The following is a 256,757-nucleotide window of genomic DNA, read 5'->3' on the forward strand; positions in this document are numbered from 1 at the left end:
TACAAGATATTTGATAACATTGACTAACGTACAAGCGTGCATGTGTATGTGAAAGGAGGTGAGCTCATTCCTACGCCAGCTATTTGTTGAAAGGAGAGCTGCAAGGATGTGTGAAGCTCCTAAGTATGTTAGCAATGGGCAGAATTTTATTTCTGTATCAAAGTATTTCTGTTGTGATTACACTAAACTTCAAAACAGAAGCAAGATGAAAACTCGACACAATCACTGGAGCTGGACAGAACGTCTGGAGAGCATCTAGTCCAACCTCCCTGCTAGCAACCTTCCCCCTAGAGCAGGGGCAGCTACAGCAGCTCACAGCTCAGTGTAGTTGGCTTTTAGTACCTCCAAGGACAGAGATCTCAGAGGAAAATGGTTTTCTTAGTTTTGAGCAGACTTTCCAGCTTTTCAGTTTGTGCCCATTACCCCGTTAACAATCACAGGGACTGTGGCATTCATGGACAATGAGGTGAGCAGTTCTGACTGCCTCTTGCTTAGGCTCAGCACTGTACCACACACACTGCATTGCAGCAAATGCTACAAAGAAAAACTCCACTGAAAACAGTTTAATTATAAACAGATCCAAATCAGAGAAGTGAGTAATTAAAAATGTGCGTTTTATCTTCAGAATCTCTTCCTTCCTCAATCTCCCAGCTCATGTGGCTTTCACTCTCAGTTGTATTTATTGTGACAAATCTAGGAGATTGCGATAAACTAAAAGAAATCACAAATGACACCATACTCCATTCGATTTTAAAGAAATTTTATTTCCAGCAAGTGGTTATCTTTTTCTTCTCGAATGCAGCATTGCCTCACAATGTTTCACTAGCAAAGAAAAACAATTTACCTTCCTTTACCCAAAGGGATTTAAAAAGGAGAAGTCAGGTTCGTTATTGGTAGCAGGCAGCCTCCTAGCTCTCCTTGCCAGCAGGGAGTCTACTCAGCTAATTCCCACACCTCTTCACAAGCTGTTGCTGCCAGACCTGCAGCTATGTTAAGAATAAAGCGGTTCCTTTCCAAACACGTTTTTGAGGACTTGTACATTTTTTACAGTATCAGACTTTACATTATGACATCCTTTCCACTGATTATTGATAGATTCATTTGAACTCTATTCATGCTTATCTGGGAAGATAATCTTGCACGCAACAGCACAATGCAGCAATAGTCAGAGCTCAGAGTCGGCCCCTAGACGCGTCTAGGGAAGTATTTTATATGGATTTAAACAATACATATTTTAAAAAGGCAAGAGTTAACCACTGCAATGCGGAGTAAGGACTGATGTACAAGCTAGTTACCACAAACCAGCAGCTCTGCAGACAATATCTATGCACACACTCTTAACTGCCCCCTTCCTTCTTCCTGTAAACACAAGATATGCTTCTTTTCATTGTGTCATGCTTACTATTGGGTACCACAGGGAAGAGCCTACACACACACAGGCACAGTAAAACCACCGATGAATGAGATGTGATGCATCCCATGTGAATTCAGCCTTTTACAAACTACGTGTTGCCCTTGTACCTCAACAATGTGAGTTCTTACACAAGCTCGGTGCATCCACAGAGCTAACAGGCCTATGTTAATACGTGCATGTCTGTGTTTTATCAAAGCATCTGCCAGTCTTCTGCAACTGTCACTGCATTATTCACTGAGCAGTGGTTCAGATGCTTGGTAACTGGAAGCGCTACCACACTTCCAATGTGCTGGATTTGTTTGACAATTTTTTCTCCTCCTCCAATTTTGTTTTCTTTCACTGGCAAATTTAGAAATATATCTGCAAACAATCTTTAACCAGCAGCTGCATCAGACCTGGCACCATCAGGTTTGCAAACACTGAAGTTAAGCTGTGCAGCCACAAGGAGCCTTTTGTTGATATTTTCAAGTAGGTAGGTTTAATGAAAGAACAACGACGACCACACATTTTGCTCGAATTATTAATGACAACATCCTGTGTTTGGGAAGAGCTGATTTTGCTAAGGAGATTTGTCTCTGAATTCATCCACATTAGCTACTTCAGCTATGCAAACCACACGAGGGAAGTTGCGCTGCCTTTTGAAGACCTTCACTCAGTACTTTGCAGGAGGTCTAACTATTCAAAAATACTATTTCTTCATCTCTGGTGACTTCACCTGTAAGCAAGTAGTACGCACTGTAACAAGGAACAGAATTGTTAAACAGAAACCCGGGGACACTTTGGAAGCACTTTTCAGGCTTCTTTGAAGGGCTCAGCAATGCCATGGATGCGGATGGTTGGGTTAGTAAGAATATGTGTGTTTCCAGTAAGCTTTCAACCGTGTTCCTCAACAAGGCTTTTAAAGAAACCAAGCTGCTATGGTTTCAGAGGGAAGGTCCTTGCAGGGGTAAAAGATCAGAAACAGAAGACAAGGTGGTCAGTGCTCAGAATAGACAAAGTTCATCAGTGTAGAACCTCAGAGATTTGTGACGGACCTCAGCGTACCTGGAAAAGGGGGGTGGACAAAAACACGACAGAGTTTACTGATGATACAGGTTATTCAGGGTGGTGTGAATGACAGGTGACAGACTGAACAAGTGTTATTCGACAAGAAAATAGCAAATAGGTACAATACAAATAAGTGTAAAATGATGTACAGGCAAAAAAGCAACTCTAACTTCACATACACATGTTCATGTATGTACTCAGCTGACCACCAGCACTCAGAAGTAATACACTGAAGTTGTGATAGGAAGTTTCCAAAAAGTATCAGGTTCAGTGCTCAACAGAGATTCAAAAATCCAAACAACCACTAAGATTTTCTTTTTTTAATCACAACTGTGGTACAATTTTCATATTGAGAATGATTAAATAAGACAGGACTCTTCAGGCTGAAAAAGAGAAAACTGAAAGGATGTTATAGAGGTCTGTAAAATCCAGAGCATCTTGGATGGCAACTGTTCGCTTTCCTTCCAAAATAAGGATGAATTAATGCCCAAGAAGGTAGTATAAAGTTCAACACAAAGGAAAAAAGGTGGCTTATCACCTGGGAACAGGTGATTTCCTGAACTCCTCATTAAAGGATGTTGTGAACACTGAAGTGGAGTATTAGTTCAGTGGAAGACCCTACAATTTGGAAATTAAATCTGTTCAAGATTTGCTAAATACACAAAACCTTGAATCAGCTTGGGATGCAAAAAACAGTTGGAGGCTACGAGTAAAGAAAGAAGCTTTTATATTTGACCTGTTCTTAGGCTTTTATGGAGGCACTTACAGTGTCTGCTGGAGACAGGGCACTGAGGCAGATGGACCTTGGCCAAGCCTGGCATGGCCACTCTTGCTTTATATCCCAGTTATTGCTGTACAGAACAATTGTAATCCTCAGGAGGGGTACAGTGATAGAAACTGCAATTTAGCTGGAAATGTCACCACAGAACAGCAGCTAGCCCAGACGAAAACCACTGTGGGTCAATAAACCTGAAATAAGCAACACCTTTAATCCCTGAGGGGCCAGCAATTGGAAGGGCACGCTGCACACAACACACCCGATTGCTTTTGCATTAAAGGTGTCACTAAGTTTGGGACTTTGCATCAGGCCAGAAAAATAATGTATCTGTGTCCTTAGAACAACTCCAAGCTTCCACTGCTAGCAGTGGATACATAGAAAAGACAGTACATGTATTTTTTTTAAGAGAGCATACCACTAAGAGGCCATGTTTTCGGAGGCGTGGTAGCTATTTAGCTAGCTCTGTAAGATAATTTACCTCTTTTACTCTGGAATTTGCACCTCATTTGCAGAAATTAAGTCCTTTCAGGCATTTGCAGTGGGCAACTTGAAAAACTATTTTTAAGGGAGTTAATCAATCTAACCCTCAAGTGTGGTTTCTAGAGAGCAGCAGCACGTTCTGTACAGAGCAAAGAAGTGAATAATTAAAAACGCGTAATCACATAGTATGGAGCAGGCTGGAAGAAATCTAAACTTGCATCATATTCTGAGCAGCCAGGGAAGTTTGAAACCCAACTTAAAATTACATCCAGCAGAGGAACTTTAGACCTAGCAAACGCTGCTACCTTTAAATGAATGTAGAGAGTTATTTTTGTCTTTGGGAATATATAAATCAGTTTTGTGGCTGCATTTTGAATATGCACACTGCATGGCTGGGGTTAACTCCGCAGACGTGTGCCGGGGGGCAGCCCCATCTCCAAGCAAGCTGAAGATGAGGATGAAGCTCCGCCGTCCCTACGTGTGTGCCTGGAGCCCTCGGTAGCTCCTGGCATCGCAACACACAAAAAGAAAGAGCACAAGGGGCGCCGGATACCTCAAATAGCCCAAGTCTTTCCCACACCGTCTCTAGTATGTCGTATTGCAGGGATGGGAGAGCACAAAAAGGCCCTGAGCAACACCTTCGGCTGCAGACGGTCTAGCCTGGCTTTTGCTACAGTATTGAGGGCATTTGAGAATATTTTTATGATCTAAAGACTTTCATTTTTTTTTTTCGGAAAAAAAAAAAAGAAATAAAAGCATGTATTTGTTTGTAAAAAAAATAGTAACACTGGCATAGGTGATATTTTAATGGTAGGAAAGAAATCTTTAGAAAAATAGTAAGACGAAAGCCAAAGACGTTAAACATTTTTGTCAACTTGAATCTGGCAGGCACCCAGCCTGTGGACTTTCGCAGATTGCTGGCTGGTTGTAACAGAAGCCACTTCCTCTGCAGCACCAGGCGTATCACCACCACCGTGTGCTGGCTGGGGCCGGGCTGCGGGGTAGTTCAGGCCTCCGGGTGGGAGTTTGAAGCTGCACAGCGCTGCTGATGTGGAGCTGAGCGACTGGAAAAACAAAGCCACAACCCCCCTGGCGGCGGCCCTGCGGGGAGTCCTCCCATGCGTATCTGGTTAGGAAATGAATCAGGGCATTTTTCTCCCTCCCCTGGCCCTGGGCACCGTGACAGCTCCATTCAGCAGAGGGGAGGAAGGCTCTGCCCAGGGTCCTCTCCAGCTGCAGTTGACTCATGCTGGAAGAGCCCCTTCCAGCCAGCTTCAACAGGACAAAGTCTTCCCGAAGTTTTTCCCAGCTCATTTTAATATAGATTTCTATCACTTCGAGCTCTCTAATTGCTACTTCCACAGCACAGCCCAGGCTGGGTGTTCTTAGGAGGCAGAAGAGCAGCAGACCCAAGCGGACCCTCCCCAGATGTGCCAGGGCCTGCCTGCTGCCTCCCGGCGGCACACTCCTCCCTCTCCCACAGCCATCTCCCCACGGAGAAGCCAAACCATTCCTGCGTGTCCTGAGGAGGCAGCGACGCTGGGAGAGCCTCCCGGAGGAACAAGCCCTGCACGCCCCATCAGGGCCTGAAGCTCTCCTGGTGCTCAGGGGAGAGGGACCTCCTCGGTGCTTCCCTCCTAGGATCGGCGGTGCCCAGCCAGAGGAGCAGGGGCACAGTTAAGGCTCCTGCTCCCGCTTTGCTTCAGGGGTAAGTGCCCTCCCTGTCTATTCCTGCCTCTCCACAGCACCACAGGCTCCAGTTGCTCACCGACACGAGGTGAAGACAGACGGTCCTGCAAGTCCCTCCTGCAGAAGATGACCCGAGATGCTCCTGCTGCTGCCTGTTCCTCCTGCTCTGCTCAACGCTCCCATACGGACGCTCACAAAGATGGGTCCCTCCATTTGGATTTTTAACAGGGCAAAATCGAAGTCTTCTTACAGGAGAGCAGTGAAGCCTTCCTAGCAGGTTCAGGCAGAGCACACAGCCATGCTCCCCCACCAGCGACATCGTTATGCTAAGACATAAGGCAGGAAGCGCAACCAAGCGTAAAACCCACCAAAACTGAACGTATCAGAAACACTGCGAAGAACGCTAACGACCACACTACATAGAAAATGAAAAGAGTTCGGTTCATCTAACTTCTTCCAGGTTTAGTAATCTCTGGTGTCACTCCTAACAGTCCTCAGATAGGTGGTGTTCAGGGCCTTTCGACTTTACAAGGAAAATTATTTTTTTTCCCCCAAGGCAATGTCTTACCTGTCTACAAACTGAGCTCACTACTTTAACACCAGTCTGATGATTTTTGTCAGCTGACTGGGATTTGCACACCGAGTTACACGAGTTTACTGCCAATGATCTTACCTAACCATGCTTGCATTTGGCTTTTTACTATGCAATTCCCTTCTCTGTTTTCCAGAAAAACCACAGTGAGATGTTCAGTCTCCTTCAGGATGGCTTGTTTGCCTAAATGCAGCTGTCCAAACCAAGTCTGGACTTCTTTACAGTCGCACAAAAGCCACCTATGCCATCTCTTATCAACGTGAACACAGAAACAGGGTCATCTGAACCACACTTTATCGGTAAGACTTCTCTTTATCCATCCTAGAACTTTCTATACAGATCTTAGAGCACAAAGTCACGTCTGTGTCCCCTACCTGACTTTGGTTCAGGCAGCAACCCCACCGTACAGCATAATATAAAACATTACAGCCTTACCAACATCTCATTCCTCTCCAAAGCTTGTTCCGAAAATGCCATTTTCTACAACATAAGCGACCCCACACAGAAATTACGAAATGAAATACAAGCAGGTGCTGCTGTTGTTATTCACGAGACATTTTCAGTTCCCCGCTGCTGTATCTATATATTCTACCTAATGTTTGGAAAATACAGTAATCATGTCATTACTTCCCCTCATAATTCAGCAGATCCTATAAACCTGGAGATATTAAATATAATTAATCTCCTTAAACTTCGGAAAATCTGATCTAACGATCCTCTCTATTTTTAACCCTCCTATTTGAAGTATGATGAATATATGGCTGTTTGATACAGAAAATACAGTGAGAGATTAATTCTGCTCTCAGCTTTTAAACAGAGTTCTGTACAAAATACACTCAGAAGCCTCAGGCCTTCCAAAAAACTTCCAGCCATAAACAGAAGTAAAGTCTTAGAATAGCCAGTAGTTACTTGGGACTGCCAAACCAAGGCAGCCTCTCTCATTTATGCCTCCCTATACACCAGGGCTGATAATGGGACCCTCCAGACACGAAAGCTGTGTACATCTGTGACAGTGACATTACACCTGAGTGCAGTCACTCCTGTCAGCTCTGCAGCCATCTGGGGTATGAGCTACAGGCCCTGAATTCACCTACCTTGGTTTTGTAAATGCACTTCCCATTGTAAGTATTTTGAAAATAAATTATGTTTCCCTTGCTGGAAGAATGGGGTAGGTTCCATTGATTTATAACCCACAGCAAGTAATTCTTTACATTATTACTACAGGGTGTAGGCAAGCGAACAACTTCACTGCTTCTGAGTGCTGCAGAAACTGGGTTGGCTTCTCTGTTCCCAGGGCTGTTCTCTCAACTTCTTTCTAACAGGTGCGGAAACAAGAAAGGAGGGTTTCTGGCCTAGGTTTCTGAAGAAAACGGAAAATCCTTACTGCTGAATTTGTTCAAAGCTTCACGTGAAGCCCAACGGCAAGAAGTTGAACAGTTTCTCTTCAGAGTCACCTCTAAAGAAAGAGGATGGAAAAAATGTGTAACGATGCTGCACCTCAGAGGCACGGGTCTGTGTTCTGCCCTGTGCAGACCCTGGTATCACACTCCTCCCTCCACTAACAGCAGGAGCACATCAGCAACAGGATGCCGGCCAGTCTGGAACACATACTCGTGAACCTATGAACTCCTATTGTTTTAAGGAAAGTATTTAAGATCGTAGCTTCCCCTGGAAAGCCTCTGTGCTGTGGTACAAAGTATCTCTAGAAGCTGATGCAGGGCCATCAACTTCTGAAGTCTCACAACCGCTGTAAGGGGATCACTACTATCACAACCATTACTGTAGTGACCAACATCCGCTGGACGGGAAGAGTAAACTGCACCTGAGATTAGTGCTTAAAAAAACACGAAGAGATACTGTGAAAGGAACTGAGCCCGAAGGTTTTGTGCCCCGATATGCTACACTGTGTAATCCTGCTGAGCAGCAACCGCAGGCTGAATTACCAAGGCCAGGACCGGATGCAGACCACGAGGGAGCAGGACAGGAAGCTTGTTGCTGAGGCTGATGTAATATTTTGACTCAACAAAGAACCCAAAAGCGTTCAAACTACAGACTGAACCCATCCAAAGTTGTGTACTTCCAACAGATAAGGCTGCCCAGGACTACCCAGCCATAGAAACACATTATTACCAACCCATATAACGGTGCTGTTCATAGAAGCACGGAGGTAAGAAGACAGCCAAGGTAAAAAGACAGCCACTTCTCCTTGAATTCCCTTCAGGAACATGCCGGGCCGCAGAAGCAGTGCTGTACAGTTACTGATGGATGGAGCTCACTGCGGATTCTTGGCAGCTACACCCGCATCACGGGACCAGTCGTTTATTACCGTGTGCAAACACTGAAGAGACGCAGAAAGGGTGAGCTCCCCTCTCTTGTAATGGATGTGCCCTTCCAAAAACACAGCGAGGGGGGACTCCAGTGGGCCAGCCGGCCCAGGAGGAGCCCATTCCCCAAAACACGGGGATGGGGACATGCTCTGCACCCTCCGCAAGCAAAGCCCACTCCCACCTGCCCCCAGCTGCGTGAGGTCTTGGGGCTGGGGTCACCCAGAGAAGCTGTCTGTCTGTCCCTCCGTCCCCAGCTGGAGCACGCAGCAGCTCCACACGAAAAAGCAAATCTCATCCTGAGGGAACTTGTGTTTACTTGAATGCCTTCCCTATAATCCCATTTTATGGGCCACATGTTTGGGGAATGCTGAGCAGTCAGGAGACTGGCAGCAACTGAAGCGAGGCAGCTCCTTTCAGAGGGCTCCTGAAAAGCACAGCACAGCCATGAATACTCTCACGGCAGCCCTGTGCTCAACTTAGCCGCATTATCTTAACTAATATTTTGGTCTTAAACAGTTACTGAATTCTACCAAGCAATATAAGGGCTTGTTTGGTTTTTAAAAAAAGAGAAAACTGTAATATGAGGGTTTTAGAGTTCACTTTGAAACGTTTTCCTGTCTGAAAATTTAACATTACAAATAGCACCTCATCTTAAAAAAAAAAAAATATTGTCCAAGATGATACCGTAGGTGAAAGAAGAAAAAAGGTGGAGTGAGAAAATTCCACTATTTTTGACTTGATAGGTCCCTTCCTTGGGGATAGGTCGAGTTAACTTGTAGGCAGAATGGCACACATCTCAGCAGCGAGAGCAGAGATACAAGAACACGAAGTACCCTCTCTTCAGTTGGGTATGAAATCCAGATGCCCCCATTCTCTTTTTACATGAACGACCAGGAGGGATGAAGCAACATCAAGCACAATTCACCAGGCTGGCAGCAAACCGCATTCCTTGCGACCTCCCCCTCCCCGAAGGCAGTAAATACCCACGGGGCTACAACTTTCAGGCTCCAAGTCCGTCAATTATCAATTAAATCACAGAACTAACTCCGCCATTCTCAGCTACTTTCACCAACACACCACCTTTGCTCTCTCAGCAGGGAGCCCAGCGTGTCAGCTCGCCCTCCCACCTCCCTCTCCCACTTGAGCAGGAGGGGAGCGCTCAGTACCTGGCAGGGCCAAGCACTTGTTAAGCTGCTGGGGCTCCTTTGCATTACTATTTTCCATACAGTACTTTGAAGAAGAGGGCAGGCAGAAAACACAGGCACTTATAATCCTGAAGAACAATGGGCATTTCTGTGAGCTGGTTTTCTACACAGGATGTAGGGTGGGCCTTCAAGCTTGTGTAATCAGTCTGGAAGTCCAAAAACCACACTGAGAACATGCTTTTCCTTTAACAAACAGTCACACAGTCTAACGTTAGTTTACATGGCTGTTATTCACCATTAAGAAAAGTTTTCAGTTGAAGAATACTTGGAAAAGAATCTGAATTTCTCCAGTGAGGTTTATGGACCTTACTTGGATCTAATTAATATATATATATAGCCCTTTTATCCCAGCAAGAGCTTTATTTAGGGATGCAAGCATCACTTCCACTTATTGAAATTGGAGAGAGGAGTTGCATCACTGGAACAGCTTTACGTGCTAGCTCGTGTCCTAGGATCACCTAGGACAGAAATAAAAACTCAAGGGACTAGCAACATTTTGATCCATCACCCTGGGAAGGACTTAGGATAACCCAAGTGGGTTTCACTCTATGAAGCAGGCTCTTCTGGAGGCTGACTGTAAGATACTGAGGTAAAAAGAGACAGCAGATCAGAAGGAACAAAAAAGGCATACAGGAGTAAATGCATTGTTTCACATTATTCCGTACTCAGAAAGCTGAAGAAGTATTCCCATTTATGTAATACACTGCCTGGAAAAAAAAAGGGAAGAACTTCCACTTGACCACATAAATACTTCCATCACAAATGCCTATGTTGTATAGCAGAGACAGCACAATAAAGGCATTAAGAGTCTTTAGACTGGGCCTTGAACTAAGCCTCAGAGGAATATGCTTCCCAGAAAGCAGCGGGCTGGTATTTCCTAAGCACTAGCGAGCAAGCCGTGGCATTACAGAAGCCCGAGATTTAATTGGAGTGATCACCATGAAAACAGAACAAGCAACAGCTACCTTTTTTTTTTTCCATTTCTAATGTCTATTCTAAATGTCACTTGTCTTAAAATACGACCACCCCCTTTCCTGCCTGTCCACCTCTTGAAGTTGTAAAACCTGGTTTATTAGGAACAACTACTTAAGAAGGTATAGTTTTATATAAATTCTCTTAAAGTCCACATTCATGGTAAAAGCACAGACCTTATATTTGACACTAAAATAGACTGCTATACCAAACTGTTAGACATGCTTCTATAGTAAGACTAAAGCAAGTATAAGAACAACTACGTATTCCATAACAGTAAATACATACAGACTATTTTAACATACACTTATATATTGTCAACTCCAAGCAAAACAAGATAGTAATTGGAGTCTTCATCATTGTTTCCAATGCTCACTGTTTTTGGAGTAATCTTTAAGAAGCTACAACTTTCTCTTCTGCAAGCAGCTTCTCTTTCTGTAGGAAATCAAGAGCAATGTGACTGAAGATTGAGCAACTGGAAGAAAACCAACAAAACTCCAGTATATCGAAACTTATTCTTGCATGCTAGCAGGTTCCAAATGGGTAGAAGACAGCAAGAAATCTGCTCCCAAGCTTCATGTTAACTAGGATTAGCATGTTGTGCTCTCTTTAGACAAATTATGAAGGGACAGAGATTCAGCAGTATTAGATGCAGCAGTTCCTACCACACCCCACAATATTTTGGCAGTTATCACACCATTTGAGTCAGAAACCATTACAGTCTATGCATAACTGTTTGGCTTCTGTCTTCATCTCCAGCAAGTTCTTGTCTGGGCACACGTACTACACAAAACCAGCCCCTGTAGCTACAGAGGGGAAAGCTGCAAGGAAATTCCAAGCCCTAACAGGAAACCCCATTTCTGTGATTCAACAGGTTACTTCTTTTCCTCCAAGTGCACACCAGCCAGTGCAAGCAGCACGGCATTAACTACATGAGAGTGCTTTTCCTGTCTACATTAAAGATCTTGAGCTCAGCCACTCAAAACTGAAACAGTCCCATCTCCCTCATCTAACTCCACTGTATATCCCTTTACTACTTTATGTACTTTTGGTTAGGGTAGTAGAAGACAGAAAGAGAGAAAAGAGAAAGACATGCTGCGAAACAACTGTATTTCGCCTCAGAATCAGCACTGCCAGACGAGCAGCAAACTTTTCCGGCTCTCTTCGTTGGTTTTTGATTCCTTTAGCTGAAAAAAAATTACCAGCATAATATGCTCACACTGTAGCCTATCACTCTGGAAGAAGTAAAGCAAAACATCTCAGTGAAGGCTTACAGTAGTTACCCTGACATGCTGGAAGAAGACTGCATATTATAGTGATTGGACCAGAGGAATTACAAGCCATTTTCTTGCCAAATAACAATGAAAATACCCAAAGAGTTTTGTTAACATCACAAGCCACAGAACAATTAGATTCCATTCTGCTCCCTACAGTTCCCATCTGGTTTTAATTTGCTGGAGAAGACTGAAGAATGTATTCAGAAAACGTCAGACAGTTGTAAACATCAGTCTCCCTGCCAGCATTACTAGTAACTCATGAGGTACTGGAGTTACCATGGAAAGGAGTGGGGGATGAAGCTTTGCTCTGTCATTAAACTCATTGTTTTAACTGCATTGTTTTAAGCCATGAAATGAAAGTGAGAAAAATGTTTGATGCTCAGAAGAAACACTTGCAGAAATCAACTTGTCTGTTGCGTTTTGTAACACCATGGTATCAAACCGGAGGAAGACGAAAAGCGTCAGAACAGGCTGCTTGGGCAACTGACCCCTCGTTTTTATAAAGCTGGTAATTACAGGCCACACTGTTGCCTAATTTATTCCTTGTCATGTTATAACCAAAATCCAAACCCTGCTTCGTTCACTGCAAAAACAGTTTTGTTAAATTGTGACAAGCTAATGAAACTACAGCTAAGAGAATCTCCTAGTTAAATATTAAACAATATGCCTCTGAGGATATTTTGTCCCCTCTCTCTGCCTTAGTTTTCCTACATTACAAAATTCCTAGAGCCACATTTTTCATTAATAATTAGTGATTAATTTCTAGTTACCTAAGGCCTTGACATGAGGCACCGATTCATTTTGTTGAAATAGATGTGGAAAGAGAAAAAAGTGTTTCTGCAGCAACACAAGCTTGGAAGGATGGATTGTGTTCCACATCACCCAGCAGCTCCCTTCCGTTTTGAAGGAAGGCAGCAGATCTACACTGCCTCTCCTCCCCCCAACCCCCCAAGGGAAAAAAAAAAAAAAAAAGGAAACCAAGGGGGTGGGAGACTGATCTACTTACTGAAGAAATAGTCCCTAGTTCACAGCCTATTCTCACAAGTGATCAGCATGAGTGAGGTGATGGAGCACCGTGCTTTGATGTCCGAACAATAACCCCAGGAGTGGTGAAGAGCAGCCAGAAGTAACACCTTGAGCCAGTTTTGCCTCCCACATCCACAGCAGGCCCTGACACCCCATTTCCTAGGGAGGGCTCATCAAGAGAGCTGGCAGTGTCCTAATACCGAGCCAAACTTTCTCAGTCACCAGCCTATTTTCCTTCTGCTATCACTCTTTGTTGTACTGCTAAGTAGTTCTTTCCTCCAAGGAGCAATGTCATCTCCACAACCCCTCCAGCCCCAAGGCCGGGCCAACAACCCCATCAACCATCTTAGGGCTGGTTTTGTCCATCCCACACTTCCAGGCCCAGCGAAGCTCCACACAGACTTGCTGATGACAGCTGCCATTAGTGGCAACAATTAATTTTGAGCAGGTGCCCACATAAGACCCCCTTTTTGTTCACTGCTGCTGAAGGGAGCTCTTCACCATCAGAGCTTCTCCTACTTTTGGTTTGCCTCAAGATACTGCTCTGTTCAGAACCTTCATCGCACCAACTCCTACCCTAAACGAAGTCCTTCTCCCGTATTTGTTATGACTATGCCAACCTACCACTTAGCTTCCTGTTTATTATCAATCTTTCATCAAAATATGCTTTGAATCAAGTGGCTTGTTTTCTGCCATATGTTAGTGTAATTAGAAGTGATCAACAGCAGCACGTGCTCATATACTCTGCTTACAGCAGACTTGAGTGACCATTATATGAAGAATTCACTTAAGTCTCTTCTAGATCCAGCTAATGCTACTCTCAGCCTGCCAGAGATGTGTGAAGAGGTTCATTACACACGGCTAAATCACAGATGTGACTGAGGTATGCATAATCTCACCAGCATCAGGAGTTGTGAAAGGCTCATTTTGAAACAAAAGCTTCTTAAACCCCACCCACTACTTAGATACACTTTTCCCACGAAAGGATCACAGCTTGGAGAAGATGATGTTTAGTTCTCATGAGCAAGAAGAGCCTTTTATTCTAAAGCACAACAAGAACAGGAGCACAATTCCCCCACTCCTGATTTTATGGCTTTCACAAACAAACCAGCGCCTAGAACTTTATCATTAGGATTTAGGGAAGCTAAGAAAACAGACCGAGAACAATAGGTGGTGCTACCAGCCCCGCGTACATTCAGACCTTTCAATACCCACAGTGGACTCGGGTAGGGTAGCAGACCCTACAGCTTAAAAGGAACATATGTTGACTTAAGCCCCTGCCTTTTATGTGGTTTATTGCTTTAGCTTGTGCACCACTTAACGTTTCCTTTTCATTTTTTGATAGGGGTAGTTACCGCCAGTGCCACACTTGTTAAGTGCTCACACAGTTGTTAGGTTATTACTACATTCATACTGAATTATCACAGAAATGAAAACTACATTCTGGCAGGAGCTGCAAAGCGGACTAAATGCACAAGCAGCCTGTAGAAATACTGTGTAACTAGCAGCAAAATCATTGACACTCATCTGCAATTTAAAAACGTATCTGAGGACAAGTGGAACTGCTCGGCTTTCTCCCTAGTCAAGCGACCACGGTGCCATGTCTCTTTAACATGGCATTAGCGTGATTCAGACGGAGGATTAAGGTTTTACTGTCTGCGCCTAAGTCATGATGCAAGAGGTTGTAAGTCTTTCTGTAACCGGACACTTTTTCTAGAGTCCCTTAGATTTTCTTAAACTGGATTCTTTTGTGCATAGCTAGTTTTCTAAAGCAGCTAATACCAGCATTAAATTTTTACTTCAGCAGGAAGAATCACAGTCACCAGCTGCGATCTGTTCAGTTTTTAAAAATCCTAAACTTAAATGAAACAAAAACTCAGACCAAACTCAAAACCAACACCCCCAAACAGAGCATGACCAGCACTGCGACGTAAGTGGAAAATACATAGTGGAAAATACACATACCACTAGAATCAAAGAGCATTTATACACACCAGGGACATTCTGTGTAGCTGCTAGAGGAACATGCTGGGACAAGCTTACTGCTTCTATCTTTGCTCCACACGAGGACACTTCTGCATGCCAAAGCTAGTATTTATCTGCCTCTTGCCCAAGTGATTGCAGGCCTGTTCTGCACACGCTCTGCAGTGCCAAGAAGCTCCATACTTTAAGTGGATTGCTGCCGGCTGATTTGACAGGAAGAAAGATTTATACTAAAGGTACATGCACGTTTCCTGCTAACGATACTCACACAACACCCCAAAAGCTTCATCCAAATTTTGACACCTGTGTACCACTGCCACATAACTCACACAACAAGAAAATTGTTATTTTTTTTAAACAGTACCTACAACTAGGGCCATATGAATTTTTTGCGTTCCTCTCGAGGAAAATCCAACAGACTACTACGGATCTCCTTATACTTCTATGGCTCAAGTTGGACATTCAGTTTTTTTGTTTTAAATGGAAGCAGTTTGACATAACTTGGCAACAGTGCCTGTCTAGTTTGAGCTATCTATGCTGTAAAGCACAGAAATAGGATATATACCTAAACTTCCAAGCAGGAGTAATTTGTAGCCACGGATAAGTAGCAGCAGCTGATGTGAAGACAGTGGCGATTACCTAAGCGTTATACTAAGTGGTGCTGCAGCATCCAGTTTCACTGATTTCTCATGTTAGCCATGCCTGTGCAATAGCATCACAGTTCCAGTGACAGCAGCCAGAGGAGTAGATCTAGTCGGGAGCTGCAACAGCCACATTTGGGGACTACCCGTATACAACCAACAAAAAAGCTGCACTCATTCTGAGAGGCTTGATGCCTGTTTCAGAAGGAAGAACACTGAGAAAGGGCTGCAGTCTAACTCAGTGCTGCCCTATCCCTTGCACAATGAAGGTCAGGGCTCACACTGCCAGTCTTTAGTTGGAACTGATAAACCAGCTCTGGGTTGCTACATCTCTCCCCCTTAATGTAGCCAAGGTTTTTGGGAAGGGGAATGCAGGAAACTAGCACTCTTCCTGCTCCCCAAAGCTAAAAATAAGTGAGACGCTATTGCTGCAATATTTAAGCCACACAAGCATTCAAAGCAGCATGAAATATTTATATTCTGGGCAAACAGTCACAGAACTCTTGCTTTTTGCCAAGTATCTTTTTATCATTACCCAAACAGATCAGGAGGTTGTCACAGGAGAGTTTACTTTAAGAGGGCAGAGATGAGCCTGTTGCTAGTTGTGTTTTTCTGTCCATATCTTAGAAGTCAGTTAAGCAGCAACGACAAGCTACAGGACTCAGACTTGAGAGCTTAAGAACCAACTTCCCCCCTTCAAGCACCTCTGGCACTGAAGCGAAAAATCAGGAGGTCTAGCAGAGTCTTTCACATTAAGAGATAAAGAAAATGAACACCTTTATATTTAAGCCGGGTACCGTGTTCTGGAGAAAACACTAATACAAACCGTATGAGTAGAAAGACAAAAATAACACACGCAGCCAGCTGCCACTGAGCAGATTTTCCATGACAACATGAAATGAGAAGTGCGTTAAGTCGTGTTCTTTCTACTTCTATCCATAAACATAAGCTCGATCCCTACAAACAGGGACTAGTAAAGAACAAGTGATTGATACAGAGCATGCGCAATATTTTGGAGGCATACTTGCAGGTGGGATGGAACCATGAAACCTGTGTTTAACAAGGCCACCGATCTGGTGGTTAGAACAGCTGACACTTCAGAAAGCTACAGAAAGTGGAGATGGGCACAAACGTCTAGTTTCAAAACATGACTAAAAGTAAAAGCCACATCTAATTAAAAATAAGCACCTCCCTCTTCTGCATTCACTCTTGGCCAAACCTCCTCTCTCCGTTCAGCTAGTTTCTACAGCTTATGTACTTCACAATCTTCATTTGTAGCATAGAAAACCTGCAAGCTGATTTTGGAGAAGTCTGGAAGGCAGGTGGGTATTCAGGCATAAAACTGCAATTCTTTGATGAACTTAGCCTCCAGCCCAATCACTTTCCTTTGACATTTAGAAATAGCTTAGGTTGTCATTCAGGTCACAGCAAAACCATCTTAAGTTTTGAAATTAACAGTTCTTAAATTTGAGAATAAAAAACCTTAAATTGATATTTTGTGCTATAGACTAGCCAACCATGGTATACCAAAGCACCCCTTGCTGTACCCACTCAGGAAGCTGGGCAAGGAGACAATCGAGGAATGATCTTCTCATCCCATGGGAAGATGGCTCCCAGTTACCCTCTACCCCCCCGGAGACTCCAAAGCTCTCTCCGATTTCACATGTGGGCAGGAAACCAAAGCATTCCACATGGCAGATTAAGTGCTTGAACTCCCTAACAGTTCAGATGGGTTCCCAAAAGGAAGGAAGTTATAGCTAAATACAAGTCCAATCTGTGTTTCCCTCCCCAAGATGAACGGGGAAAAAAATAAAGGCTTTCCTGTTACACAACAGCTAGCAGTCATGTGATGTACGATGCAGCACAAGTGTTTGAAATAGGAATGTTTTTCATATGCAGATCCCACTCTAAACTGGTCTTTCAGAATTCTGCAGTTGCATACAGTGCCTGTTTTGATCAATTCGACAACCTACTCTAATCATAGCCTGGAGCTACTTAAAAGCTGTGTGCTGCTCAAGAACTACAGGTTTGGCCTGCTCTTTTTCTAGCCAAGACAGCCAGATTTCACTCAGGTTTTGTTCTTACAACTCACCTTTTGCTGCAGGACCCCAAATACTGAGGGACTCAGTGTTTTGTCCCATCCACCCCTTCCCTTTTTTTGGGTGAACATCTTAAACCCACAAATGTTGACAAGAATACTCTTTCAGTAACTTCTCCACAGCTACCAGGAGGAATATACTCTTTTAGCCCATCCACCTTTTTATCTCTTCCACTAGAGAGCTGCATTTACTTCTAGAGGCCTTCATCATCCTCCCTTTGGTAGTCTGAAATGATTTGTAAGCACAGGTATTCACAGATATCAGTATGTAGGAGGCTGTGACTGTTTCACCTGCCATGTACTGCAGAACAGTTATTTTAACCAGACTAAATGGATCTCCAGCATTTGTAGAGCTTGCTTACAAGAAAGCTTGTTTCATCTTTTTTTTTCCTGCAGCAGTCAAGAAGGCCGGGAGTCCCCTTTGAGCGGGGAACACTTCCTACACTAAGGCACTTCAGAAGGGTATCTATCACAAGACCAACACACTCTTGCTGAATGGAAGTGTCAGAAAAAGTTATTAAAAAACCCAGCGCTCACGTGTTAGACTGATGTAAGGGAAGAACAACTGAGAGTTCAATGAGGCATCTCTTTATTTATCATATGACAAGTAGAACAAGATTTCAGCTTAAGAGCTACAGTAGAAGTGTTTCTGAGCAGTAACAAAGCCTCCTTCACTCCAGGACCAACTGGAAACATTCAAAATTCAGATTCAACCAGGAGTCTTCGTGCAAAAAGATCTACTAGACCTACATTTTGAACCTCTGGTCCACTTTTTTGCTCTTTGATAGTTATTAATAAGGTGAGGAAGGCCACTGAGAGGACTGACAATTCAGAAGGGTAAAGACTAAGAACTCCAAACCAAAATTCAATTTTGCATCATGCTCTAGCTACCTATTTTAAACCGTTACTTCAAACACCCCTTAAAAGCCTTGGATTTTAAATATGTGATGGCTTCTGAACAGCTGTGAAGCTGAAATATCTAAGTCTGCAAGATGCTATTTCTAGGAAGATGCAACAGATGTTTTACACTTGTTAATATGTACATCCTATTCTAAACAGGATGTAGAGTTTACTTGTAATGAGAGCAATCAGTATATAATTGTTGCTCAATGCTATTCAAGCAAAAAGGAGAGGCACCCGGAGCAAGAAACTTCCTGACAAATACACAGGCTACTGGAAAAATCCACACTTCATGCAACATCTACAGACAGGCATGGGCACCTTCCAACAAGTCACTTCCAGACAGAAGGAGCATTTGTAGACAGCTCAACCTCTGCTTACTAGTGCTGTGCTATTTACAAGATACATTAAAAGGAGGCAAGGATCAGTCACGTGAGAATTTTGAGACACAGGCCTTAGGTCTAACCAGACTAGGTAAGGCAGAGCCAGTAAAATGAACACAACCAGACCTGAATGGGGCATGAATATCCTCAGCAGGTTACTAAACCGAGTCCAGTTGTTCTTTTTTGAAAGGAAACTGTTCTAGAACAGTGTTGCAGTATCATTACATTATTGAAACTGAAGGATATCCTTAGGTAAGCTGACTTAAGTGGGAGATAAAGCACAGAAGTGCCCTCAGACAGACTACCTTGCTTTGCCAGCTGTAGATGATGTTACAACAGTGATGTTTTCTTCCAGATGAGCACTAGCGTTTGGCCTACAAGGCAAAATTTGGATAACCAATACCAAGGAGAACAGCTAGCTACTCCAATTTACTTGAATGGGAACAGTATTCAGGAGTTATACCACTGAAACAGACGACAAACCAAACCAATTTAGCTAACAGCTGCACTTCCAAGGCCAATAATATTTGTAGCACACAATCTGGGGGAAAACTGAAGGAGCAGCTTGGCTGTTCCAGAAAAAAAGAACAGAAGAGTAAGACCCTGTAACTGCCAACTCTCAGAAACAGCGCAGGCTTAACTTCAGCTTTCAGGAAACAGTCCTAATAATTTTACTTTGTGACAACCACTCCCTCTCAGCAATTACATCTGCACTAGCAACCATAGTCACTGGATGAAAGAGCTCTAAGACGTGTAAAATTCAGTACATTGAATTTGCTGTGTATAATCCATCTTCCAGCAGCACGATTTTTCTTTCTGTTCACAGTAGTTAGCCTCATTTGAAATACTCCTGCCTGCCAATTTTATAAGACAAAGAAAACCAAGTCTAAATGCTGCCTTAGCAGCCTCTATTTTTGCCCCAAACTAGATACTATACTTTCCCTGAAAAGGTCCTTCAATTTTAGGATTCCCTCATTCCTATAGCAAGAATACCAACACCCACATTCAGTGTTTGTATTTCATGCTTAGTCTTAATTAGATAATCAGGGACATACAGATGAAAAACCCTAAGATGCTAGCCTACTTGCATACAAAACCTAGTTGCATTTTTAGGCAATTTCCCAAAGTCAATGGAAATGTTAGAGGTGTTACATAGTGGTAATTGCACAATTAGAGTAAATTGAGCTGCTGCAAATCAGCAGTAGGTTAAGTACACCTGCCATATTTAAGATTCATCACAAGATGTACCATTAAAAACATTCCTGCCATTAACTCTTCTTGCACTCTTTAAGTAGAGCAAAGCAGGTGATTTGACAATCAGATTTCTTTCTCTTAATGTTTGGCTAGTCTGCAACGTACCATAGATCTGTCTCTTACTACAAGAAGTTATCAGCCCACTGCTACGATTTCCTAGTTATGGTCATTTCTCTTCCCCAGCAGAAGTCAGCGCAGTTTCAAATCTATTATCTCTTCTACGGAGAAGACACTCCAAGTTCAAAACTCGCTGTTAGCTGAGCCCAGACACCGTGGCTCCTACATGAAGTATATCCTTTCCTATGCTTGTGCAGAGATAGGAGACAAGTGTTTCTCAGAAGCGGTTTAAAAATAGGATCTCACAACTGCCCAGCATACCTTTATAAGCTTACAAGCTTGCTCCAGCATACGAATAATGGGATGATAGAGCAAAGCACTGGACGTGAAATCCAAGTGTAGTACTACCCTGATAAAAGCAATAGTTTAATTTCATTAAAAGTGCAGTCTTCTAAATCAGGACAGCTGTGAGAATGCTCTTTTAAATAACACGCTCTTGTAAAGCGTAATTAGAATGCCCGTAGTTTTTCTGGATGGACGACTTATCCCATCTCGAATCAGACTACATCAAGCAACAGTAGTACCGTCATTGTTGCCCAAAACGAAGCTGCAGCAGTTTAGCACTCAAAGGAGAATGATGCTGGTAAGAGACGAGATATGCTACAGCCCATCTCAACCTCATGGATCAGCCAGTTTCACTCACAGTCTCTTCAAGGGGTTGCTTAGGCTACCCTAAAAGCAGCACAGCTCTGCACCTCCAGTTCACTTCTCACTTCACTTCAATTTGGGGAACCACAAGGCAGTGACCTAAACGGTAAGGGCAGGCAGGAACATGGGAGGCAAGGAAGATGTGCTTACATTTAGTTCCTCTGCTGAACTACCTTTGTTCTCCAGACAGTGCTTCAGCTCAAGTTCTTCCTGCACCCCCCCCAGTTCTGACGCACCCCAGATCTGCCACACAAGGTAGCTTTGCACTTGTATTTGGTTGGTCTACAGCAACTGCACTACCACCACATCAAGCAGCTCTCAAACCCGTATGCGTGACAACCAGCTAGAGGGAAGTATACCTACTAGTTCCTGTACATCAGCTGTGACGCACTGGGAACTCCACCAGTACAAAGCCTCACGAGTTGCCAACCTACGGAGGTTTGCAAGCCCCCGATTACAACCAGTCAGAAAGCCACCCATCCCGAATATACCATTCCACCAAATTTCTGTTCTTCTGGAGCAGTTCAAGTCGCAGTAGGCCACACCGACCAGGACTAAAGCAGTCTTCTGAAGCTAGTCCTTTGAAGAGACGTGAAGCAATGCTGCACTCAAGCTGCATTTCCCTTCTGAAAAAGAAACGCTGCATGTCTGTGTATCATTAACGAGCTACCAAACAGCGCTCTCATACTTGACCGTAAGAGTGCAGGAGATTGACTTCCTATGGTTTTTCCCTACCCCTTTTAAGAACGCTCATTTCATACAAGTCACACTAAGAAGTTTCAGCAGAGATAAGGAACCCCTTTTGTCCAGCACTTAATAACCACAGAAACACAGAAGCCAAGTCTTGCTTGGCTTCTAAGCTTACAAGACAAACACTTGCTCTTGCTGTAAGAGGACCACCCTGAGTTGCAGTTCTGGAACACTAGAACCCACAGCTCAGTAATTTCCTCGCTCTAGCACAGCCCAACTCTCAGCAAGCAGCAGTGCTTACCTCATTTTCTTCCCAGAGACCTCGAAGAACCACTGTTTTGCTTACACTGCTTGCACCTTAACACTGAGGAACCATCTGTTTGTTAATTATCTCCAGCATCTTCAAAGAACCATTACTGACAGGCCTCCAAGGCTAGAGGTATGTTACAATCAAGTGAGAATACGACTCCTCTTCTTAGGAAGGTCCCAACAGTGCGATGGACTTGGTGCAAACTCCTACGAGACCTGAGATCAGCTGGGCATGTAACACCTGTCAGCCTGCTCCTCTCAGTGAGAGACTATTTTTCATTTTTAAAGATACAAACAGCCAATGACTGGTCTTCCTTCCCTAGAAAAATCTCCACTGATCTTTCTGAAAAGGTCTCGACTCTTTCAGGAAAGCTTATCCTAGCACAAACCCTTAAGTGGCATGCAAAGGATGTACCTGCCCTGCTGCTGTTCAGGTCTTGAGCACTCCTTCCACATCCAGGTGGAAAGATCTGTTGAAACCGATCGTTTCCAATCGGCTGAAGGTCACTGGACATGCTCTACTCCATGCAAGTAATACATATTCATTTGACTAGTGACCGTTGTGACCCACAGAGATCACAAGCTTTTTAAAGATTAGTTCACAACTCTTCCAGTAAGAGTAACTCTTCAAACAGCCCAGCTATTGGATTATCACTCACTTCTGGAACACGAAAGCCTATTCCAAGTTTTACCCTGCTCCAACAAGATAAGCTCATTAAGTCCAAAATCTGTGAACGCTTAACCAGAATCCTGCTCCTTTCCAACTCTGGCCTAGTTATTTTTATAGTCCGCCATTTCAGTGAATCTGAAGTGACCCCGCCACCCTTAACTGCAGGAGTCGGGTGCTGCCAGCCCTAAAGCAAGGGTTAGAGTGATTCTGGCTCCACTGGCCAAGTGCCTATAGGAGCTGCCCCTCAAATTCCTTAAAAAATGTATTTTTAGTAAAAACACACCTGATTTCATTAACAATTCAAATTTGCACACGTCCATTTTTTCTCCTTACAGCTGCTTCTTCCTACTCCCGTCCAAGCAGGCGCATTATGACGCCATGCAGTGCACACTCACATCAGAAAACCATCCATTACAATTAGGCTTACGCTAAATCTGTTCTCCTGTTCCACTTCTCACACAGACACTCACGCCATCAAAAGAAGGGGTGGTGCAGAAGCAAGAATGAACAGCTGGGAAAAGGTACAGGATCATCTTTCAGCATGAGCACCACTTCGACTGTTTCAGCTATGGTATTAATGCATACTCAGATCCATTACACCTCATATTCCCTTCTCCCCTACATACCCTTGAACTCTTGTCAGTCTCTTTGTAAGACAAAGGTAAACAGTGCTGTTTAAATAACAGGTCCTAGCAAAGGCGCAGACCACATACATGCACAGACAGGATACCATGGCAAGTTACAACCGCAAGCCTAACTGCTGGAGAACACCCAGCCAATTGAAATATCCTTCTTAAAAGAACTGTAGTTCAGTAGAAACTGTTTCTCTCTGGTAGGCTACCATAAACACAAACTATTTTAAAAATTATCTCCCCCTCTTACAGCTCCCTTCCTTCCCCTCATCTTCCTAGTTAAAGGCGTTACAGATTGGCTTTGGGGCAGATCCCCTTCCCTGAGGTTTCTGTCTTGAAGTAGCACATGCAGTTGCTGTTTATTCGTCTCCTGCAGCAGAAGGAACAATTCAGAATGCATCACAGACATCATTTTGAAGCTTCACTGCATCACCACTGAAGTTACCGCTTCCCAAAATGATAGTGCTTCCCTGAGGACAGCTAGTAAGACAGCACAGAAACAAACCAAAATACTATACTATTAGAATTTGCCTTCATTTCTGTAGTTTAAGAACGTGAAGACTCCTCAGTTCAAATGCTGCTACAACAAGCTACCAGCTACACAAAACTTTTAAAATAGTTCATTTCTCAGCTCCCAAGCACAACCTGGTTATTAATGTGAGCTACCTAAAAGGTTGCTTTACAGATTAAAGCTTTCTACCACAGAGAAGCTTTCGATTTGATATTCTAAAGTAGCTTATAGAATACTAAGTATTCAGACTGCTCCCTTACAGCGAGGTAGGGAATTGTTCCCTATTCCATAATCATGGGATACATGCCTAAACGCAAGTACTAATAACGTAGAAATGCGTTTTTCCACATCTTCAGCGCACACGAATGTTCCTCACTTAATACATACGCAAGAAAATATTCATTTCAGGTCCCAAATAAATCTGCTCTACATCAGAAGGCTCACTGCACACTGAAAGCTTCTCTGGAAGCTTCCATTACAAAGGGAGTATTTACCTTGTGCTACACTATGCCTATACAGAAAGGATCAATAATCCAGTCACTTAGATGTTTGGTTAACAAACCAACTGCCTCCTCTTAATACCATTTCCAGTAAGGTTTTTTATTTTTGTTTGTTTTTAAACAGCCTCACAACCTCTAGGACTCAAGAATCCTGCTCTTTGTAGCAGCCTACACAAAACGGGATGCTGCAAGGCTCAGCTGACAGCCACCCATCTGACACTCGAAACAGTTTCTTCTAGAAAACAGAGCATACAAGTTAAGCTCAGATGAGACTCCAAACTTTAAAAAGCTTCACACTGTCATCCTTAATTACTGTCTCCATTTCTTTCCTGGCATCCTTTATATAACCTCCAAAGGAAAAAATGTAGCACTATTAGATGCTTCCAGCCCCGGCCTCCCGCCCCTCCCTCAGCACACACATGCCCTGCAGGCTCTATCTGCAACTAATACCGACTACTTACAGTAGCTCCCAGTCCCCAGTCGCTTCTTATGCAACTAGGCTCCACCTCACCACGTTACTTATGTAACACATTAAGCAGCGTCTATTATACAGGATTCTTCTACATTAGTCATATACCCAACAACTTTCATTCCAGCAGTTCTCACACAACGCATTCACCAAGAATCCGAGCTTCATTCCCCACCAGGTCGCTGCTGCAGAGAGGAGAGAAATCGCACCTCTGCAAACATACTGAGAACAGGAAAAGTGCTATAAAGCATTTCTAAGTGGAACAAATGACCACATTTAAAGCATCAGCAATTTTAACTGTTAATTCGTTCGTTGGGTTAGCTGCAGAGGCTAAGTTTACATTGTACTATACAAGAACAATACGTGGGAACTGACAGTGAATTTCTCTGAAAGCACAAAAACCCCACCCAAACAGTAAAATGAGTTGCACTCCTTTAAAAAAAAGAGAAAAGAGCGTTATGATTGGAAAACATACGTTTTTCACCCCCACCCCAAATCCTGAAATAAAACACAGATCCAGAAAATGTATTTGCCAAACTCCTAATCCCACCCAGACTGGCGTGCCAAGTCCATGAACCTCAGGAGGCAGGACGAGGGCCACCCTCCCCGTATTTGCACACCATGGCTTTCCATTTCCACTCAGCGCATGCTTCAATCCCCGCGTTACAGACGCGGGCCACCCGCGGCCTAACTCCCGAACAGACGCCACGTCGCCTTATGAAAACACTGCTCGAAGAGGAACCACCAAGACACAAATGAAGTCATATTGACACGTCCAAGCGCCGTTCTAACAGAACCAGAGGCGTTAAGAGCTTTCTCCTCAGCCTCCCTGTGCACCTAGCAGAGCCACAGCGAGCTCCTAGCAGCACAACTCCACGCAGCTTGCACATTGGCTTTAGCAAGGCCGGTTAGACAGCACTGAGGCAGATCCCAGCGATGCCAACTGGCACCTAGGGAGGACGGGGGAGCAGAGAGGGGATTTACGCGAGCCCAGGCTGCGGCTGAGGGGGCCCACGGGGAACTTCCCCTTGGGGGCAGCGCGGAGGGGCCTCCCACCAAGGCCGCGGCGGGCAGGGAGGGAAGCGAGAAGCTTCCTCGGCTACACCCCGGCTCGCGAGGGCGGCGGGGGAAGGGGAGGGGAGGCGGGGAAGGGGGCCGGGAGGGGAGGGAGGGGAGGCGCGGGCTCCCCGGGCAGCCGCCACCGCCGCCGCCTGAGGCGGGCTGGGCCGCGGCCAAGCCCCACAGGAATGCGGCGCGGTCACGTGACCTCCGGCGGACGTGCGCCGCCCTGCCCTCGCCAGGGAGGCCCGGCGCCATCTTGGGCTGACGCAGTTACAAAAGCACCGCCGAGCCGCCCTCCCTCACTCCGCGCCCGCCGCTCCTCTCCTCGCGGCCCCGGAGCTGCTCGGGAAGGAGACACCGAGCCCGCTTTTCCCCGCTTTCCCCTCTTTCCACCCCCGTTTTCAGGGCTCCCCGCCCGCCCTCACGCCGCGATCATGGCGCCCGTTTTCTCCCCTCGCCCCAGCCTCCCCCGGCGGCTCCCGACCCTGCCCAGCTGCGGCTGCCCCCTTGCTGCAGGATGATGTCAGCGCCAGCCAATCAGCGCGCGCCGGGGCACCCGGCCCGGGCCGCCCATTGGCTGCCGCGCAGCTCCCGCCCCCCCTCCTGACTCCCGTCTCCGCCGCGGTTCGCTGCGGAGACGCGGCCAAGGCAGGAGTGGGGGGGGGGGAGGGGAGGGGAATAGGAGGGGAAGAAAAAAAAAAAAAACCTACACAAAAAAACCGACAACCAAACCCACCAAGACGCCGGCCGCCATTTCGCGCAACAACAGGCAGAACCCGAGCGAGCAGCCCCGGCCATAGCGCCCTAAGGAGAGAGAGAAAAAGAGAGAAAACAGAGACACACGCACAGGAGAGTTAGACAGGAAAAAATACCCATAGACTCCGCCATGATCACAAGACGTTTAATCGCCCCCCTCCTCCCTCAGGCTCAACGCCCCGTTACAGCCGCCTCCTCTGCGTCCAACCAGCTAGCAGATCCCTTCACCTCGGCTCCCTCCTGCCGCAGCAGCAGCTGTTTAGAGCCCCAAACTCTCTCTGCCCAAGGTGTGGGGGGACGCTAGGCTATGGCGCTGCTGCTAACTGCTTCTCCAGTCACCCGCTTGTGGCGGCTCCATCGAGGCAGGGTAAGGGCTGCCAGCCCAGCTTTTATCTGGTGCCCCGAGTTTGCGCACTGAAGGAGGCTCGCTCAGCCCCTGGTGGGCGTCGAATGAAACCCCAGCCGCCGCCTCCCCTCCCTCGCTCAGCCGCGGCGCCGGAGGGGCTGAAGCCGGGCAGGGACGTGGCGGAGGGAGCGGGGGGCCCGGCAGGAGCTCTCCTGGGCTCCCCGGTCCGGACCAAAGCAGACCGTACCTGCTCTCCGAGTGCCGTTCCCTACGGGGGAGAACCAGCCCCGGCCACTGCTCGTCCCGGTCCCCGGCGGAGAGAAACGCCTTCAGCTAGCGCGGCCCCGCTCGCTTCGAGCAAAGCAGCTCGCTCCCGCTCGCCTCACACGCCTCGGGGGAGATCTCAGCCTCGAGTGCCTCCAACGGGAGAGCCGCGGCCAAAAGCCTCCATGCCACCTCCAAACGGGCCCAGTCAAAACCTCCCGCTCCCTCCCCTTTCTCGTCGCCCCCCTCCTTCCCCGCCCCTCCGGTTAAGCTCCCCTGCATGTCCGAGACCCCCGGGGCTTTTTCATATACTATTTTTTTTTTTAATGGCGAAAACGCACCCCTCGGGTTGAGATCCGCCAAGGATAGGTACGGCCGAGCGGCATGCCGGACGTGAGGAGGAAGCCGAGGCGGAGGTGGAGGGGGGGGGGAAGAAGCAGCCGAGGACGGAGTTCTAGCGATCCTGCCCCAGAGGATGCAGCTGTGAGTCAGACATCCTCCCGCTGCCGTTCGCTGCCACCACAGCCGCTGCCCCTCCCCGCCCGCGCCTCACGGATCGCCCCCAAGAGCAGCCCGGGCTGCTCCCCTCCTCCACCACCGCCGCCCTACTTCCCCGAACACCTTCTCCCTTCACCCCCCCCCCCCCCCCATTATCGCCCACCCCCGACCCTCGCTCCGCTCCCTCGGCCGCGCCCAGCCGTGAGGCTGTTTGTAAAATGGACACTGAGGGCTCGGCGGGCGCCGAGCGCGCAGCAGCCCACAAGCAAAATGGCGGCTGTTTGGCTTCGCCTTGGTAACCCTGCCCCTGCCAGGCGGGGCGGGTGAGCCCCGTGCAGGGGGAGGGAGGGGAGAGCGGACGCCATTTTCCCCGAGAGGCAGTGACATAGAGGGGAGCGTAGGAGGCTGCGAGGAGGGAGACACGGGAGCAGCGGCGGCGGCAGCGGGGTTTGTACGCAGGTCCTGAGGCAAAAGGCGCTCCCCAGCTGGTCCCCGTAGGGTTCCGTGCGCCGAGCTGGTTCCTGGGGGGAGGGGGGGCCCTCCTCTTCCTTTCCTTCCCTTTTCTTTTCTTTCACCCGAGTCTGCTGAGGGGGTGAGTCCTGCCCAGGGTAGGGACATCCGCAGTGGGGCAGCGGCATTGTTTTGGTCGGGATAGGAAAGGGGCTCGGCTGAGGGGTCCTGCTGCCTGGCCTGTGTCACCATTACAGGTGAGTCTTGGGTTATTTCTAAGGGAGTCTGCCAGGGGTGCCTCGGGGGGGGGGGGGGGTGGTAAAAAAAAAAAAAGGGGGGGGGGGAGCGGAATGCGACGGGGACGCCTCGTTGCCCCCGGGGTGACTGACTGCCTTGCCCCCAAAACGTGCTGAAATTCTCCTGAAGTTGTCTTCAATTCGCTTTTCCTTTTGTGGGGTTTGGCTTGAAAATGGCAGGCTGTCGCTATATCTTGTGAATATGGCGGGTTACTGTAACTGGAGGAGCTGAGGAGAATTTTTTGGCAGTTCTGCCAGATTTATGCATTATGCTTGGAAAAAGAGCCAGGAGGGGTTATTATGTGACAACGTACGCTTCCTTAGACTGGTGGTTTTTAAGAACGGGTTTGTGTGTTATTGGCACTGCGTATTGAGTTTTATGAAGCTTAGGGAAACCTATTCTCTTCCTCCATCCTGTATATTTTGGCTTTGTGATACTAAAATGGCTCGTTATAGGCCTAATCTCTCTGACTTCCACACCCCCGCCTCCTTCTCTGCCTCCCTGCTAATATCTCAGCTTCGTGGTGTAACCTGGACGAACGGAAAGCTGTCCTAAAGAGTTTCTGTGCCAATTTAAAAGGGGATCATTCTCTCCACCCCCTTTCTTGAGGTTGTAAGTAGTTATACTGGTGCATCCCTTTCTTGCTTTGGTTTCTGTAGCCAGCATTCGTGTTCCTTGGCTGGCATATTTTAATCTTCAGGAAATAAAGAGTGGTGGAGTAGACCCTATCGCTGCAGACGTAGGGGAGGAGAAACAAACGGTTCACTGTGTAGTACTAAATAGGGTAGAGAAACATAATATAGTCTGATTATAAAGGTCCTGTATTCCCCCATACTCAGCCATTAGGGAACGTGCGGTGGCTAAAAGCCCTGAGGTCCCTAACATGGTATATACTACGTGTCGTTGAAAGCAGAAGCTTAGTGCTGCATCTAGATTTAGGAGTATTTTAGTCTGTTTATTTACAGTATCTTAAAGGAATAATAATGAAACGTTCCAGTTATTCAGGGCTCAGATCGGAGAAAACAACGATATATCCACGGCTGTACTTATAATGCAGAATTGATTGATTATAATCACGATACTTTTAAAGTTACTTTTCAAAAAATGTGGAGCAAATTTTTTAATTTCCCTCTTTTGTCCTTTAGAGATTCTAAAAATGGCGGCCTCAGGCTGATGTTGTGGTAATCTAATCAGCTCGGGTCCTCCACACCCCATGCAGTGCGTTTGTCTGCAGCATATTAGAGTCTTATTCCATGTAAATGAAAAGACCGTTCCCTTCAAATAATGTACAAAATGTCTCTTGGCTTTACTGCGATTTAAAAATGCTGTGTTCCAGCTGATTAATTTTATTGGTTATGTGTGTGAAAGGCAAGTGAACGAGACCACTCTTGTCGGGGAAAAGGGGGGTGGAAAGAGGCAGCAGACTCAGGCAGCTTCTTTGAGGGGTGTGTATAGATTTCTCTAAGGTAATACGCGCGTCGTCGAATAATTTGGAAAAGCTCCGGCGTTTGTGGTAGGGGCTGTGTATCCGTCCATCGCATTATCAACCTAAAAGTGGTAATATTTTTCAAACTAAAGAGGAGATTAAGATCACTGAAACAGTCAGCTAAATTCTTTGTGGAATCGCATTTGTGAACGTCATGGTCATCTTCCAGGAAATACCTCTGCTGGACGTTGGGGTCGTAATTCCATATATTTGTAGTTCGAGAATACGAAAAGAACTTAATACGGACTGAAATAATGCATGCAAGATTATAACCTGTTACTCTATTAAGATGCAGAATTTCTTCTGCCACTGTAATCTTAGTATTAGACCTTTTCTTTCATTTATATTGCATATTGCTGTATAAAACGGGAATGGTAATATACGTACAAATAATTAAGTGAAAGTGCGGTTCCAAACCTCTAATTTTTTTCTGAAATGAAATATGAACCTTTTAGTATCACCACTATAAATATGTTTGGGTGGGGGGAAGGGAAGTCACAAGGATTTGTTATTCCGTAGTTGGTGTAGTGTACTCTGATACAAACTATGCAGACTGTGAGCTATATGTTCAAACGAAAGCAACAAGAAAGAAATTCATATTTGTCGCTTTGGTTTTTGTATGCTTGTCTTTAATCTTGTCGTTGGTTTAATGAGGTGTGAGTTCATATTCTAGTATAGCTTTGGAACCTTCTGGATTTAAACAATCAAAAATAAAGTACTGAAATGGCAAAACTGTCTTCAGTCTCTGAAGAATTCTAATTTAGATACCGTTCATATATAGAGCAGCACTGATGTGTGGTTTAAGGTATACCTGAAGTTCCACAGCAAGATGGTAAGACTTTCAGCGGTGCTAATGCATGCTTTTCATGTGTTTTGAGGCCAAAGGCTGAGTGATTTCAACCACCAAGTGATGCATTAATGGTCCAACAATGCATGCTCCCATCATACCCTCCTCATATTATATGGACTTGATTTTTTTTAAATAAACCATGTCTTACTCTCTGCTTATTAAAAATGATACAGTTTTAAAGACTTTGTATGAGCATTTTTAGAAAACTCTTGCCTTTTTCTTTTCTCTTTCTAGGTTTAAAGCCTCTCTTATTTTTTATTGTTACAACTTAGAGGGCTACACTGCTCTACTTCATGGCCTCAGTCATGTTGTCGGGCAGATGTCCAATTCAAGATTAACATTAGAAGAAACAATTTTGTACAGTTTACAGAAAGTGTCGCTGCGGAAAAATTGAGATCCAAAAATTGGAATACCCCAACTCAATTTTTACAACTTATCTCACAGATCACAAATCTTATGCATTAAGGCCCTTTTGGGAATTTTGAGATCTTCCAGTTTTCCTGTGTGTTCTAGTGAGTCACTTTGTGACTCAGTTTCTCCATTTGTAAAACAGATCTGTGATCTGAAAACAGACTTGTTTAAGGAGACAACGTTACAAAGGAAATTCTAGCTTTATTTCTGAATTCCACTGATGTTGGTTTGTTAAAATATATTCATTAAAAATGTAATGTTCCCCCAGCCTACTAACAAAAGTTCTTGAAAGAGAGGTTTGAAATCTGAATTTTTGAAAAGATTTCTGATTTACAAACGTTTTGTTACAAATACAATTTTGCAAATGTTAAAGTAATATGGATGTTACGCACATGGTTTTAGCGCTATCTTCAAGCTTTTCATATCTGAAGGAAAAATCTGCTCAACTGTCATAACTATGCATTTTGGGTAAGCTTTTTTGCCATCTGGGAAGTTTCAGAGAGGAAAAAATACCGACTTTTTAAGCTGTATGTATCTAGGGAAAGTTTCATTTAGTACCAATATTCAGATTACTGTTAGGAGTTGCATTACCTCATATCTCTGGTTTGGTTTCAACACACAACTGGGTTAATCTGTTGGAATGAAATACAGAAAACAGCATCGCACTGAAGGCTGATCCCAGTTTGATTTAAGGACAGCCTTAATTTTGTGCTCATGCTGGTTTTAGTAAGACTCCTTGTGGGTTTTAGTTAAGGAGTGTTGTATGTAACTGAAGAATTATGCAGTCATTTTAAATAGATGAATCTGTAAATGAAGGTCTAGCAAAAGTATTTTTGCTGTTTTCATGTAAAATTCTAACAAAATTGAGTTGGGGGATGTAGATACAAAATGAAAGCCAAATCAGGCTTCTGGAGAGATCTTAAGGAAATCCAGCTATGTTACTGGTCTTGTGACTTCCATACAAACGATCATTTGTGAATCTCTCAAATTTTGTTGGACAGTGTTTCTGGAGTAGGTGCTATGTTCAAATGTTTCCACTGTGCAAATAGTAGTTTTGATTTATCGCTAAGAATGAAGCTTAGTATTTCTGTACAGAGATGCCTTACTTGTTTCAGCTCATGTAGAAAGTGGATTACTTTTTGTTCTTTCGAGTTCTGGATTATTTACAATGTTAATTGCGTTGGGCTTTTGAAGGGTGTGAGGTGAATGTGCCTAACTACCACTGTTCACAGAGTCTTCTACTTAGAAAAAAAAAAAGCTTACCCATAAAAGTTAACCTAATCACTTTCAGGATCCAAAATTCTGCTCATGACCTTCATACGACAAAAAACCCTGCTATAATCACGTTCAAAGACAAAACTGTTGTTACCTTTAAGGCATAACAAACAGCTTATTTAAAAGAAACCTTGTCAAGTTTTCGTATACTTGCTAGCAGATACTGAGATAATTTTTATTTCCTCTTACAAATCTTAATATATTAATGTGGTGTTAATGAAACTGGCAAGGTTTTAAGCTCTGCAGGTTGTTAGAAAATCTTAATAATTAAGGTTGTCTGCAAGCCTTTGAAGAGAGTTTTGTCATACAAAGTGTGTTTTTTAACATCTCTGGCTTAAATGGTTTTCATATGTTTTTTTTAGTAATTAATGAATTTGGTAAGGATTATGGTAAATCGGTGTCCACGCAAGTTGTGTGCTGCAAAAGTACAAATAAAAAGTAGATTTAAGTAGCATGCAGGCTGTGTCCTGTGTAGGTAAAATGTGTGCTAATTTTGCATATTTTATTGAAAGAGCACTATCATTCCTTTCATGTGATAGTTTATACGCTGCCTAGATTGAGATGTGGTGTTGTAAAACTTATATGACACTTGCATGGGCCCAGCAGTTTTGCAAATCAGGCCAAGTATGGGAATGCCAAAATAATATTGATTCTAGTTTAAAAATGTAGTTTTAGGTTAACATTTTTGAAAGATATACATATTGAAATGCCCCAATGGAAGTTGAGGTTTAGACAAGCTTTTTTTAAAAAAAAAAAATCGCATTTCTAGTTGTTTTATGTATTGCTTTATGCTATCATAGTCTAGGTAATCATTCACTTTTATATCCTTATCAAAAAAAAAAAAGCCGTCAAGTTCAAAGAAGATGCGTGAGTAGATTTTAATGACATTATTGTAGCTTAGGTTACAACTTACAAAGAAGGACCTATAGTCTGTTTACAGTTGATTTTTTTTTGTGCTTTTCATGAACAGGTTATATAGAAAATGATTACATGTGTATCCTATATTTACGAAGTGAGAATTGAAAATGTACACGGGATGGTAGTTTGGATCTTTAGCCTGAGGAGCTCTGGATATTTAAATTGGTTCAGTGTTCATTACTTTTAACTGTTCTAATTTCTCTAGGTCTAGAGATAACTTTTTTCTTTCACAGTGGGTGATGCTCTTATTTTGCCTTGAGTAGACAAAAGAGCTACCTCCTAATTAGCAATGGGTATAATGAGACTGTTTTTATATCACAAGACAGCTGATATTCCAAGTCTAGACAGTTAATCCTGTCTTAACTGTTGGTTTCAATAAACTTTTTGAGTGTTTTTAGTCACTACTACTTAAACTGAAGGTGAAGGCCTGAGAATTACAACAGCTTACTTGAAGCTTTTTGGGGAGGGAATGGAGAGATTACTGCTCTCGGTTGGTTTCTGAAGGTATAATTCTAGAACTGCGAGGGAAACGTTAATAACTTTATCCATAACTGATTTAAAAATACAGTCCTTACCTTACTGTCTGTAAGGATGAAGTTACTCCCTCAGATGCCTTATCAAGTAGTAATACTGTTGGTTCATACTCTTTTTGCGTAGTCGAAATATTTGATGGGATTTTTTTTAGTGTTCACTTATATATATATATATATATATATGTAAATAAAAAGTTGTTACTGTCATTGATTAAAAACAAACAAAAAAGCCGTGTGTAACATTCATATGTGCATTCTTTGTCTCTTGCTTTGCAGTCACTTAAATCTTCTGTCATAGATGCAATAAAAGAGAAACTTTGCATCTACTTTTTTCTCTGTTTGGCAGTAGTATTCAAAGATGAAAGCTGTATTTTGTGCTTCTGTGGCTGGGCAGAGTTTCTTTGCTGTGTTTATTCTGAGATGACGTATTTCTTATCTTTGTTACTACAATTAAGAATACACACTGAGATCATATTTGAAAACACAAGTGTATAAAGTTGCAGAAAATCTCTGAATTTCTTAACACAAATCAGTCAATATACAAGATAATTGCAATTGAAAACGAAATGTTTTCTGTTCCCTTTAAGTAGGAAACATCTTTTGATATCAGACTTCTGTGTTTTCTGTGGCTGCCTTTGAGCAGCCTGCTCAGTCTGTTCCATTGACCTCTCTCTCCCAAAACCTTAGTAAAGAGCTTTGCAATACTGCCATGTTGTTACCAAGAATATAGTCCAGGTTAACTTGTGCTTAGAATTGTGTAAAAGATCTAACTGCTAGAAGAATGAAGGTTTGTCTGAAGAAGTGCAAATTTCTGACCTGTCTTGTGTCTGGATTCCTAAGCACGAGAGTAACAATCAGGTGAACATTTACAAAATATTTACAGAATTAGAAATGGAAGCACTGTTGTGCTATTCATGCAAGTCAAATGCCATTGATAAGACAGGAGAACTGGTTTTGAAATCTGCCAAAATGAAAGGTTGGACTAGATGACCTTAGAGGTCTTTTCCAACCTGAATGATTCTATGGTTCTGTGAAAACATGTCAAAGTAGAAATTAGTTTAGCTGAAATGTCAAACATTGTGCAAGTCTAAACAATTTACTACTTGTATAGTAGACATCTAATATGTAGAAGTAGGCTTCCAAGTCTTATTAAGGTGCATAGAAACATAAATTAATAATTTTACTTGATGTCATAAAGTCAGCCAAATAGGTTGTTGAAACCATTAAGTATTGCAAATATGTATTTGCAACCACACGTTCCCCTTCCACCCCCAAAGCCATACTTCCTTCTTGGAAGGAATACCGGGCCTTAGAGTTTAGACCTTCCAGTGATTGACTCACTGTTCAGTGTATCGTTATATTTATTGAAAAATATCCTTGGCTCTTACACTTACAGATGTTACAGCGTATGCTTATGGAACATTGTGTGCATGCAGAAACACTATACTTTGAAATGTTTGTTAAGAATAATAGCTTACAGTAACAGGTGTAAATGGTGTTTCTTGGAGAATAATTGGTAAGTCACATATACAAATGCCTGCATGTTTAATCAACGGTTATTTACTGCTTCACAGTAGATAGAGAAAAATGTTTGCTAGGAAACAGCTGATGCAAATAATGGCTTAAAGATATCTTTACTGAGAAAATTATTTATTAGTTTTCTTAATCTTTGAGTTTTACATCTCATGATGGTATAGTGCAAGATGTTAGATAGCTGAGAGTCTAGTGTATCGTTCTCCAAGCAACGAGCAGTACTGCTGTCAAAAAGTGGTCTTTGTCTTTTATACTCATTCATAGGATGTACTTGTATTTCACAGCTCCTTGATTCTCCCCTTCAAGTATCTGTGAATGTTTGAATGGGTAGGTCTTTTTGTGCGGAGTCTACTTTAAGAAGCATGGTAGGGAGGTTAGATGATTGGCAGCTAATTTTCAGTTTGGGGGTTGGTTTCTGTAAATAGAAAAAGCATGGTATTTTCTGTATGCCTCTTCTGTTGCCACTTCTGTTCAATAAACCAGTTTCTACTCTTTAACTTACTCTATAAGTGTGTCTACCTTTATTTCCCCTCTACCACTCATTCTTTTTCTCTTCCTAGTCCCATATTTTGTTTAACTTCCACTGAGAGAAGAAAAGGAGGAGTGAAGAGAGAGAAGAGGTAAGGGGGAGTCTTCCATATGTTTTAATGGGCTGGCATAAGTACCACCATTTCAGGAACATGCAGGAGCACTGCTCTTGGATGAGGTAGCAAAGGGGAGATAGCCTAAAGCCAGTGGAAACCAGTTCTTCTGTATGGCAGAAATGTTGACTGGCAGATTCTGGGTTCACAGTTTTATTTCCACTGAGTAGTTAGTGCAGTGTAAGTAATGACTTGAAGAATCAATGCTTGAATGACAGAGACTGAAATTTTTAATATACGAATCTTGAACACCACGGAAGAAGCAGAATTTTTTGTTCCATACCCCAAACTCAAGACCACTTCATGAAGTTGGGTTTTCATTCTAAACGTGACTGGGGTCGTTGTTGATTGTAAAGTTTTGTGTTTATTGTATCAGGGTGCTCATAAGTATGCTAATAATCTTTTTGCTTCACCCGTTTCATTCTGACTGTATATTGGGGACTGGATTAAAAGCAGAGTAGGAGGAAAAGCAGCCTTGCTCTGTGGTAGTTCATCTGTAATGGCCTTGATCCTTAAATAAGTTGTACTGACAAAGACCCAGTGGTCATTAGACCAACAAATAGCTTTAAAACAAAATTTTAAACAGTTAGGAACTTAGTGCCTTTGAAATCCCCAGAGTTTAATGAAAATCCGAAAGGGGATGGATGCAGCTATGAGCATTGTCCTCGGAGAGTCAGGGAGAAGCAGCATAATGATGTTAGCCATTATTCGGTGTGTGTCCTGATAACTCTCGTGTGTAACTTCAAACCAGCCGTAGAGGTACTTTTGTTTTTTTTTGGCTGCATGACAGCATGCGAGAAGCAGCAGAGCTGGACCTGACTACTGACGGCACACAGGTCTGTGGCTGGCACAGGAGGGGATTGAGGGGCTTGTGGGTGAGGCCAGCACCAGTTAACGTTATTTATGAGAAGGACATTGCTATGAGAGAGATACAGAGAACATGAGGCTTGTGAGAATGTTAATGGACACAAACTACAAGTGCATAGGAAATAGATTACTTTCAGAACAAAATGTTTCTTCTGTGCGGTATACAGGACTTGGTCATTAATGGGTCCTACGGTGTATATGGTATCTGAGTTATGGCTACTGTCTTTTTTTTTTTTTACCTTCTTTCTTAATTGTCTTCTTGTCTCAGCCCAGATTTGAAATAGACTGCTAACTTCTCTGTTAGGTTACCATAGAGAGCAGCAAACAGTCAGCAAAGGTCTGAATTTGGAGTCATAGTTGTTTCTGAGCCTGCATGCTGCAACTTCAGTGATGGATCGCTTGGGAGCTGGATATCCCTCGTAATCTCTTAGTAAAATCTATACTATGGGGAAGCGTGTTGGGGGGAAACAGAAGGAACTTCCTTGTGGGCAAGATTAGTCATTTATTCATGTATTCTGCTTCTAGGTCTGATTAAAGATGTGTTATCTCCTTAGAAACATCCAGCAACAAATAAATATTCAGATTACTTTGCATAGCGTAAATACATATATCATACGTTTGCTACGTGTATTTGTTCCAGATTATTTTGCGTGTGTAGACACATTCATAAATATATATACACAGAGTAGTTAACTATTTGAATCCTACCTGGCATATTCCATTAAAATGTCAGTTTCTATCACTAGTTTTCCAGATAACATTATTGTATAGGGAAGGCTTCAGTGCCCAGAGCAGTGATAGAAAGTAGAAATTTAGTCAAACATAGAACTTTTTTAGTAAAATTTTCTTAATTATTTTCTCTCTTCTCTGTGTAACCTCCCCCCCTTCCCCTCCAATTAAAATGTATGAAATTTTTTAAAATAGTTTGCAGGCAGGGAAGCAGAGTAGGAAAGCTCTAGTTGAGTTGTTGGCTGTGACAGTTCAGGACAGAAGTCTTCACTCTGGCTTCGTGGACTGTGACACACTTTAATGATAGGTGCATTGTTACTTTGCAATTTCTCCTGTATAGGTTGTGCTAAAGCATACATGTATTGACTCTTCTTAGATTCATTCTTGTGCATTTTCTTTGTGGGAAGGGTGGTTCCCATGATTGCAGGTTAAAATTGTTGGTCTGTAAATCTGAAGGCAGGCATGACAAGAATTGCTTTTGTTAATGATTGCAAAACGTGTATATACATATGATGTAATTGAGGAGAGGGGGAAGGAAAACGTTTGCGTTGCATACTCAATAAAAGGCAAGTTACATGTAGAGAATTATTTTTACATGCTGTCCTCGATTCTGTTTATTTCCCTTTTTGCAGTACATGTAATAATATCAATTTTAAGATAACTGAGTTCCTGTGTGTTATATTGAGTACCAGCACTTCAAAAATGTTTTTAACCGCTTCCCCTTAGAGCATTTTTAAGGGGAAAGAAGGCACCAGTATACCATATAGATGAGTTTTTCTGGTGTGGTAAGAAAATCAAAGACCACTACTTTTTGTCTTCTGTCTCTGGTGCATGAGATGACTTCTGTAAAGAAAAGTCAGAGGTCTGAAAGCAGTACTGTCTTGCGGCTCTTTGTCTTGCTCCCAAGACCCTGTTGATGTGGAAACCCGGAGTTAGTTTCAGAGCGCTTCTCTGCTACTGTGTGGAGCCAAGCTGGACTGGTGGCATGATGAGTTTTTTCTCCTGGGAGCAGAAGTTGGAATTTTGGTTTGAGCTTAGTGCTGGATGAATACAGTTAGTTTTTTTACATTCAAATGGACTTGAAGTTATAACCAGATGAGCATTGTGTGCTGGTTGAGCTGAAAGGTCTTGCTTGACTGAAGACTGTCATGCAACTACTTTGTGTATTTTATGTTTGAATTAGTTTTATCTGTAAATCTGATAATTATTCTCCACCCTTACTCTTCTTCCTTGGTCCATACAAGGGTACAAAATCGACTGAGCAGATAAATAACTTTGTCTCAGCAATTTCATTTGTTTGCTCCAGTAAGCTTCAGTTTAATTCCCTCAGATCTGTACACACCCCTTGAAGAATCTTAATACGTGTACTGTCTGTATTCTGATACTTACATGCTGCTCCAGGAAACTGTTCTTAATGTTTTGCTTGTAGTTAAAGGGTGAGAGGCAAGGTGTTTACCTGAACTTTTAGTTCAGCAAATGAGAGCCTCTCCTGTAGTTCTGCTCAGAGGAGATAAGTGCTGCTAAAACATGGGGTGAACTAATGCAGGCTGTAACTTTTCAGATATTCAAGAGTGGCAATTCTCAGGTCTTTCAGTTACTCACTTTATTAAGTAGAGGTAAATTATGACTGACTTTTTTTTTCATATTTTGTAATATGTACTTAAAGTTGTATTGCTTCTAAGGAAAGATAATTGATGTATCTACAAAGGTTAGAAGGTTTTGATTTATTTTTTCCCCTCCCCAGTTACGTATATTTTGTATATGACCTTGTGAAAATGCAGAGCAGACACAGTATAGAGGTGGTAATTAGGTTAGCATATTAATCTTTGCAGTGACATTAGGTCAGGATTTTGGGGTAAAGTTGCATGCATCAGTGTTAGATCTAAATTATTTATCTTAAACCAGTGCTGTTTCCTCTCTTGAAATAGCCAAAATTATGATTAGATTTTTTCATCCTTAAACTTCAGCTCAGCATGTACAGAGGCCCTGATAATTCCCTGATAATTGTCTCCTGCAGACGCATTCTGTGAAATCTCTGAGTATTGAAACACCTAAACTGTGTAATTACTTTATTTTTTTTCCATCTTGTAATAGTCTGTTGGTAGATGCTGACTGATAGATGCTATTGCTAGAAAAATGTATTGAAGAACTTCAAGTGTATGAAGAAGTCATACAAACAGCCCAATGAAAACATGGAGAAAAATAATAATAATAAAAAAAGACTTAAAAGTTTTGTGCAATCTTCTTGTGTATGTTGAAAATTCTTCAATCTTGAGCTAAAAAATAATTGCTTGTTTAATTTATAATTTCACTGATGTCCCTTTATAAATTGGAAAATAAATGTTGTATTGCACCTTCCTTTGAATTTTATTACTAAAGTTTATAAATGTGTTTTTTACTTAAAAATGTTTGTCCTTGTTATTTATCACATGGTAACAGGATATGGAAACTGATTTATGGGGAAAGAAACACGAGAAAAAATGACATTGTATCTTAAAAAACAAAACAAAACAAAACATTCAAATACAGTAACTAGAATGGTAAAAGCAGATTTCTCTCCAGCCCCTCATTTGGCTATTGCAGTGTTAGGGCTGAATGTGGATTTAAAAAAAAAAACAACTTGCAATAAGTATATGAGATTGTCTTGATATTCTGGTGCTGCCACCAACTCTTACCTTTAACTTTTTGCATAAACGTTTTGCATCTGCGCACCCAAATGAGAGCTGTAGCGTACTTGTACACACAGCATAGGTTCTAGCAGGCTTTTTAGTACTACTGTTTCCTCTTCCTTCTCAAAAAAAGGTGAAATGTGCAGAGGTAGGCTACTAAAGTTAGCAGATACCAATGTGAGCTGTGCCTTTCCCAGTATAGCAAGTACTGTATGGTTTCCTCTCACTTAAAACATGCTGTGTTATTAATAAAAAATAAAATACACATAAGTCAGAGCTTTCTTAGATTTATATTGTTGCTTTCTTGTAGAATAGAAGTACTGGGAATTCAGCTTCTGAACCTATGAAAGTAAATGCAAGTAAAAGTGGGTAAAAATGAACAAATATGTTTTCCTACTCCTCCCCCCACACCCTCCTCTCCAAAAAACCAAACCAAAACAAAAAAACCTTACATGGAAAATGCCATGGAAGAAATTGTCTGGACTCGACACTTAAAGGATGATTGATAGCTGGGATTATGAAACCTTTTTGGAGTCATCTGTACAGTTTGGCTAGATTTCGGGTTCTTATTTTTCAAGTGTGCTTTCTGTTTAGGTGATCTGTCATCTGCTTGTTGCCTGAAGCCATTCTCTGGAGCTTTTGATGGTCCCCCAAGAAACAAGTGTGGGGGGAGGCTGATAAAGTAGGCCTGCAGTTGGTAGGCAGCCGACATCTGATCAGAACTGGATCTTGTAGAGTTAGGTCCAAAAATACCAACGTAACTTCAGGAGATTACCTGTTTAACTTCTGATTCAAGAGTTGGGCCCTCTATACTTCTGTTAGTTCTTTCTCTTCTCCTCCATGTACCAGTGAAAAAGTTACGTGTTTTCCTCTGCTGTCACATAATTGATCTTAGAAGGACAAGGCAGAAAGGAAACATGTGGTCTTTGTTAAACCACAGAATAATGTTGTGTAAGTGGAATACCTCAGGGATAATATGTAACTTATTTTCTGTTGTTAAGTGCATAAATGATGTTCTTTGTACAAAGCCACACAGATGAAATAATTTGGCCTGTATTGTGCTCTTATACTTCCGCTAGTAAAGGACAGGTCATTTAAAAAGACCAGTTCTGGGACCGTAAGCAAAGTAAATCATGAGAAGTAGGGATGAAGCTTCAAAGATTTTATACTCGATAAGGCAGTTAAGGCAGCAGAGTCATTAGAGCTCTGTAGTGAGAAAAAGAACTGCCAAAGGAGATGTAAACCCAGTGAGATAAAGTGAAAATAGTAAAGGGTGGTAAGTTTCTTGCAGGCCTTTGGTCTTGCACAAGTGACATTTTAACCAGATTAAACAAAAAATCTTAAGAAAATCATATTACTAGGACAATTTAGACTTATTAGCTGCAATTAAATAAGAGCAAGGTTTTCTCAAATAAGGAAGGTGTTTTCATGTAATGAAGTTGTGCTATTAGGGTGATAATGAAAGAAGTATCAGAAGTTACCAACATTCTTTCAATGGTTACAGAGCAATACCACTGGAAGAGTAAAGAGTGCCCCAACAAAATTGGAAATAGTCTACTGTTGAGTTTAATGAGTAGACGAACTAATTCACCCAGTGAAGAGCTAATAAATGAAGTTTTTGTATAGTACCTTTTTAAATATCTGGACCTGAAATTAACTTGACAAACCAATTTCGTCTTTCAGACTTCCAAATTAATGTGCTACTTGAAGAAAGACTTTGTTAAACACAAAGTTTGTGTATATTCTGTTTGGGCTGTAGGATGCTGTCTTCTCTAGCACCCTTCTTTCCACTCTCCCCTGCCAATTTTTTTAATGAAATGCACCTATGAAAACAGTGTTTTGGTTTGTTTTTGAAGGCCCCAGGTAACAGATTCTCAGAGTTCTGGAAGAGTGACCTCATAGAATCACAGAATGGGTTGGACTGGAAGGGACCTTAAAGACCACCCAGTTCCAACCCCCTGCCATGGCAGGGACACCTCCCACCAGACCAGGTTGCCCAAAGCCCCATCCAGCCTGGCCTTGAACACCTCCAGGGATGGGGCAGCCACAGCTTCTCTGGGCAGCCTGTGCCAGGGCCTCACCACCCTCAGAGTGAAGAATTTCTTCCGTATATCTAATCTAAATCTCCCCTCTTGTAGTTTAAAGCCATTCCCCCTTGTCCTATCCCTACACTCGCTGACCAAGAGTCCCTCCCCAGCTTTCCTGCAGGTCCCATTTAGGCCCTGGAAGGCCACTGTAAGGTCTGCCCAGAGGCTTCTCTTCTCCAGGCTGAATGCCCCAAACTCACTCAGCCTGTCCTCATGAGAGAGGGGTCCAGCCCTCTGATAATCATCGTGGCCTTCCTCTGGACTTGTTCCAATCTGTCCATGTCCGTCTTGTGCTGGGGGCCCCAGAGCTGAACACAGTAAGTAGATGTAAAATAGGTGCTGAAATTGGGAAGTACTGCATTATACCAGGTAGTATTTTATTAATTATCTAAAATACCAAGCTTCAAAGGATAAACAGTCACTTTTAGGATGGATAGGGAAGGTTCCCCAATGATTAAATTAATTTATGTTCTGAACTGTCCAAATATACTCTAGTAAAAATACTGGGAATATTTTAGTGTCATGACAATATTCTAGTTCTGACATGACAAAATAATTCTTTTCCTTCATCTGAAATCTGATATCAGTGTTGTTCCTCATTCAGTAGTCTATAGGATCACATTAATAGGTGTAACCTAATTTATCCTTTCGCTTTTTTTGCTCTTATGGGAATTTGTTGAGGATGAGCTATGTTTGTTTGAATTACCTTGGCTGTGTAGGTATCATGATCTGGTGACTTTAATTCTTCTGGTCTTAGCTACAGGCAGAAGAAAAGCTTTGGAGGGCTCTGCATGTGTGTGGTGAAGATCTGAAATCTTAAGGTAGTGAAAAATCATGAGGTAGCCTCACAGTCTTGTTCCGTTTCCTCTTAAATGAACCAAGTTCTGTTACAATGCTGTTCGGCAGAATGAATTTGAGTCGATCAGGTATTTAATTTTATTTGGTGTCAGTTAGTGTCTTAGGATTTTTGAATGAATTCTGACTAAGGCTTAAAGATGTCAAGAGCTTGCAACAGATGTATCTCAAATAGCTCTGCTTCCACCCTTTCCCCACCCCCTTTTTCTTCTCCTTACAAGAGCGATGTTGTACTTGGTCAGAGATCAAAACATTAATCGTAATTGGACCACATGTTAGCAGTGAGTTTTTTTCTCTGTACATAGCTTTAAAATCTGCCCTTTTTTTCTGTTACTTCTTTTAAAAGTTCATTTTAATCTCACATTTGGTAATCACATCTCTTTATGTTGTTGACGTGAAGGTAGTTTGAATATATGATGATGATTGGGTAACCTCAGCTTTATGCAAGTTTGTAGATGTCATAGCATACAAGGCAGCTGGTTTAGGTTGGTTCATCACTTCCACCAGTATCCCAGGCATTTTTGGCTCTGTTAATTTCCAGTTGTTATTCTTCCTGGTCAGAAGTGTTTAAAGAAAATCCAGTTTAAAAAAAACAAACAAACAAACAAACAAACAACACCACCACCAAAAGCTGTTTTGAGTATGAGAAACCTCAGGGTAGATGAGGATCTTCATCCTAGGCTGTGGTGTCCAGCATGTCTTTTAGACCTACTTTATGACACAGTAAAAATATTTTTTGGAATGTCCTAATGACAGGCGTAAAACAAAAAGCCCTATTATGGTAAGGATTTGTTAGCATGGGTGAAACTGCAGATGACGGGGCATCGACCTTGTTGTCTTAACATGTGCTTTACATGGATTAAACAAGTTCATAGCTTCGTTTCAGCTCACGAATAGGAATTAATATAACTTTTTCCCTTTTTCAGAAGGGAACTAAGTGGAAAACGAATTTCGTTATAAATTGTTCGTAAGGCTTTCTTTAAGCCTTCAGTTTAAGGTTCCTACCCTATGAGTAAACCGTGTGGCAACAGGATGAGCACTCACTTAAATGGTGAGAAGGATTTGGATTTTTTTTATATGCCTGCTACCACTCTATATCTGCTTTTGGTTTAGCAGGTTTTTCTTGCTGCTTAGTCTTGAAACCAGTATGTTTTAGTCTTGAATTTTATGCATAGCCTAGCGATACGGTTTGATGTTTGTGATACTTGGTGAGGAAATGCTCAGTGGTAACTTGAGGGAAGCAAGATACCCCAATGGCTGGTTGGCCCAATTGCTTTCTAGTTCATTGGGTGACTCATTTAATAGGACCAAAACACAACTGCTGCTGTCTTGAGGAATAATGAACTGTAGGTTTAGACACTGAGCATGCCAGGGTGTTTGATACTAACTGCCAGACTTCGGTAGTGAGTTAAAATTTAAGTTAGATAAAGACCTGATGGCAGTTCATCCCGTAGAGATGTTTGTCGTTCATCCCTTGGGGATGGTTAACATTGTAGATGCTACTTCAGCATTCTGGAGATACTGCCTTGATCAACAAAAGGAGCAAATTCAGGTTTAAGTCTGCAGCACTTTTCTGAAGAATCCTTGTTAGAAGCACACCATTTTCCAGTTGAGGTCAGTTAGCTTTTCTTGGCGATGTAGTGTGTTTGGCAAGGAGAAGTGTTAAAATATGTTGATCTCAAAGCTGTCGGGCTTTTATAGACTTCAGCTAGGATGGAACGCTTTGTCAGATGAAAGAAGTGTATTTGTTAAGTCATTGTATGCTTATTGCTGGGTGGTCTCTGTTCTGGCAATTCTGACACACATGAAGGACTTTGTAATACTTCATTATGCAGGTAGTGAAGGTGGGGGCATTATGCTTCAGTTACCTGGCTACATGTGGAAAACCTCGTCTGTGTTGGGGTATAAAAAATACATAGTTCTCTAATCTCTGAGTGGGGACAGATGAGGCGCTCAACTAGAGCGTTCTAGAACTAGAACTATAGAACTAGGTTCGTACCTCTTCTGTGCTGTCCGCTGTTCTGCCCTTCCCAAAAAGAGAAGTGGGAGACTGGCAATAACTGCCATCTAGGTGGGATTGTTTTCTTTACTTGCCTGAGTCAAAGTAGATTGCGTTATTGCTCTACAGCTAAAAACTACTCCTGATTCTTTTTCATTTGTTACTTTGGCCCCCTATGCGTATAGTATCTTTTGATGGTGATCTGTTAAAATGAGATTGAAACTGTCATTTCATATCATTATTTGTGAATCATTAGAATTATTTTGGTTTGAAAAGAATGGAAGTTCTGGGACTGTTCCTTATGTAATGTTTAGGTTGTGTTGTGAACACTGAAAGTTTTTGTGTTTTTTATATGTGAAGAATGCTCTCTGAGAAATACCTGAAAAATTATTTGATCAGATTTCTGTTGAAAGTTAGCAGCTGGGCTCTGATGAAATAGACCAGTAAACAAGTGTACCTGATGTTTATCGCAGAATCGTAGAATGCTTTGGGTTGGAAGGGACCTTAAAGATCACCCAGTTCCAACCCCTTGCCAAGGGCAGGGATGCCACCCACCGGATCCAGGTTGCCCAGGGCCTCATCCAGCCTGGTCTTGAACACCTGGTCTGAACATGTTTGGTATGCTACCTCTAAAGCGAGTCTTTGTCGCTTCACTGAATGTAATGAATGCATTTTTGTGATCATCAATTTAAACAATAGCATGTTAATTAGTTTGTAATACTTTAATAAGCCTTGAGATCATCAGAAAGTGTATTTGATATTAACGACTCTTAAAGAAAATAGAACGCTTTATCTTCCTTTTGCTTGTATAAAATAAAACTATTGAAATGACGGTTACTAATGGTAATTTTAAGTATGTGATGTAAATTGCTTGTTTTGAAATGATCCAACTCAGTCCTCTTATTTTATATTTTTTTTTAACAGGGTTTGTGGATGCACTTAGATGTTTGCAATGAGCACTGTGGCTGGCATGCCCCAGTGTTTTGGATACCAATGCATAGGACTCTGTAGTAATCGAATTTATCAGAAACGAACGTCATGAGCATAGTGATCCCATTGGGGGTTGACACAGCAGATACTTCTTATTTGGAAATGGCTGCAGGCTCAGAGTAAGTATGTTAACATAAAGAGTAAGTTTTCTGTTTTTAATTACCTATTTTCTCATACTGAGGCTTTTTAATGCAGTTGGAGAAGACTTATCAGTCTCTAGTTATACTGTGTTAGTAATAACTTAAAACAATAACTTCTAAGTCAATTTCTTTCTCTTTAAGGAGAGTAAAGGAGAAAAGGTAAACTGTTCTACAGATGCATGTTTTTCTTCCTTATCAGACTGAGAAATGCAGATGCTGCCTGATTCACCTTTCACATTTAAAATATTTTACTAGTTAAGTTTTCTTAACCTGTGTTTTAAAAATAAAAAAAAAAAAATCAACTTCACATGTTGGGGTGGGAAAATCTTCTGGTATGGTAAATTGCAGAAGAGCAGTAATAATTATAAGGGTGCCTTTATTTTTGAAAGTTAAAGGCCTGTCTTAATTGTCTAACGCTATGTTTTCACAAAGGTATTTTATATTGAAAATCAGTAGAAAATAATAGGGCAATTGCTCTTTCAATTAGCACAAAATTGGATAGCCACTTATGAAAGGTTGCAAAAAAAATCCTTAATACAAGAAGCTTTGCATGAAATAAGCATAGTGTTTTTTTAATTTTATGTTTTTCCTGCTGGCGCCTGAGTCTGCAGAGTATAGATGAATTAGATTTGAGGTGTCGTTGGGCTCTGAGTGGAGATTTTTCCTTTCGGGTGAACATCTTCCCACGTGTGTAGCATCCACCTGGCTCTTGAACGTTATGAGAGAAGAAATAATATTTTGATCAACATGAGAAGTAAAAGACCAAGATGTTGTTATTTCTACCTGTTTATATAGGACATCATCCCATTTAGCTCTGTGTACTTCAGAGCACTATCTGGATTTTTTTCCTGTTTCCTCTGTGGCTTTTGCGTTAGTAAAACGTGACAGATGACTTGTGAAAAAGTGGGTGTCAAGACAGTAAAGGTGATGTTAAAGATCAAGAGAGTTTGTGTAAGCCACACTACGTTTTGTACACTTCCTTGCATAAACAGAGGGGGGGAAAGAACAGTTCATTTCTTAGAGCAAAAACTGTTAAATACGTCATTTATATTAACTATTTGAGATGCTGTTACTCCTTACTTTCCTCTGAGTACAGACAGTCTTTAGTAATAATTTAAGCCACTTACTTTTTCTGGTTAACACATGAATGTCTGTTTGCTTTAGATATTGAAGCAATGGTTTAGACTTATTTGTTCTATGGAGAGATTTTAAATAAACTTCACAAAGTGGTCCTTCATTTAACAGGTGCATTGAATAACCACTATCAATAAAAGTAGTGTGCATAAAATCTTTGCTTGAGAGTGTGTGCTAAGCTAGCAACGTTATTCAGTGTAAGATATCTTTTCTTGCAAATACTGAAGGAAATTTGTTACACGCTTAAGAACTCAAACAGCTTTTTAAAGGGATGTTTCTTTCCTGTGTTTTTTTTTCAGTTGTATATGAGGTTATTTTACTAATCTAGGTTACTAGAACTCTTTATCTAAAGAAAACTAAAAATCCTTTATTTGAAACTTTGTTGCATTAAAGTCTTTAAAATTGCTTTGTTGATCTCTATTTCATAACCATGAACGCTGCTTTCCTTGGTACAGAAAATGATTTTAACTCTGTGTTAAATAATTCAGTGTGAATCATTCACAGCTCTTTCCATTATCTTTTCCTGTGGATTTTCATGTTTCGAGGAGGTCACAGTTCCCGAGGTTACTAACATTACTTGCAGACTCAGCAAGCCATGCTGAAATTAGGATAAATAAATATAGTTGTCAGTATAAACAAAGTAGTTCACTGTGTTATTTGCTTGATACTGTGGCATGGAGACCCAGTTAGGTGCTGCTTCTCTTCAGATGTTAGGTGACTGTTAGCAGTTAGATTCGTTAATATAATCTCCGAGAATATCATTGCTGAAAAATAGCTAGTTGCACAATTAATTTATCTAAAAGCCATGTCCGTATCTAAAGAAGTGTGACACAAAACTGTGTACTTAATAACTGCATAAGCAATTCAGGTAACCTTTTTTATCAGTGTTTATCTGCTTTAAGTGTACTTTTTATGTCTTCTTCCAAGGATATGTTGGGCATAGATAGTATTGATAGTGATTATAGATAGACCTTTGAGCAGGTTCTGGGGTTTTCCCAGGTGGGAGGAGTTGGACTTTCTTCACAGTGACTGACAGGTCTGATGTTGCTTCATCAGTTGCTGAAGCGTGAGCAAACACAAGAGTGAGGGGGAATGACAAACCTAATTACGTAGGAGAAGGAGCCCTGAAGGATAAAACACGCTTTAAACTAAGGGATTAGTGTGGTGGTTTCTTTAATGGTGGGTACTTTATCTGTTACATACTTCTAACAAGGAGGCCAGTAACTACTGGAGGGCCCCAGGGGTCAATACTGGGACCAGTCCAGTTTAAAATCTTCATTAATGATCTGTACACTGGGGTACGGTGCACCCTCAGTAAGCTTGCAGATAACACAGAACTGTGGGGAGGGGCTCATTCACCAGAGGGCTGTGCTGCCATCCAGAGGGACGTGGGGAGGAAGCACTTCTATGCTGTGTGGGTGACAGAGCACTGGCACGGGCTGCCCAGGGAGGCTGTGGGGTCTCCTCCTTGGAGACCTTCAGAAGCCGCCTGGACGTGGTCCTGGGCAGCCTGCTCTGGGTGTCCCTGCTTGGGCAGGGGTGGGAGCAGCCAGCCTCTAGCCTCACCGTTTGTGATTCTGTGTTACAGTATTTCACCACGTTGATTCAGTGCAGGTGTAAAATTTGTAAAAGACTGTCTAAAGATGAATACCAGTGACTTTTTAAGAGAATCCCTCTTATCATTAAAGACCTTTTAGTAGTATACAGAGCCAGCCGTTTTGGAAAGTTCAAAATGTGCTTCCTGATTTAAGAGATTGTTAGTGTAGCTCAGTGTATAAGGTACACCATCAATAGTACTATTCTACTTTTTTAATATCTGTATAAGCTTTCTAGAGAAAAGGCCCATATAATGTATGAATGTACTCTGAACTCAAAACCCACTATGTATGGATCATTGTATCAAGCTCAATATCCAGGAGAAAAGGTTATGAATGTTACGGTATTAAATAAAAATCAATACAAACTTAACCCATTAGCTGGTGTTGAAACAGGGATTATTTTTTTCTGAAGTGTTATAGGAGAATGGATAGGTTGCTGATAAATGGTATCAGACCAGCCTGTACCTGTAGGGCCTGGTATAGGATGTTTAGGTAGCAGTTGGTGGTAGAGAAGTAGTGCTCAGTTTTCTGTTCTCTGGGTAGGTAAGGCCATCTGATGTGTTTGGCTAGGTGAAGTGTGTTGAAATAGAAAATGTTATCTGCTTTTCATACAAAATAAATTATATTCCTTTATCTGAGTTGACCTTCAGCCAGATAATGCTCAGGTGTGCTGGTACAGAGGAAAAGCAAACCCAGACTCTCTGATTAGACCGATCAAACCTGGTGTATGGCAGGCTGCTGTTGCTGAAGCATACTTGGAAGCAAGAAGTTTAATTTGGAGTTTTAAAGGTGCTTTTGGGAAGTAGTGTTAGCTAATCTTCCTAAGGTAAGCTTTACAGTATGACAATTTTAGTTTTAATGAGATTATTTTTCATTTGAATACCAAGAGTCTTACAGAAGAGGTTGAGGGCCCCAGATTCCAAGGACTAATTTAATTTTGGTAGTCAAAAACTACCACCTTTTCTGTAATTATCGCTCAGGCAGAAACAAAATGGTATTTGAGAGCAATGGGATGGGGGCAGGGGGACTTTTTTAAAGAAAAAATTACCATTGGCTTAGAATGTTTTGTAGTTTATTCCCTTAATACAGGTGAGCTAGAAGCTTATAGGGACTGACTTTTTTTGTGAACTGACTTCATGTGTAGCCTATTTAATTTTTCACTAATGCCATCTGCTGGCAATGTGCAGAATATTTTTCAGTTTACATTGTACTGTTAAATATAACCTCTAGGAAATAACCCAGAACGTGAGAGTTTTCAACTGCAGCTGAAATTTGAGTGGTTCTTATAAGAAAACATAGTATCTTTGCTTTTTTAACTTGTTTTCAAGTTACAAGAATGTTTAAAGTCATTGCAAACTGGGAACGTGTGAGTATCTTTCCATTATAGGAACATAAGAGTATCTTTTTTTTTAATGGTCCTTTCTGTTGTGCTACTTCTGAGTATTTAGCATGGTTTTGAATTGCTGACCATAACACCTAAGAAATTGCACTTTAGCAAAATGTCATGGTCAGCATGTCATGGTAATACTTGTTTGTTTCAGAGCATATGTTTAGGATTTGGGTGTAACTCCAAGTATACCATGTTCTAAGAGGGTTTCGATGAAAACTGAAAATACCGTACCTTCTCCCCATAGTAAGGGTCCAGCTGTCTGAGGTAAGGCTGAAAAATGCGGCATGCTCAGAAGAGTGCCAAGCTTGGTATTTCAGTTTGGTACAGAGCTGGTTTAAGGTTAAAGAAACGAGCAAGGAAAATATCAGAGCCTTCTTTCAGATCTCAAGGCTTGCTTTCTTCCCGAAAACTTGCTTTTCGGGATGCCTGTAATAATGCCAGTGGAAAGATTGGGGGTGGTGGGTGTTTTTGGTGGGTTTTTTTTGTTTTTTTTTTTTTTGAAAGGAATGCAAGCATTTATTTAGGATATAACTGGAATTGAACTATCCAGGATGTATACTTGCAATCTTTAGCCTTGTATAGTAAGATTTTTTTCCTTCATCTGCTTTCCCTGTGTTGTCTTCTCCTGCATTTTTAATAGTCAGTGTAGAGAATAGGTTTCTCTGCAACCAAGCATGGTTGCGGTCTTCTAAATCAAGTACTTAGATGCTAGCTCCAAAGCTGTGTTCTGGGTTTTAGAAGTTGATCAGACATGTAAGTGGTAGAAAGATTGAGTCCTGAAGACTAGATTTTTGGGATAAGGAACAACAGTTTTAAAAAAATAATAATTGAAAATGGCATCTAATGCTTTATTTGGTTGTGCAATTAGGAATTTTACTAAGAGGTGTGCCCCCGAGTATTTGGATGGGGAAAAAAGCTTTACTGAAAGCTGATTCTGCTTATATGCTGCTTATTAAACTTTTTTTTTTTTTAATGTGAAGGCTTAGTTGTCTTTGCTTCTCACCCAGTTTTCTCCCAGCCCATTTTTGTTTTTTCTTGCTCAGATGAATGTTGTGCCTTTTTGGTTTTAACCCTCCACTCTTGTGTTCTACAAGTATTAAAATAATTAGGGAAAATGGATTGTATTTATTTCTGCATTTCCTTTTTAGAAGCTTCTGCTTCCCACAAGAGTTATGCCTCTAAGTTTCTAAATTTTAAAGTGCTTCTCTTAAGTGGTTTGTAAACATCTAGTGTAGGTAGAAATACATTTTAAGGAGTAGGGTCTTTTGTCTAGCTTCATATTTTGCAAGAGTGCCTTTTAATTTTGTAGTCAGTTGATGAAATATGTATGACCTCCCTTTTTAGGACATATGTTTCCATTCTTGTACCTTTCATTGAATGCTCACTTAGTGAAGTAGTGGGTATTGAGGGCATGTAAAGATTGATTGATTTGCTTATTGGATGGATAGTTGGCTCTTGATTAATCGGCATTTGGACTGGCAAGATCCAAGAAGGATTAACTAGGTGACGTTAATGGTGTTGATAACTGCCCAAATGCAGATAAAGGCAAATCTGTGGGAAAGACAAAGCTTTTCCAACTAGTGTCCTTTTGATTATCTTTTTTTAATTGGGCTTGATGAACCCGTTTGCTTCCAGGATGTAATTCCAACAAACTCTGATAAAAGTACTTCCCAGCTGAGAAGCAGTGTAAGAAAAGAAATGAGAATTTTTCTGGGCTTGAGATAAATAAGGGCAAGTGACTTCAGAGTTGTTGGTTTTCCCCTCATGCTACTGTAATTACAAGCTCTGTTTCTTATCTGCTAGTACTTTGTGTGATCCGTACATCCCCCCACCTGGCATGGTGACTGTTAGAAACATGAGTATTTTTTAAAAGATTTTCCCCCCCCCCCGAAATTCTGTGACTAATGTCTTCACCTGATGATAGCATTTTTAACTAGCGATTCTTTCTACACAGTAAGATCACAAAGGGAAAAGCTAATGAGAAGAAATTAGCTGCTAAAGATATTAGTGGGACGCTTCCAGTTCTGTATGTTCTTCGCAGGAAGAAGAATTATATTCTTACAGACATGTTAGCAGAAAGTTTGAGTTGCTGGTGTCTTCTAAAATCAAGCTAGCTTCACTTCATGGCATATTAAAAAAGCTTACGTTTATATCTTGATGTCTGAGAAAAACACGTGAATTTCTGTTTTAACTTAGGATTCAGAATGACCAATTTTAAAACATCAGCTCAAGGAATTACTGAATCTTTGTGGGGAAAAAGATTTGATGCACAACAAAACTAAAATTAGAAAACTACCCACTTGGGCTCAATATGTGATGCTAGTCAAAAGCCATTTCAGTTTAAAAGATGCTGATACTTTGCCCTGCCTCTCAGTGTTTAAAAAATAATAATAATTAAAAAATGCAGCTAGGTAACTGCATTAATTTGAAGTTTGTACTGGTTTGATTGGATTCTGTGGTGCAGTGCAAAATCGACAAGTTAGTGACACGCGAGCTGAGAAAAGGTGCAATTTCTTGGATTCAAAAAGCTCTTCCTGTTTTAATATTCCTTTACCTTTCTCAACTTTTGCGTTGTGATTTAGTACATGTAAACCATAGTTCCTCTATTAGAGGTGACACTGCCTTTCTCTACCAAGGTTTATCTAGAAAATGGTTCACTTCTTTTTCTTTCAAGGTAAAAAATAAATCGATAAGTGCCTTTTTTTAGATTTGCCCTACTTAAGGTTTCTGTTTGTAGAAACAGTTCTCTGCCGCCGTGGGTGCTGGTTCATGAAGACGTTGAGAGTCATGTGCTGATGCTACCACTAGATGTCTCTGCAGAATTTCATAGTGTCGGTGCTAGTACTGGGGCTGTGTCCACAACGGGTTGCAGTTGTGTGTATTGTTGCCTCTGTCTTTTGTCTTAATTAAGCCGAAGTCCTTTCTTTAGCTTTTATTGCAACTCGATAGACCTGTGCATACTGACTGATGAGTTCCTGACAAAGTGTGTGTTTTTTTATGTCCAGATTTGCAGGTTATGTGAAACGATTTAGCATGTACTCTTTTTTTTTTTTCTTTGAGTAAAGTTTTGTAGCTACAGAGGTGTAAGTTCTCTGCCGCTCTGGAAGCTTCCTTTTAGATGAAAGAAAAGTGATTTTTTTTTTCTTCTTTTAAATGGGCAGTTGTGGGGGCAAAAGTGGTTTTGGTGGTGATAGTTGTTGTATTCCTGAACCTTTTTGTATGCTCCTTTTTAACAGGAACAGCAGGTAATTACTTAGCAGTTGTGAAACAGTTATCGTAACTAACAAGTATATTGACATAACATTAATAAATTACATATATGCATTAGTATAACTATTTATTATTCTTCTGTTTTTGTTTTGCAGACCAGAATCTGTAGAAGCTAGCCCTGTGGTAGTTGAAAAATCGAACAGTTATCCGCACCAGTTGTATACCAGCAGCTCGCATTCACACAGTTACATTGGTTTGCCCTATGCAGTAAGTTTCATGCTAAGTGTGGTAAAATCTGATGTTCTTAAATAGGAAAAACTCCTGATTCATGCTTATAGTTTCATATTTTACTGGGAGCTGGGTAAAAAGCCTAAAAATGGTTGATTAGAAAGCTGAATACAGAACATAGTGAATTTTATGTAAAACATAGTCAAGAAGGTTAAAAAAAAAACAACACACCAAGAATGAGCAATGACAGAAACAAGTTTAAACTTACTTTAAAAATGCACAGAACTTCAGAAACTTATAAAGTTAATTCTTATACCTTGGCTTAAATAATCATCAGAATGTCTGACACTTAAGAGCTGTAACTTACCTTTCAAAAAAAATCTAGGACCATAACTATGGTGCTCGGCCTCCTCCAACGCCTCCAGCTTCTCCTCCTCCGTCAGTGCTTATAAGCAAGAATGAAGTAGGCATATTTACCACTCCCAACTTTGATGAAACCTCCAGTGCTACTACCATCAGTACGTCAGAGGATGGAAGCTATGGAACTGATATTACCAGATGCATTTGTGGTTTTACACATGATGATGGATATATGATCTGTTGTGACAAATGCAGGTAATGAATATTAAATGTATTGAAAAAGTAAAAATGACTTAAAGCTGCATTGACAAGTTGAGTGCAATTAAATGGTGTTTTAACAGTCTTGATTCATAAGATAGAGGAAACTTCCATAATCAAAACAATGTTTGAAGGTTGAAGGCTTTTTAAAAGGCAGAGTAGTTTAAGAGTAACGACTATTTCACGCTTTATTCTAATCTGTCTTAACTATTCATGTCAATTTGTTCATACCTTTACTTATGTATCGTTGCTCTAGTAAGGATATCTTTGCCTTTTCTTTCTAAAAAGGATATTTATTTTCTGCAAGTTATTTGTCATTATGGTGAAATAAAAATCTGAAGGTACCAAGTAATAAAAGTGTTTTGGGAAAGTATGTACATGTAAACCAAGTAACTTGCAGGAAGCAAAGTAATATGACATAAGCCTCTCAAATCACAGGCTTTTTTGTGTGTGCGATCTTTCTGATAAGAACTCTTCATCTTCAAAAGACTTGGTCTTTCGATAGTTATTGAAATTCTTAAAGCTAACAGATTCTTATTTGGGAAACCAGAGTTAAAATATTTAAACTTGTGTTCATGTTTTAGTATGATCAAGTAGCTACTTATATAAGCAGATGCTATTAAACAATTGCATTTTGGAAAATGGAGCTTTGAAATTTTTAGAGGTGGGACACTTAGCAGGAGAAGACAAATCTCATATTTCTGGAATTATTCAGTGTTAGCCTATACATTCTCATTCAATACATATAATGAGCTAATTGATGTTGCTGAATTTACTAGATTATATTTCTAAAATGATTGCTACAGCTAATTAAAATATTAATTCAGGTCTTACTCCTCTGGCTGCTTACATAACAAGCTTGTTCATTTTCAGTGGTCCTTGATTCTGGTAACCTTTTCTCTTAGTTTGAAATAGAGATGTTCCTTCAGCAGGGGAACTGTAGATTGTCACCAGTTAGGCAGTCTGCTAGCTTTGAAGAGGAGATTTTCTGTAAGGTGCTGGGTGAACTGTAAGAAATTCTCAAGTGATTTCTGTGTCCCATGTACTTCTAGCCTTCAGTCTAGCAAGCAGCCTTTCTTCCTTGACTGTGGGAAGCAGTTAAAGCTCTTCCTGGGTTGTACAACAGTCGTGCCAGTCTTGTGACTTCTGCTCCTACACAGGACTTTGCAGTCAAGCAAAGGAATATGTGGTGTGGGTGTCATGTTGGCATGCAGTGGCTTTGCAGAAATGCTTCAGGAATATATATATAGAGAGAGAGAGAGAGAAAACGAATTCCCTTTTCATATTAAAATAAAAATTCCTACCAAAAAAAAAATGGCTAAGGAAGCAGAGGCATTGGGAGGCAGCCTGAAGATTGGAATTGCAGAGTGATCAGCAGAATAGGAAGTCAGAAGGCTAGCAGAGGGCTGATGAAGATAGTAATTCAGTAAGTAGTTTTAGGTAGTGTTTAATCTGAGTCAAGATCATGACAGGAGGGGAAATATATATATATATATTTATATATATATAAAAAAAAAGTGTGTGTGTATTTACACACACAGAGTCTGTAAAGTCATACGTAAAATAACCAAAAGGTGGGGTGTTTTTTTTGTAGTGTCTGGCAGCACATTGACTGCATGGGAATTGACCGGCAGCATATTCCTGACATATATCTGTGTGAACGTTGTCAACCAAGGTGAGTAGTTCAGATAATTTTGAACTCTAAAACAACTAGAACGAGTAGAGAATATTTCAAAACAAAACAAAGTAGTCCTGGAACAACCAACAGTTAAAAATGCAGACCATGTGACATAATCTTGAGAATTTTAGATGAAGAAGCTATGTTTCTGATGCAGATGACCTTACCAGTCTGCATTCTCTTGTTCAGTTGTCATTGTTTTACCTCACTAGATGATAGGGTTAAGCAATTGAAACACTTACTGTCATAGCAATGAGTCGTGGATCCTTTCTCAGGCTGGACAATATACAGACAATTCATTCTCTTTTGTTTCACGGCTATCAAATGTGGAGAACCCGTAACAGCAGTGCTTCCAGATCAACTGCTCCACCAGTATTTCTCATCTTTCATTTTTATGGCCCCATTCCAGTATGCTACAGTGTTCACCTCCAAGGACTTCTTGCTCTGGAATGGGTATTTTTATGCTCCCTCTCAAACCTGAAGTCCTATGACATGACAAGGAGGGTATTTAGTTCCATGTAGTAGGTAGATTATACCTGCCTTTAATAATAATTGTTCTGGGATACAGAGCATAAAATGCTGTCGGTTAGTTATGTTGCACATTGTCAGTTAAACAATGAATAAAAGACGTGTGTTCAGAAAACATTTAATTACAAATAAATTATATTTTTCTTCTGGGAAATTGCTTGAACCATACTGTCTTAGGATCTTTGTTATTATATTGTGATGATTGTTTTATGGAATCTGCAGAAGAATGGTTTAATGCCTGTTCAGTTGTAATCCATGGGCCAACTGTCAGTCTTTCTTCTGAGCTACCTATATTTTTACTATGTTTTGAAGTGATTTGAATACCCACACGTGCCTTGTATTACAGTGAAGTTCTGTTTAAATACTTGGATATATTAACGTGTAAGTGTGAAACTTATTTTTTTTAATTTCAGGAATTTGGATAAAGAAAGGGCAGTGCTGTTACAGCAAAGGAAAAGGGAAAATATGTCAGGTGGGTAAAGCTTTTAAAAGATTTTTTCTTCAGTAAAGGTTATAAAATAAATTATCAACTGCATAGATGTAAGGACATATACACAGTTCTTTGTAATTTTGATAGCCTTCAGCATATAAAGTTCAGTAAATCAATACCTGCTGCGTGACTATTGTTAATAAGAGCTTTATATCAGAATAGTTGAAGTTCCAAGTCTTTTCTTAAAAGATGTCACCACCAGTTTAATTGTTGGGGAATAATTCATTCTGAACATTGTTAAAGTTTCTTAAGAATGAATGTAGCTTTTACAGTAACAAGAATACTTTGAGTAAGCTACTAAAGATAGATGGGAAAGTTTGAGACTACTTCTGGGATGAGAGGGTTGCTAAGTCCACTTTCTTTTGCGGAAAAAATGACTTCATGTTTCTGTCACTTCTTCCTTGACAGTGTAGATAGACTACTTCTATCCTAATACTATCATCTTAAAACTATTCCATTACTGGTGATACTGCTGTCTCTGATGAAGAACTACATAATTAAATGAGCTTTAAAACAATGTAACACAGTTTTGAGGGGTAGTCCTAACTCTAATTTGTTGGTTCTAGATTTGTGTATGTACATTGGTATTTTTGTCAACCACAAAAATTAATAACAACTCTTTGATAACCTAATGAAGCAAGAAGCTTTTTAGTCTTTATATTTTATGAGATGAGCTCTACTACCATTTACAGAATGTCAAAGCTCAACTGACATTAATTTGTCAGGAGTTCTGTCAAGCCATTGTCAAAATGTGTCACGGGTTTTGTTAACAGGTGATAACTTTAAAGCTCTGTTGCAAAAGTCATAACATAGAAGACCGCCTAGAACTTAACATGTTTTACTTTCAAATTCTGTCTCTGAAGTGCTGGGGGTTTGTGCAAGCTGCTTTAGTCAATTAGACATTAACGACTTATTTAGAACACCATAATAATTTCTGTTTTTGTCTGCTTTCATTTTAACAAAACCAAACCTACTTCATAAAGTTTTGGTTGACCTGCTAGATGAATTTAGAATTCAAAAATAATTTTTGCTGATTCCAATAAATATACTTGTTCTATTATGTTATAACTCATTAAGTGGAATGATATTTTGAGGCTAAATTTGAATTTACATACAGTACACAGAAAGTCAGTGTTCTGAGCTATTTAAGTCATCTCTTAGGGTTTGTAGTCATGCTATTTGATCATTTACTATAAACTTAAGGAAAGAAAAGTAGCCAAAATTTTACATAGAAGCTGAAGAGAGAGAACCTTCTTAGTGTTCAGCTTAATCCTTAATTTTGAATAGTCTTTTAAATCTGCTCTGTGTAGTCAATAGGAAAAGAAATGACAAATGGTAAACCTTAAGTATGAAAACAGTTTTAAAAAAACAAACAACTATCCAGTTTAAGCTGTGACTTAGTGCACTGTTGATTAAGTACTAAAAGTCACAGTAATTAGAAATTAACATGTTCTCATGTTAACATGCTCTCTGGTTAATTTTCATTCAGCTAATACACTTGCTTGGCTAAATGCACTTTTTGTGTGTTGGTTGATGTGACGTGGTTCAGTCAGGCTTACAGTAATTCTAGGTATGTTCATATGCCATGAGACACTAGTAAAAACAGGCAGTTTCAATAGATGGTGTCAAGCAGAAAGAGCAAAAAAAGGCTTTGATTCCAATGGACTTGTTAATTCAGTAACATTCTGGTGCTTTCAAATTTTTTTATTATTTTTTTTGGTGTTAAATTTCAGGTTTTTAGAGGCAAGATTGCCTGGTCTGTGTTCTCTGACTAAATCTGTATACAGAGGTTCAGAGGCTTATATATAATAGGGCTTTTCATTTAGATGTGAGAATACTTTACCGTGTAATGGTTTTCATTTTAAAAAGACTTGTGAAGTGTTGCTGCTATTAGCCGCATTGCATCCGGAGCTAAAAAGTGGGCAGCAAGTAATAGATCAGTTGTTTTACCTCAAGAAAAGAGCCTTTAGGGAAATGTGTCCCATGATGTGGAAGTGGGCGAGTGTCTTGTGTGCATAACCACATGGATTTTCTTCCTTGCAGCATTCCTAGTCTATTGTTCTGGGGCCCGCGGTTGTATAATGTTGCTCTCTGTGGATTAGGTTGCTTGCTATGGTTCAGTGCGCTACCTTCGTTAAGCACCTAAATTTTTCAAGGATGATTTTATTTAAAGATACAGTAGCCAGATGTGTTACTTGTTCAAGGATGTTGCTCCAAGTGGTCTGGTCTTGAAATAGGTGCTGATGCAACCACTTGCTGCTTACCGAGAAGAAAGTCTGGGCTTGTAATTTTTTGTGAAACTTTTGGAAACTTTGTACCTTGCCTTCCAAGATGCAAAACCTTCGCTTAGTGTGCTTTGCTAAGGCTCTTCAAAGTGAAAGCAGGTTATGTAGGTTAGGAAGGAGTGTTTCAAAACAACTTGGTGTAATTATATGTTTGATTGAGGTAATTACTCTTTTACAGTAAGCTAGAGCACAGTGTAGATAGACAACAATATTGAAATGGTGTTTCCCTGAGGAAGATGGTGTTCTGTGGGGGCTTTCAGGTTGGTTTTTTTTTTTTGGTTGGTTGGTTTTACCTGTGACATGATGTGTAATGATGCTGTAGGCAATAGTGTATGGGATATAACATTGATGATTTTAAGGGAGATGATTCTTTGGGTTTTCATTTCTCAATTGTTGATTGTTCGGCTGTTCGTTAAAATTAGTTTTTGATTAGACATTTCTTCGTGTTTTTTAGTGATAGTTCATAAAATAGTCCCAGTAGAGATGCAGACAAATTAAGATCACCTATATATATATAATACGTGCATAAATATCCCCACATCAACTTAAGATAGGTAAAGTATAGCTTTGTCTAACAAGCTTAGAAAGAAGAACCAAGATAGTAAAACTGGATTGTTTACTGTTCACAGAGGAATCCTGTTTAAGGAATGCTGTGAGCAAGAAAAATCCAGACTAACCAGTAGCTGGATCTCTTTATTTAGAGAAGTTTTCAAGAATAGATAGTACTGTTGAGTGCACTGATAAAGGCAACGTCCTTTTGAGCTCAGAAGGAATGTTTTCTCTGCTCTCATCGTAAGTATTCGTAAAGCCTTCCCCTGTGTGGTTTCAAAAAGTCACGCTTAGTGTGAAATGCTCTGAAGGCAGAATATTTGGAGAAGCTGCTAAAATGTGAGAAGCCTGTACTAAGCATACATGAAGAGCAGTCTCCTATCTATTTGTACCATCTCTCTTCAAATCCTCCCCACACTTGACAGCCTTTCATCTTGACAGAACTAGGGTAATCCTGTTTCAGGTCAGGAAATGTATTTGTCTGACATAAATGCTGATGTATGCTAAACTTCAGACTTTGGCTTTAGGTCTTCGTGTCACAACAGAAAACAAAAATAACAGTTTGTGTATGATCTTGTTTTAACAAGGGAAATAGACTTCCACTTTTCTCTTCCTTGGGAGTAGCAGAGTGTTATCTTTAGGGGATTTTTTTTTTGAGCAACATTGACATATTTGCCCTGAAAAAGGAACTCGACACTAAAAATTTCAGCTGAAGTAGTTGATTACAACTTGCACATGACTGATTAATAGGCTTTCAAAAGAAATGCTGGACAGTCATTAATTTTAATCCTCTCTAGAATATCGTCATCAGAGAATCCCAAAGCTGTATTACAAGTAAAGGCCTTATGTAGGTGATGAGTTGACTAGTAATTCTTTTTTTTTTTTTTTTTACCATTTTTGATTTTGATTCTACTTTTGCTTATAATGGAATGCTATAAAATAATTCCATTTAAAAAAATGAGTTAGTCTGGTATCTTTTTCTTACCTGGCATTGCAAACATCTGCTAATTACTAGCTTTTCACAGATCATTCATTTTCATGCTGTTAAAACTGTTGGTGAATTTTGTGTATGAGTTATTGAAACATTTGGCAGTATACATTTTGGGCTTTCAAAGGCAGGCGTAGAGTAGCTAGTGAATGTTCTTTCTATGTTATGTCATTGCTTACAAAATGTTCTTTCTTTTAAAGATGGGGATACCAGCGCAACAGAGAGTGGTGATGAGGTTCCTGTGGAACTATATACTGCTTTTCAACATACACCAACCACAATTACGTTAACTGCTACAAGAGTTACAAAGGTCAATGATAAGAAAAGGAAAAAAAGTGGGGAGAAAGAGCAGAACATAGCAAAATGTAAAAAAGTAAGTGAATGTAGTTTCTGTTTTTCTGTTACAAATTATAGCTGTGTGACGTCTCTTACCAAGAGACACTGGTTTTAAAATCCAGGTTATGGTTACTAGTATTTTACTACCTGGGTTTAGATTAAAATGTAATATTCTGTTGCAGTACATGGTACCATCTTCCTGCCTTTTTCCACTCTCATAAAATAAGATGTAGTAGCCGTGACAGATCAATTTTATAATTGAGATAAAATTTGTAAGGAGGAATTATATTTTGCCAAACTGCTTAATACAGGTAGAGGTGAGTCAAAGCAGGCTTCGGATAACCAAAGAAGAATTGTCTCTTCAGTTGTGGTTTAAGTTCAGAAGTGGTTATAGAATCACAGAATGGTTTGGATTTGAAGGACCCTAAAGATTGTCTAGTTCCAGCCCCATGCTGTGGGCAGAGAGACCTCCCACCAGACCAGCTTGCCCAAAGTCCCATCCAATCTGGCCTCAAGCACTCCCAGGGATAGGGCATCCACAGCTTCTCTGGGCAACCTGTGCCAGTTGGGTTGCTGCCCTATGTCCTGATATGATTTTACGTTTATTTATTTGAGTTGAAATTGTATGGAAGTGTGCTGTCAGAAAGTTAGCTACTAAAATAATTTGGTGAAGAGGGTGTTGTGATAATACTGTCTGGTTGTGAGCAACATACTTTCTATGTTAAGAAATGAAGTATGTGGGATTTCCTAAACTAATGAGTTGCTTTCTGTGATTAAGTTTCACTGGCTTGAATGAGAATTTTGTCCTTTAAATGTAGGAGTGAGAAATAATATTTCCAAAAGATACCAGTAACTAAGTAAATATTGCCTTTTGAATGAAAGGTTCTGAATATATATTTTACTACATTGTATTCTACTGGTTTTTGTCTTCTACCATAACATAAGATAACTTAAAGAATGAGATTTCAGAATGAAAGTGAATTTCACAGGTTCTCTGTCACCTGCTTCCCCCCTACCCTCTTTCGATAATTACTGCAGTAAAGGATATGGGCTATTCACAGACTTAACCTGCTAAGTAAAGGGTGTTCCCTAAGTAACTGTTGAGTTACTCCTTGTTGCATTCTGAAATTCTAGAGTCATGTTGTAATGTGGGAGAAAGGCAGGGGTACATGGACTACTAGCACTGAAATCCAATGTGCACTTAGTTTGAAATGCTGATTTTATTTTTTTAATATATTTTGTGGGATAACCCACTGCCTTGAGATTTGAGTAGCTTGTCTGTTTTCTTCTTGCGTGTTGAGAATGGTCCACTAAAGAGGAGGTAATTGTTAATAGGTTTTGAATTGCGTAAGAGATTCTGTATTTCCTCCTAAAAAATAAACATAATTTTGTTTCAGGCATTTCGAGAAGGATCCAGGAAATCTTCAAGAGTAAAGGTAGTGTGATTCAGTGCTTTGTTTTTGTTATACATCTTAATTGTATGTTACTGAATGCATAGTCCTAAATACACTGATGCTTCATATTAAAGTACTAAAATACTCTTAATAATGAATTATGTAGTTATCATAATAATTTTATAGGTATAAAAAGCATGTTTTTGTTCTGCAAAGTTAACCAAAATAGCATAATGTGAACTTTTTTTCTTAAGAATACTTGATACTCAAGAGCCAGTGGAGGAATTGGGGCACTTCTGTGCTATGCAAGGGAACAAAGTTCCCACATGCTTCATCTGAGCTTAGTAACTCCAACTTATCAATAACTGTAAGCAGCAAAAGAATGAAGCGACTGTGTTGCACTTGAGAGCTAAGCTAGCATTTCTGCTCTGTCATACACAGATGTATTCATCTGGTGGGACTCTGTTTGCTAGTGCTGGCATAGTCTCTGTAATGATCAAATGCTGGCATCGTGTAAGGAATGGTGTTGGGATGTCTGCATTCTAAGACTGAAATGTTATAGCAGTCTTCAAATTTTCTGTGGGAGAGATATATTCATGGTGTGAAAGCTAGATAGTTCCCATAGTTTATTCATGCTTGAAATAAATACAAGTAGGACACAACTTAGGCTTAAGATGTACCAGATATGACTGGGACTTGCAAGTATGAAGACAAAATAAGGAAATCAGAGAATAAAATCTCAATTTTGTCTTTATGAATTTGGTGTTTGTGTGGTTCTGTTTCTTTTTTTAAACTGCATCACTTTGTTACACTGTTTGTATGTATGGTTCCCTCAATGCACAAAATAAATGTTATTAGTAACAGGTAAATTAAAGTACTGAACTACTTGCTGTTTTATGAATGTTTAATAGTGTCTCTGCTCAGGTGGATAGAAAAGGGAGCGTTGGCTGCTGCTGTCCATAAGGAGCACTGGTTGGCTGCAGCCTGGCTGCTGTTTGTGAGGTCTGGAGGTACAATGGTACTTTCTTTGAAAGTGAAAGGACCCGAAGCACTGCAGAAGAAAATTGTTTAGTGAGGAACAGGCAAGGGGAGAAAAATGCTGTGTGCAAAGCCTGTAATGTTTGAGTTTGCAGCCTTTGCACCTTATTGTAGTGGAAGGATTCGTAAAGCTTTATAAGATGTGAAGCAGGAAGATGTAGCATAGCCCTTGAAGTTGAAAGTGGTATATCAAATCTGTGTGTAATTGAATGGAAGCTGGAGTTCTTTTTATTTGTATACGTTCATAAAGTTGAGTAGAAAGGGAGATTTGACCTCCAATTCCTGCACTGTTAGATTCCTGATGCAGGGCAGTTTTGGGAGGAGACAATGTCAGTCTCCATCCTCATCCCGCTAAAAGCCAGAATCCCTGTTGAAAAGGAGTGTATTCCTGAACATTGGTCAATGTTTATGAAATGATGCTGTTTATAAAAGGACAAATGTAATGCTATTGAATTCAGTGGAGTGCTCTTAAATAATACAGAAATTTAAACTGTACTTCCCATAGAGTGAACTTTCCCTTCCTGTAGCAGAGGGAAAAGTGCATGCAAAGTATTGTTATGACAGAACTCAATTATCATAGTTGTTATATATAAATTTAAATCAATGGCATACTCTTGCCTTTTATTTTGTAGCATGTTGTAGACATATTCTGAGTTTCTAGCTTACTAGTGGGAACCTTTCTTTCAATTAATAAATAAGTAAAATCTTAACCTTATAATAACAAGTTGCTTACTCTAATTTATAGGGCTCGGCTCCAGAGATTGATCCTGCTGACAGTTCGAACTTTGGATGGGAAACTAAAATCAAGGCATGGATGGATCGTTATGAAGAAGCAAATAACAACCAGTACAGTGAGGGTGTTCAGAGGGAGGCACAAAAAATAGCTCTGAGATTAGGCAATGGAAATGACAAAAAAGAAGTCAGCACCAGCAATCTGATTTTCAAACCTCCAGTAGAGGTAAGGAGCTGTGCCACATTGTGTCATTGTTTGTTGTGTGCTTATACCATGACAAAGATAACTATTTAGACGCTTTAAAAATAAACAAGTAAATAAGTTCACATTCATTTCCTCTATCTTGTCTCACCAGATCTAAGCATCAGAGTTACAACAGCTTTTTCAGAGTTTCTAATTGATATTCATACATGCTATATCACTCCTGATTATAATCAAACTTACGTACCAATTTTCATAAAATAATTAAAATGCTATACTAAGCCTGAAACCTGAATTGTCCTTTAAAATGTTTGTTGTGGAGGGAATAACACAGTAAACTTCCTTGTTACCGTTTGTCTGATGTGTAAGGAATATCAGGAATGGTTAGAGTAGAAAGAAGCATCAAAATTTGATATTTTTTCTACTATGTGTATCAACATGTTAATTGCATGTGTTTTTTTGAGATGTGGTAAGTCTGTTCTGGATTTTTAGATATTCAGATAGAATAGAATTTCATTTTCATCATGAAGGATGTTGCTGATGGTAGGTGGTATCCCAGTACTGATGTTTGACTCTGTACTCTTGTGATCCTGTAATTTCTAGTTTATGAAGAAATTGTGCAATGTCTTTCTGTCTTTGACATCAGTTAATGATGAGCTTAAAATCAGAGCCATATAACAGACCTTAGCATTTTGTAGCAGAAATCTCAAGGAGTAGTTACTGTAGCAGATTAATAGAAGCATCTTTGCTTCTTTTCCTCAAAGACCATCATGGCATATGGGACAGCCTCCTTAGAGGAATATCCCTGCTTACAGAGCCTTTTGCCTACATAGAGGCTACTTCCTTTTTGGTTGACGGTGACAGTTTTGAGAGTTCACTAATTGTCAGGGTATGTATTGGTTTTTAATTAAAAGACATCCTTCCATCTAAAGATACGGAAATGAGAAATTTGCAAACTTTCTCAGGTTTCTTTTTTATTATTTTGATATTTTCCTGTTCTGTTTTTTCCTTGAATGAATCATGGATGTCCTTGTATGTTTGCATGTTCTGTTTTGTTTGAAGGAATTGAAGCCTTTTGAAAGCATTATGCAAATGAATGCAGCAGTCAACGTGTGCTGACAGTTAAAAGTACTGTGGGATGTAATACTTGAATTGTGAGAACATCTGTATGCTGTGATTTAGCTGTACTAGAATACAGGGCTAAGGCATTTTTTGAATCTAAGTTCGTAACTAGTTGCATTGGCATGGGAACAGGACGGTTTGATCAAATTAGTCTGGAGGTTTAATTACAACAAAATTTTCAGTTCATATAGCGGTGTTCAGTGGTTGTGAAAGTATGATCTGCTGTTAATAACTTTCCACCCATTTTTGCCATTATTTCATAAATTAACTTCTGTCTTTATAGAGTTACGTGCAAAAAAACAAGAAAATTTTAAAAGCTGCCAAAGACTTGCCTCCTGATGCACTTATTATTGAATACAGAGGAAAGTTCATGCTCAGAGAACAATTTGAAGCTAATGGATATTTCTTTAAAAGGTTTGTTTATTTCAAATACGTTCTAATAAGGTAACTACTAAATGCTCTTTTGCCAAACTTGTGCCTAAGATACAAGTGGGTCTTGATTACCGGTGGTGCCTTTCATTTACTTGTTGTCTGATTAAAAATAATTGCAGCTGGTATCTGGTGTCCTCCACTCTCTCGTGGATATCATTATAGCTCTCTTCAGGAAATAGTTTCTTCTTTCTTTGTTCTTACCTGGCTAAAGGATTCCTGCGTTCTCAATTATGCAGATATGCACCTTAACCCAGGGATTGACGGGTCCTGCCATCCTAAAATAAACAGGAAAGTAGTGGTACAGACTTTTTTTGAGAGAGAGATTTTAATTCTATCAGGGTAAGAACAGAATTGAACGCAAGTCAACATGGGCTTTTTAACTGCCATGGTTCTCGAGTTGGTAGGTTACAGAGTAATGCATGGCTACTTCCTTCTACCTGCAGATCATTGTCAGTGCTGCCGTTAACTGCAGGGACACAGGCACTTGGGACATTGCAAGAGGCTTGCTGGTGGAAGCGAGCGTAGAGCTTTTGCTCAGTAAAGACAGGAGGGTTCCCAGCGCCTGTAGTAGCAGAACTTAAAGTATGTCTTGGCAGAGTGTTTAGATGCCCAATTCCTTCAAGAAGGCTGGGTGTTAGTGGTATCGCAAGATCTAGACAGGGTGAAGTGGTTGTTTTTATTTTTTGAGGTGATTCTGTGAGGCACCTACATTTCTACTGGAGTTTCATTTTAGAACCTGTTACAAGAAAAGCTTAAGAAAGATGTAGATTCTTTACCTTGTCTCTTCCATGTTTAGCGTTTGTTCCTCCCTTTCAATCCCATGCAGAAGAATTGCATTTAGGGCTGTGACTCAAACTTTCGGTAATCTGAAAATATATTTGGAAAACATGAAGCTTCAAATACAAATGGGTCATTCTCAGATTAGCCCGCAAATTCAGCATATCTTGCCAACACTATTTCACATTAGTTAATTTTGTATCAAACAGGCTGCATTTAGAATTTTTAAAAAAAGCTCTGGTTTTTCTTGTCTGTTTTTCAGGCCATACCCATTTGTTTTGTTTTATTCCAAATTCCATGGGCTAGAAATGTGTGTTGATGCAAGGACTTTTGGAAATGAAGCTCGATTCATCAGGCGTTCATGTACACCAAATGCAGAGGTGAGCATATACATGAAATTAAGCTTATTTACGTTTAATGTCCCCTTTCCCTTAATTTTTTCCAACTGATAATTTGAGCACTTTTTACAATTTCTATACAACAACAACAGTAAAACTTCATTGCAGTAAAATAATGTTCTCTTTTACATAGGTGAGGCATGTAATTGAAGATGGAACGATTCATCTTTATATTTACTCCATCCATAACATTCCAAAGGGAGCAGAGATTACAATAGCATTTGATTTTGATTATGGAAATTGGTAAGTATTTGAGCACACTGTTCATTCAATAACATTTAATGCCTGTTAAGTTGTGATGCATTCAGGGTGACCTTGATTTTTGTATCATTTACTACTTTGTGTGCATTAATAATGCCATGCTCCTTGAGTACTTATTTTTGCAGTGAATAGTGTATGTTTAGGCAGGGTTTCTTCTATATTTTTATTACGGAATATCTGTTGCTAATTCTAGCAATATTGTAGTTACCTATTAGTAATGCAGATAACAGGCAAACTTGGGTGAATATGAATAAACATGGACTATGAAAACTTCTCTGTATATAGGTGCCCCATAATGTGGGGAGAGCAGAAAAAATCTGGAACTACACAGTAATGCCCTGTTTCGGAGTGGCTCTGTAGTATAACGTTAGGAAGATGGTGTCTGGAATTTAGCTACAAATAGGGGATTAAGAACACTGAAAAATACTGAATGCTTAGTGCCTTAAATTCTGTAACATAATAAACGTTTTTCTGAATATAACTGCTGCTCCTTTTATGATCTGGGGAAAACTGTAGTAAACTGCCATTATTTTTAAGAATTCCTTTGAAATGATAAAGGAAACTATCACTTAAGTTCTGCTTACGTACAAAAGATCTGTTATTTAGTCACCTCTTTGAAATGTGATGGCAAAATAAGGCTTTTGAGACCCGTGTAGACCTTCTTATAAAGTAAGGTGTGTCATCTTGTAATGATTTCTCTTGGCTAGTAGGAAGTGTTCTAGAGCACTGGTACATTGTGCAGGAACATCTCAGCTGACACCAGCTTCGAAAACTGAAGCACTGAAGAGTATAATTCTATACGAGAAAATTATCAGCTTATGTGTTAGTTACAGTTTTAAAAAAATCTCTTTGCTGTACAGCCTAATCAAAATATGCTTTCTTGGATTTATTTACTTGTAGTAAATACAAAGTGGACTGTGCTTGCCTCAAAGAAAATCCTGAATGTCCAGTCCTCAGACGTTCTGAGCCTACCGAAAACATCAATACTGGATATGAAACCAGAAGGAAAAAGGGAAAGAAAGAGAAAGATGTTTCAAGAGAAAAGGAGACTCAAAATCAGAATATCACATTGGATTGTGAAGGAGGAGCCACCAAAATGAAAATCACCGATAATAAGCAGAGGAAACTTTCTCCCCTCAGGCTCTCCATTTCTAATAATCAGGTATTGACACAGAAATGATTAGGAAGCAAAGCTTTTAAACACAAATATTCTAAAACTCTTGTGTAGTCACTAAAATAATTTTAATAAGTCAGTGAAAAAGGGATATGTGGATTTATCAAGAAAAACAGAATGATGAATAAGCTGTTTAGGTCTTTTATATTATTCCCAGTTTTACTTAATGTTTGATTGGATTTAAATATTTTGGTTCCCTTACCAGTTTTAACTAGACATTTTTTTCCTCCAAATTTCTTTGTGGATCTCTGATGCAAAAGCCTCATGTCATGCTTTCAGGAGCTCCCAGGCCATCATGAAATGTAGATAACCAAAAAGCCACGTTACTCAGAAGTGTAATATATTAAAACATAACAATAAATAATACTGCTCCTCTAACAAATAAAACTTCAGCCCAGCATATTGAGCGTTGGCTGCAGCTGTCTTGTAACTTGATAAGGAATTTAAATAGAGTTTAGAGAGATGGGAGGAAGAGGATATGTTTTGAAGTTAGTGTGGTAAAGCTACTTGGTAATACCATGGTAGTCAATTGTTAGATCTGTCTTTTTTAATGTCAGTATGAAGGAACTAATGAGAGAGAGATCCATGAAATTAATTATTAACTTAGCTTTGCAGAGCAGCTGTTAAAGAAGTATTTCGCATGAGAGGATTGTTGCCTTGGTAACTATCTTTGTTGTTGTAGAGAAAATGCAATTTAAACTTTCTTTGAATGTGGTGGCTTGTGATGATGATTTAAGGGGAGAGGGAGAGAGTTTTTGTTCTGGGAGGAGAGATTTTCAAGTTTTTCATCTTTCAGTGTCACTAGGAGCAAAGGAAATACAGTGAAAATGAGCATGTTTGACACCCCCCCCCCCCCCCCCCCCCCCCCCCCCCCAGTTTTCATAAGACAATCACATTGTTCTGTGGTTTTAGTAGCTACGTTGCTTTAAAATGCTTGGAAGTCCAGAAGGCATGGCGTGTGACTGTTAAAAGTGATCTGCAGAGGCAATATTTAAACTTTCCAATTTTACGTGACTTTTTTGTTGCTTTTTAACTGGTATTTGGAACCTTCTCCTGGGCTTTTAGCACAGCATATAGTGCTTTGACAGAGCAGTCACAGGAGAACTCAATGTTTTTTCCAAACTGAACTTAACAATAAGAATTAAAGAATTAAAACAATAAGAATTGTGAGGATAATAAAGCTGTTAAACTGTGTATATAAATATAGAGGCCCAGTCAGTCAATTGATACCTTCTTTCCTGTGACGAAATACATAACATTAAGGTAAAAGAAAGGATATAGGCAAATGTGCTTTAAAGACAAATGCTAAGGAGTTCTGTCTAGTCACCTAATCAAAAGGTAAAATTGCATGTAGGGCTAACAAACTTAACCCTCAAAGCTACTCTTCTGTGTTCTTTTCTCAAACCAAATAACCATTATTAGTTAGCTAAATTTTGTTTCTCTGTGGCATGGCACTGTTATTAAACTATAGTGAGATTGTAAATGGAAAATGTCACTTCAATGAAATACACTCTGGAGCTCAGAAGAAATTCCATATAATAGTATGTTAACTTCTCCCTTTGACATGACAACATTCGTTGTACATCATTATAATGCCTTTTTTTTCCAACGGATGTATAATGTAAGCTCCTAATTCTTTAACTCTTTAAGAAGTGGCTGGATCAGTGGCCAGTGTTAGTGCCCAAAAGTTTCTGTTGGACTGCAGGTTTAATTCTAATAATCTGGGGGGTTGGGGGTGGGTGGGTGGCTGGGGATGGGACACCAAAATTTCAGTAAGATCAGTATGCTTAAGAAAAAGATACAGATGTGTCTAAGCTCAGATTGAAAAAGATCTAGTCAAGTGGTTATATTTACAGGTTTATGCAAAGGTACAAGTGGATGTCAGCTTTTTTACATTTTATCTTGATATATTGGCTTGGTTACTTTTGAAGTAGTGATCTGAGGATTCTTGGTTCTGTATAGCTTTTAGTATTCCCTAGTTTGCAGGAGTAGTGGAGCTTCTGTAAAGCAGTCATTTCCATCTTTCAGGAGCCAGATTTTATTGATGATATAGAAGAAAAAACTCCCATTAGCAATGAAGTAGAAATGGAATCAGAGGAGCAGATTGCAGAAAGGAAAAGGAAGATGGTAAGTTGGGAAGCAAGTAGCTGCCTAAAGTTGTCACTAAGGCTTAGTGACACCTGCTCTTCCCATGCTAATTGCTGCCTTTCTGTAGGCGTTTAGAATCTGAGTATATATGAAGTCAGATCCTTATATGATCTTCAACTTCAAATGCAAGGCTTGCTATTTGAGTGAGAGCATTTCATCTGGCTTGATCATTGCTTTCTGACAAAAATCTGCTTTTATCTTCAAATGTATATAACTTCCTATTGCTTTAAAAAAAAAGTCTGTAGAAATCAAGTAGAATTGATTTTCTTCACTTCTTATTATTGCACATTATTTTTAATGGCTGTTTTATAGATGGTACTAATTTTTTTTGAGTTCCCAACTTAAAAAGCCTCAGAAATCCTTAATTTTCAGAGGTTGGTATAGAACAGTGTTATGAACACTGGTATTATAAAATGTGCTTTTGTGTTGGGCATTCAAAATGTGAGATGCTTCAAATAGATTAAATCAAAATCTTGACCAAGATGCATAATGCAATACTAGTATTTGGAACATTCTAAATGCTATCATTTTGCCTATGCTCACTTTTTGTATACAGTTTTTATTTGGAAAACCTTTTTCTTCTAACACTTCACTGCTCATGACTTTAAAGTGTTCTACTTGTAACCACTCTTCTGAACAGACTTATTTTGCTTCTTTGTACAAGAGCATATCTAGATATGTGCAGCTTTTGCACATGCATTAACTTAGTAGGGAGAGAGATGAAGTCTTTCAGAAGTATGGTTCAAAACTTCTAACTTGCACCTGTTCGAGTGTCAAAACCAACTATTTTCTTGGCCATGAGTTTGTTGTAAAGACGATCTATCACTTTATGAATATTGCACACTGATTCAATTCTAAATGCTACTTCGCATGTCTCAGGTAGGTTATCTTATTTGCAAGTTCTCTTTCTGTATATTTCAACTTCCTTAACTTCCATTAATAGTTAACTGTTTATGTAGCAATTCAGATCTGAGTTGGTGTCTTATAGACTAGTGTTGGTAGGCTTGCCTTCTATGAAGCTGTCAACCCAAGTCAAAGACTACAAACAGCAATGATTGAGCACAAGTTTGGCAAGAATTTATTGCTAAATCCACCAAATGTAAAAAGACAATTCTGATACTTCCCTCCCCACCCTACCAAAACAAACAAACAGCCAACTCTGGGGCTGTGTTCTGATGGTAAAATATAAAGAAACGTGCCTTTGTATTCTCTTTAAGAACTGGGTGTTTGTAGTGGTAATACTGTTACCCTGTATTAAAAGGAAAGCATCATATTCTCGTGTTTTTGTGTAACTGTGTGTGCCTGTGCTTAGACGTGTTAATATGGAAAACCACTTGCAATCAAGTACATAGACGAGTTGCTGTTCTTTCTAGACCTTTCACAATTCTCGCTTGCTGTCCTGCTATTTTTGATACAGTTGTACCTGAATTGCACGGACTTGGGTGATGATTAGGCATGTCAGGAGAGCTAAAAATTTCAGAGAGGAAACATTGTCAACATTTTTTCTTGTTGTAATTTGTTATACGAATGTACGTTGAATAATCTCTTTTTTTTAATCTTTTCTGACTTGAAGCTAAACACCATATAGTAGCACAGAAGGATAAACAAGAAAGGGAACTGGTTTTAGGGAGGAGAGAGTAATTCAGAGGTGTAGTGAATGGATGTTGTACATGGTGAGTTGGAGGTTGGTGGGGGAGGAATGTGGAAACAAAGATGAACATTTAACATCTTTCTGCTGTTGAATCAACAGTCTAGGAAATGTTATATTAAAACAAAGGGAAGTTGGCCTTCAATATAAGGTTGGCCATGCTGCCTGCTGCCTTACTCCCCCACCTCCCCCATCTTCCCTAACAGGTTATTTATGCTACACACAGTGTGCGATAAGGATTATTATCCTTTTGCTTTCCTTGAAGTTAGTCTTGTTTTTGTTTTCATATACTTAAGAACTGAAAAGTAAGTCATTAGACCTTCTACCTCTTCTTTATCTTACTGACACTTTTTTTCACTTTTTCAACTTCTTCGTTCCAGTGTGTTCTCTGTTGGTGAATTTTAAATTGAATAGTATTCAGTTTGATCCAGAGACTATATGCCATTATGTAATTCCTTTATCTCTATTGTATTTATATCATGCTGTGTGTAGTACAACACTGTTTTGTCATTGAATTAGTGTTTGCTTTTTATTCTCTCCTGGATTTAGCGTATGATTACCTGCCAAGAGCTATTTTGTGCATAAAGATTTGAAATGACATTTAAAGTACTTCTTGTCTGCAGCTTAAGGCAATTGCTGCTGTGGCATCTTTCCTCTTGGTACAATCACAAGATCAGCATTTCAGTTGTCTGACATTATTCAATGTTGCTCATACCAGATGTCCTTTCAACACATTTAGGACAAGTGTTCATCTTAATGTCCTGTTAATTACTTGGTATATTCAAAAGGATGTTTCATCAAGTCTGTAGACATCCATCTTTGATTTTTGATATCTGAAAGTTATTAGGCTAATTATTTCTTTGGCATTGTTTTAAGATTCAAAATGACAGTGAGAGTTTTGTTCCATTTGCTGAACTGTCAACGTTATTTTAAAGCTTTTCTCTAAAGTTTTTATGACAGTTGACCATTGCACCTGCTTTTTCATCAGTGTAATTGGATGATGTGCCATCCAAGTGGTAGGTAGCTCATCTGCTTTATCTAATGGCACTGCAGGTAACTGCAGTCTTTTTCAAATCTAACCAGGTTCTGCTAGAGTGCAATTAGATGATTTTTTTGGTGAAGTGAGAAAGTAGATGGTGAGAAAATGAATTATTCGCACTAGAGAGGAATTACTGATAATTAGCATTAGCATGAGGCAGCTAGTTTTGGCCTTGAATTCTCGCTTTAGAAGGCTTTACGCTCCTGCTGTTCCGTGACCTGTTTACAGATTTTTGCCATTACGGGGTTTGTCTCTTGAATGCGTGTGAATTCTGCAACTTAGTTCTTTTTCTTCATGAAAGCATCCTCTGGATCTTCTGAATAATTCGTATCAGTGTTGCATAAAAGCTTCTGCTTTGTTTCCATGACATTTTACTTTGCCCTCTCAGCTGTTAGCTGTGAATGCGTGCAGTACTTACGCAGAAGGGGGTAATGGCAGGCACAGGCAGATGGGGAGACGAGTGGCTGGAGAGCAGCTCTGCAGGAAGGGGTTTGGGGGGGTGCTGGTGACAGCATGCCCCAGCAGCCAAGGGGTTGGGGTGCATTAAAAGCACAGGCAGCCAGTGATTCTCCTGCTACATTTATGGTTGGTGCAGCCTCACCTTGAATATTTGATGCGGTTCTGGGCTACACGATAGAAAAAGGACATTAAAATCCTTGAAAGCCTCTAGAGGAGGGCAGCAAAGCTTGTACAAGGGCAGGAAGGCACGTCCTGTGAGGAGGGGCTGAGGACACCCAGAACAGGAGGCTGAGGGGCGGCCTCACTGCTCTGTGCAGCCTCCTGAGGAGGAGACATGCAGGGGGAGGTGCCGGTCTCTGCTCCCAGTAACCGATGACAGGATGCAGGGGAATGGCACAGAGCTGCACCAGGGGAGCTTCACACTGGACGTCAGGAAAAATTTCTTCGTTGTGAGAGTGACCAAACACCGGAACAGGTTTTTTACAGAGGTGGCTGATGCCCCATGTCTGTCAGTGTTGAAGTGACATTGGGGTAACACGCTTAATATTTTCTTTAAGTAATAACTAGCTCTGCAGTGGTCGGGCAGTTGGACTTGATAAATTTTGAAGGTCCCTTCATGAAACTGTCAAAAACTGCAGTGGAATCTTTGGACTACAATATAGCACACGACAAATAGCACATAAGTGCCTGTGGAAAGCGAGCAGTAATCACTTGGTTTTTGTTGCCTTCTTAAGCAAACTTCAGGCTGCTTCAGCATATTTACCTTCTGTTAGTAGGGTGACTTTATTGAGAGCAGCCCTGAAGAGGAGGCCCTGGGAGTGCTGGTGGATGAGAAGCTCAACATGACCCAGCAATGTGCGCTTGCAGCCCAGAAAGCCAACTGTGTCCTGGGCTGCATCAACAGAAGCGTGGCCGGCAGGGCGAGGGAGGGGATTGTGCCCCTCTGCTCTGCTCTCATGAGGCTCCTCCTGAGGCCCTGTGTTCAGCTCTGGGGCCTTCAGCACAAGAAGGACATGGAGGTATTAGAATGAGTCCAGAGGAGGCCATGAGGATGACCAGAGGGCTGGAGCAGCTCTCCCATGAAGACAGGTTGAGGGAGTTGGGGTTGTTCAGCCTGGAGTAGAGAAGGCCGCAGGGAGACCTTTACAGCGGCCTTCCAGTGCCTAAAGGGGGCCTGCAGGAAAGCTGGGGAGGGACTCCTTGTCAGGGGTGCAGCGATAGGACAAGGGGGAATGGCTTTAAACTGAAAGAGGAATAGACATCAGAAAAATTCTTCACTCTGAGGGCGGTGAGGCCCTGGCACAGGCTGCCCAGAGAAGCTGTGGATGCCCCATCCCTGGAGGTGTTCAAGGCCAGGCTGGATGGGGCTTTGGGCAGCCTGGTCTGGTGGGAGGTGTCCCTGCCATGGCAGGGGGTTGGAACTGGGTGGCCTTTAAGGTCCCTTCCAACCCAAACCATTTTGTAATTCTATGACATCCCTAACTCAGAATCATTCACCACAATTTTATTAACCTGAAAGGAGGATGAGTACTATGTTAAAAATAAGCCTGATATTATTTTTAATTTTGGGGAATTGTAGCAAACCACTATTAACTAATAATTTACTAATTTATGAAAACTGCGTTCAGATGTTATCAGTTTTTTTTTCAGTAGTGAAACTTTTTTTTCCCTAAAATTGCAGATATGTTCTTTAAATTACTGTTTCATTTCTTCTTTATTTATATTTTCTGGGTGTGACAGCTCCACTGATGCTCTCCTTTCCTCAGATAATTATATACTGTTTGTTGTTTTTCCTTAAGGTGGGGTGATGATAATTTGGTCAATGCAATGTTTTAGAAAAAGGAATCTAACTTGAGAAGCCTGTCAAACAGTATACTTGCATTGTGACCTATGGAAACAAAATTGTATTTGATTAGGATAACAGATCAGATTAAACCGAACTTTATAAATTAATTTGAAGGTGGCGCACCAAAACTGCATCTGCCCAGGCCTTACAGAAGTTAAGGGGGAGGGATTTACTTTCCTTTTGGTCAGTATTTCTAGAAATGTCAGTAGCAAAATTAGTAAGACTTGTATTTTTAACTCTACTTGACATCAGAAAGTAAAATCTCTTCATGTTAATAATTTGCATTTTAATATGAAATCTGAAGAATGACAGCATGAGCTCTGGTTTTAACATACTGCAGTGTCTTGTGATGCTCAGTGGGCACTGTTGGATATGCTGCTCTTGGTCCAAATGACATACTGGCACTTTTCTGTTTGTTTTTGGGTGCTTTACTTTGGTTTGGTATTCTTACTGAAGTAAAACCATATGGAACTACGTTACAGCGTGGTTGCTGTAGTAGTTACAGATGTAATTATTATTCCGTCTCCATCACGAAGGTTGCAAATAATGGAAGTTTGCATGTGTTTTACCATTCAAACAAAGGCAGGCTCAGTGGCAAAAGCAAAACTGGGTTCCTCATTCACTCAAAAGAGCAATATACTTACAGGCATTCTCTTTGATGCAAACACGCTGTTGCTATCTATGTACTCTTGCTGAGCTGCAGGCATTGAAAATAAATAAAACTTGTAATAGAGCCCTCGATTCTGCAGCATCTGTGCTGTCTTAAGCAGAGCTCTGTGCAGATAGGGAGCTACCTCTTTAATAGGACTAGACTTTAATTACTGATTGACAGAAAATGTAACTTCTGTGGGTGACCCAAAGTTATCTTTCTTTGAATTAGTGATTCTTGGATGCTGGTTGCATATTTTGATATACTTCATGGCACTTTGGAAAATCGAGTCAGAGAGTAATGAAGCTTTTTGTTGTGGTACTACTGTGTGTATAGTAAAATTTCATGGTTTTGGTCATGAGCATTTCATTGCGTTTTAAATATTACACGTGGTTGTAAGTAACCCAGCGATGTGTGTTCTTATGTTTGTAGGCCAGTGGTATACTAGTAAATGTCTGTTTAGTAAGTTCTTTAATCTAAAGCAGGACCCTCTCTTGTTTGTCACGGTTGATGAGAATGCAAGCCTTTCTTCAAAAGTCTGCAATAATTGCAGTCATTCTAACATCTCCCTCTCCTCTGAGCTTTGCTGAAAGTGATCTGCATGTCAACATACACTGTACATGTTCTGAAGCACTTAAAAAATCACAGTATTTACAGATGCGAAAGATTGACTGAAATTTGATGATGATTGTTATTAAATCCATCAGACAAGAGAAGAACGGAAGATGGAAGCTATCCTGCAAGCTTTTGCCAGACTAGAAAAAAGAGAAAAAAGAAGAGAACAGGCTTTGGAAAGGATCAGCACAGCAAAAACTGAAGTTAAATCAGAATGCAAGGAAGCACAGATTCTCAATGACACTGAGTTTATTCAGGTATTTACCTGGAACTTTTATTTTAAAGCTGGCTTTTTAAAAGGCGATGTTGATCAGTTTGGATGTTGATCTGCACTTTAAGATGTATGAAACTTTTTATTACCTGAACTCAAATATATTTTACCAAAATCTGGATAGGACTTTGACATCATGTTTTCTGTTGACCCCACCCCACCCCTCAGGTAAATGTTAATAAAATTTAACAAGGAATTTCAGTTACATTAGTTTATGTGAGAGTGCGTACACACAGAGCTACTATATAATTCGGTCTGTCTTTGAAGTTCAAGGTGGGAGGTGTTTACTGATGCTCATTTTATGCACAGGAGTTGGTTTTCTTCAGGCACCCTCCATAACCAGTAGAGAAAGGCTTGTTCTTCCAGTGGGTTATTCAGAAGAGGTTGTAGTCTTTTCTTTCAAAGGAATTATTAAGGCTTAGTTTGTTCTGAATCCTTCTTGCAGGCCATCCTTAATACATAATAAACAATTTTTCAGTCTATTGTTGCTGGATACTAGTTCTCCTTTGCAAATAATCCCACAGATTCTCAGTTTGGGTTGTTTCCATGGATAGTATCTGTCAGCTTGCTGTTAAGTCCCTTATGGCAATTCTAAACACTCAGCAAACTGTAAGTTACAGAAAGGATATTGAACTGAAAGACATAATAGTGTAAGCAGATGATTTCTAGCCTATAGATGAATGAATGTGGTATAGGAGTTCCTGTACAAACCTGCAGTGATCTGACAGGTGACTGGTCTGTGTGAATACTCTCCCAGTGATGCTTGCGAGGAAAGTATGGGAAGCATGGTAGTCTGCCTTGAAGTAGAGTAGAAATAGTAACTTTAAAGTGTTTTAGCTCTAAAAACAGAAATGAGAGGCTTTTTTTGACGTATAAAGAAGGAGGAACTGATAACAGTTTATTTTAAGAAAGAGATGTAGGTTTACGTGTGTATGAGATCCATCTACTAATTTTCTGTTTTGCACCAGGAACCAGCAAAAGAAGAAACTGCCACCAAGCCCACCCCAGCCAAGGTTAATAGAGCTAAACAGAGAAAAAGCTTCTCTCGGAGTAGAACTCATATTGGACAACAGCGTAGACGACACAGAACTGTGAGCATGTGTTCAGATATCCAGCCATCTTCTCCTGATGTGGAAGTAACTTCACAGCATAATGAAACTGAGAGTGCCGCACTGGTAGCGGAGCCCGAAACAGAAACTGTTGTTACAGAAATGGTTACTGAAACAGAAGCTCCAGCACTTAATAAATGTCCTACTAAGTATCCTAAAACGAAGAAGGTAAGTCTCTGGAGGGTGGGGAGGAGAGGATGGACTTTGAACAGAGGTTTATAAAAAGCGTAGACAGCTGCATTTATATCTTAGCTATGTATGGATAAAAAAAAATGCCTTTCTTCTTTAAAAATTACCATTACCTGGACACTCACTGGTAATAAATCAAGCTTTTAAAGTTGAGTTACATCTATTAGGAGGTGTTACTTTAGATTTTTAAGACACTTCCAAAATACAGCTTACAGAACAATTTTGGAACAAATGTTTTCTGGGGAAAGTACTTTCTAGATAGACTGAAATTGTATATATATAACTGAAACGTAATTAAAACTGTTAATTGCAGGTGGGGTGGGTGGAATTAGCTTTCCTTCCTTTATTCATCGCAGTCTTTAGAACGTGTTTCAATGGCAGTGAACTAAATATCTGAAAATAATTAGTTTCCAGTACTTTTGAAACATCTGTTCTGAAGTGAGTGGATTTAAATACTCAAAAGTTTACGTAGATATCTGGGAAGGAAGCATTCATAACTCTTCAGTGCTTCCTTTCAAATTTCTTTTATTGCAGTGCATTGCATGCAGTTTGAAGAAATGTTGCAGTATTTAAAGGCCCTCCAAAAATTTGAAACCTGCAGGAGTGAATAAAGCAGTAAAACACTCTGCTTTAAAAATCTGCAGACGGCATTTAAAAATTTCTGTTTTTCTTCGGCATGCTTCACAAGTTATTCTGAATGTTTTACTGGGGAGAAAATGGGGGCAGGGGAAGCAGAGGACGAAGTAACAGACTGAAACTTCTTGTTGATGAACAGTAACAATTGCTAGGTGATTTAATTAAATCCACATATAAACGTAGCATGTATCTGTCTATATATCTTAAAGGGTACAAGAGTCATCCTATTAATTGCATCGCTACTACTTCTTGTCAGAGGGGAGCCTAGAATCTCCTCCTCCTCTTTATTTATGTTGCAAAAAAGCAGAATGAAGACACCTGAGAAGTCTGAATTTTACTATAGTTTTTTCCTGTTTGATATGTTTAAGGGTAAATATCTGGTTGTATTTTACCCAGTACATCCTAAAGTAAGGAGAAAGTCCTGGTTTGAAACTAAATAGGCTTGTTTAAAAAAAAAAAAAGATGCTATGATAATCTGTCAAAGCCATAACACTATATGAATATTTAATGTGCTATTTTCACATGTCCTTAGCTTTGCTTACTTCTATAAAATTTGGGAATTTAGTTCTGTGTAAAAGATTAAAAATATAAAGTGGATGAAATATTCAAGCAAAACAAGATGTTGCATTCTACACTGAATTTTTTTTCAAGCTGCTACAGTGCAGTGAATGCTGGTATTTTTATTTCTTGTGTAAATCTTTCATAAGAAGCATCTTCATCTTCTAGTAATGCTCAAAAAAAGCTGAGAACTAGCTTGCAACTAAAGGTAGCCTTATTCTATACTGTACATTGCAGTGGATGATTAAAGCTGCATATTTTGAAACAAAGAATTTGGGTCTGAATCTCTTAAGTATTTAATTCAAAGACCTTTATACTTACTAGAGTTCAATTGTTTTATTTCTGGTTCCCTGTTAACAGGAACTAAAATCCACTTGCATGTTTTTCAAAAACACTGAACCAGATGGGGAAAAAAAAATACCCTTTTTGGTAAATGTGCTATAATTTAGCTACAATAAGGAAGAATGTTCAAGGCAACTGCCTGACATGTTGACTGAAGCAGAGTCCTGACAGCATGGAAGTCTGATAAGGAATTTACTTAACTTTGTCTAATTAGCATGACAAAATTTTCCATGACTTTAGGTGCTCAGGCTCAATTTTATGTGTCTTGGAAGTATGTTCAGTGAAAGTTAAATGTAAAAGAACTAAATGTTCTTAGTTTACAGAAAAACAACCAAAGCTTCGTTATGTAGAGAAAATGTATACTGCTCCCTTTCATTCTCCCAGTTATTTCACCAAACTGTCTTCATATTCTTGCCCAGCTGTCTTCTGATTTGTGTAACAGATGACTAGATGAGTAATAAGACTAAAAACTTTCTGAAAGCCATTAATAGAAAACACTCATAAAACAGTTTTTTTCCTCTTTGTTTAGCACTTGGTCAATGAATGGTTAAGTGAGAAAAGCGACAAGACGGGGAAGCCTGCAGACAGTGTTTCAGAAAGGCCTCTGCGCATAACCACCGACCCTGAAGTTCTGGCTACTCAGCTGAATTCTCTACCAGGTCTCACATACAGCCCACATGTATATTCTACTCCAAAGCACTATATTCGTTTTACTTCACCATTCCTTTCAGAAAAGAGGAGGAAAAAAGAACCCGTGGAAAACATTACTGGCTCTTGTAAGAAGGTAATGCTTCCCTTCATTATGGTTTCCCATGCCATATTACTTAAAAATAAATCTTTATTTCGTAGCATGAATTCAGGCAGAAAAAAGATGCTTGGCAACTGATGTGTAATACATTTTCGAAGTATGTATCTTTAAGCTGCTATATCACTGATTTCAATTTGTTTTATTAAAGCGTTGGTTGAAGCAAGCTTTGGAAGAAGAAAACTCATCAGTGATTGATAGATTTAATTCGCCATCACAGGAGAGATCTAGAAGTCCAGCCATCAATGGTGAAAATAAAAGCCCTTTATTACTGAACGACAGCTGTTCCTTAACAGGTGATGCTTTTACTAATACAGTACATAAAAGTTGTTAAAGCGATGAGTTAATGAAAATCCCAGGGGCACTTACACTGTTTCCTGATAGTTTATCTTTGGTGGTTGTTGGAAAGAAAGGCTTAGTTGCATAGTAGTTGTTCTAATTTTCCCCTTTTCTTTAAAGTATGATTGATACAAAATAAGTAACAACCATTTCTCGTAGTGAATCTGTACAGACAGTCACAGTTAACAAAAGATTAATGTTTTTGAATATAAACATAAAGAGGTTAGATGTTGTTCTGTATATTCATACTGTTAAATTCAGTGGCCCTGTTGCACCCAGGTGAAAAGTTGTGTAATCTGTCAGGAATAATACAAAATGGGAACATGCTAGAAACCATGCTTCTGTGAGAATATGGAGCATATTAGATGATCCTTGTGTACAGAACTTGAACTTCCACTTCTTAGCTGAATAGTGTTAAAGATGCATAGAAGGAGACGTTTTTTGGAAATGTAGGCAGTTCTTTCCACCCTCCTTTGGGGTGGGGGAAGGGGAACAACACTTACTGATCTCTGTACGCTGTTAAGTTTATTTTTCAGGAAGTCTGCCCCTAAGGGAGATCTGTCAGCTTAGTAAGCTGACATGTGGAATGTGGATTTTTCATTCAAAATTTTTCATGTGGAATTCATAATTTTATTGCATCAAGCATTTAACTGTGATTACTATATCTAGATCTCCTCTACCTTTTTAAAATTTTAATGCAGATCTAACAACACCACTAAAAAAACGAAGACTGTATCAGCTGTTGGAGTCTGCATTCTCAGAAACGTCCACACCTACTCCTTCTCCATATGCCACACCAACTCATGCTGACATCACTGCCTCAGAGCCATCGCTGTTTGCTACTCCTCCTAGGGTAAAAACAGAAGATGAAACCTGTAGAAATGGTTACAAACCCATTTATTCGCCAGTTACTCCTGTAACTCCATGTATCCATGGGAATACCATGCACTTTGAGGTGAGATTTATAATGGATTTTGGTGTGCTTAGATTTTTATCATTCTTGGTAAATCAACATTTGTGCTCCTATTACAAGGGAGTGTGCTGTTTCTCTAGGCTAACAGTTAACGTGCAATTTCTTCTTCGTTTAGAATATTTCCTCACCTGACAGTTCCCCAGAAATAAAAAGGCGAGCTTACAGTCAAGAGGTAAGGATGTTTCCAAAAAACTGCAAAAGGTTTCTTGATTTTATCAAGAAACAAGACTTTCGGTAAATACTTTTCACCGCCATTGCAAGTTTTGTGGAATTTGTCTTCCTTACAGGTTTTATTTGTCTATTATTGTATGTTTCCACTTTTCCTCTATCTTAAACTGGTGCTTTTCTCCATTTTTTTTGTCACTTAAAAATCGTATTGGTTGTTGCGGATGAGCAATAACCACTGCAACTTACAGAAAAACAGCACTTGTGCTTTTCAGGCTGTATTTAGGTTTACATTAACATGTCTTCTTGTTACCAGCATCTCTTAAATGTTTTGGTTGAACCTAATTAAGGTTAGAGTGGGAGAGTACAGAAGAAATGTAACAAATGTGTTTCAAGTGGATTATTTGAGCTACAGCAGGTGCTGCTGGGATGGGCCCAGAGTATTCCCAGATAAGGATATATTCCAATGTAGAGGATCAAGCTGTGTGGTTGAACCACTAGAGGGCAACGTGATTCATAGATATGAGAACTTCCACAGGAATATCTGCATCCAAAAGGAGTGACCAAGTTCTACAACAATATGGAATTTGAATTGTGTGATACCTACAAAATAAGCATAAATATGTTGAACCATAAAATTTATAGTGCCTAAAAGGAATAGGTAGAAGTAATTAGCAATAACAAAATCAACTGTTGATTTCTGGAGAAATTCACTTTTGGTTGATCTTGCAAATGAATGGTCTAAGTATTCTTTCCTTTGGGCCAAGTGTGGATGTATATATAAAGCTTACTTATTTTTAGGTCAAAATGTTAAATGTTGAAATACACAGTTTTTCATGTGATCATAGCTGTTGATTGAATTTACTAATTACTTCTAAACTAGTGTCATTGAATATGAGTGTTTATCTGACTTAAAAAGAAGAGTTTTACTTAATAACTTTGCATTATATTGCAAATGATTTTAAAAGGATTCATGAACGCCTCAAAACAGGTTAATTTAGAAGAGATACTTCTAGCCATACTTCTGTGCTGGATTTTTCATGGTTAACAGAGTTTCAAGGAGTACAGAAGTCAGTTTCTGTAACTTCTCAATTTTTACCTCTACAGAATACTGATTTTTGATAATGGTGTTAAAATTGTAAAGTGTTCAGAAAAGCTTCCACCATTACCCCACCAACATTTTTTCTTGAAGTAAATGTGTTGACACTAAGGATCCCTTTTATGCTTAAGTTAAGCAAGGCCTTTGTAACTAGGGACTTGTTCCTGTTGAAGCTCCTCTTCTTCCTCTGCCAGTCATAAGTCAAACCTGGTATTAAAAGTTTATTTTGACTTTGGTTTGTACATATTTCATTAAAATGCTTTTAATGGCAGTAGTGGAAATAAGTGTCTGGCTACACAGCTGTTTCTTAAACTCATGGTACTGCAAGGTTTTAATGCCATTTAAAGGCATAGATGAACGTCAGAATAGTTGTAATCATGTTGCAGTATGGAAAAAGAGCTGACTTGTTCTTTCTTCGTGCAGGGATATGACAGAGCATCGATTCTAGCACTGAATTCTTTCAGAAATTCCAACCTGACAGAAATGGGTCTGCAAGAAATAAAGACTATTGGATATTCCAGTCCAAGGAATAGGACTGATGTCACTCGGCAGTGCACTGGCGAAATGGAATCTGTGTCAGACCTCCAGCTGGGACTCGAAGTTATTGAGCAAAGTGCACTGCATAAAAACCTGGAAGCCCCCACACATGATAGGACTGATTCAAACAGCCAATTAGAAACTGCTCATTGTGGACGGGGCACAATTTATTCTTCCTGGGTAAAAAGTCCCGACAGGACAGGTGTAAATTTCTCAATGAATTCTAATTTGAGGGACTTGACCCCTTCACATCAGTTGGAGGTAGGAGGTGGATTCAGAATAAGCGAGTCAAAGTGCCTGATTCAAGACGATGCTAGAGGCATGTTCATGGAAGCATCTGTTTTTTGTACTTCAGAAGATGGAATTGCATCTGGCTTTGGAAGGACTGTCAATAACGACAACTTGATGGATGGAAATTGCACACCCCAGAATCCTCCACAAAAGAAAAAGGTTATAATTTTAAGAATCGTTTGGTTTTTCTTACATAGTCTGGTAACGATATTTCTCTAACAGAAAGAAGCATACTAAAAATAACAACAACAACAACAAAAAACAATTGTCAGCTAAACTTTATTTACTACACTGTAGGCATTATTCAGGAGAACTCACGAAGAGCAAAGAGTAATGTTGCGTACATCCATTAGTAAATTTAATTTTTAAAAACTATATATACAAATTCACTTTTTTCTATTTTAATGTTATTTCTTATGAGTCTTAAATGAAATGCTCAATAAATAACTGCTTTTCAGGTTTGAAAATAGTTGCTTGTGCCACCAAGTATTAAAATATTCCATTCTGTTAGAATACTACCAATTTAATCGTATACTGGGAACATCTCTTATGAGTTACTACAGGAGGTTGCACTAGGGTTTATGATACTAACACTTGAAAATTCCAATTTTGAAGTACTTAAGGTACCTTGGTTTTGCTGTTATTGACTACACAAATCCATAGTTACAAGAAATCTTTTTTTTGGCTTGATTTCTTTTTTTGGAAGATAAGCACAGTATAAACTTGCTACTCTTCTCAAACAGCCCCTGTAGGTAAGTTCTTCGGTCATGGTCAGCTGGAACCAAAACTGGAGGTTAACCTGCATAAATGTCTTGACCGTGCTGCCAGGTTAAACTCCCTCTGCTCCTTGGCAATAGTTCCCAGTGCAGCAGCTTATGCAGTTCTGTCTCATAAACAGACAGTAGAAATTAATGTGATTTATTTTCTTCGTGAAAGTAATGGTCAGGGGACTAGAGGTGTATTATTTGTGTGTATACACGTGTACATAACGTGCATGCATGATGGGGTTTTGATTTTTTTGGTCCCATCCTGCCCCCTTGCACTTGCCCCTTCTGCTGTGCTCTGGGACATCCTGCGAGGGAATGCTCATGACCCTCAGAAGTTTGCCATCAGAACTGGATTTTGTGTTTATCTCTCTTTATACTGAGATATAACTGAAATAAGGCCGTAGCAGTGTTCTTACCTGGTCCTGAGTTGTGTGAGAGGTTCTCCCTCTGCCTCCCCCCTCCCTCCCCAATCCCCTTAGAATTCATGTGTAAAGGTCTCAGTTGAAGGCAATAGCCAGAAATAATTTGGTCTGTACCCCTGAAAGAATGATTTTAAGGTTTTCCAGGGACAGACACACAAATTTAATTACACTTTGCAGTCTAAAAAGAGGGAAAACAATTCTCATTTAAGGTGAGGGGAGAACTCAGGATTTCTGTAGGAGAATAATAATTAGAAGCCTTGTGCTAAGATCTGGTAAGACGTGCATGTTCTTACACAGTTGTTAGAAGAGGACACCCCATATCGCAGTGTTTCGATGGGCATTGCTTCCTTTAGTTTCTCTCAGCATTATACAAGTTCATCCTGTTTCAATATTGTACGTCCTGGCCATGTTTCGTAAAACTTGTCCATTCTTAACATTGAAGCTTTGCTTAAAGCAGTCTTCTTCAAGGGATCCCAGTGATGTGGAAATAACGTGAATTGTTTCAAAACAAGATAGTTCTTAGCCTAGACGTTCTCTTAATAGTGTTTTGACTCTTCATACCCTGGCATACAGATGAGTTTTTAATAGATAGAAAACCACCACCTAGGACTGCTAACAAACCAGGACTTCTTGGTTTCTGTCTCTGAGTAGAAATGGATGTCTGCTTTTACTGAGAATATAAACCATTTAATTTTTTGTTGTTATTGCACTTCAGTTTATTGTTTTGTGTTATAAAGAGGGTTCAGAGTAGATCGCTGATAAGTGGAAGGAAGGGAATAAAGTCATAAAACAATTTCCGCAAAACTAATTCTCTTACTAAACAAAGCAGGTCTGAAGGGGTCAGTATTTCGGCATTCAAATTGTAAATAGACATATGAAAGTATTTGATAATCTGTTTTTCTTAGTGAAAGTAATATTCTATAGTAGTGTCTATGCACTAATTTTTATATAAAATCGTGTGTATATGTATGCACACAAAAAAGAATAAAATATACACATATGTATATATAAAGTAGAACCACATGTCCCGTCCTGTGTCATTGGTTTTGCAAATAAACATTTTTACTTGAATTTTATCATTGAAATACACTCTGAATCAGTATCTCAGAGTGCGGTAAAGATACTGATTTAAAACAAGTTGCAAAACGAATGTCATTCTAAGTCACAGATCTTTTATATTAAGAAAAAAATATGAAAAGCTCAGTATCTTTTGATCTATGCAGTGAAGTGAAGCAAAATTTTGGTCTGTTTTTCACATGAGGTAGGCAGAGTGAGAGTGACTCAAGTCTCTTAAAATTAGCATTACGATATTGCTGTCCTCTTAGTAACACTGCGGTTCCAGGAGGGGCTGTGAAGTCCCTTGTCGCTTCAACCAGCAGAAGGGCTTCAGCAGTGAACCTTTTGCTGTTCCGTAAACTTCTGCCTCTTCAGAGGCAAAGTACATACCTCCTCTCGGCAGAAGCCTTTCTTTGCGTCTTCTTTGATAGCCATTACTAGATCTGTAAATTCACTGCAGGTGTGGTGAGATACCTTCAACTATGCCTGTCTTTTAGAGCCAAGTAAATGGTATGTCTTACTAAAGGAATATATTTAACTGAAAATGGCAAGAAGGAAACAAACTTTCTTCTAATCTTTTTTTCCGTAGGTATCCTTACTAGAATACCGTAAGAGACAACGAGAAGCTAGAAAAAGTGGCTCAAAGACAGAAAACTTTCCCCTTGTTACCGTATCTCCTCATGCAGCTGGTGGAGGAAATATAAGTAGTAACAACGGTGCTAATGATGGGTATAACAACAGTGGTGAAAATGGGGAGCAAACCGATAATGCTGCGAGCCTACCTGTACCACTGCCAACTACTGTTTATAATGCAGCTCCAGAAGACGCTGGTAACAACTGTGCAATTAAGGAGACGTCAAGTGAGAAGAGTGAGCCAGAGGTTCAGTGGTAAGTTACAAAACTGTAGGACAAAAGTTCTGGTGAATTATTTACTTAATTCTAAGTCTTCTATTTGAAATCTTCTGTTAATAAGCGTGCAGTTATGGATTACTTTTTTATGGATTATTTGAAAGAAGCCCTTCTTTCAAACTAGTAAACAGTTGTCGTACCTCTTACCTCAGAAATATAGTAGACACCTCCTGAAGATCACAGAATCGTCTAGGTTGGAAGAGCCCTCCAAGATCACCTAGTCCAACCTCTGACCTAACACTAACAAGTCCTCCACTAACCATATCACTAAGCTCTACATCTAAACGTCTTTTAAAGACCTCCAGGGATGGTGACTCAACCACTTCCCTGGGCAGCCCATTCCAATGCCTAACAACCGTTTCAGTAAAGAAGTTCTTCCTAATATCCAACCTAAACCTCCCCTGGCACAGCTTTAGCCCATTCCTCCTCGTCCTGTCACCAGGCACATGGGAGAACAGACCAACCCCCACCTCGCTACAGCCTCCTTTAAGGTACCTGTAGAGAGCGATAAGGTCGCCCCTGAGTCTCCTCTTCTCCAGGCTGAACAACCCCAGCTCCCTCAGCCGCTCCTCGTAAGACTTGTTCTCCAGACCCCTCACCAGCTTGGTCGCCCTTCTCTGGACTCTCTCGAGCACGTCCATGTCCTTCTTGTAGTGAGGGGCCCAAAACTGAACACAGTACTCGAGGTGTGGATGAGAAGATGAGAATATGGAGATGAGAATATGAAGATGAGAATATGGAAAATTATCCATAAAATACTGGTCAGCTTATTTTCATTCTGCTTTAGTACTTTATTTTTCAAGAGCAAAAATAGCTAGAACAAGAGAGATCAACTAGTTCTGTAGCCTGTAAAATTGTATAAGTGCAGTTGTGAATATTTAGAAAATGGCGTGGAGTACGCATGGCATGCTCCTTCCAGAGCTGCACGAGTCACGCTGTGTGTGCTTGCCAAGGTGTGTGGTGGAGGGAGCTACGTTCGGATGGAGGATGTTACAGTGGCTTTGGGAGATGCTGAAAATCAGACTCAGTATGGCCTTGGCTCTGCATTTAATGTCCTTGCATTGTCACTGCTTTGTCTATGGGCTGAAGATAATACTCTTCATCTTAAACCTCAAAACCTTTCCAAAACCACTGTAGGAAAGAGGGGTGGAATAACGGAATAATTAGTATTGATCAACAAAAGCTTCTAGAAGACTCTGAGGAGTCTGTTTTTCAGTGATCGAGTTGGAATGTGTGCTTTGTGTTTGCTGTCACTTAAATGCAACATGCAGAGATGCATGCAGTCTGCCTGACAGTTCCTTCTGCTCAGGTAGACAGCACGTGGAGATACTTGCATAGTTGCTTATGATGGCTGGCTGGCTCCCCTGCGTGCAAGCCATATGCTGGGTTGTACTCCCTGCCAGATACTCCGGCAGCCTTCAGATCCTGGGGAGAGGTTCGGTGTGAAGGGGGATGACACAGAATGACTTCGGTTCGTGTAAATGTTTTGCAACGTTTTCCACTGTGGTTTTTGGTAGCCTTAAGATAGATAGTCAACTGTGTTGACTCTGTCTCCAGAATGTTACTAGCACAAAATAAACACTGCAGAAGTTCTTTATGCTATAGAGGAGGACTGACAGTGTTGCAGATGAACATGGGCTGAGGAGTTGAATACCTCTCTGCTCAGATGCTCCAACTATTCCAGAATAGAAGGATTTTGTAGAGCCAACTGAAGGGAGAACATAAGTGCAGTCTTCAAAACTTCACTGAGAAGTGGCTGTAAGTTCATAATGCAGAATGTAGTGTACTGTATTGTAAGCAAAGAATGTGGGAAATAGGCCGAACTGGGAAGAATTTACTAGTAACTCTTTTGCAGTACTTCTGCAGACAACCTCCAAACTTTTAAAACAACAGCACTGTAGAGTATTGCAATATGCTCTTGCCTGAAATAAAACTGAGTTTTGTAGAGTGCTGCCATTACTGTTCTTTATGTTCAGATTGTGAGAATGTAATCGATTATAAGACAGAAGACATGACTGTCACTTCACCTGATATCTGGTGAATGAAATCTAAAAGCTTAACTCCCATACATCCGGAGTTGTGCAGTATTTACAACTATGGATCTGCTATTGAAGAGCAAGCTCTTTTTTAATAAATAAATGACTATTTCAATCTTTTCAAGAAGGCTTTCTACAAATTGAAACTGTGAAGCAGTACTCACAACCTGTAGTTCTTGATCTGTCAGATATTAAGAATAAAAAGACCTCCACAGATCTACAGATAATCTTTTTCATATTGAGAGGAATTGTCAGTTCTCATAATGTAAGAAGGTTGCAGGAGATTGGTATATTTAAAGTGTGAGAAAACAGATCTAAAATACCTAGCCAAACGGCATTCCTTAAGTAGGAACAGTTATTTGGCTCTTACAAGCAATCAACACTGTAAATTCTCTGGCCTAGTATTTGCATGTACAGTGTCCTAAATTTGGTCCCTGGGAGTATATCGCCTTGCTTTAACATACACTTCCCTCTTCCAGGACTGCATCAACCTCTGTGGAACAAGTGAGAGAACGAAGTTATCAGAGAGCGTTACTTCTCAGTGATCATAGGAAAGACAAGGACAATGGTGAGTTGATTTATCGTGGCAAAGGTAGATACATCTAACCAATTCCTTAGGTAGTCCTTAATCATTCTAATGTTATGTTTGGGTCTGCTTCATCTGTAGGGGGAGAATCACCCTGTAGCCCCTGCTCACCGTCTCATGTTCAGTCTCCACCTTCATCTCATTCAAATCTCATTTCCCAGTTGCAGCTTAAGGTCCATTCTTTCACTGAATGTATGGAAGGTCAGTAAGCAGATGACCTTGTATGACACTTATTGAATAGTCTCTTACAACAACGTTAAGTAGCTCTTTAAAGTCAAATACAAAGTGCTTAGTGATCTTGGCAAAAGACCTTTTCCCCCACTGTTATATTTACTTCTTATTTTTGTTTCTAGAACCTGATCCTGAAAATCCAGAGCCTACTTCTGAATGTCCGTCCCCAGATACTTCACAGAAGACTTGTAAGAGTCCTTCAAAAGCAAGCAAGGTGTGTGTGCAGGTGCATGTGTTTGCGTGTATCAAGCATATGTACAGGTCTCAATTTATTTTTAAAATGTTAGCATCTTGATTTTCTATTGAGATTTTTTAAATGTTACCATCATGATTTTCCACTGAGTTGAACGTGTGTAGTAATTCTGTTCAATAATTTAATGTAGGTAAATATCTGTAAGAATATTTGTAGTAGGTCCAACATGTAGAAGTTCCATCCAAGTGGGTTTGTGTTCTGTTCTTTCAGTAGCCGTATCTACTTACAAGCTCTTCAGTGTCCACAGAATGTGGTATCAGATGTATCAGTGGTCTCAGTATTGCCACAGTTCTGCAGGTTGAATGCCAAAGGACTGACAGTCAGAACTGACAGAAGTAAAATGATTTAAGTACTTCTTACCTTAACAGGAGTGGCTCTTGCCGTGTCAGGATTGGGTACTGTTTGGCAGTAGAGGCAGTGATATGCAGAAACTTGTTTAGGAACTTCCTGTATGATATTAAATGCAGTAATTCAGGTTATAATGTCCAGTCTGCTTGCGCTATGCCAGTTTTAAAATGTTAAATCACTCTCAAAAAAATACTTTGGTTTTGTAAGTAGTCATTTGGAATTACTCCTTTCAGACTCAGAAATCTGAAGCTTTAACATATAGGAGATTCTGACTTTGCCTTGATGGTCATATTCCTATTAGTATTCTCAGGTGCACTTGCTAGGCTTCGACTTTAAAGAACAATTCATGTGTACTTGCTAGAAACAGTGCCTGTGCTAAGTTTAAGCTTCCTATGGTCACTGTTTTTCATATACCAAATCTCTCCTGTGTCTTAATGCTTTTCATCCATCATTGGAGAAAGAGAGCACTGACCTGAGAAGATTTAGTTTTAATGCCTGCATCATTGAATGTTCAGAACGTCTCGCACTGACTGAATTTCTTTCTGTTCTAGCCCTCTTCACCAAGTCCTGTAGTTTCAACACAGTCACTTGGGAAAACGCCGGCAAAACCAGATTCGCACTGGGAAACTGCAGCAAATGCACCAGAGGCCGAGTGTGCGAATCACCCAAAACCTGAGCTGCAACAAAAACAGCTGACAAATAATGTCCAAGCACTTTCAAAAAATCATCCATCTCAGTCACATCTGCGCAGTTCTGCTGAGCAACTTCCACACTCACAGAAGTTGCCTTCTGCACCTTTGAAGCTTCATTGTCCCCCCTCACCTCACGTAGAAAATCCTCCCAAGTCATCTACGCCTCATGCGCCCGTGCAGCATGGTTACCTTTCACCAAAGCCTCACTCGCAGCAGCTGGGCTCTCCGTACAGACCTCATCACCCCCAGTCACCTCAAGTCGGAACGCCCCAGAGGGAAACGCACCGGAACTTTTATCCAGCAGCACCACCCCTTCAGCCTGGGAATCAGCAGCAGCCCAGCGGACCGCTGTTTACTCAGACAACTTCAGGACAATCTTCAGCTTCTTACAGCCAATTTAACCAACAAAATTTGAACAGCAATGCACCACCTCCCCCTCCCCCTCCGCCCCCCTCTTCTACTTACTATCAAAACCAGCAGCCCTCTGGAAACTTTCAGAGTTACAGTCAGCTGAAGGGCAGCATACCCCAACAGACTGTGTTTTCATCTGGACCAAACCAAGCACTTCCTGGCTCTGCGGGTCAGCAGACAGTGCCAGGACACCACGTCACCGCGGGGCATTTTTTGCCCTCTCAGAACCCCAGTATTCATCACCAGGCTTCGGCCTCTGCTGCCCCACCTCCTCCTCCGCCCCCACCTGCCCCGGGACCTCACCTTGTACAGCAGCAAAGTACTCATCAGCAGCATTCTGTAGCACACGTGGTTGGTCCGGTTCACGCTGTGGCAGTAGCTCCTGGATCACACCTTCACTCTCAGGCTGCTGGCCATCATTTGCCACCGCCCCCTCCGCCGCCAGGTCCTATCCCCCACCACCAACCTCCTCATCCTCCCACGGGACACCAAGGTTTGCAAGCACAACACCAGCATGTTGTCAACTCCGCACCTCCGCCCCCTCCGCCCCCACCGTCCAACGTTATGGGCTCGGGGCACCACCCAGCATCAGCACAAGGGTTGCACCACCCGTCGCACCAAGGACCCCCCCATTTCCCTTCAAACGCCCATACGGGCGTCTCCTCCTACTCCTCACAAGCCCCCCATCACACGACGTTAGGACCTGGACCTCAACATCAGCCTGCTGGAACAGGACCTCATTGTCCACTCCCCGGTCAGGGTCCTCACATCCAACCTCAAGGACCAAACAGTATTGCAACGCCCACTGCTTCAGGGTTCTGCCCCCACCCCGGCTCAGTAACCCTTCCCCACGGAGTGCAAGGACCGCAGCAGGCGTCACCGGTGCCTGGACAGATTCCCATTCACAGAGCACAGGTGCCGCCGACTTTTCAAAACAATTACCATGGTTCAGGGTGGCATTAAAATGGAGCCCTTTAATTCTAAACATTTTTAAAATGTTCTGTAATATAAACTGTGTATATTTCATATGTACCTATTCAAGGTACTTTTTAAAGCTTGTACATGATACTTTGTATAAAAGCAAACACCAGTGCTCTTTCATTGTATCTTTCCATTTTTTGCTTTTTAAAATTCCTGAAAAATGTGCTGTTAAGCCAGTATTAGGTATTTCTTTTTATTTTGTAAGTGAACATTCCAGCTGTTTTTCTGGCAGTAGGTTTGATGCTGCATAATCTTTAAAATTTTATTGTTGCAGTTAAATTCATTTAGTGAATGTTTTCTATATTACTTTTATACATATGTAATTAAATAAGTACACAGGCTAAGTGATGGCACTAACAATTTTTTTTTCATTTTCTTCTGTCAACAGTTCTTTGTGTGCATAGAGATAGAAGACAATGCAATACAAATTTTTATAGTTTTGGTGTGGACATGGCTTTTTGTTTCATCAGTTATTTGCAGAAAATGTAATTTAATGTATAGACCGTTTCTAATGTCTCTGACGAGTGCTGTAAATACTGTATTTCTTTTGCTTGTAAAATTGCTTAAAGCTTCTTTCATTTGATATAGTATTGTACATAATAAGTCTCTTTTGCAAAAAAAAAGTGTGATCTTTGTGAAAGTAGTACAGTATATGATCTTTAATTTTTTAATATACTGTCACATTGCAGCACTGGTTGGGCATTTTAATTCATGTTAATAAATCACAATTATGTCAGTTTTAACCACTTGTCCTCAAAGGGTGCTGTGTGTTAAAGGAAGGGGCCGTAGGCCTTCTGTCACTGTGGGGCTCTTTACCTCCATGCCGTTTCCAGGTGTGGGTTTATGGCACAGACTGCAGGAGGGGATTTATCTTCCCTGGCTGAGTCTACAACTGGGGAAAACTTACTTCAAGGAGAGCAGGGTATGGGCTCAGGTTATTTAATATTAATGTGCACTGTGTATGTACCATAGCAGTGCAGTTGTGCACTAAAGGCAGATGTTACTCTGTCTGTTCTTGGTTACAAACTACAGTAACACCTGCCCACTTCAGCACATCCCTGTTTTCTCCTGTTGGCTCTCCAAGACCTCCTGTTAGTGCAGTAATGTAGGAAGTGAGCCCCTTATACCATAGTTATGGTGTATGCCTGTCCTTAGAGCTCATTAGTGAACGCTCTTGAATTCTGCTCAGGTAACAGAACGAATGCTTGATGGCTCTCTTTCAGAACCCAGAGGAGAAAACCAGCGTGCAGCTTCCTCTGCTCTGGCCACTACAAAACCTGAAAGGGGACAGGAGTGGAAGCGGCAATTCCTGCTCACTGAAAAGTGGTAATTCCTTTTAGCACATAGAAAGTATTGGGGCTATGTAAAACTGTAATTTGCTCGTAAGTACCGGAAAAAATAGTACACAAAAAAAATGCTTTCCTGGACAACTGTTGGCTATACAAAACACGTGCAAGGTCTGAGCGCCTCTATTTGTACTTAGCGTGAAGTAGAACCCAGTTAGGCCATCAACAACAGCAGGGAGAAAAACCAAAAACAACCCAATGCACCTTATGCTACTGCTCACATTTGAGACATCTGCATCACCCTCCACAGCTCAAAGCTGTTGACCTGACCCTCTGCCATTTATCTGTGATGATTTGTTACCTCTTAGCAGCCATGTGAAGTGTTGCCAAAGGGGGTAGCAGACCACGACTGGCATTAGTCAAGTTTTGCTGTCTCAACACACATAAGGCTAGTCCTGTGCTTGCCTTGCAGTTAAACTGATGTTGCCAATGCTAGGATTGTCTATGTAGTCAGGAACACACCGCTAATTAGTTGCAGCAAGGCACAGGGTGAAACGAAGCATTTTTACCTCTTATCTCTGGATTTCACTGTAGCATTATTTTTTTTTTCTTCTTCTCAGCAGTGTCATCCTTGAGGCCTTTAAAAGCCGTTCCCATGTGAAGAGGGAAGTGGATGGTCAAAGGCCCTCAGGTCTGAGATCCAGCTGCTGGCAGGGCCTCAGCATGCACAGGAGTGTCTCCTGCCTAGCGCATTCGTGTGGCTCTCCTGTTTCTTTTTGGATGAGCGGCTACCCAGGCGCATCAGGGATGGGGGATAAATGGCTGCTTGTCTATAAAAAGTTAAACACCTCCTATGAAATGGCTCGGTTTTGTCTTGTTTCATCTAGCGCCCTCTCAGATACAGCACATCATTCCTCGTTAGCCCTCTGTATGCTTTGGTTTGTACAGGTGATGCTATTTTGTAACTAACCCCATCATACAGAACGCAGTAATTACAGCCAGGCTAACCCCCACCCACCCCCACCACCACATGTAATTCTAGCAAAGAGTTGGATTTACAGCTAGCAAAGATTCCAATGACCAGCACACTGTCTGAAAAAACAAAACACTTTAATTAGACAACTGCAAGCACCTCAAACAACTGGTTATTGTTACAGCATGGGGCTATCTTCTCACAATCTAGTTATTGCAAAGGCATGTGAATAGATTTCATATGGACAAAGTCAAGAAAAAGTGGCACCATAGTTACATGAAAATCAGAAGTAAGCTTACATTCATCCCACTGACTTCTAAAAGAGGCCAAAACACACCTCTGTATTTTACATTCTAAAATCTGTATTGCCTATAAGCTTCAGTCTATGTAGCTTTTTTTCCTAGGAAACACGTAATTCTTGCGTGCAACTTACAAAGAATAATCGTATGTCTGGTTATGGGAAAAAAATAAAGCTAGTGCAATTTGTTTTAGAAACATGTAAAGCTATGAATGGAATGAGCATGATCTTGCTTCTTGCATTTTACCCACTGCACTGTAAATTATTTGCAGCTATCCTTCCTTAACTGATTCCAAGCACACACTTTTATTATAAAAGATCAGCAATTCTACACAGAGAGTGGTTCTCATGCTCAACTTTTAATTTTTTTTTCTTAAGGTATAGTACAACTTACAGTGCTTATAAAAAGGCAACACCATATGGTACCATGTCTTCACTATCACATTGTAAGGGAAATTGCTATTTTCTTTTCTTAAAAGCACTTAAAATAGGCAAAAGTTCTAAAAGGGAGTGCTAAATGATAATGCATACTTTATTAGAAAGAAGTCTAGCCTTCCTTTAAAGTGCCATTTGGGGAATGAAATCCTGTAAACCAGAGCCACTTTGTTTAAAATCCAATGAACGGGAACTGCTACAGAATAGAAAGTTTACACAATTCCTTAAAGCAGTTTAAAGTCCACTACATGCAATTGGTTTGCTATAAAGCTCTCTAAAACTTAGTAGCTTTACTCTGAAATTGAGTCCCCAGTCCCATATTTAAATGGAAATAAACATTTACAGGGTGCATTTACATACACTATAATACAAGAATGACGTCCCTTTGCCGGAAGATAAAATTGTACAATTCCTTGCCGTAACTCAGTTCTGACTTGATAAATTTCTTACGCTTGTAAATTATATAATATGCATCAGCTAAAATATTTTTTTCATAAATAGTTACAAAACTTGCCAAAACACATGGGGGGAAGTTTCTTTTGTTCAAAAATCTGACATCTGAATGCCACACAACACAAGAAACAATGCTTAAAGACACGTTAAAGTGTTTTCTGAAGAAAGTGGGTGAGTAAACTACTAGCTGAAGACAAAAAGACTACCCTTCCCCAAGAACACAGTGCACAAAAAGCAAAATGTCAAACAGTACCTCAAGCAAAATAAAGGTCTGAGGATTGAAGCCAGCTCACGTGTGATCCTGCTAAAGAATTTGTGACAGTCACCATTTAGGTCCGATGCATTGGAAAGTGGTTGCTGGCTTACTTCTACAGCTGGGAGATTCTGCTAAGAATTCAGCCATGGATGCCTAAGGCATTCTCCAGCTGAAGCACGTTTCTCTGGGACCATTTCTAGCATGGGGATCAGGAAATCTGTAAACTGTGCAGCATCTTCGTGAGGCCAACCATACTTCTCCACAAGCACGTCAAAAAGACTCCAAGGTTTCAGCTTGGTAATGTGTCGGAGTTCTCCTGTAAACAGAAACATTGCCAGTATTAGAGAAATACCTCTTCAGCCCTGATAGTGACTAATCCCTGATTAGTTTTCCTCTAAAAAAGAAAAAAAAAAAACAACAACTCATCAGGCTGAGAATCATCACTTAGGAAGGTCTGCACATTGCAAGCTTGCTTGAGGTCCTCAAACAAAGAAAATGAGCATGGCCAATGTCAAATCATTCCTAAAGCAAACTGTGTTACGCCTGGACTCCACTGTAAACAAAGTTTCTCCTGTTGTCTTAGAATCACAGTCACAGAATATCCTGAGGTAGAAGGGACCCACAGGGATCACCAAGTCCAACCCCTGGCACCACACAGGACCACCCAAAAATCAGACCGTGTGTCTGAGAGCGTTGTCCAAACGCTTCTTGAACTCTGGCAGCTCAGTGCCATTCCTTCTGCCCTGGGGAGCCTGTCCCAGTGCCCGACCACCCTCTGGGTGCAGAACCTTTCCCTAACCCCCAGCCTGACCCTCCCCTGTCCCAGCTCCATGCCGTTCCCTCGGGTCCTGTCGCTGTCCCCAGAGAGCAGAGCTCAGCGCCTGCCCCTCCGCTCCCCTCGTGAGGGAGCTGCAGGCCGCCATGAGGCCTTCATCCTGTGCCCCTTACACGAAGGCACTCGCTCTCATGCTCACGCTGTCCACAAGAACACCGCAGGCCTTCACTCATTCATCTGCCAACAACCCTAAATCTTACGAAAACCGCTCCAACCTTAAGGCACAGCTCTCAGTAACAGGTCATTCTGCCTCACTACGCACCATTTGCTGACAATGCCACAACCGTTTGCAAACCAAGCCCAGCACAAAGGGTTTGCCCTCACGGGTTCTGCTCCATCTCCCAGGTGAGTGCAGCCAGGCTTGGGCTGACTTCTTCCTGGGGAGGAAGCGCCTGCTGCTGCTGCTGCTGCCCACTGCCAGCAGTGGCAGAACTGCAGGACTGGAGCCCCTCCGATACTGCACACGGCCAACTGCCAGTTGGCAGCAGCTCTGCAGCCACCACCGTAAGGACCCCAACAGAGTAACCCTGCAAACAGCCAGCCACTGGCAAGGGAAAGGAGAGACCCGCTGCTAACAGCGAGCCGAGCTGTGCTGCCCATGGCTCGCCCACTTCCCTCCTTCCCTTCCATCTCTCCGGGTAGGAGGGCACTGAGATAAAGGGGAGCGAGCGCAGAGGCTGCCTGTCTTCGGCCAGTCTGTGCTTGTACATTTCCAGCACAAGTGCAGCCCATGAGTACTGCTGAGTCAAGCAACAACAAAAAAAATAAGGCAAAAAGGCTCCAGTTTAGGTCTATACAGACCCACAGTACTAATGTACAAAGCAGAAGACATCTTGGAGAAGTTTGTTCACTTCCAGGCTTACTCTCAGCCCTTTAAAATCCCCATACAACCCTCCAATTGAAGGGCTGAAAAAATGTTTGACTATTTACAAAAACGGGTAGTATATTTTCTAAGTGTATAAACTCCAGTATTGTGCAACAAGCAATCTCTCTGCCAAAAAGCAACAGAAAGTAGTGTCTGGTTATTGACTGCAAGCAAAACAAAAGGCTAAGAAAAACAGGCTGGGTCTGTAACTTCTCTGCATTGCAGCAGCCATTGCCAGGGTTGCCATAATCACTTATCAACATGGGGTGGGGAGGGGAGTGTTGCATCAGCCTTCACCTTTGTATTTAAATTAGGTAGCCTGGGGCATTATATTCTCCATGAAAAACCCAAACATTTCGCAAGGCCTGGAAATCCAAAGTCATCATCCATTTTCTGAATAAAATGCATTTGTAGCAGAATCGATTGCACGTCTTTTCACCCAAACGCTTGCATTTTCTTCTTTCCACCCTCAGGTGGTATGAAGTGCACACAACTGCAAACTGAGGATCCTGGGGTTCGGTGGCCGTCACTGTGGAACCTGAGTTCACACTGTTTGCACACTTCTTACTTATTTTGTAAAGTGGAGCTCAAATTGGAAATATCCAAGCTAAGACCAGCATGCCCTGAGCAGCACAACATGCTGTAGTTTGTTCCTCAGCAGAAAAACGCTATTTTAGCACTAAAGGCTGGAGGTTCTCCACAAGAAATTCTGTGAAGACCGTAAAAATGTGAAAAAAGAAGATGGGATACAGTAAAAATTATCTGTGTGGTCCAAGAGTTATATTAATGCTTCAGTTCTGCACTGGGGATGCCAGAGGGTAAATTCCTGCCCCAACCCTCGACTGGTTTATACACTTAGGGACCTGTTGTCCTTGAGTCTGTTCATCTCAGCTAACATGAGCTTGGTTTTGAGCCTGCTGACACTGCAAGCTCCACAGGCTCCCACCTGCGTGAGGAAGTAGCTGTGTTGAACCCATCGCTGCAAGTTTCACTGGCTGTCCCCTCACTCTGCTATGGCGTGCTGGCGAACAGCAGCTCTGTTTTCAGCCCTTCACTGCCTTTGCTACTTTGCCAATCACACTCCCCCCGCACGCAGCCTTCTCTCCTCCAAACTGAAGTCCCAGGCTTTTCGGTCCCCCCCGCCCCCGTAAGGCAGCCACTCACGGCTCCTGCCCTCCTGCACCTTGTCCAGCCCGGTGACCTCCTCGGGAAGGACACGAGGCCAGGCGGAGGTCCCTACGCGCTCGCAGCGCAGCGCCAGAGCCTCGGCCCCGCCGCGCCCCCAGGTGCCCGCTGCGGCTGGTCGGCGCTGGCCCTGCCGACAAGCCGCCCGCCGGGCACGTGGAGTCGCGGGCGCGAGGGAAGCCGTGGCACTGCCCTGCGGGAAAGCCGCTCGCCAGCCGCAGTCCTCGGCCCCGGTACGGAGCGGGACGCTCCCGACGTGCCCCGTCACCCGAGGCTGCACGGTGCTGTCTCGTAAGCAGGGAGACGAGAGAGGCTTGAAGCATCCCCGGGGTGCCCCCCGTGTTAAATCCCGTCTTAAAGACCAGCCTGAGCGAAGACCAAGTACAAAAAGGTCAGAAAGGTCAGCGTCGAGATTCGTTCGCTTGTAGCAACTGGCCGTGCTACACGAGGGGCTGATTTTAGGGGGGTTCTGTTGCTGCGCGAGGCCACGCAGGGCTGGGTGTGACCCACGGCACCACAGCAGCCAGCAGCGTTTGGAGCGAGACAGCACGGCGCACGGGAGAGCGGCTTTCTCCAGCGCTCTGGCACAAAGCCATCCTTCCTCCTCAGGAAGGTTCAGAGCCCGAGGACTCCTGCGTGTCTGCTGCCCGGGCATTCCTTTTCCACCCTGTTTACTCCTTACCAGGTCTGCCAGACCACTGTGTACACGGACAGCTCATTTTCCACCAAGTTACAAGCTCCGCATTCCTTGATTGCTTACATTTACACGAACATTTGACAACAGATTCACACAGACATTTGTTAACGTTCACACTTTGCTGAGTACATCCCAAAACGAATTCTAAATGAAATACTGAAATGAATACTGCAAATTTTTGCTTTCCTCAGAAAGCCAAGTTTACACCGAAATTCTTCTTTAATAAGAGCTCTCCGTTTAAATGGATATATTTCTTCAGTACCCATAAACGAACATACTCTCCTTTTGGATAGTATTATGCTTTAAATTAGTGGTGCATAAATACCGTTACCTTTTTTGGTGAAAAACTCCTTGGAATATTTCCCCAACATAGCGTATTTTCGAGGGATTTTTCCCAGCAGTTCAATGATCAATGCTATGTGGTCTGCATTGGAGAACATTGCCAGCAAAACAGAAACATACAACAGTTTAATCAGTACATTGCATGCACACACTAACACTGGCCCGGTACAGACAGAAATAGATTGATCCTGGTGAAAAAGACACATGCACCGTGGCTAATTTGGAAAGATGCTTTCAGCAAAACTTCCTTCTCAAAACAACCTCTGGGTATCAGCCGCTACAAACAAGTTTGGCTACGTACTTTAAAACGTACCAAATAGTTATTTTTCAGGAAGTTTAGGTTAAAAAATAAATAAAATTAGTTTGTCACAGATTCCTGTGCACTTTGTTTTTCAAAAATAAATTTTTGTTGCGTGATTTCAGAAAATGCTCCTCAGCGGGACATGCTACAACCAGCAACAGCAATTCCACTTCTGTCTGCATCATGGCACCTTTCAAAAAGAAGAGGTACTACCTCTGCGATTGAAGAATTCCCGAGAATATTTTCCAGATAGAGCAAAGTGCCTTGGGATATTGCCTAGCAGCTCTATGATGTGTGCTATGTGGTCTATGAGGGAGAGAAAAAAAGGATACGGGAGTGGAAGGGGCAGGGAAAGGATGGGATAAAAAAGAAGAGGAAAGAAACTGGAATTAGTAAAAAATCTGAAATAGTTTCAAATCAACAATGTTTGCAGCAAGTCCATGCAGAGGTTTCCAGGATCAGCAGAGCTCTGGCATCATTAGTAGCACTTAGGAACAATGAATGATGCCCACATTACCACTGCAAAGGGCATTTACAAGCAAACAAGCATGAAAATGGACAGGTATACAGATGGAAGCAGGAGTTAATTCTCTTTAAAAAAAATAAATAAATTAGTAATTGCCTAATTCAAATAAAAATACACAACGTAAACATTATTCCAGTGTCAATCTTATGAAGAGAAAATACTACGAAATTCAAAATTGAGGTTTCTTTTCTAAACTAAAACGTTGTTATTCTCAATCAGGTTTCCACACATATGCAATCTTACAAGAAGGGCAGTTTAATTCCTTCAGGCAGTTGTTAAGTAGATGAGTATCTGCAGAAGGGAGTTTTTGCCCACCCACTGCTAGTGATGGAACTTAAAACTAAAAAGAAAAAAAGTGCATTTATGTTCTGAAAACAATGTGTATGAACAGTTCACTCAAAAAAACAAAAATTAAGCCCACTGTAAGCTCACTAGAAATTTGAGAAGAATGTGAAAATACACAGAAACTCATGGAATAACTCAAAGGTTCATACCTTCATCCCTGGAATAGTCTTCACCAGAATGTGGTTCAAACAAGTAATCTCCAGTTGCTAGCTCAAACGCCTATAACACAACAGACATACTGATGGGTATTTCAGAGAGAAGGCTTTTCATCTTAAAACGTCAGCAAAACATCACAATTATGTTGGAGCCACGAGGGAGCCAGCACTCCAAGCCAAAGGCCTCCGGTGGCACCTGAGGCTACTCACCTGGAAGCCAACAGGCCCGCACAACCTCGGGCCTGAACCCCGGGCGTTTCTGCCTCCACGGCCGGGGGGGTCTGAGGAGATGGGAAGGGGTGTGTGGGAGCACGGCCCTGAAAACCAGCAGTGCTGAAACCCCTCGCCAGCTGACCACCGGGTTCTTTGTGTCGCATCCAAAGCCACGGCACCGACCCCTGGGGCAGGAGGCACGGCTAACGGCGTGGCGCAGGGATGTAAGGGGGGCACCGGCGTGAGCTGAGGTTACACATTTAATAGACTAATGCCTTAAACCGCGTTAAATGTGTGTGTTGGTGAAGCTGAGAGATTTCTGAATATGTGGTAAAGAGCTACACTCGTACCTGAAGGCTAATTATCGGTCAGAGATCAAACACTGGGGACTGAAGTAAAGTCTGAATCAGAAATAAAATCCCTTTATAATTATAATTAATCACTTGAAATTACCAAACAGGGTAAACTTCCTTGATGACTAAATCTGGAAGTTTTTCAAAAGGTCTTTCTGTTGAACCCAAAGTCAAAGTAATACTGCAGTCATGGGGTAAAACACTGAGACTCCCATTGATGAAGGAAATCAGATCAGGCAGAAGGATGATGATTGATCCCTTCAGGTTATTGCAGCGCTTCCACGGGATGCTAACCCTACACTGGGTCAAGACAAAACCTATGGGCAGTTTCTCCTTACAGCTGTAATTTGTACTGAAAGCCTCAAGCACTGAAATAATTATGGGAGCCCATACCCAGGTAGGAGCACGGACTCATCCAGCCTGACTTGCTAACCAATTCTCTTCATGCTCTGGATCACCCATTACCCAAGCAGCCACAGGAACCTAATTTTTTTCCAGGTGGTATAAGCATCAAACTGCTTTCCATCTCCAAGAGCAGGGAAAAGCATCTGAGCCACAAAATCATTCCAAAAACCAGGCAGAGCTTGCTGGCACAGGGAAGGAATTTCACTGTCAGAACATTTACTATAAAATATTGCAAATATTACAATATTTATAGAATATAAACACACACTTTTCCATTCCAATTTGTACCGTGGAGCTGTTCAATCACCTGCAACTTTAACCTGTTTATGGGCACTTGACTTCTTCAAGCTGGGAACTGCAGAGTGGTCCAAGCGGGCTATCGCCAGACCAACTCGCTCCAGTCACACAGCAGCTGACACAGCCAGAATGCCCTTTGCGGGCATCTTTGTTGATCCTACAAGCGGGCATTTCTGAAGTCACCAAGCACTCATACGCAGTTGTTTACCTTTCTTCTTCTTCTGCTCTGAGTTTGAGACTTTTTACAGCTTAAAAAAATCTGCGGGACTTCATAAATTATTACCAGGTATTTAAACTGAAGAAAATGTTAGGGTAGCCAGAAGCTACCCATGGAGAACGCAACCCAGAGAGTGTTGTTGTTCTCTTGAGAGGAGACTGAGAAGCCACAAGAGTCCCCTCCTTATCTAATGGGAATATATTCATTGAAAAAGCTGGGTCAGCTGTCTTCGGAGAGCACTTGCCGAAGGGGCTGATTCCTGACATTAAGGAACTCATCTCTATTTAACAGATTCCTGAAGAACAAAGGAAATGGAGTTGAATTTAGCCACAAAGGTAAACTGCAGAAGAACAGAGCTTCTGCCCCTCCCAAAAATGAAGTATTAATAGCTCAAAACGTCTGTGTGGAGTTAAAAAGATTAAATTGGAAAAACTCTAACAGCAGCTCACAGAGAAGCACAGGAAGCAAGCACACCAGAGCGGGGCACAGGATTTTCGATCAGACTGTATTTAATAGGAGCTGCACTCCCCCACAGATTTAGGGTATTTACGCCACCCTTTTGCTGAAGAGAAACTAAAGCTTTTCAATATTATGATGCTGCTTCCCTTTTTCCCCTTTTGTATAGCCTAGACTCCTGGAACCGCAGCATCTCAGACATTTCAGCCCGTGACTCCCCCTAGGCCTCTGCACCAGCCCCACAAAACCTCCTGACTCAGATGCACACAGGACAGCCCAGAGACAGCCTTGCCCTTTGGGTGCTGCAATAAATATCCTGAATGCTCTCAGCAGTCGTCCTGGAAAACACCTCATGGATTCATCTGTAGAAACCTGGCAATGGGATCCCAGATACCTGCACGGTACTGGCTACCTACCGCGGGACAAATGGCTTTAACCAGCTTCTTTTAACAAACGATAAATCCCTGACCTACGCTTTTACTATAAAGTAACAAACAGGGAGGTGATGACTGCCCTCTCCTCAGCACTCACACCCGTATCTGGAGGCCTGTGACCGGTCTGGGGCCGCCAGTACAAGAGAGACCCTGGTAAACTGGGCAAAGACCATGGAGGAGCCCTAGGAGGGCATGGAGCAGAGCCCAGGAGGCAGGAGGAGAGGCTGGGGGCGATGGGGTTGTGCAGGCCAGAGGAGGAATGGAGAAGGGCGGATTTAGTTGCTGTACCCCACTGCCTAAAAGGCAGGAACAGAGAACACAGAGATTCACCGCTCTCAGGAGGGAACCATGAAAGGACAACAGGGAATGGACACAACATGGGAAATTCAAACCAGGTACGAGGAAAAAATCCTTCAGAGAGACAGGCTGAGCACCAGGACAGGCTTCTCAGAAAGGCCGTGTTAATGCCATCTTGAGAGGTATGTGTAACGCTCAGCTGGGTGAGGCTCTGAGCAGCCTGATCCAGCCTTGACGTCAACCCTGGTACAAGCAGGATGTAGACAAGACTACAGGACCTCTACAGATGCCTTCCAGCCAAAATATGTCTGTTATTTCTACAGCGCTGCACATACAGGTTAGTCATATTTATGCAATTTCTTTCCCTTTGAAAATATTCTCTTTTTTTTTAAACTACTTTTTTTTGAACGAAACTCTGAATTATCGTCTTATTTTTCTTAATGTTGACATTTACCTCCACAGGAATCAGCGTTCCAATTATTATATGGAGATAACAAACGAGATACAGCACGCTTAACATATGGCACAGAAGCCCAAGGCAATCATCCATCCTTACTGACTGTATTGGCAATCACTACTTATCACTTCTCTAAGGCTATCACAGAAAAACAGTCTAGACTGTTTTTCACCATCTACAGATGGAGAACATTGCAGATAAATGGTCACCCTGCTGCTTTTGCAGGCTCTGGAGAGGCTACAATTCCTTCCCTGCCATGTGGCTGTGCATGAACCTACCACAATACGGAACCGTTGGCACCGCTACCACATATTATGGATCCATGTCTAATCACACAATTGGAAATAGCTACATTTTCACTGTATGACAGATGTGTACTCAATCTGGTGATTGAAAATGGCTGCATGCCTAGGGAAAGATGTCTGGGAGAGGACGGGAAGAATAATTCACTTGGCCTTCATCAGGCTCCCTGAATTCCTCTTACAAAGCCCCAGCTGAAAAAGGACAACAAGCTAGAGGCCAGAATTATTATTTTGACAGACGAGATCCAGCTCTTGGCCAGAGTTTCTCCACCCCAGCTGAAATGAAGAGCTGTGAATGAGAAAATTGTAACTGCTTTAAAAATAGACTTGGTTTTAAGCACACTGTTCCACAGGTAAGTGGGAGCATGAAAAGAAGAGCAAAAAGCTTTCTGAGAGAAGCACACCAGATAACAGGTTGTTCTCCCATGAACATCTTACTCTAATGATCCAGGCAATGGAAGGAATATAAAAGGGATTTTGCACGGTTGCTGCTTGGAAAGAAAGGTCAGACATACATGGGATGCTTGAAAAGGAAACAGCTTTATATTATTTGCTACATTCCGAGCTCAGAATCATGCAAATGCTGAGCATTGCCTTGAAAAGTCAATTTCTTTGGAAAATCATTTACTTCTGAATGTTTCAGGTTGTCCACCCACCACCTTCAAAGCAAAAGGGTGCACAGTGATTAATAACAGCATTTTGTACTGTATCTGCCTACTGAAAAATATGTGCAACTTGAAGTTTTTCTTCTCTCCCAACCAGATTTTTGATTTTCCATTTTTCCTCAAAACGCTGCTTCTCTGCAGACCGAGGCTGGCCATCACGCCTTCGGTGGAGTGCCACTCGCACGCACCAGCACGATGATACTCATGATCCTATGGGGACACGGCTGTTTTCTCCCACTGACAACACAAAGAGTAGTTAAGGAGAGTCACCTCCCCGCTCCTCGTTAGAGGACATTATGCAAAGAATTAAATTGGGGGCTGAACAACAAGCACTTACGTTAAATGTGTGTAGAAGTTACTACACTCCGCTTATTCTTAATAAAAAAGAAAACAAACATCACTGTAAGCTTGCTTGCCTGGTCCCATAAGCTGTAATAGCATTCCCCCTTACTATGAAAGCTGTTTGCTTGCCTCCTTTTTCCTCTCACCCAATATCACCAATACAAAGGTGATATTTCCTTAATCATTCCTATTCTCTTCGGGTAGAAAAAGCACCAAGTACAACTTCTCCTTCTCGGACTTCCTGACGGTCTACAGCTATGATGTATTAGCGAGTTCTCATTACAAAAAGAAGATATTTCAGGAATCACAGCTCACCACAAAAGCCACCTCAGATACGTGCTAAAAAATATTGTCTTGTTAATGTCCTAGCTTGTGATAGAGTCATCTCCTCCCCGCAGCTAAAACAAGACTGTACCTAATGAACAACACGATCAGCTGATGAGACTCATCGTTTCAGGTGCTTTTCCTGTCTCCAATCCAAAGAGCATGAAGGAAAAGCGGTGGAATCATGGTGCTTGCAGACATTTCCAGGAGCAGCACAAAGGGATGCCCTTGACCAGTGCTAACTCCCTTATCTCGCCAGCACTTCCTGGCAGCAGCAGTGGGGCACTGTGTTCCGTGGGTTTGGAGATTTAGGAGATGTTAAATCATGCGGTGCCTGCTCAGTTTGTGCTCTGCAGAAAGAGACTCTCTCAGTACTGCAAATGAGGAAATTCAGCCTGATAAAGTCAAGTGATCAAGGGTGGTTTCAGTCCTGTCAAAGGCACTGCTGGATCCAGATCTGCTTCTTTTTTGGGTGAAAATGAAAAAAAAAACTAGAAATGTACCTCCCTGTTGGCATAATTAAAGTAGGCTTTAGTACAGCAAGGGAACATAGTATTTTCTAGACTACACTAACTGTGAAGAGAGATTTCCAGTGTCAGCTTTGCATGAGAGCAGTTGATAATCCCACTTAAACTGGCCACATTGTTGAAAGAAAAAAAAAGGCACTGTGCAAGTTCCTTAGCAAAATATGTAACTGTGCAGCAAATGATTGCAACAATTACTCATGCTAAGGTCCCTAAAAGTCTGGAAAAAAATGGTTACACTTTGTTGCTTTCTTTGCTCATCAGAGAACAAGCAAACTCCTCTGTCATAGTCTTGAAAACCCCACTTGCATTTAATTTCTTTCATCAGCTTCACAGCACATCATGCATGCATAAGCCTCCAAAGATGCTTCATCCTGTTTTCTCCTTGCTATCTTCCCCCGCCCCCTTTAAGACCCTAAAATTCAGATTACCTGAGCAGAGGACTGGTACTGGCCTGAGAATACCCCCTTTCATCCTTCAAATCTGATTCAAAGAGGTACTTATCCTGTTTGGGGCACAAGAACTGAGCCATGCTGAATCATCTAAAATTAGAAGATTCAGCCCACAGGCTCCTGGCTTACAATGCTACTTATTCACTGACATAACACCATAAGAAAAGGAGCTGTAAGGTTTTTAGCACCGAGTTACTTCTCCCTCTTTTACCCGGCTTCAGTTACATTATAAGCTATTTGGGTAGAGTCCTTACATGACTCTGTTTGTGTAGACTTCCAGCACAATTAATCCTGATCAGAATCTCTGACTCCATCGTACTGAGTATAATCTAAATACAATGTGACTGTTCTCTCCTAGGAAGCTGCATCAAACACACAGGGCTGGTGGCTAGATGCAGCCAACCCGCACTGGCACAGCCCACCTAATGCGAGCACTCTGCGCAGACACAACACAGCATGTCCTAAAAGCCAGGTTCATAAGGGGAGTGCTCTGCAAGTTGCTGTGCACACATGGACACAGACGCTTTGCCTGCACAATGCACCATCGTTTGCTTTGTAAAAAACATCACCACCATCTCCACTGTCAATACTAAAGGTCAATTAAAACTGCTGATGAATGGCGTTGTGAAAAAAGAGTTTGCTACTGTTGTGATACACCACAACCTCTATGCCTGACAGCAACGCTTAATGCCACAAACACAAACCAATGCAAGAGCCAGCAGCTCTGCTACTTGCCAATGCTATTCCCACTGAGCAAGATTATTTCATTAGCAAGCAACAGGCAATGAAAAAGGCCTTAGGCTCAAATGGAGAGTGATAAAGCACAAGACCAAGATGCCAGGTGAAGCCTGACCCTATGCACTCCAGTAGTCCTCCACAAAACCTACAAACCAAGAGACACAAAAAGATCGAGGTGCTGTATGAACATATACAGATGTCAGCTACTGACACAGAAACTCTAAGGACCCTAAATTAATTCAAAGAAAGGCCCGTTTTTATTTTTTTAAATGGATGTGCACCATCTTTCAGTAGATAAATTGAGACAAGAAAGCTTAGCCAAAGTCAAAATCATTATCAGAAGGAAAGACAGAACCTGTAATTATGTCACAGCTCCCAGAACAAAGCCAAACTCACCTTTCCAGAACAGGTGCTCAATACTAGTCACAAACATCTCTAACAGTGAAATGATCAGGTGAATTACTTACCCTGAACACAACCTCAGATTTACAGTCACTTATTAAGATATAGACAACCCATTTTATTTATTTATTTATTTTTCAGGCAGTGAATGAGAAATACCATATGCTGGTAGCACAGGGGTGAGCTGGTAGGACACCCTGTGTGCCCGGGGGTATCACACTGGGCAAGGTAAGGAGGCATGGAATATCGTGCAGAAAAAAGTAATGGCAATGCTGCTGGACCACTCATTTTGCACAGCAAAGCTTCCGAAATGTCCTTAATGACATTGGACCTGCCATATAAGCAAAGCAACATTTCAAAGAGATGGAGAATCACCTTCCTCTCCATTGAATTTGAAGTCTTAGACAGCATGGCTAACAGAATACCTCAGCCACATTTTCAGCCAGTCAGATCAAAATAAATACCACCTTCAGCTCCAGCAGACAGTCCCTTTGACAATACAGCTAAAAGTAAACACTCCAGAATTAAATAAGGCAACAAGAGCAAAGTAACCAAGGAGGACATTTTGTGAAGCACACTTAGGTACAACAGAGAATCCAGACTTGAGGAAGCAAGTGGGACTCTCATGGGATTAAAACGCTCCAGAACTTCACTGTTCTTAGATACTACAGCAACTGGAGATAATCAAATCATGATTTCCAAAAATGGCCTAAATAAGTTAATTGGGAGTTTGCAGTTCTGCATCAGTCATGTTTCTGCATGTTTTAATATTTCAGCACATTAAAAGTCCTGCAGAAAGACAGTTAAGGTGTTCGGTTAGTACCTACCTCCGAGCTGTATTCCCTCTGATTCAGGACGAGCACTTACACTGCTCTGACCCACTTCCTAACCACTCCGGAATGAAAGCAGATCCCAAGGAGTTTTGAAACTATGAATTTCTGGGGTGAGCTTAAGGCACTGATCTCTATCTTCTACATGACTGCACTTGTACAGTGAAGATAACTGAATTCAACTATCGTATGTCAGTGCTGTAAGACTGTAAAGTTTCTGCAGTATTTTTAAGAGCAAAAATACAAAATCTGTGGCAGAAGATGGAAGAGAATTCTAGTGTTCCTGCCTCAAATGCTTTACTATCTTTAAAGCTTACATATGAAAAAAGCAGAATTATATTTTTCTTATGAAAATAATGAAATTCCATACCTAACTGTGAATCTGAACTAAGATACCCCAAGTGGCAGAGATTCTTTAGGTTTTGTTTTTGTGAGTTTAAGAAAGGACTTGCACGAAGAAAGCAATACAGCCTATATAACATGAAAAAGAATTCGAGTGTAAGGGCCAGGATGACTGTCACAGAGTGAAACAGCCCAATATTTGCTTGTATGTTCATCTCCTCTTGTACAATACAGTTTTTCAAAACTCATCCAGTCACTACAACTATTTAAAAATCACATAAAAGTTCTTACAATATGTGATAAGAACTCATACATCATGTCAGTAGCTAGTGCCCTTCCAAAGATATCTTTTCTATTTAAAAGGAACAAGAAAGTCATTTACAACTCACACCAAGTATCAATTAGCAGGATGCAGGTTGAATCAGTACAACCTTAAAGGAAGAATACAGAGTATTCAACACCATAAAAAGGTATTGGGTTGAATTAAGGTTAACAGAGTATCAGGTAAAAGGAATGATAAGTCCCTATAGTAATATTATAGATAGCTACGAGAAGACAAAGAGAAGACTCATTAAAGAGTTCACAGAATTCAGGATCAAAACTGTGGAAAATTCTCTATGCTTCATTTTCAATGTAATAGAAAAATTCTACATTTTGCCTCAAAACTGAAGAGTAAATTTAGAAATGGATGTTCTTTTCTGTGTACTAAAGCAAAAGCTAGTATTAAACTCCAGAGAAAACATACTTGCAAATTTACTTATGGGTTAGTTACTTCCAACACATGGCTTGCTGAGCTTATAATATCTGTAGGATTTTATGTTCCTTTCAATCCTCCTCCTCTCCCTCTCAGTTCTGCAATTCTTCTCATCACCCACGCCTGCAAACTGTGTCTAGTATTTAAGTGTTCTCCTCCTCCTCACACACTTACTCTTTTCAGACATGTATTTGTAAAATATAAAGATTTGAATAAGTTTTCACTTTTAAAATAGACAAAGGTACTTCTAAATGTATTTCCAAAACTATCTTTAATGAGAAAATGCATGTATCTTGTCCTCAAAGCAAGATTGCAAACAGAATCAATGTTTCAAAAAGTTATTTTCATTTTTCCTACTCTATAAAAATATATCATTTCAGTTTTACTGTGTGTTAAAACTAATTCTACAGAACATTACCACATATTTTACTAATAAATTAAATTCCATCTCTTCAAGTTTAGAATCTAAAGCTGTGATTTGCAAACCAAATCTGATGAATGTTTTCACTGAAGGTGGCAAGAATTTAAAGTATTTCAGTATTTTGCTACTTTATGTAATAAAAAGGAATGGAAACACAGCGAAGAGTTGCACAGATTCTAAGACAGGAAGGAAACATGCAGTCGTACGATTTCAATTAGATTTTGACATTTAAAATATACCTATATTTTCCTTCAAACTTGCGTATTTTAGACTGCAGGTTTAAAATGCATCAAATGAAAATTAGAAACTTCCTCCAAAGTATTTCCTGTTGATTAAGGGTGCTTAAAATATTGAAATAAAAGAGAACAATCATCAGTAGCTATCTGAGAGTACGTAATTTATAGTATTATATTTGTGTCAAAATGTCAGAACCATCCTCATCAGGATCCCTCAGTAAATAAACGACAGTTTTTTTAGGAGGTTTTAGAATACGTATTGTATTGTTCTTACCATACATGCAGTACTCCAGATATCAGCAGGTGTACTGTAACCTGCTCCTATTAAAACTTCTATGGATCTATATTGTCTTGTCTGGATGTCCTCTGTGAAGTGTTTATGCTAAAACAGAAAGAACCACGTTAACAGGAAAAATGAGAAATAAAAAGGACTGTTCTAAGTAGGAAGGCTGCATAGCTGACCTGATACTTACCACCCAGCAGGCATTCCCCAGGTCAGCAATTTTAACTCTAATTTTATCTGCATTTCTTGGGTCCAGTGGATTCACCAGTAAGTCAGCAGCACGAGTTTTTGCTAACACAAGCAAAATGCAAAACAGTTAGTATTTAGAACATACTTTTCATTCTCCATAAGCAATTTTGCCTTGATCCAGTTTTGTAATACCTTGAAGACATCACAATCATTTGCGGAATGTTATGAGAAATTAAAGCAACGTAAACAGTATTTCTTACCTTGATTTCTAAATATCCTTACACATTTCAAGTGCAAATTGTTTGCGTTATTAACAAATTGCCATATGACCATTATTAAAATACCTGAAGGAGCTCCTAAGCAAAAATAGTGCATGTGTTTCCGTAACAGAAATGTTAAATCTCAAACTCCAAGAACTCCACAGGAAAGATACATTCTTAGAACAGTTTGGTTAAGAAAATAAATCCAGCACTTCCATTCTTGACTAAGGCATATACTGTCTGCCTACTTTTGTTTGTTTTATTTTGCCCCATTGGGAAAAAGAGTTACTAAAACCTGTATAATTTCAGAGCCTAGCGTACAGTTATCCATTTCACAGATCATTCAGCACTGAATCAAAGTTCTCTGAAGGATCTGTTTGCATTGAACATGATTCAAAGTGAAATGGCAGAACTGTAATCAATTAATCCTGCAATCTTTATAGGCTCCTGGGACACTGGAGACCCTAACACACGTTAGGGTCCTGACAGTGCAGGACTGCTGCTTTTTTGTTTTGACAGACCACCACCCACTAGCTCCTAAATTGCTTGGGAAAGAAAGCAGGTTGATTTGAATGGGGAAGAAAAAAACAGGCATCACAAATGAGACAGCAGCAGAGGAATCATCTCAGCTGCTTCATCAAAAGCTACAAAAACTAAACAAGAAACTGGTGGTAAGATATGAAGATAACTGAAAGGGTGGTAAGATACTAGATAAGAAAGGGATCTGGGGATCCAGTATAATGATCAGTTAAACTGGCATAGGAATTGGAAAAAGAAAATACACTGTAAGTGGGACAAGGAGAAAAAAGAGAGGAAGTCTAACAGGGTGAGTTAGGTGTGACTGAAATCAGATGAAGATCTTGAGCTACTGGGACAAAAAATCTGAATGGGCAATCAGGGATGATAATAATGTCTGGATGGAAAAGAAGATGGCAGGACTAAATGGTAGAAGGGGCTGTGATGTCAAGAAAACAGTCCTCTAAAATAGCTGGAATGGAGTCCAAGACTCCGGTGCAAAAAAAAGCACCAACATAGGGCATAAGAGTAATATACACTGAGAGAATATTAAGGCTGCATTCCAGCACTTAAAAGTCAGGAATTAGTAATCTTAACTTGAAGTCTTCCCTTAAGAGCATGCTGCATAGCAGTATGTTTTTTTTAAACACAATCACATGCATTATTCAACAACTAACAAGACCTTTCTCAGCTCAGTAGCCCTGGAGAAAAAGAAGATATTGCTGAGTAAATCCTTCCCATACATCTTACTGAAGGTGAAGTGTTGCAGTAAGTAAAGCAGGAGAATAAAGGGAAAAAAATGCCTCATTAGTAAGATATCTGAGTATGACATTAGGAAAGAGCATTCTTCAACCTCCCTTAACAGAGAAACTTGGAAAAGGTAACAGCCAAGTACCTACACCTTCATGTTTTTCTCCTGAACTCAGTGAGTTTGTGTCCCGTGTTTTGTGAGTGATGAATGAGACCTTGCATTCTGATTTTGACAAATGCTAATCATTCATAGCTGACTGAAGTCAAAAGGAGTGTACTTCTTAGCAAGTACTCTCAAAAAGCATCCTATGGAGCTCAACCTGAGTGCAAACTTCGTGAGCATTTCTAATTTTCACTTCTGTGTGTCCTAGTTCCGTAAGGCTGAGAAATATCACCTCCTCTTCTCACAGTCACACCACGACAATATACTTAGTAAACATTCAAGCACTGGAACAAGGAGGGAAGTCATGAGGAAACTGATAAATTTGTCCTAAGAGCATTTGGTCACACAGTGTAAACTTAAAAAAAAAGAAAAGATGAAAAAAGATAGAAACTTGAAAAAAATAGTTGCTCAGCCACGGAACGCAAATCTGTCTGCGCTGAATGAAGCAAGTATCCTGAAAAAATTAAGATGAGACCACGCTACTTAAGAATGTATAGCAATAACTACATGGAGAAGAGCAAATACTCTGTGTCCATACAAGAAAAGGGTACTAAAGACATAGTGAAAAAGCAGCACTTTTTAGAAAGCCTGAATGGCCTGCAAAGTGTCATACCTTTCTTCTTCCTTACCTACGTTAATCATTTTTATTACTGTTTAAAGCCATGACTGGTGCTGTTAAGATTAATGACACCAAGCTTTTCCTCCTTCTGAGGAAGAAGTGAGCTATGGCTGTATTTACTGATTTCTACTTCCCTTGCTCACCAGGCCCGTAAACCGCTCCTGATGAGATAAGATGACGGAGGAATGAAGTAGGTTTGGTTCTCCAGCTGGGGAGATAAGCTGCTCCTGTGATGACAACAGCAGCTTTACTTTGGGGAAGCAGGAGGATTTTACACGTCACCCCAGGAAAACTGCAGTAGAGGCTTCCTGCCCATCCACTGCCAGCAGCACAAATTGGCTACCGAGCATCTAGGAGCCTTTAGGGGGAGCGGGGCATAAGGAGACAGACTGGAGGATTTATTAGCCTGAGTCTTGACCTCCTGCAGAAATACAGCTCTACTCAATTGCATTTCATTTCACGTTTCTTACCTACCTACAGGTTACCCGATTTAGTCAGACTGTAAAATAAACTGCAGGAAATGCTCTTCTAAAGTCTTAAATGAGGAAATACACTCTACTGTACTTCTGAATACAGCTCTGTTTAAATTTAGTAACTTCATCTGGGACAATGTTCACGCAGGCTTGGCGATCTTCTCCCGAGCTATCTCATTTTCTTCTATCCGCTTACAGATTTAGCCTCTCGGTATTTTCTTTATTGAAGTTGAAACCCATATATTTATCATTTAGTCACTGACACTATGGATAAAGCCTATGGGTCATACTCCGGAGCCATTTAATTCAATGGCAAAAATCCAGCTCTTTGCACAGAAACCAAGATTTCACCTTCCACATCTTCTATAAACAAGATTTATAGACAAAAGTTTTGGATTTGAGCAGTTTTGGTGGCCAAAATGTAAATGTCCAAACCCAAGCTGAATACAGAAAAGCCATCATGAGTTGAGGGTTGGCAACATGGCTTACAGAGACAAAAAAAAATCATCTTGTTTAGATTTACCAAAAAGCTTGAGAGAAGAACTGTCCTAAACTGAAAAGAACTACTAACGAATGAAAATAGTGTGTCTTAAAGAACTTTTGAATATGACTGAGAAAAGATATAACAAGAAGCTAGAAGCCGCAACTAGACAAATCCAAACTAGTTACAGTTCTTCTAAAACTTCAAACATACTTCTTTGTTTTCCATCTTTTAATTTGTCCAAATCAATAGTAGTTGTTGTTGTTTAGTTTTTGCCAAACAAAGCTTTCTGAGCTTACTAGATAGGTGCGTTATTGCCTTGTTATTAAAAAAGGAGCCAGGTTAAATGATCTCACGATCACCTCTGGCCTTAAGCTGTGTGAATAATGCTTACTGGCAAATGTCATCTTCCTTCTCTCTTTCCTACTGCTCAATGCACATAATTCACCTACAGTAACTGATCTACTACCCTTAAGAACAAGTTCTACAGCAGAAAAAAAAAAATCAGTTTTGCTTTCCTCTTAAAATTTAAGATGACAGATTTATTTAAATTGATCAAGAATGCTTTTGTGCTGTGTTCCAGGCTGCATCTATCAAACTCCCAGATCAGAATGCACAAAACAGCATTCAATTTACGTAAAGTATGCTTAGCTGAGCCACTGCCTTTGAGGAGACTTACAGATTTTTTGTAACTTAATCACTGCCTTTCTATGCCACACATTTGCCTCCCCCCCACCCTTTAATCAAAGCCCATGGTACTAGGCAAAAGATGCATCAATTTCCAACCAAAGTTTTTTTTTATTATTATTATTTCTTAAAGTCATTCAAAATTAATATATTTTCTTTTCCTTGAATCTTGGTCTCAGGAGGTCAAAATTCACCAAAATGCTTTGGGACCAAAATAACTTAAAAGTCTCGTCTTCATTTCTAGACATCAGCACTGCCTTTTTTGCCAGATGTCTTCTAAGATGAAGCTCTAAATTTAAAATAATGATAATTTGGACTGGGCATTCACATGATGTAATATTCAATGACCAGAATGTTCAGAGTTAGACAAAGCCAAGAAGATTAAATTAGTTGGCAATGGAAAAAGGTTTCCCAGTAGTGTGCCGCAGCTATGATCCAGTCCTAACTATGGCTGATCTGACCCCATATCCCACTTTCTGCCCAGGTCTGGGCAGTGTCTAGGAAAGCGAGTATTTGGGAGCAGCCTGCACACACTTCTGACTGCAGAGGCTGGCAACATGGGCACCATCTTCTCAATGGGCACTCCTCAGAGTCAAGCAGGGAGCAGGCCAGGACATTAGTAGGTTTGGCACTAACCCAGAAACTAAAAACATTTAAAACACTTCAGCTACAGGTAAAGAAAAGACAACATCACAGAGAAGTTCCAGATCTACTGTTCAATTAAAGCAAGGGAAATGGTCTGACAGAGTCCTCCCCTTGTTACTGAAAGGTGCTTTCACACTACTGAAAGATGTGATGCTCTACCCATAAGATGTGGTGCTGAATTTTCACTTAAAAAAAAAAAAAAGGTAAAATTTTGCATACAAACTTCACTGAACAGAGATAAAACATTTATATAAGGGTTTTTTTTTTCCATTTCCATTACGCATTCTACAATCAGACATCACCTACAGCTCCAAAAGACTTCAGGTCATGTATATGCCACCAAGAGGAATGCTTACTTTTAGGCAGATCTCCAGTGCTTGAAGCTGAAACTGTTCTGCTCCTGTCATGAGATGGGCTGCTCTCCTCTCTTTCAGTTACAGTTGATCCTTCAGAAACAGCAGAACCACAAGCTACAGACTCTAGAGCCCCAGAGAACACTGAAGCTGAAAATTCAGAGAACTGTGACTCAGGAATTTTATGACGTCCATTTGGCAATTCACCATTAAACTGTTCATAGGAGCTGCTATAAGAGTAATCACTTTTTGCATTTGGCTCATCAAGATTATACTCCTCTGGATTTGGACATTCTTCCTCTTCCTCGTCTTCATCTTCAATTTGTTGTTCCAATAGGAAGGGGCCATTGACAATATGGCCATTTGTTTTGGGGGATTCTATCCACTTAGGGTCTGTAGGGTCATTGTTGACAAGTTCCTGCTCGACATCGTCATCTTTCTCAGTGTTTTCTTTCTCTGTGTCTTCTTTTTCATCCTGATCTTCTGCCTCCCCTGAAAATTTTTTAATGAGCAACATATTAGATCACATATCAACACATCATTTTGAAATTAGGCATTCCTAACTTTTAACTCTTCAGGAAGTACTTGACTTCCAACACAGCACACAAGGCAATTCTGAATATCACTGGAACACGCAAAGACTTTAAAATCTAAATTAAAGGCAAGAGAAGGATCTAATAGGGCTGTTGGAAAACAAACAAAAAAGAACAATGTGAAGTGGTTCAGGATAGTATAACTGAGGGAACATTTCAGAAGAGAAGAATGTTATGAATGGAAGATTAGTGATTTTAAAAGCAAGCACTACAAATCTACAACTCTGTCAACGTCAAACAGGGATTCATCACAGAGGCAAGAAAATTCACAGTATAAACAGAACCAAAAAAAAGACAGTATTACATCTCTGTCAGAACTGTAAAGAGTTGACGAAAAACATAGGAGCTAGAAAGGAATTAAACCTTAACAATTATGCTCCAAACCACAGACATTAAACAAGAATTTTTGTTTGGCAACTTTGTTCAATGTGTTAGATGCAATACCGTAATTACTTTCGCCTCTGAAACAGTAAATTCTAGGTCAATAAAAGCAGATGACACCAACCATCATCATTTCCAGGTTCTTCATCTACTACCTCTTCTAGATCAGCTGTTTTTAGTTTCACCTCTGGGTGGTACTCATCTTCTTGCTCATTTGATGGTACAGCTGAGGTTACATTTTCTTCTATTTTTTTCCTTTCAGCTTCTCGCTCTAGTTCTTCTATTTCCTGCAGGCGTTTTTCTAACAGCTCTGCTTGCCTCTTCTGTTTTTTCTTCAGTTTTTTCTTTTTGTTTTTGGATATTTTTCCAACCTGAAGTATTAATAAAACCAAAATAAAATTAAAAAAAAACAACACAAAGAAAATCAAAACTGAACAATTCCCCTCAAGACATCTTAGACCAAAAACATGCAGTACAACTACTTTTTATTTGAAAATACTGGATGTCAATTAATATCGTAAATATACTGTGTTGTGTATTTTTTTTCCATTTTATATATGGAAAAACCTTCGTATAACCAGGGTTATATGAAGTAAAAAAAAAAACAACTATCAAAATCTTACATAGCTATACATATATTTTTGCGTGGTTGTTTACCAGACACAAGAGCAAAATACATCTAAGATGACACTAAAATTCCTCTAATCTCAACTAGCACAATAATTTTAAACTTTAATCTAGATCAACAGATAATATGATTGTACGTGGAAGATATTCTGCTATCCCATCTGCTATATCTTATATGCTTATCTGATATAAGCTATATACATGATCTCTCTCTCTGTAAAATGCAGGTAAAATGCTCAGCGAAAGTATGCAGAGAAAAATTATACGAGAAACCCAAAGAGATTGAAAATGGTAAAGAATTTTAAATAAACACTGTGCTGTTCAGGTTTTCCCCTGTAAAAAGCAGCTTTATTATTCCTTTCTGGTCCAAAACATATGAATCACAAACAACAGATGGCCATCATGAAAAGTTTCACATTTTATATAACATAAGGACTAACAACCCCAGGTATAACAACAAAGAAAAAAAATATCAAGAGATCTGAGCTAAGACTGAAACAATTTATTATATTTTAATTGAATCCTGACTTCTAATTTTACTCCTTGATAAATTAGCTCTATCCAATTTCCATTCATCATTCAGATACCACTAAGAAATCCTCATACAAGTCAAAAATGAAGTACAGGGAACACAGAGAAATATCCTTTTCTTAAAGGTTTATTTATAAATTCTGTTATCTTCAAAACAAACTACATGACAGTCAAAATCAGACAGTTAATTTGATAATCCTACTAACTTTCATACATGTTGTATGCTTATTTAAATTATATACAGGTTTTGTACACACAGATGTAGAAAGCAGGTTTGACCTTAGGTATACTAAGCAGCTGTATTATTAGTGGTTCCTTGCTATAAGCAGATGGCAAAAAGATTTTTCAAACCTCACGAAAAAAACTCTTTTTTAAGATCTGGCTGATTAAGGCCTTGAAGTCCTTAAGCTATCTGCAGTGCCTGATATTTAGTGCATGCATGCATTGCTGTCAGGATTTGAACTGAATGGATTATTCCATGAGAGATGAAAATGGCAATGCTTAACTTCCTTTGACACGGTTACAGAATTGTAAGTCTATGAGAATTTCCATCAGAGACATGTGCTGAAAACTGGTAAGGCCAAAGACATTAAAAGAAAAATGTTTTCTGAAACATAAAAGCTTTATTCAAAGGAAGCTTTTAAAAAGGGTAGACACTACCAACAGTCTAATAGTTACTGCCACAAACACAGAAAATAATATAGTTAATTCAAATTATATACCAATACTTACAGGCTTTTGTTGTGGAGCTGTACTCACTAGAAAGAAAACAAAACAATTTTCAATATACATTTTTACAAGAACAACTCTGTAACAGCAGAAAGTTGTAGAAATTATGTGAAAACATTCAGAACGAAATTATAGAGCAATGATTAAAAATCTTATTTATATCCTTTTTTTTTCCTATGCTCTTTATAAGTGCCTCCTGCCTGAAATCATTTGATGTCGCCATTAGAGCATCTGGCATTGGAAGGAGCTAGCTTTAATTTCTGTTCACTCTTTTGTGGCTGGTTAATAGAAGTTAACAAAAGTCCAAAAGGGAAGTCTGAAACAGTAGTGGTCAGAAAGCTTTAGTTGACTGTATAGCAGTCACTGATGAAACGTTTGCAGTCAGTTGATTGATCAGGTGTAGATAGCTTTTAAATAGTCCAGGGAGACTCAACACAGATGACCACTGTGTCACACTGAACAGGAAAGTCAAATATCCACATTTCCTGCCTTTTGAAGCGGAGTACTCTGATAGGATTGTAAGTATGAATAAGTGCCTGTGGCAAAAAGCTCTACACCACAGAAAAAGCATCTCCAGTGTGTACCTCTTCCTAAGCATGTCTCAGGTGGATACCATTCATGACTAGGTCTGATGTGATTACAGTAACGACTGCAAAAATGCACAAAGAATACAAGCCACACACACAAAAAACAAATAATTGAAAAAAGAAAAATAACCTAATAGGGGAAACAGGAGCAAAGTAAAAGTGAGAAAGTGGAACTGAACGGGGGAGGAGAACCACTCACAAACTTCTTCAGACTCACAGGCATATGGCAATTAACAAATGCAAAGTGAAAAATTGAGACAGTTGAGAGTTCTCTAATAGATTCTGCTCCTGCTGCTAAGTTCAGGGGAAAAAAAACCAACGCTTGTACATCCCTGAAAGAGCAATGTTTTCAAAAAATTCTTACACTTGAGTATCATCACTTCTCTGAAAAGTGCAATTATGCAGAACCTATACTTGAAAAGCTGTAAAGAAAACACATCTTCAGCTCCTGTGTGGAAAGTCATACATTTAATTGCAATTTGCTAAGAACAAACTGTGATAAGAATTCCATCAATGTATTCCTTAACATAATGTTTATTTTAATGCCAGGAAGCAGTATCAGGGCTACATGAAGAAAACCAAGTTACTTCCCACACAAGTAACATACAGCCTTTAGCTATACGATCACACAGTATGTAAAATTCAATACAATATATTAATGATATATTTTTGCATGTCAACATATCTAACATATATAATACTGTGAAACAGCACAATCATTTTTAGCTTGACAAAAAAATCACATTCAATCAAAGACGGAGTCTAAAAAATGATGTTGAAAAGAAAGTGCTTTAGGAAATCTTAAAAGTCTGAAAATAACTGGCTACAGTGGAAAAAATTATGGGTTTGACCACAATAGTTCCTGATATAGAAGGTATTTTTACTATATCTCAATGATTTTAATCTATAATGTATTTTCCAACAAAAGGAAAAGGTCTTTACAAAGGTCTTTAAATATTATTTCTCCACTGCCTGCAGCTGATGTGCTGGATTACCAAATAAATGGCAAGCATGCTACTAAAGATCACTAGAAAAGCCACACTGCCTTTTTGCTTGTCTTTACCAATGGCTGTGAGGTCCTTTATTTTGGTTTCTCCTAGCTAAACGTAACATACTGTTCCCATCACCGTTCTTGGCAAGTTTAACAAAGTATTTCACATTCAGAGCTAGGAATAAGAACTTATCAGAAATTCAGTCAGGTGCAATAAATTCTGTTTTCAAGAATGGAAAACTATGGGCCATAATAGCTGTCATGGCATTCTGAGCATAAGTTATAACCAACGAGAAGGCAGAGAATTTCAAATGTACACTGATGAAATTCTAACAGAACTAGACACTTAAGTTAGATAAGATTATTAATTATTGTCAATATTAAAGATGCAAGGCTTCACTGCAGATAAACCTCATTAAAGCTTGCAGAGTGAGTCTTTGTTCCGATAAATCAGGGACTCCAAAAACTTGAATGTGCAAAACTGAGAAAAAGGCATTCCTTTTTAGCTTTCCAGAGCATTAATAAGAATGAACTAGATGTACATTTTCAGATGCAATTCTTTACAACGTTAATATTCATTAAATAAAACTGTTAGCATTAATTCATAGAGACCAATTTACTGAATTGCATTTAAACATACTATCATACCTGCTGAGCCAGAAGGAGGAGGAGCACCAGCTTTCTGCCACTCGGTAGCTTCAGCAGCCATTCTACGAACATAGGCATCATCCACGCACATCAGAATGTTTTCTGGCTTAATGTCTGTATGAATGATCTTGCACTTGCTGTGGAGATAATCTAAACCTTGAAGTACCTAATTGCAAAAGGAATTTTTTGAAACTTACTTTTATTAGCCAGAGCAAGCTACGTGTATTTAGTGTTAGTACAGAGATGTTCAAACTATTGCCAGCAGTCCATGTGTGGCCTGCCAGGATAATTTATTTAGTTCATAAACCCGGTTCCAGAGACGTCCGTAAGCTAGATATTGGCTGGCTGAATGGTCTTGATGACAACAAGCTGCTCTCAGACTTCTATTTCCCAAGAGCTCTTCTGGTGATCAGCACACATGTAAAAAAAAGCTCGATAGGTCTTCCTTTGGAAAAGAATTCAGGCTGCTCAGTCAGAAAGACTGATTCTCCCTGGTTCATTGTTTAAAAGATTATTATTCAAAAAACCCACCGGAAGTCCTACATACTATAACTTAAATCTGCTTTGTGAATAACCCGGACTTAATAAATAACAACTGATTATTGTAAAAAGCAAGAAGGGAAATGTTTGGATGAAATGTTAACTATAATTTTCCTTAGAATTGCAATAGTAATTCAGCTTTTAATGTGATCAATATGTCACATAAGGATTTGTCTACCTGCATTTGTTACATGAATTTTTCCACTAGTCTCTCCTATTCTCTGGAGGCAAATTCTGCTCAATCATATCAAACCTGCATATCCAAAGTCTTAAAAATGTCGTCTGGGACTAAAATAAAAAGAATTTTTACACAATGAAGAAGCTGTCTCTGATTCTGACTAGCACAGAAATACAACAGCTCATGTGGTTTTAGAAGTATTTTAGATGAGACCTAGGCATAATATAAAAGACTTGAAAAAAGTAATTGACTTTCACAATTACTTTCACAAGTCAATTACTGCAATTAATCAGTACAGGATAAGATAAGAGGGTAAACCAAGCTATTGCTAAAATAGTCTACATAAATATTGTAAATAAAAAAAAAAAAAGGAAAGAAAGAAAAACCCAGAAACCTAACTGACCCCACTTAAAAGAATTCTTTGAATTTTTAAAGAACGTTCTGCAGCAGGAAATAGACCTCCAGCCTCAGCTACAGGAACAGCCTGCCATTCCAGATACTGTATAAATAAATCAGCACATGCTAACCTCCCTGCTCTCAGGATCCCTTAAGACCAAACTCGCTAGGGTGACCTTTCAAAGCAAAGTGTGTTGGTTCAAAATAGCAGTAACAGAATACGAAGGCATGAGTCTACCACCCAGTCCTGAGCTAGTTCCAGACAGGTATGTCCAGACAGCACACCAGGTAGCTCGGGTAAGAGAAAAACAGTTGCATGCGTATGATGCTTACACCCAGAAACACCTCAAAGTGCTTGGCTCTGCTTTCTCCTGTTCCGGAGCTGGCTTGGAATAGCAACCTTTCTGAAAAGCTTTCCGTCATGCTCTTTATATATAAAAACTGCATGTTCACACGAGCAAGACTCAGCATCGCTGCCAAAGGTATACCTAGAAACTGCTGCTTTCTTAACAACCTGTTTTTTTTCCCCTGCAAATCCAAACTATGCCTGAGTGTTTGCCAAAGCAATCAAAAGAACATGCAGTACATCTCAAAGTGAGAAATGTTAAAGAAAGATCGGCTTATTCTAAGAAGGTAGTTAGTGGCTAAGTGACTGCAATCTTTAGAAAAGACAGCAGCAGCAACAGCAACATAAAGTTTGATTACAATAGTCTTTTCCCTCCATCGCTATGGTACAGAGCATCTCAGAAATTACCATCAAATATCTGAGGACAAAATTCTGCAGTACATGAAAAGCCATAAACATTCAGAAGAAAAAGTATCTGTTCCACTGCGATGTGCACAAACTGAATTTATGTGAAAATAGATTTGCTGTTACCCGCTTTATAAAGATAGCCTTTCCCCCTCTCGTGTGCTAGGGGTCCAGCTTTTTCTTTCATTTTGGCTGAAGATTCCTTTTTAGTAAAACAGAAAACATTATTTTTTAAAATCAATTCTTATACAATCAATTCTTTGACTTACCATAACGACCATACCGCTAGAATTTTATAATTAGAAAGAATGCTCTTAGCTATCTTAAAAAGTGGATGAGACTGCTTTATCACAAAAACTGGAAGTGTATTATACCACTAAACCAGTAAAGAAATGTATACTACAAGTGTGACTCTGAAAAGACAGGACAATTCCTGTTATTATAATTACAAACGTGAATTACAAAACTGTGTATTTTCCCTGGTAAATGTCACATGGTTAGTTTCACATCAAGAAACTCTTTGTCATCATCCACAGTGTCTATTTAAGATTCATTTTTCTTCTCTTTCTTTTTCATTCAGGGAGCCACATCATATTAACACATTAAACAGATTCTTTACTATATTGTAGATGCGAAGCAAAAGAGAAAAATTTCATTGATCAGTTACATGATGCTGGTCTTAGCTTCTGTTTCAGAACACGATCCTTTTAAAATAGACTGATGCTATATATTTTACATCCCAAAATAAGGATTCCAGAATTAAATCTGCACTGCCAACCATCTTCACTGCAAAAAAGGAAGTGTGGCAGCCAGCCCTTTTTCAATTCTATAGGGTCATCTCTTGGATGACATTTCATATAACTCTGCCCCAGGGGAAAAAAAAAAAAGCTGCTTAAAATTGAAATGAAATTTCTTACTAAGAAACTCAGCTCCCAGCTGCATTTTAAAATAAACCTTAATTTTGTCCCAACTGAGTACTCAAAAGTACTCAAAAAAGAACAAAAATATTTTCCGATTTGTAGCATACAAAATTTCTTTTTCATTATAGCATGGAACTATAATAGTTTTTGAAATGAAATGGCTTATTCCTGAACACCAGTGCAATAACTGATTTTTCATATTCAAGTTTCATAAACAAGTTTTTAAAACATGCATGGCACAAGTTTTACAATTTCAGTTGGAAGGAGATCATGTTGTTGAAACCCTCTCCATCTAAGTCATACCTGCTTCAAAGCTGAATCTAATTTCAAAATCAGATCCGACCCAGTTCACTTTTGACTATCTCCCAGAATGCAGGCTGCATACCATGACCTATTCCAGTGTCTGACCACCCTCACTGCAAAGAATTTCTTCCTCATACGTAACAAGAATTTCTCTTCTTGCAACTCACCTGCACTGCCTTTTGTCCTATCTCTGGGTACTGCCCAGAGGAGTCTGGCTCCATTTTCTCTCTCTTTGCCAAAGACAGCAGAAAGTTTTCACCTTTCTTAGCCTTTTCTTAAAACTAAACAAACCAGTTCTCCCAAGTCCTCCCATACATGATACGCTGCAGCTCCCTAATCCTCTTGGTGGCCTTCCACCGGACTCACTTCAGTGAGCCAACATCTTGCACTTGGAGCCCCAAACTGTACAGAATCCTGAGGGGCTAAAAACAGAGCCCCAGTTCTGCTGCCTACACCCGTACTAATGTGGGTGCATATGAGCTCAACCACTCATCCCTGCCCATCCTTTTGGAAGCATCTTTACCTGCCTGTTGCTGCACTCCAGGTGTCTGAGCTGTCCCACTATTCCTCTGTGCTCCCAATGGCTCTGCAACTGCACGTGGATTTCTAATTCCAGCTCATTTTTTTCCCGTGCTTTATGCGTTTGTAAAATGCCACTCGAGACAGGTCCCCAGTCTGACAATTTGAGGAAAAACTGAGAGCCTCCTCCATAAATCCATCCCTTGCTGATCTCCCTTCTCACTGGGTTCTGGTCACCGTCCCTGAAGACCCCACCTGAAAGTCCTCCTCTGCTAGGTTACAGAAGCCTGGTAACAAAGATGCTGTGAAGCTGGGTCAAAAAGGAATCAGCTTGGATCCATTCCTGTTTCTGCAAACAGGCATTGTAACAGAGGTAAAAGTAAACTGCAGGAGGGAGCTCCTAAATCCGGCTTTACTGCTAAAGCCAGTGCATAAAGAAAGTACATTGTAAATTCCCACGTTTTGGCCAAACTCCAGGACAATGGAGCAACCAAACTGAAAACATTCTGAACAAAAAAAAATTACAAAGTTTACCAGAAGCAGGGAATATTTATACGCACATATTAATGCAAATACACAGTCCTGTTCCTTAGCACGCAGCTCAGTTCAGCACTGCATGAGTACAGCTCCTTATTTCTAGCACCCGAGCCTCCTGGTTGTACAGAAATTAAGGGACCTACAATTTCAGCTCCATCCTAACAGCTTTGTCAGGCAGGGTATTTGGCTAATTCTGATTAAAGAGCTGAGAGGCTGATATTCACCAGATGACATATAATAAAAATTTCAAAGAAAATAACTACTTCCATAGACAGCTTATTAACAAAATAGAGGTAATGCTGGTGAAAGGCCATACAAATTACTTAAGTGACAAACTGAAAATATTTCTTTGATCATTGGTAGGTATTAACTACACATGGATTAACAGTATATATATAATCGCAGAGATGTATGATTTTTCCTTGTTGAGACACTATTTCTCCTTAAGATCACCTCTCAGCAATTTGGTTTTCACAGCTACAGCAAGGGAACATATTTTGAAAGAATATCTCCCAGTGAAATGTTCTGAACTGTTTCATCTGGTTAGGCCTTTGACTCTACAAGAATTTAAATATACGTAGTTAATTTTCAAAAAACAGTTTCTTTTAGAACTGATTTTTCAGAGATAAATCTTTTGTTCAGTTTTATAACAATATATTATTTCCCAATGTTCTGATGTTTTATTTTCCAGAACAGCTTATTAAGAAGCATGACATACTGATGATTTTGTTAACCAAAACTGCAATTGAATATGAATCCTCTTACATCTATGAAAAAGACTCATTGTTTCAGCTTTTTATTTTCTATAACATCTCAGGAAACTCCCTTATCAGTGGGATATCTTGGTAAAAATAATACAGAAAGGAGAAACGCAGGCTACCAAGGAAAAGGCTCTTACAAACCTTACCAATAAAATTATCTTATCTCAGATACCATTGGTAAGAATTCGTTTGAAATATCACCATTCTAACCTTCAAACTGTTAACAATGGTGGAAGAAGTTAATTAAAACATTAGCAAATCTTACCTGTCGAATTATACTTTTTACACAACGGATGGGAAGGCCTTGATAATTGGACTTGATTATCCACTTTAGGAGATGATGTCCAAGTACTTCGAAGACCATACAGACATCTGGGATTTGATTAAGGATAATCTCCAAATAAACTTGTTAATAAGATGAACCACAAACATTTGTTTGCATATTGACTAAAGCAATCATCATTCTGTAAGAAAAAAGTTCCCCCTTAACTGAGCAAAAAATGGTATATGCTTTGGTACTACATTGCAATTGTATATGAACAGTTACAAGAACAGTGCCCAAATTAAAACATTCTAATGATGCAATTCTTGTCTGTTATTTCTAAATGTAACAACAGCATTAGGGTGAACATTGAAATGGCTATGTGCAAAATAAAAAATCATTTTTGTTTTCTTTGAAACAATTCAAAGTACTAATTTGTCCTACTACATCTAGTTTCTAATAATTTTTAAGTGATATGAATAGAACGTTTTAACAACAGAAGACTGCAGCAACAGTGTTTTAAAAATGAACCACACTAAATATCTTTCTGATTAGGCTCAATTGAAAAACACTTGATAACGAAGACTTAAAGTAGGAAGAGAATGGATGTCTTACCACCTACAGTTTTAACTACAGAGGATAACGACAATCAAAGAATTTAGGAACAAAGACAACTTGTAATTCAGAAGCAGCAATATGGAAAAAAAAAAAAAAAGAATGCCAGAAAGTTTCACTGACCCACGACCTTATCTGCCAATAGCAGATAATCAGGGAAGAGTATTGGAACAGAGCAAGATGTATAAATTTCCAGTGATTTGTGGTTCAGGGATCTGTAAGTTAGAGCTTCTACACCTAATACACCTGGGTAAGTTATTTTTCTATTACGAAAATATTCTAATATTCAAGTTAATTGCAGGTTTTAGCATCCATAACATTCCAGCACGAAATTATACAATTTGACAATACTGACTTAACCCTCAGACACAAATTGGGAATAACCTTACCATCGCTGGAAAATGTAAAGAATGTTAAAATCTGAACTACATGACACTATAACCTTGCACAGAATAATGCAATACAAATAGCAGAAAATGAAATAACTGATGGATTCTGCAGGAAGATCTCAATGGACGGAAATTAGATTCTCTCCTTCTCAGAGACCATTCACAGGGAAGCATACTGTTAGGGGAGAAATCTTACCTAACTTATCAATGTTTTATTAACCAATGTCGTGGTGATGAGCTTAATGTCTTAACTTGAGTAAAAATGATACTTGCCTTGCCTATGGGTCTATCATTTACATCCTTTTCAAGCACCTAACCCATATGAATAAAGCTATGTGAAATTTTAAAATCTCCATCCCGAAGATGGAGTTAGACTGAAAGATAAAATCCCTCAAGACTGATCTTTGTACTTTGCGAAGAATTGTGATTCACTTTGATTGCTGCTACATATTCTTCTCACTTGATGTTCCTCAACTCCTGTATTAGAAGAGATCATGAATAGTCATTTCCCAATCATATTAATCAGCCTACTCAGCATATTATAAAACTCTGTTCCGTTCAGAAGAGGAAACAGTTTGGGTTATTTTACCATACAAGCATCCGACGACAAGAAGTCACTAGTAAAGCACACAGGAATCAGAGAGGATGAGCAGAGAACGTTAGCACTACAGGGCTTATTAACTGAGCCCACGCATGGAAGTTGCAATGCTACAGAAAGACAGCAACACACATTTCTGAAAGGCAAGACTCTGCAGTGTTAAATGAAATTTAGGACACCCGCCCACAGTCCTTCAGACCACTGCTGCTGCAGACTCTCCAGTGCACATTCCTGCCATTCCTTGTTTTTACTGGACTGCTGTGCCTTGCCAGTAACCAGAAGAGGAAGGGATGTGGGGAAGTGAATAGCTGAGAGGCAAGAAAGGGAAGGACACAGAGAAGGAAGATGCAAGGAGCAATGGCAGAGGTAGACAAAGAAAGGGAGAGCCACAAGAAAGAGGAGTGAGGTATACCTGGAAAAGATTGCAGCATTTCACCAGGAGGACTCTGACAAACCCAAGCTCAGTACTGGGGAGGCAAGTGGGCAGGGGAAAAGACAAGCAGGAGGCTCAGTATTTGGAGAAGATATGTCAAAATGTGACAGTTGTCTGATTCACTATTGTGACCTGAAGCACGTTAACTGCAAGCCAGCATGTCCACAAAGAAAAGCATGGGGAAAGCTGTGCATTAATTATCAGGAAGCCAGCCTTGCAAGCCCCAGGATCATCCCACAGCACCAAGTGCCTGACAGATGAGTGTGTCCAAAAAGTCCTTCAGAAAAAAAGAAACCTGAAGCCCATGCTGCATACATGTCTCTTATGAAATGCTCTTTGAAGGGAGTCTGGAGAATATCTGAAAGGGGGAAACTTAGCAGAGTAGTGAAAGTGAGAGATAACAAACATATATCAGCTGAAAGCCTTAAGTACTTAAAACTGTTCTTTCTTGACTAGAATTGTGCATGTAACTACCTATTTATCTACAAACAGTACAGGAATATTTAGAAATCTGATGAGGTTTAAAGACTAGCTAAACTAAATAACATAAAGCTCTGGTACCAACACAGAGCATATCTGGATGCATCTCAGTAGCTTCTGGGTTGGCAGCATTTAGGCCCTGTGGCATTCAATTAATGCTGTATATTCTTTGAAGATAAATTTAATACAATTATTGTAATACATGGTCATGTCAGGAATGTTTCCTTCTTTATTTTCTCACTTGTATCTCCAAGCACTTGTTTCATTATGTGATCATCTGAGTTTCTTATTAAAAAATGCTTCCCTCAATCATTTATTAAGGCTCTAATAGGTATTCAGTGCAGATAAACGTAACAATCTACACTTACTGAAAATACTACAGTGCCCAAGTTCAGGAATTCTGTTATTTCCTCAAAACAATCATAATTGCAGTCTTTTTAAAATGTAGAAGTAGCTAAAAAAACCTATCAGCCTAGTGTAGCATAGCACACATTGCTAAAATCTACATGTATATAAACACTTCTCACAGCTCCTAGGAGAAGGATGATTGTTTTCAGACACACAGCCACGGCAGTGGCTCTGTAAACTCACAGCCCGGTGCTACACGGTTCTTGACAAGCTCCCCTACTTGGAAGCTCCACAACATTTTGTGGTATTGGCCATCTAAAGGATCCATCTACCTCTCCTTTGTCTTACTTTAACTTTTAAAAGTATTTCATAATCAATAATCAAATCTCTATGAAGCATATGTTGTTTTAATTTACAGTCAAGGAACAGATATTTAGTGACTTGCCCAAAGAACGCCAGAAACAAATCAGCAGGAAAAATTCTCAAGTTACTCTCTCTCAAACTGTTCAACTCAGTAACACTACTGCAGCACTAAAATGGCTTTTTTTTTTTAATGGAAACCACTAGCAGCAGAATGTTAAAAAAAAGTTATTGATCCCTCTCTCCTGAAAGAGCATACACCAAAGATTTTTTTCCCTAGAAAAAAAAAAAGGACTTGATCAAATAACCAATACAACCAAATTCTGATCAAATGAGCAATGTGATTCAGGATGCACAAACTGTTTACAGGAAATCTCAAAGCTGAAGATATTTGCTATCATATTTTCACTGGTGACTAGGACTTCGACAGACCTAGTCAAGGATCTACTAAGGTAAAACTGAAACAGAATAAATCAGTGTCCGCTATCCAGTTTTAATCCACTAATACGAAGCTATCTGAGCCCATATGTTTCACTAATACATGACCTCTTTTGGCTTCGTCAACTTACATGCTGTATCTCCAAAAAAGTTTGGATATGCTTTTATATACTATCACTAACAAACTTTACTCTTCATACTCAGAAACAGCTTTTATCTTTAATACAGATGTTTACTTACCTGTGAATCTCATCAGTAACATAAAAATGTTAGTGAGAAACTGCTCTCTTAAACAGGTAAGGATTACTTCCTCACATAGGTATGAATACATTTTCTTACTCCCCATTTCATATTAGTGTTTTACAATGAAAACAGTAAGTCAAAATCTCTGATTTCTAAAAATAACTTTAATTATTCTTCAATAGCACAGTTGTCAACTGAAGAGCTGAAGTGCTTTGGTGACATTATTTTTTAATGAACACAGTTAGACGATAGAGATATTTATGCAGTATTTCTCAGCAAGCATTTCAGCTCATAGATGAAAACCTATTTTATGTAGCCCAGGAGCACTGAGAAATCCCAACCAGGGTTCCTTGCCTTGTTGTGTTAAACAACTTCTTTGATCACAGATCGTTTATAGTCAACTTGAAATGACTGTTAGCAACTGTATAGTTTCTTTTAATTCACATTAATGTGATGATAAGACAAAACCCACAAAAAAAAGCAGACTGTGCTGACTTCATCTACACTTAAGTAGTTTTCTACCAAGGTAGCTGACCGAAGAAGCAACAGGGAACAAAGTAAAATGGAAGGAAGGGGAAGCTGTTAAAATCCCATTCTGCACATGAGAATACTTGTCCCTATACTCACTTTTCTCACTTATTACAAATCCAAAGGCTAACTGATGTCAAGAAACAGATGGGTAGGATGAAAACCGTCTGCACACTTCTCCCTGGAAGGATTCTTTCCAATGGGCTTTCAAATTCACTGGAGGTCGCCTCCTAGATTCCTCTCCTAAAGGACTAGAGCTAGTGAAGAGCATCTTCACCTAATTTGCTAAAGACTGAAGGCACATCACCAAAATCAACTTAGTCGTAAGCTCTCTAGAGCAACAACTGTCTCTGTTCAGTAGTATGATACATTGAATAATGAAGTCTGTTATTAGGCCTCCGAGACACAAGCATGCAAATAAATACCAGTTGTAACAATAAATGAAAGGACAGTAATATAATAAGCTGCTAAAACATCTAATACAATTAGCAAAGACAACTCCCTTTAGTTCAACTAAAAAGTCAAACGTATTCATAGACCCCAGATTTTCCCTAAGAACAATATTCAAACACATATATTACTTTCTCTATTTATCTCCCTCTCTCAAAGCATAGGAAGAAAAGCCTTTAAAACCTCTGCCAAAAAATAGAGGTCACGTGGCCAAAAAAGGATCACGTAAACCAAAAAGTGATGCTCCATGCCCTCACAGTTCTCACAAGAAAATAGAGTCAGTGTCATGAAGAAGCTGGTTGCTTTCTCCTTACTACTCAAGGGCAAAACATATTTACTGTGAGCCTCACCTACTACAAATCTTTTCAGTAGATTTCTAAAACTTACATTCTCCAGTTCTGGCAGATCATGACAGGGTTGTCTTTTCTCTCTCTCTCTCTCTTTTTTTTTTTTTTTTAAATATTGCACTCTATTTAAAAAATGTAATCTATTTCACCCCAGTGAGTGCACTAAACGCTGGACTACTCTTTGTATCTACACATATGCTGATGTTTCTACACAACAATTTTAAACTAAGACTAATTAAAAATAGCCAGAACTAAGAGATTACTTATCTCATTAGACCATCTTTAATGAAGGTGCAACATTTTCAAAAGGATACGTATTCCGTTCATTCCAGAAATTTTGAAGTCATCAATTAGCTGTACAACCATATCTTTGTTGGGATCATTAGGGTCACTTTCACGAACCTAAACCAACAGTGCAAACACTGATATTTTAGGAAAGAATTCACATTAAAATACTAATTAGTTAGCTTTCAATATGAAACAATATTTTGGAGCTTCAGAAATCATGATAACATAATAAATTAGCTATTTAGAAAAAAGACGTAGAAAGTTTAAAAACAATATCCCACTACATTTTTTTTAATTTGTTATTACTATCATGATTAGTACTGAACACTACTGCATGAGTGGTACTTACACATTTGAGTAACTTTATTTCATCCAAGGCTGTCTCTGTGTAATGCTGGGCACTTTTTACGACTTTCATTGCAACAAACCTTTTTCCCCTTGATAAAAAAAAAAAACACTTTCAACATATGCTCCGAGCTAAAATAGACACATTTTGAAGATTTGGAAACGTTAAATAGAGTATTTCATAATTTCATGCATCCTGACAGAAAACTATAAAGCACTGAAAAGCAGCTTTTAACAACATTGTGTTAATGACCTCATTTATTGAATATTTTATCTCCTTCATGCTAATGTCTTTAGAAGAGTTATATTTTTTCATTAATGACACAATAGAAATAAAAACATTAGCTTACTCTCACACATTCAAGACAACATGTAAATTCAATAAGCAAAGCTAATTTGTCAAAGAAAACAGTTACACATATTTCTGAGAGGTTTTATAAACTATGGACTTAACCAAAGGCAAAAAAATAATGCAGACGTTTTTCTGCATTATGAGAAGGATAGCACAAATTTACATAGCTTTATCATGCATGCAAATAAAAGTTACTGTAAACAGAATAAAAAATGGATATAAATAGTTTACTTACTGCATATCCCAGCACAGCCAGACTGTGGAGAAGTGTCCCCATCCTAGCTTTCTAATAACATGATATCGGCCGTTGAAAAGATCACCAATTTTCACTGGATGATAGCCTCCTTTCATGAAAATAAAAAGTAGAAAAAAGAATATTCAGAAAACAAACAATATTTTTTCAGTTCTTCAATTAATTCTTGTAGTATAAATTTTCCCTTTCAAATTGTCCCGTACTATAAATAGGAAGTCTAAAAAAAATTTTACTCTAATGTTAAAAATACTGCCTTACTTGGCCTGGAGGGAAAATACTCATGCCCTGTACGTACTGTAGAGTTTATCTGCCCTTCTCTGTTACGGCTTTCATCTGTGGTAATACCATCTGTTCAGGGCACAGGAAAGATCTACGTTATTTCTTTATCATATTTGAATTTTCTCCAGTCAACATATTTTTGCATGAATGTAGAATCTCAACAGAGATCATTTTAATTCCCATTTGCTTTCTACTAATAAAGGCAGCGATAAAATACTTCCTGAGAAAAACGTTACGAACAACGTCAAATTTATCGATGCTGTTCTGCTTGGCTCCCGACCCACAGCAGCAGTGCGTTTTCCCAAGCCTGAGGGTTCTATAGTGAGGAAGCAGAGGGAGCAGGTAGCTACAGGCTTTGTCTAAGCTGCGTTTTAACCCAAGGCTGCAGGCTACCTACCCGTTCTCCCTGCTGCAGTCCTGACTTGTGCCCCCACACACCTTCTCCAAAGCCCCGCTGGCAGGCCGGCCAACCTGACAGCAGGCTGGAGCTCAGGTTTCAGCACAGCGGGAAGAGGTTGCAAGAGGCAGTGCTGACGTTTATTGCTCCGCCGTGAAGCTTTTTATTTCCTTTGTATTTTAAGAGGCATTCTTAAACGCCGGACAGAGAATGATCACAAAAGATTATTATTCAGATCTTAACACGCTAAATAAACATTCACAATTTTGCCTAAACTCCAAAGGAATAATACAGCTGCAGCTCTCCAGGATGTCACCCATCTGTCAGCTGTCAAGGGATTAGCTCCTCGGCTCTTGCTGGTCCTTCGTCATGTCACGCCCAACTGGCCTTTGGAAGAACCCTCACTTACTGATTATTCCACTTCAAATTTGGAAGAACTTAAGAATACTTCCTTTAAGTTGCTATATTTGTTTTGAAATACGCTGCAAATCTTGTTAGAACTGGTGCCCAGTTAAAACAACAATGCCAATTTATTACTTAATTCCTTGGATTTAGAACGGGGAGTTGGCTCTTATCTCTTGCGTATCTGTGGAACAGCGGCAACAAATCCGGATATATTTATATCCTTTCTATGCTAATAACATTTTTTTTTTGCCTTAACAGAAGTTCAGGAGTTTATTTATGAGCTTGTCACAAGGATTTCCAGAGCAGATGAATAAATTTATTAGAATTTTATGGCAGAACTGTAACGATTACATATTTAACACAACTATGATGCTTAAATAAAATATTGATTTAAATGTCACTATGTCCAAACAAACTCCAAAACACAGCTTTGGGATCTGTACGGTGAGGTGCATCTCCAGGCTGAACTGGCTCCTGGCAAAGCTTGCCCAGAGCACCAGCCAAGAGCTGACCCGCCTGGCCCCGACCCAGCCGCCGGGCTCTGGCACCTCCACGCCGCTGGCACCACCTCAAGCACGGCCGCAGCACCTGGGGAGCAGCCCAACCAGGCACTCGTTTGGGCCAGGGCTGGTCCGGATCGAGTGACAGCACAGTGACACGCAGGGAAGACCTCCCTGCTCTCCCTGGGAAGGAAATGTTTGCAAAAAGCTTCCAGAACAACTCACCTAGCAATGTAAAAAATACCTTTGTTTTCACCGCCGGATTGTGCCAGCTTAGTAAGAACGTGCAACGCGCCCGTGTGGGAATTGCTCTCTTTTCAAACAAAAAAGCAGATCCCTTTTGGAATGCCAGCCCAGATTTACGCCCCAGGAAACGGGATGTCCAGGCTTATTTAGAGTAAATGTTGACTACTGTGCTTTCCACTTCGTTTGGGAAAAGAAACAGTACTGGGTACAACTGAAACCTAAGCCTCTTGTGTTTACATTGTTACAGAAATTCACTGAATAAAGTCACACATACAAATTCATACTGATAGGAAATAACAGTAAAAAAAAAAACTAAAGCACTAATTTGTGTATTTAACCATCCCTGCAGTAACAGCTGAGGATGAAAATATTAAGAAAACTGGATGAATGTAATCATACTGAGACAGTTACTGTTTTAAAACAAACAATCAAAAAAACCCAACCTGTTCTTCGGTAAATTCTTTCTGTAAAACTCTACCCAGGATGATCAAGTGATAGATATGAGAGGAAGGTTAAGAGAACAAATGCAGCAATTCTACCTTTCTGGTACTGAAAAGGCTTGCATTTGTGAAACGCATCAAGCCTGCTGACCTGACAGCAAGGATTGCTTGAAACGCTTCACGTAAATTCAGTGTCACGGTATCATTTCTTATTATTTTTGTCCTGCATATATCACTGCAAGAAAACAGTGAGATGTATGAAGCTGTATAGTCATTATTCCTTTTGCAAGCAGATATAGTTAGAAAACCTGAAAAGTATGCAATGCCTAGTTTTAACACCTATCTATGTTTTGCAAAACAGATTTTAAATTAAACAATATAACATTTTCTGAAATATTTTACAATCTTCTTAAATGCCTAGTCCTAGGAAATCATTCCTGAGCACAGTTACATGGCTTCAGAAGCGTTTGAAATCACACACAACTTATGCAGCCTTTTGTGCTGCAAGAAGGGTGTAACTCTGGGCCTTCAAACACATAGAACAATGGTCAAGTCTTTTTTTTTCCCACTAAACAAAATATTTGCCTTTTTTTTTTCGACGTGGTAACAGCATTAACTCTCAACTACAAAGAATTCAAGCACAGGTAAATATGTGTTTCTAAGAACAATGTAGTTTAAAAACTGCCTTGCAAGTCTGCCTGTCTGAAGACTTCTTTTGGCATATTTGTGCTTCAAAGGGTCAAAAACAATCAAGAACTTGTGATACTTTCTTCCCAGCACAGACAGGAAAGAGAACCCCCTACAGAAGAAATCAAAGACACTGAAGTTAAGCCAATAAACACGTTGACGAGTTATTTAGGTAAAACCTATGTAGTGCAAGAACAATGACACTGTATATGTAAAAGCTGTGTTACTTTGGTCACTACAGCATTCATAACTAATTACAGCACTACAACTACACGTGTATCCACTGAGTAAATATACCCTTCATAAGGTATTTTCTACCCTCCTAGGTAACACCAGGAGCAGTTTTGGAAATAATCAGTTACTATTCCTATGTGTGTTATTCCCTATTCCCGCTGCTAGGTCAGCAATGTATTCATTTACAGGTTGTGGACAACACAGTTAAATGTATTTTAAAAATCGGTGTCATCCTATGATGAATGCAATCATTTAAGTTCTTCATGGTACAGAAGGTACTTCCAAATAGTAACAACAAGAAAGTATCTATGCAAAATTAAGAGTTTTGAGAAAAATTATGTAATTTTGGAAAAACAATATTGGTATTTGAAAATATACAATCTGTAAGTGGTAATGCTGACAACGTAACAAAAAGTCTGTTGTGCTATTCACTACAGCACACACACAGTCTCTCACACTGCTAGCTAGCTACAAGCACTCAAGAAAGAGGGTCAGAAAAAAATGAGATCATTATTCCTAAATGTCTCCTGAATGTATTGGTAATTGTAGCTGGCTAGTTCTATGTTTGTATAGGGAATTATTCCCTTTGTGAACTGGATGAATGGGAGACATCTCCAGGGGGCAAAGAAGATGATCAGAGAAGCAAAGAATTCCAATTACATCTATGACATGACAGACTCTTGAAAAAAAGTCTCCAAGTGTTTCGAGGCATTTCAGAAAAGAAGAAAAAATAGCTTCATTGTTTAAGTACCCCTTGAAAAATCATGTAGTTGGAGTTTTGATATTTCCATTTCTTAAACAAATAAACACTTGAAAAGCATTCAATCTAAATTCAGTGGCATCGACAGAAGTCATTTCACAATTTAACCAGGCTCTGGAAGAAGGCCCAGGGGAATAAAGGTTAGTCTGCTTTACACAAGTGGCTGTTAGTTCTCTCCTTCATATCAGGTGTCAATTCATACTAATCCAATTTCCTGATTAAAAATACTATTATGAGTGGCAACTATTTACTAACCACTATGTAATGTGGTGAAGATGTGAGCCCAGCTCATAGTAACATTCTTAAAAAGACTGTAACAAAATTCCCCATGCAATGGTAAATATAGTTAATGCGTAAAATGTTCAATTCATTAAATATATTTATATATTATATATTCCCTCATCAAAACTGCCCTCCTATGAAATTTCAGACAGGGGCTGAGAATGGATGAAGTACGCTCTAAGTCTCACTCAAAAATCCTGAGGGATTGCCACTTTGGAGGTCAAATTAGGAAAAAAAGAGACACTCCAGTAAAACACGGTAATTTCCAAAAATTTATCTTCTGCTCCACAGATATCCCAAAACAGGAAAACATATTAAAGCTAATAAAATCTCCCCAAAAAATCTGGAAATATTACATCTAGAAGCCATCCCTGCAATTCTTTACCAAATAACTTATTCATTCCCCAGACTGAATATAAAATAAAGTCTAAATGGCTCCAGATCTTCCCAGCCTTGCCATTTGATTCAGATGCATATACAACACTGACCTTCCTGTCATGTTCAACCACAGCAAGTGAAAAAAAAAAAAAAAAAAGGAAGCGTACTGATCACTCTGACAGGAAAATATGGTTAAAAAATAGACAAATTATCTAGTGGAGCAACAAAAGCACTGTTCTCACAGAAACAAATGATTATGACATCCAAACAAACCAAAGCTCGAACCAATTTTTAGTATACTTCCAACAGTTTACAGATTCAAGATTTCAAGAACACAGAACCACCTTTCAGTATACAGAAGCTGCCTTTAATTTTTCCAGAATCTTCAAGTATTGGTGTAACATGTAGTTCATTTTAAAAGCAAACAGATCTCACTCATGACCTATTACAGTCACAGACTCTACTTAAACAGGTGACTTACAAGCAAACTGCAAACTTAGATTTATATTTTTTATGATCTGGATACTCCAGATGGTGACATTTTGCAAAAGATACTGGAACATAGACAACAATGGATTGTTTGAAATTAAATGCAGCCCTTACTTCAGGGAAGAATTAAGTGGGGGCCTAGCAATGCTTAATCTCAAGTAGATACAGATGTTTACAAGTAAACAGATGTTTAAACAGCAAATCCATCCTTACTCACCGATGGAAGATGTTACAGATACCAAAAGAGTTATGTTAAGAAACTAGTGTGTAACAAAAGAAATTGAAAAAAAAAAAAAAAGAATAAAAAAAATACAAAGATGCTTTAGCTATGGGTTTTCCCTGCTGCAGACTGTAAAATTTAGTTTGAGTTTACCATTTGGTTTTCACCACTGGTATTTGTAAGCCATTCAACATTTGAAATATCACATATTAATAAAACTTCTTACAGTGAAATGAAAATGTCATTTCCACTTGTTAAATCTGCAAATACACAACAACTCATTCCAGGGCTGGGAAAAGGGATTCTTAAAAGGGCACACTGGCAGGCTTACACAGAAATTTCTGATTAAGACAGCTTCATATTTGACAATATATTTATTGATTTGAGGAACATGGAGTACCAGATATAGTAAATGTATGTACAGTGGAGTGGTCTGGGGCTGTACTAAAAATGGAAAATAAGAATTAAATCAATTCAAGACGATAAAACTTTGATGTTTCCTAAATTACATTCATACCCCTGAGCTGCTAGACATGTTATCTATGATTTTTCATGCAAGTACAGTGTACACTAATGGGAATAGACGTGGAACATTACGAGTATCTTTGAAACAAACTTTAGTATTGACACTGTTGCACTACACTTATAGATTTTTATACAAAAAAACAATCCTATCTGCAGCCACTTGCTCTTATGGAAAAAAAAACACTGTTTAAAATTATATAAGTAACTACAAAAACTAAGGAATTCAGAAACTAAAATAAAGATGTGGAGAACCTCAGACTGTGCTGAGGTCTGTGAAAGGCAACGTGCAAAAAAGAAGCATGTATCATAGGCTTGTGCAGGTATGAGAAGGAGAAAGAAAAGATACAGACCCAAACGTATTTAGTTGACATCAAATGAATGAAAGCAGTTGAGAATGCATAGAGGGGGAGTTTGTTTTGGTTAGGATGTTTGTTTCTCTTACAGCTACTATATATCAAGTAAAGTTTCTTCTTTTATTCTTATAACTGGGAAAAAAATAGACATACAATATTTGTACACTTTTAATTGAAAAATGCATACATAAGCTAAGACATAAGTGAGAGTTGAGCTGAAGATAGTAGCACATTTGGACCTGAAACAGACAGTCATTGATAACTTTTGTATAAACAAACCCCATAATGAACGGCTGATCCTTCAAAAACCTCACGAGAACCTGGCTGAAGACTTACAGGATACCATTCACCCGCAAGGGCACTGCTGAACTGCACGCACCTTTGCAGTAATCTGCGGGATCCTCTTGCTCCTCATCGTCGGACCCTAGGATCTCCTCCTCTGGCTCTGGCGGGGCGGGCTCCGGCAGGGGTGGCGGCGGGGGCGGCGGTGGTGGTGGAGGTGCAGAGGGGGCTTTCTGCTGAGGCTCTGGCCTGGAGATGAAAGAGAGAGGACACTTCATGAAGAGCTCGGTCAGCGGCAATCCGATTGTTGAGAGGGGAGGAAAGATGCTTTGGGAAATGCGAGTGAAGCACATCTCTTGTTATCTTTTCTATCGCCTTGCGATGCCCCAGGGAGGCACGGACAGAGATGCGCCTCACCGGGCCAAAAACAAGTTTCAAGCGAATTTGGACTCGTTCACTGGAACAGCTTGCAAAACATACAGAAAGTACATAATAGATATGGACCGGCTTGTTCAATCCCTGCTGAACAGTTGAGGTGTTAGACCCATGTTCTTGAGCATAACTGAGAAGAAATGTTTTCCAGAGAAAATCAAGGTAATCGAGTCATTCAAAAGCTCTCGCCCTCTAGCTGAATGAAGAAAGATCTCATTAACACCCGGCAAGAAGCAATCTTCTAGTGACGCCAGCACAAAGCAGACCACTTAAAACACTTCTCATCTGTAGCTGCTGCCAGGACTATGGAAAAATGTATCAGCACACAAGATACTGAAAACAGCTATTAGTAAGAAGGAGAGAGAAATTAATCTTCCTGGCTAGCCCATGTGCACACACAGCATTCTTGAATATGCAGTGACTGGGTGAAAAAGCCACCACCAAGCAAGAGATGGTATTCTGTCTTACTTCTTCAGCTCACAAAACAAAACAAAACAAAACAAAACAAAAAAACAAAACAAAAAAAACAACCAGGAAAAAGAAATATTTTGTTACTCAAAGTGTTCTATAGCTTTTTATGAGAAAAATTATACTTGGTATTTCTAAACACCTACAAATTACTGACATTTTGAAATTCTGAGTGTTTTCAGCACACATAAAAAATGAAATCCAGAGTGGAAGCCTATCTGTTTGTGTAACAACCAAGAAAACCTCCAAACAGGTTTATGCTGTTATTTTTTTGTATTCATACTTCATACAAATAAAAAATACGTATTTGTAAAATGATATACTTGCAAAATACACTTGCAAAATAACTTAAAGCATGCATGCCGCCAAAAGCTGCTATAATTTGCATGTATATCTACCTCAGATCTAAGCTGTCTCAAAAATGTCATATTTTATCATTCAAATAACCACAACTGAAAAAATATGGTAACTTGTTAGTTTTTCATCTCCCAAAACTCAGATTCAAATGCTTCCTTGATCATGAATAAAAACTATATTTATGTTTATCCTGCTCCTATATTCATCCTTCTCATAATCCCCACCACTTTTTTTTTTTTTTTTTTTTTTTACTTTTTACACACTGCAATTGTTCAAGAAAGACAGCATTTGGAGTAGACAAGTACACAGTTGGTCAGAAATAAATTCCATTGGCAAGATGCACCGCCTGCACAGCAGCTGCTATTATGCCTTTGCTTTAAAGGACATTACTGGAAGTTGCACGCATACCAAATTTATCTGCCTGATACTTCTTTCAGAAAATACCATTCTTCTACGATTTCAGTAAACGGTCAGATTTTAAAAGGATATTTGGAACTAGTTTATTATTGGAATACAATGGCTTAAGTTATGTCAAGCAAGCTACTATCATTCTACCTCATTCTGAGCACATTTCAACTTCATTATTTTGGTCACATAAAATGATACAAACATGGCAAAAATCTAGCAGATTAGAGCAATGTGGTACCGGTCATAATTTCAAAAATCCATTGGAGTTGTGCTGATTTTGTCTTTTAAGCAAACAACTACTAGATCTATTTCTTCACATGATAAAAGCACTTCTGGAATTGAGATTCACACACTTTGTCACTCATTTTGAAATAACTGTCAAGGAATACCAAGAATCTCCTTCCAAGAGAGCAGAAGAAGGAATTTATTTCTAGGGAAACTGATTAACAAAACAGAGCTTCTTCTGAGTCTTTCTCAAGCTACTATATTTGACTTCGGTTTGCAAAGGGTTATTTTTTCCTGTCTACAATCCTTGCTGCATTCGGTACCCTGGCATTCAGAAGCGTTTTCTTATTCTCCTTTGTGGACATCAGGAAGGAAGGGGGGAATTCATTTCCTTCTGGGGTGATTTATGATTTTATCTGCCAGTAACAAACACTGATTTAAATTGAGAAAGATCTTTGATTTGCTCTTTTAGCTTTGCTTGCACCTTTGGAAGCAATTGAATGTTACAATGTGGAGAAGGGTGAGGGAAAGAAATGCCGCTACGTTACACCAGCCTGCCTGCTAATTCTGTATTACTGCCTTCTTTTTCCATCTGCTTGCTTTAGTTTGGGATTCTCAGCAAGGGACATTGTTGTTTGGTTTTATTCACTGTTACATTTCCGAGCTGTACATACAGATCAAGTCTTCAGCACTTGACTTGGCCGCTTAAGTTCTGCCTACAAGTTCAGTAGCTCAGACTAGCATCACCGATGCTTGCTCTTCTGCCAATACACAACTTGACAATAGTGAGTTATGACATCAGTCTGTGAGAGAACTCCAGTTTTGCTGTTTCTTAGTAGCCCTGTTATTGAATTGGAAATGTAAGATACTATGAATGTTCCAACAACCACAGAATCACAGAATGGTTTGGGTTGGAAGGGACCTTAAAAACCACCCAGTTCCAACCCCCCTGCCATGGGCAGGGACACCTCCCACCACACCGGGTTGCCCAAAGCCCCATCCAGCCTGGCCTTGAACACCTCCAGGGATGGGGCAGCCACAGCTTCTCTGGGCAAAATGTGCCAGGGCCTCACCACACTCACGGGAAAGAGCTTCTTCTTTATGTCTAATCTAAATTTACTCCTTTTCAGTTTAGATTTAGATATCTTCCTTTATGATGTATGACAAATACACAATTCATTCAGCTTACACTGGGCATTTTTTTTAGTATAGAATTTTTTAGTGTAGAACTGCAAACTTGTTAAAACGTGAACTAATTTCTCATTGAAGTGGACTTCAAAACATCTTTGACATGAACAATTCAGACATTAAGAAAGCTGTAATAAACATGCTAACCTCCATTTCCTTTTAAGAAACATAGTTGTCCGAAACTATCATAACATAAGCTATGCAACAGTTGCCTTATTTCAAATGATTTCTCTTCTTAATATCCTAACATGTTTTATGCAATGACGTGCATTATGTAACACACCCATGCAGAGGCATACACTAAATCTATTTTTCTTCTTTCTGCAGTAATCACTTGGTACTCTGTGGTCTACCACTACTAGGTTATTCATCACCATCCAAGCACAAACACTTAATTAAAAGAAGATGACACACTATTTCTAGACTCACAGTATTCTGACAGTGGGCATGCAGAGAACTGACCGTCTCCACAGGCTACAATGACAAACCTTACTATCATATAAAAATAAGCAATACAAACAATTAACAAACACTACTCAGGATGTTTTTATCTTTTATTTACTCATTTCTAAACACGGCACAGGCTGATCAAAATACAATGAAATCCTATTTTTAACCTACTTTTAGAGGGAATGCTTAATAAAAGACAAAAGAAAAGCTGAAGCATTTCTCCTCTACAACGAACACAAAGGAATATATGCCGAAATGCTAACTGGGGTCTTTACAGCAAAGCAGTTGCCCTCTTCAAGAACCATAAAATTACTGACATCTGAATTTTACTTCTCCCTCATGGACACATTGCTTCATGGTCCAGCTGGGGAACAGCCAACAGTAAAAGCAATCAGCGTAACATTAAAACCTGGAGATGTTGAGAAAATTGTACCATGACAAGTTCGGGAAGAGGTGTCCAGCTTTGTTGTGGCGGGTTGCTTTGCTATTCCTCTGTTTCGGAAAAGGTAAAACAAGAGCAGCGAGGGTGATTAAAAACACGAAATGCCTTCCATATGGGAAGCATCTGAACATACCAGAGCTCTTCAGTCAGGAAAACAGACAGCAGAGATCTATAAAATCTTGAGAAGAACAGAGAAAGTGAATAGGAAATGACTGTTCACTGCCTCACCCCACACAAATTGAGCCAAGTTTGGAAAAAAACACTAAATTAAAAAAAAAAATTTACTTCCGTGACACGGCGTTAAAAGCTAAAGCCACTTTTTTTCCCCGGATAGCATGGGTGAGAGAAGCTTACCTATGCCCAAGTAGGGATCGGTAAAACTCCTGGAAGAAAGATCTCCTGATGGCTCGAAGAAAGCCACCTTTGACTTGGGAAGCATGAGATGGATGGATTTTGGAGAGTGTTCAGCACATCAGGGCCCTGCCCTGTGCTCCTCCTGAGGCGTCTGCTCCCGGCCAGAGGGCCGCAGCCGCACCTCGGGCCTGACCTGGAGCGGCCATTTCATCTCCAGACACTCCTGCCTGTTCCTCACCAAATGAGTCACTGTCATGGCTAAAGCACAGAACAGGCTTCAGGCCTCTTCATCCAAAACCCTCATCAGGAGAAAAATCATGTTTTTGTTGTTACTATCAAGCAGTGAATAAGAATGCATTGCAGGCAAGATTGCTACGCTGTAAGATTACTTGAAGAAACCAGCATGGTGCTCTCCACGGGGGACAGGCATAACCCAGGAGGAGACCTTCTCTGTGAACACTGTAGGCATGATGAACTACTCAATTTTTTCATTTAAAGACTACCTTTTGGGTAGCAGAACTTTAGCCTGAATGCAGCTAAAACCTGATTCTCCTGCCTTTAGAAGAGCATTGTCTCAGAAGGAAAACAGACCAAGTTAAATGAAGAACTACTGTGGGGAGACAGAAATAGATGAGATGATACGGCTAGGCTAAAGCTACCTCAGCCTAAGGGGAAGACGAAACTTTCCTTAAGATTTACAGATGAATATATCCAGAGAAATTTATTTACTAATAGAAAATGCAATTAAAAGGAAGGTAAATGACTCCTTCATATATTTAATAAAATAAAACTTGGAAACAACTGTGTTCTAACAATGTTATGAATCTCCTGCCATGTCCACTGAGGCTCTTTGGGGAATTTCAAATTGAAGAGAAAACAAGGAGGCAGGGGGAGGGTAACCATCAGAAGAAATGTGCTGTAAGCCTCCTAACGCTGAGATGTGAGCTTTCAGAGAGCTGTGAGTGGGTGTGGGTCCATCTGGAAGGAGCTCCAGCAATGCTTCCCTCCAGATCCAGAAGGCAAAATCATTCAGGGCAGGACTCTCAGGTGCTGCAGAGCTTACAGGCTGAAATCTCTGCACACAAGTCTCTTCCAGCTGCTATTAACTGCTTAAGGACTCATTTATTAAAAATCTTTCTCTAATGTCCAAATGGTGCCTGCTTTTCTAGTTGAACTCCTGCCTATTCTTTTTCCCAAATGCAGATTTAGTTTAATTAGACACACGCCTGCTAACAGTGAGCTCTGTGAACCTAAGACAGCCTTAAATGAAGGTTTTCTAAATAAAGGCACGCATGCATGAAGCAACAAAAACAAAAGAAAGAAATCAAAACAACCCCTAAGTTCTTCTTCAAGAAAGAAAATCGTTTAAGATGTAAGAATTTTAAATTTGTTGCTGTAATTATGCATAATTTAAAATTTTAACAGTTATACAGTGCTTGTAATTTTATATTATACTACTTTGTAATTATGCCAGAGATTATTTTACTGTTTTTAGAATCAAAGACTATAAATTTAGAAGGAAACAGGTTATAAAGAGACATGTTTTAACTAACTCCAAGAAATTGTTCAAGTGAACTTCCTGAGACCTAAAGCCTAGCTTTAAGTGAAAAGCTCTACTTGGGTTCTTATATCAGTGCAGACCCAAGAATAGACTTTCCAATTCTAGAATATCCATGCATAAAGGGAGACTGCTGGTGTGTCCCAAGCATGAAGCAGTTTCCACATCTGGTCATTATCCAACAAAATTATCATTCCTCCAGGGACTGTTAACATTCCTTTCAAAGACAGCATTATAACTTACAGCATCCACCACTGCTCGTGGAAACCCCTCCTGGAGCAGGGGAGGCTGAGACACAGTGGCTTCTGTAACCTCAAACAAACACCAAGACAGAGATTTAATTTTTCGTTCCCTTTTTGCGTGCTATCCTTTTGGAGGCAACCCTGGGCTTCAGCGTACACTGAAGGCAAAGTAAAATGCCAAGGAAGTCTGCCTTCTTCCTTTCAAAACAACAGGTACTATAAATAAACACCATTTCAAGCAGCCTTCTCATGCCTCCACCCCAGCCTAGCAGCAGAGTACTGCTGCTGTGAGACATTCTTTTCTTTTTCTGCTCCTGACCATGGAGTCTCTCCTTTTCCTTGCAGGAAATTACACAGACACGAGGGATGATGAACCCACGAGCTGAGCTTCTCGCTGTGTGCCCACGCCATCGGCAGATCCAAGGCAAGGCGAGCAGGAGGAGCCCACCGCCAAGGGCAGCGTTGAGGGGAACCAGTCACAGCCTACGATTATAACACACTGCATCTAACACAAAGCAGTAAGGTCTGCCTGCCTGGTGGACAAAAGAGAAACTGGCTCTTTTGGGCTTTCTCTGGGACAGCTACACCAAGGTCCCAGAACCAAATGGTGTCAAGCTCTGAAAGTCAGTCCTCCCCCCAGTTTTGTTCTCAAAAAGCTGCAATTCTGTTAAAATATTCTCAGGGCAGCAAATCATAAGTTAAACCTATCCAGGAAGCTTCAATCTTAGCTGTATTTATCATGTTTTCTTCTCACATACTGGTTTCTTGCAGAGTTCTGCCTTCCAGACCCTTTCTCCATTACAGACTTGCAGAGGGGAAAAAATAATATCAACATTCAAGAAAGAAAAAAAGACTCGCCTGGTGACACAAAGAGAAAATACCTAGCAGTATACTCAGCAGCTTACACACTGCCCATATTTCTAGCCTCTGGTGAAGTGTTGTAAAGGTTGAGAAAGTTATTTTAAAAAATTTGCACCAAATCCCTAAAAGACAAAGAGGAGAAATCCTGCTGTCCTAGCTACGTGGGAGACGTACCGATCAGCAGAGAATAAAGAGTTTCTTGTATGCACATTCTAACAGATGGCAAAATGAAACCTCCACCTGAAGTCAGACAAGGCAGCTCGCTCCAACAAAATGATAAAAGCCTAGTTAAAAAACAAACCAGTCTCATATCTCCATATGAAGCTTCGCCTTCTCCAAATTCTCCTTTGAGAAGGTGCTTCCATCTCTGACCATCTAGAAGACCTTACAGGAGACACCGGCGTGCAGCGAAGGACACAGCCACTATTTCTTCGGCTTCTTTTTCCATATTACTGTGGTTAAGCTCTGTGATGGGTTACTTTTAACAGAACGACTCACACATGTATAAATGGAAATTATTTTCTGACTCTCTTTTTGGCATGTTACATTGTAGTATTTAGCTTTTTACTTTGTGTCTCATTAAATTATAGTGTTTCTAGTCTTTCTATTAATAAGATATGATCAGAAAGCACGCTGCTTGTAGTTTCGGTATCTTACAGTTGCTACTAGCAACAAATTTGCAAGTTGTGAAGGGGAGGAAGGAGAAGCATCCTCCGCTCTCCAAAAGCGCTTTTTGACCCTGTGGAAACAAGTAGATTTAACAGAATTGGCATCAAAACCCCTCACATCAACAACCCAACAATACAAGCTGACAACTTCCATAGAGTTAATATAAACACAGGTGCACCATGAGTAAATATACATTCCATGTGTTATAAATTAAACAAATACAATTGTGATAATCAAACCGAGCAGAAATAAGTCAATAAACACAGCATTTTGCACCCCTTTTCACTTGTTTAATGCAATCCTGACCTCAGGTGATCATCCCAATGCAAAAAAAAAAACCAAACATTATTTTTCATCCCCTCGCTTACTTCATGTTTGGGAACCTAGTTCTATAGGGCAATGAATGACACATGGGTAAACAGACAAATGTTTTGGATGGGACAAACACTGGGGAATGTAACCGCCAGGGGGAAAATAACAACGGCCTGAAGGGGTAAGGTCACACTTAAGGTTACACAGCAGCCGGACGAACCTCTTCATCTGCAGCAAATATAAAGCATTGCAGCAGTGATAAATTCTGAACGCCAGTTTGAACTCCATTGATACCAAACTCCACCTTGTTCACCTTGCTCTCCAGAGGCCAGAACAACATGGATTCTTTATAAAAAGCTATCATAACTCCTTTTCTCCAACAGACCACTTTCTTTCAACATGAGGGATTGATCTCAACCTTTCTAAAAACACACAACGCACTCCTAAACTTCCAAGTGCTATTAACTACTCCTCCATGTAACTTTACAAGAATTTTAACCAAGTTCTTCTCAACTTCCGCTAACATTTAATTTTATGAAAGTACCTATGCTTGCATTGCAGTAACAGTAAATAATAAAAACAAGCTAAATAAGAGCAATTTAAACCTTTTTACCTTAAGTATTGGATGTACATTACAAATACGTCTATCATTGAAAAAATTGTCAGGTTAAAATTCTGTTAAGCTGTTAAAATTCTTCCATTTGGGGTATAATATATGTGGGCATAAATACAATATATGAAAACATCTGCTTTCAGTTTCTCTCTACATATTGCTCACCACATTAATTTAAGTATAGATTTCTGTTATGAAAGCGGATATCATAACATAAATCTATAAAAGAAGTAAATAGATTGCAAAGTTCAGAAGCAGTCAGAAGTAAGAAAAAGGTAAAAAGTTACAGATGAATGTGTTTTAAGAAAACTCATTCTCATCCAAATACAGACAAACAGCAAGCAGCTGGTTTTAAATACAGCCTCAAAACCTTAAGGGCTGCACCTGTGCTTGGAGGTGAAAAATTGTTAGCATCCATTCTTCAATAGCTGATATTATTATAAGCAATGAAATAATTTAGGAACCTGGATGCTGAATGACCATGCATAAGCTAGGACCAAGAAATGAGCAGCCAGGAGGCACAACCATGGCATCTGCGCAGGTCTGCACACTGTCTTCTCTGAGCTTTCCTGCACCTGAAAGAGTTTTTGCAGCAAAAATTTCAACAGTGGTGAAAACAGGCAGCTGGCAACCTCTTCTGGACACAGGAATGTGACCAATCTTTAGCTCTGAATTACAATCCAGAACGGTGACACCAGCGACCATGATTCTGGCTGTTAAATTTAGAGACTGACTTTTCATCTCCGGTATGTGGACTTTCACACCGCAGCAAGGCTGACTCGATGAGGCCTTCTTCATTTTCTTCTCGGGTGGCATACCATGCCATTTGTAACTCTTTACTTGGTGCTTCTGTCTTTTTGTCTTCGTAGAGGTGGTAGCAATTATTACTGTTCAGACACCTGGGAACAATTTTATTTGGATAATTGCTTGATAAATTGATCTAGAAGAAAAACAATAGCTTCAGTTTCTAGGAAAAATAAATCTTCTTTTAAAGTGCCTAGCTCTCAGAATGAATTTTTCACCTTATTTTTTATACTCTTTCATGCAAAGTTAGAACTGATCTCTTGCCCAACAACCATCTGCGCCTCTTACAGAATATGGCATCTTCTATTTATTTGACGTAAATGCAATGCCATATGCTTCCCAAAGCAGCTGCATCCAGCGTCCTCTCCTGTGACACATTCCCTCAGTGCACAGGTCGTTATTCTTCCTAGTGCTGCTCATTCAACATTCCCAGGGAAAAATACCTTTCAACCCCTTATTCCCATCAACCACCTCTCTCGTGGGCTGTAGGGCTCGTTTTGGAGCTCTCCATTTTGTTTGAAGTTTGCAGCTTAAGGTCTGTTCCCTTGGTTGGACCTCCTCCAAGTGGTGGTTGCCTCAGGAGAACCAGGGAAGTCACCTCAGTATTTTAAAGCCCTGTCCAGCCTGTTCAACTGGCTTGGATGTGGCAGTTTTGGTTACCGAAAACTGTGATGAGGTTTTCAGAACCTCTTCTGTGTCAGCAAGTCTGAGAGTAAGGGTTATCCAACCATCTGATTCATCCCAGCCTTGGCGTGCTTTACCTCACAGCATGGATGCTGGATGACTCACTTACACGAATATTCCTATTTCTAACAATAATTGCAATTCTGATCCACGGTGAAAAAAAAAATCAAGGAATCCCAGCTGTCGTGGAATCCCAGCCGGACATTTGCTCTCGTAGAGAAGACTTAAGTGTGAGGATGAGCCTGCCTCCTGGAATAAGATCCTTCCATATCCCATGCCTTGATACCAGAACGCATCCTGCACCATGTCAGCCACCTACAAGCCTCAGGAAAGGCAGCTCATCTTGCAAGGGTAGCTTCTGAACCCAGTTAACAATACGAAGAGGACAGCAATTATCACTGCTGGGAGTAATACTCCATTTCACCTCTTTCACACAAATAATCCCATCTCAGGGTTTCTCAGAAGGCCAATGGTGTCCTGAACATTAGCTAGAGCTGTTAGAAAAACTGAAGAATTTTCAGATTCCAGGTTTCAAAAGCCAGAGGTCAAGGATAATTGGCACAGCACAGTACAAGACAGAAACACGCTGACGCTGACTCCTAATGACAGTTAAAGGATGGTGACATAGCTTCAAAGATATAGCCTACACAAAGCAGAAACCAAGGTCAAAGGAACTTTGCAAAGTTTACTGCTGACAAAAATGGAAATACTGAGTTTTATGGTGGTGGCACAGCTTCTGATCTGACTGGTGCTAAAACTAAGATATGCTACATATGTTTGCGATGTATTGCCTTGACTTTCACTAAGCTGAGTCAGTGCCAAAGCTGGCTAAAGTCTACTCTGGCATCAGCTCAGTTATCTGACAAGCCTCAGTGAAGTCTTCAAGAAGCTATGTAGACTATCAGCAGTAATGGATGGAAAAGAGTTGAAGAAAACTCTGAGCTGAACACTATTTCAAGAGAGGAACTGAGCATTGTGGGCTCATCTCACCTTATGTACCTATAGTTACTACAGAGATAAATAAGTTTTTCTACTCCTGAACGAAGAGGTAGATGCAGTGAGTGCACACATGGGTTATCGCTTAAAAGCAGAATTTTAAATTGCTAAACCTCTAAAAAGGTGATAGCCAAAACACAAGCTGATAGCAAGATGGGATGGAGATGCTCTGTTATAAAGCAAGACATCTTTAAATCATTAGCATGACCAGGCAGCCAAGCCTTGGACAGCTGTAAAATGCTTTTGAGCTTAATCTTGATTTATAGTGAGGGTGCCAGACATACAGAAGAGGCTAATACTCCTCTGTGAGCATTTTATCTACTTGAATTTCTACAAGAGTTCCAGTTAGGATAAATCAGCTTCCTTTAGATATTTGACGAATTCCTGCTAGGCAACACCAGATACAGATTAGCCGTGTAGTGCTAGGGGTGGGGATGATTCACTGAGATGCACGGAGCCTTTCACGCTTCTGAGGAATTCTGCTTCCAGCCAGGTTCGTCTTCTCAGAGGGTTCTGACTTCCCAGAACAGCCCACTTCTCCAAGGTGGAGTAAGTACTTTATGGTGTAGGAGGCATAGAGAAATGCAAAGAGACAGATGAGCGATGTCTCACCCTAGTCCACTCAAACATGAAAGACAACGTGCAGGCTTCAGAACTCCCTTCCCTTTGTGACTCCTGGTACCCAAATGAAAATGCAGCATTTCTAGGAAGCTACCGGATACCTTTAAATCATGCCTTCCTCACTCCTAACTTTTCATCAATAACAACGGAAAAGAACTACCTGAAGATCTCATCAACATAGATTTAATTCTCCAGAAATATAACTTTTAGGGAAGCATAAGAAACAGCCAATTTTTTGTTTATTTTAAGCACAAACTTCACCTTCTTTACCTCTGAGTGATGTCCCAGTCGATCCCTATCCAAATTTTCACAAGTATATAGAAGACACTTCATAAAATGGATGTCTCTAATTCTTCCAGTTTCATCTGACTTCCCCTTAGGTTTCTGCGTATCAGCTACAACCGTTTCTTGAACAAACATTAACACTTAATAAACACATGGTAAGCAAAAAAAATAAAATAAAAATGGAGAAGCAATGGTGTTAAGCTACTGAACAGTCTTCAGCAAGTAAGGGGCATGAGAGCCTGGTTTCCTAATCATTCGCCGTGCCAAGGGGAAAAATAAAAGGAGTCAACGTAAGAGGTCTCCTCATCCTTACGATGCTAAAAATAGAAAAAGACATAGTAAGTCCCACTGAAAGGTAACAGGAGGTTGAAAGAACAAACAAGAGAGGATTATCTTTTGAAAACCCACAGAAAATGAAAAACAGAGAGATAGGATTGCCACAAAAAAAGAATGAGATTTATCTGGAAGTCCTCATAGACCTTTGTGAAAATAATTTTAAAAGAGCGGAGAGGTGAAAACTAGCCTGAAAAGGCTAGGACTAAGACAGACTGATTTTCGTTTTGTCCCTGTTTTGCATCAGTGCTAAGCTCCCCTTGCTTTCAGTACAGAAAAGTCCTTGCTATTTCCATGCAAATATATCAGCAATAATAGTGTATTTAATGGTGCTTTTCTGTAACGTTAGAGAAACGCAATGAAAATTAATTTCCTATTGCAAAGAGCAAACAAGAGGTTTCCATTTCCACTGTTACACGGATCTACCTCTTACAACAGATTCATAATCGTTGTTAAATGTGTTTTTTTTTTTTTTTTGTGGTTTGAAACATTTCCTAGCTAAAAATGTAGGTCTGCACCTCTTCCCTTGCACAAAAATACCAACCACAGGCCCGTGTCAGCCCTCCTCACAGTGCCTCGGGGTTGCCATGGAAACTGGCCCTGCTTTCTGCTGCCAGCACCGGCTCCGTGTGAGCAGGAAAAGAGCTTAAATAATATTTATGTAATATGCAGCAGAGACCGTATATACAAGTTTTATGATTTTATGGGAGGCCTGCAGACTGGTTAAAGTGGCTTCAAGAATCCGTGGATTGTTTCATTCAGGCATTCAAAGTTTATTTATATTGCTAGGCTCAAAAATCATACCACAGGGAATATATACGAAAGTGGAATTCACTATCTTCTTTTTTCCTCATTTTCGATCAAAGAGACAGGCGGGCTCCATACTTTGTAAGTAAATAAAATCATGTGTTCTTGAATGTATGTACTGTGAAAAAAATAGAATTTGATTTCTTCCTTAAAGTGAGACTACCCCTACATCTTATTCCCAAAAAGCCATAATAGATGACTAACAAAGAGTTTTTTTGGTAGCAGACTGATTTTGAAACAAAAGAAGGCCAACCTAACCTTCATTATTTCCCTTACTTTAATAAGTGACATGTGTTTCTTCTCTTCCCCCCCCGCCACCCCCTTCTTTCAAAGAAATTTTGTGTAACAGTACTGCAGGAATTCGGCGATTCTCTTTTTCCTGACTAGAAGCTGACACATTCTTCTGACTACTCCCTGACACGTCTGACTTACCCTGTCCTCTGTGCAGTAAATAATCAAGTGTACCTTGCCATCTCGAATCTTGTTAAGTCACTGTCTTATTTACAATCAAGCTTTGTTAGATCACTACGTTATATCAATAAATATATTGCCGCTTCTGTCTTCTGAGTGAAGTATATAATTTCATCCGTGACAGCTGTGTACATGCACACAGTCACCTTTCATAGCATGGCTGAGGCGGGCAGGGCCCTCTGGAGGCCGGCTGCTCCCACCCCTGCCCAAGCAGGGACACCCAGAGCAGGCTGCCCAGGACCACGTCCAGGTGGCTTCTGAAGATCCCCAAGGAGAAGAATCCACAGCATCCCTGGGCAGCCCGTGCCGGTGCTCAGAGCTCAGCTTTTAACACCAGGCATGAGATCAAGAGACACGTTCAAACTTCCAAAGACCAAACAACCCAATGAATGGTTAATGCCCCAGAAATGCTTTCAATACCAAAGCAACTTAATTAGACAGCTTACTGTAAACACCAGTTAGAATGGAAATTACCCTTTGGGTCTATTTAAAGGGGGTGGGAGGTGGAAAATGCTGTGGAGAGTCTTAAACATAGAAGAAAAAACCAGCAGTCTCATTTCCCTCACCTGTGTTAGACTTTCTCAGCACACTTTTTCATAGGTAGCATGTTTGGAAAAGTACATAAATTGAGTATTTCTTTTGTCTAGAAGAATTTCTGACTAGAAATATGAGAGTGGGAGACCAACTAGCATAGACACACTCCACTCAGCCTGGGAAAGTGTTTCAAAGCCAGGTTCAAATCCCTAATCTGAACGATCTGAGATATAAATTTTACTTCAAATATATGTTGTTCTAGCCTATATCATAAGTCAATACTCAAAGCCTATTGCTAGAGTTAAGTCTTACTGTCTCTCTCACCTATATAGCTTTTTTTTCCAGATAAAATATTTAAGTTGCAAACATTAGCTAGAACAAATTATCCTTCCTGAAACAGAAATCCTATGGAAAAGGAGTAGACCCAAGAACTTGAGTGCAATGGTATCAGACGGGCTCTGGTAGGACATATCAAAGATCTACATAACACCAGTATCCTTTATCTGAGAAACAGCCCTGTGCAGATGTCCATGGGAAAAGCTGAGCACAAAGTTCCTTCTTTCCCCAGGCAGTCTCCTGGTCTCCAACAAACAGCACCTCTGAGACCGCCAGATGGGACCGCTATATATTTAGTATCTCCCAACTCACATTTATTGCACAAGTCTATCCAGTTCCCCCTTGAGCACGTGGAAGTTTACAGCATCCGCATGACATGAAATTCCAGAGCATAATTACACCTTTTCCAAAGAATCACCTTGTTTTGTTTGCTCTGCAGCTGCCATCTCATAGCTTCAGTTGACATCCCTTGATTCTTGCACTGAAAGTGTCTGAACAGTCATTCTGCAGTCACCCTCTCCCTGGCTCACAATTTAATAGACATCTACTGTATCCCCCTCTGCCATCTGTTTTTCAGTCTTGAAAAGTCCTACTCAGTTCTGTCGTTCCTTACAGGAAAGCTGCTCCATAATTCAAGATCCTCCCCTCCACTCTTCCCAAACCTTGTCGTGCCATACCCTTTGTATGCCATACAGGCAATGCGTGATGGGCTTATGCTGGCATAATGATATTTTGTTCTTTGTCATCTCCTCCTTTGTTCCTTATCATGGTTTTGCTTCTTTAAATCGTTATTGAACATAAGGCTGATTCTTTCATGAAACACCTGCTTCAGTGTCAGTTCCCTAAATAAATATCACCTCAGAATCCATTATTTTATATGAAAAGTTAGGATTACTTTTCAGTATGTATCACTAACGCTGAATCTCATTTGACACTTTGCCATACTAAATGTTGGTGTGAACATACTGAACTATGCTTGAGGGAGCTTTTTGACCAAGAACCATCAGGCTGAAAAGGCAAAACACTGATACGAACGTAATGAACTAAGCTTGAAGGAGTTTTTTAAACCAAGAACCATCATACTGAAAAGGGAAATAAGAAATGCATACGCTTCCACCAGATAACAAAAAAAATAAGCTTTTTCGTATTTTCAGGAAAACAAGAAACTAGTTTTGATTGCAGGTTTTTGCTTGTTTTTGACATCCTAAGTCTATGACTAGCTCACAAGACTGGGGCTCTCCAGAACTGCCTAATTATTTTCTAATGAGAGTGTGATTATGGTATGAGTTATTACTTCTTTGAATAGAAGTAGATTAATCAGTAGTTCTAAAAGGAAATGACATTTCCTTTTAAAATATCGTTTTATATAAAAATAATTATGTATCTCAAAGTTTAAATAAATGAGATTTTACTGTAAAGAGATCTGAAATTAAAAATATTTACCAAAGTAATACATAGACTCTTGCTCTGCTTTAGTTAGCATCAGACAGCATCACAAAACACACACGTTGAAAAATAATGCAAATAAGACACGCTCTTCAAGATAATCTTATCTTTGCCTCAGAGATACTACCCAGGGTTCCATCTAGCTTGAAAAGAACATAGACAATTTATCAATACAACCAGTGACTTTAAGGTAGTTATCATATCCACAGAAATTCACGTATAAAGAAGAAGTAATTGTCATTGCCAAAACAGGAAGAAAACATTGGCATGAAAATCTTAGATACTAAAGATTAGACTGAAAGAGGGGAATAGTGCTCATCATTACACATTTGAAGCCATACGTCAGAAAGATAAAATGTCCCTTACCTAATACAGTAATGTAAGGAGACCACTAGAAATCTAGTTGTCCTAAACTCCCTCTACCATGACAGAGGAAAAGGGGCAATTAAACATTGGGTAAGTAGTAAGACAGGTATTTAATTTCAGATGAATGATGAATGTTATATTAAAATAATTATGCTTTTTATTAGTTGGGGACAAAATTAAATAGTCCCATCACACAACTGTAAATTTCAGTGATAACTAAAAGGTTATATTCCCAGAACATGACTAAAATGAACTGAACATTTTACAGAATTAAGCTTTGACCAGGAAAACAATCCTTCTCTGGTAAAAGTGGCACTAAAAGATAGTACAGTGATGAAATGTAAAGGTAGATGAGAATAATTTTAATAACAACTGCACAGGCTGCATTGTTATCTATTTGTAAAACTATAGAATCATCTCAGCCAGCACAGGACACACAGCTCAGAGCTTACAGCAGATTTTGACTAAGCAGTCTAGAGAAAACAGTAGCTGCTTCAAGCAATTTATAAATTAATAAAACTCATCCATATGTTTGTAGCAGGACAATATATTTAAATATTTATTGAATTTTACAGAGTAATGTTTCATTTCATTATTATGATTGCATAGGAGACCCGGCCTTTGTCATTGTATTTATTTGGTGTTACTCAACTGATAAGAATATATTCAAATAAAGACCCAACAAAATAGTAGAAGGCTGCAATTCAACAGAGTAACATTTAAAAAAAAAAACACTTTCCCTTCATCTGTTTCTGTACAAATTGTTATTCATAGAGGTGCCTGCTATTTTAACTGCATACCATTAAATAAAAAATAAGCAAAATATTTTTATGAATGCTTGAGATCTCTAAAATGAATATGTAACAGTTTTAGTTTGAAAGCAGCTGCTCATTTTAGCAAACAAGAACTCTAGTGTTATATTGATCTTTGTTCAGAAAGGTAGTAGAACGGGGCTCAGAATATCTTCCACAAAAAACGTATCTTCCTCCACATGTGGAGGATGCATATATTTTATGCATTGCATTCATGTCAACAGTATGAAGAAGTTTAAGATCAACTAGGTGAAAGTGTAAGACGACTGTAATATATACAAAAAATAACAAAATGAATGGGAATTAATCCTTAAAGTACAAACTTTTTTAATATAAAATGCCAGTTGGCACTTAAATTTCACAGGAAACCTCAGGCAGTTTGCTCTGACTTTGCCTTAAAGGTATTTTTCCTACTGTCAGGTCCCACTGGAAACAGCACCATACTACCTTATATGCTAGCATTTGCTGAACTACATGGAGTTGAAATGGATCCCAAAGCTACTGCCTAATAATCAGAGTTTCAATGACTAGAAGCAAAATTATTATAATAATGTGGGTTTAAAGTACTTTTTAAGTTCCTTTTCTTTTTTATCAATCCACAGAGTAAAACATAAGTAAAACGTAATTTCTTCTAAGCCAGAAGAAATTTAGCTTACAGGAAAACTTTCCTGTGCATCTTCAAGGTTCTGCTCGCTGCCAACTTTAGCCTCCCAGCACATAGCCTTCAGATGACCTATCCCAATGAGAACAGACAACAGTCATAAGACATAAACAGGAAGATACATTCATTTATTTCCTGTGTATTTTCTGACTCTGCTAAGAAAAAGTATTTATATCAATTAAAGGAAAACAGAGACATCAGAAATATGACAGCTCATGTTTTCTTGCCAGGTTTTGAGCTGAAGACAGGCTTTTGGTTAAAGCATGGAGATCAAAATAAATGGAGTTTAAAAAAGTAAAAACAATGGAGTTAACAAGTCCAAAGATTTTGCCTCAACTAAGACAAAAAAAGCTACATTGGTTTGCCCCTTCAGACTGTGTTCCTCTTTTTTTTTGCCATTTATTTCGAGCATTTTTCTATGGCAAGTGTTTAATACTTCGTTATGCAGTATATTATCCCTGTTGAAGATAATCACAATCTTCCTAAAAATGGAAGTGTCAAGGGTAGACAAAAGTTTCCCTTTTGCGAGGAACAGGCTGGTTAAGTCACAAGCATTCAGTTTGCTGAATGGTGTTATTTTGCATACAAAATCCTTGCTCTTGCAGAATTACACGCAACTATGAGTTTGACATTTCTGCAGCCATGATGCGGCTGCTCCAAGTCGCATGAAATGGCAGCAGTGAGGGTGCGACGTGATGATTGTGAGCAGAACCACAGAAGAGCAACCAAAATCTCTGTCAGCAGAGGTTCTCCTCTGACATCCTCCACAGTGCTAAGGATTCTCCACGTAGCTTTAGTGTGACCCTGCTATTTAATAGGTAGAGAATGGACTTTCTGGCTCTTAAGACAGCCAAGGCACCTTCACTTTGTTGTACTCTTATCTTCTACTTTTCTTTTGCTTAAGTTAATGCCTTATTACTTAAGTTAAACACCTTTGTAGAGACGGCCCTTGCATGAAAATGAAAAAAATAAAAACAGTAAATAGCACATTAAATTCAAAGTACTTTGTATGACAAATTAGGAGACTCTAAACAGGGATAAAATGTTTCAGGAAACACTTCCGAAATTTTTCCAACATCTATTACAGCCAATGAAACAACAGCCTATGGAAGAAAAACTGACAAAACAGTTTCTAAAAGCTTCATTGGTAGCATGTAAAGTAAGGACCAGAATACAGTATCATTCTGAGTACTGTAATGAAACAAAAATATGAGAACGCACACATACAGAAGCAATGGAGCACACACACACAAGATAGTAACAGACTATCTTAAACATGCATCTTTTTCCTTTTCAAAAAGCAGATTTGAGACACAGACACCTAAACATTTTTGGGCTTAAGAACTGTAGCACAGCTCCGTCCCTTAGATATGCTGAAAGTAAAAAATAATCCAATTCATTTTGTAGATGACATAAGCATCCTTAGATTTTATAACAGAATTTTATTCAGTTCAAGGGAGTTCTCAGGAACCAGAAAGCAAGTCTGCCCCATGAACTTTACAGAACTATGGCAGTAATTTGCATGGTGCAATGCAAAAAACATGAAGATAGTGCCTAACAAATTTTGTGGCCTCGTATGATGGGATTACAGTATTGCTGGATAACGGAAGAGCAACTGAAGTCATCTACCTGGACTTGTGCAAAGCATTTGGCACTGTCCCCTATGATATCCTTGTTTCTAAACTGGAGAGTCAGGGATTTGATGGATGGACCACTCGGTGGGTAAGGAATTGGCTGGATGGTGGTACTCAAAGAGTTGCAGTCAACAGCACAATATCCAGGTGGAGACCAGTGACAAATGAAGTTCCTCAGAGGGTACTGGGACTGAAGTTGTTTAACACCTTTGCCGGTGACACGGACAGTGGGATCGAGCGCACCCTCACCAAGTCTGCCGATGACACCAAGCTGTGTGGTGTGGCCCACACGCAGGAGGGAAGGGATGCCATCCAGAGGGACCTGGGCAGGCCTGAGAGGTGGGCCTGTGCTACCTCATGAGGTTCAACAAGGCCAAGGGCAAGGTCCTGCACTAGGAGGAGAATTAACTGAAAGCAGCCCTGAGGAGAAGGGCCTGGGGTTGTTGGTTGATGAGGTCAGTATGACCCAGCAATGCGCACTTGCAGCCCAGAAAGCCAACCGTGTCCTGGGCTGCATCAACAGAAGTGTGACCAGCAGGGTGAGGGAGGGGATTGTGCCCCTCTGCTCTGCTCTCATGAGACACCATCCTGAGACACATTCAGCTCTGGGGCCCAAACATAAAAAAAGACATGGACCTGTTGGAGCAAGTCCAGGGGAGGGCCACAAGGATGATCAAGGGGTTGGAGCACCTCTTCTGTGAGGACAGGCTGAGGGAGTTGGGGTTGTTCAGCCTGGAGAAGAGAAGGCCGCAGGGAGACCTTACAGCAGCCTTCCAGTGCCTAAAGGGGGCCTGCAGGAAAGCTGGGGAGGGACTCTTTGTCAGGGGGTGTAGTGATAGGGCAAGGGGGAATGGCTTTAAACTCAAAGAGGGTAGATTTAGATTAGATAAGGAAGAAATCCTTTACTGTGAGGGTGGTGAGGCAGTGGAACAGGTTGGATAGGACTTTGGGCAACCTGGTCTGGTGGGAGGTGTCAAGCCCACTCCAGGGGGGTTGGAATAAGATGATCTTTAAGGTCCCTAACAACCTAAACCATTCTAGGATTCTATAGACTTCATATTGAAATTAAAAAAAAAAAAAACTATTATTTGTTCTTTACAAAACAAATCTAGGATATTAGGGTCACACAATGCTGGGGAAAAGGCCCTCAGTCATAGGCCTTTCATATACGTATGAAAGGCTTACGTAGGGTGAGAAATTACTCTAGATGTCCTCTAAGAAACACAAAAATATCTTAAAGCAAGTCTGAGGGAAATGCAAAGCTTTCAATTTTCTTCAGCATACTTGTTATACAAATAACAAGCACATTCTGGCTTAGGAGGGATTTTCCTGCTAATTTAAAACTCGCAGCAGTTAGGCTTGTAAAGGAATGGCTCCTTTGGAAAACCTGGAAACAGTGGAAAAAATAACTTGCTTGTTGCACTCTGTTACTCCCCATGCTCAACTAACTGCAGTTTTGCATACGTCAATTTGTTAATTCTTTCAAGAAAATCAGAACCTAGATGTATGATGCTACATATCAAGAATGCAGGAGATCAAACTCGAAGCGTTCTCCTACCCATACCACAGCAGAGGTCCCACCTGAAAGGCAGGTGCAGGCTGCTCTGGCTGAATTTCCAGCGACGAAGGGAGCATGACAGAAAACAAGGCAATGGATAAGACCTGTAAAGCCGTATTTTTCTTTATGCAGAAGAATATTGCCGTAGCAACATACATGAAATGAGTTTCTGGATTTTTTGTATTATTTTCCCAGCTTGTGACAGTTCTGCAAGGCTAAATAACTGAGCATATGATTCGATGCCTAAAAAAGGTTTATGGATATAGACTTAGAAATCCCTACAATGCCTGCAATGCTCAGATGCTTTTTTTTTTTCCCCAGTTAAATTACTCTGCACTTTGAAAGAGACTAGAAGAAATGTACTCATGGGACGTAATTCTCTCATGGGAAGGATCAGTTCTAAAAATGAACAGGCTGCCTAACCTGTTAAAACTCTTGCAAAAATACCCCAGATTTGCCAAGCACACTACATAAAAATTTGCAGGTAGTAGAAACACATCTTCTATTTAATTATTCTGTAGTTTTATTTAGACTACAGCTGAAAATAAAATAACAGTCCTTCTGTTAATTTCTTTCTTCTATCTAGGATCAAATAATGATGAGGAACTATACACCAGGTAACCCACATAAATTAGCTAAATATAGAAATTCAAATTTTTAATATATTTTTTTAAACTGTACACTTGCATGATCTTAAGTCAGACTACTGCTTCCCGCTTGTGCAAGCTAAAAATCACCATAATGGAAATGAAAAGGACACCTAATAATTGTGTCATTAAATATACTGCTGCATAAATGACTGTTAAGACTGGACAAATGCCTCTGCACGAAGTTAAATGCTTAAGGTCAAAAAGAAAGAACACGCCAACAAACAAAGTGTTCTTCTGTATTTTCCTTCTAAATCAAGAGATTGAAATCTGGAATGTAGGTCTTTGGAAGAATATCAAAAAAATAAAAAACAAAATTGCAACCATTTTTTTTCCGTAAAAACATGCTCTGCAGATCCCATTTTTACACATCAATCACCAGTCCAAAACAAAGAAGGCCATGTTTTGCAAAACTACCCTCCTAAAATAAGCATGCAAAAAGGGCAGTAAATTTTAAAAATTACTTCTGCAAGAGGGTATGAATAGAACAGTAAGTGACAGTTTTGCAAGTCTGCTTCCAAACCAGCAGAACGTGCCCTCAATCCTTCCAGGACAGGGAGCATAGTTACATCAAAACACGTCTGAACACAGGATCTAATCCACACCAGAAGCTGATAGATGTAGGCATACTCCTCTCCCAACTCAACTTGAAAGGCCATAGTAGGCCATCCTTCAAAAAGGCTCAAGTCTAAAACATAATACAAACAGCTGTTAACCTTTTATCTGCATTACTGTTTCCAAATAATTTACAATACTTTGGAAACACAGCAAATAATCAGATAATTAGAACAGGCCAGGTTACTCTGGCAGGATGAAGAACCATTTTATGGAAACTTTAAATAGATGGTCAAACCTCAAAATGCAAAACATTCACCCAGCACTTATTACGGGACTTAAGTCTACAATGACCAGTGCACCATAGAGTTGTTAAAGTAATAAAGGCCCAAAGATACATGGAAATAAGTCTTACCAAGAACAGAATCAACCTTTTATTAAAATATTTCTTGCAACCATATTCTCAGCACTGTCCTCTTTTGTCCACTATTCTCCACTCAGCACAGCTGCACCAGCTCCTCCAGGGCCTGAGGTCTCCCCACTCCTGGCCAGCACAGGGCCCCAGGAATTTCTGAAGAGTGCGGTGTATGTGAGAGTGCCTGAGCTGATACATACTGATGGTACTGCCAGCTCTAGGCTCAGATATTCCTGGGTGTGATGATACAGCCTGCCTGGGCTACACACCAGAAACACCGTCAGGGGCGCTTTTGAAAGAACTCTTCTCATAACATCTCCACCTGCATGGTAAGGTCAAAGCACCACGGGTATTTGGAGCCTTCTCAGTACAACCAGGGAGCTTTAGCTGAAAAACAGAGATGCCGCCTTTGAATGTAAAAAGCTGATGGGTCCTTCTGAAGGACCTATTCCTTGTGCTATGGATCCTTTCTTAAATTATGAAATGAAGGGAGGGAAACTACTGTAGCAAGGCACAAAGAAAATTACTCATATATAATGTGAAAGCATCCAATTTAGACTTTCATTTTGTACTTGGACAAAAATTTTCTCATAAGAAAGAGGATCATTGCATTCTCTAGACACGGATAGAGTTACTGAATGTCTGTACAGTAATACCAAACAAAGCCTAGAGCTCAAGTCACTTGCCAATATATCGTACTCTCTCCAGAATCAAAAGGGTTCTTGTTAAAATAAAGCATCACTGGCAGGGCCTGACAGCTAGCAGAGAGGAGGTTCTGTATAACAATGCTGTAGAACACTCTGTGGAAAAACAGTTAAAAATAACTTTGAATTTTGTGAGAAAGTGTCTAATGAAACACAATGAATTAAAAGATATTTTTATGAAGATTTTTTTCTCCCTTCTGACAGAAGGGAAAAGCTGCAGTTCAGACTTAAATAACTTGCACAATACCCTAAACCCGAAGTCAAACCACCTGTCTCTGAAATTGCAGATTGGTCCAGCTGAGTGCAACCTTATTCTTCAGCACTGTTCATGAACTGCCATTCAGACTTAAAAATAATAAAAAAATAGACCAGTGGGTGTTATATTCAAGGCGCAGCAGTTGCTGCAGTTACACAGTGGTGAACAAGAACTCTCCTTAGCAGACCACAAGGAACTGTTCACCTAAAGAGCATCTAAAAAAAGCCAGACTCGAGAAAACCCAAAGTGACATGCAAGTCTAAGTTTGCCTTAATATTTATTTCTAGTTTCTAATTACAACAGATTTTCGCACTTTCACTATGCTTTTACTTCGCTTTCCAAGAGGGGAGTTAACAAAGAAAGCACATAATCTGTTTTTCTATTAAGCGTGGAGAAAAAGTAGAGGCATAGCTGGCATTCACAGAATTCCAGAAGTCACAGATATCCCACACAGAAAAACTGTGCATGGTGGTTCCTCCACAACCTTCTTTTACTTATATATACTACATCTAGTTTATACATCTTTTAAACCCAGCTTGCCAAACAAACCTAGGTTCAAGAAAGTATTAATGAAATTACAATTTTATAAGCTTTTGAGATTTTTTTTGGCCTTTACAGACCCCAAAATGGGTTGTCTACTTTAAAAACAAAACAAAACAAACAAACAAAAAAAAACCGAGAAGATGTATCAAAAGTATTAAAAACTTGTCCAGAAGTTTTTAAGGAATCTTTGATTTCCTTAAGTTTACAGCAATCACCTCTGCTTTGTAAAGAAAAAACTGACCAGTTCCAGACAAGATGAGTAAGTTGAATAAACCAGCATTTTCTGTGGAAAATATAATTTTTCACTAATCTGAATGGTGTCAAAATTTCACTACTAACCATATAAAAGTGCCTTCTAATTTTGCTACAAAAAAGGACTTATAACTTATTTTTAAACAAAGATGATTTTCAGCATTTTAAAACATTGCTAAAGCTCTAGACCTCTCTGTAGATAGAGTATCACTCAACATGGCTAGTAGCTTCCAGCATTTCCTTTTAAAAATCAATAGCACTTTTTTAATGATTTGTTGATATTCTGATTGAACCTAGGCTCATATATCACCTAAATCCTGTAATTTAATATAAGAACAAGATTGCTGTATTTCTGCACAATACATTACCTATAAAGTTCTTACAGCCAAAGGTACAGCAAACAAATAAGCACATGGGTGCAACTAAAGATCTCACGGCAGTACTAAGGCAAATAAAGACTGAAGCTAAGTTGCAAAATTCAAGCCAAATAGCTGTGAGAGGTGGAAACTAGGCTGGAAAATCATCAAGAAGATCCAAAACACACAAATGACAAGGCAGATGTGATGCCAGCTACCATATGTAAGCACCAGAGAATGGAATTTACATACCAGTTAAGTAAACAGGAAAGCAGCAGTTGAATCTATCTAAATAAAAAATGGAGCCTTGTTTTTCTGTAGAAATAAGTTATATGGTAGCTTAAAACTTCTCAACTAGTACAGAAGCAAAAGACTGAATAAAGAATAGAAAAGACCTCCTGGATCATTAAATTTTTATATATATATTTTTTTAAGAACAACTCACAATCAGGATTGCAACCTAAAGCCATTAATATAATGATGTTAATGTTAATTGGTCAAATTCGGAGGACAACAGAACTGAAAATTCCAAGACCTATCATTCTTTTAACAACACAAAGTTCTGGTTTTGGTTATCTTCGCATTAAAAAAGGACCCCAAAATAATATACTGACTTCGCTGATCCTGTGTGTCAGTTCCAGTTCTTCTATTTCTACGAAAATACATACAAAATGCATGCCATGCACACACAAATCAACCTGAAAAACAGGCAAGTACTGAAAAAGGTTTGTCCAGTTCTGCGTGAACCCCATGATCTTGCATCTACCTCACGTATACTGTGATTACCTTGTTACCGACACCAAAAATTATCCTGTACCTGCTTACCAGATTATTGCCTAATATCCTAAAAACATAAAAGTGTAGAATATACACCCTCCCTTTTATATGTTCTTTATAATGTTTGAAAACCTGTAAATTATCATTATGAAATTTAAGTGTTTTTCTTGCTTGTTCTTACTTTAGACATTAGACTACTGTCTACATTAGAAGATTCTGTAGGTGGTTAAAAGAATTATGTGATTATGACTTTAAAGACACTCTGGATGATTAACCTAAGAATCGAGATGAGATGTGAGGGTTTTTTTCTGTGTTGTCCCCTCCACCTCAGTCTGGCTTGTTAAGGATTCAGCAACTCTGCCACTTTAATTAAAACAGTGAGAACTACTAATGCACATCTGACTCATCCAGAAAAACCTCCAGCAAAACAGAGGAGATACCAGACTTGAAATTCTATTTAAAACATGAAAAAAGCTGGATGAGAGAATCAAAAACGTTTTGGAGAGTAGGAGGGGAAGAGTTCAGAACACCTTCATAACTTCTGTATACATTTCAAAAATAAGGTACAAGTTTATTTCTTCTCTGTTCTGTACATGGCATTTTCAAAATAATAATAAATAGGGAGAAAATAGTTATGGCTTTTTGCTTAACACACGAAATGGCTTCAACAACTTATCATTCACCATTTCAAAATGTTCTTAACAATAAAGGACTATTACAGAACTATTTGCTAGAACAAGAACATCAAGTTTGTTATTTTAATTTTACTATATAGTCTGATCACTTCCAAAACCAACACACACTCATTTTGTCTTGTCTCGAGACCTTAGGCTTTATTGAGTGATCTCCACCGCCTAAGCTCTTAAAAAAATTCCAATGAAATTGCAAGGCTCCGTAGTTAGATACATGATTTAGCCTTGCAATGCAACTCCAAAACAGCAGAACTGTTATCCTACCAGTAGAGGAAGAATAATCAATAGTTACACATTTTATCCTAAAAATACTTTTCTTGCCTGAAGAGTTCAAAAGTGATAAAGCGCCAAGTATGGTCCATTAGTTCTCCGCAAAAGAAAATCTAGATTTACTTGTGGCATTTTCATGTTACAACTCAAGCTTATCAAAAAAATCAAACGTATCCTGATAGTACACAAAGCTAGCAGAAGAACAGCTGCACTGGGTCAGAACAAAGCTGCATCTAAACCATTATCTTATTCCTGACGGTGGCTAAAATGTCCATCCTCCCAATGAGGGAAATGTGACAGTAGCCAACTACTTGCCCAATGCGCAGTAATTTGCCATAGGGATTTTTTGGACCACAGATGGTATTTAACAGTCTTCAGTGAGGTAGTTCTCTATAAATTGAAGACCTCGGACCGTCACCTCTTGCACTGATGAAAATTTAACACTAACATCCTGTTGCAAGGCCTTCCACACACTAAACTACCCACATTTGAAGAACTATTTCCTTTTGTTTATTCAGAAACTGCCTGCAAGTTTCCTGTATTGGAAGAAACAGTGAAAAATTATTTCTTATTTACTCTTTTTGTGTCACCCACAATTTTATAAAGGTTTATTTTACCTCCCCATTGATACTCCCATTCCAACGTGAAGATCCCTAGCCTGCCTTACCATTCCACGTGCAGAAGTTGTTTCACACCCTCCATCAACCACGTGACTTCTCTCAATCACTTATCTCGATTATATTCTGAGATGGAAAGAACAGAACAGAGTGAAATATTCAAGACTGGGGACGCTATATATTTACACACTGCTCACTATTCCTTCCCTGATAATCCCCAACCTTCTACTTGTGGTCCTATTACAGCACTGAGCTATGACCTCAGTAGATCTAGTACTCCTCCAATACTGATAATAATGCTGATATTTATTAGAATTCTCTCTTAAGAAACTGTCAGAATGAAGCTTCACAATTGTTTTTAACTGACCAGGTCGATGCTTCCAGCACAAGGGACTGCCCTGCCATCTGCTCACGTCTGACAGACTTCCAGGCATCCCTTCTGCCCGCAGCTGTGCTCTTGTCGCTCCCTCGCCCCGCTCCTCTGCGGCGATTTTCAGGCTGATCAAACCCTGAGCCAACTGAGCGCATCAAGCACACCGGTGCCAGCACTAGCGATGAGCAGGAAGAGTAAGTGCTGAGGATAAGGTGAGACTTGAAACGTGGACTGGGGCCAACTGTGAAACTACACTCTTTGGAAGCATCTCCTCCACTGACTTTTACACAGCATCTCAACAACTACGCAGTAACACACACAGCACTAATGAATTAAAGGGTAAATACACGTGGTTCGTTACTGACTTCTCATGAAGAACAAGACTCATATTACAACAAACGCAGGGTACTGGCCCTTACGTTTCTCCTGTCATGACACCAAAACAACCACACACACCCCAGCACCTTCTCATACTCCATTCAGTATGGATGGCCTTGTTGGAAAACCATCAGCCTTCTCCTTTGGCTTCAGTGTCAACTTAACCAAGCTACACTGACCTGATTAATTAGACATTCTGCACTGTAAATTATCATAAAGAGGCAACGAAGTGTTTTTGAACAGCTGTTGGCTTTAATAACTTAGAGAACCTGTGAGTGAAAAGTTTATAAAGATGGGTATTGGCTCCATTTTGAGCTGAAACGGCCTGCCAAAGGTAAAAAGCTCTTCCCTTGCCAGGTGTTGCTTTTCTTCTCAGAAGGGAATAGAATCGTGCAATATTTTTAGTCCCTGATATCTGAACCCTGATTTCTCAGGTCCCTCTTTCTTTTAAAGCACTCCAGGGAGATCAGATGCCAGCACCCTCACCAACTCACCTTGTCAAAGGCTTGCTGAATTGCAAATATGCTTTTCCTGCCTCCCAACAGGACTATCAACAAGGCAACCTTGTCTCCTGGGGTTACAAAGCCTACGATCAGATGTCTTTTCATACTAGCATGATCCAGTTATGTACTGTCCTAACTTTAAAGCTTAAGCATCTTTGTTGTAACAAAAACATAACAGATTTTGGGCACGGTGAACTTAAAACAGCTGTTTTGATCTATAATGGGTGCTTTCATTTTTCAAATGAGCCTTTGATGGCATTTAGATCTCTAGCTCCCAGCTGGTGTACCCAGATCACTGAAATGGACAAAGATACTCCAAAGATTATTTTCTAGGGCTTCTTTGTTGTTTTTTTCTTTCAATCCATATAGCTTTTTAAGGCTATTTTTAATGTTATTTTTGAACTATGTTAGTATTTAGAAGAATTTTCCACCCCAAGATTTGTCTAAAACAAACCTTTGGCATTGATTACAGATGAGAACCCCTTTTCTCACTCCACAAGTAACTGTTTGTTGCTGTGCATGATAAACCAAGGAGGACGTTACACTGGGAGCACATCACTACTTGATACGCATTCTAAACGGATGGCCAATGCCTTGCCTTAGCAATGTTTTCATTCTTAGAAATACACTGGCAATGCATCACAGAAGGTGTGCCGTATGTGCAAAGTTCACAGGTAAAAATACTACACTAGTTATAAACCTACAGCTAAACTACTAATGGAAACCTCACTTGACTTCCATAGCCAACATGGGCCCATCGATGTTGTTAGCACCAGCCTTCCTCTCTTCCCTTTTCAAGAAAGAAGCCCCTATTCTGGAGGATTATAATTATTGTTCCCCAGACACATGCTGAACTGATGGCCCCCTTGAGCCTTTCCAGTTTTTGTTTGTTTTTATTCTTGTTTTTAAATCAATGCCTCTACTCTCGAACCTTTGTCAAACAAAATGGAAATGCTTTAACAAAGCTTAACAGGGTCGCGGCTGCTAGTAAGAACTCCTGAGACAGTAAGTTAAATGCCTTAACTACACAGATTAATAGTTGCTGTTGATGTGTGAAATAGGAGATAAGACAGATACTGGATTAATTAATGCTGCAGAGAGACTGAAAAAGCAGAAACTGTTACAATGCTGGGTTAGCCAGCTATCCCAGCCATTTTTGGAAAGAGGTGATTGGAAAATCATTTCTTCTCCTGAAGAGCAGGACATTTTATGTCCAGGATCCAGCAAAAAGAAAATGCAAGTCTTAACTTTCATCCCCCCTAACTGGAAGGAGTTTACTGATAAGGTTCTACAAGGGCAAAAGATCCTGTGCTCTGCAGTTGAGCTCTTCTATGCTGGCACTCAAGTGGTGGCTGACTGGGTAATTTTTGAAGGGGAACCACATACCCAAGAATACCTGATGATTTTTTCTTACTGTTCTTATTTTAATATGCATTAAATCCCCAAAACCTAAGCAGTACACTAGTCTGAAAATCTCACTATCTAATCATTTATTAAGATGAAAGAAATGCCTGCCTATGGAGAAGGTAGACATTAGAAGAATTACTGACAGAGGAGAGTCACAGTCCTTACTAGGATTGGGTTTACTTTCAGTCCTTACTAGGACGGATCTCAGTATGTAGAGTTGTGCAAAAATCCTATTAAGACATTTGGTCACTAAATATATTGAAAAATATGCCACATTCTTTCCATACAAACAAACGAGTATCCATTCAGATTAACATGTTCTCTTTTTTTTTTGTCAGAATTTCTGCTGAATCACAGACGGTGATTTGCAACATTTCCTTTTAAGCTACGTGCTAAGGTTTGCAAACTGCAGTTATAATCATAGTGAGGACTACAAACAAAAACAATCCACAAAACAATGCTGAAGTGTTAAGACTGACTTAGAACAAGTGCAAGAGAATCCTATGCAAGTTTTTAAAACCTAAACGTTAATGTTATTGTTACTGCTACAAAAAAAGGAAAAAAAACACTTGGCAGGTCAAGGAATATGCAATTACTGCCCTCTCATGTGCTCTCTCCTCACTCCCATCATGCAGGCTCTAGCATTTACCTGATGCACCAGCAAACCGGTGGTGAGCTCGGGGGGCAGAGAGGACAGGACACTTAGCACAAGGTGAAAAAGCTGTGCCAGGGGCAGGATCATTCCTTTCAGTCACAAAACTGTTAGGTAGAGGTCAGCCCTTCTGTTGGAACCTCATACAAAACTTTATGTAGTTCGGTGGGATGTGGGAGTGATGTGGGTAAGCTTGTAACGTGACCAGTACCAAAATCCTGTCAGAGGATTTGCCAAGCGGAAATCCAGGAAACATCTACCTAGAAGACAGCTGGGACAGCGTAAGGTATCGCTAGCTCTCTAGATACTTGGTTCTGTGCCAGGGATAAACCTTCCTGCAGGAAAGCAAACAGAAGAGACATGCTCCACCAGCACTACCCCCAGCGTTCTCCACATTAACCCAGGTCCTACCAAAGACCGATTCCCCCAGCAGCCCCAAGCAGCTACAGGCAGCCGATTACTCCCTGCAGCACCGCTCTGTGCTAGGCAGGGGCACAGCGAGCACGTGCCAAAGGTTGACAGCAACTCCCGTTTCCCTTTGTAACATCAAAGAATTCCAGGAGAGCACAAGCGACATTCAAAGGTAAACCAGAGTATGTGAAAAAAGTAAAGAATGATCCCAACTAAACCTCCGCTCATCTCTGAGCCGTAACCTCACACACAACACGGAGAAATGAAACTGACACCAGTTTCAGGAATTAACAAAATGCCCTAGAAGTCAAAGATGTATGAATGCAAAAGAGGTTGGTGATGACCCCGGCCTTTCATTTTGCCTGCCACAGGCTTGGGTCTTTTCAGACGCAGCACAGTCAGATCCTGAGGGAAAGCGACAACTGCTGCTGCTCTGCTCAAAACCCAGAGGACAACTCCAACACAGCACTGATGAGTCCTAGAGGGAGATGCAGCAAGCTTTCCTTGGGCAAGGCTGGTATAACCATCAGCCTGGATAAAAATAAGATAGAGACAGGAGATGAAGATAGGTGTTACCAGTCCATGTAGGTACAAACTGATGCAGCTCATCAAAACCAGAGTTCTACTGCCTCAGTCAGCAGCTGTTTCTTCTAGCTAAAGCTTCGATGTTTGCAAACTGCACTTGTAACAGCAGTGAGGACTGCAATAAAAAACATCCACAAAAGAGCACTGAAGTGTTAAGACCAACCTCAAACAAGTGCAAGAGAACCCTAGGTGAATTTTAAAATTCAGCATCCCGTTAGTTAAAAAAAATAATAAATTAAAAAAAAAATAGCAATACTCAGCTAAGTTAAATGTTATATGTTACTACTGCTATATGCAACAAACTTCTAAAGACATACTACATTTATATGTGCCGTTATACCTATGCTTTGCTGGAAGCCATTAAATAGAATTCCTCAAAACTGAAGTCTCATTCTAAAAAACGTCTACTGTAGAAATATCATTCAGAGTACCCATACCATGTCTTTCGCTAGTCACTTTATTTGGAAGAAGCATACACTTGCATCTTTCACAACGAGAACCCCCATCTTTAAAAAAAACAAGTCACTTACAAGAAAACTTGCAAACAGACAAACCACAATCAGACAGACAACGAAAGAGAGGTTAGCATCTCTTGTGGATAATAGATTTCCCTTTTGTGTTTATATCGTTACTGAACCTAATTACATCATAACACCACCACCGTCTTAATTATGTTTACGGATTCCAGTTCAACATCAGCAAGCGCTGTTCTGAAGTACGCCAAGACAACGAGGTACAATTGACTCAAACTGTTAAAAAAACACCAAACAAGAAACCTTAAAGAATACATGATATGCCTTAAGCAAAACACAGTATATTTAACTGATTTTGCAAAAAATAAACTAGCCATGTCAGCAACACTGGAGCAATAAGTAGCAATAACTAGACATATCTGCCCAAATTAAGTTGCATGAAGCCCATAAAACTAGGAAAAAAGATACTGAGAAAGGATGTAGTTATTTCTACAGTATAAATGTTACTGCCCCTTCCTCATATTTCAAAACACTTTTTGCTCCTTAACTTTAACATAAATAGCACATTTTGTAATTTCTAGTAATTGCTTCTTCCCTTAAGACTTTCATTTTGAAGTCATATCAACAAACCAAACAATAATGAAAAAACTTACGGACTCTTCAGCTTCCATCTCACCACGCAGTTAGTGACTCACTCAGAACACATCATCTCCTCCGGTACTTGCTGACACAACTCCACACAACAGCAATTTAAAGCCTCCAGTCTGGCCCAAGAGAACCCTGTTCTGTATTTTGATGGAGATCCAGCAATTTCTAATGCATGCAGTGAAACAAAATTGTGATTGAGAGCAGACTTCTGCATTACTATGAAATTATAGGATTGAATGCTAACAGCACTAACAAACATGCCGAAAAGTAACCAGAAGAAACTTCAAGATTTTCAAACCTCACTTACATTTTATATTACAAAACTTTGATTTCTAACTCAAGACGACTTGATTAAAAAAGGACTAGATTACTGGAAGAAATAAAACAACACTATATACACCAATCCCTTCCTCCCTAAATCAATTTAAACAAATTAAGCCACTCATCATTGCCCATATACACACACAACTTTAAAAAAAAAAAATCTCAGAGCAAAGGGATTCTACAGAATCTAATTCTAAGTTCACCATCTCAAAACTCTTTAAACAACATAAATTTTATTACAGTGAAAATAGGAAACGGTTTGTGTGATCACCCAAAGCAGTCTGTGATTGAATTCTGTAGACCAGTAGACCGAGTATGAAACTCTTGTCATTTTCCCCTATGACCACCACATAACCCTGCTTCCAAAAATTCACTCTCATTGAGCAGGAATTATTTTCTTTCTCGATTGCCTACTTCTTCTTCAGTGTTTAGCAGGTTCACCAGCACTACTTGAAAAGCTACATCGCAACTTGATGTCCTATCCAAGCAGTGCAAGGAACAAAACAGAGGACACAAAACAGACGCAGGTGGGACTTAACACCAACTGGAATGTTGTCTCCTTCCTTTTATCTGCTGCAATGTAAATTGTTCAAGTTCACATTTGAGCAAAAATAGCAGTAGCCCACTTATTATCACAACAGGCCTATCCTAACACCAATGCAGTGCAATGGATTTTACAAGTAAATCCCTGTGCACCAGTACCCACGCTGGCATTTAGCTGCATTACACTCAGAATTAGCAGGTTTTAGCCTTATTTATTTGAAATACAATTGTTCTAATTTCAATTAAGGATAAAACACTAAATAAGTTATGTATTCCAAATCTTCTTTTTCTACCAAAAATGATCATTACCAAATTTCAATCCTAAGCATATGCAGTGAACAGTGTTCCTTTTTTTCTTTTTTCTTTTTTTTTTAATTTTTTTCTTTTTTTTATTTTTTAATTTTGAGTATCTGCAGTTTACTTTCTATTACTGAGATAGAAGTCATGGGCAAAAATAACTTTCTAGGTGTTTCATTATGAGGCAACTGTTGCAGTTTGCCCAGTTACTGCCTCACAACAGTTTCTACAGAAACTAAAATAATATTTAAACACCTTTGTCACTGGTGAATTAAGATGAAATTGCCCAAGAACAGGAAAGGTTCAGTATTGTTTGGCTTATGACAAGTAAATCGGTCAAATGTCTTGAAGGAGTTAAATTATCACATTGTTAATTAAGTTAATTAATTCAGTTAAAAGCTTTCTCCGTAACAATTATGGATATGAATTTATCATGAAGCAAAAAAAAAAAGAAAACCTTATTTTAGAATCTGCTGAACATTTACTAGGTGAAAAGCATAATTAGCTATGAATAACTCAGGCCAGCAGAAAATAAGAAGCAATAACAGTCTGGGTTTCTGAAATACATGATGCTGATGATCAACAGCAAGCAAATGCCTCCCTTACTGAGTATCCTCGTCTGCTCCAAGTCCACTGTAAAACTTCTGCCTGGAGGTCTGAGACCCCAATCCCTTCCTCAGATGGAAAAACTGCAAAAACACTGAGCACTAAAGTGAATCCTAAAAAACAGCCAGAGGAAAAAAAAGAAAGAAAGAAGCGTTGTAAGCCTAGCGAAGCCCTTGTTACTGCCGTAGACAAAACAAGAGTGCAAGAACTGGACCAGACGGACATCTTTGGGACTGGCTTTTCTTTTCAAGCTGGGTTTCACTATGGCCAACAAACAAGAATATGAAGAGCAATACAAAACAAAGCTGTGTGCTCTCTTGTGAATTACTTGGCTACTGCAGAGGTGCTTTCAACAGAAAAAGATAACCAGCTAAAAGTGCCCAATCTTATGATTACAGTTGAAGTACAGAAGCCTGAAAAACAAACTCCTAATATAAGAAGGCTTTATTTTCAATCAAAAATTAATAGCTTTTAAGAAATCTAGTATGCCTGTTTCCTATTGAAGTGTTAGCTGAATTTCAGAAAGCAACCTTTGTCCGAATACTGTTTTCGCAGAGCAGCAGGACAGCTGAGGTTGGAAGGGGCCTCTGGAGGTCACCAGGTCCAACCTGGTGGCTCGGAGGAGGCTCACCTGGAGCAGGCTGCTCAGCACCATGTCCAGCTGGGTGCTGAACATCTCCACGGATGGTGATTCCTCACCTCTCGGGGCAACCTGCGCCCTGTGTTCAACCACCTTCGATATAACAAACACCGTTTTCCTTACGTCTGTACGGAGTTGACCGCATTTCAGTTTGTGCCTTCTGCCTCTTGTCCCGTCGCTGGGCAGCACTGACAGGTCTGTCCGCCTTATTGCCTCCATCAGGATCAGTTCGTACACGCTGATCTCCCTGAGACGTCTCTTCTCACGGCTCAACAACCCCATCACTCCAGGCCTCTCCTCATATGACAGGAGAAGCTGTCTGCGAGTCCTTCATCATCTTTTGCGGCCTTTTACTGGACCTGCTCCAGTTCATCCCTCTCTTTCTCCCTCCCACATGTCTCACCAGGACGGCAGAGAGGGGAAGAATCACCTCCCTTGGCCTGCTGGCAGCGCTCGGCCTCATTGCTGGCTCCCGTTCAGCTTGCTGTCCGTCAGGTCCTTTTCTGCCAAGCTGCTTTCCAGCTGGTGGGCCCCCAGCCTTTACCGGTGCCTGGGGCTGTTCCCACCCAGGTGCAGGACTCGGCCTTTCCCTGGGTTGAACTGCACGAGGTACATTTCTCCAGGCAGCACAGCCAGCCGGGGCACCAGGCACTGCTCCCGGAGTTGTTTTGTCTGCAAACTCACTGCGGGTGCACTTTGTTCCATCACCCTGGTCACCAACAAAGATGTTAAACAGTCCTGGCCCCAGGAAAGGGCGACCGCTGGAGTACTGGGTGGTGACTGGCCTCCAGCTGGACACCGTGACACTGCTCACAGCCCTGTAAGCCCAACAGTTCAGCCAGATCTCACTCCTCCTCACCTGGCCCATACTTCATCAGTTTGTCTATCAGGATGTTATGGCAAACGGTATCACAAGTCTAGCAAATGCCAAGATAAACAAGAGACACCAGTAGTGTTTTATCATTGTTAAATACAATTTAAGCCCCTAACATTTCCGTCTTCCCAATTGGACCATTTTTTTTCCTATGTCTGAATAAATCCTATTATTCCACTTGTTAACTCTGTTATAAGCTAACATACCTAGATTATTATAAAACCTTTGTCAAAGAAAAAAAAACATATATACAGAAGTACATGAAGTACTACCGTATTTTCACGTCTGTAACTTTCACTTCACATAATCCCTATCTCCTTCGATGTATCGGTACTTAGAAATAAACTTTAAAAAAGCACAAAATCAAACACGGGATAACAAAGCAAACAGCCTGCAGAGGACTGGGAGCAGATGGTATCTGAATACAAGGAGTGGACAACAAGAACAAGGCCTGAGGCAGGGAGCGAAGGGAAAGCTCTGAGATAAAACTCCACTGCAAACGAATCTCAGATTTCTTCTTACAGGCAACGACATACGCATGAACTGCTGGTCATGGACAAAACAGCTATGTCTTAGAAGAGGCTGAGGGAGGCAGGAAGCTGTGCGAGTCACAGAAGCCTCCAGGAGCCAAGGAAGGAAATGCATGCCTGCGTGTCAGTCAGATCCAGGCGACTCACAAAAGCCTTGGTCCAACCGAGCAGGCTGCCCAAGCATCGTGTGGTAACCTACAGCCAGCCTGCCTGTACAAGAAAAAGCGGTGATTTAGAAGAAAAACAAACAAACGCACACAGAATGGGTTAGATCTAAAGAATCTTGCTCCGGAGAAGCCCAGGGAAGAGCTGGCAGAAGCCTGGGAAGTGGCAAACAGAGATCCTAAAGCAGCTCCCACCTGTCCACGGGAAAGGCCTGGGCAGAGCTATTTGCAGTAAAGGGCAGGAGTCTTGAGATGCCATGCAACGTGACCTGTGAGGAAACCGCAGAGTCCAGCGAGCAAATAATGGTATTACAGGCTGCATAGAGGCTTCTTTGGAAAGTTATATTTTAAGTCTGCCATTGTTATCCGAAAAAATTGATGGCTGTGATCACGCTACGCTCTAAATAATTCTGCACTTGGCTGCGATCAGGGCGGAAGGTTGGGCTGAATACCTTTCTTTTTGGTCCAAGTAGAAAAGCAACATCAGCTCTTTTATGTAACAGCTGTAAATAAACTGAAAAACACTGTCCAAAGCACTGACGCATCACATCCAGGCAGACTGTAAGGTGTGTGCATTAAAGAATTTTCTAAATATCAATTATGAAATTAAAGGAGTTGGGAAAAACTGCTCGCAGCTACAGATGCCTCTGTGTAGCAGGCAGAAAAAAACACAGTAAAAATACTTTGCCTGTGTGATCTCAGGAAGGAGAGTCGTGTGGTTTTTTCATTTAGTATTTCTTTTTTTCCCCCCCCTAAGTACAGCACTTGCTAGACAGGCAGACTTGAAAACATCAGCAAAATAGCTGCCTGTTGCACTTTGTTTCTACTCTGCTCAAGCAAACAGAGCTCTGTTTACATTCTTTGTAAATAAACAGGGCTGTGCACACACAAAAATCTCACAACCCTCAAATCACATAATCTATTTTTCTTCCTGAGAGAAGCAACTTGGCAAAGCCTCAAGTACTAGCTAGCTTTTGGGCTCTTATATTAGAAAAAATACATGCCAGGTTTTCTGAATACAGATGTCAGATAGCCAAATATTGGCTAATGTGTGGTGTGGGTCTGTTTTTGTTGGTTTTTTGGTTTTTTTTTGCCTGTTCAGCTACCCTGTAATGGAATTGGGCAATCTGCAGGTCTTGCAGGTCAAATTAACAATAGCCTTCCTGTCCACCTTAGAGACACCACTCCTCTTCTAAACAAGGATATGCGTTTGTTTGTTTTTCAGCTGGCACAAGAAATAATTTTTAATTGTTACTATCAGATAGCTCTTTTCTTTTCTGGACCAGGAGGAGCAGAGGCAGGATGGCCAGTCTGAGCTGGATTATGCCCCAGAATGCCTTACCTATTATTATATAACTCTGCACTACCTTACCTCAAGTGGGTTTTGCAACAAGCACAGAAGACAAGTTTGGCGGAGTAAGTAGCACTACTTGCTTGTGGTCATTGCTGAGCTTTGTCTTCATTAGATGTATGAGGCTAACGACTCCAGCAGGTGTAAATCTGAAGCACAGAGTATATATTTAACACACTGTAAGAAGACACCTCAGTTTTCCTTTCCAGAAATGCAAGTCTACAAACGAGTTAAGTAGCCAAAACTCTCCAACTTGAAATTTCAAGACTGAGTAGTAGCAGCGAAGGAATCGAGGATTTTGTATCCTCAGCTGATTGTAATCTTTTGGATGTCCGTGTCAGATTGCCAGAAATTCAAACAGCCCGAAAACCAGTTTTGACAGGTGCGACTGGGAGACTAGTGTTAGGTTATCTGATTAAAGGGTAATCACAATAAAAGCAGAGCCAGCAAGGATCAGTGGAAAAACAACAGGCAGAGAAATCCTAGCAAGCTAATCAGTGAAAATGGAGCACCTGAATCAGCTACTCCCAAGACCACCAATTAGACCATTGTCCCCCAGTGAGAAACCCACCAAAAAGAGTCAAGGAGGAAATTCTCTCCCCAGAAACACCGTAAAAGCTAAAGGTTATTGCCTTAAGGGGTACAAGATTTATGGGATGCAGGGAGAAAAAACACTTTGGGATTGTGTAAAACTTACTATGAGATCGTGGGAATACAGAAGACATTATGAAATAATTAGGCAAAGGCACTAGAGGTGGAGAAAGACAGGGACAAAGGTAGATAAGGGAGAAACAAGCATGGAAAAACAGCAGCAGAAGAGGATAAATGGGGCAGTGCAGATGGATGGCTGGTAAGTACGTTTGTCTGAGCTTTCCAGTTGATTATGACAGTCTCTCATGTTGCCATTAAATCCTATTTCTATCTTCCTTGTGGGTGCACTTTTCATCCTGAGTGTGTGAACTTCAGCAAATTTCCAGCCAGACTAGCCAGCAAGTAGGTATAAGAGACCTCTTACCTACCAGCAACTGGAGCATGAACAAACCTTGGGGACTCAAGAGTCTAGGGGCCAACAATGAGGGAAGACCACTGGGCCTTGGCGTCAGCTACTAGACCAGTTTGAAACAGCTACGAGGGGGACTTGCAACCCTGAGCTGTTGGAAGGAGGAGCAGGACTGGGCAACCTGCGCAGACCCTGTCAAGAGTGCTCTGTGTATGCTTACGTGGGTACCAATAAAAGCATTGTTTTGTCTCTCTGCTGGTCCACGTGGCCAGCTGCGTGTGCATTTTGTGTGTGCGTGCACGCACGCACACCTACTGGGAATAAGCGCTCAGCCTCATTAGGGGCTGGCCCTGGGGACTCAGGATCTGCGGCAGCCTTGCACTTATCTCTTTAGGCAGGATGGAAGATATGCCCATGGGACCCAGAGCCCTCCAGCTTTGGCTACCTCTAACACCTGGCATGGCTGAAAGGACACAAGTTTCTTAGCAAAGCTATCAGTAACACTTGGAAGGAGACGAGTATAAATCCACCCTTGATTTGAGTTCAGGAGAAAAGTCCTGTGCCTGTTTACGGTGTCCTGGCATTTGCTGGAACTCACTCAATTCTGTTCTGCTACGACATTTTGTAAACAATTCGGTATTTAAACGACCGCAGAAAAAAAACGTATTAGCATTCTCAGGCACCCTTCTACTGCAATTGGACGTCCTCTGGTTCTTTTAATAGCCCTTGAAATTCCACGTTTGAAAGGAATCTTTACTGGGTCTTTATGTGTTTTCTTTTGAAGTCAGGACTCAATTGTACACCATTATAATGGCAGAGTAACACAAATGAAGCAAAAACACAGATAAAACAAAGCAGATGTAAATTAAATTACACAAACATATTTAACAGGTTTGCCTGCCCCTCTAAATACTAGTGGTGTGCACAAAAAAACATGCATACTGCAGCCACAGTGCCAAAGGAATAGAGTCAACACTAATTTATGGCCTCAGAAATCTACCCACAGATAGCAAATGTAAGATAGGGAAGATATTTTTTTGTTCACTTTTGGTTTTGTTGCCTTGTAAGCTCTGTGTTTTCGCTTTTGCTGTGAAATACAAGCATACTGAGGAAGACCATCTTTTTCTTATTTGGCCATCCAGACCAATACTCTGACACATGAATTACCAGGGATGGAGCCAAGTGAGACTTCAAACCACGTATACAAAGACTTTGGACACTTACTTATATTAGAAATGTTTTAATTGATAAAATTTACTTCAGAATCACTGCAGTCAAACATCTTTTTCATATCTCTTAGGGAAGTCTTGATCCAAAGCAGTATTAGTTTTCCCAGACGCAGACACCTCTCACAGCTAAGATATCAGGCAGCAGAGGAAATTCCTGATTTTTGTCACATAAGCAGCAGGACCCATCAGAAGGGCTTTACACTGGCAAACTGGAGATGACAAAGCACCACTCTGAGAATACCTCCGCACAGTCTCCAATGGGTAAGGTAACCCTTTTATAGAAGGATTCATGAAAAACAGCTAATTCCAAACATCTCCAATTCTAGTTTATGGCACGGAATAAACAGAGGGTGATCTGTCCATTTCATATGGGGGCATGGCAGGAAGTGAATGCTTCTGGGCAGTGGCTAGAGCAGCTGAAGGAAAAAAGACAATGAGAATCTGTGGTCATGATGCTGGATAGAAAGTAACAAAATGGCTGCACACTGAAAATGTCATGAATTTCAGAGCACCTTTCCACTTCAACAAAAAAAAAATCTTTGTTGGATATTTTGATCCTCTACCTGTAGTAACGGTTAAAAATAAAATACTGCCTCTTTATAACAAGGACAAAAATGATTCTCTCAGCTTCTGCCAAAACTACTGCTAATATTTAAGCTTTGACACCACAGAAAAAAACACCATAGCTTAAGAATAGCTTCTACACCAGTATGGTGTTAGAATCACAGAATCATTAAGGTTGGAAAAGCCCTCCAAGATCACCTGGTCCAACCACCCCCCTACCACCAATGTCACCCACTAAACCATGTCCCTAAGCACCACGTCCAACCTCTCCTTGAACACCCCCAGGGACGGTGACTCCACCACCTCCCTGGGCAACCCGTCCCAGTGCCTGACTGCTCTTTCTGAGAAGAAATGTCTCCTCATTTCCAACCTGAACCTCCCCTGGTGCAACTTGAGGCCATTCCCTCTAGTCCTATCACTGGTTACCTGTGAGAAGAGGCCGACCCCCAGCTCCCCACGCCTTCCTTTCTTATTGCAGAGCGTAACAAGGTCTCCCCTGAGCCTCCTCTTCCCCAGACACAACAACCCCAGCTCCCTCAGCCGCTCCTCATAGGAGTTGTGCTCCAGGCCCTTCACCAGCTCCGCAGCCCTTCTCTGGACACGTTCCCTTGTCCCCCCAAAAGATATACACTATCCCCATGCACAGTAGCACTGAACAACAGAAGGAAGGATAGATTTGGGGCCCAAGAAGTTGCTTCACAAAAACGAAGCACCAAACTTTAAAAATATCTGACGTTACTCCAATGTCACTTTGCCAAACTAAGTAGCTCTAAAAACTTCTTCCTTCCATGTAATTACATTGCTCTGGGTTGTGGGAGAAAAAAAAGTCTGTAAAGATTAGCCAGCAGAACACTGATATACAAGTGTTTCACAAGCTTTCAAGGGCACAAATATGATCTTTTATTAAATGTGGGTATCACCAATCTACAGTAATTTATTGTTTTGGAAACCAGCAAGATAAAGCTAGAATTAGGACGCATTACTCAGTACAGAAAGGTTATTTAAAGTGCCCTCTGAACATCCTGTTAAACAGAGTGGCCAAAATTTCATACAAACAGAACATCTGCTGGGGATGTGCTTCTGGCCTTGAGCACTGTCCAGTCACAGAAGAGAAGCGATCAACCAGCCTGACGGACCTACAGCCATAAGCAGATGAGGAGAGTTGTGTAGATGAACCTGGTGAAGAACTGGCACTCCTTCAACTGTAACATATATAACACAGGCAGAACTTGGAGCTCCATATGTTTGTTCTGTAATCGGAGCTTTAAAGAATAAAAAGAGAGGAAGAGAGAGGCAAAAGAAAGGGAAATAATTCACCTTCCACCTAGTCACCACCGGCAGCATGAGTTTGGTAGGCATCCCAGGTGAGATGTCTTTCAAATATTTTTTTAAAGTAATACTGACTGGATTTTGGCAGAGAGCTTACCCAATCCTAAGGGTAAGTCTTGAAGAAAATAAGAAGCATCTGGGTTAGAAACTGGGTAAGGAGTGTAAAATTCCTAAGAACTTCTAGTAAGACACCTTCTGGTCACAAAACCTTTGGAGAGAAGAGGTATTCTTCAATCATGCAAAGACTGTATTGATATCCTCTAAGCTGTATGGCAAGACTCACAGCAACTCAGAGCTGAGATATTACAATTATCCTGATAATATGCTTATAATAGATAAAGTGTGTAAGAAAATAGAATGCTTAAATGGGCACAAATTTGCTTAACTTGTTGCTTAGCACCTCATGACAACTGCATCAATTGCGTATCAATGAAAATGCGCAAAAACATCATAGTAAATTTATGAAATTACACAAACATCTGAACATTTCATTATTCATTTGTAAGTACAGAATGAGAACATGCAGAAAACCTTGAATTAGTTTGTTCTGTAACAGCACACTGACAACAGAAAAGCATTAATCTGGTATAGGTACATAGCGTTTTGTGCAATCTGTCAGACAGTGTTCCCAGACCACTTGTCTAGGGCCTGCGGTGGGAATTTTACTGAAGTCACGATTAAGACAGTGATTAGGCAAAAAAGTCTCAAGTCATGAAACCGGACTAAATTCGGAACAGGAAAGGATTTGCTTAAAATTAAACATTACTTTTTCTCTGACCTTTTATGCCAAAGTAGAATTGGATACATACATTTAGCTTGGAAAGAGAAAGTACATTGTTCAAAGCGTATGTTTTCAATCTTTTTCATGCTTTTTTTAGCCATTAACTGTTATAATCATCACTGGCTTGCTTGAATTAGTTTCCAGCGAAGGACAGTTCTCACACAGGAGAATCTCATACAGCTCCCCAGCACCTTCAATCTCTCCCTTTCCCCAAGATCTCTCATCTTAGTTCCAACAGTAAGTGCCAACAATCGAGATTTGTGTTTTCAGAAGGTATGAGAAACCTCCCTGTAATAAATATCTCAGATGCCTGCATGATGAAAAGCTCCTAAAAATAAAAAAATAGAAATATTAAGTAGTGAATAGAAGATAATCTGAAAAATAGGGACACTAATGATACATTTTACTTGTGATTAAATATCAAAATATGTGATTTTCTTAACATATAGCAGAAATTCCAGACAGAAACAGGAATAAAAAAAAATCCTGTCATGGAAAAATAAAATACACTCCAAATTCTAAACCTTTTTAAACCTTATTGATGAGCTGATACAGGCACCATCAGCTCTAAAAAAAAAAAAAGTACAAAGTGCACCCTAAAAATATCACCTTGAATGAAAAAGCTGCTCTGCAAGTGGCTTCTTCATGTTATTTCTGTTTTTCTTTCCTAACGTGCACAGTGGCAAGCTGCAGCATCCCTAGTCTCTGCATCCTTTCATACTTCACTTAAGTCTGTCACAATAAAACAATTAGTATGTGAAACCTTTAATATGAAAAAAACACAAATGGCAGCATTTGTTTCAGTCCAATTTTAGTAATCTGAAATTAAGTATCTGGTCTAATATAGTTACACAGACACACTGTTATTGAACACATTTAGTTCTCCAGCAAAGAAAATGCCTCCCTGGATAAACAGCTTCCATCCCACATGAAGATAGGATAATTTCCTCCCTACTTCTAAGATAAAGTACAACAAATAGCAGGATTAGCTTGCAATTTTGAAAACAGGGAACTAATACACATTGTTCACTGTTATCAAGCATTATTTTAAGCAAAACCAAAAAATTAAAGTCAGACAACTACTGAAAATAACTTGAACCACCTGTAATGGAAGTTAAACAGTATTTCTTTTATATTATAAAAAATGTAAAGAGGGAAGATAAAAATACATTTAAAACTATCTTTATTCAATCAGTTACACTAACACTTAGTCACATTATTCTGATAATTATTTTTTGTTTCAATGTTAGTTTCACAAATAACAATACAATTATCATCTTACAACGCCCTGTTATCCAGTAATTATTCCAAAACATTCATCTGACACACAGCACTGCCGGGTCATACTGAATGTTGTGAGCTGATGGTTCTTCCACTTCTAAACGTGTTTTATTTCTATAATTCATTACAAATGACACTTCTGCCTTAGGAGAATCAGTGCATCCACAATTAAATTAAGGAAACAAAACAAACAAAAAAAATAACCACGTGTTCCTACACCCCAAGGAATCTTTCAACATCAGTGTTTCACAATGCCTCTTAAATCAACTAACATTAGATCTCTTCTTAAAAAAGAAAACAAAGTATACTCGGTCTCCATCTTTTTTCTTCCCCACCATTATTTTAGGTTTCCTCTTCCTTTACTTTATCCCTGACTGCATTCTTGAGATGACCTGATGAACAAACCATGTAAAAGCATTAAGACATGCATTTAACTTGCTCTGCAAAGATAAATGAGAAAGACGGAGGGGTATAGATAGCTCACGGCTAAATAAAACCAAACAAAAATAAAAACAAAGAACAGTTGTCCTTAAACCTTGCCTGCACCACCCCACCCCAAATACTTCTGCACACTGAACAAGAACTTCACTGTCCTACTGTCACATTTGAAAGTATTTTCCCTTTTCTGCTATTTATGGAACCCCTCAGAACGGTGAAAATCAAATTATATACACAATGGCTATCTACTTTAGGACTGCTCATGAGTGTTTGGCTGCCATCATTTGTTTTTGATGTTATTTCTACAATTTTCTGGAAGAACACTGAAGCATAAATTCATTTTAAAGCAACATGTATATGAAGCCTTTGCAGAAAGGCAGCAGAAGAACCAAATATGTCAGATGTATCGGCCTTGCTAACAGCCTTTACCAGTAACTTCTTGTGATAAAGGTCCATCACTAAGATGACATATGTAGAATCTGGAATCAGAGCTTAAAAAAATGACAACAAAAAAACACCAAGCTTTTTGCCCTGAAGTATGAAAAATATTACATGCATTATGTTTGTCAGAGAACAGTCTAAGCATTAGAAAATGATGCAGGTGGAAGAATGACTTTTCCCCAAATGGCACAGAAACTCACAAGAAGTTCTACAAAGCCCTTGGAAAGGCAAAAGGAATGTCTACAACTCAAGGAGGAGAAGGAAAGAGTGCATAACAGAGATAGTAGAAATAAAAGTGTTTTTGCTTTCTTTGAGGGTTCTTGCAAGACCAGCCTCCTCTGCCCATCTCCTGCTATTGGCTCCTGTATTTCCAAGAGCCCAGATATGCAAGCAAGCCCTGTTGGCGTAACAAGTTAGTGCAGGCCACCTGAGCCCCGAAACGTCCACAGGCAGCCTCTCCTCCAGCTGCCCACCAGCACAGGGGGAGGGCTGCCACAGGCTGCTAACACGGATGAGCATGGCACTAACACCCAGCATTTCAGGACATCAAGGTGCTATCTCGTTTTATCTGCCCAACCAAACACCCCCCAGAACAGCAACACACAGGTCTCGCATCCCCCCGTCTCATCCCCCTCCAAATGAAAGTTTTTCTAGGCAGGAGGTGAGGGGAAAGGAAGGAGGAATCTCATTAAGAAAAACAGCTCAGGCTTGCATTCATTTACTTTCCAAGGCTATAATATCTTTAACATCTCAGAGGATCCTCACCACAAAGGTTCATCTCACTTTCTTCCTAATGTCTCCTAAAAGCCTCTTAAAAACCTAACAACCAGGTATTCCGAGAGAACGCTGCAGGATTTCTAACACTTGGAGCTTCCACAGCAGCCAAACCAGCCATTATTTTCCAGCTTCCTTCTGACCATTTTGTTGTTGTTGTTTCTTCCCTCTAGGACAGGATAACATACTGAACTTGCCGAGCAAGCTGGAAAAGCTACAAACGCCAAACTCTCCTGTAAAAACACAAACCAAACAAACCAGAAGGCAAGTGATGGGCTTCTCTCTCTGTTCCTATTTCATCGGTCTCTGTGCACGCACAAAGCACCTCCTCTCCCTTCCCCTCCTGACATGCGAGCACTGTCTGGCAGCCTGCTTGTGTGGAAAACAAGAAACAAGCCATGGGCTCCTTTAGATCTCCCACCTGGCATTTCGGACAACTCAAGCTTCTCAAGAAGTCCAGCCACTATAAGCAAGAGCAAAAATTAATGAAAAAAATATTCAATTGTGAATTCACTTTGTCAAAAACATGCACGTTTTTATGCATGTGAGCTATAAACACACACTGCAGGCTCACTACACAGCAGTCTGAGGACAGTTTTGCAGTTCAGACATTCATCACTACTCTCTTTTTTTCTTCAAAACACAGTAATTTTGCAAAGGGCCTTGAAAGGAACTGGAAGCTAATAGGACAGACAGTACTGTTTCATAACAGCTCGCAAAAAGAATTCAGTCTATTTTTAGATGCATGAAAAGAATGTGGTTATGTTTAAAAAAATCTCAGATAATACATAAAGGTTTCTGGGTTTGTTTTTTTGTTGTTTTTAATTTATCACCGACCATGTAAATTGTGCAGCTGATGTGCCGAATCACTCTCCAGGTGAACGGTACCACATAATTAAATCCTCAAAAGAGCGAAGCCCGTGTGTGTACACAACATCCACATTTGAATCTTTATTGCAAAATTATGCATCGTGCTGTTACAAAATCTTACTTTTTAATGAATGGCATTTAAATTAATTTCAGATGTATCCATTTCTAATTATGTGTAATAATCCTTTACAGGAACCATTCCATCTAGGACTAGCCTTGGTTCAATTATGAGCATGTTTTGCTCAAAACCAGACTGTTCTGTTTTAGGGTGCTGCATAAAATTCATATTTCTAGATGTATACATACATTATATACCATAATCCTCCTCAGCAATGCCAAATCCATAGAAAAGCCTTTCCAAAAATCAAGTTAACACCTGTTTCCTCTACTGCTTTCACCCCATCATCCTCTCTGTTATCACCACCATTTTATTAGTCTTGTATTTAAAAATTTTAGACATCACAGTGGGACAGAGGCAAACAAATAAACATCATTTTCTTTCATGATGAGTAATTTTGAATAAATCAATAAAATGTATCTCAAAGCTGTTCTCGTATCTCTCCATTTTGGAAAGGTGACTTAACAACCCACTCCCCCCCACCATTTTCTGTATCTCTCATTGCTGGTATTTTGTTATATTACAGCTAGTGAAAGGCAATACAATTTGCTTCTACACATCTTACACAAATACACTTATAAATCAAACTAAGCTGCTCTTTTTGATTTTTTTTTTGTTTTGTTTTTTAAACCATGCATTCCACACAGCACTCACTGATTTTGGAAGATTTGTCTTTCACCCTGTTTCCTTAAGACAGCTTTCAGTACATTATCATTTCTTTCTATGCTGAACTGTTCAATAAAATGTACTTTAGATAATAATTTCAGCTAAACACATAGTTTGAGTGCATAAAATTCATAATCTTTTTTTTTTTTTTTGCCAATGCCCAATATTAAAATGGCAAAATATAACATCCGGTTGGTCTTTTGCACACAGCTGACATGATTATTGTAAGTAATGAGATAAAATTAATATTATACTGCTCCAGATTTAAGCAACTTTCAAAATAAAAATTTCTCTTAAAATTCAGTGGCAAGCAAAACAGAAGTGAACAGGCTGGATCACATAAAAACAACAAAATAATCACAAGGAGGTCATTTCATGTCAGAAAACTTAACGTGCATTTAATGCCTCAAAATATTTCTTTAAAATGAAACAGCTACTTAAAATTGTACTAATCTGATTGACAGATAAAATAATTGCTTTAAAAACACTTATGAGTCATTTTGTCCTTACCTGCAGGCATGAACCATTACTGCATGCAGTGACTGCTCCATTTCCTAGCACAGACTTGAACAAGGATCACATCTATCTTACAGAATGTGACTAATTTGGGGATTTGCGATTCCTGAGCTACTTTGCAAAGGACACTCCCTTTCCACATAACAGGACATTAAATGCTCCACCAAGTTATATTTTCTGTTAATCTTAATTCAAAAGAACCCCTTGTAAGTGTAGAACGGTTTCCTGTAACACAACAAAAACACTAAATCTTTAAAAATGAATTTAGAAATCGAGATGCTGTTTGCACAAAAGTAAAAAAAAAAAAAAAAACGAGGTCTGCAACAACAGTACACACAAGCCAGCAGCCTGCTTGATCTGCTTGATTATGATTTGCATGCTGCAGCCGAGTAGACTTCATTAAAAAGGAAATCAATAAATCTTTGCAAAAACGCACAAAGCTTAACCAAAAACAGGGGGTTCAATTAATACATTACAATAACCAGCATGCAATACAGAAACGATATTAGCAAACTCGACAAGGGGGGAAAGAAAAGAAAAAAAAAAGCCCTGCGCTGCTTCTTTGCAATGCTACACCATTAATTGTTCATGCAAAAGATGTAGCTGTACCTTTCTGAAGAGGACGACTTCTCAGAGTTAACTGACATCAGCAGCTCAATCTTCTGCTTGATTTCTGGAAAAATCAGAAAATATTCACAACCGAGATTGCCTGCCCTTGCTTTCCAAAGTCTTATAACCAAGCGAGTTTTTCCTAATCCCTTTTGTTTCAAAGGAGGCCACAAGATTCACAGTACTTCTGTGAAGACTGATTCAATCGGGCTGGGAAGGAAAAAGCTCCGGAGGCATCAGGCCCTGCTGAACTCTGCACATGACTGTTTATGAAAGCAGGAGGAACCATTTCTTTTAGGCAGAGGGGTGGTGCCTTTCTCCAGGCGAGGCTGACACATGCACCAGGCGATTCTTATCGTAACGCTTACAAATTGAGGCACGAATTGCAGTTTCTGGGGGAAAAGAGGGAAACCGATGATTTATGGCACGGAGCAGCTCTCTGTTTAATTACCTAAACGTTGTTTGACACCCTCGGAAACCCTCAGTTCAAAAGCCCTGAAAAATATGGCTCTTTGAATCATTTTTGTCACAAAGAATGAAGTATTAAATCTGTACTTTAATACATGGGTAGGAATCAGAAACGGGACACGCTACACGTACCGGGATTCATTTTTTCTAGCGCTCTGCATTTCATTTCCTTCAAATACACTTTGAAAAGTAGTATTTAAAAGTCCTTATTTTTTTAAATACAGATATTAATTACCAATCTAGCACTCACAACAGCTAGAGGGAAACACCCGCTAGCAAAACCCGGGCTGACATTATATTACTGTAAGAAAACTGCTGGCTGACAGGCCCCAGCACGGAACCACCAGGAACAGATCAGCTTTTCCTAACAGACCCCTCGTCATGGGGGGCAGACGTGCTCTTGTGCCATCTGTGGCTTGCTTCACAAGCTCATCTCCCAGCAAAATACAGGGACAGCTGAAAAACGAATTACCAGGAGCTATGTATGTGGCTAAGGTGTTTGTGATCAGAAAAACCCACAGAATAATGTCACAAACGTGAGCATCGTTTTAAGATCCTATCATAGCCGGAGATAGTGGTGCCACCTATAGAAATACAGGTAAATCCTGCGCAGCATTAAGACGAGGTGCAGTGGTTTATAAAACTGAAGTGAACTTCTGGAATTTGGGATTAACCATTCTGCGATGAGAGAGCTTCAACCTGGAATTTTTTTTCTTCTTTCTTTACATATATTGCAAACACAAAGTCTCAGAAATCTCTGAAACGGAAAAGAGAAACTGGTGTGTGTGTGTGTGTATATATATATATATATATATATATATATAAAAAACATCTAATACTTATTACTTAGCACTAAAGTTTAGCATCCTCATGCTCCGGTGGCAGGGTTGCAAGGTAGCAGCGATCATGGCCTCATCTAAGCACATGCCACTGGTTCTTCCCAAAACACAGGCCAGAGAAGCCTCCAAAAATGGTCTTAGTTCTCACATCCAAAGCAAATGCTTCTCACAGCTTTCAAGACACTTGGAAATTTCCGTATCCCCAGCTGGCTCGCCACTGAGAGACAACCCCCGTACACGGAGAAGGAGCCGGCTGGGCCAGCCTCTTGCACCTCAGCACCAAAGGCCAGAGCGGTTCTGATTTAGGCCGCCTGCATCCCTCGCTCCATGCCTCAGCTCTCCTGCTATCAGACGGGGATGACAGCATCCACTGGACTCCACAGGGTATGTTTTTTTAAAAAATAAAATAAAAATAACCTATGGTAAAACATCGGTGAGCACACACACAAAGAATTACTTAATTTGGTACTCGGTGCAGTTTGGAAAGTGGCTATGAAATAAGACTTAGAGCTGCAGAGTAAGATCTGGAAATACTGAGTACCCACCCATGCACTGAAAGAACCAGCCACGTTACAGTCAAATAACTGACGTGTCATTAAGAGCTAGGTTGTACTGCATACAGGCCCACAAACAGCTTTAACACCACCTAACTTCCAGCTATACAACCAGACGTGTTTTAAAACAGATCTTTAGTGCTACTTAGGACATTGGTGCTGATATAGAAATTATGCAATATGCAGGTTACATTGTTCCTTAATTTAAAGATCATTTTAAAGCAGCAGAGGAAGGCTGACCCTATAAGCTTAGGGCTATCCTAACACAGGATTTTCCAACACCTTCATGTTGGAATTGCACGAAGGCAGCGTAAAAGATCAAACAACTGGCTCAGGGTGCAGTCAAAAACATTTACTACAGGGCTCAAATTCACTGCAAAAGTATTTCTGTGCAAAAATATTTCTATTTTAAATACAAAACGTAGCATAAACAGACACCAAGTTACTCCACTGAATTTCAGCTTTAAAAATTGAACAGAACTGCCTTTGAAGCAAATTTAGATAACTGAGAGAAAAGTGGCTTTGACAAGTGTCTATATACAACAACTTGACATGACAGAGGTGTGCTGCTGTAAAAGGCACAACGGCAAAGCCACTCACGCTTGTTGCACAAAAGGCAGCTACACCTCTCTCCTCTGTGTCCCCTCTCCTCCGGGCATTCAATAGGCCAGAAATCCTTTCTCCTGGACATGGCCAAGCACAACCATGAAAGCCTGCCTGCATGCAGAGAGTGAATTTTGTTTCCTTTCTTCCAGTCTTGATTTCTAAGACAGGGAACATCAAAGCTTGGAGATCTACATTGCATTTCGCTATGACTTTGATCCACACAGGCGGTATCTTGAGCTTCAGACTTAATTTTCTTGAGGACCAGCACACCCGTAATTCCTTCCTGATTCTCTCTTCACACCCTCCAATACAGTTCAACAAGAACAGGATGCTTCATTACACATCTTGGTAAGAGTTGTGTTGTCAGCACTGAAAGCTAACGGCTACAGCAAAGACATTTTTGTGGGATGGGGAAGCCTACAAGTTTGGAGAGCTTTGCTGCTCCAATATGGCTTAAAATAAATATCCCTTTAATACGCTATACATATATATATATTTTATTTTTATTTTTTTGGCTGAATAAGCTCTTGAGGGCTTTGCACATTGAAAGAAGCTCTTCAGCTTCTCACCCGTGCTTCTGGACAGAGACAAACCCAACAGTTTGGTGGTGCAAACTGAACCTCATTTCTCCTCCCACAGACCCTGGACACTGACTGAAAACGTATCTCACTCTTACAATCCAACATGACTTTTCATTCCTTTTGAATAAACAGATATCGAGAAGGCTAGGATTTTATAGCAAAACAAAATCCAAAGAGCTTGGAATAAAGTGATCAACTGATGCACTCCATAAGCAAGCTTCCAGACAGGCTTTTCATATTACCTTGATATAAAATGGATGCCTAGAGATTATTATACTTACGTCATACTGCAAACACCAGTCTACAAGATGTTAAAAATAAAATCCAAGCTACTTTGCTGCAAACTTCAAGTGCCTGGATGCTCTACAAGTTACTCAAGAACATTTTTCTTTTATGGCTATTCCAGCGCATCATTTTAACTTCACCTTTATTCAGTGGTAACAAATTTGTTTAATACAGTGATAAGGACAATTTAACTGAGATGAGACCTCACAGTAAGAATAATTTCTGGCATTATTAATGAGGGGTCCCATTCACAAGTTAATAAAATTTCCATCACAACATTATTTAAATTTGGGGGGGGAAGTCATCTCCTTTTCTCTCTCCCTCTCCTGTCAATTTGAGATATTCCCTTATTTGGGATTTACCTATTCTTTATCTCTGCTATTTGAGATTTTTTTTTCATTTCCTAAGAGAACCCACTTCTCCCATTTTTAGAAGAAAATCCGTACCTTTATACATCCACACCACACCCGTGAGATGACGCTGATAACACAGCTATCACTCTAGACAGAAAGCTGATCACGGAAATATCACCACCAAGATTAGACAGATGGAAACCTATTTGAGTTTTACACTAAGTGCCTTTCAGACCACGATAGAAAGATGGCTGCAGTAACAGCAATGTTATCACTTGTTTATTCTGAATATTTATAAATCACATATCCAGAAATCTGGGCTGTTCTACAGAATGTATTAGAACACACAATTTGTATCCCAAGACCAAATAAAAAAAAACAAAGCTCCAAATGGTGGTTACCCTACCACCCACTCAAACAGCCTTAACAGCTCAAAATAATGTAAGTTACAGTAATATTTGTAAATTCCAAGTTAAAAAAAGTAGTAAAGAATAAGAAAGAGGAAGAGTTCTACATCTGAGCAGCTCTTCCTGAAAGTCTCTTGGTTTCCACCCTCCAGAGACTTTCCAACTTGACACAGAACTATCAGCTCAACTTTTGGTTAACCTCAACTGCTGTGGCACAAAGAGAGAGGCAAACGCTGGGCTATTCAGGACTAACATCAGTTAGATTGAGAAAGCATCATTTTAAATGGCTTTTATGAGTTAATTAGATAACTGTATTGACCAGCACACAGACGTACAGCGAAGACTCTGCCAGTACCTGTGCTTAATGAGCAAGCACAAGTGTTCTCACTGACCATTTCTGGACTGCCCTAATTTCAGAGGTAACAAAAAGATGGCACTGTAAGTAGCGCCACATCCAGAAGAACAGATCGTAATAGCCTGGCTGAAAAAAGATGAAAGTAAGTGAAAATTAGTGCCTGCAAATCCAAAAGCAGCAGGTAATAGAGTGAAGTTCCCAAGCTAAAAATAGCAAATTCAAGGTAGGGAAGCCACCAACTCCTCGGTTGTTCCATACACTTTATCAGCCCACTTTGAGTAACTTTACGTTGTATAGAGATCTAGTGTTGGACCGTAGGCTCCCATCCAAGACCTGAGCAAAGCAGATACACTAAGTCTCTAAAGCCATATTATTCAACCTGCACTTGAATGAAAACAAAAAAAAAAAGAAGCTCAGAAAGCCTCTGCACTGCCCCGAACGGCTTCGTAATCATATTTTTTATTATTGTTTGGCTTTGTTATTAACCTAAGCAAAGCAGAGGCTAACCATTTAGAGGAAGCTGTGCACAACCTTTTTTTTTTTTTTTTAACCTCCTCTGAGACATTCAGGTGTAGGTTGTGCATTAGACAGGCGTCAGATAAAGTTAAAATGGGAAGGGATTTCCTTTCTGAGAGAGATCATTTGCTTTGCCAGACAAACAGGAGACCAGAGGCTTGGAAAAATGGCAAGGAGAGCCCTACAAAGAAATGCTGGCAGAGTTTTTAAACAGAAGGGATTTGCAGGAAAGCATCATGCCAAAGGCTCCAAGAATGAAGAGAGAAACCTAAAAAAAAGTTTCCACAATGAATCTTGAACAACATCAGAAAGAGAAAGGGAAGAAACCCTCCAGACCGGCCAAAGAAAAGTTATTATTTAAATAATGTGAAAGGAGGAGGAAAAAAAAAAAAAAAAAAACAGAAGCAACAGAAATACACTCAGTTTTTAAGTAATACTAATACATTTTCTTAATCTATCCTGATCATAAAACAGCAAGTTCAATGCTTTTCTTTCTGTTTCTGAACAGTATATATGTTAGGACACAAGGCAAAGATGCTTTTAGCCTTTCTCCTAAGGTACCTTTAAACATCTCCTTTACCACCAATGCCCATCCTAATCTACTCCCTATTGTCTTTTCCTTTTTTAAGTCATGACAGTACTACAGCAGCTTGAATCTTACATTTTGACTATGAAAACTCTCATCCTTCTATAAACTGACTGTATTCCCAACGTCAGTGCTAAAATAACAATCCTGATTCCCAAATACCACAAAGACAGACCTGAAAATATTACGCAGAGCGAATCAACCAAATAACACATTCTTAGCAAGTTTTCAGTCTTGAAACCAATGAAATGGTTTCAAGAACTAGGAACTTTAATATTAATAACTTGATTTTATCTGGACAGATCCTTGTTTTGAGCTGTGGACAGTTGTTGTGCAAATAATACATTAAGCACCACACACGAAGCCAATAAATTAAAATTATCCTGCCAAGGCATCAGTTAACAGGACAAAATTAGGCAGCCATGGTCAAACAACTTGAGAGATTCACTCCTTGATCTCTTTTAGATAACGTACTTTTAAAATAAGAAATAGAAAACAGGGGTTTCTTTAGAAGACAACACATAGCAAGCTTAAATTCGATCAAAATGTGAACATGAAATAACTAGAAAATGGGGTAGTGTGGAAGCACAAAGATTATGATTACCCCAGGACAAATCCTTCTTCCAGGTGTTGCTAAGCTTCTGAAGAAAACAGTGCTTGTGTCCCAACTTTGTGTTATTTGATGCTCAGGAAGAGAAGTTCAGCAGTCCATTATTAATGGAAATCAGACCTCTGGTGGTGCTTCTCTGTGATAAAACGTCTTGTCTTCCAACTGCTTTACATGACCAGAAAGAACCAGAGGGCTGGCCTAAATGGTTTAGTCCTACTATGACAGAACGAAACTCAGTAAGTACAAAGCAGGCATCTTTCCCTTTTGCATAAAATGAGACCTCTTTAATAAGCCTAGAAAGATTACTTCACGTGGAATTTCAAGATTACAACAGAGCTGACTTGAAATTCCTACGAGTCCTTAGAAACGTAAAAGGCTGTCAGAAGTGGCAGTGAATACAACGGGACTGAAGCCAAATGTCAATATTGTCATCCAGCAGACTTTGAGAAGCTAATACTAAGTTTGCTTGTTACTTTCTTAATGGTGTAAACTCAATGCAGTCTTCAGGGAATTTTTGGTCTGCGTTTTCTGACCTTCTCTTATAAGGAAAATTGAAGGTCTCTCTGTAACAGGTAATTTTTCCCCTTGTTTCTGCCAGTTTCCCACTTGGCTTAAGTCTAGCAACTGTGTCAAAGTTTTATCCATGTCATCAGGTCTGCAGACATTCATGGGGTTTGATTCCAAGATACCTAGAAGAGGCAGGCTGAGAAGAATACAAGGGGTGCCCAAGCATCCCAAACAGTCTCCAGTGTTGTCTACTTTTGTTAGCAGAAAGAGCGGCTGTCATATTAATTTAACACTGAAAAATACCCCTCCTAGGGAGATTACACTAATATTTTCAGTTTTACTCCCATTCAGATCACTCCCTAGTGATCTCAGACACAGAAACACTGATTTTTCACATCTCCTATATACTCAGAAGTCTGCAGGAATCATCTGCGCTGATATTTTTAAATAATATTTCATAGTAATATCAGTGATCCTTCTAAAATGAGTTTTCCGAGTTTCAGCTGAGGTTGAAAAATAATACTTTTATCAATAAAATTCCAAAGAAAAACCTCTCTTCTTTCGAAACAGCTGCCACCACCTGTTCATACCCAATGACAAGCTAAGCTAACTCTTAAAGATGGACATCTGTCGTCAGCATGATGCTGCTAGTAGTTCAGCTTTGTTCCCATTAACACCAAGGAATGGCGGGGATGATTTGAAAGACAGTACAGACCTCTAATGGCAGCCTTTGCCTCACTTCTACAGAGGTAAATGGAAGATCATTTACTGAGAATTCACCAATGATATTTTATTCACAAGCCACAGTGACACTACTACCGTTTTAAAACTTAAATTCATTGAACCTTCACAACAAGGAAAACGGGCAAAAGCAAGGGATGCAGAGAGCAGTGGTATGTGATAGGAAGGAAAGATGTGCTGCAGGAGATCTCAGGTGGAAAACCAGAAGCTTGAGAACACCAACCATCCTGCTAAGTTTGGTTTTGCTTCTATAAAAGGGGAAAAAAAAGCATATAAAATAGAGATGAATTTGCCTTTTACTTGTTTAAATATTCTGTTTCCAAATACACAAACATACAGCCTAAATCTCATGCTTAATACCTCTGAAGAATTTTAAATACGTTCAAATTCTTGAATTTCTTTTTTATGTTTGTACATGGAAATTTTTGAAGTTTGCAGATAAACTTGAGAAAGCCTTGGGTATCTAAGAAAAAAAGCATTAAGGATGTGCTACAATTACTCTAAGAATGACCCATTATAAACCCAGTGAAGCAGCATTACAGTTGAACGTAACTATGAATTTGAATTTCTTTTAAGTCACCCACATAATTTTAACCTAAGTCTTGTTGACAAAATCTGCCATTTGATCTTTTGCCAGGCTGTAGTATTTGTTCATTAAAATGCTTACTGAAACACAAAGACGACTTTAAAAGGAATTCATCATTCTTCTAGTTCTCCTTGGGCTGGCAACATTCTTTGGTCCCAAGACCAAACCGTTGTTTTTCCCTTCCTCCCTCCATACCAGCAAATCTGACGTTCTTTGTGCCCAGTTCTTGCGCAGTGCTCATTAGCTAAGAAATCTAAGTGTGAATGGGGAAAAAAAGAAGACCCAATAACCACTCTGCCCAATGTTTGAAAACCTGAGGTTGTATAGAAAGCCATTCTTCAAAGGAAAAAACAGTTAAAATTTAAATATATTTTTGCATAACTACTAGTCAGATTAAATGCTAGTAAAGCACATCAAGGAAAACATTATTAACCCCAAATATGGCTATGCTTATTTTTGTTATCTCATTATTTGTATGTATTTATCTGTCCTTATGACGAGGGTTATGTTTAGAGGGGACAGAATTAAGAACATATCTTAGAGGTACTGGAAAATGGAAAGCTTGTTCCTGCAAGTATATCCATTCCCTTGGGGAAAAAAAAAAAAAAGAACAAAAAACTACCACAGCTAAACAGTCCCTAAATATCTTAAAAAATATATCCTCCTGTCCTTTACAGTCAGTTGTCAGTTGCTCCCTGTTACTAGTGAAAAAAGCATCTTCATATAGAAACAGTTGTAAATTATTTAGCTAGAGACAGAATGATTTAAGTATTAGTGTTAGTCAAAAGACAACAAATGACTAGCAGTATTTTCCAGACCTTGTCTAAAGAGAGGCAAATGGTTTGCTGAGTATGCAGGGTCAGCTTCTCTGACAAAGCTCAAAGTTCAACATCCAACATAATAATGGAGTGGTTTTTTGCACCCTCAAACTAGATCACTAATATCTTTGCTACTTACATAATTAAACAGAATGGATAATTTCTGATTTCTAGTCTAAATATATTTCTAATTTATTCCTTTTGTGATCTCGTGTACAATCATTACTGTGTTAGGATTCTTCTGACAACAGCATTTTCCCTCAGGTCTGCAATTTGTCTAAATGCCTTCTAGTCACATTTTCAAATACTATTATTTTTTCCACTCAAGAAAAAAAAACCTGATCCAACCTTGTAGAATGACAAACTAAATTCCAGTCTTAAGATAAAACAGTTTTCTATTCATCCAAACTGAGTAAAGCATATGTTACCTTCTAAGGACTAACAGAATGACTCAAAAATCATGCATGCAGTCTGACATCTGCCTCCCATAGGAGATTAAGCTACACTACGTACCCAAAAGGATTAAATTGGGTCACAATTATTAAATCCATGTTATAATCTTAAACTCCAGGTTAGAGTATCTCCTTTGCCTTACTAATTATTATTATTCAGTGTTCTAAGGAGCTTTATGTTTTTACTTGTTACAAATTTCCCAGTTAAAAATCCCTACGGCAGAAATATTTTTAAACAGAGGTATTTTGACAGGATATTCGCAGGATGTTTTTCAGTATGTTCTGTCAATGTTTTTATATCGTGCTCATCACCAAAGTATCTATATAAGCAGCTTTTCCAAATATTCTTGCAAGATTTTCGTATTTCTTAGCCAGTAGATAGTTTTACTGGATTTTTTTGTATGGAATTCTCTACTGTAAAGAGGATGTCTCAGAAAACAAGATGGGACTTGTTTCACCTTTTCTGGACTCAATCAGTTCTAATAAAAAGCTCCTTCAAAAAAGTAACGTGCCATCCTGAGCACAAACGGAGCCAAAACCCTCTCCGCTTCAGCAGCAAGTTCCTCCAGCCCTCTCGCCCCAGCAGGACACGGGGCCACGTTGATGATCTTACCTGAAACACAACTCATCAGGGTGGTTAAACAGCAGTCTGTCAAACGTCAGTCAAGCATGTCCCTTGTTGTTTACACGAGAGGAACCAAGGAGAAAGGGAGAGAAACATGAGGCGTTTTTACACAGAGAAGGAATGAGGGCCAAGGACGAGGTGTCCAGAGCAGCCATGAGAAGGCCCAAAGGCCTGACACAGGCCCCACACATCCAGTCACACCCAAACCCTCCAGGGTTTTCCTACACTTCCTCAACCGTACAGCTAACGTACAAATGATCCTGTCCGTGCCCATGTCAACTGCATAGACTAGATTCTGGGAGCCGCTGGCACCACCATGTGAAATATTGAGGCTTTGCCTCAGAGCAACCTTCACAGCATTACAACAAACCTTGAAATTCCATATCCGAAGACTTGGGCATCCTTCAGCACATGCTTTCCAGCTAATCTCTCGTACAAAAGGCAACTGGTGGCCAATACAAACAAATACTATTTTCAATCATTAATTGCCAGTGCCCTGGCTTTACACAGCTGCATGAGAAGACACAAGGAAGTTTTTCTTTTTTTCTCCCTACACTCTGAATGGATATAGCAGTAACACAAGCAGATATTTATTTGAAGTGTTGCAAATACACCCTTAACCAGGTTAGTCTGGCCATCAGCCAAAATCTTCAAGTTCTTCTATGTACGCTTTCTTTACTGCGAGGAACAGAAACAACTTCAAATGTCTGTCTTTCTAAAGTCTGAATGAAGTTACAGCATGCATCTCGATTATCTATCACTGTATATTATAAATAGAAGAACGTGCTACATTCAAAAATAGAAAAAAAATGGGTTGTTTTCAATTAAGGGAGTGCTGTGAAAGCCTTCTAGTCCTGAATTACTTCCAACAGGAATATTTTTAATCTTATACATAAAACATGCAACACAAACATACAAGTACATGCCAAAGTAGCCCCTTGCTTTCCGTTTGCTCTGTTCTTTGGAGAAACAGGATGTTGATTTAAAAACAACACGCCACGTTATACATTTGCAACAACAAATGATCGGAAGGGAGTCTGCAGAAATACCTACAAACTTTCACTGCAAGATTTGAGAAAAGGACTAAGTAGAAGAAATGAAAAAATCTTATCAGAAAAAAATTTTGGCAGCTAGACACAAAATATTTACGTAGGAAAGAAAGGAGTTCAAAGTAACCACAATAATGGAGGAATTTACAGAAAGCAGAGAGGTCTGTCCAGACATGAGATCTGATCTTGCAATCAGTAAGGCAATTTACACCTCCACTGCTTTTTTTTTTTCCCCTCCCCAAGTCTCATCTAAATCATATCCTAATCAGCTACTGCTTATGAAAAATCCAGTGCATGCTTTGCTGGCCTGCAAGTTAGCTCTACGTTTTTTCTTCTTACACCCTCTCCCCTCCTCCATCTGACTTCCCCATCACTTATTGAGCAATCACATGAGACACCTGGCAATGCCTTGTCTAAAAGCTGGCTACAAATAGTTTCTTTGGCACTGAAGACACGATGATGTAGGTGGTAAGTCATCACCATCCACTCCGCAACCGTGTGGTGACACCCCCCAGTAGCTAATCATGCCGGCCTTCATCATCTTCCATCTCCTACGTGGCACGAAGCGGGTTTTGTTGAGTGATGCCACTAAAAGCGTAGGACCACGTCAGTCAGCCTCCTCCTGTCTTCTGACCCTACCAGCTCCTCTCAGCACCGGCGGCTAGCAGCTACTGAGTCAGCAATGCTGTCACTTGTCCAGGCACACCCAGCCTCTTCTCCAAACCATCACGTTGGAGCTTTCAGTCTCCATTCGGTCCTCTGCTGCACAGGTAGGCAGAGCGAAACGCCTTGATTTCACCATTGGCCTCCAAAAATCAAGATTTTTAACAACATAGTCCTAATTTTGGCAGCTGGTAGAGCACCACTTGAAACAATGCACAATGTTGAACAGACTGCCATCACAGTCAGTTACATCCTTCACAAAACAAACAAACAAAAAAACCCTACTGGAACTAAAGGAAACTTTGTTTAAAAACTAGACTAACACAGAGTTCTAAAGAGCTCAAAAAGAAAAAGAAAACAGGAAGAAAAAGCAGATTTGCAGGTAATCCTCTACCTATTACATTAGGTATCATTGAGGGTTCAGAGAAAACTCAGAAAAAAAGTGTCCTCTGATACTATACTTCCAGTTTTCTTTTATTAGGAACAAGCAACAATGTTAAATAAAATTAAGACCTCATGAAAAAGCATTGAAAGTTAAATCATCTAAATTCTCTTCCAGTTTCACTATCCTATTTACCATTCCCTAAAGTATCCAAGCTTACAGTCATAGAAGATGCAAGCTTGAAAAATCAGACAATTCAAGTTACAACAGGACTGGCAAGTCTAGCCTAGACAAAGCCTACCGATGATCATCCTGGCTCCCCTTGCTGCAAAGGAAACACACTTAAAAGATTTTACGTATTTGCAAATACAACTACTATTTCTCCCTGTTTAAAGGAAATTTTAAATATAGATTTTTTTAAATATAGATTTATATAATCATTATTTGCTCCTAGTGTTTAAAACCTGTAATGAGATATTTTTTATATATGCATGAAATGGGGAAAAAAAAAGAAGTAATAAGCATTATCAGAAAGAACCAACCCTTACAAGCCAATTTTAAACAACATTATCTTGTTAAGTCATAAGAGTCAACAATTTACTTTCAAATATTAATTAAAAGCTAGATTATGAAAAAGACGAGAGAGAGTACTGAGACTATTGGGAGACAGGGAGCAAAATAAAATCAGCAGAAATTACTCAGTGCAGAGAAAAATCAACCAGGAGAAAAACAGCAAAAATTCTGGGAGAGGACAAGAGAAGAATATTGAGGAGAAAAGGTATGTTGCCAAGGCAAAGAGAGAGCTGAAGATAGTAGGCAAAGAAGGATATAAAAGCTCAGGAGAGTGTAGGAAGAAAAGCAAACTAAAAAAAGACAAGGACTAAGCCTTGCAAGGGAAGACATTGAATGTAGCAAATGTGCTCAACTTAACGTAGCCAACGTGTGCTTGATTTGGAGAAGACAGACAAGAGCACTCTAAGTATTTGAAGGAAGATTAACTTGTGCTCTGTCTGCAAGATACATAGGAATACGTACCGGAAATACAACATCCTTCCTTTCCTTCCAAAACAGGGACCTGACTGCTCCCCCAGCCACTGCATTGCTCCTCCTCCAACAAGCAGCCAAGCGAGGACAACAGCAAGAAAGGGCCGGTCTGTGAGTTGTAGGCAGCACCTTACACTTAACACCACATTCTGGATATTCTTATATACTGGAAAATGTGATATCTTGTACTCTTAAAAAGTGAGAGAACCTGTTGCATCTGCTTTTTTACATTAGAAATTCAGCTTTTACCTATAAAAAATTGTAAACAAGGCAGTAGAAGGACATCACAAAGAGCAAAATAACGAGCTCAAAAATAGGACTTTTCAGATATTTGTGTAATTTTGCTGTTATTTTTCATGCTTGTTTTACTACAAGGCTAGTGAGAAGAATTTGCTTATTAAAAACAAAAAAAAAATGCAACACCTCCAATTGCTATGCTAAAGTTGGAAAAACTCCCAATCGACATGAGTCACCAAATCACCTCCAACAAGAACAAAAAGGCAGCAAGACTTAACATTGCCCTGGTCTATTTTCACTTAGAAATATAAACAGGAAAAGCGACAGAGAGAAAACATTCAGCCCTGTTTTACCCCCCAGGAAACGAAGTCCTTACCTTCTTCCTTTGCTAATTGGCTCAAGAATGCATTTCAGATGACTAGATGAAGACAAGGATCAAGATCCAGAAGAAATACGCAAGAAAGCGTAGACTAAGTTATTCTGCATTACACGTAGCTATGCCCAAATGTCCTTTCAGAAATCTAGCTGGAATGGTTTCAAAAGCTACCAAACCCAGCAATTCGTTGTGCCCTCTACCAGAATTACTGACCTCCAAAGAACATAAAAATAGTCTGCCTGATTACTGAGCAAAGGCGGCTCACAAAAAGCCAGCTGACCCTGAGGCACATGGCCCAACCTGACTGCTCTGTTATAGCAAAACAGAGAGCTCAGATAGTAATAACTCAAATTGCGCTCATTATACATATCAAAGCTCATCTGACCATGCCAGAGTTCTACTTAAAGCTGCTCTACTAATAGAGAAATAAGTCTAAGGCTCTGTCTACAGGGAACTCTGGCCACTAGGGCATCTGTAGCGTATAAATCCCTAGAGCAGTATGGAGATATATTAAGGATATAAGCATTATTTTTAAAAGGAGAGGGAATTGCCTTCCTATGGTAACTTGGTCCGCTGACTGAAAAGGCATGATGACAATTTTAGATCACTTTTAGACTGCGTAAACGAGGTGAAATGAATTCTGCCATTTAGTTTCTACCTGACTTACTGTAGGCTCCTTTTGCCACAGACAGGGAAAGGAGACGTTCAGGACAGAGTTCATCTCATCTAGTTGGTTAACCTAATTCCAAACGAGATGAATCACCCAAGTGCCACTTTCTCTCCACCAGTAAGTCTGGATACCCAGATCAGACACACACACCATAGACATCCACACCAGGTCAAACGAATCCTATCTTTATTGCAGGGTTTCAGGCAGCTGTATCAAGGCTTACAATCTTCACCTATTTAGGTAACAATTCCTGTAATGATTTAACCTGGGATGAAAATATCATTTAATGTCACTCTTCCTTGTATGTTGATTATATCACCTCACTTTCCTTCCTTAAAGTAGGAAACAGGGAAGGCTATGGGTTTGATTTCTTTTTTTGTCTGTTTTACTGTGAAGTCACTTAGGTGCTCAAAATTTTCCTAAAATTGTTATTATTCATTGCAATACATGTATGATGAACGTTAGTAACAGGTACCTGTACTAATATAACTACACTAATACCTAAATCCCCCTCCATAGAGGCAAGCCTCAAATCATATTTATTCTTCCTTGGAAAAAGAAAAGAACCTGGATAGGACAAAGCTCAAAGAAACTCTGAAAAAAAAACACTACAAATCAGGGAGGGTACCAGAAGAGATTGGTAAGCACTTATAAAGACAAAAAAAATACTGAAAGAAGAACACATGTCAGCTGAAAAAATAGTTACTAACAATCCAGACAGGGAAACAAGCACAAACAGAAACTTCAGCTCTATTTCCTTCATTCATTCTCATTAGATTCCCAGTTTTGAAAAGCACCAGAGATGGGGAATCTCTGTTCCACCAAACTGCTTGCAATCGCAGAGTACCAGGCAGGTGTGAGACTCTTGGGCATTCCAAGGTTACAAATATACAAAGTGCAACATACTTTAAAGTTTGACCTTTCTGTATTAGCCTTGACCATCTGGCCCTGCTTGCAGAGTTTCAGGGTGCAAGCAAGGCAGGCAGAGCATACCTTGGCCTTTATCAATCACTTTGTTTCAAAGTCCTGCAATATTGGTGAGTTTTCTGTACCATCTTAGAATTACATTTTAGTTCTTAAGGCCTCTCCTCAAGCAAGAGCTTTTAGATAAAACTGTGTTTTCAATACTGCCCGTCACGCTTCCCATTAGTGTGCTTTTATAAAGGCCTCTCCTCCTTGCCATTGTGCTTGGAGCACTCACCAAAACCAAATACTCTCAGTCACTGCTAATTTAACAAACCTGGCCTTAACCGGGGTTTGAAAGTTTGCAGCCAAGATTTGGTCCTCTTTGTCAGTTAAGAATCTTTTGGCTAGGCTAAAATTGACACAATTACGAGACTAAAATGATGCACTGGCCACAAAAGAATAGATAAACCCTGCATATCGTTACCTGCTAACAAATTCCTAAACAAGCCTGTGATATGCATATATTATTTACATGCTGTGCTATTAGTCAGCCCGCTGGCAGGCCTTCACCAGCCTTTCCTTACTCAATTTTAAGTACGTTCTTAAATCACGTCAAGGCTTTTAAAATTTTATTTTTTTTTGCCTTGTTCTCAGACCATTTTCGTATACTAAACAAATCATCTGTATGTTTTAAGCTACTTATTACCCTCTTCTGAGATCCCTTCAGAGAAAATGTGTTTTGGACTACTGGTTGCCCTTATACTGTGCAGGAACACAATTAATACAAGAATTTTAAAACGATGTTTTCCTTCCTCAAAGATGGCACAGATTATGTAGTGACAGCAGTATGAAATTAGAGAGGCACTTCAGCCAAAATCTGAATAGATGAACACTGGAGATGAAGATCAAGCCTACAGTAGAAGTCTGAAGATAAATCATAAATATGGATTGAAAACAAAGCAAATATTATCTATTCAGATGGCAACTTATCAAGCTGAGCTCATTTTCTCAAATAGCTTTGTTACACTGCAGCATTGTCAGGATGGCTCAAAGAACAGCGACCTTCTGCTGTAATTGAAAAACCATATATAAACTGTTATGTAGTGACTAGGAAAAGAAGCACGGTAAATAGCTGTGCCTTCCATTTTAAAACACAAAGCTATATACCCTGCGGTTACCTGAACAGGTTGTTTCTTATTAAGTATTTTCCACAAAAATTCAATTCCTGTGACCCTACCGGTCAGCTCGGTGTTTTCCAAGCTCCAGGACCTGACAGCAGGCTTCATCACAAGTTTCTGACACTGAGACAAGGATCCCTTTAGCTTTTCTGTACCAGCAGAGCTAAACCAGCTCTCTGAATGAGTAAGAGATTTACCACTGACAGAAGTTCTGCCCCGTAAGACACATTTTGACGAAGTAAACGTTAAACTCTCAATGAAAACTTTCAGGAGTACGGTGGAGTGGAGAACTGGCCCCTGCTTAACACTAAATCCCTTTGGTAATCCTTCTTGTTTAACATTTTGCTTTCATGTTTTAAAAAAATCATTAATTACCTTTTTTCCATTGGCATTTCTCAAGGCAGAGTGATTATAACACTGCCTTTTGTATCTTTGTAGGAAAAACATTATAAAACCCTTGTCACTGATGGTGCTGTTGAAGCACAGCCTTCCTCTCATCTGTACAGAGACAGCTGTACTATATGCAATTCCTCAAAAAACTACTCTCATGCCCTGTAAGGATCAGGATACATTTGTTTTATTGTCAAAGTATTGGAGCAAAAGCTCATTCAAAACACAAAATGTATTTTTCCAGCGCTGTGGAGAGTGCCAACTGTCAGGGAGAGCCCAAGATGACAATTCTCCCTTTTTGAGGATTGTTATATTGTCTTTCCATTAAAATCACTTAGGTTCTCTCTTTCGCGTGTCTGTAAAGGCACCAAAAATACCTACAAAGAAACGCTAGGTTAAGGATGCTGTACATACACACAGCGTTAGGGTATTCCAGCTGTTTTAAGCTGCACTTTCATGTTAAGCCCTTATCTTTTCCTCCTTCAGCATTATAGGCACGGAGCGTTTCTGACAGACCTCAAAGCCTCCTTCAGAGTCCAGTTTTCCATATTTTAAGCTCTAACACCGCCATCAGGTGCAGACTTCACAGCCATTGCTGAGACTCCCCCATACACCAGCCAGAACATCTTACATAATAACGAAGTATTCTCGCACCGTGTTTACATTACATTAGCCTCCGTTAGGGTTAGAACATACTGTTCCATATAAAAACACCACGACAAGACTGCTTCCCTGAAGAGTTTACAGTCTAAGAATGCAAGGAATACACCGGGGGGAGAGAAGGCAGGCATGGGGAGATAAAAGCACTTATAAATGCATCTACACACGCAGTGTTTATTATTAGAGTAATGCAATTGCCAACCATATCCATCATCCCCTCAACTCCTCGTGGGTATGAGAGCAGAAAGGGCTAAGAAGGTTGAAAAAGTGCAGCAGCTAAAATGTTAGTCTTGGAGGGTATTTTTAGGAAAAGGAACATCATGGGAGGAAGAATAGAGCATTTATAGGAGATAAGGAACGAGTGGGCAAGGCTTACACTTTGACAGATACGAAGAGACAGACGAGCAGGGAGATTTGCACATGAAGGAGGGACACGGTGGGCAGGTGCAGATAAGGAAAAAAAGAGCTGGACCAGCGTAACAGGGAATGTTGATGAAGAAATTTTAAAAGGATGATTTGGTCAAAATAAGAAATAGAATACATTTCGTATGCGCCTTGGAAGGGCTAGAAGGGATGATCCTGTAGTAATCACATTGGTGGATGAGGCAGGCATACACATTTTCCCTCTCTCAATTTGTATCTTCCCGCTTGAGAAGCCACCTAGAATGTAAATATGTATTATTGCTCCCAGCCTCAATTAAGATTCTCTCCTGCATTTCATAACTTAAGTGATAGCCATAACATCAAGCACTCTTTAAAAAAAAAAAAAAGCTAGGGTTTTCATGACTCCATACTAACTCCACATAAAACAAGCTGATAGTCTAACACGACTTCATTTGCAAGATGTTATCTTTAGCAGCACAGTGTTCGTTAACATAATGGACTAATAGCATGCAAAACACAGAATCCTGAAGAAGGGCTTGGTAATCTCCTTGCAGTGATGCCTCACAGGACAAATGACCATGTCTTTAAAAATTACTCTGCAACCAAATATTTTAAAATACCTTCCTCTTAAGTGTTGCATGACCTAATTAGGATAACAAAACTACACCTTTCTCAACTAAATCTATATTTCTTCTAAATCTCAGCTGAATTTTGTATTTACTGAGTTATATGCTTAGTAGTAAGGTTACTAACAATACCTTGGTAATACTGTTTACCTTAAAAACACTGGTGCACACATTCGATGTTATCTGTATCTGCTTTTTGCCTTTAAGTATGCAGCAATATAGAGACTGCTGCAGTATCTTTATCTGCTTGTGTCTTTCTAGATTCACACATTTCTGCTCCAGGAAATCAGTAACTGCACAGTGTTACCAACTGATAGCAATTATCAGCAATGTCACACGATCAGTCAACATTTCCTTTCTACAGTTGACCCCAAACCTCAAAAGATACTCAACTAACCCTCAAAAAGAGGGCCAGGGTCTCTTTGCTCAATTCTTTGATGACACTAGAGAAATGAAAGTAGCCTTCACCCACTACAGCTTTCACTCTAAATCTTCTCTCAACATCCAGTATTATAACAAACTCCTCCACCTAAGAGAAGAGGGCTCTAAGCACCACTTACTTCAAGGACAGAACTTAGCATACAGAATTTCTAACTGCGTGTGGCCTGCTGATTCATGCGAGACAAAGGTTAAACAACAGCTTTTTATGTATATAAAATTCATTAAGCATATACCTAATGATTTTCTATAAACAAATACCAGCTAATAACCAACAGAGACCAAAAGCTCTTTGTCTATCAATTGCTTCTCTTCTCATTCTCAAAAAGAAAGCCCTATTTTAAGTCAAATTATTTTAATTGAAGTGTAACGATCTCACTGCATTATCACTATTGTAATCACTACCTGCTCGTTGAGGAGAGTCTCTGAAGAGTTCAAATGGCAATAATCATCAACACACTTACACTCGGCTCCAGCTCTCCTTAGCATCAGGACGACAGTGCAATTTCCTTGCTTTTCTAGCATCAAGGCAATCAATTAAATAAATTCCATGAAACTAAATCTAGAAGTGAGAAAAATAACATAGAAGGGAATTATTTAAACTATCGAGTTTTAAGCGTGACTGTCACTGATTTCCAAGTTTTATGGACATCTGTACTCCAGGCAGGATTTATTTCAGAAAGTTTAGGTAGACTCTGTTGGCTTTATCTTCATGTGCAGTCTGGATGTAAGCCTGAATTGTAGAATGTCTTACTTACCCCTTTGGTGATTAATGTGGTACATTTAAATTACGTCCTTTTACATACAGAGAAGGTAACTAAAAAGGCAGAAATATAACTTCTGGCACCTAATGGGACAAAGTTTAATATGATAATGCTTATTTGTAGGATAATAACGCAGAGATACACCAAAGGGCATTAATTTTCAAAGCAATACCTATTGCAATTACTTAACAGTATGTGGACTGCTGTACTTTTATTCATTACAACCAAAGTATACAATAACATAGAATTACTTATAATTCTCTTCTAAGAAGAGACGTCACAACCGATCATCAGACTCGGGTTTGTGCTTGAGCTATTTTTCCACATGGGAAAGACAGATCTCAAAATTCAGAGCCCTTGTTACTGATGAGGGAATTCATGAGCCTGAGGAACGTCCAGACAGGGCCTCCAGAGCCCTCGGCTTGAAATTACTTTCTAGGAGGAGGCAAATGAAAGAATATAAAACCTACGAAGAGGGTAATTTATGAGAATACAAAGTATTTTTCTCTGTTGGAGAGCTGGCAGATGGTGAGCTACCACAATGTTCAGTATTATTTACAGAAAACAATTACGGAGCTTATGATCTAAAAGATAAGTCGCTACATCAGGTATAAACTTCTGCAAAAGGAAATGCACGTACAGGGGAAAGAACAACAAAAAACGGCATCACCCTCAAAGCAAAAAAAAGAACACACATACAATACACAATGCAATAAGCTTAAAATGCCTTTTAAGTGGCAACGTTTTATTTTATTATTTTTTAAAAAAAGATGACAACACAGGTTTTGAAGGAGCTAGGAACTAGCCTCCTAGGCAAGACACTGAGTCTCTAACGTTCCCAGGCCAAATCACTGTGACTGCGCCGAGGATGTGCCGAGTCTAAAATCATTCTGCAGATCCCATTTATTAGCGTCATGGTGTGAACGATTTAGAATATAACTTCAAATAGGATGAAGAATTTCTAGCAGTGCATGTGGCCATGTGACTTTGAACTGCAAACTACTGATGCAGATAGAGCTTTTTTTTTTTTTTTGGCCTTTGCAGACTAAGCTGCTATAAAACCTACCAGAATCATCTGCTGAAGCAATTTCAGGTGCATGTGTTAACACCATACAGTCCTTGCACAACTGAGTCTGCCTTGCAGCACCTGTGGCCACTGTTCTGAAAGCTGAAGTCAGCTTGTCCTGACAGCAGGAAAAATCTTTCAGATCAAAACTTGGAAGCAATGAGGCTCAAAACAGATTTATTTCTCTTAAAAGAGAAATGGTAAAAACCAAATACTCCCTGAACTTTAAACGTCTCAAGAACGTTTACAGGACTTTATCTTTCCCTTTGCTGATAGGCTTTCAGTTAACTAATCATTTCCTTACAGAAGCACTGGAAAAGCCTGTTTTCATTTATGATATAATTGGGCTGCAGGTTTACAACTATACTGTTAAGATAAGGATATTGCATTATAGATAACTTCTAACATCTGCAGTCACCTCTAATACGAGTATCAAGCAAGAAAAACAGGCAAATAATTTCTAAAACAGGAATACAAAAGATTTCTAAGTCCACAAATGAGTCCAAAACCAGCCTACTTTTAGAAATTCTAAACTCTAAATAATTAGAATTCTAAATATTCTAATTAATATTAATCTAATTAATAATTCTAATAATTCTAAATAATTAGAAATTATTTAGAAATACATCACTCAAAGGGATAAAAAAGTATTTTTCCTGTTTAAAACATCATGAGTGTTAAGTCCACCCTCCTCATTTTTCATCTGGTTTAGATCTGACAAGTAATTCCTGCTCTGACAGAGAATCTCACTGTACAAATACTCTGACTGGCCAACATGGCCTTTAATTTTCATTTCATAATTTAATCACTGCAAATTAGATGCACAAAAATGAAGAATTTGTTCCGTGAGCCCCACCAGCTGATGTCTGAGATGGGAACAAAAGGTCCCCTTTGTCTACCAAAAAGATGCTTTCCTAGGCGACCTTTGACATGCCACTTAAATAGGAAAGAGGAGCCTAAAGCTTTCCATAAGATGAAGTTATATCCCCATTTGCTCAGTCAGGATGCGACCTTTGCTGAAGGCTTTGAATTTACCTAGCATAAGTTATTACCAAAAATGGTTTGTTCCATTTAGAATATCCATGTGCTACAAGTAACAGAAAAAATGAGCAACCTGAAATGTCCAAAACAAAATTAAATGTAGGTCTCATGCAAAATAAGTCTGATTTACTGATGCCTTTAAAATAGTGACTCAAGAACACTTGATTCAAATATATGCGTTACTGTAAGTACCTAAAAATCAGTACAATAACATTTCGATTCCAAGTCTAATCATACTCATCTTCTCGTACTGGATTTATTAAATTATCAAAGGTCTTGATTTCAGTTCATCACCAGCAGCATCATAATCAAATAACGAAGGAAATTCAGAAGTAGACTCGTGCTGGAATAATCCACTGTGACTTAATAGTTTAATTATGCATGCTTCAGCCCACGATAAGCTACTGTAAGGTTTTTCTTTACAAGTCTGAGATATTTTTCCCCATCATTGCCTAAATAAGTAGCTAAGTATTCCTAGTTGCTTTGTTTTTATATCTTCATGGAAGTGTTCACAAATAATATGAATAAAAGCCCTAATGTCTGTTTTAAGACTTCATTCCCCAAACCTGACCCAGAAAAATTTAATATGCCATTTCTTATTATTGCTTTTTAAAAATAATTCCCAAGCAGCCTTCTCAGTGATCTAATTTATTTAAATTAAAATTAGCTTTCTCTCCCTGGTCTGCTGATATTAAAAATAAGCTGTGTCCCATTGTACTCTTTGGTGTTTTCCTATGATATGGCAAGGCTGTCGCTTTGACTGCTCTGCTCACAGGACTGAGGTAGGACCCTCTGAACCCCTTATACTTTTTGCCTCAGTGCAAGTGCAAAACAGCGCATCTAAGGCAATGGCATCATCCTAATGGTAGTCAAAAACTGAGATAATACAGGATTAGCTTCACTTGCCCTCTTCTTTTTATGGACTGTTAAATAATACCACACAAGCTAAAAAACAGCCTGAAATTGATACCCGTGGTTACCTCTTGAAAGTGATAACCCCGGCGGGTCAAGAAGCATGTGGAGCAGACGTGAAACACCTGTAAAGCCAAAGCCATGCTCCTGATACCAAAAATAAGCCAAAAATAAGGCAGCATAGGAACGACTAATACTTGCTTTACATTTTAGTCATGTAAGACAGTGGTGAGAGCTTCCTTCAGCTTTTCCTTCCGCAGCCCTCCCACTATAGCCCGGCGGTGAGTCACAACTGCAGCTCCCTCTCGACGGAAGTTCCACATTTGAAGAAAGCTCGAGCATCTTTTCCAAAGCCATGCATCTCGAGTGCAGCATGAGAACGATCGTCGCAGCAGCGCAGTTGCCTTTCGAGTGCCAGGCAAGCCTACAGCACGGTCAGGTCAAAGCCATACTGCAAGCAGACAGCAAAAGTCCAGGTCAAAATTTCATCGAGCAGGAATACTTCTACAAGCAGATCTTCTGTTGTTGATGAAAACCAGCTCTTCTCCAGGGTTTTGTAGAAGTTCAATTCAAATTATCCATAATAAGATTGAATATTATGGATATATTACCAAAAAATGCTTCCGTTTATGGAATAGCATTCCATAATGCCTACATTTATGGCTGTATCTCAGGTCTAACAAGTCAATCCTAATTTTAGCAAGTCTTGCAGCCCAACAGAGCCACCACTTCAATTCCCATTAGGTTTAGAACTGAATAAAAAAGCCTGAGAATTTCTCCAGACAGCACTAACTGAGGTCACATCAGCCAAGCACAAAGCACTTCTCCTAGACAAAAACCTGGGCACCGCCATCTTCACGCTTAAATGAAAATGACGGCCACAAAAGTCTCAAATTCTAAGGAAACTCAGCCAAGTAGTCACACCACATGTTTACACCATGAAATAGCTTCCACACCTCCTCAATAAAACAAAAATAAATAAATACCAGATCTATGAAGAGCACTGCAATACAGGGAAATTGATCTTCCTAAACTTGATCTTCCTACAAAACACAATTCCACCACTTTCCTCATTCACTCTGAAGAATAAGGAAGCACAATGTCCTACGTACAAAGCCCACTGTCAGCAGGCAGGAAAAGTGATGATAATGTCAGTCAGGAGTACTTCTTTCTTAATCACAATTCTGTTTGTTATTTTTTTTTATTTTTTAGGATAATTTTTTATTTAACCATGCCCATCATTAAAAATAAGGAAACAAATACCCATTTCCCTTTCCTTCCCACATCACTTTTCACAGTTAGGAAGTATTTATTAAGGCAACGTAATCAGTTTCAATTAAATTTGACAACTCTTAAGATTTCACATATGTTCACAAAATAAATTGATATGCAAATGGGTAGAAATACTCACGCAAAGAAGCAATTGCAAGAAAGCTGTCATCGAAGAGAATTTCTTAATTTCTTAATTCTCTTTTCCTAGGGTTTAAACCTTTTTTCCTCACTGCCCTCTTCCTCCGGTCACTGCAGCCTGCCCCAGTACCTGACACCACAGCCTCGGCACCCAGCCCAAGGCTCCCCCAGCGCAGCCAGCATCTCCCACGCCTTTGTCATCCATGTTTGGCTCAGACTCGTATCTCCTTCTGATTTGGTTTAAGGCCTCACGGGCAAAAATTAAATAAGTAAAATTAAGAAATTCACTTGCAATGCCTGGTTAGGTTCCTGGAAGGTCTTGAGGCTACTGAAAAAACAAGAGAGCTAAGTAGCACCTTTTTTGGCAACACTTGCAGTATTTGGTGGCTATCAAGGAGATGAGTTTCATTAGTTGATATAGTTTAAAGCAAATTAGAACAGTATTTTCCACTCTTCAAGCGGGAAAAACACTGCTGGTTCCAAAATCATGGCAGTTGCAAAGACTGCCACATTTTTATTATTCTCCACATGATCTTAATAACAAGCGACTAAATACCTATTTCCACAAAGCATTTTAAAAGGGAACATTTTAATTTCTCTCTCTTTTTTTTTTTTTTTTTTTACTGATCATGGAATACAAACAGAAGTAGGAAAAAGTCAACACAAGCTTCCAGTTGAGAGGTAACACAAAATGATGGGCAGTGCCACGCTTCTTCCCACAGGATTCCCAGACACTTGTGGGAAGCTTAAACACCAACCAATTCATGATTTTAAAAAATGCACTAAAGAGTAACATACAAAAAAGTTTTCGGGCGGGAGGAACTGACTCTTCTTCACCATTTGAATTTGTCGATATGCTCAACTTATTCATAGCACAGGTAACTGGCTGTCTCAACAGTTAAAGTTTCATTTTTAACCCTGTAGACATTGTCTATCATTTATATAGCCCCTTAGCCTCAAACTTCGATCACATCTGATGGAGTAGTCACCTTTTGTTGCAATAGAAACGAGTGAAATTCAATGCTTACTCTGTAAACACAAACACACACTTGAACACAAATGGAAAGAGGTTTGAATTTAATGGGAGCACCCAGATTTTGTAGTGTATGACTCAGTTATCTTTCAAAACAACATTTCGGGCCTAGGCTACTTGGCTAATTTCCCTATTAAAATCTGAGACAATAGAAACATACAAGAAAAAACTGTAATACAATAGAAAGACTATTTTTCTTTGTGTTCAGTACTTACTAAATGAGTCATATAATTCCCTGCAGCCAAACTGCACTGCATTTGCTGTTCTTTTACAAAGGAAAAGCGAGTAAGGAAAATAGCTCTACTACACACAAAGGAATGTTTTTGTACTGCAGCTACCAAAAATATAGTCCAGCTTTGTTGATCCTGTTTCTCAAAAGCATGCAGTACTGAAGAAGAGCTGAAATCCATACAGGTCATGACGGACTGAAGATTTTGGAGCCGAGACTCCTGTCATCCCTCCGAGTTTCTCAGACCACCACCAGCACTTACTGTAAACTCCTTGCTTCCCGTAGTTCTGCAACTCCCTGCAAATCATTTTTCACAGTCTGTCAGATCGCACTGAAGGAACCACGGGAACATACTGATTCATTCACAAGGACTTTTTATTTTCCAGGGTTTACAAACACATACTGGTTGCACTTCCTGAAGACAAAAAGTAAGTTACAGGAAGAAGCTGTTAACTATTCTAAGCACTCCTGGTTAGAGACAGCGCATATTGAATGTTGAACCTCTCCTGCTGTAGGGGATTGCCTCCATGAGGTTTTCCCCTCTTCAGAAACCCCCAGTTCCCTTACCATAAAAGCAGCCTGCAGCCCCTGCTCCCCAGGCTGCACTGCTAGTAGACGCTAAACCGGGTACTGTTCTTCTGGAGCAGTGGGAGCCAGAAACCCAGGGCACATCCAACAGAACTCATTATGTTCTCAAGAAACAGAAGGGAAAATAAACTTGCTATTTTCATGGAAAAAGATATTAAACGTGGCCAGCCTACAGGCTTTAAACTGCAAAGTACTGGAAAAAAATAATTAAATCAGATAAAATGGAAGAAGCTAACAGAGCTAGTGTTTGCAGGACGTGAGGCAGACAAGTAAATAGACATCCTACAAAACCTCCCACTTTCTGATGTGCTTTGGACAAAAACACAGGGGTATCCACAGAGCACCAATCCTGACAGGATACTTCCTGAGGCTGGCAGTTTAAGCAGTCTGTCTGTGGCTGGTTTTTTTTTTGTTTTTTTTTGTTTTTTTTTGTTTTTTGTCTGGTTGGGTTTGTTTTGCTTTTACCTATAAGGATTCTCCTTTTCAAAGAAAAAAATGCTTTCACAGACAATTGTGACCAGGGACCTGTTTAGTGAATAACCCAGCTGAAGTCATTAACAGAAGACCTTACTTTTACAGGAACAAGGGCATTCAGGATTGAGCCTTAATGGGGTCCCTCAGAAGCAAATGAAAACTGAAGGACCATTTAAGCATCAGGAAAAAAAAAAAGAACAAGCAAACCACGTTTAGTCTGTGGTCATATCTTTCTATAGTGTTGCATACACAGCTGGGCAGCAACTGCCTGAAGAGGTAAGGGGAAAAACAGCAAGGTACAAATTACAGAAAAGCGTTAAAGGAGAAGCATTTGGACAGGCTCAAACACAGTAAGCCCGTGGTAATGCAGCCACCGTGATATTCATAGCACGAACCTTCCAGTGCTCCGGAAGATAGATGCACACAAAGCACAGCATTCAGAACAGGAATGCCATGAGGGCATGGACACACGCTGTGCAAAGTACGTGCTGCACCTGGAAGAAAAGCCGTTAAGCAGAAATGACACAGCATTATTTTTGGCTACAATACACCCTGAGAAAAAGGACACCTTTTACAGACATTCATAGAGAAGAAATACCACCAGAACTCAAAACTGGCACAATGACTGAAACTACATCTAAGTTTCTGCCTTGCACTAACATCTCAAACCATCTCAGACATACGCAGATACATCACTTGTAGGAAAACACAACAGTGAATACAAGGAAGAGAAAAACAAAGACAGCATTGGACTCTGGGTCAGCACAGGACTAAAACCCTTAACAGCATTTCCCAACACATTTTGGCTCATGCCCCCACCTAAGTGAATTTTCATGTTCACATTCCCTGCTCGATTACCCTAGATACAGAATTGATGTGGCTCTACTGCTCCTTATGCCCAAGACAGCCCACACCCATGAAGTATTTTCTGCACGTCCTCTGAGGGTTTCATATATAAATTATGATTTAGTAAACAATAAACACTCTAAACAGCAGTGGACTCTACAGAAGTAGATTTTACTACAGAATAAAGTTTTGGAAATATCCCCTCCTGTTCCAGTAGTGCTTAAACATCTATGGTAATATTGCAAGGTTAAACTACCTACATGTACAGAGGTAAGTGCATGCACGGAATCAAGCTACATTGACAGTAACACCATGTATGATATAATCACTTATTAAAAAAAACATGAAGGAGTTGAAGTTAATCAAACCTGTAAAAATGATAACAGGGAAAAAAAGCGTGATGTATACTTGCCTAAACCTCACGTACCTAAACATTGGAACTTATGGGAACACTACCACTTATTTTAAGAAGCAGCACTCAATTTCTCCAACAAGCAATTTATGGTAGAGTCAACTGGACACAGCATCAAAGTAGGCATTTCCAGCAGCACTTGAAAAATAGTACTTCACGGGAATGCATCATCCATACCAGAAATACTTCTGCAGAAGGTTCACGACATAAGGACTGATAAGCAAAGTCACTGCAACACCCTAATACCCAGCAAACAGGGCAAAGTTTCTTCTGTGAAAAAAAATACACAGCAAGTCAAAATACAAATCACTCCAAGATAAGTTAGTTCCTCTGGCCACTGCCTGATAAAGTGATGATAAAACCTAACCAAATAAAGGCCAAGATTCAAAGCAAGAGAAAGCACTACCTTTTCAAAAATACCTGAGAACCGCAACAGGGCAAGCAACTTACCCATTGGTGATAGCACAAGCATTTGGAATAAATCCCAAAGAAATAGAGATACCATGAAGAGGGACAGGCTATCACACAAGTTAAATGTAAACAAGAGAACAGCATCCTACATAGCTGCTGGAAAACTCCACGTGGAATGGTACAGGCAGAACGGAGCAGGCAGGTAGGAGGGCAGCAGAATGGCACTCAAGTGGAAATGTCACTGTCTGCACATCAGCAATTTTACTACATGCAGTCCCAAAGTAACAACCCAAGCAGGACTGTGATATAAACTTACACAGCTACCACACAGGAACGTTAACAACAGCATCTTCAATAAATGTGCTAAATATACATACCTAAATAAAGGGACGAGATACCCCTGATAAGACAGGTCCTATGACATAAGGATATGGTTTCTGTATGCGTGATGCTGTGCAGAAAGAGACTGCATTTGCAAGCTGTGCACTGACAAGCCTCTTGAGTCTTTATCTCACATAAAAAACCATACTATGTTACAGATCCAGTAGCACCTAAACCAAAGATATTATCAGCACATCCACTAACAAGTGCCTATTTATACCAGACACATTCGATATTTGGTAAGTTCATCCACAGCCAGTCAGTAAATCCATACTCATTTTACACCGACTAGTTTCAAATCAGCATTACAATCACAGCAGTAACAACTTATTTTTCAAGTAGCACTGACAACGCCAATAAATTCTAACTGTCAGGCTAAAATAAGTTGCATCAGAAAGTAGTCTGGTAGTAACTCCATTTTTCAAATGTGCAATATGTATTGCAAACATGAAAGTGAAAACAATGCTTCCTCTGCAGCCAAGCAACTCCACAGAACTGTTCTCCATCAAGTCTCACCCAGGCCAGTTTGTGCAGAACAGCTCCTTTCTAGATCAGGACTATTTTACATGCAAGAAAGTTTAATCTTTTCACTTGAATGAAACCTACTGCTTGGTGTTCTATTTTTGATGAAAACTTTAATTGCACTTTTTGGAATCTTTTAAATTGATATTGCCACCTAGTGGTTTGTTTCAACAGTACTGAATAATCACAAAAGCCAGCATGAAAACATCTACATATAGAGCAAGCTTGTGAAAACCAATCAAGTATTTTTTTTTCCCCAGTATAGAAAAATCTAATATTCCTCTCTATCCAAAACAAAGGAAATGGACAAGGACTACTTATATAATTAAGCCTAAGATAGTAAATTCTTCTTAAAATAAAATTATTTCCATGGGCAGAATAAGACATCATCAAATAATTTGGTTTACATTATGTAATAACCCAATGTTCAGCAATTTCCCAAACCCGTTCCAAACACATGATTTCAAGGAAAAAATACAGTTACTACATCTATTTTTAGAAGTTATTCCTTTCAATTTCTTGAATACAAAAAAGAGAACAGGAACATATTTCCCATCGATCCTGTCTTCGGTTTACTATAGATCTTCCTGCTGTAACAGCAAAGCTAAGTACCCTAAATGTAGGAAATAAAATGCAGAACAAGCCCTGTTGTATCTAATATAAGAGAAAACTACTTACAAAACATTTCTGATAGCAAGTTTGGCTTAGTAGTTAAAGAAAAAAGAAGTTTCTAGTATTTATGCAGCTTTTCCATTGCTATTTCATTCTGATCCAAACCAACATACACACATAAGAGAGTCCTACAGTTAGAGACAGCTCTGTTCTTTGGTCAGATTACATCCCCTTCAGTATCTATTGGAAACCCAGATGCTTATTATGCAGCACTAGGAACAGCTGATTGACAAGACCATATGTCACTTTAATCCCTTCTGCTCGTTTGTACTTATTTCTAGAGGCTAATAGACAAAAAAAAGTATGAATTACATTCCAATCAAAAATTTGCAATATTGTTTCCAAACTGTTTAGTGGTTGTTATTTTAGTATTCTTGCAAATAAAGCCAGCATACAGGAAAAAATAAATTATAATCATAGAATGGTTTAGGTTGGAAGGAACCTTAAAGATCACGCAGTTCCAACCCCCTCTGCCATGGGCAGGGACACCTCCCACCAGACCAGGTTGCTCAAAGCCCCATCCAACCTGTTCCACTGCCTTACCAGCCTCACAATAAAGGATTTCTTCCTTATATATAAGGAAGATATCCTTAGATATCTTCTATTCCCCCTTCTCCTATCCCTACACCCCCTGACAATGAGTCCCTCCCAGCTTTTTTAGGCACTGGAAGGCCACTGGAAGGTCTCTCCAGAGCCTTCTCCAGGCTGAACAACCCCAATTCTCTCAGCCTGTCTTTGCAGAAGAGGTGCTCCAGCTCTCTGATCATCCTCATGGCTCTCCTCTGGACTCATTCTAATACATCCATGTCCTTCTTGTGCTGGGGCCCCAGAGCTGAAAGCAGGGCTCCAGGTGGGGTCTCACAAGAGCAGAGGGGGACAATCACCTCCCTTCCCTGCTGGCCACGCTTCTGTTGATGCAGCCCAGGACACGGTTGGCTTTCTGGGCTGCAAGCGCACATTGCCGGCTCACGTTGAGCTTCTCATCAACCAACACCCCCAGGTCCTTCTCCTCAGGGCTGCTCTCAATCCATTCTCTACCCAGCCTGTGTTTGTGCTTGGGATTGCCCCGGCCCAGCTGCAGGACCTTGCATTTGGCCTTGTTGAACCTCATGACGTTCGCACAGGCCCACCTCTCAGGCCTGCCCAGGTCCCTCTGGATGGCATCCCTTCCCTCCTGCGTGTCGGCTGCACCACACAGCTTGGTGTCATCAGCAGACTTGGTGAGGGTGCACTCGATCCCACTGCCCATGCTGCTGACAAAGATGCTGAACAGCACCAGTCACAATACGGATCCATGAGAAATGCCACTCATCACTGATCTCCGCTTGGACATTGAGATATTGAATTTGAACAAACAATTATTTTTCAACCAATAGTTTGCTTTTAAAATCACTATTTTTTCCCCCATTTTTTTTAATCTTGTCACTTAAACAAGAGCCAAAAGGGCCAACTGTACCCTTGGGGGGCATCAGGCACAGCACTGCCAGCTGGGCGAGGGAAGGGATTGTCCTGCTCTGCAATGGTGAGGCCTCACCTCCAGTACTGTGTGCAGTTTGGGGTGCCACAGTGTAAGGACATAAAACTGTTAGAGAGTGTCCAAGGGAGGGCTACAAAGATGGTGAAGGGCCTAGATGGAAGGATGTATGAGGATGGCTGAGGTCCCTTGGTTTGTTCAGCCCAGAGCAGAGCAGGCTGAGGGGAGGCCTCATGGCGGCCTGCAGCTCCCTCACGAGGGGAGCGGAGGGGCAGGCGCTGAGCTCTGCTCTCTGGGGACAGCGACAGGACCCGAGGGAACGGCATGGAGCTGGGACAGGGGAGGGTCAGGCTGGGGGTTAGGGAAAGGTTCTGCACCCAGAGGGTGGTCGGGCACTGGGACAGGCTGCCCAGGGCAGTGGGCACAGCACCGAGCTGCCGGAGTTCAAGGAGCGTTTGGACAGTGCTCTCAGACACATGGTCTGATTTTGGGGTGGTCCTGTGTGCAGCCAGAGGTTGGACTTAATGATCCTTGTGGGTACCAACTGGGATATTCTGTGATTCCATGATTAAAAGAGTATCAATGCCTATGTAATTCTCACACGTCTATCCAACCCTCCCCCCCCACACCTTTTCTTTCCTCCTCTAAATCATAATCACTAGTTCAAACATTTTAAAAACTGCATGGAATCGTCAGAGCTACTAAGTTTCTACAAGTTTTATGAAAAAGCAGGGAAGAAAAAAAATCCCCACCAGTACCTCACAGAGGGGAAGTCAGGGAGAGCCCAGCTTGTCCAGCTGCTGAGGGCCAGGCACTAGCTGGGCAAGCAGCCCACGTCAAACGCCAAGCCAGTCCCCACGAGCGCTGCTCTTCCTGCCCAGCTGGCACATCACACAGACTCAGGTCGTAGCTACAGGGGAAGCTCGGATCTTCATGCAGGTGGCCATCAACTTCAGCAAGGGTGGTTCAGGATTGCACTAGGTACGCTTAAGAGACAAGGAACACCCATGTTTATTGAAGAGGGCCCACTGAAGAAGAGGAGAGAGCAAAGGTATTAAGGTATGAGTGGGAATTATGGGAGGTATTATGGGAATTATTTTGGTAGGTATTATGGGAGGAGAACTGAACAGACCTGGGATTTGTGATGGTGAGTAGAGAGGCATAACCACAGCAAATGCAAAAGAGAGCCAAGGCTACTGTGGTGGAGAGATACACATGGTATGGGATGAAAGTGCATGTAGAACCAAAGCATTTCGTATAACTCCTCTAATCTGTGCAGCCCTCTGAAATGTGTGATAACACTTAATTATCCACTTCACAGTCACTGTCCTTCATCTGTATTACCTGCTTTAACCTTTAACTAATTGGTGTTATTACAGCATGTCTCATATATATCCTTTATATATATATTTGCACACATATATGGAATACAAAGACTAGAATTATTATACTTTTAATACATTTCATACAAAAACACTACTGATGTCATTGTCAGGAAAGAAAAAATAATTCTTTTTTTTCCCCCCTCAAACCTTGAATTGATATATAGACCAGATGTTTTAAGCAAAAATACTCTAAAATACTCGTAAGGTCTCTCCATTATTTCCTGGCATATTTTTTTAATCTACTTTAGAACACAGACAGTATTTCTATAACGGAGAAAGATCAGGCCTTGCAAACGCTTTCAAGCCTTTTCAACTATTTCAGATAAAATTTCTATTCAATATGCAATGCTACATAGCTTTGTCTATTTAAACATAAAAGCCTCTTGAGCTTCCTTTACGATGGCAGGCAAGAGTTCTTTTGAGAAGAAATAATTTTTCTAATGAAGTCTTGAATAAACATGTTAAACAAACAAAACCAAAAGCAGCTCTGCAAACCACCAACGTTAAGATGCTACTTTAACAAGATTTAGCCTTAGATCTTTACAGAGCCAATTTGCAAATGAGAACTTTCCCACTATCTACTACTGCAATTTCTAGCACTGAAATCATTTTTAAGATGTTAATGAAATTGTTAAAGGCCTATAGGCTTTCTGTAAATAAATAAAAAAAAAGTTTGTATTTGAATTTTAACTCAAAACAGGTCCCCTTAACATTTTTCAAATGCACAGAGAGAACCCCCTTCTCTGATACTGTTGCTGCTTATAGTAGGAGCGCTACTTGAAAATATTCCCTCAGACGTGCTGATCTAAGCACCATCTTTTGAATTCCAAGGACATCCATTCCCCTGGAAAAAGATCCAGGATGTCATTTTATTTAGGCATCACCAGATTAGCACGAAATTTATGCCTTGTCACTTCCTGGCTGCCTTTTGCAAGCTTTGAGATCACCTGAGCTGCAGCAAGGGTCAGAGCGTGGCAGCAGTTTTATGAATTCAGTAAATTTGCATTGAGGTTAGCTGAACAAAGAGCAGTGATTACTCCTCACTACAGACCACACAAAGCAAGCCAGCATAGCCCAGTAAACATGGTGCTGTCTTTGTACTGGGCCACTGGCTTTGAGTTCAGCTCCAAACGCAGGCATCAGGACTTACCAGGATTTGTCTGCACTTGCCTTGGCCTGCCTGGAGATTTGTTTTATTATTCAGCAGCAACGGTCTACTGATCAAATGACTTCTACCTGCTACATTTCAGCTGTAGCTTAGCCTTGTACAATCATGCAGTACAACAGTTATTGTTATATGTGTATCTGTAACTAACACAGCAATAAATAGCAGTTATTTTGTGTTAAATGAACTACTTAATATGCTGGAATAAAAGGCAGCATAAGGGGGTAAAGACATGGAACAACTGCAGAGGACCAGAAAGACACACGATGATGGAGGCCCAGAGCTACCAACAACTCACCTGCTGTACTACACACCACTATAGAGTAAATCTGGATGGATTAACATGGATTGTAACATTGATTTGCAAGACAGTGAAGAAAGACCAAATTGTAGAATGCATTGGCAAACACACAAAAATGACCCAAGTTGAGCGAAGAGGAAGAAACTACGAACATCAGCATCACCCTGACGATGCCAGTGGAGGGCTCAGGATGCTGGTGACTGGCCATATCCTTCCCTCCTGACAGATAAAGCCACCCACCTCGGAGGGGTGGGCAGAGAGAGAGCAGAGACTGCAAAGTTTGCACATTTACTATTTTGACTGTACACAAAACATACAAATTACTATCACTGTAATTTGACCACTAATAATTCTTTGATTGCACTTGTAAGTCTTTCACCAGACTGAGAACAAACTCCTGACCCCGCAAACAGTGATCATTCCTTCTGTTCATAATAAAATCCGAAGTGTAACAAATTCAAGCAACCCACTTGAAACCTGGATGCAACGAAGTGGTGAGAAGAGGCTCTCAGATTTGGAAGGCAAGGGGATATAGATGGATGCACTAGTAGCTATTTTCTCTGAGGAGACACACGTAGCTGCGTTTTTACAGTACCTCAGCAGCTGGTGGGTGAGGACCACACTGCAAACATGGGAGATGAACATGGAAGACGAACATGGAAAACCTTCAGGCTGAAAAGAACATGGCTGGCATATGGGAGCCCCAACTGGGTTTGCTCCCTCACAGACTCCATAAAGACTCCATAAAGACAAGATCGAGTTCAGAATAAAGTTCATTTACTCTCCCCTAAATAAGATGGACAATGTATTACTAGGAAAGGGGATAGCAAGCAATTTTGTTTATATACACACACACACAGGCATGCTCTCTTCACCTCGCTAATTCCCAGTATCCAATTTTCACAAAAATGTTTCAGCCTTTGGGGTGTTTGCTCACAGCAATTGGAGTGTACGCGTTTCTTGTCCGTTACTGAAATACTACATTGTAAATCACACTTTTCTGCTACAGTACTGGTCCCCTCACTCAGCCTCTTCTATTTCCTCCTTCCAAATGCCCCAACCATATCGATGTAGAGCTGCTTAGATAGGGAAATGTCATTATAAATGCATTCACTTGTTATTCTGATATTCTAGGCATAAATGTATTTTCAGTAAATCTGGGCTTTCCTGTTCTCCATTGCTGCTGATAAAAAGCAGAAATTAAATTCTATTTCAGGAAACGGGGTGAAGGTGCTTCTAATTCCTGATTAAGTTTTAATTCCACATTATCTATGGTAATGCAGTTTGAAGGAAATTACTATCATCTTAAACAGAAACAAGGCAGCTTGCTTCTTTATACTTCACTTGCTTATAACATTGTCATGGTTTGATGAGCACACCCCAGGAAGCTAACCCACAAAAAAAGGTGATATTATTAGGCAAAAAACTGAGAGGACCAATTTCTCTACAGTTCCTGAAACACCAAGATCACACACTTCATTCCTGCTATTTTCAAACAGCTGCTTTATTACTGATATAAAATTCATGGCACTGACACAAACATTGCTGTGGAACAAAATCTGAGTAGGAGCTTTGAGAAGCAGCCTCTCAGAATTCGTTATCAACTCATCTTCCCGCTCCACAGCGATCATTGCTAAATCAGATGTGCCAGCTCCTGATGCACCACAGTTCAGAGTTTAAGACACTAATTTAAACCATGTGCAGTTTCAATTCAAGTCAATACCTCAGGGGTGTGAACTCTAATTAGGAAGAAGCTGGCACACATTCAGTTCCATTGCCCTTGCATAGTGCTGTCTTAAAAACACTCTGAGTAAACTAACAGCACAAGCGTTTTTTGCATTTTCTCCATCAGGTCTTGATACTATGGCAGAACAACCAAACGTCCTATCTGTTCTGGTTCTGCCTTTTTTTCTTAAGCTCTTGCAAGAGGTAGAGTCTAAAAAAAAAAAAAACAACTTTAAACATTTGGTTTGCTGTGGTGTTAATGAACTTAGTTACAACATCAGAAGGTATTTAATTTACATGTTTCCTACGATCAGTCACACCACGTTAGTATTTAGCAAGCTGTCCTAAAAAACAAGAACTATCAGAGAACTAACTTACACTTTTATAAAAAAAAAAAAGTTGTCATTTTTTAAATTGCTCCAAAACAGCATATGTATTGACTCCAAAGCATGAACTTTGATTTTGTGTGTTGTTCATTTCCAGCATTCATTTTCTTTGTTTCTCCTGCAACCTGTGACAGCTCAGGCACACATCTTCAGGCTCTCCACCAAGTTAGTGGGATGGCCACAAGTGGTGGCTAACCTGAGGACAGAGAAGCTGGCAGCAGGCACAGACCAGTCCACACACAGCAAGCACCAAAATGAATCGGAAAGCTCAAGGCTTTCTTGCAAGGGAAGTGAGTAACATCTGGGGATTGTGACACTGAAACAGAAGCAAAGGAGAAGTAGCAAAGCCCACAAGCCAGCTGTGGGACTGTTGGTCACACGTTCCCACAGACTAGCAGGGAGAAAGAACCCCCCGGTTTACCAAAAAGAATGGTGAATCAAAATTAACAACCAAAACTTCTCTATTAAATTCACCAGTAGTGTCAACTCATACTTCGTCTCTAACTCGACACCTTTGGCCATAATGGCCAGCACTGTGTGTCTTTAAAACTCGATGTCCCACCACACCTGATCCGTCTTAGATTGCCGTGTATTCTCCTACGACACCTCCCAAGATAGATGAAGCTTTCCATAAAAGGATGTTTATTTCAAACGACAAATCAAAACTAACACAAAGCATTTGGTTGAATATCCCCAGAATACATTTAGCCTGGTGATTCTTTTCAATTCTACTATCCAAACCACATTCCCATTTAATACCAGTGGCCTGTAACATGAGTACCACACACCATACACTGCCATACGGAAAAACTACAATGAAAACAGGAAAGGTCCAAGAGTAAAGCTGTTTTCTTTCAATATACATATTAAGCTGTGGTTTATTTTAATGCTCCTTTTAATTGCAGCTATTAAAAAATACTCTGTTCTCACCAGCCTTGCAAAGCACAGGGCAAGGGTTAAGATCAGCAGCAATCCCAGAGAAGGTGCAAGGGCAGGGGAAGGGAAGCTGGTCTACTTTTAGTTTATCTCACGATCTTCATTCCTCAGACAAACATTCTCATTACACAGAACAGGCTTTTCTGGCCTCAAAAATAAAACCTAAAGAAAACACTACTTCTATTCCTCAGTATTAGTAACATGACAAATCATTTGATTTTCTGCACTGTGTTTCCTGTGGAACATGCAGAACTTTTGCTAGCTTTGTTGAACATTTTATGATAAACTAATCAATTCTCAACAATACCTGTTTTAGACAATTGAGGAAAATCAAGGATTGTCTCCTGAATATTTTTAACCTAGTTTCTAGATGCTGCATACGCTGAACAATGACACAACTTGGTTTAGCAGTGACACTGCAATACTTAAAAGTAACTATTCCCTATTGAACACCAAGGTAGTTATCTAACAGGTATCTGGTGAATTAAAAGGAATTGGTAATGTTGGCCTTGTTCTTTAGAGCTCTATCTCACATTTTAAGTCAACTGAATATTCACACATTGCGTTTTCACATCCAGCCTTGACTGTGAGCACACCCAGATTACATCTACCCACAACAGCAACACTGAGTTCATCACAAAGCTTGCAATTCCCATGACTGCTAGTCCCTGATTAAAGAGTGACTCTATAAAATGCATAGTGCTGGAAGCATCTACTAAAATTGCTGTGTGTTATCTTGTCAAAATTGTTGACACGATTCATGACTTACAAGTTGATATATAGCAAGCATTTCTGTGAAACCCCAAGTATGTGAAAATCTCTAATTTACATTAAAAAATAGAAGTAAAGCTGTAATAGCATTCAACTGGAATTTGATTAAATACTCACAATCTGTATCATGAGACTTGGAAAACAACATGTGCTGGAACACTGTGCTACTAATATGCAAGACAGGTAGCCCCAAGCAACAGACTGTCTTAAAAAAACAAGAGCACAAGAGTAAGATGTTTTTAGATACTATTATCTGTAAAGATGATTCCTATTCTTTTGACCTAGATCTCATAATAGTATTGTGAAGCTTCTGCTCTTTTTCAAGTTTCCCTGACACTGCTACGATTTTAAAGCATTCACCTGAGAAGAGATTCTGGCAATTGGAGGTCTGTCATACTGTGCTTTGTGACACCAGGAAAGGGAACTTGAAAGAAGTTTACATTTCTGATTTCCTCAGGGCTCCCTGTTTCATGAAAATGCTTAATTGTGTGACTGTGCAGCTAAGAAGAAAAAAATCATTTTAATAATCTAAACAGCCTCAGTCTGACCAAATCACCGCCTCTGTTTTGTAACTCAGAGTTGCATGGCCTCAGTCAACCAGCAAGTTGATACCTGCATATTAGACAAACTTGAGAGCAAAGCTTCCCTTTTAATCACTTGTCCTCTAACTCCATCGGTCTTTTGCTCTTGATTATTCAGCAGAAAAGATATAAAGCTATTGTCCTTCCCTGAGACCAAAGCCTAGCACAGCCTATAATCCTGTGATTGACATTTGCACAAGGCAGGCTGAAATAACAAGATTGAAATTCCTCAGGCATCTTAACTCTTATTTCACAGGTGAGTGAATTACTGAGCTGCTACATAAGCAGGAGAACCAAAGCTTTAAAACAGAGCTAGTTGTTCACAGCAAGAGGCAAAAACCCAAACACTTGATGTTGATGATTTTAGCTCCCAATCTCACCTTGGCATCAAACTCAGAGCTGCAGTTGGCATTGATTGTACGGCAAAAGCAGCATTTCGGGCAGTCCCAGTCCTTCAGTATTTTGTACTCCTTGGCTAAGGCATGCCTGCCAGCCCCTTCTTCTTTACCTTTGTGTACCTGGGTTTACAAATGCTCTTCTCAAACACATTCTACTCATTCAGTGTAGAGTATGATTTAGCTAACTTCCTGTAAGCAGGAAGGAGTTGCAAAACTGAGCAGCATGCGTTAGGTCACTCCAGCCTCTTCTGGGTCTAGGTTTATGGACAGAGGTCAGGCTTACAGGTACTGGCAGATGTTACAAGTTGTCTTCCGAGGAGGTCTTAAAAATCTAAGAGCTGCCACACTAATTCAGATCAAATACCTATCTAGGCCAGTATCATACCACTAGGTGACAAACATATGTTTAGAGATAAGTATAAAAGTGGATCACTCTATATTAGGGAAAAATTACATGGCTGTGTTTCAGCAAACTCTTGGGAAGTCAAACTGCACCTATGCTACAATACCCTTAAAAACTACTGATGGTTCTAATATCCAGCCTTATCCTTCTTAATTTCATTTATAATTTGGCCTCTACAACATATGGCAGACACATTCTGCTGTTTGTACTGCATAAAAAAATATTTTTTCATTAAAGTCATCTCTGTGTACCATTGTTTTGTAATGAAAAATGGCAAGTTATTCATTATTCACTTTCTGTACCAGTTATGATATTTCAGGCAAATCTACAAGATATTGCTTAACCATCTTTACAGGTCTGAAAAGCACTAGTCATAAATGAAGCTGTCCAATATCCCTGATCTCCTTTAGTGTCTCCTCCTTCGAGCAATTTCTTGTTCTACAACATCATTTTTGAGATGGTAAGATGAGAACTCATGTAACATGAGCACAAATATAAAGAACTATTTACATAGTAGCATAATTTTAGATTTATGATTAGCTCTCAAACATTTCAATGGCTGTGCCAAAAAACAAGCTGTGCCAAGCTCATCCACTCAGGGGTTTTCTTAGTATGAATATTTAAATAGTTCCTAAATGTCTCCACCATTTTTACCCGTTTATTTTTAAATCAGCCTCCTCTCACATTAGTGCTTTTCAACAGTTATATCGTGAACCAGACATTTTGCTCTGTTCAGGATTAAGAATTGTTTCTCTTCTTGCAGTGTCTGTCTGTGTTCCCAGAAACAGCCCTCCTCTGTAGAGTTTAACAATCATTCAGAATTACACCTTGTTATACTTAATTTGCAGAATTCTTCCACCCACATACTTTTCCTTCTCAGCTGTGACTAAAGCTCCCTGCGCAGTCGGTCAAGTCAGTAAGAGCTCTAACACAATGCTCCTTCCAAGTACCATGGAATTGCAATCCACAAAGACAAATAATCTTTTGAGGCCGCTAATGCTTAACATGTTTAACTGTGATAATGATCACTTCTCCAGCTACTCCACCACTCCGTCACCAGCATACAGCTCGCTCCCTACAACAAAATCACCTTCTGTTCATCACAGTTACAAGGTCCTGCATCACTAGCCTCCTTTAAAGCAGAAATAAATACAAGTTCATTCATGTTAGCGTATAGTATTTTGTTTCATTTGTCTTGCATAAATAAAGTTGTTTTGCTGTGTACCTTACTTATCTACAGCCTTAGCTGCACTTAACTGGCATTCTTTCAATTACTTTCTACCTGGACTGTAGTAAATTATTTTGCTTATTTTGCCTTATTTTCTTCACGGATTCAGTTCTCTTTCTGCAAGATGCATGACCTCAAACTGTCCGAACGTCTCATGCCACAGCCAGTAAGTGACCGCTGGCTACTCCTACTCTGGTAGGAGGGAGAAATAAAACCTGCAGTCTTAGGGCACTTTCACAGTCCCCTGCTGAATGACAGCCCCGGCCCAGCCTGGCTCCCTGCCCACAGTTCAGCAGGACAAATCCAGACCAAAGCCTAAGCTTCTGAAGTCGCTCAGAAGGAATTCAGAATTTTACACCAGTCTGAATTTTGCTTTCACAAATGTCTAGGCGGGGAAGTCCTGAATCAAAAGCAGCTCTGTACAGCAAATAGCTGTTTCTTTCTTAAGCCTGCTGGAAGCGGAAGGACCCATCCTGCTCTCCGGACTGCATGCACCCCCTTGAAAGCACAGCTCAATTATGCATTTCCTTCTCTTACCGCAAGCTCGCAGGCAGCCGGTCACAGAATGCAGTCACATGCATCTGCAAGCTCAGAGCAACTACCTAGGAAGCTCTTCTGTAAGTGCTTGGTACAAACCCCTGTGTGCAGCTCAGCCTATGAAGACAGAACAACAACACGTAGAGGTGAGCAGCAGCGGAAGGCAGCAAGCAGACAAGCGAACAATCAAACAGGAGAATTACTGTGGTGAGGGAAGAGAAATCGAAGAAACAGATCAATTAAGAAAAAGAGCCCCAAGAGAGAATTTTCTTTAGACCCATGAATACAAGAAAAATATCATTGTAGAACAATTTGAAAATTAGTAAACAACTGATTTCAATATCAGAATTTAAGATAGAGGTATTGTACTTAGTTCTGGCTCTTATCGCTACAACAGAGATATTAAACCTTTTTCCTCAGGGCTAGGAAAATATAATTGACCTTTAACTATGGAGCTCTCCCTTCCATTTTTCAAAACCTGCAAACAAAGCATTGACAATAGCTCAAGGCAATTGAAGCCCTTGATGCTTCATGGAGGAATGGAGGAGACTGACTCCTCCATTTAAATTACTGACTTTTAATTGACCAACCTTAGCTGAGGAAAAACAGCAAGGCACCAATACTATCAAGAAACAGTATCTCACAGAGGTCTGTTCTGCGGTTTGTCTTTAACCAAAAGGTTCAAGATAGGTCGTCTTTAGCATTAACACTCAAAGAGACTGCCCAGAACATGACTTCATTACGCGGGACTCTGAGATCAAAGCCAAAAATATGCCAGCTGGTTTGGTGAACAAAACCAAAACGTGTGGTATTTAACTTTATGCACTGCTTTCATCATAGGATTTCCAAATACGTAGCCTGAATTTAAAACAGTACACACAAGTCAAAAAAGTTTCTGTATTCACAGAAGTTCACTTTGAAACTTAATAGACCATCTTTTTTCAGCCCAAAAGCTTATGCAATGTCTTCCATTAAACACAGAGGCTTTTTCTATCTGCTCCAGCAGATAGAAATTGCTGCAGTTATGCTCTGTAACTTGTGCTTTATTACACCATGCTTCTTTCCAGCCATTTCTCCACGTATATTCTGCATATGATCAGAAGTCCACTCAAATCCAATAGTCCCACAAAGGGAGCTCGTCCTAAAAGGGGAGCTACTACTGGGGTAGAGAAGGGGGCACAGGAGGAAGAATACTCCCAAAGCTCTGCCGCCTTTAAACAGCACCACCCCTCTTACAGCGTGCTGTAACACGACTGCTGAACAGATTAAAAGGGAGAAATGAGAAAGCAAGGGTAAGGGTCATGAAAAAAAGAGTACAGACAGGAAAACCAGGAAGCAAGGGTTATCACTTTAAATATATGAAAGCCAACATTATTTTAAAGGTCTGAATACTGGGAACTGTAAAGACAGGTGGAAAGGCAATTTTTTTGTTGCTTCAAATCTCAGTATCTTTTAAAATGTTTTTAAAAAGTCTAACAAAATAGGGCCCCAATCCCAAAGTCCCAGTAGTAAATTAGAATAGATTTAGTTATTGATTATTAGAATACAGGCTAGATTACAAAGATAAGAGCTGGGCACAATTACAACAAGGGTAATCAAAAAAGGAAATGATTACAAATCTAACTGCTGTATAACAATACTTTCATTAACCATCCCATCCCTTTTTTCTGTACAGGACTGAGACCACCTCACTTGCTTTCCTTAGATACTGGCATAACTTGGGGTACTCTCCTTCTGAATCTTTCCTAGCCCTTTTTAAAAGCTATTAAAAATTAACACAACCTTCTCTGACAGTCTTCAGTGAATCATTCCAAGACAAAAAAAAAAAAAGCATGCTGACACTTTTGATACAGTTCTTAAATTCTGAATTCAAATTATTATCTTTGTTTCATATCACACCATCCAGGACAGAAAGCAACTGCCCTCAAAGCTGTACAAAACCAAACAGAACAATTTTAATTGACCAGCTCTTTTCCACAGCATTTCTCTCAATACAATGTGACATGTCACGTAAAAGTCTGTCTCAACCTAGTGTCAGAATTATGAATTATGTTAGATATGGAAAAACAACGACTTTTCATGATCTCACAGCTATACACAATGGTTAAGAAAAGCACAAAATTGTATTTCAGATGATCCCCCCCAATCCTGTGGAAGAAGACACCTCTATCAATAGACTGGACTCACTGTTTATTTCTGAACAGTGAAGAATCTGAGAAAGCTTGAGAGCATTACAAAAATGAGGAGGTACTGCACAGAAGTGTCCTTCAAGGGCAAAGTTTTCTTGTAAGAGCTTTTCTTGCAAGAGCTTTTCTTGCGCAGGCCTATGCCAACAAGCAAAGGGGCACCTGACAGTAAGTTTTAAGTTAGCATTTACATTCTCTTACAGTCCCCGAACACGTCACAATTGATGGGCAGATACAGGACTACCTCAAACTTTGCAGGTGCAAGGTAATTCTCTATAGGAAGCCTTAGAGGTATCCAGGTAGCCTTTGATCAGCTAACAGAATCCACCCAGCCAACACCTACGTGCATGGGAACTCCCTGATAGAGGCTGCTCTTAAAAATACAACTTAGCTGTCACAGTGGCCATAGTACAAAATGATTATTTTGTTTAAGCATAACAAATGCACGAGGAAGCATTAAAATACTTCTGTAATATCCTAACACATCAACTTTCTAGTCTTCATCACATATTTAGATCCAGGCTTCGTTCAAAGGATTAAAATAATAACGCATATAGAATGTAGAAGTTATGTGTATGTACCCACATATATATGGGTGTGGGTGTGTGAACATACACACACACACCATACAGTAGATGATTTTAAAATCTAGTAGTATTTTCACAAGACAAAGCAGGAAAAGGAAGCTAGATAAGGTTTACTGCCTAAAGCTCATTGTCCATCTTAAGCAATTACAGCCAGAGACCAAACCGTTTTCATTTTCAGTAGAGATATGGATTTACTCTGTCTTCTTATGGTCCGTAATAAAAAACAGATCGGCACTCTGTGAACACCCTCAGAATAGCCGTGTGCGGCTTCCACTACTGCCCTACAGTTCATTAGTTAACGGAGAAGTCATCCGTGCTGCCTCTAGCTTCTCCCATGGAAAGATGGCAATACTGAAGACTCCAACCCTTGAAAAACAGGAATGGAATTTAAAGCAAAAATCAGTTTTTAAATACGAAATCTTAAGTCTCTTCAGGATAACTAATAAAGTTCACAAGGTATTGTGTCTGTTCCTCTGCAGGACCAGCAGTTCTTCTCTACATGAGGAAACAGAGATAGTTCAATCTAATGCAATGCTTTGATATAATGCTCTCATCATCCCACACTTCTACTGCTTTCATGGAATTCCTAGCTTTGCTAGACACGTTTACTTCTACATCACAAAATACTACAGACAATGTTTGAGACTGAACACTAGCTTTACCTGAGAAAAGTCACACTATAAGACAGCAACAAAGAAGTAGGATATCTAGCACAGCTGTGAGAATGGGTTTCTTTCCAGGTTTTACTTCTGTCCTTTGTCTTGATAATCTACAGCTACCAAAAAGAATCGTTTGTGCACCCTCCAGTCTTTTTTCCCTCCCCACACACTAAATCTTCATAATGGTCAAAAAGGATATTTAGGACACGATCAAGAAGCTAAGTAATAAAGGAATTCTTTCTTTCATGTTAACACGTGTGAATTCAATCAGGTTATCCAAAACTAAACACTGGACCAAATCACATTATTTTTGTCAAACCAAATCAAATTTATTATACAGTCTGACATTCTCATTTATTCAGTAAAGATTTCCAATATATATCTTCAAATTGTAGTTTAAAAAAAAAAATAAAAAAATAAGCCAATAACTTCCAGTCTGTCCTTATTTTGATAACGAAAGGAAGAGAGACATGTTTATATTTCAAATTCCACACCCAGGCCTCGTCCACAAAATTTATTACCACCCTGCTCCGTAGTTAGAGAAGAACAAGTTAAACAAAACAAAAATGCACTGCAGAACAAGCGGCCCTGTCCTTTATCATGAAATAACAGCCCAATAGCTCATCTCAATATGATCTGAAACACAAAATGCAGTCATTTTCCCTCCCCAACCAAGGCACTCTTCTTCAATAGTGTTGCGCTGAACTTCATTTTTCTATAAGAAGACTGTTATACAACGTTATTTCATCAAATAGAATTACTACAAATGAGGTTAAAGTGCCAGGATGGTTTCTGTAGTCATTGCCTCTTCAGAAAGGCATGACTCTTGACAGATTTTTATGATCAGGTAATTCTTTGATAATAGATGTGCTTATATGACAATCACAGAATGGGTTGGGCTGGAAGGGACCTTAAAGGCCACCCAGTTCCACCCCCCTGCCATGGGCAGGGACACCTCCCACCAGACCAGGCTGCCCAAAGCCCCATCCAGCCTGGCCTTGAACACCTCCAGGGATGGGGCAGCCACAGCTTCTCTGGGCAGCCTGTGCCAGGGCCTCACCACCCTCAGAGTGAAGAATTTCCTCCTAACCTCTCATCTAAACCTCCTTTCATTTAGTTTAAAACCATTCCCCCTTGTCCTGTCATTATTTCATTGATCAAAAAGTTGCTTTCCATCTTTTTTATAAGTCTCCTTTAAGTATTGAAAAGGTGCAATGAGGTCTCCCCAGAGCCTTCTCTTCAGGCTGAACATCCCCAGCTTTCAGTTTTTCTTCACAGGAGAGGTGCTCCAGCCCTCTGATCATCTTTGTGGCCCTCCTCTGGACCCACTCTAACAGCCCCACATCCTTCTTGTCCTGTGAGCCCGAGACCTGAACACAGGGCTCCCGGTGGAGCCTCACAAGGGCAGAGCAGAGGGGCACGATCCCCTCCCTCCCCTGCTGGCCACCCCTCTGTTGGTGCAGCCCAGGACGCAGTTGGCCTTCTGGGCTGCAGGCACGCACTGCTGGCTCGTGCTGAGCCTTTCATCCACCAGAACCCCCAAGTCCTTCTCTGCAGGGCTGCTCTCAGTGAGTTCTTCTCCCAGTCTGTGCTCATGTCTGGGACTGCCCCGACCCAGGTGCAGCACCTTGCACTTGGACTTGTTGAACCTCATTAGGTTCACGTGGGCCCACTTCTCAAGCTTGCCCAGGTCCCTCTGGATGGCATCCCTTCCTTCTGGGGTATCGACTGCACCACTCAGCTTGCTGTCATCTGAAAACTTGCTGAGGTTGCACTCGATACGACTGTCTACATCGTTGACAAAGATACCAAACAGCACTGGTCCCAGGACAGACCCCTGAGGGACAAAGCTCGTTACCAGCCTCCACCTGGACACAGAGCCATTGACCACCATTCTCTGGATGCAACCTTCAAGCCAATTCCTTATCCACCAGACGTTCCACCCTTCAAATCCATCCCTCTCCATTTTGGTGATCAGGATGTCATGTGGGACTGTGTCAAAGGCCTCGCAGAAGTCCAGGTAGATGACATTGGTCTAGGTAAATGGTCTTCCCTCATCAACTGATGTGGTCACTCCATCACAGAAGGCCACCAGACTGGTCAGGCAGGATTTGCCCTTGGCGAAGCCGTGCTGGCTGTCTCAGGTCACCCCCTTGTCCTGTATGTGCCTTGCATTGCTTCCAGGAGGATCTATTCTAGGATCTTTCCAGGCACAGAGGTGAGGCTCACCAGTCTGCAGTTCCCCGGGTCCTCTTTTCTACCCTTTTTAAAATGGGAGTGATGTTTCCCCTTTTCCTGTCACCAGGGACTTCACCTGACTGCCAGGACTTTTTAAGTATGATGGAGAGAGGCTTGGCAGCTCCATCAGCAAGTTCCCTCAGGACCCTGGATGCAGTGCACCAGGCCCCATAGACTTGTACCTGTTCAGTTTCATCAGGTGGTCTTGAACCCGCTCTTCACTTAAAGTGAGAGGGACTCTGCTCCCCCCAGCCTTCACCTAGGGGCTCAGGAAAAATACCTACAGGTTCACAGACAATAACTACTGTCAGTATACAAATCTGCAAGGAGACCTTAGCAGCATATTAGAAATTCTAGAGCCATTTCCATTTCAGAAATTAGGTTGATTTAGAGCTATGTGATATTTTCTTACTATATGACACCAGGAGCTGCCATACGTCAAAATGAATGAACACATGCTACTTTACACTTAAATTTACTTCAGATTCTCTTGGATTCCACAGAAGTCTTTGCTAGCTGTTTTATTATGACATTACAAAGGTGAACATTAGTCTGACTCAGGCATTTAAGCTCAAGCATGTCACAACTCCTACTTAAATTTCTGTAATCAATACATGCAATTATTTACTTCTTTACAAAAGAATTGTTAGTATTATCTCTATACTACTAAAATCAACTTTGTTTCTCTCAGCTGAATCCTTCTCTATGTTGTACTCTTTAAGAGGGTACAATGTTAAGCACCTGAAGCCTACCTACACTGAGTGAGCAAATAACCAAGATAGACAGCTGTAGCCTTGTGGTACACACAGCTTAATGAAATCTTAAGAAAAATTGACAGAAATAGGAAAATAAAGCTCTGACTAAAATATTCTTAGCAAGAAGACAAAAGGTTATTGAGAAAGGAGGCAAGAGTAGCAATCCCGTCAACATCACATTTTGAGTAAATACCCCAATCCGATACTGAGAGTGGATTTCTTAAATTGATCCACACTAGGACAGGATAGATATCTAGGATATATAAATAGAAAAAAAGCAAATAAACAAAACACATTTCCCATATACATACCCTTGAGAAAAAAAAAAAAAGAGTAAGGTTAGAGGGTTTTCGAAAGTTCTGCAAGCAAAAAAATAAATTAAGCCAATGACAGTCACCATAACACTGTGCAAGACGGGTATTTTCTCCTCAAAGACCGACTCTCATTAAGAGAAGGTTGAAAAGCACTGTGCTAGAGAAACATTGACAAGCAAAAGCAGTGGATCATTTTCTGGCACTAAGGTACAACAACGATGTCATATATTCAAAAAAACCTGACAGCTGTGCAACACCTAATGGCCCCAAGAAGCTAGTTATAAAGAATTGCGCAGTAGAGAAATCTGGCACTTCCCAAGTTATCTAAGATACGTATTCCTCACCACTTTAAAGAAGTATCACATGGTCATCATGACCTGTTCAGAAGTACTGATTAAAGGCAAAACCAAAAACTCACTCTACAAGGAAACTGAAAAGGTGATCTTAGTCTCTGGACTTAGGCATTTGATGGTTGGACTTGGTAATCTTAAAGGTCTTTTCCAACCTAAAAGATTCTGTGATTTGCACTGAAGCATTCAACACATTAATCAATCCTCTCTCCATACATCCATAAGCCACATGTTATCATCTGGATCTTTTACATGCAAAACTCTATCCTTTAACTTTGGGTAGAAATTTAGAGTAAATGTTTAATACAAAAACATCTTATTGCATATGGCTTCTGTCATATTCATTTACACATGCCTGGTTTTTATTTTGCTCAGCTTTAAGACAGAGATTTGTTCTAGCTGAAGCCAATACTAGTCTGACTAAAAAGAAGAGCTTATCATTCAGCTGAATGCAAAACTTAGCCATACCTCAGGGCACCTCTTACTGAACTGGGCTCTACCAGTGCTAAATAAAGGACAATAAACAAGCTTGCCTATCTGTAAGCGAGTTGACCTCTGAACATGGGCATTTGTTGAAAATGCTACTTCACAGACCTCTCTCAACGCAGGTCTCACTTTTAAGGAGAAATAATTCACAGAGGACTGGAACTAACCATTTTGATTAATCTTCTGCCTGATTCAGAAAATACATAAATGGCTTGTACACGCTGCATGAGAGTCCATCTATTATTACCAAAAGCAAATGCTAACCATTATTTTTAAATAGCGAAATATTATTCTTTTTAAGTAGTGTGGGTGACTGAATGCGAAGTGAAGTCATACCAACTATATTTTATTATTACATACAATTTTAGATATAGTCTTGATCCAAGACAAAGTGTTTTCGCTTCAGAATGTGAGTCACTTACCTTCTACTTTCTTGTTTTTCCCACCTATTACCAAAGTAATCCGGATTCACCTCCACCAGTTCTCACCACTGACTTAAGGGGGTCAATGCTGAGCAGTCCCAGGATTGATCTCGCAGCCTTCCATGGCAATCAAGGTCATAACAGACAAAAAGCTATTCAGCGTCAAAGAGCACTGTAATTTCTTCTTCTTGTGTCATCATCCTAATACTATTCAAACAAAAGCCTGCAAGTAAGTTACAATGCGATGTAGCTCTCCCAGCCAATTCTAGAAGAGGAATCCTGCAGTTCCTTTGAAGCACATTGTTACCAGCAACAATGGAAGTTGCTCTATAAAGCTACAACCCAACAGAGAAGAGCGTTAAAAAAAAAAAAAAAGGCAGCTTTGGATTCAAAATTGAGTCACAATTAAGTAATTCACTACTTGGAAGTTACGTTACAGAATTTCTGCCCCCCAGATATCAACATTTTCATTCACATGATGCGCGCCACAGACACCGTACAGCTCTAACACACTGGTATGTGCTGTAACAGCTGGACTAAAAGAAAGGCTAAGAACTGGAAAAAACAGACACTTCTGATGAGATTTCTTTTCTGAAATAACGCTCACCATTCGCTTTACATTGGGGGCCTAAACCACGTATTTCACTCTATACAGGGAGACTTTAAATCTTGCAAAGAGTTTCCCAAGAAGCATAAAATGGAGTAGGAGGTCTCAATACCACACATGTGGTTTGAAGAGAAAAGAAAGCAAACACAGCAGAAAAGAAATGACGGCTCCGATGTCTACCACAGCAAAACCACCGTTTCCCGAGGCAACTGAACAGATTGGGCCACTGCATCTGGAAATGCCGACTCAGTATGGCAAATGGCCAGCTCCTGACTGCGCACCCTGACTTAACGGTGGCCAGTTTCTTCAAACATAAAAAGAGTACCAGCTCTGTGCTTACTGAGAGTGTCTGTGAAAGGAAACTTTTGACAGACTCATTCAGCAAGACATCCCACTGCAGCCCTGGTTTAAAAAAAAAAATGTAATAGTAATCATTAAACACTATGATCTAACTAGAACAAAAAGTTATTAATAATTTGCTGGTTAAGACTCTACGAAAGCTACAAAAACCTAGAGGTTTTTATAGGAACCTAGAGTTTCTGTAAAATTTGACACATTTCTGTTTTCAAAGTGGTAAAATAAAACCACGTAACGTTACAAACTGACTTTCAGAAAGGTTTCGGGAAACAATAGAACCAACCCAATCATATTGTATATATTGTGCCCAAGATTTATTTCCATTGCAATAATTCCAACTCCATGCAACCACAAGCGTAACGTGGCATCTGTACAACACTGGAGAAAAGAGCAGTAGCAGAACAGGGTGCAGACGACATTTAACTGTTAGAGCCTGACGACCACTGCCACAGAATTTCATCCTGCGCTGGTTCCACCTGTCTCACAAGGAGAAAGGAAGCTCACTTATGGTAACTAAAAAAAGTAAATTAATACCAGGATCAGGTGGAGGCTTTTATGTCTTCCTATAGAAATCAAAAAGAAAAGGACCTTCCCCTTGAATTACTTTCTATAACACGTAGCCATACCTTTATGCCATCACATACACATGCTTATCGATTACACCTAGCTACGTTATTTTCTGTAACATGTAGCCATACCTTTATCCCGTCACTTACACGTGCTCATCAGTTACATCCAGCTCCCCTGGTCTAAAGACGGGGCAATCAGGACAAGAGGGGAGCGCGGGGCATCGGGACGCGTGTTTGCCCGGCGGAACAAAGTAGGACCCCCAAGGGACAAACACAAAGCCGAGAGGCTAGGTCACGCTTCCTCAGCCACCAGTAAGGTCTCACTGAACCAAACGCAGTTCGAGTTAACGCAAGAAGCACGTAACGCTGTGAGGAGCAAAACTAAAGCAGGGAAAACTCCAAAGCTGCCTTATCCCAGGAAGGGCTCCTAGGAAAGAGGTGCCCGAGCGGGAGCACGACAGAGACGTGCGTAAGCTTAAAAACAGGTATCGGACAGCGAGAACGGACGGAAAACGCGAAGACAGGAGGGCAAAACACGACGATTTCTGTCAGTACCCGCAACAGGCACTTAAATTAAATAAAACACGGACAGCCCACGGCGGCTGGACCCGGCTGGGGCGAGGGAAGGGGCCGTGAGGAGGCGGCAGGGGCAGGCAGGGGGCTGCTCGCAGCCGGGCGGTGCGGGGCAGATGGCGGAACACAAGGCACGGCAGGAGGAAGGGCACCGCCGGGGGGGGCTCGGAGAGAGCCAGGTGGCGGCGGTGCCCCGGGAGGGCTCGGCCCCCGGAGGGCCGGGCGACAAGGGCAGGCCGGGCCCGGAGCCGCGGAGGGGTTGGGGACGGGGCTGAGGGGACGGGGCGGCGCCGCGATGGCCGTTACGGGGCGCAGCCGAACGGTGGGAGGAGGCAGGGAACGGGGGGTCCCCGTACTCACTTCTTGTGGGGCGGCTTGTCCCTCCTGCCCGCCGCCGCCGGCTGCTTGGGCCGCCGCCTGCGGGCCTGCAGGGCCAGCACTGCGGGGAGGAGAGAAGAACAACCGGGACACGGCGTTAGCAGCGGCTGCCCTGCCACCCCCCTCCCCCCCCCCCCAAAAAAAAAACCATCTCCCGCTGCGGTACCTTTGCGCGAGTTCATCGCCCCGCGCAGCACGCTCCGGCCGGACTCGAACCCGGGTCCTCACCGCTCCGCCTTGCCCTGCCCTGCCCTGCCCCTGCCGCGTCCCCGCACCGGGCACCGGCCGGCAGCAGCGGCACCCCCGCCCCGCCCGGCTCCGCGCCGACACCCAGTGCGCAGGCGCAGGCGCTGGCGGCGGGGCCGGGGCCGGAAAGGCGGGGGCGGGGCCGCGGCAGGTGGCGGCGGGAGCGCACCTGAGGCGAGGCGAGGGGTCGGTGCCTGCTGCCCGCCCGGCCCCTCGGTGGCAGCCTGTTGGGCTCCGCTTTGCTTGTTGTTTATTAATTATTATTGTTATTGAGGGGTGCGCCCCGCACTGTGACGCTGTAAACTTTGTGGCAGTTTATTCTAATAAAGAATTATTTCGTAGAATCATTAATAAAGACCTCCAATATCGTCTGGTGCAACCGCCCCTACCACCAGTATCACCCGTTAAACCACGTCCCTAAGCACCACCTAAGTATTTGTGTGAAATCTGGTGCTCATTCCACAGATCGCCATGCACGCGGTTCTGAGGGATTTCAGGGAAGGGACGGCAGAGGCAGGCAACGTGCGGGGCTCCCTGAGCTCAGAAAGAGGCAGCTCTGCCCTCCACCAGCAGCCACCTCCAGGGGCCCACCCTTGGGTGTCCCTGAGGGGGTTTGTTCAGCTTGGGGAGCCAAGTGAAGCCGCCCAAACACCACCCTCATCGTCCCTTTGCTGCTCCGTGCTCGGGGTCATGGCAAGGGAAGGATGAGAGGAGCCCAGCGGCCCTGGAAGCACCCTTCTGCCTCCCCAGCAGCTGCCTGGGGCTAGGTCAGCCTCAGCTTACCGGGAACTGCGGGGTCAGGTGCCAGAAGCAATTAACCTCATGACACAAATCCAGGGAAATTAGATTTCCTTAACTGTGATTCTCACTAAGTTATTTGCCACGACTGACAATTCTGTACAAGTTTTTTTTCTTCCCGCAGACCATGATAGTAATGTGGTGTCACAGTGGCCACGAAGCCAGGTCCTGTTTGGGTATGGCCTAGTTCTGACCTGTTGAAAGCTGTCATCTATTTCTGCTGTGCATAGCATGCCTCAATTTTTGACACTCGTTATGACTTTGAAATTTTGTGTAGTCACAATTTCTAATTATGCTTGATGCAGAACATGATCTGGGTCAGACCGAGAACTCCAGTATGAGCGTGAGGCTTGTCTCGCCTCTCTTTTATCTTTGCGTGGGACTGGAATTCAAAGGCATAATAACAAAAGATAACAGCGGATGGTCACTAAATTTCAAGACAGACCTGCCTCCCTAAATGGCAAGCCAAAGAATCCACAAGGATGAAGATCTAGAAGGAGCTGTGGTCAAGGTCTTGTGAGAGTGAAGGGAAGCAATAATCACTAGTCGTAAGGAATTGGATCATAGAGATTTCAACTAGACAGAAAACTGAATCCGTAGTTGTGGTTAGTTCAGCTTGGAAATGGGACAGGAACAGAAATACAAAGCTAGACAACTCAGAGAGGACATACCACAATGTGTAATACATTTTCATCTGGCTAGGGAGCCTGGTGAACAGAAAACAATAGGACCACGAAGTTTCTAAACTCCAACTCTCCTCTGCCAACATGAGGCACCACAGCTGCATTTCTAAATCAACACATTTTCTGTTTTCCATCCTCCATGGAAAAAAAAAAAAACACACACCCCACATTTCCATGTTGGTATGTTACTCATCTGGCTGGACTGGAATTTTGAAGTCTTTCTGCCTAGAAAGTATAGATGCATGAAAATTAAAAATAGTTGAATGTAAGAACGAAAATTACATATCTACCCTTTGTTTTTAGGCTAATTTTAATTTCATTGGTTCAGTTGTGCCCTTGCATGAATACTTGTGCCTGTACAGACAATGGTAGAAACTAGCAGCTGATGATGGAGGAATGGTGAGACTTTATTTATTTTCAGTGGCAGAGCTGGCTTAAAGTTGTCTTTTGGGTTTGTCTGTAAAGCAGAAATCATATTAGGGTCCCAATCATCTTTTCAGCTACTCATGTGCAATTCTATTTACTTCAGTGGGAGATTTATATGTAGAACTGATTGGAGAATTGGGTCTTAGATAACTGCAGTGAGCTTTGCTTACATCAGCAGGGTTACAAATTCACCAAATCTGGAGTCAGGAAGGAGTTTTCCTCATGAGTATAATGTCAGCAACATAATCAGGGCTTGGGAACAATTTGTTAGTGAACAGAGAAGGAATTATGTTAGTACCAGGTGAGTGTACTCCACCCAGTCAGTGTCTTTCTTTCAATGAGCACATATTTTTTGACTGTATTCTTCCTGATTTTTGTTGTGATTTTTTTTTTCCTGAAAAGCTGCTTGGATAATGCTCACGCAGAAGTGAAAAAAGTCCACTGAGACTCTGCATGTGTGTATAGAGAGGATTACCATGTACAATTAACTAAACTGAAGAGTAAATTAAGGTAACTAGAGGCTAAACATATTTCAGAAAAAAATATATATTTCTCGGACTCTTGAGAATCTAACTCCATGAGAACCGAAGCTGTAAGTGAAAATTAAAAAATAAAAAATTAAAAAAAATGCAGAAATAATTCATGGCACATGGATTGCCCAGATTATGTCTGTTTGAATCCACTCATTTCAGTGAAATTCTCCATCTTCATTTCAATATGTCTTATTGTATGCAACTTATCTTTTACAAAAATAAATGATGAGTAAAGAGAGAAGACCGGAAATCAAAAGAAGATGTTTGTAAAATCAATAAACAACATGAAGAACAGTGGACTAGGTCAGAATGCAACTGTTTCTGGCTGCCTCTCTTTGAACATAATACCAGAACAGGTGCCTGTTCTATTACAAGGATTACCGCAGACCTCATTCACAGTGGGGAAGGGCACCATGAGATTTAGGTAATATGACCTTCACAAAAAGGAGGAACATCAGATTTAGGTGATCTCGGGTGCAAACATCAGGGGAGGGAAAGGAGAAAATAACATTATGGAATGATATTTTACTTCTTTATAATGTTGTTCGGACCAAACATCTGAAACTCCACAGATGTTTGGTTTCTTTCCACCCAGCTTCGAAATATCCCACTTACACAAGAAGACATTAACTTTTCAGGCATGAATGGAATACATTTGTACAGAATAAAAAGCAATCTAGCAGCAATCCTGTAAGTATGATAGTCTGCTTTCTGAGAATAATTCACAACTCTTCCCTGAGCAGAGGGATGTTGGAAGCTTTTGCCCTAATTTCTGTACCAATTCCTTTCAGCTTTATGTTTCCCAGTGTGTGATAGTGTGCTCTCTGAATTGCACTTTCTCAGAAATTAGGATATTAGCTAATTGCATGCTGCTTTTGCACGGAATGGAACAGACAAGAAATATCACATAAGGCAAAGGGAGAAAAAAAACGTTGAGTGGTGGAGAGTTCTTATTAATATGCAAGTCCAGCCTTCTCATCCTCTCGCCTTTCATGTTTGTCTCTTGTTCCGTCAGTTCCCACCCCCATTCCACATTTCTTTAAGTATGATGCACTAGTGTGTGCATACTAACAATGAGTCCGTCCTCTTGTTCACTTAAAGAATTTTCTGGCTGCCAACGCACTTTTTTTTTCCCCTCAAGGATTTAAACAAAGCAAAGAGAACAATTCTCTGCTTGGTTTTGAGCAACAGAGACAAAGATAGGAAGTATTTACCAACAGCAACTAATAAAGTGTGTTTGTTTTTAAAGGCAGGAGGACTGTTGGCTCATCACAGCTTGAGTATAACTTCAGTTAACAAGAGGAGCAATGAACACATTAAACAAGAAAAGCAGAACTGTTATCTTGGAAATGTAACTGGAGGAAAATATAGCAGGAAGCAAGTGTTGGAAATTCCAGAAAACAAAACAAACCAGAAGGTCAGAAATTCCTGAATTCACATTCCTGGCTCATTCACTGATTCATTGTGTTCTTCCTAAAGCAAATTAGATGACTCATCTGATTTCATTTTCATCTACAAAATGGTATAGTATATGCCAGCAGCACAGAGTTAACATTGGTAGAGAAATCTTGTTTATCAAGTACATTGGGATTAATAATAAAAGAAGAAAGATACCAAGTTCAAAGCAGACTGGCTTAACACCGATTTGACATCAAATTAAAAACTTACCTGTGCCCAGAAATAGCTGCATCAACCCAGATATGCATTGTACTAGTGTAAAATAGGGCATGAACTGGCATGACTTAACTCAGACCTGAAAGAGGATTAAAATAGACTGGGGCAATGTTTTTATGATAACATTTCTTCTGTGTTTAGTCAATGTAGTGTCAAAGTACCCAGATTTCTGGAATCACTCACCGAGTCTTTCCTTTCTCCTTTACTTCCAGCAGGCTCCTGTACACTCTTTCAGTAAAACTTCCTCCTGTGTCCTGTCTTAAATGTCATCATTATCCCCCTCTCCTCCTGTTTCCCAGCCCTTTACCCAGCTTGCCCTTCTCATCTCAACCTCTCTCATCTTCTTGTTCCAATCTATTACCTTTTTTGTCTCTGTTTAAATCAGTTGGTTTCTTCCTTCATGCCGATGAAGTGTCAGCAAGGGACGAGAGGATCACCAGAAGATGAGTGACTGCTCCCAAATTCCTGACCAAACACATCACAAGCAATTACAGGGAAAGTTCCTCAACAGTGATGCAGCTGCGGTTTGAGCTCATGCCTACTTTTTCACTCTGAATGGCAGCTATGCAGTCTGCTCATGCCTGTGAGAGATTTATCTGCTATGTGAGCGTGGAATACTCTGAGATTTAAGTATTAAAGTCTAACATGTCACTATCCAACATGTGCAGAATGCCATTCTACAAAGTCTCATAATCTGGCCACGTTTGAGGAGATTTTCACTAGTTTTTGGAAAGTCACATCTTTGATATTAAGGCCTTCTTCTAAGAAATCTCAGCTAAGAAATCTCCCTACTCAAAGTTAGGGATTGACAACCAGTGGGACAAGAATCCATTAGAAATCAGATGTGGGCTTACCCAGTTTCCTCTTCTGTTGGCTTGGACTACACAAACAATAGTCACAATGGAAACAACAAGGCAGAGACTGTGAGCTCAGTGTAAGAGGAAGCAATTGACTCATTTTTTCTTGAAGAATAAAGCCTCTTTCTTCCCCACAACCTCCTCTGTACTTTTACTTGATATAGGATGTTTTCACAGCCTTCAAAAGATCAGACACCAGTAGGATGGTGCCATGATGATGCCACGTTATGTCAGCAGTGCCCCAGATGTCCTTTCCTCAACAATTCCTTCAGTGTGACATAGCTCCAGTGCCCTCACCGACACCTCTCTGTGCGATGAATAACCACTGCCCTCCTGTGCTGCATCTCAGCAAGGACCAGGGCTCCTTTATGATCTTCCAGGTTTCTGTGCATTCTGAAATAGACTCCCTTTAGTGGAATGGCCAGTAAAGAAGCACTGGCCAAACTGGTTTATCTGGGCACGGTTTGAGAACTTCATCCAGACAGCACAATAAACTTGTCCTGTTTTGTAGGAAGCAACCATTTGGTAAATGATGTCTCAGTTACACAGGCAACATGCATCAGTGGCTACAGTACGCTACTGTTTACCGTTAAAGCACAGAATAGTGCTGCTTTTGCTTAATTAGGCTTGATTACATATAAAGTAGTCAAGGAACTACTGTCCTAGAGGGGCATTTCAAAGAGATATCTCAGGATTCTTCTAGTACGATCAAAATATCCCTCTTTAAAATGTATGAATTATTTCATTACTCGGTATGGGATATTTCATCCCATATGATTAAAATTTTACAAAGTTAACAGTAACTGGATCTTACAAAGTGAAATGTCAGCCTGCTTCAATAGTCGTTAGCATTAACAGCCTGGTTCGTAACATCTGTGAACTAACCATGCAGTTGCATTCTATCTGGATACGCCTGTGCCATATCTCTACCATATAAAACAGCAACATGAATTTTTTAAAGTAGAAAATGTCACGGCTAATCATTAAAATAGAACTGGCTCAGCTTGTTAGCTAAGCAGTATTTCTTTCCAGCCTTCACAAAGGACACTCATGAATAAACTTTTTTCGTTTCAAAGAACTGAATAAAGACTGATTATCCACCTCTAGGCACTCGAAATTCCCTGTGCTCCTACTATAAGATGCATAACATCAAATAACAGTGAAAATATTCTAAGCAGTCAGCTATGTTTTCATTCAAAGCACAGAAAACTAATCCACTACAATGTGGCTTGTGCATTGTTAGAAATGAATTCAGTGGGCTTGATTTTTCGGTTTTGATTTAATCACGTTTTAAACCCACTTCGCTGTTCATTGTGGTCACATAAATGACTGTGGTGGGAAATATTCATGTTTGTGCCATCAGAGCTGCAAAATTTTATAGTAGACATTAAGAATGTAAATATTGTCACTAAAGAGTATGCATTAATTGCAGTATTTACTCAAGCCAGGCCTTTAAAATCACTACACTGTAAAACTGTATTCCCACAATATGTCCATCCGTCTAAAGTAACTTCTCAGTACCAGGATTTTTAACCACATTCACAAGCACTCACTACTTTAATAAGTGGGCTGCCCTGATAGAGAGCAGCTCTGGGAGATATGCACAAAATGCGCAAAACTATGAACAAAATTAAAGGACTATGCCTATTTTAATTCCCACTGAGGAAAGAATCCAGTGTAGGTCAATGATTTCTTCTTTGTTCAGATACTTGACTTCAACCTGTTTTGAAAATAAGGGGGTTTATTCCCCATAAACACTAGGTACAAAAATGCTACTGTGAATTCAATACATTGCTAAGTCCAGTGCATATGCTCAAAGCATGCCTCCTGGATTTCTCGGAGAACCAAGAGTGCCTTTTCCGTCTCTTCCTTTGAGCTGTAGTTTGGAACCCATGCAGAAATGTGACGTTCTTGATGGTTTTGTCCACACACTGCTTTTAACTCTTCCGGTTATATCATCTTTGTCTGACCTGTTCACAACTTCGAATAAGGCTCCCTGGCTCTTCTTTCTTTCCCCAAATAATACGTAGTTCAAGATGAAGAATTCAGTTATAAACTAAAGTACTGTGTGACATGGTATTGGGAATCTACCTGCAAGAATAAGAAAAATATGCAAGAATCCTATTTGTGGTGAAATTAACAGTAATCTAAATGGCAATGGAAATCTGAATTGCCAACATAGCATTCCCCTTTTTTCTAGAGCCAGCCTGGTCCTCATGTAAAAAAAGTACATCTGTCCGAGTGGTCTTCACTTCAGGAATTTGTGGAGGGCTATCACTCTTTAAACTCTGAAATTCCTTAGGCAGCTGAAGATCACAGAATCACAGCAAGGTGAGGCTGGCAGGGCCCTCTGGGGGCCAGCTGCTCCAACCCCTGCCCAAGCAGGGACACCCAGAGCAGGCTGCCCAGGACCACGTCCAGGCGGCTTCTGAAGGTCTCCAAGGAGGAGACCCCACAGCCTACAGGACTACATTTATAGATGCTGCTGAGATCCCCTGAGTTTCTGCAGGCTGAGCAGTCCCAGCCCCCGCAGCCTCTCCTCACAGGAGAGGTGCTCCAGTTCCACCACCTTGGTAGCCCTCCATTGGGCTCTTTCCACTATGCCCACATCTCTCCTGCTCTTGGGGGCCCAGAACAGGACACAGCGCTCCAAGGATCATCTCCCTTGAACTGCTGGCAATACTTTGCCTAATGCAGCCCAGGATACTGCTGATGTGAAATGTGTGTCCCTTGTATATTACATACAGTCTGGTAAACATCTGCTCTGCAGCTTATTGGGCATGAGGGAAAAGAACAACTCAAAGAACAATACTTGATTTTGTAACTTGTGTTCTCAAGCTTCCCAGTTGTTCTTTAAATTATTGGCAACCATTTTTTCCTTCTTCCCAGTTCCTCTTTTGGTGGAACTTAAATTCATGTTAGACCTGTATACAAAGCTTATTTGCAGCAGGTTATCCCTGAATCATTATTTTCTTGGTTTTGTTTATTTGATTGTTTGTTAAGTGTCTTTTCTGGATCAGGGTCCTTTTCACCAAATATGTATCTGATTTTTCCCACAGAAAGAAGGAAAGAAAAAAACAAAACAAAACAAAAACCCACCCTTGTTATGATTTGTATCATACTAAGCCTTAAATTAATATTTTATGTGCTTAGTATGCCTTCATTTCATCTCTCTCTTCTGCTTAGAAACAGTTCTACTCCATGCTGCCAGTCTACAGAGCAGTATTTCGTATTAATGTATTCTTACACAGAAATTGTGATGGTTAGGAGGATTGTCCCAGTCCCTCAGCAAGGGATAAAAGGGATGCTTACCAGTTACGGTTTCAAGCAGCTGTGCCATGAGAATATATTAATCAGCTGGAGGTCCCAGACTGGAAGAAGGAACAATTTTTCCCAGCATCTGGTAGAAGACTATTATAATCTGGTGCCCAATTAGCAAAGCACTGAATGGAGAGAACTAATAAGCTGTAGAGCACACACTGGAAGAGAGCTCTCTTCAGCAATTTTGCTGACCACCATGATTTTCTCATATTTTAATCATTTGTAAGACTCATCAACAGCGAAAACATGCAGGTGAACATTAACAGGATACTGAACTGGGATGCCAAGGCTAGCTAAAAATAAATGTGCTTCTTATCTTTTTGGCTGGAAAGCGTGCTGTGAACTAAAAGGGACAGGAAACCAAGCACAGCAAGCACAAAATGCCTTCTTCACTTAATACACGTGGGACTTGCCATGCCTGCTCCCTGGAACAGTGCTTCAATGCTAGTACCAGTGTAATGCTCTGCTCACAGAATTCAGTTGTTACAGATAAAAAAGATATGCCCTTGGTTCTTGCTAAGCCTTCTAATCCCAGCTTTGAATAAGTTTAATAGTTATCAGTTAAACCCTGGCTAGAGTAAATCGTTAATTGCATAGGTAAATTTTCCCCAGCTGGAATTTATGTGCACATACCCACATAGAATAAGGGGCCAAAGGGGAAAAGGAGAGAGGGAAGTGATGCCACTTCTGTCCTTGATGAAAGGAAGACCATACTATACCAACTTCTGTCACCCCCAACAATAATACCTTCATTGGCTATGCTTTTTTCTACCCATAAAAAAGAACAAACCTTTTACCTGGTGGCTCTGTCATCAGTTCCATTTCAGCTTGGGTCCATCCTTTGATAAATCCATGGTCACAGCACAGATTCTCTGTCCATTTGGTCGTTTTGAGGTTACCACTTTGCTACCTCTGCTGCTGGCCTTTCCTGCAGTAGAGCCCTTTTTGCCCCAATCTAAAATCCAAGACAAACTGTTCTGCCTCAAAAGCTGTCCAGTGTGATTGTGCCAGCAGATGCATTTGCAGCTTCTAATTTTCTTGTCCTGGAACTAAATTACTCCCTGCTTGATCTTTTCCTCCTCAAATTTACAAGTAATCACTTGTAAGTGTGTGCCATCCCAAATTACCTGCTTTGCTGTGCTCACCCCAGAGGACTACTGGAAGGTTGTGCAAGTCTCCAGTTAGCTCACTGTGCTGGAACACAGCTGTCCCCAAGAGCATCTTTTTGCATTGCTTGATTGAAATAGCTGTACAGAAACTGAGAAACTCATGTGAAGACAGGGACTTACACTTCTGTATGGTCCCTCATATTAAGGAGGTAAATGGAAAATGAAGAAGTAGACAGGTAAAAACAGAGCTTGTCTTGAATTGTGTGGGTCCCTGGAGTAATACCTGAGTGCACATGCCGTAATTCATGTTCACATTGCAAAATAGGTGGGATGGGTATCAAGTCGGCAAACTTTGCCTTTAATTTATCCCCTTGGCTATGCAGATAGGACTAGACTCAGAGGACTGCAAGAACATTTCCTAACTTGACTTTTCCAGGAAGAGACCACAAGGTATGAAAGTGTAGTTCACATTTCCTTTTCCGTCCTATTTTTGTACATCAGCAGCCTTGTGTAATTCTTAACTTTCATAATACAGAAGAAATGGTCCAGCTTTTCATCATAGCCTAGTAATTTTACTTTTCTGTTGTCAGGGTCAAACATGAGTTCCCAAATATAATTTTTGAGATGCCCACTGCAGACAAAGATACAGGTACAAGCTGCGTAAGCAGGTTTTTGGTAGCTTCAAGTGAGCCAGCTTGGCTCATAGCAGCAGCCTGTTACTGGTGACCTGTGGCTACTGTGGGCTAAATTATTGAATTAAAGAGTTAGTAAGCTAGAAAATTATCAGGATACAGTGCTGGAGAAACCCAAGCTAGCTAGTTAGTTAGCTTAAATTTGTTAGCACAAGCTGCAGTTACAGAGGACTTGCAGAGCAGTGCACTATTTCTGTGCCCATGCAGTCCTCCATGCAGCAGCACACTGCAGATTCACTGTTCAGCAGACCACCGATTAGATCTGAAATCCAGGACCAAGGTCCCACAGCTACAGTGAAATGCAATCCAGCCATGCTGAGCCTTCACCACCTGGTTTTGATGGGTGGAAAGAGCAGCAGGCGTGAGGCCAGGAAGCAGCTGTACCACGCTCTGGTCCCAGCTCCCACCTGAAGAACTACAGGACCAGGGGCGGGGTATATTATGCAGCACAACTGTTCTGCACTTTAGGCAGTACTCGAGAACGTTTAGATTACATTAGACAAATAATTAGTTGTTTACTGTGTGCGTAAAATATGATTTTCTCCTAGTTTAACCACACTGCTTAATCATGCCTCCCCAGCACAGATATTTCAGCCTCTTTCCCTGTTTTTCTTGAAGCAGCGTATCATTGATTTCCTCAGTTAGCTAACTCAGGCACTCAGTTAGCCACAGTTTTTTATTCAAACAGAATTTAATTAGATTGGAGAATCATCCTTTTGTATGCCCAAAGATGTTGAACCTAAACAGAAGGATATGGCCAATTGCTCTCCCCTGCATGCGTACTACAGCTCACAACACAGTCATTTTGAAATGCCAGCAAATGCTAGCACCAGAACTTTTGCAAATGTCACATATTTGAAGATAAGTACTTAAAGTTTTAACTCTGAATAACTTATTCATTTCATAACTCATTTAACCTCTTTCTAAATTATAATCTTATGTGGTGTTTTTTTCTGAAGTGGAAAATTATTTATTTGTACTGAGTGCAAGAAGTCTAATACTCTAAACTACTTAAAATATGTGAGTCATCCCAAAAGCTACTCTAATTACTATTTTACTCCTTTTATTTTTCCCCCATAGGATTGCATGAATCTTTTCTTACCTTTGTTTTTTCTAAGAAAACAACATTTGTAAGAAGGGTTAGTCTCCATCTGATAATTTTTGACCTCCTCGCCCAGTTTCAAATGAATCTGGAGAAGGTTAGAATTTTCAAAGTTTCTACGAAGATACCGAGATTAGACACTAGTAATGTTCCCATAACAGGAAAGGAAGGAGAACACGGGAGCCTGTTTGGCAGGAGCTGCTTCATCCTCACCAGTGACTGAAGCCCATTCTGCTACTGTGGTCCAGGCAACAAGTTGAAAAAGGGTAAGCAGAGGGCAAAGCTTGTGTCTAGAAGGACGTACAAATGAGCTTGGAATATTGCAGGATTGTGGTGGGGCATTTGAAATACAGAAGAAAGCTGAAGGTATTGGCAGGAAGTGCGGGAGGCAAGGAAGAAGACTGGGAGAATACTTTGGTGGCATAACAGTAGGAAAGTGTCATGGACATAGGATATTGGTTTAACAAAAAGCAACTTTCATTAATTTTTCTATTTGTGAAACAAAGCAGTGGTTTGATAGGCCAGCACTTGCTTAGCCCTTTTGAATGGAACCTGTCTGTACCTTAATTGCCAAATCCTTTCAAAATGGAACATCAGACAGGGGTTTCTAAGTCTTTTCTTAAAAATGTACCCATTGCACATGAGCCAATATTTAGAATTAGAAGAGGCTGGTATACATGACCGTGTAATCTGTACACCGCCTTGGGATTTCTATATCTTTTCAAACTTCAGAAAATTACGGTTTGCAAATCAGGAGTTCTGGGTTTCCAAATTTGATAAATCGAGTAATCAGAAAGAAGCTTGTACAGTTGTTATCAGATTTATTTTCAGCTTATGATCATATCATGATTTATAAATAGAAATATTTTTAAAATGAGTATTAAATCTTAAACTTTTATTCTTATTGAGGGATGCAAGAGAAATTACAGGGTAATGACTGTAGGATAATACTTTCTCATTTGCACCAATTCAATTCTTCCCAGTTAGTTTTTTGCAGACTAGTTGGCCTGCACTCTTCCCAATGTCTAAATTCTGTTCACATTTTTGCCAATGTGCCTCAGTGTTCACATTTTTGCCAATGTGCCTTTGAAGTCAAATAATGACAAGTCTTTGTGGGTATTCTTAAAGTACTTCAAGTATTCTTGAAGTAAAACTGTCTCTATGCCACCTGTCTGGTGTCACAGCAGAAATTCACAGTTTGTTGTCTCATTCTTTAAAACCAACCATGGTTTTGTTAGTCCGAGCTGCAACTTTGCTTAGGGCGCATTGTTTCAATGGCAGCCATGCAGTCAGTCAAGCTGCCTGCTTGCTTAGTGTGCACTTACATGGCAAGCCTTGCTGGGAAGAACCGTGCATGCCTTTGCTAATAAGCTGTTATTGAGCATGTTGATATGTTGGAGCCCAAGTCATGTGGCTTGCCCTTGTCATGCCTGCAGTTTTGGTAAAAGTTACAAGAAATCCCATCATCAGCACAAAAGTTCTGTTACCTTCTATGCAGCACTGTGAGCTGGTTCCCTTAACCTACCTGGAACTGATGGAGTTTTCCTTGAACTACCTGAAGCAGAGCACTTCTAAAAATCTGTCTGCAGTGTGTTGTAGAGTATTTGTTTTTTCTCAGTATCATATCAATGGCAATTACTGTAAGCTGCTGGGGGAGGCAGCTGTTGCCCATACACTGGTAAGTTCATTTTATGGAAATACAGACTTCATATGGAATTTTCCTTTTCTTCTGATTGTATCCGAAGTGAGTATGTGATTGAGCAGCTGTGTAGAAGGAGGCTTTAAGATACAGGAAGAAGCCTTTGTGGTTTATTAGACTATATGGTTATGAGTGAGAGAGAAAGTGTTACTTGGAGATGCAATGCATTTATTCAAGAGAATCAGGTTGTAATTGATGCTCTATCCTCAACTGTGCTTCTGTAGCAGGAAAACTAAGAGCAAGAAGATGAGTAGAACTGTTGTATACAGACTAGTGATGGCTAACAATGGTTCCAAAACTTAATGGACCTATTCGAAGAACAGTCTACCCATCAAAGAGTGTGCTGGGCATAGGAAAGTCACTGCATGGAAACTGGCCACTATGGCCCCTGTGTGATGTTGCAGTTCAGTGGTGAGCCACAGTGTTGCTGTGGAGGTTGTTTACTTAGTATGGGTATCATGACTGTCAAAGAGTGGGACTTTCATGCAGTGCTGGAGAGATTTTTTTCACATTTTCTCAATTTGTAAAGGGCAGTTCCAGACCCTATTGTAGGGAGGAGTGTAGAGCCAAATAGCTGCTGATTAATGCCTTCTGTTTTGTGCCTGATGAATTTTATGGATTACAGTGAATACAAGGCTAATTTGTCTCCTAAAGCATATATTGATATAAATGCGATCATTTTCTGCGCTAGGTAACTTGGGTTAATAGAGTGTTGTTTCAGTGCATTGTGTTTCTCACATGTTCTGTCAGTATCAATAATGTCTTTGTGTGGCCTGCACTTCCTATTCATTACAAATGGGTGAGCAGCAGTAAGCCCTTCAACAAATAGATATTTCTTAAGCTGTCAACCCTGAAGCCTGAATAACCTAAGGAGGAGTGCAGCCAGGCCTGCCAACTGGAAACAAGAAACACTTCTAAAAATGTAGAGTGGCTTACAAACCAAACAAACCTTAAAAGTTAGGTTCAACTGCAACTCAGCTGTAGTTCCTGAAAATATTAATACACAAAAGAACGAAGGCAGCACCAGTGCCTGATGTCAGCTGTCTGCTTTTCTGCTTTTCTCTCTTTTCCCTTCCTGCTTCTTCCGTGCATAGCACAACACGCTACAGGCATACAATGGGGAAGGGCTGCAGGGTTCCCTGAATTGTTCTGGTTAGCTTTCTCCGCGTGTGACTGCCAACACAGTGCACAGAAGAGATTACAGAAAAGCTTGAAGAGATTTCAATGTCTTCCCAAGAAGCTGAAGCAGCAGCAGAGCAAGAAGCAGGTGTTCATCACTCCATACAGAGGCATGAATGTGCCTGGCTAACATCACTATGGTTTTGGCTCTTCCCTTCAGCTTCTACCTGTAAGAAACTGTTGAAATTCTTGGGTCACACTTATACCTGAATTTGAAAAGATAATGCCATTTCCTTAGATGCTTTTCCTACATAATCTCTATTCTTTCAAGCTGCTTTCTCTGTTCCCTCTTCTTTTCTTGCAGCAATTTAGAAGTCTCTGCTGAATGTTGGATGTAATGTTTGCTGCGCATTTCCTTTTGGTCCTTTGTGGCATCATGCATGCACTGAGGCTAGACAGCAAAATGTCCTGGCCCTCCAACCTGGACCTCAGACTGCAAGGACAGACCAGTCATTTTCTGGGTGTAAGCAGTAGAAATAGACTTCCCTCCCACCTACTTCTAGAGTATAAAACCATAAATCACAACTTTGTCACTGTATATTTTTTACCCTGGCCTACATCCACAGGTAGAAGGCAAGTAGTGATTACGGTAACAACAGAAAAAAAACTCACAATATATTATTTTGCTAATTCACATACCAGCTTTAAAAAAGACATCTTACTCCAGGAGAAAGCAATATGACTGTCAGTGAAACAGCTATCAGGGAAGAGAAAATAAAGAGCTGAGTTTATTAGTCAAGGCTGTCTGTCTTTCTTGGCAATTCATCAAAAACACGCGTATTTTGGAAACCCTTGAATGAAAGAAAAAAAAAAGTGTCTTTTCAGTCTTGGAAGAGGAGAGTGTCTTTCCAAGGATACAGTGGTGCTTTTTAGAAGACCAGTGACTGTGCAACGTGTCTGTCAATGGAAGGCTCTTTTCAGAGCAAAGCTTGCTCCACCACTTCAGGTAGCTATTGACTAACATTACTGACTGACTCAAATCCTTGTTGCCTGAAAACTCTGTAAATACAGTCTGTTTAGTGTGAGCAAAAAGCAGGGGAAAACACAGATAAATTGCTTTAGCGAGGACTTTTTGAATGGTGCCTGTGAGCCAGACTCCTCCCTCGGCACCAGTTAGGGGGAGGAGGAAAGGGAACTGGCTGGGCTTTAGCATTGAGGGCTTGCTTGTCTGACTTATCCCAGCTGAAATTGCGACTGGCCAACAGGACTTCAGCCAGAAGCACTACCGTTCTCCTTCTCCCCCGTTTTTCCTATTCCACTCCAACACACAGTTTCCACAGAAACAGCGTAGCAAAAAATAGTCCAGTTTTGGGTGCCTTCCTGCAGAAGTAAATGTTTAACAAAAGAGTCTGAAGAAAGTGTTGAGTAATTAACATCTAATTTTGGTGAAAAGCTTTATTAGAGCTTAGATTCAAAGGTAATCTGAATATGAAAAAAACATTTGGAATTCCTCTTCCTCTCTCAACATTTTAAACCTTGTGCAGTAACTCCAGGGACTGCATGGCTATCTGGCAGCAGGAATACTAAACTAATATTCTAATTCATTGCTTAGGGATTTGTCTGATTTTTTTCCTGCTTTTAATAGCAGTATTGGCAAGTGTCTGATGAAAAAAAAAAAAAAAAAAAAAACAGAATCAAACAAACCACTGTAACAGGCCACAAAACAGCTTGCTCCATCTCCCACAGCCCAGCTTAGACTCAAAGCAAAATCCTTCCTACCATTGCACTTCATAATTATAAGGTAATTTTGAACGCTGAAACATACAGAAAGGTGGCTGAACTTAGAATATACTGCATGTTCCCAATGGACCCCCCAAGCAGGTACCTGAGAGACCTGGTTCACTGAAAGGCTTACTCGAATTTTGCCGCTGTTTCAGCCAGCCTCCTGACTTTCCAACTGTCTGTAAATAATTTCCCCGTCAGAAAAATGTTGTCATGCCAGTCACTAAGCTCAGTGATTAAAAATTGGCAAGTACCTCTCATTCCATACAACAGGCACACTTTGCTGGGCTATTTTCAGGCTTCTGGTCCCCATCCTCAGCTGCACAGGAGAGCTTATTTGCATGCTCACAGTGGTGATGTGCTGTCCCAGTGAATGCCCAGCTAGCCGAGCCGCTGGGAAATGGCATTGTGGTGGAATACGTTCCTATTACCATATCTGAAATCATGAGTGCTGACTGTACTCCGTCTGGGCAGTGGGGAGAAGTCAGCTGTGCTCCTTTTGGTAAGCAGCCAGGAGGACACAAGGATTGCTGTTGCCAGTGCTAATCAGTTTGGACAAATCCGCAAGAGAAAGAAGGATCAACAGTATCTCCAGATAGCAGGGAAGAGGAGGGTGATACAAGGGTGAAGGATTGC

The 256,757-nt window shown here is 40.3% G+C and overlaps 2 protein-coding genes and 2 long non-coding RNA genes across 20 annotated transcripts; 1 reads left to right on the forward strand and 3 right to left on the reverse strand.

The window, feature by feature from the left end:
* Window positions 1-739: 739 nt before the first annotated feature.
* Window positions 740-27,810, reverse strand: LOC308187414. 2 transcript variants are annotated; one of them, XR_013944672.1, is made up of 2 exons: window positions 27,709-27,810; window positions 740-27,193 (listed from the first exon to the last, which is right to left on the reverse strand). It is a non-coding gene; the product is annotated as an uncharacterized lncRNA (long non-coding RNA). The 2 variants fall into 2 exon arrangements; XR_013944673.1 differs by lacking the exon at window positions 27,709-27,810 and adding an exon at window positions 27,382-27,678.
* A 71-nt stretch (window positions 27,811-27,881) lies between these two features.
* On the forward strand, window positions 27,882-95,385 carry KMT2E (lysine methyltransferase 2E (inactive)). 7 transcript variants are annotated; one of them, XM_080575337.1, is made up of 29 exons: window positions 27,900-28,245; window positions 35,852-35,911; window positions 46,063-46,247; window positions 53,756-53,867; window positions 54,214-54,443; window positions 56,041-56,121; window positions 57,066-57,124; window positions 61,165-61,337; window positions 62,698-62,736; window positions 64,478-64,690; window positions 66,072-66,202; window positions 67,260-67,377; window positions 67,529-67,638; window positions 68,557-68,818; window positions 70,859-70,957; window positions 77,327-77,491; window positions 78,474-78,782; window positions 80,869-81,123; window positions 81,296-81,440; window positions 82,185-82,438; window positions 82,572-82,628; window positions 84,144-84,707; window positions 87,383-87,681; window positions 90,218-90,306; window positions 90,406-90,525; window positions 90,678-90,769; window positions 91,708-93,174; window positions 94,464-94,566; window positions 95,147-95,385. In XM_080575337.1, exons 3-29 carry the CDS (start codon window positions 46,177-46,179, stop codon window positions 95,185-95,187), a joined length of 5,658 nt encoding a protein of 1,885 aa, XP_080431463.1. In that variant the 5' UTR covers window positions 27,900-28,245; window positions 35,852-35,911; window positions 46,063-46,176; the 3' UTR covers window positions 95,188-95,385. The 7 variants fall into 7 exon arrangements, with proteins under 7 accessions (XP_080431462.1, XP_080431464.1, XP_080431465.1 ...); XM_080575336.1 differs by lacking the exon at window positions 35,852-35,911 and having other exon boundaries at window positions 27,882-28,245; XM_080575338.1 differs by lacking the exon at window positions 35,852-35,911 and having other exon boundaries at window positions 27,882-28,245; window positions 95,150-95,385.
* A 230-nt stretch (window positions 95,386-95,615) lies between these two features.
* SRPK2 (SRSF protein kinase 2) lies at window positions 95,616-240,420 on the reverse strand. 10 transcript variants are annotated; one of them, XM_080575350.1, is made up of 17 exons: window positions 240,247-240,420; window positions 240,063-240,141; window positions 188,657-188,720; window positions 140,368-140,519; window positions 133,776-133,884; window positions 133,193-133,280; window positions 132,870-132,957; window positions 127,330-127,436; window positions 122,160-122,325; window positions 119,937-119,962; window positions 118,171-118,417; window positions 117,076-117,564; window positions 112,127-112,227; window positions 111,928-112,035; window positions 102,187-102,256; window positions 101,380-101,472; window positions 95,616-97,257 (listed from the first exon to the last, which is right to left on the reverse strand). In XM_080575350.1, the coding sequence occupies exons 3-17, from the start codon at window positions 188,692-188,694 to the stop codon at window positions 97,073-97,075; spliced, it is 2,067 nt and encodes a 688-aa protein (XP_080431476.1). In that variant the 5' UTR covers window positions 188,695-188,720; window positions 240,063-240,141; window positions 240,247-240,420; the 3' UTR covers window positions 95,616-97,072. The 10 variants fall into 10 exon arrangements, with proteins under 10 accessions (XP_080431476.1, XP_080431474.1, XP_080431471.1 ...); XM_080575348.1 differs by lacking the exon at window positions 101,380-101,472 and adding an exon at window positions 100,855-100,947 and having other exon boundaries at window positions 240,247-240,418; XM_080575345.1 differs by lacking the exons at window positions 240,063-240,141; window positions 240,247-240,420 and adding an exon at window positions 100,855-100,947 and having other exon boundaries at window positions 188,657-188,822.
* LOC308187438 lies at window positions 182,042-188,035 on the reverse strand. The gene is made up of 3 exons (XR_013944692.1): window positions 186,136-188,035; window positions 183,553-183,675; window positions 182,042-183,271 (listed from the first exon to the last, which is right to left on the reverse strand). It is a non-coding gene; the product is annotated as an uncharacterized lncRNA (long non-coding RNA).
* Window positions 240,421-256,757: the final 16,337 nt, after the last annotated feature.

Source organism: Anser brachyrhynchus (assembly GCF_964034855.1).
Source record: "Anser brachyrhynchus genome assembly, chromosome: 1".
In the NCBI taxonomy this organism is placed as follows: Eukaryota; Metazoa; Chordata; class Aves; order Anseriformes; family Anatidae; genus Anser; species Anser brachyrhynchus.

Bases quoted from the DNA above. Each gene is read 5' to 3' on its own strand.
- SRPK2 (XM_080575345.1), bottom strand. From the start codon at position 188,694: ATGTCAGTTAACTCTGAGAAGTCGTCCTCTTCAGAAAG. The intron at 140,520-188,656 runs GTACAGCTACAT...TTTCATCTCCAG, and splicing joins AAGTCGTCCTCTTCAGAAAG to GCCAGAGCCTCAGCAGAAAG. The intron at 100,948-101,379 runs GTAGTACCTCTT...TCTCCAATGCAG, and splicing joins GGAATTCTTCAATCGCAGAG to ACCACATAGCATTGATCATT.
- KMT2E (XM_080575336.1), top strand. From the start codon at position 46,177: ATGAGCATAGTGATCCCATTGGGGGTTGACACAGCAGATACTTCTTAT. The intron at 53,868-54,213 runs GTAAGTTTCATG...AAAAAAATCTAG, and splicing joins ACATTGGTTTGCCCTATGCA to GACCATAACTATGGTGCTCG. The intron at 77,492-78,473 runs GTATTTACCTGG...GTTTTGCACCAG, and splicing joins ATGACACTGAGTTTATTCAG to GAACCAGCAAAAGAAGAAAC.